Below are 264,631 nucleotides of genomic sequence, written 5' to 3'. Positions count from 1 at the left end.
ACACACACACACACACACACACACACAATTTTAAATACAATTGAAAATTGTCTCTGTGTTTAATTTTTACTGAGAAAAATTTGAATTTAGTACACACAGTTTTATTATGGCATTATAGAATTGTTTTGTTGATCCTCACCAGCCTCTTCTCTAGCCTTCGCCCTCTCATGTACACACCCATACCCCATAGCCTCCTGGGCGCCTTCATGTCTCATGCATCCTATTGCCTGCCCTTCCCTGCCCAACTCCACATTTTCCCTCTTGTAGTCTTCCTAGTTTTATAGCTGTGTTCTCATCCCTCTCCCACACATGCACATACACACATAACCCGGGATCCACATGTGAGACAGAACATGCGATTTTGTCTCTGGGAGTCTGGATTGCTTTGTTTACCCTAATGCCTTCCAGATCATTCATTTTCCTGTCATCTCTATAGATGCTGCCCAGATACTTAGTCTGCCTTTGAAATTTTTCTTTAATGAGAGTTTCACCTAAGGTATTTTGATCATTTGGCCCCTAACCACAACAACTTGATGTCCTTTTTCTAATTTTTAAAAATACCTGCCTACCTCTAGTTTGTAATTGTCTATATACTTATGGTTGTGTGGCCATCCAGTGGGACATAGGCAACCTACTGGGAGTTGCACCATTAAGGAAAATTGATGCTCCCAATCCCGGAAGCCTGTTCATTCCTCCTCAGGAGCCTATGTGCCCCTTCCCAGTCCATGTTGGAGTGCTGGCTGGACTGTTTCAGCTCAGGCAACCACAGCTGCTGTGAATCCTGGGCACAGTGACCCTGTCATGCCCAGAAGACACTGTTCTCCCTGATCTCTGGCGCTTACAGTCTTTCCATCTCTTCCTCAACGGTCTGGGAGCCTTGTGGAAGAGCTGTGATACAGATATCCCATTTGTGGCTGAGTGCTTCATGGACATGTTCCACATGACAAATTGTGAGTTTATGTGTTAATTGCTCTCCACTGCAGAAAGAAACTCCTCTCACAAGGTCTGAGAGCTGCACCAACCTACCAGCAGAGATATGAGTTTAGAAGGCTGTTTGATGCTGTGTGAATTTAGTGGGATAAGAACAGTAGGCTCACCTCTGCGCTTGTAAGCTCACCAAGCATAGGTTCTTGGCCAGATTTACAGTACCAGGCATATGTGTTTCTTCCTGTGAAGCAGACTTAAATTCAAACAGACAGCTGTGAGTTATCCCCATAACATGTGTGCCCCTGTTGCACTGTGTATCATGCCATGATGGTCATTATTGTAACTGACTGAGCTCACAGCTGGTAAGACCATTGATAACTTCTCCTATAGCAACCTTCATAGTCAAAGCTAGGAAGCAAGAAGGAAACTTTCTAGTCAGTACCAATTTGTTCTCCCTATGAGCTATGAGCGATGCTGTCTTCAGCAACAGGGTCTTGCCATCAAGTTCCCATGAGCAACCAAAGCAATGGAAATACCCTGTACTGTTTGGGGGTTCTCTGTGACCCTCTGATCAACAACTCAAGGAAAGTATCCTGTAGCCCGAGTTTGTTACTTTGTGGGTTCTTCTTTCTTTGACCCTTCTCCACCCCTTTTCTTCCACCCTTTAACCTAACACTAGATAAGAGAGAAAAAAGGAAAGAGGAAAGGAAAGAGATCCCTAAATAAGGTCAAGGGTCGGAGAGGGGGCGACATTATTGTTAGACTACTTCCTGCTGACTAGGTGCGTAGAGTTCCTTCGAGCAAGTTTGCGCTTCATCATCAGGATGTCCAAATTCTTGTTTCTTCTTTGACTACGACTAAAATACTGAACAATAACAACAAACAACAACCAGCCAACAACCCCTCTAAATGACCAACCCCACATCTCTGCTAGAGCAAGAGACAAATTATAGCTGCTACAAAGTAGCCCCACATCCCCACACCTGGGAACAAAATGAAAATACAGTCTTAATGTATGTGTGTAATGTATGTGTGTGTATGCACACACACACACACACACACATATTCACTATATATATATATATATATATATATATATATATATATATATATATACACATACATACATATACACATACATATATATGGAACTTAGAAAATAATAGGGTTTCCAATTTTTTTCAAACATCCTTTGTGTTATTTCTTTCTCAACATCCTTTTCTGTCTTACCCTCCTGTCCCTCTTCCCACTCAAACCTGGTCGCTCTTTAGTTTCTTGGATTCTACAGAAATTTGTGTAAACACACAAATCTAAAGAGCCACACATGAGTGAGAACATGCAACTCTTGCCTTCCTGGGTTGGAGTTTAGTTTGTTTATTCTATATAACAATATTTCCCCCTCAAATAGATGATAGTCTGATTAGCTTAAGCTCTTGAAAATGCTATAATGAATTTCAGTTTTAAAAATTCCAAGTTGGAAACTTTGAAAAGTTTCATTTTGAAGTTACTCACAGATGTGCCTTTAAAAAAATTCTTTTAAGAACTTTATAAAACAGTTATGGTTTCTTTCTTCTCTGGCCCCTTGTCAACTTCGCATACTGTAAACACAGCACTATTAGGCTATATCTCTAATTTTTTGTCTCCAAGATCTCATGTTAATATCATAATATAAAACATAATCCAACTTAAAGTCACATGGTCTTTGAATTTTTCAACACTTTAAATGCCCAATTTAAAATCCAATTGCTTTTAAAAGTCCAAAGTCTCTCAAGTTTAAAAAAAATGATATATATCCATCCAAGAGGGAGGGACTAAGGCATAAATCTACCACACTTAAAAACAAAATATCTAGCACTGTAGCTCCAATGCCTGACATCTGGGACTTGTGATCTTCTGGACTTCAAGGGGCTTGGGCAATGCCACTTCTCTGATGCCATCCATAATACACACAGTTTGTGTCATAGGCTCCGGCCAACTCCATCCCACATTTGCTACTATCCTTGGTGGTCATAGCATGTATGTGCTGTCTATGGTCTTGGAAACTCCATTATTCTGTGGTCTCCACTGCAACTGAGGCGGCTCCTTCACCAGTGTCCTCTCCTGGCCTCAACTGCTCTCCATGACCCCTTCATGTCCTTACAGCCAGTACCATCTGGCAATCTCTTAAATATCAAGTTCTGCTTTCATCTTGAGGAGCAGTTGTGGTCTCCCTCTGGGTCATCGCTTCTGTGTGGTGACTCTGAGAAACATAAGATCATTTTGCCTCAGTAATGCTGGTCTCTTCTAATCACAGCCAATTACTTAGCCATGGCTATGCAATATTATTTGTTCCAAGAAGCAAAGTTTCACTGCAGCATTGCCAGTCTCTTATTAATCACAACTGATTCTTGAATCTCAGCTACCCAGAAACCACAGATTCTTAATTTAGACACATCCCATGAATATCACTGATAGAGTCTTTGCTTCCCTTGGAAACTTCATGTGCCAGGCCTCCACCATCTGCATTTCTTAACACACGCTTATCATCTTCCAAACGCTTCCAGAAGTCCTCCCTAAATTAGCACGGTCAAGTCTGTCACAAGGACACTCCATCTTCCTGGTATCAGTTTCTGTCCTAGTATGCTTTCTATTGTTGTGGTAAACATCATTACCAAAACAACTTGGTGAGGAAAAAGATTCCTTTGGCTTACACATCCCAATTACATCCATCATTGAGCTAAGTCAGGGCAGAAACTCAAGCAGGAGTGGTCACAGGAACCTTGGGGGAAATCAGCTTACTGGCTTGCTATCCGTGGCTTGCTCACTCAGCTTGCTTTCTTACACAACCCAGAGCTGTTTGCTCAGGATTGGCACCACCCACAGTGGGCTAGGCCCTCATATCTACCATTAGCTTATAAAATGCCCCCACAGACATGCACACAGATCAGTCTGATAGAAAATAATTTCTCAGTTGAGATTCCCTCTTTGCAGGCCACTCTAGTTTGTGTCAAGTTGACAAAAACTTAACCAACACACTCCAACAAATGCATTTCCTTCTAAATTTTATGTGTTCTTTTAAATTTTTTTTTATTTTTGTTTTGTTCTTTATGAATGGATGCTTTACTTGAATGTATGTCTGTATACTATTTAAATGACTGGTGTCCTCAGAGGTCAGAAGAGGGCATTACATCTTCTAGAACTGGAGTTACAGATAGTGAGCTGCCATGTGGGTGCAGAGAATTGAACCTAGCTCCTCTGTAAGAGACATCAGTGCCCTTAATACTGAGCTGTCTCTCCAGATCTGTGTTCTCTCTTCTAAAAAAAAAAAAAAGGAATTCCACTGGCTCTACTTATTGCTGTCAGTATGTACATGGCTGTAGAGCCATGTATGACTGGAGCATGGGTGGCCTCTCAGCGACTATCCCAGAAGAAACCAGACTCTTCTCCAAACAGTCATCAGCTGCCAGCAGTTCCTCAGCTAGTGCTGGGCTCTGTGAGTCACCACCCTTCCATGGTGAATTTTTGGCTGGTTTTGTACATGGAGCCATAGTATCTGCGAGATCAGAAAGTCAGATATTTCTTTATGGTTTGCTACAAAGTTCATAATCTCTATTTTTTCTCTTCTTACATGACCAGTTCTAGACCTATCTTTACACTGAAAGAAATACAAATGGCTCGTAAGATTAAAATATAATAATAATGATAATAATAATAATAATAATAATAATAATAATAATAGTAATAATGAGGTGGCAGCTGCTCCAGACACCTGCGGCAGTGACCCCTGGCAGCGCAGAGATGTGGCCCATGGTGGCGGCGCTGTTGCTGGGCTCCTGCTGCTGCGGTTCAGTTCAACTACTGTTTAGTAAAGTCAAGTCTGTAGAGTACACTTCGTGCAATGAAACTGTCATCATCCCTTGCAAGGGATCCTTAATGTGGAGGCACAAAGCACCCAAGAGGTATATGTGAAATGAAAGTTGAACAAAACATACGTTTTCATCTACGATGGAAGCAGGAAAAAGTTCAACCACAGTAGCTAACTTTACCAGTGCAAAAATCTCAGTCTCGGACTTACTGAAAGCCATGCCCCTTTGAAAATGGATAAGCATGATGCTGTCGTGGGAAACTATACGTGTGAAGTCACAGAATTATCCAGAAGGCAAAACAGTTATAGAGCTGAAATACCGTATGGCTTCCTGGTTTTCTCCAAATGAAAAGATCCTCATTGTTATTTCCCCAATTTTGGCTATGCTCCTGTTTGGGGAAAGTTTGGTATTTTAACACATAAGTATAAATCCAGTCATATGAATAAGAGAGTCATTCTGCTCCTCATCGTTGGGCTGGTGCTCAATATCATCATCGTTGTTGGAGCCATCCTTCTCATCCCTAGAGAAAAACCTATGAAGAATGCTTCTGGGCTTGGCCTCATTTTAATCTCTTATAGGAATATTAATACCATCTCAATACAATGTGCTTATGACAGCTTTGGGAATGGCCTCTTTCACCATTGCCATATTGATCACTCAAGTGCTGGGCTGTGTCCTTGCTTTGGTTGGACTGTGTCTCTGCATCATGGCTTGTGAGCCCGTGCACAGCCCCCTTTTTATTTCAGGTTTGGATATCATAGCTCTAGCAGAATTACTTGGACTTATTTATATGAAATCTGTTGCTTCCAACCAGAGGACTATACAACCTCCTAGGAAAGCTTTAGAGGGATCCCTTAACGCATTTAAAGGATCAAAAGGGATAATGAATGATGAATAAGTGAAAGGAAGTGACGGGCAGTATTGAGAGTCAGCCGTGGAGGAATATCCTTGTGTTTCAGCACCGTGGTCTTGATAACTCACAGCTGGGAAGTTGAACACAAACCACAGAAACTGACTTTCATCTATGAAAGAACATGTCATTGACCCATAGATGATTACTACAGTTAAGTTTATATTCAAAGCAGCTGTAACTTACTTAATAAAAGAAATATGATATGTGTTGTGTAAAAATTAATCATCATCATCATCATCAAAGATTTACTTATTTATTATGTATACAGTGTTCTGCCTGCATGTAACACCTACAAACCAGAAGAGGGCACCAGATCTCATTACAGATGTTTGTGAACCATCTGTTATGGACCTTTGGAAGAGCAACCACTGCTCTGAATCTCAGAGGCATCTCTGCAGGCCAAATTTAGCTTTATTGATCTCCTGAGTCAGTCATGTTTTCCTTTGCTTGCTTCCTGTTCTCACTGTCTTTGTAGTTTGTGGGTATCCTTTGTAGTTTTAATCTCATTAAACCAATTACTCAAAGTTAATTTAAATTCATGTCTCTTTTCCACTTTTAGAAGTTCTAATTAGTTCCTTAACAGTCATACTGGCCACTTTAAAAAATAATAGTATATGACCCATTTATACTTGTCATTGATAATTTCAATATTTAAAGTGACTGATGGGTTAGGCATATTGGGCATGCCTGTAGTCACAGCATTTGGGAGGCAGAGGCAGGAGGATCTCCCTAAGTTTGAAGCTGTGTAGCAAGTTCTAGACCAGCCAGGACTTCTAGCAAAATCCTGTCTCAAAAAGCCAAAATAAACCATCGGGGGTCATGTTGTGTTCTCTGCCTACTGATATTTGTTGGTTGTGACTAGTCAGCCTCCTCTTTGTATTATGATTTGTGAGCTGTATTTGATTATCATTTGGAAATTCCTTGAGGCTGAAGATAAATTCTTCAGAGGAAATTTCCATTTGTCCTGTGAGGCTCCTGAGTACACATCCCAACAAGCACACATTAAAATAAATCCCACTTTAGAGTTTTCTTGAGAAATAAGTAGTTCATACCATAGTTTATTTCTCCTTTTCTTTCTCTTCCTTTTTGTTTGTTTTTTAGTTTTGAAATAGTGTGTAACCCCAGGTAGCCTAGAACTCACTATGTAGCCCAAGCTGCCTTTAAACTTATTCTAGTTCTCCCATCTCTGTGTCCAGAGTGCTGGGAGCGTGTGCCACCACACATGGCCTGCTGCTTCTTCTGAGAGCCACCTCAAAATAGTGAATTCTCAGATCATAGATTAGTTTTCCCTTTAAGAAACCAAGACCACAAGAGACAACTTTTAATTAATTAATAATTAATTAATTTACTTACTTATGAGACACCTTTTGAGGGAAATGGGGGCAGTGGTATGGACAAAAGGTCGGCAAACTGGCGTGTGAACCAAATCCATCTCACTGCCTGTTTTTGTAAATAAAGCTTTATTGGAGCACAGCCATGTCTATTACAATTGCCCATGGTACGTCTGCAGTATGGTGGTAGAGTTCATTTGGGAAGGCAAACACGGTTTCTGATCCATTACAGAAAACAGCTGGCTGAATATCTTATTTTATAGGGTTCACTGAGCTTTTCCCACACGGCTTCAATAGGGCAGAAAGCTGCTTTGGGGAGTGACTCAAGTGTAGCAGGCTAAGCAAGGTGGGTTACTTCTCTTTTACATGATCAACCAGGCAGCCAGAGTCAATGAGGATGCTCGGGAGAGCCAGGCATTAGCTACTGCTCTGTCGCTGTGGCCAAGGCAACTTACAGAAAGAAGTTTATCAGCCCCAGAGGGCTAGCGCCCATCACGAGAGGCATGGCAGCAGACAGGCATGGTAGCTGGAGCAGCGAGCTGAGAGCTCACATCTTGATCGACAGGCGTGCAGCAGAAACAGTGAGCTGGAAATAGTACAAGTAATTAAACTCTTAAAGCTCACCTCTAGTAACGCACTTTCTTCAACAAGGCCACACCCCCTAAGCCTTCCCAAACAGTGCCACCAACTGGATACCAAGTATTCAGACATATCTCAGTCAAACCACACCTAGCATGTTGTGTTTTCTATCGTTTTGGCCGTACACTTGTCTCCCATGTTGATCTGTAATACCAGGAGTCCTATCTTGTTTTTCTTTTTATTTAAGTTTGGGTTTGTATCATCAGTCCTTAGTGTGGGATTCAAGTCTATGAGTATTTCTTAGTTGGTAAGGAATGCAGTGAGAATGCCTGTTTCACACAGGCATTCACCTGTGTGGCTAAGGTTGGATCTTATTACCACCACTGAGCAGTGTTGCCTGTAGGCCAATTAGTTAGCATCCCTGTACTCCCTTAGCAAAAAGGAGATAGCACTCACCTCATACAGCGATCACGAACATTTGGGAAAGTTAACGCAAGTAAGGTATGGAACTGTATGCCATGAGCAAGGCCGGTATCCAATAAACAATAGCCTATTATTATCATCACAGCAGTCTAAATTATTTCTCTCTCTCTCTCTCTCCTCTCTCCTCTCCTCTCCTCTCCTCTCTCTCTCTCTCTCTCTCTCTCTCTCTCTCTCTCTCTCTCTCTCTCTCTCTCTCTCTCTCTCTCTCTCTCTCAGGCCAAAAATCACACGTTTTAACTGGATTTCGAAAGCCCAGTGTTACGGAGACCAACGAGCTGGGAAGAAAACTCCAGTTCTGAGCAGGCACTGAAGTCAGCAACCATCAGCTTTGTACGAGACGCTGGGCCCCCATCTTGTGACTCGTTATTTAACAGGAGTAATATGAGACCTAGAGTGAGTTTGGTCAAGATGTATAGAATTCAGGAAGGGAAACTTGGCCTCAATGTTTTAGAATGAACTAATAGATCATGTGCTAGATCCTGGGATGGGGAGCTTGGCTACAGTGGATTCAGTTGCAGTGGATCGGAGGAAATTCACAGCGGCAGTAGGCAACACTGACACAAAATAAAACCCACCAAGCAGAGACAACTGGACATTTGTCATTTTACTTGTGCCACTCTTAAAATCTTGTTGAGATAAGATTCACACTTGTCCGATTGAAGTTTATAATTCAGGTGGTTTTTAAATTGTATTTCATGACCACTGAAACTCCATCACCATTAACCTTCCTCTCCCCCTCCCCCTCCCCCTCCCCCTCCCCTCCCCCCTCCCCCTCCCCCTCCCCCACCCCCCATTTCTTACCAGAATCAACTCCAACTCCTTCAGCTACCTGTTCTCCATTTCTCTACGTCTTGCTGTTCTGAATGTTTCCTATAGGTGGGACTAGATCCTTCCAACGAGCACACTGATTTTTTTTTTTTTCCTTTAGACAGGGTTTCTCTGTGTAGCCTTGGCTGCCCTGGCACTCACTTTGTAGACTGGACTGGCCTTGCACTCACAGCGCTCCGCCAGGTTCTGCCTCCCGAGTGCTGGGATTAAAGGCGTGCGCCACCACCCCCGGCTGAGCTCACTGATTTTTAAGGACATTCCGTACCACCATTTCTTTCCCTTCCTTGCTAAATAATATTGGATTGTGTGGCTCTGACACATCCATCTTCAGTCAGCAGACACACAGTTTCCTCTTTCAGTGATGGTAGGTAATATTGCTAGGACATTCATGGATAGGAGTGTCTGAACAAATGATTTTGTTTGTCTTGGAGTTTCCGCTAAGGTGTAGAAATTCTGGGCCTCGTGGTGACTAACTATGTTTAATATCTTAAGGAACTGTCAAACTTTCCAAAGTGGTTGCGCATCTCCATTCTTACCAGTCCTGGATGAGTGTTCCCCTTCGTCCTTACACTCTGTCACTGTCATCTGAGAGGGTTTGATGTGGAATCTCACTATGTCTCTAGGAAGACTTAGTTTTAGTTATGTATTTATTTTATGTATTTAAGTTCTCTGTTTTCATGCACACCAGAAGAGGGAATCAAACACTATTACAGATGGTTATGAGCCACCATGCAGTTGCTGGGAATTGAACTCAGGACCTCTGGAAGAGCAGCCAGTGCTCTAAACCGCTGATCCACCTTTCCAGCCCAGGAAGATTTAGCTTTAATGTGTGTGTGTGTGTGTGTGTGTGTGTGTGTGTGTGTGTGTGTGTGTGTGTGTTTCTGTGTGTGTCTGTGTGTATCTGTGTGTGTGCACGTGTGTGTGCATATGTGTGTGTTTGGGTGTGTGTGGGGGGCTACCTATGAGTTCAGGTACTCATAGAGGCCAGAAGAGGGTGTCAGATCCCCTGGGGTTGGAGTTACAGGTGGGCATGAGTTGCCCCACAAGAACGTTGGAAACAGAAGGAACCCGTGTTCTCTGTAAAAGATGTACATGCTCTTAACCATGGAGCCATCTCTCTAACCCTGACTGTGGCTTTAATTTGCATTCCTCTGGTGATTAGTCACTTTGACCATCTTTCCATATGGTTATGGACACTTTGACCATCTTTCCATATGTTTATGGACAGTCGCTCACTAAGCAATGCATTCTTGTGAATACACCTTTCCCATGTTTCTTCTATTAGTCATCAGATATTTATTGAGCATTTACTTTGTGCCAGATGTTAAGTGTTGGAATGGCTAAGTATACACACCAAACAGAAATGACTGTGGAAGGAACATCCATTCTAGTTTGGGGACCCTGACAATGCATGAAGTAACCACACAAGAGTATCAGGTGACCCCCCTTCCGTGAATCATGAACTCCAGTTGCCTCTAGATCGTTAGGTCCTTTCCAAGCTTTGTTAGGATCCATCAAAAGAATCACTGCTGTGGCAGCTTCAGTCTTGGGGAAGATATTTCTTAAAAAGACTTGGAATCAAAAGAAGCCTTTAAGCCACGACGCACGGAATAGATATTGTGATACCAGGCGTGAAAACCACTCTAATTTCATCGTCTCACTTGAACTCCTGGGTGTCCAGGTAGAGTTCTGAAAGGCGCCTTTCTCTGTGAGCAGGGGGCCTTAACATAGTCACTAAACCGTAAATGGTCGTTACTACTCAGGCCTTGTTGTTCCGTTTATAGGGCACAGACAGGCGGATTTCGCTTCATTTCTAAGTCCCACAGGCTGTCAGAAGCTCCGGCTTCTGTGTAAATGTCAAGAGCCCCAGCGGCTTCTAAAAAGGAAGTCCACCCGTGTTTGGCAGCTCTGGAGTCAGGCACTGCCTTCTCCCCAGCCACAGAGGTCATAGATGGCATCCGCTTCCTACAGATGGCGCTTTGTCGACACTGAAAGCCTGTTGGGTTAGTGTTGTTTATCCCGCTCATCCAGATGCGGACACCCGTCACGCAGCCTCTACCCTAGCACTTGCTGCTTGTATTGGCTGCTGCTTCTTGCCATGACGAAACGCCTGACAGAAACAACCCAGGGAAGGAAAGATTTTTGTTTGGCCCACAGCTTTAGAGGGTTCAGTTCATGGTCACATGGCCTCATGGGGCTGGGCGGGTGGGTGTGTCCGATGGAGGAGAACTGCTCACTTCAGGCTGATGGCGAAGCAAAAGAAGAAGTAACTGGAAGATGTTGGGACTGGAGCGCTGAGGGTGCCAGCCAGCACTTTATGGATGGGCTGTCCTTAGGCATGCCTGCGGTCCGGAAGAGAGGACTGCGCGTGAGAGCAGCCTGGGAGTCCCCAGGCCAGAGGATGGACAGAGGGGTAGGCAGCTCAGGAAGGAGGCTCACTCTGGGACTTTTCAACGTGAACCAGTCAGAGTGGTGGGCAGGGAGCCACAAGCACACACTGGATGTCTGTCCAGCCGGAGAGAGGTAAGAGGGCGTCTCTGGTTACCTTGTAACACGTGGCTGCTTGTGAATGGTGAGGAGGAAAAGCTGACTAGAGTCAGTAACGGAGGCTGTGGGGAGCCTCGTGGTGCCTATTACACCCTGTTCTCCCCACTGATGACAAACAGAAACTGCAGAAAACATAGAAACCAACTTGATGATTTTGAAAAGTGTGTAACTTTGTAGAAGGGACACAGAACCCTGGCCTTTGATTGGGAAGTGTTTTTTGTTTTTTTGTTTTTTTTTTGTTTGTTTGTTTGTTTGTTTGTTTTTCTCTCTCTTCTCAATGCTAGGGACAGTTTCCAGTGGTTGACCATGTGATTCAGGTGGCTAAACCTCCAATCGTAACTTCTGAGTGGCCAGAGGAGCCCTGTGAGCTGGAGTGTGGATGCTGGGCAGGGACAGAGACCTGAAGAGGGAATGTCAGAGAAAGGACATTTGTAATTCTGCTTATGGACCCCAGACCATGTGTGGACAGGCCAGACACAGGCCAGGAAGCAAACACAGAGGGGACTTGAGATTAACCAGGATACCAGACCACTGACACACAAACGTCGGTATTCTCTAAGGTGGTCGGACAGAGCGCAGGGCGCGTGGCATAGTACCGTCAGTGTTCAGGACACAGCACAAATTCACATGGCCTGCATACAGAGAACCGAGGAAATGTGACCAAAAGAAGTGTCTTTAAGGGACGATGCCCCATGATACCAAAGAGACCCATAGAAACAACACACCAGGAAATCCAACTGGAGGAGAATCTGTAGAGAACTGGAGCACATTAGTAGTGACCTACAAAGGGCTGGAGAGATGGCTCAGAGATTAAGAGCACTGGCTGCTCTTCCAAAGGTCCTGAGTTCAACTCCCAGCAACCACATGGTGGCTCACAACCATCTATCGTGAGATCTGATGCCCTCTTCTGGCCTGCAAGTATACATTCAGGCAGAACACTGTATAAATAATAAATAAATAAATTAAAAAAAAAAGAAGTGGCCTACAAGTCACTGTGTAAGTAGCAGGGAAGCATGTTAGAGGAGCCCACACATGAGAAGTCCAGTATGAATGACCAAATCTGAAGAACACAGAGAAAAATTATGGAATAATATTTAGACTTTTAGGGATCTGTAGCATACTGTAAAAAAAAAAAAAAAATCCAACATATGCACAATAAGACTCGGAGAGAGGACCATCCAGGTAGCTCAATGGGCAAAGGTCCCTGCCATCAAGCCTGATGACCTGAGTTTGGTTAGACCTGGGGCTTACAGTGTCTTAGTCGGTGTTCTGTTGCTGTGAAGAGACACCGTGACCATGGCAAGTCCGATAAAGGAAAGCATTTTAATTGGGGGCTGGCTTACGGTTTCAGAGGTTGAGTCCATTATCATCCTGGTGGGAAGCACGGCAGTGTGTGCAGGAAGAAGGAAATGAGAGTTCTACGTCAGGGTCCACAGGCAGCGGGAAGAAGCGTGAGGCACTGGGCCTGGCTTGAGTATTTGAAACTCCAGATGGGGGTGGGGTAGGGTGGGGGGCTGTATACTTCCCCCAACAAGGCCACACCTCCTAATCTCTGTCAAGTAACACCACTCTTCAACCACTAAGCATTCAAATACACGAGCCTATGGAGACGATTCATATTCAAACCATCACACACAAGGCAGAAGGACAGAACAGACACATTGTCCTCTGACCTCCACACACAAGCTGTGGACAACAGGGAGTGAGAGTTTTGGTTTCTTAAAAAAAAAAAAAAAAAAAAAAAAAACCAATTATGTTATATGACTATGTTTTTGTTTTAATCCCAGGTGTGGGATATGGGGCTACTTCAGTAACTATGATTGTCTCGTGCACTAGCAAGGCATGAACTTTTCAGCTGCAAATAGTTTAATTTTGGGGGGTGTATAAATGCCAAAGCCCAGAGAGGGACAGGAAAGGAAGAGGAGGGGGACAGGGAAGGATGAGAAAGAGGAGGAGGAGGAAGAGGAGGAGGAGACTGTGGCTTGAGGAGGAGAAGGGGCTGGAGATATCCTGACAAGGAAGATTGGCCTTTCCCCAAGGAACCTGACAACCCTAGTCAGCAGGAAGTAGTCTGAAGAGACCTATGCCCCCTTTACCCTCTAACCTTCTGTCTCTCCTGCCAAGTGTTGGGAGTTGGAAGGCATTAGGGTAGGTAAGAATTAGAACTGAGGTAGAGATATGAAAACCCAAATATAATAACTAAAACAAACACGACTACAGTCAGACATACAAATAAGTACATGTAAAAATATAAAAGGGTCTCCAATAGGGTGGAGTTATTGAGACACAGACAATATTTGAAGGCATATGGCCAGAAGCATGGTAAATCTGGCAAAAAGGCAAACATTTATGTCTTTCAAATGATAACCTAACTGTAAGCCCCTAAAGTTAAAAGATCCTGTGCCTAGATACATCACCATTAAACTAGGTGCAATCTACAGTGATTTGTAAAGTTTCTCTAGGAAGCTGGGCATGAAGCTCGGAAGGAAGCAAATGTCTTGACTCTGTGGCTCCTGTAAGTACATATGCTACACCTTACTGTATTGGGTTACGTTGTGTCACGGTGACAAAAGCCCCTGACAGAAACAAGGAAGGACTTCTTTTTGGACTTGGTTTTAAAGCATTCTGTCTGCCGTGACAGGGAAGGCAGGAAGAGCAGCTGTCATCACAGCAGAGCTTTGCAGAGATGGGACTCGGCTCTCTGCTGGAGAGCAAAAGGGAGGTGTGCAGCAGTTCCTCAGGCTGGGGGGAAGGGTCAGGAGGCTCAGTGGGAAGGCGTGCTTTGCCCCCTTTCAGGCTGCAGTCAGGAATCCATCAGCCCAGTGGATATGGCTTGTCACTGTCCTTCGGACTGGCTGACTTTGGCCTGCATGTGACAGAGTCTTCGGCTGAATCGGGACTCAGGTTCTTCCATGTGGGGACAAAGGAGCTGGGGAGGAAATAGGGAGGAGCTGGGGAGGAGCTGGGGAGGGGTGACCGTAGAAATATGAATAAGGATATACCGTTGCAGAGTCTGAGGCATTCTGACAAACACCGGTGAACTCGGTGTTCAGTATAGAAAGCAGAACAAGATAAATATTATTGAAACTTGGGCGTGGATTTGGTCTAAACACATTATATGAATGTATGAATGTTAAATATTTTAAAATATTATTTTAACTGTCTTCTCACCTAACCCTGTCTCCCTAGAGGATTAGCCAATGTCCTAGATTTTAGTTTTACATTTTCTTTGATTTCTTAAAATAGCTATATTGTGTATGCACATTTCCTTAAACATTTCAGTTTTGGTTGGTTTATTTTTTTTTTAGTGTTATGAGTATACTTTGTTCTTTTACAAATAACATATACTGGGGCTGGAGAGATGGCTCAGAGGTTAAGAGCACTGGATGCTCTTCCAAAGGTCTTGAGTTCAATTCCCAGCATGGTGGCTCACAACCATCTATAATGAGACCTGGTGCCCTCTTCTGATGTACAGGCATACATGCAGGCAGAACACTGTATACAAAACAAAGCACCTGTAGTTACCCATAGTTTCAGTAGTTACCCACGTTGTAGTTATGCACAGCTCATGAATTTTTCATTCTCCTACAATCATCAGTTGTGAATATTTAATTACCTCGTCTTCAGAAAGTAGGCAGTTGTTGACTCCACATTGCTTTGTATTATGAAAAATGGTTGTCGTAAATATTTTTCATGTGTTTCCTGGGACATCATGTGAGAAATTCTCTTGGGAGGCGTTTTTTTTTTTTTTTTTTTTTCAAACTGTGGGTCAGGATAGTTAAGTCATGAAAGTCAGTTTAGAGGATGATAGCAGCACCATCACAGAAGCAGTAGCGAGTTAGGAGCTCAGGAAGGCTCCAGGTTTCAGCAGACCTACCTCTGCCCATGGCACCTGTCCATCCCAGGTCTGTGCCTGCTCAGTGGGAAGCCGCAAACAGGATGCTGCAGGCATCAGGGAACGAATCCTGGCCTACCTGGAGACCTTATAGACGTTACCATGGCAAAACTGGAATCTAGAATATCAGGCACTGCGGCTGAGGTTGCTGGCTCCAACAGCTGCTTGCCAAGAGGATGGATGTGTGATCTGAGTGTCTGGGCACTGTCACAAGCTGAGATAGGTTCCTGAAAGTGAGGAAAAACCATGGGTGGAAAATGGAAGTCAAAAGAGAGGGCCTCGCGGGCTCAGAAGAAACAGCAGTACGCTCTACCCCAGGAAAGCCAGTCTGCGAAGCTCCAGGATAAGGAATCAGAGCGGCTACATAAATCCTACAGGAGGGTTTGAAAGACGTCAAAAAACTAGTACATGTCAGCGTGTGTCACACATAGTAAGAGCAAGTGCTGCTTTACTAAACCAGTTTCACGTGTAAGCATGCTGAGCGCCTGCGCTGAGGTACAGGCTATTTCTAGTTGTGGTGGTGACATTCAGAAGACAGATTTGGGGATGCAGCTGTGCACATTGTTTTTCTGGGTGAATCTGTTCCAGCGCTCTTCCCGAGTTCCTGCCCTATATCCTCTCTGGCATGCGCAGCAAGAGATCCCTCAGCTGTTGCCCACCCAGTTGGTGCGCAACAGTGTGCTCCAGGGGGTGCTCATTTTAAAGGTCTTGTTTACTTTTTCTTATTAACTCTAGTATCCTGCTGTTTACCTTTGGCTGCTTATCTAGGTTACAGATACTTAGTCCCAGTTTGTGGGATGTTTTCCCCACCTTTGATGTCTTCTGATGGATAGACCTTATTGGTTTTAACGCCTTTGGGGTTCATTTTTTTTTCCTTTGAGGGTTTACATAGCTTTTAAAAATGGGTTGAATGTTATTATTACAAAGGCGCAGGACATTCTTATCTATTGCATTATTGTGGTTTTGGCCTTCCCAAGGGAAACGTGTGTGTGTGTGTGTGTGTGTGTGTGTGTGTGTGTGTGTGTGTGTGAGATATGAGGTGTCAAATTTCATTCTTTCTCCTTCTCCTCTCTTTCTAACATGGAATCTCAGCACAGTTTATTGAATCATCTGTTTGCCCCTCAATGCTTGAATGTCAACTGGTTTATGGAGATTCGTGTGTGTGTGTGTGTGTGTGTGTGTGTGTGTGTGTGTGTGTTGCTAGGAGTCGAACCTGGGCCTGGTACATGCTAGGCAAGTGCTTTACCTAAAGCTTTTTTTTCCCCCCAGCTTTCCTTCCCCGCCCTCGTTGTTCTATGTGGAGTTGGAAAGAAGGTATATCTTTTTAAATTATAAAATTATATCTATATATTTATTATATGTGTGCACGTATTCACTCAAGCACACCATTGTATGTGTGGAAGTCAGAGAACAGCCTGTGGGAGTTCTCTCCTACCCTGTGGGTCCTGGAGTTTGAATTTAATTGGCAGGCTTAGAATCAAGTCCCTTCACCTACTGATCCATCCCAAAGCCCAGAAGGCATATTGATGATTATCAGGGTGCAAAGTCCTTACACCTACGCTAGACACCCTGTTTTATTAGCCACACTGCTTAGCTCATCATCCTTATTCTTGCCAATTTCAGTTGATTTGTACCTAGAATGGCAACTGTAAAGAAAATCCATTAGTAGTTTGATGGCATGCCTTGAGCACCTGTGTGTGTAGTACATTTCATGTTTGTTGGATGTTAGCTTTTTTTGTAGCTTCTGTTTTTTAAAGATTTATTTATGTGTACAGGAGTTTTGCCTGAATGCATGTGTTTGCACTATGTACATGCCCAGTGTCCAGAGGAAGTCAGAAGAGGATATCGGATCCCCTAGACCTGGGGTTACGGATAGTTGTACAGGCCGTGACGTGGGTGCTGGGAATCAGTGTCAGGCTCTGAACCACTGAACCATCTCCCCAGCTCAGCGCAGCTTGTGTCTTTAAGGGATACAGCAGGCTCATTCTTGTCTCCTCTTTCTCTCATCTTCTGGTCCAGCGTGTCTCTGCATTTCTCTGAAGTGTTGCTTCCATATGCTGCCTTTTCTAGGTTTCTCTTAGACGTCTAAGTCTTTTGTCTTTGTAAGTTACTTAAGTTCCCTCACCTTTGGCCTAGAGGCCCCGGGGATTATTTCCCACTGTTGATACTGATGTTAATTAGATTAAAATCTGGCTTCGTATCTAACAAATTTAAAGGCTGTAGCTAGGCTATGTGTATCCCAGCATGTGCAGTCAGGTTTTGTTCACTGAGGAACACTTTGTGTCATGCGTAGAGTCTGAAAGACCATAGATAGCTCGATCCATCTGTCTGTCTGCCAATTGTGCTGATGGTAGTGTGTGGGGGCACGTGGACTTTGCCACTGGGGAAACTTGGCATGGAGCTAGAGTGAGGTCAAGATGTGTCCAAACCCTGGAAATCTCAATCTTGAGACCGGCAGGAGTAAGGCTCTCTCCTTCCCTGTTCCGTGCCTGCGTGCCCTGGTGCACATAGGCCCAATTTTTGAGATGGTCACAGTGGTCTAGCAGCTGAAATTCCCCTTCATGCATATAAAACACCCCCAGATTCTTAGCCCCAGCCAATGATGTACACCTACCCTTCCCACTCCCCAAGGCTTACATAGCCCCTGTTCACCCCAAATAAACGCATAAGCTGTTTCACTGAACAGTGTCTCAGAACACTAAAATCCTCAGAGAAGGCCCTCTCCTCCTGGCCCTTCCAGCCAGACCAGGATCCTGCAGCCCCCACCAATTCCAGCTCCGCTTCATCCATTCCAGCCCGGTGTGCCTGGACGCCCAGAGGGAAGAAGCAGAACTCGGAACCACAGCGGTGTTCTATAAAGGTCTCAATGGAAACCGTGAGCGTGCGTAAGGCCTTGTCTTCTCCCAGATCTCCCGGAGTGTCTTCCACTGTATCCTGGCAAACGCTATTCTGGTATCAGCCCAGATTCAAAGGTGGGAGAGACCGGTTCCTCAAGCACATCAAGAAGAGGCACAGGTAGATGAGAAGACGGATCGGTGCCTCAGTCCTTGTGAGTAACCTAGTGCCCAACACTCCTGGTTCCATCCAAATTCCTGGTAAGTATAAAAGGGATTTGCCGGCCGCTGTGTGTTATTTTTGTGAGGGATGCTAAGGAGATGGGGGGGGGGCTTCCTATGTCTCTCGCTGGCCCTCTTTTCTCTGGAAAGTTGAACCTGCCAGCATGCAGCTTTTGTTTGTCTTTTATGTCCTCACTAACTGTTCATAAGGGAAGTCTCTGGCCAATCTTAGTCCCCCATGGGGCCAGCTCAGGCCCAGCACATAGTTAAGCCTCTTCTGTTCAGAGCTCTCTAGGCTTTAACAGCCATTTCCGGCAGCATCTTCCTGGGGAAGAGTTTTCTTCCTTGTTGGGAGGAGTCTTGCCTTGTGGCTCTGATTGGCCTTTAACTCATAGTTCTCCCCCCTCAGCGTCCCTAGTGCTGAATTTGCAGGCATGTTGGTACCACGCCAGCTCAGTCTTAAACCTTGTGTCGTAGGTACTTTTCTATCGCAATGACCAGATGTCATGGCTGAAACAATGAATGCGCAAAGGAAAGAGTTTAATTGAGCTTATGGTTCCAGAGGGCTAGAGTCTATGATGGCAGAGGGAAGGCGTGGTAGCAGGCATCTGGAACAGTGGCAGAGCTCGCAATCGGATTCACAAGGAGGCAGAAGAGAGCACACTGGGAATGGTGTGAATCTTTTCAAATCTCAAAGCTCACTCCCAGTGACACATCCCCTCCCACAAGGCCACACCTCCTCCAACCATGTTAGGCCACACCTCCTAATCCTTCCCAAGCAGTTCCACCAACTGGGGACTAAGCATTTAACCATCTGAGCCTAGGGAGGCCGTTCTCACTCAAACCAACACACCTACCTTGCTTTCTTTATATTTCTTCCATGGCAACTTCCCCAGTCTCCCCACAAAGGCGGAGGCTGGGGAACTTGGTTATATCTTTCCTGGAAGTTGATATTTACTTTACTACATTCGGGTTGTTTGAGGTTTATGGCCCCTTTGTGTTTAATTTCTGCAGCTCACATAACGTCTTGTATTTGTCCTTCACTGTTTGATGAACACTGTGTTCATGGCCACTACCGTCTAGGCCCTCTGGACATCCACCCATTTGATGACAAATTATTTCCATCTCTTTGCTCTCCAAGTTGGACTTCTGAATAACTTTTTCATATTTTATCACAAATCCCTTTTTCAGTTCTCCCACCTAGGTTGCCTTTCTTAGGGAAATAAGGCCTCAGGGATCCTGGCCCACCTTACAAGTTTCCTCCTGGCTCACGGGTCTCATTTTGGTCCACTCTCTTTTCTTTAAAATGTCTCCAGTCTTTACTCTCTTGGTACCATTTCTGTAATGCTGTCAAAGATTTGATGACGGACACTTATCAGGCCCAGGACTCATTCCGATGGGCTATTGTCCATCGCAACCATCTTTGTCACTGGGCCGTCGCTAACCTCCTCAGAAAGGAACATTAAAAAGATCACAAGGAATTGACTAGAAGTTCAAACACATGAGAAATGAGTTGTAGATAGGCTGAGTCCTTATGTAACTATTACCTGTGATGTGCAGCAGACCGGGACAGGGCCTGAGTCAGAACTGTTTGCACCACCAGACTGTTTGCCTCCGAGGGCACAGCTGCCAGGCTTACTTGACTGTGCACTTTATGATCTGATTTGGTAACAAGAGAGGGCTTTCTTTAATACGTTCATTCGTTGTCTCAGCGGATGAGGCTGATGATAAGCTTTTGTGCTTGTCATCTATTTATAGCTTGCTTATGGCGTGTGTGGTTCCAGCTCACGGTGCAAGACGTTTTTCAGGCTCTGTGAATCCTCTCCCCAGCTCCCCAGAGCCTGTCCTGTGGATTTTAGCTGTTTTGCCGAGTGAACGCTAAGCTGTCAACTTCTGATGCAAAGACCTGTCACGAGCCCGGCCTCCACTTTCCCCTATGAGGCTGAGTCATGCTTGTTCCCCCTCGCCCCCTCTTGACTCCCACTTTTCCCTTTTATTTACATAACTTGCTATTTGATAGGTATGTCCATAACCCCAGAATAGGATGGTTATTATTTTGTTTGAATGGAAAGGAACGGATATGAGTAGGGCCGGCTCACAGGCAGAAGTAGGACCAAGAGGGACATACAGATCTCTTACAGGATAATTCCAATACTTGGGTCATTGAATCACCACATGGGAAAACTAGACAAATGCCTTGGATGGGTGTGTGTGTGTGTGTGTGTGTGTGTTTAGAGTGTTACATTTATTTGTATGCTTGTGTGTGTGTGTGTGCGTGTGCGCGCGCATGCCTTTATATGTTTAGTAAATTAGTGCTTTCACTCGGAGCACTGCTTTAGCATAGAGTGCGCTGGGCCTTTCCCCACTCTCCTAATCCTATGGCCTAAATTAAGCTGCATTCCAGATACTGGAGGGAGGGAAAGGACAGGGCTATTGTATGTGACAGCATCAGGCTAAATCAACACGGAGAGCGCCAGCACTTCCAGGCGCCTTTCTGGGTGCTGAAGCTCAGCTCGCAGAGCTGCAGGGCTTGCAGCTGCTTTGAGAGCCGATCTGAAGAGGACTCGCTTCCTCCTGAGGCTCTCTGATAACATCCTGCCCTGCCCCTCTTCATCTAAACAGTGTGTTCTTCTCTCCGCAATTTCGCAATTTCACCGTACAACACCCCAGCCCCTAAGATCCAGCATGTATTTTCCCAGCTGCAAGGGGTCAAGCTGCTGTAGCTTGGGGAATTCGCCCTGGGACCAGTCCTTTCATCTCTGGCTAGCATCTGCACACTCAGTAGACTCCCTCATTTCAAAGAACTTTCAGACTTAAAAGCTGGATGGAACACAAGACTTAGCTTTTGAATACTGTGTACTTCAAGAATGACCTTTTTTGTTCCCAGTCATAGTATTGAAAACACCTGCACTTCGATTCATGTGATCTACAAAAGCAAAACAAAACAAAAAAGCACAGAAAACACTTACCATTTTAAATATTTATTTGTTTATTATGTATGGAGTGTTTTGTCTGCATTTACACCTGTAGGCCAGAAGAGGGCATCAGATCACATTACAGATGGTTGTGAACCACCATGTGGTTGCTGGGAACTGAACTCAGGACCTTTGAGCCATCTCTCTAGCCCCATGTACATGAACGTCCACCATGTACATCTAGGGACCCTGGAGCTCAGAACAGGGCGTTGGATCCTATGGACTGGAGTTGCATATATTTGTGAGCCTCGTGGGTGCTGGGAACCGAACCCAAGTCCTCTGTCAGAACTCTACGTGATTTTTACTGCGGATACGCCTCTCCAGCCCCAAACAACACAGCTTTAAAGTGACTTATATTAAAGATGACTCCTGCCTGCAAGGACCACACCAAGGTACCACACTCCTCATGTGATCAAACTCTGCACCTGCCACAGGACAGAGCCCACCACTGTCCTGTCAGTGTCCTTGGCATCTCTAATGTAAGCTGGATTATCTTGTGCACGTGGCTGCCCTCATGGTATCTAAAGAGATAGGAGAGCAAAGAGGAGATGTTTTCAGAAGTGAAATCCCTGTATCCCAACCTCACAGCTTACTGCCCATCCTTCCCGAAGGGATCTGCTCGCCTTGGCTTCCAGCAAACAGTTTAAATATGCGCAGCAGGCGTGAAACTGTGCGCGAACCAATAGCACTTCAGTAAAATTTAATGGAGGATTTAAATGAAGCTGTATCTCTACATCTATTGGTTCCTCATCTTGTAATGGATTTAATTAACCACAGATGGGAAATAGACAAAACAAACAAACAAACAAACAAAAAACCCAATTGGTATCTGTGCTGAACGCCCACAGACTTTGTTTTCTTGTCATTATTTCCTAAACAACATACTATTATAACGATGTGTATGCCATTTGCACTGTATTGGGTATCATAAGATACTTAGGAGAGTGGCAGCAGCGCCCAACATTTTGACATTGCAACAAGATGTCATCTACAAAGATGTTGGAGCATCTTTACAGACATTCTGGGACACATGTGGCCCATAGGCCATAGGTTGGACGTGTCTGACAACTATTCTTGAGGAAGCGTTAAGGGGTCTATACAAACACTACACAATGTTATACCATGGGGTTTGAGTACCTTTGGATCTGGGTCTCTGCAGGCATTCAGGGACTAGTCCCTGACGCATGGCTATGGGAGCCCACCATGATGACACAATCAGTCTCTGATGCAGAGTGGGATGACAGTATGTACCATGGTGGCCTCTCCTAAGCCACTTAGCATGGACTACGTGGGTCTTACTGCTCTCCCTGCTCTGTGCTTTCTCTTCTGCCATTGGACACTGTGGGCACTGTGGACACTGACTAAAGAAGTGGAGGACTCAGCAAGACGCGGCATATGTGTCCAGGGTGTCCTTGCTCCAAGGTAACAGTTAGTCCTCATATTCCACCAGCACCGAAGAGCCAGACCTGGAAGTAGCCTCTCCATGCTGGCTGGGATTCCCTGGGGTCATTCCTCACCAGGCTGAGTCTTAAAGCAGTGTCCCTGCCTGTTCTAGCCCTCTGCTCTTGGAGTGGCAGATCTGGTGCTTAGGATCCACATTTTTTCCTCCCTGTCAATCTAGGGTACTCGGAGAGACTGGAGCTCTTGGGCAGTGAGCAGCCTGATGGCAGGTTAAAAACTCACATGTATTGAGAGCCCGTTATTTACTGCAGTGTGGCTGGACCTGGAGGACATTGTGCTGAGTGAAATAACTGAAATGCAGAAGAAGAAGAAGGTGAAGAAGAGGAATAATAATAATAATAATAATAATAATAATAATAATAATAATAATAATAATAATAATAATAATAATATTGATTCTCTTACAACACAAAGATGTGAACTAATGACCTCATCTACTGAGGAAAAGATAGTGGCTACCAGTGAGGGGACATTGAGAGGGAAACATGGAATGGAGAAAGTATGGCTGCTGGGGGCAGGGTATGTAGGTGGGAGGTCTCTTTTCCAGTGCTCTAGACCACACCCATAATTAGCAGTGTTTGGTTGTGCTTTTCAAGATAGGTAGAGGAGAAGGTTTCTAATGTCAACGAAGAGGACAAATCTCTGTGGCACTGGCCGTGTGGATTTCTCTGACGGGACATCATTCCTTCTCATGGTATTTAAGTGTCACGCTGTGTGCTGTGAATATGCATAGTGACTGTGTGTTGACTGAAACACGAAACGTGAAAACTACAGAAGAAAAACCTGCGTTCCTTCCTGTACCCCAGAGATTGAGGTGGTGATAAGGGTAGGGTAGGAGGGCTGCCTCAGGAGCCCACGCTTTCCCTAAGCTGCTCCGTGTGATTTATGTGGTCTGCAATGTAAGCGTAGTGCTGAAATGAATCTGGGTTCGTGTCAATAGGTGGTGAGATAAAAGGATCTTAATGGAGTTAATTACTGCTTTAAATTTTCTACTTATATGTATGATGTATGTGAGGGCATGCGTGTCCCGTGTCGCAGTCAGAGGACAATGCTGTGTAGTTGGTTTTGTCCTTCCACCATTACATGGCTTCCAGCAACTGCATTCAGGCTGTACAGCTTATGTGCCACACGTTTTTACTTGCTAAGGCATCACAGTGGTCCTATTTATTTATTTTTGCACATGGGTTTCCAATTATCCCAGCAGTATTTGAATATTATTATTAGTGTTGTGATGTATAAAGTAAACTTGACTTTCTCATAATCACTGTGTGGACTTAGTGTCAGTCTGCTTGCTCTGCTTGCACAGCTGTGGTCATGGGGTATCCGATGTGCCCTCTCTTCTGGGCAGGGACAGGGGATAGGTAGTTACCTTTCTCCCCTGCCCACTTTGGGCATGTAGGAGAGAAAGCAGTTTATGCATCCCTGATTGTTTGGAGGTACTGATTCATTTCAACTGTAGCAACTCTCACACAGTTAGCAAATCGGAAGAGAGAGAGAGAGAGAGAGAGAGAGAGAGAGAGAGAGGAGGGGAGAGGAGAGGAGAGTTATAGCAGTTGTTGGTAGGTGGTGTGGTGTCACTGGGAAACTCCTTCAGCGAACCCACAGACTCTTAAAGTCAAGAGAAAGGTTTTAGATACAGGCAACATAGTTTCTTGATTAGGGCAGGAGCATCTGGTGCCTCTGGGTCGATTAGGGTGGAGCCGGGAGAAATTCCTGGGACCCTGGGGCATCTCAGGGTGCATACTCCCTAGCAGCTGTTAATTCCCCACACTGTTGGTCCAGGGGATCCAATCCCCTCCCCAGTCTTGCTGGGGCCCCCATAATGTTTTGAGCTAACTCCTTCAATGAACATACTGGATTTTTCTTTTCTTTTCTTTCTATTTTTCTTTTTTTAAAACAGGATCTCTTTATGTAGTCTTGGATGTCCCGAAACTCACTATGTAGAGTAGACCAGGCTGGCCTTGAACTCACAGAGAACTGCCTGCCTCTGCCTCCTGAGAGCTGGGAATAAGGGCACATGCCCAGCCTCCATCACACGGACTCTTAAATCCAATAGAAAGTCTTTATTCACTGACTAGTGGGCTACATGGGGAACTTGCCCAAATCTTGCAGCCTCACTGTTCTTTGCCTTTTATGCACAAGACCTGTGTCCCTGTCATCACACTTCAGTAAGCAAGAACAGGTATCGAGTAGTAAAACAACAGAAGCCAAAAAAACGAAGTTAGTACACTGGACTTCTGCACATCCCTTTGTGTCCTATACTTCCATTCTCCCTCAGACAGCAAGGCCTTCTGAGCTGATTTCAGAGAGTGCCCAGTACCAAAGTCACCTTTTAGCCTCTACCTGCAAAGACAGAGGTAAAGGATGCTGTGGGGCATCTATGTCTCCAAGGCTGTTTTCTTGATGGTTTCTTGGAACCCTGTGTATCTTATGGCAGAGTGACAAGTATGCAGGCCTTTTTCTCTTCTCACTAGAATGTCATAGAATAATGCTTGGACCAACAAGGTTGCCTTCCTGCTTGCTCACTATGCAGTCCTGGGTTGAAAATACCTCCTGTTCTTGTACATGTGTGTACACACTATGCTGTCACACCTCACTTGGTCACCATGTAGTCTTCTGAGCCCTCTTCTTTTCTTTTCTTTTTTTTTTTTTTTTTTTTTTTTTTGGTTTTTCGAGACAAGGTTTCTCTGTGTAGCCTTGGCCATCCTGGACTCACTTTGTAGACCAGGCTGGCCTCGAACTCACAGCGATCCGCCTACCTCTGCCTCCCAAGTGCTGGGATTAAAGGCGTGCGCCACCACGCCCGGCTCTGAGCCCTCTTCTTTCTCTGGATCTCCATGTGCCTGTCCCTGTAGTCACTGATTAAGGGTCTCTCCACCTGAGCCCACCACAGTGGTTCTGGCTCTCTGGTACCCAGGTAGCAGACCTTTGCTCACCACTGAAGGCTGCAGGAGTCAGGGACCTATTCTGCAGGATCAGCGAATGAAAAGGCACATCTGCTTCCCGCTGATGCAAACCAGTTGGGCCTAATCTGAAGGAGCTTTCTCAGAATGAGGCACAGTCATGTGTACTCAAATCACCTGGAGTGTTCATAGAATTGAGACACGACTGGAATATCTAAAGTCATAAATAAGCAGGGGTAGGAAGTGGACATCTGGAGTTCAATAAATGCTCCAGCTTAACTTGAGGAGAGGATTATGGAGTAAAGTTGGACATCTACCAGCCTAAGTCCTGGCAAGGAAAAGCAAGTGGACTGTGTGAGCTCTGCCATAGGGGAAGCAATGGTTTGGTACAGTGGTGACTACAAAGCCGAATTACACAGCCAAGACGTAAAGAAAGACAGAGGCCTTTGTTACCTGAAGGAGTCACTGAGCACACAGCAGTCATTTTTAAGGCAATGTCCCCCTTGACAATGGGAGTGTGGGGATAGCCATTCCTGAGCATGCTCAGTGAGGGAGCCCACTGCATGCTCAGTTCCAGATCATGGAACTTATGTTAAAGAAATAGACAGAACTGACTTGGGACATGTTCAGCTTGTACCATAAAAATTTAACTGACAGTCAAGGAAAGGCTGCTTTGAAGGCATGCTGGAAGAGGAGCCATCTGCAATACTTTATACAATGTGGATGTGCCATGTTTGTAACCATTGACTTCCAGGGTTTGGCAGGACCTACTCACAGCATTTGTACTCAGGAAAAATAATGCCAAGATTCACGTAGTGACTTAGCCAAGACAACCACATTCTTTATTTCACATGTTCTTGGTGACAGCTCCATAAACCATCTACTCAACGACGGGGAGCAAACCAGAAAAAGAAAAAAGATCTGAGGGAAATAGGTGAGCAGGGAACGGACGTGGGGGTGTTGGTGGGTGGGGTGGGCATAATGTATACGTCACCTTCCAAATTCAAGTGCCTCTGGAAATGGAAGATCAACTTCCTCTGGAATAAATGCAAATTGAAAATACGATTTTTTTTTTTTTTTTTTTTTTTTTTTTTTTGGGTAAAATGTGGTTTTGCTCTACATTGTGAATGGCTTGAGTCATGCAATTTGATCTTTTAGAAATGTGTTTAGGTATGCCTACCATCACAGCACTCAAGAGGCTAAGGCGAGATTGGGAGTTTGAGACCAGCCTGGGCCACATCAATGAGTTCAAAACTAGCCTGGGATACATACAAGACCTTGCCTTTTGAAAAAGTATTTAAAATCTTATATATTTTAAATGTCATTTCTAATGCAATTATCAAAAAAAACTAAAGAAGAAATATTTTAAAAACTAAAAAGACCCAGAAGACTGCTAAATTAGAGTCCTAAGGTTATTGTAAGAAAGGGAACAGACTAAGAAAATGTTTGATCAGCCATGTTCATGAGTTACCTTTTTGGCTTCAAATTTACTATATAGCTCAGCATGACCTTGAACTTGTGGTCATTCTGCCTCTGCCTCCCAAATGCTAGGGTTACAGGTCTGCACCATCACACTAGATTTAGGTGGTGCCTTTTGCATGGTAGGTCTGCACTGGCAAGCTGAGCTACATCCCAGGCCTGGAAGCAATTGCTTTAGTCTTGGAAAATGAGATTAATGGAAGACAGGGAGGGAGGATTCTCAGTGCCCTGATAAGCTGTGGTCTTAATTACTTTTCCACTAAGCCTCACACATTGGGAGACAAAATACCCAAATACACGTAGACGCGAGGTTACAGGGTTTGCTTTTTTAAGGCATGCTGGAGCAAGCACAGTGCATTCAGCCGCTCTTATCAAGAGCCAGGCTAATCTGCCCATCCAAATGAATCAGGTTCCAGGGCTCCAGTGGATGACTATGGATGCTCACGAGCGTGTGTTACCATGATTCAGAAGTATTGAGAAGTGTCTCGAGAAGCACTGGGTGGCTTCCCTTTCATGTTGACACCCTGTGCACACACAAGTTCTTTATAGTAGCACACTCCACGTGGATCGGATGAAGAGCAAGGAGTGCAGAAAGGATGAAGGAACTTGCATCAGTCTGTACTATTCTGCTGCTTAGCGATAGTCGCTTGCATGGTCCTGGTCATGGCTTGGAGACACTTCCCACTCCCAGTAATCTCCTTTCTCCTTCTAGAAGTCTATGCCCTCAGTGGTGACAGCAGCCTGAGGTTAAGCTTTTCTGTCCCTGAATCTTTCCCATACACACGCTCTAGAGCTGTAGACACTCTGGAGTAACTGGAACTTACTACCCTATAATGTCCTATTAACAGGTAGCCCGACCTCCGAAGGGCCGGTTACCTAGTAATCAACCAGTAAGCGGCAGCGCCAGTCTCCTGCGAGCTGAGATGACCACAGTGTGTTCCCAAAGCCCCAAGTTCACATCCTCCCCAAACGGAGAGTCTCTGCTCTCTAATGTCTGGCTCCACCCCAGAGTCACAGCCCCAGGCTCCTGGTGAGTCCTGAGGTGGGCCTGTGCTATTGTTGGACTTTGAAGCCCTTCACAAAGAATGAAAAGGCTCTGATCCATAGCTGCTGTTGCCTTGCCAACCTCTGGGAGTCGCCGTGACAGAGAGCATAGGTGCCTGGTTGAAGCTGACATTCAAGTATTATGTTCAGCGTGTGCTCTTGACTGTCGAGAGTTTGAGCCCACCAACTCCCTGTTGCAAGGTGCCCTTCGGGCTAGCTCACATTCTGTTTACAGCCTGCTTGATGCTGAGCAAATTATTCATCTCCTCTGATCCAGAATTTCCTCGTCTGCCAAGCAGACGCTAGTACGCTTAGCCCTGCGCAATGTGTTGAAACTTAACAGAGAGAGCACCTGCAATTCATTTATCCTGTTACCTGATCTGGAGTAGGCACTTAAAAACAAGCTCCATCGTCACCGTTGTGAAACCAGCTCCCTGTGGAAGACTAGCTAACACCGTCGAACTGCAGCATTAGCTGTGGAAGTTTCCACGATCCTTCAGTTGCGCATGTCTGCCAAAGAGACAGCTTACGTCCCTCTGTCTCTGTCACTCTCTGCCTGTGCTTGGCTGCTTTTCTGCATCCTACTATGGAGCCACAGCCTTGGCCCATCCCCGTTGGGTCCTAGCCCACAGGAAAAATCGAATCAGGGTTCATCTGTAAGAGGGAGTGGGGATTGAAAGTAGGATACAGAGACGCGAGAAATAACGAATCAAGTCAGGAAATTTCTGATCAAGATTCACTTTAATGTCCTACTAGTAAGAATATATAGAGAGCAAGGTCAATAGGATCTATTCTAATCCCACTCACCCTAGCCCCCAGGTAAGAACACAATAGCCTGAGTCGCTCCCTGTGTAGAACTTCCTAGTTCTCTGAGTAGTTCCTTGTAAGAACTTCCTTGATCCTCTGGGTGGTTCCAAGTTGAGACTTCTCTACTTCTTTCAAGGGTAAATAGTCCAAGGATAGCCTAGAACACAAGACCTTGTGAGGTAAAGGTCAGCAACTCGAAGGTCACAGCATACAGCCTAAGCACAGGATTTCTGACATGGCAGAATTTGGCATGGGTTCCCACATATCCTCTTTCTCCTCTTTAGACATCTTTGTATCCCGCCTCCACACACCTCCCCCATCTCATTCCATACCTGCACTACTCCATTTTCTGTTGCTAATGACACGGCACCACACATCGGGGGGCAGATTGTGAAGAGGGGGGGATGATGGCTCTCCGTTCCACTCCAAGGCTGAAGGGTTGTATTTGGTGGACTTTCTTGCCGGCAGCATCCTGGAGTAGTACAGACCATTAGCTGGCAAAAGACAGGGGCATGTGCCAGTGTCTTGGGTTTTCTTTTCCACCTTTCAGAGCTAACAGGATCCCATGATTGAGCTCCGCCCCAAGCTCCTACTTGAGGCTCTTCCGCTAAACACCGTAGTTAGACTAAGATCTTACCCTTTTGCCCTCACAATGAGGAGAACTTGTAATCTAACCAGTGTAGCAACCAGTGCTGTGGTCCCTTCATTCTTCATCCTTGGCACAAGCTCAGCCGAGGATGGAAGCAGGAGCTTTAGGCTGATGGTCCCTCTGCAATCCCGGATTTCCTCTGGGGTGGTGTTTTGCAGAGTATGGTGACACATGTCTGTGACCCCAGTAATTAGGAGGATTAAAAAAAAAAAATCAAGACTTTGTCTCAAAACAACAAAAAAGATGACTTTTTCCTATTATATATTTATTTATTTATTTATTTTTGTTTTTCGAGACAGGGTTTCTCTGTGTCACCCTGGCTGTCCTGGACTCGCTTTATAGACCAGGCTGGCCTCAAACTCATAGCGATCCGCCTGCCTCTGCTTCCCGAGTGCTGGGATTAAAGGCGTGCACCACCACACCTGGCTTTCCTATTGTATTTTTAAACTTATAAAACTGGCCTTCGAGAAGCCCACTGGGGAAGGAAAGCATTTGTTGCCAAGTCTGGTGAATTAAGTTCTACTCCCTAGGGTCCACTTGCTGGTGGGAGGGAACTGAGTCCTGCAAATCGTCCTCAGACCTCTATCCGAGTGCTGTGGCATGTATATGTCCTCACCAATAGTGAAATAAATAAATGCAATAAAAAGAAATTAAAGGGGCTGGAAAGATGGCTCAAAGGTTAAGAGCACTGCCTGTTCTTCCAAAGGTCCTGAGTTCAATTCCCAGCAACCACATGGTAGCTCACAACCATCTATAATGTGATCTGATGCCCTCTTCTGGCCTGTAGGTGCACATGCAGGCAGAGCACTGTATACATAATAAAATCTTAAAAAAAAAAAAAAAAAAAAATAAAACATGTAAAAAAAAAAAAAAAAAAAAAAAAAAAAAGAAGGATCCAGAAGTTTTAATACTTTCTCTAGATGTGTATGTAGACACATAATATAAAGGCATACATTGATAAAAAGCATTTATATAGTTCACATATGTGTATTGAAAATGGGTAAAAAGTCTATTTATTCATATATATATATGTGTGTGTGCAGATATATGAATCTCTTCCACTCCCCTATTTTGGAGACAAGATCTTGCTCTCTATAGCCTAGGCTGCTCTCTGACTCAAAATCATCCTGTCTCAGTCTCCTAGTACTGGAACTTACAACCTCCGGCCCCATGCCAGGCATTTACCCTTTCCTCACTATAGATTCTATTACGGGCTCTGGAGAGATGGCTCAGGGATTCAGAGCACTTGTTGCTCTTTCAGAGACCTGGGTTCAATTCCTGGCACCCACATGGGAGCTCACAACCATCCATCACTCTGACAGTCTCCTCTAAGCTCTGCAGGCACCAGACACTTGTATATGCACACACGTGTGTACATACATTCATGCAGGCAAGCCATCATAAACATAAAGTAAAGCTAATCTAAAATTTAAAAGATCTATCAAACAGTCTTAAAACCTTTGTATTTAAGGAGAATCAAGGTTCTCTTTATACACTGCTGCTGATAGCGTGAACTAATGATGGCACTATGGAAATAAAACTAACATGTGATACAATTAGGCTACTCGTGGGTATTGATTCAGATTCAACACATCACAGAGAGGTTTGCACACCCATGGTCATTGCTCCAGTAGTCACAACAAACAGGAAATGGAGCCAGCTTAGATGTCCAGCAACAGATGAATGGTAGAGAAAATATGGCATATATACAAAATAGGATTTTATTCAACACTGAAAATGAAATAATGACAACTACAGGAAAATATATGCAACAAGAAATCACTATGTTAGGCAAAACAAGCCAGACCCAGGAAAACAAATACCAGGATTCCTCTCATATGCATAATCTAGGCTTAAATTTCTCTCTTTCTTTCTTTCTCTCTCTCTCTCTCTCTCTCTCTCTCTCTCTCTCTCTCTCTCTCTCTCTCTCTCCCTCTCTCTCCTCTCTCTCTCTCTCTCTCTCTCTCTCTCTCTCTCTCTCTCTCTCTCTCTCTCCCTTTCTCATGTGTGTGTGTAGGTTGTGAAAGTACAAAAGGGGACCATGAGAGGGGAGGATGGTATCTTGAAGGAGGGAAGGAGGGGATGGGGAAGATAATATAGCAGAATGCAATTGGCTGGGCGTGGTGATGCACACCTTTGATCCTACCACTCGGGAAGCAGAGGCAGGTGGATCTCTGTGAGTTCGAGGCCAGCCTGGTCTACATACCAAATTCCAGGGCAGTCAAGGCTGCACAGTAAGATTCTGTCTCTATATAAAAACCAATTGGCACGAAGGAAGGGACTGGAGAAGGACAGTGAAGGAAAGGGTCGAATATGGGCAAAATATATTCTTGAAAACGCCACAGTGAACTGCCTCTTCCATTGTGCACTGACTTTAAGCATTAGAAATAATTCAGGGTTATTTTTAATTTCTTTGTATATCTTCTTGCTCACTGCATTTGTTCTCCCAAATTTTTCCTGTTAAAAATAACATGAATACTTTAGCATTTGAAATGCTATTTCGTCTATTAGTATTGTAAAGGGCAAGATAACGTACTGTGAAACGTAGCTCTCTTATCTAGACAGTCTGATAGTCTTAACATTCGCAGCCAGTGTCTACCCGCCAAACAAGTTTCCACCACCTCAGAAGTTCCCTTGAGCTCCTTCCCCTCCTGTAAACCTCCACAACCTGATGCTTAGTGTTTTGAACCCAACTGTCTCAGGTTCGCTTAGAGTCATTTTGCACGACCTTCTAGATTCATCTATGTCGTCTGCTGACTTGCTCCTCGTTGCTGAGTCACATTTCATTTTAGGAAGTGACCACAATTGTTCGTCCACTGACCTGTTGATGGATGCCAGGAGTGTTTCCAGTTTGGAGGTATTATAAACAAAGCTTCTATTAATATTATTTTTGAGCATTTTTGTAGAAATATATGTTCATTTCTCCTGGGTAAGCATCTGAAGGTAGAATTTCTTGGTCACAGGGAAGCTGTGTGTATATTGATCTTTGTGAGAAACCACTAGGTCATTTTTTATTTGTTAGGTGATTATACCAGGTTACATGCTCGTTAGCAATACATAAGCTCAGGTGGCTCAGCATCCTCCACAATATCTGGAATCACATTTTAGTTTGGAAAATGCTGGCCATTGCAGAATAGGTTATTGTTTTAATTTGCACATTCCTGGTGACTACTGATGTGTGCTGTTTGCTAATCTTCATTAGGTACATGTCTGTCTAACCATTTAAAAAAGAGTTTGACTTGTGGGCGTTATTTATACATGTCAGGCGCTTTGTCCGGTTTGCACACTGTTACAGTCTCTCCCTACGCTGTGGCTGGCCTCCTCTCCATCTTGCCATTATCTTTGGCTGAGTAGAAGGTTTGTTTCTGATGCTAATTATAAATGTTTACTTTTATGGCTAGCACTTTCCATGTCCTTCTATGACAGCTTTCCTCCCATGCTTTTTTCCCCTTAGAAGATTGAAATACTGTGTTTTTGGTATTTATGATTCATTTAAAGTGTTGTTCATAGATAAAAGATTAAAGCTTTGTCTCCTCCCTCCCCCCACCCATTCTGAACACAAAGCTGTCACAGTGTCATCTATTGAGAGGACTGTCTCCACTCCACTGAGTTGCTTTTTAGTGTCTTCACCAAAATTACTTCACCATATGGCTCTGGGTCTATTTCTGGACTCTCTGTTCTGTTTCAATGAGCTATTTCTCTATTTATTGCCCACATTACAGTCTCTCTGCAGGGTAAATGCTTCCAGCATGTTCTCTGGGAGCCTGCATGCCATGTGTGAAGGACTCACACATCTCTCACTAGCTTTTCTGTATATCTTGTCTTTTAGTGTGGTTTTCAGTAATGTTTTATTAAGGTTAAATGCGCTTGTTGCTAGTTCTGAAAGATTGTATTTCCCAAAATGGCTGCAGCAATGGTTCCAGCTCTCATGGTCTTTCAGAATCGTGTCACTCTGTTTCCTCCCTGCTTGTGCTGACTGGGCCTCTGTGACTGCTTCGATAACCAGGTTGTGGTAGAAGTGGAGTAGCATGCATCCCAGGCCAGGTCAGGACAGATGACCCTGTCTCTTGAGATGTCTGTTCTTGGAATCCAGTCACCAGGGTTCTTCAACACACCCAGGTGGAGAGGCCCCAGCAGCTTGCCAGTATCATGTCCCAGAAATGAACATGAATGGATGCAGAAAATAACTGATGGGAAAGGCTCCTTGACTACTACCCCTGATTTTATTGGGAAGACAGAGAACTGCAGCCTCCTAAATATTTACTCTGGGTGCAGCTTGGGAGACTGCTATCTCTCTCAGAAAAAAAAAAAAAAAAAAAAGACATCTTTTAAAAACTGAGAATTCACACAGGATACAGGCCATCAAAAATGCATCCATGGAATCTTTAATAAGAATCTATAGAAGAACAAGATTTACACAAAGTGATCTCCTGCCAAAGACCCTTTACCCAATGCAGTTAGAGTTGACTGTTAGCTCGCTGGTCTGTAAATAACAAGGAAGAGAGAAAGAGGTTAAAGACGAGAAAGGAGCCAGTCTGTGGACAGGGCAGACATGTTAGAGGCCTGCATGTGGCCATTTAGATTGAGATTTGTCTGTCTCTATATTTTAATGTGCTCTATACACGTGTTTGTAAAAGTCACACACACACCCACACACACATTTTGAAAAGAAAGGGTTATAGAGCTTGGGCGGGTTAGTCAAGGCTCTCCCAAGGCCTCATCCCTCTCCCCAAAGGCTACTCTGGTCCCAGCTTGGGAAAACGCAGCCATGGCTAATTAATTGAAGCAATTGTCTTCAAAGTTCCACTTTCATACAGGTAGAGACAAAAACCTCTCCCAGCCTCCACTGTACTGGAGTTTGTGTCTGCCCTTCCTTCCTCTTGCTGGTGAATCTTTTCCACATTTCTAGTACGGACTCCCTCTGGCAAGGACAAAAGGGTTATGTGTGACTTATGTTGCCCCTCGGTCCTATGCTGAAGAAATACTGCTCATTGCTTAGTTTTTGTCTTGTGTGCCCTTGTTTCCTTTTACCGCCTGATGATGGGCCCGAGGGCTGGGTTCTGTGGCAGCGAATGCCAGCCTAATCTTCCCAACTTGGTAGAAGACAGTGAAGGGAATTTACCATAGAGATGAGCACAACGCTCCCCTATGGCCCTTGCCAATCTATTCTGGGCATGGCAAGTGAACTACCATAGTAATGCTCCTCCTACAAGCCTGCATGATGGCTCACGCCTGTAATCCCTACGTTTGGGAGGCTGAGGCAGGAGGACTGCCACCAGTTTCAAGTCGCCTAGGCTACACAGTGAGCTCCAGGCCACCCAGGGCTCCAGCACAGCTAGACTCCTCCCCTTCTATGCTACCCTGGCCCCCTCCCACCCCTCACCCCCCCCCCATAATACTTCTCCAGAGCTGTTGGCCTGTGTGGTTACCGGAAGGTACCTGGGAAAGCAGGAGCCACAAAGCCATTTTATGCTGTAGTTCTGTGAAGTAAATGAACCATAAAAAAAACAAACAAACCACCATTATCTATCCTTTTTATTCTCATTTAGTTATGATCATTGCTTCCTATTTGGGGGATGAAGATGATGCTAATAATAGTAAAAATAATAGTAATAAATAGATGCTTCAGTGCAATGATCAGCCTAAGCTCTACAAGCGCCCTCGGCAGCCTGGGAGACTCGCTGAGAGGTTCCATCACCCCTCAACATTTGAGACAGTTCCCCTTTCTTGGACCGCCCTGCTAAAGATTCATCTCTTCTCAGAAACAGTGTTTACTCTGGGGGCCAGGGGCACACTTTATTGTAGGAAGCATGGAAGTCTTTGGGCTCACAGGTAATGCACTTGGGAACATGGAATGTTCAAAGGAAGGAATCTGTACCTGTTATTGGCCCAGAAGGCTGAGTATTTCCTAGCCTGGTGACCTTTTTTTTTTGCTGTGTGGCCAGAGACTTTTCTGGCACCAGACCCTCCCTCAGACCCTTATCATAAACTTGTCTTTCTCAGTCAATCTATAGAACCCGTCTTTATGGACTTAGAGTTCCAGAATAGTCGTGTCCGATCCGTAGTTAGCTTACTTTGTTCCTTGCTGAGATTTATGCTTGCTTTGTTGTGCACAAGAGATTCAGTTATCACCAGAATAGTATTCACCAAAATTGTGCTATGCTAAATATGCCTAAAATAAGCCACTCGTGGTCGGACTGCTGAAGTTTGAACCAACACTGGCTACTGAATAGTGTTGAGCCAGCTGCCGCCTTACCTCCTACAGCCCATCTCTCCGTAGCCCCCTCTAAGCCACAGAGACTCCCCCACTTTATGTAAGAGGAAAGGTGATGATCACTTCTGCAAGCGTAGCAGCAGAACCAGGTTGGCTGGTTTCTTTTTTCCTCCTTTCTTTTGTCTTTCTTTCTTTCCTTTAGTGTAAAGACAAGATTTCATCAGACACAGTAAAGATTTAGCTGGCGTCTTCATTACCCCTCCAAGGAATTGTGCTCAGAAGTACTCAATTTAAACATTAAGTGAAGGGAGAAATCAAACAAAAGCAGGCGGAGTGACCTTGGGACAGTCATCCCTTACCTCTCAATGGATTTATTTGCATGTAGAAGGTGCACTGCGTGTGTGTGTCGTGGGATGTGTGTGGTGGGTGCCCCTTACAGCATTCTGGAGGAGGACAGGAGCTGCAGACCCAGCACTTCTCTTGAGTTTCAGGTCCCAGCTTAGAAATTCCTATCGCACGAAGGACCCACGCAGACCCCATCCGGCTGGATACAAACGAACAGAAGCTGCTAACGAAAAAGAGGAGTCCGAAGACCCACTGCGGCACAGCGCAAGTGACAGGCAGGGAGATAAGGTAGCGGGCTGGCTGAGTCCCAGAGCCCGTCAGGTGCGCCCATCCCCTCCGGGAGCCCGCACCCAGCTCTGCAGCCCTGCCCGCGCCTCCCGCGCCACCTGCCAAGACTCGGACGGGTGGCGCAGCCTCGGGCGGGCCCCCGCCCCCGCGCTGCCGGGCTAAGCGAGGCCGCCGCGGCGTTCCGGGCGCCGCCGCATTGGCCGCTGCGGTGCGGGAGGCGCGGTCGGTGTAGCCTCGGGGCTGCAGGCATCGGCTGGGGCGGCCCGCGGCTCTCGCTCAGCCCTCCGTCCGCTCGCCCATGGCCCTGGCGCTGTGGCCCTGGCGCCCAGCCTTGAGAGTAGTCCCCACCGTTCGCCTCTGGCCGCCCAGCCCGGCAGCCTCCCGCGATGCTGAACGGCGCGGGCCTGGACCAGGCTTTTAAGATGTCGTTGCCGCGGAGGGCGAGGATCGGCGCGTCAGTGGGTGAGCGGGGAGGGTGGGCCACCGGGGCGGGGGAGGTGCAGGCGGCTGGGAGACACTGCTCCGCCCTTCGTCCTGTCCCCTCCCTCGGGCGTCTAGGGCTGCGGGATTCCAGACGCCACGCCCTGCTGCCCCCTCGTTAGACAGTCTTGCACCCGCAGTGCCCTAAGGCCTTCCAAGGGGTCTAGGGTTGTGGAGGCCCGCGAGCGTGAGCGAACTCTCAGGCCCCTGACACAGTTGTGCGTGCATGTGTGCATGAGTATGTGTGCGCGCGTGTGCGTGTGTGCGTGCGTGTGTGTGTGTGTGTGTGTTTGTGTGTGTGTGTGTATGTGTGTGTGCGCGCGCGCGCGCACACGGGTGCAGGTCCGTGCATCTCTATACGGAGATGGTGATGCAGATTCTGGAAAGGACTGGAGCAGCAAGCAATTTTCTGCCCTGTCCCCAGTTGGGGTGGACGCAGTTTGGGTAGAGAACTTCTTGCCTCCTAGGCTGGCTGCTTGCCAGAGACCTAAGGGAAACCTTAGTGACCTAGTGTCACTAAGAGTGTTTCCACCACCTGGAGCCCAAGTGCTCCTCCTAGGCGCAGAGTAGCCTAGGGTTTCATTGCACGGGGAAGCTGTAGAGACACTGATGCACTCACGGTCACACGCCGGCAGCGGCCTGATAGGAAATGCGGCATCTCCAACCAATCGCTTTAGATACCTCTGTTGTATAATGTGCTTAGGGACCATGGCCAGGCGTACCAGATGCTTTGTGGCTATGGCATATGATAGGTGACCTAGAGGCTTAGATACGTGGGGGAGGGCTTCCAAAATGATGCCCTGTCCTGAATTTCAAGCCTCCTTGAAAAGAGTCTAGGTAGATCTTTGAGGAAGAGGGTTCAAGGTTAGGGTGTGGAGGTCCTTTGTCAAGTTTGTGGTTTTGTCTGTTTTGATACAATAGACATATAAAAATATATGGCCTTTACATTTCCACTGTTGAGCAATGTGAGGGAGAAGAGAATAACTTTAGCTAGTGTTTCTTAAACTTGGGCAATAGCAGGACACTGTCACATTCATTTTGAGTAGACTCCTTTCCTGAAAGGGTCACCAGGCAAAACAAGACTACAAGGTGGGGAGTCCCAGGGGCATCAGGGAGCAATCAGAGGGACAGCCAGCCTGGGTACCAGCAGAAGGAAGGAAGCGTGTGCTTTCCAAAGCAGTGTCAAGGATGCAGGCTTCGTGAAGGAAAAATCGCCCTCAGATGGGGAGAGCGCAGAACATTGGTTCTTTGGTGGGGGGAAAAAAAAGAATGACATTACGCTTTGATCATATTGCATCTGAAATGCCCACTTGAGGGCCTAGTGGGGTGTTCAGTAGAGACTGGCTTCTGAGTTCACAGCCAGAGGTCTATAAATTTCAGAGGGCTTCCCAGGGAGCCGTGGTAAACCTTCCTGCAGGTGCACAGGGCCTCTTCCTAAAAGAGTCCTGCTTTAATGTTCTGTAGTTACCAAGCTTCAGGTCTTGATTTCTGTGAAAGGTGCACACCATCTTATTTTTCACTGGATTCCAATATATATATATAAAACTAATACCAGAGGTATCCAAAGGGCAACCTGAGTATTCCAGTATTTTCAGTTGGAGGATATCAGGGGCAACACAAAGGGATTGGAACAGGATGCTCGGAAGCTCGTGGAGACGGGAGTGCCGCCAAGAGCTCCAGAAGGAATCTGGGCATCGATGCTTGGCTCATTTGCGGAGGTCACTGATGACCTTGAAAGAGCTGCTGTTGTGTAACTGTGGGGGAGAAATACCTGGTAGTGGGGGTGCAAGAGAGCACTAGAGGATGGGGATTGAGATCAGACTGCCCACGAATCCCTCTAGGGTACCTTTTGGCAGAAAATGGAGGGAGAAGCAGATGGAATGGCGGCTGTAAAAGGTAAATTGGCTGGAGGATGCGTTGTTCGAAGACTGCACAGTCCAACAGTGTGATAGTGAGAGCATCTCACTCGGGGCGTCTCCCTGGACTCTGGTGTGAGCTGCAGTGGGGAGCAGGCATCAGAGCAGACAAGTTTAGAGGAAAAGATTTAAGACTTTCTGAAGGTGGAAGATGTTGGGACCTTGTTGATGACTGACAGGTGTGGGATACAGAAGCTTTGGGACCTTGTTGATGACAGGTGTGGAATGCGGAAGATAAAATGTGAGACTTTACAACATAGGCCTTATTTAGAACACATTAATCATGGGTGGGCAAGAGGGAGGCTGGGGTGGAAACCTGGGCAAAGGGCCTGAAAATTGTGTATTCCCATAAATATTAGCTGTGTGTGATTTCCTGAGAAGGCCACCGCTTCTCCTTTTGTGTAAACTAGCAGATCTGATGGCTCACAGCTCCTTGGAGATCAGGTGCCATACGTCCCAGCTGTTTAGAGAAGCAGTTCCGGGATCACTATTTCTGGTGAATGTACCTTCGGCTCCCATCTTACCCTGTGTGTCCTCTCATCCCATTGTCAGTTCTTCTTTTCTGCAGTGATCTCTTATTTAACAAATAATGGGCATCCAAAGACCTGTGACTGACCGTGACAGGCTCTAACATGAGTTCCTGGATGTACGCTGACCACCTTCTGCATGGCCAGACATTTCAGGGATCTGGAGATAGAGCCCCAAACAGGACAGATGGCCTCTGGGTAGACCCCAAGGCCTAAGGCATGAGAGCAAAGCATACTTGCCGGCAGTGCCGGCAGCGCATACTCAGCCTCGAGTCTACATGCATAGGCGAGGGACACAGGCGAACAGGGAACTGAAGTGGGTGTGTGTATAACAGGTGTGTGGGCAGTGGCAGTGAGGTCAGAAAGGAAGGGGGAGTTATTTTTTGGGAGGACCTCAGCATCCATGTTCTCTAGGTAGAAGCTTCTTCCTTGTCACTGAACTTAAGAGTTTGGCTTCCTAAACGGGTAGCAACAAGGAGCAGGCAGGCAGAAAGCACAGTGCCCATGCCCTTAGTGAGATTAAATGCAGGGCCTGGAGGGCTGCAGGTCCTACTGAAAATGCTCTTATAGATCTGCTCCAACTTCTTTACCCAACGCTTCCAGCTCCCCTCGCTCTTCTGGTCAGTAAGGTATACGTTTTGCCTTTGACTTTTAGATGGGCTCCTGTGTCACATCTCCTGCACCCACCTGGCCCTGGGGTTTAGAGGAAGGGGGTGAAGACAGCTGAAGAGCTCGGCGGCTCTGATAACAGGATGTAAGGGCTGGAGAGCGGCAGAGGTGGTTTAATGTCTGCTCTTCCCAGAAAACCATCTCAGGGCAGCCTGTGAATTTCTAGCAGAAGTAAGCGATTTCCAAGGCCCACCGAACTGCTGTAGTTCAGTGTCAGATCCAGTCTGACCAGGACAGGGTCATGGCTCATTCCAGATGTTTTTCAGGAAATAAGGCAGACACGGTTCTCATCCTCCTGGCCTTTGTTTTCGGTACTATCCGGTGGACTCCTCACACAGACTTGACCCATCTCTGTCCTGGGTAACTTTGTAAGGTCTGTATTATTGGAAGTTCTCGGAGACAGTATGTGTCAGGAGTGAAACCCCAGACTGTAGGTTTAGAGAAGAGAAATGGATTCCAACTCAGACATTGTCATCTGGTTCCTATGTGCCGTTTCCTTAACTTACTTTGCAGATGAGGCTATAAAGAAAGAGTTTATCCCCCTCCCCCAAGAGCTTGTGACAGTGGTGTGTGTGTGTGTGTGTGTGTGTGTGTGTGTCGCATAGCACAGCAGTGCATGCATTAATTACCAGATGCAAGATCAAGTCAGGCAGCGTCATTAGTTCTTAGGTTGCCCACCATAACCTTGGGCCAGACTCCTCTACCTAGATCCCCATTCTATGGGATAGCAGACGAAGCAACGCCTTCTGCTGCTGTGATTTCCTGGCTCTAAATCTGACGATGGCCTACCCAGGATGTGGGTATATAGAGATGTGCCTAGGTGCACATGAGGCAGAAATTCACACTCACCAGCTACCCTGATCCCACACTACCCTCTCTCTAGTGTCTGGCAGTCGCCTCTTTCCAGACAATGTCCATTCTCCAGTGTCTTACGGTTGTCACTTTCTTTTAAAAGCAGGCTTGTCTCCTGGCTGCAGGTGGCCTCTATGCCCCTAATTTGATGGCTTTAGTTTAATAATTGATTTCACGTTTACAATGGATGCTTTATCTTAAATCCTCACCTGACAGAGGTGCCAGGTAGACAAATGGATCGCATTAAAGCTATTCTCTTAGAACCTGTGGGTGGTTTATGAGAGGGTGTTCATACAGTACTCGGAAGAAGGGTCTCGGCTCTTATCCCCCAGGGCTTTTCACGTTTGTTAAATATAACCTCCATTCAATGGCACACCAAGACAAGATGTTATTTACATCCCTTTTAGGCCGGTAAAAGAGCGCAGGGGGAAATGTTAACAACCACTAAGAAAAGCTAAAAATAAAAGTGAGGTCACACTTATGCCCTGGCAGTTTCTCTCTATCATTGTCAAGGGCAGACACAAATCATAACCTGCCGTATGGCACTGAGCAGCACGGGGTAGGAACAGTTATGTCCATGTGCCTCCCAGGCACAGGTGTCTGTGAGAGTGCAGTCAGATGTGCCCTGCACCCTTGTCCCAGCTGGACGAGAGTTTGGAAGAGCTGGGCGTTTAGATCATTTGAGCCCGATTTGGGCCAGTGTGGGTAATTAAATGAGAACTTGTGTCAACAAGCAAAATTAAATAACAAAAGTACACACACATGATATTGCGCATTCACCAGCTGTGCAGTGGAGGGCTCATTGTGCTACCCTACCACAATACACCTGCGTGTGTCCTATTTCTGTGCCTGCGCCTCTTCCCATGAAAGATTTTCTCCCACCTTCTAGTTAAAAAGAAAAGAAAAGAAAAGAAAAAAGATCTGTCATATTTCATCCTGAAAACGTGACCTGAAAATCTTCACTCATTTTGGATCAGAGATTTTTCGCATTTGGAAGTAGTTCTCTGCGTTTGAGTTACTGTATATTGGGTAACGACCACATATTCATTTCCGACATTTTTCAAGGGACATCTGAACACATCTTCCCCTTTACCTGCAGCGTCAGCCAGAGGCAGAGGCGGGTGGAGGTACTGGGATTTCTGTACATGTTTCCAGCCCTTCACGAATGTGTGGACAACTGGGGCGGCGGCCCCTTCGCTATGCGGCATCACATCGCAGATACCATGGTCAAGACAGCTGCTGTTTTCAAGTCTTGGCACCTTAATGGCTAGGAGCGGTTCGTTCATTTGTATTCAAAGGACACACCAGTGTCTGCTGTGCTGTTATCCAGTTAGTGAGGGATTAGGCCTCCTACCAGCTATTTTTAGGTTAGCTCCAGACCCATATCCCCGTTTAAGACTCTTTACAATTTCCTTTTTACTTCATCCTAATGCACCAAACATGCATATCTTGATTTTTAAAACTGTGGAATCTTTGCCTTTAAACTCTGCAGAGGCAGTTACTGTATCTGCGACAAACAGGCTAAACGATAGTCTCTTCTTTAGAGTCCCAGGGGACCTGCCCAGCTGTTTGTGTGAGCCCGGCAGTTTGCTTAGCATTTACAACATGGCCATTTGTACCGTGCCCCGGCTTGTACTCTGCTACCCCAAATTACTGTGCTGTTCTTTTCTGCTGGAGCACAACCTAGCTTTATCTACCCTGAGCTCTTCAACTCTGTTTAACTCTTCCATGGTCTCATTTCCTGGTTGAAGGACAAGAGTTTCTCAAAGGGAACACATCAATATGGGCAGGTCAGTGGGTAGGACCTTCCAGTGAGAATAAACTGGGCTAGAGGCAAACACAGGCAATGAATGGAGACCGTAGGTGAAGTGCCAAGTTAGGTCGTGTCTTGGCAAATGTATAATGGCAAACATTACCTGTTTGCTTTATCACTCATTATGTTTATGGTTGTTGGCTTTAGTGGTGGAACCAGTGGGGTGAGAGGGGAGGGGAGGAGTTTCTCCTCCTCATGAGAAGTGGTTGTGCTGTTAGTTCCCTCAATCTGCTATAAACCTAGATGTGTTTGGAAGGGGGAACTTTAATTAAAGAATTGCCTCTGCCAATTTGGCCTGTAAACATGTCCGTGGGACATTTGCTCGATGAATCATTGATGTGCAAGGGCCCAGCCCACTCTGGGCAGTGCCATCCCTGGGCAGGTGGTCCTGGGTGGTATGGGAGAGCAAGCTGAGGAGCTGGAGGCATGGCTCAGCAGTTGAGAGCACTGGCTGCTCTGCCAGAGGACCCAGGTTTGATTCCCAGCACCCACATGGCAGCTCACAGCAGTCTGTAACTGCAATTCTGATGACTTCCTCTGGCCTCCGTGAGCAATGCGTGCACTTAGTGCACAGACATATAAGCAGCCAAAAACAGCCTTACACACAAACGATAGAAAGCAAGCTGTAGGCACTATTTATTCTAGCTACTTTGTTCCAAGCACCATGTCTGGGGGCCTCTTGGTGTATTTCTTGGAGGAGCTATTTTATTTTAGTTCTTATATCTACCACCCCTCTCAACCCCATTCCCTTCCAACACCCCAACACCAGGTAGGAGAGACAGAAGGCTAGTGGGGAGAGGGGGGCGTTGAGATGTTTATAGTACTTCCTGCTGATCAGGAGCATTGGGTTCCTTGGGGCAAGTCCAATCTTCATTGAAAGGATGTCTCCGACTTCTTGGCAAACTGCAACAACAGCAACCAGGAGCAGCAGGGGGAAACAGCAGCCTTCTTTGGACTACCCCCTCATCCCCCGTCCCACTTGGGGCTCTGACATTTATCCCCTCTCAAAAGTTCTCAGAATTTCAAAGTCAATTATCCTCAGATGGCAAAATCACACCCCTGCCAGGGCACGAGACAGTCATAGTTAGCAGCTGTGGACAATCTGAAGCAGCCCCAGATCCTACACCTGGGATGAAAACAAAAACATATTTGTTACAGGATTGATCCCATCGGGATCCCTGAGATTGAGCTGTGAATCCCTGTTTTTTGTGGTTGAGCCCTAACACGCCCTCAATCCAAGAGCTTTCTGTTTATTGTAAACAGGTGATTAAGGTGTGGTTCAGCCAGCCTTACCCACACCTTTAATCCAAGGGCTCTCTTTAATAAAGTTAACCCTAGGTCAAGAAGTGGAGCAAGAATCCAGCTGACAGGGATCAAAGAATAGGAGGGAGTTTGAGGTGGGAGGTATTTAAGACAGCTTGTAGAACTAGAAAGGGCCTTTGCTGCTTCTCTCTTGGGATTTTAGCTCTCCAGCTCTTGAGCTCCTCAGCTCCTCGGCCTTTAGCTTTTGGGGCTTTGAGCTAGCAAGCCTTTGACCTTGGGCTTTTGGGTCTTTTCCTCCTGGGCTGCCAGCTGAGCTAGTGAGCCTTATGGGTCTTCTGCATCATGATGTGAGCTGAGTAGGAAGGTCAGCTTTCTCTGCCTCTCTGAGCTAGCAGGTTTTCACCCCAGCATCTGGCTCCTGAGTTTTTACTGGCAAAATAGAATGACCAGAGATTTTCAGTTAAAACAGCACATATTTATGCAACATAACTTGTTTTTAACGAAAAAAAAAATTCTTACTATAACAAGCAAGCAAGCATCTGAGGAAGTCACAGAGAACAAGCTACTAAGTAGCTTTCTTCATGGCTCCGGCTTTTGCTCCTGATTGAGTTCCTGCCCCAACTCCCTCCCGTGATGGCCTGTGACTAGGATGCGTAACTCAAGGTACTTTTGGTTAGTGTTTTATCGGAGCAGCAGAGAAGCAAACTAAGACAGTGATATTTGTACCTCACTTGCTAAATTTAATAATGTCTTATTTAAAAAAAAACATGGAAGCCTCTCTGTGTCTCTGTCTCTGCCTCTGTCTCTCTCTGTCTCTCTGTCTCTGTCTCTGTCTGCCTGTCTCTCTCTCTCTCTGTGTATGTGTGTGTGTGTGTACTTGCCATGACATGTTATGAACATTAAACAACTTGCAGGGGTAGGTTCTCTCTCTCTCTCTCTCTCCACCATGTGGGTGAGATTGAACTCAGGTCATCAGGCTTGTCAGCAAACATCTTTACTGGCTCAGCCATCTCACTGGCCCTATGCTCCATGCATGCTATACTGTCTTTAGGAGAATACAAGATGTGGTGTATATGGTGAGCAATACTTTAGAGACCGTTGTCATAGATGGTCAAAGAGGAAGGTGATTTTGTGACATCTGCCAGTCAGTATGGGGCCACTAGCTATGTGGGGCTGTCGGGTGGTGAGTCGGAACACAGCTGTGCTATACTGCAGCATGCACACAGAATTCCCAGGATTTAGTAGAAAAGGGTAGCCCACGTCTTTAATCCCAGGGCTAAGGAAGAAGAAGAAGAAGCATCTCTGTGAGTTCCATCCAGCCTCGTCTACACAGGCCAGCTAGGGCTTCCTAATGAGACATGCATATTTGAGTTGTTAATTCTTTACTCCTTCAGGTATGCACTATTCACGATGCTTTCTGTTTTACTACATGGTAAAATAGCTATTTTGATCATTCTAGGCTAAATAAAATTTAGTACTACTTTTTTTGGTAATTCTCCCTCCCCCTTTTTTTTGAGACGGAGACTCATTGTGTGGCCCTGACTGGCCTAGAACTCTCTCTGTAGAGCATGTGGCCTTGAACTCACAGACAGCTACCTCCAGGGTGCTAAGATTAAAGGCATGCCCAGCTTGTAATTTTACTTCTATTTAGTATGCCAACTAGAAAAAAAAAAGTTAGTATACAAGGTGTTATATATCATTATGGCATTCTAAACCAAGTGTTAGAAAAATCTTAAATATGTTTGTAGCTTGCCTTGTATTTCTGTTGGACAACCATTACAGGGCAGGCTCAAGCTTTAGTTTTATGTATTCTTTGAAAGTTTTGTGCATGTCACATTGATCATGTCCACTCTGATTCTCCCTCATCCTCTCATCCTCTCCCTGGACACTCCCTCAACAGTTCCCCTTCCACCTTCATGCCCTCTTTTTCTGTGATCCACTGAGTCCAGCTAGTGCTGCCTGCTGGAATGCTGACTGTTCTCATTGGCTTGATGTAGTGCAGGCCTTGTGCAGGTAGCCATAGCTGCAATGGCTTTGTGAGTTCAAACCTTTCTGCTCTGTTACTCTTGGACTTGTGTACTTTGTAGTGTAAAAAGATCCAAGCTGGAAACTGAGGCCATGAGAGAGAGAGAGAGAGAGAGAGAGAGAGAGAGAGAGAGAGAGAGAGAGAGAAGAGGGAGAGAGAGAGGGAGGAAGAGAGAGGAGAGAGAGAGTTCCAGACACTTGTCTAGGGTCTCAGTTTCCTCCCAGTGAAGACATTGGAGCCCAAGTCTTTAAGATTCCTCCAGGATCCCTTCCAGGGCTATTTTGTCTTCTTATCTTGTATGAAACCCCCTTTGGGCACAATCTAGATTAATTTTTTAAAATGAACTAGGTCATAGTACTGCGAAATTCTATTCTACTTCTTTGAACCCAGTCTCTGGTGAAATCAAGCCGCTTCAGTCTTTGACTATATTGTCAGCTATCATCGGCCAACATCTGTAGAGATCATCAAATGTGGTAAGCTATGAATTCAGGGGATAAGGGGCTCATGACCTCATGTGGCACCAAGTAAAGGGGACAGCAACACATCCTCATGCTCCACTCACCAACCTTCTTGAAGACCAGTGGCTGTCTCAGATGCAGTTTTCTGTATAGTCATGTAGCTTGTCCCTACCTCCTTCCTCACCCCTCAGAGCCACCGAGAACTTTACATCTCCACAGTTTTGCTTTCTGCAAGTGTCACTAAGCGGGAGTCATATAGTCACCCTCTAGTTTCTCAGACTGGTTGCTCTCACCTTGTCAGATGTGCTTAAGGTTTCTCCTTCTTTCATCTGGCTCGGTAATCGATTTCTTTTGTTCCTGAACAAACAGTTCATCTTCTAGAAGCGTTCCTTCATGCGTCCAGTTTGAGTTCCTGCCTTGGCTTCCCTCAATGATGGACTGCAAGCTGTAAGTGAAATAATCTCTTCCTCTCCTAAATTGCCTATAGCTGGGGTTTATCACTGCAAGAAACGCACGCACGCCAAGCCAGGGGAGGTAGGAGTCAAACTGTTCTTCTTCTTGGAACTTGTGTGCAGGTTTCTGTGTGGACGCAAGTTTCCAACTCTTCCCGGGCAAATAACAGAAGTGAAATTGCTGGACCGTATGGCGAGAGTGTTTTGTTTTATAAGAAATTGTCAGTTGCCTTTGCAAAGCGTCTGCACCATTTTTGCATTCTTGGAGAGAGTTCACGCCACGCCATATCTTCACCCACCCTGCGTAATTTATCATTATTTAGGATTTGGGCTCCTCAAAAGGCATGTGTTAGTATCCTGTCCTTTAATTCCCAACTTCCTGAGGATGGGTCATGGACATAGTTTCATGCTTACTTGCCATGTGTATACCTGCTTTCGTGGAGCATCTATTCAAATCTTTCACTCATTTTGAAATTGAGCTGTTTTCTTATTGGTTCGCAGGAGTCCTTTACATGTTTAGGATTCAAATCGATTATCAGATGCGTTTCTTAAATGCTCTCTTCTAGCTCATGGCTTTTCATTAATGTAACAGTGACTTTTGAAAAGTAGATGTTTTAAATTTTAGCAAAAGCCTAGTTTACCAAAATTCACACTTACCAAATTTTTTGTTTTGTGTGTTTATTATTTTAAATTTTCATCAGCAGTATTTTACTTAGCCTTTTGAAACTTAGTCACATATACTTATTCTTTTAGTGGGTACTCTGAAATTATGAAGACACACAGTTCTAGCTATGACTAAATAATGATGATGATAATACATCATTGACAATGACAATAAATAATGATAAAACAATTTACCGTATTTTCTAGTGTATAAGACAACATCCACAGTCAAAAGCAGAGAGAATGAATGCATGCTTTAGTGCTCACCTCCCCACTGCTAAGGATGCCTCAGGCCACCTGTCTAGAGCATTTCTCATTGACACTCTCTTCTCAGGTGAATCAATCTTGTACCAAGTGGACAATGAACACTAACCTGAGACACACACACACACAAACACACACACATACACACAGACATACACTTATATACACACACAAACACACACACACTCATACACACACAGACATACATTCACACACACATACATACACACACCACGGATACAGACACACAGACAGACACACACCCACACACTCATACACACACACAGACATACACACCCACCCACACACCACCGATACATACACACAGACAGACGTATACACATGCAGACACACACACACACACACACACACACACACACACACACACTTTTGTTCCTATCAGTGAAAGTTTTTAGTATGCATCTTTTTTCTTCTCCATAGTAACCCCCCCTCCTTTCTGGAATCCCAGCAGGTGTTTCTCCTATTGTCTCCTCCTGTTGAGAATTCCCCTGAGGCCTGAGAATTGCCTCTGTCCTAGTCTTTGGGGGAGAACTTTTCAATTCTCACAGGTTCAAGGTTTCCCTTCCCGCAGACCGCCCCCCCCCACGGGTCTCACCCCAGTATTCTTGGTTTCCCTTTATCTTCTCCATCTCCATCTGTTTTGGAAAAATTACTTGGCTTGTTTGCTACCTCGGTACTTCACACTCAGCTTTTCCTCTGCAGATACCCCAATCTCTCGGGTTTTCTTCCAAAAGCTGGTCTCTGATTTTTTTTCTCTTTTTTTCATAACAGTCTAGGATTGTGTTGAGTATGGGCTCCTGAATCCTGTCCTGGAGATGATGAATTACAGTCATGTGAGGGTCTCTTCTAAGCGCGTTGATATTTGTTTTTTCAATAATAATAATAATAATGATGATGATGATGATGATGATAACTATTAATTGTGCCCCCCTTCTCACGCATAGTGGTTACTTATGGTTCTAGGACTCCATTTTTCTCCTGAAGTTGAGGGTCCCTGGAAGGTGCAAAGGAAAGCTGCAGGGCCCAGTAGTGAGGTCAGTGTGGAGAAGGAAGCATCGCCCCTGGCTACACTGATGAGGCTGCTTTCCTGAGCCTGGCTGATCAGTGTTCCTGCCCTTGGCATGGTGCTATGGCCACAGTGCACTATCTTGTGAGCAGATGGGAACCCCACATGCTGAAGTATAGCCCTTACCCGGTGCAATATGGGCTAGAGACCAGCCACATGAGGTGTTTCTCTTAGTCTTTCCTTCCCCTTTCTGGAATATGTGTTTCCCTGTGATGCTATTTTTGTTTGACTTTAGTTGAAATGGATCTTGAATTCAGGCAATTATATCCCCCAGATGACCCTGACAAGTTGCTTCCTGAGCATCCTCAGAGAGTTACGTAGTCTGCCCCCCACCCTCCTACCCCCACCCCCCATCTCAGAGTCTCCCATCTGTAAAAAGTGGCTGACAATACCTCCCCCACTGAATTCTTGAACAAACAAGATGACATCTATTAACATTTACCATTGCCCAAGACTTAGTGTCACTTATCATTGTAAGATCAATTATTGAAGCAATGGCTACTAAGATGGTCTCGAAACATTCTAGAATAATATGCTAGGGGCACTGGGACTGAGGCCCTCCACCTCATTGCATCTGTATCTACACTCTTGCCTCTGTGGGTCACTTGAATTCTGCAAGGAATCAGCATCTTGGGAACAGTCCAGTTGCTGCCACAGCATTACAGAGCAGTGAAGGCGCAGGAGAAGCCACCTCTTTCTGAGGAATAGAATCTTTTCTACATGATGGTGATGTTTTGCTAAACTTAGAACCAGTGATCAAGTAGAGTCTCGTTTAGCCAACCTCCATGACATACCCACTGTACCGATGTAGAAGCAAGCTTGCATTGATTCTCACTCATGCTGGTGCTTCAGTTAACCTGTTCTGGCCTGTGTTCTAGAATCCTTCCATTCCTATCTCCTACTCACTGAAGACTGAAGACAGGACCACCAGGTCTCCCAACAATGCAACGGTGTCACATTCTCCCCACCCCTTAATTTCCACACAGCACACATTACTGAGTGATCTGCTTTCCTGTCTGGTCCTATAAACACACGATTCAGTCTGTCTCTCTTTCTCAAGTCACAGGGAGGTTGACGTTCTTACTTAACCCTTGAAAGCAAAGCAAAGAGGATCATCCTGTGCTTGGGACCAAAGGCTCCCTAATCAGGACAGCGTTGCTGAGAAGACTCTGCCTAGAAAGCAACTGCGGATTCCCAGGGCGGTGTAACAGCCTCGAGCCTCGAATGACATGCATTAGCAAGACTCAAAAATAGCACAAATATGTTGTAGCTTCAGGGTTGAATTGGATGGATGCTTTTCATGTCCGAGTGCCTTTCCTCTCTTGCTTATGTACACTCACCTCTATTAACACTTGCTTATGCCTTTCGGGGACATCTGGGGCAGCTGGTGTTACACCCTGATTGTCTGTAGGTTCCAGGAGAGCTGTGAGTGGTATTTCCTTAGCAGAGTGGTATTTCCTTAGCAGTGGCAGTTGGCAGCATTCCTAGAGCAACCACTGGACCACTGCCCCATATGCCTTGCTGGTCTCTAAAAGAGGTGTCAATAACAGACCCTGACACCAACTCATCTCAAGACCTCTGTCATGAGTGTGCTACATCAGAAACATAGATAGACACATTTGTATCTTTCCACAGTGTCAGAATGGATTGAGTAACAATGGCTTTACAAGCTATCTCTGATATCAGCGGAGGCAAACACAGACTTTGCCCCCCATCTTAACTGCTAGGATTAACTGTTGGGATGCATTACATCACTCACTCTCTCGATCCACCATCTATCTCTCTATCATTTCTCTATAATCTGTTTATCCATCACTCTCTATTATCTATCTATCTATCTATCTACCTATCTATAACCTATCATCTGTCTATCAATTATCTATCTATCATCTGTATATCTGTCTTTTTGTCTGCATTACAGAGTGGCTACAAAGGGCTACAGAGGCAATAGCCAAACGCTAAGGAGCTTGCACCAGAAAGATGATGCAGCTGCAAGGAAAGCTGTGAAGGACTAAGATGAGAAACTCGGCTGCCAGTCTGTTGGAAGCATTGCAGAGATAAGCCAGAGGCAGGGTTGAGTTGGTCCTTGCCGTCAAACTTCATTGCAGCAGTGAAGGATGGGTCCGTGGAGACAGCAGAGGTGGAGGGTGGGACCGTGTCCAGAAGGGTGACCAGACATAATGACAGGATTCAGGTAGTCCCATGACAACAGTGGAGACTAAGCTGAGTTGAAGCCCCTGGAACAGTCAGTCAGGAGTTCTCTGCCTGTTGGTACCTTGGCACACATCCCAAATGGTCAAATGACCGATCCGTAGAAGCTGTAGCCATGGTAGCACCAGGGGTCCTCCTTTTCATGGGGTCCAGGTAAGCGCGCTGCATCATTTCCTCAGTCTGATAGGTTTGGTAGTTCCTCCCCAGGCCTAGTTTTGCTGATATGATTTTACCACCTCCATATACTCACATGCACTCCAGTTTACTCAGATAAGCTTTCAGGCTGGAACTCTTTACTTCTAGAAGTAAGTTTCCAGCTGGTGCCTGCGGGTACCAGAAATATGCTGCTGATTATAGGCAGAGTCATCCTGCCGCTGGGTCTAGACACTGGAGTCAGGTGCTGCTCAAAGGAAGGCACAGTCTGAGAAAGCACTGGTCTGTCCGGTAGGTGACAGTAGGTAAGCCTGACCTCAACACGACTGCCCCCAAAACAGAGCACTGCAGACATAATGGAGCATCCTTCCTTCAACCGTCCGTTCTTCTTAAACCCACATGGTAATCCTTGTGATTTTAAGAGTTCTCATAAGCATTTAAACCCAAGACGTTTAAAGATAGGTGCTTTTTATTCTCAACTTTTAAATATGTTCCTATACGGTGACTGAAACCTTTTCTGTTTATTAGTTATGCCATTCATCTTTCTAGTACTGCCAAAAAAAAAAAAAAAAAAAAGAGACAAGCAGCTTATAAGGAGAAAGTTTTGGGGGAGCACAGTTTTAGATAATGCAGCTGTGGTCAGTTGGTTCCATTGTGAAGGGTCATAGCCGCACAAACATGGTCCTTGTGGCCAGGAAAAAAGAAGAGAGATCCCACCCCCCTCACCAAGAGCGTGTCTCTAGTGATGAGAATACTTCCTCCCATGCTACCACCTCTGAGCAGTTCCCTCCTGGAAACCAAGTCTTCAACAAATGAGCCATTTGGGGACAGTCATGGTTTTCAAGGGAGAAACCGTAGTACTGTTTTCATGGCCCACATTGGTTTTGTTGGGTTCGTGTTATTTTTCTTATTTAGCAGAGGAAGATGGACAGAGGGTAGATAGGAGGAGGGAGGGGAGGAAGAGAGGGGGAGGGGAAGAAGGACGAGGGAGGGGAAGCTGGAAGAAGCCTGCCTCTGGAGGGAGAGCCTAAGGCACAGCAGTCTGTCCTAGGAGCAGCTGTTGGGCCTGCAAAAGGGCTGAAAACTGTTGTCTCTACCTGTTTGAAGGAAATTTGATTTGCCAAGAAAGCTAAGAAAAATTCAATACACTGACTAAGGTGTGTGTGTGTGTGTGTGTGTGTGTGTGTGTGTGTGTGTGTCAGACAGAGCTGCGTGATGTGCAAGGATCATTCTGCAACCACAGGGGGTCACTGACACAAGACAAGTGGCCTGCTCACACTGGGAGATCAATAAAGACATCGCTTCCTCATAAAACGATGTGACAATGAACACGGTTACATTGCTAAGATAGTGGCAGTTAGGGAGACCTGGGGACGCAGGGTTGAAGTCTTTGCTTCCCTTCTCCAAACTGAAGATAAGCAGGGGGGTAAAAAAAAGAGAGAAAAGAAACCAACTCCCGCCCCCCAACCCCCGGGTTATTTATTTTTATTTACTTGTTTAAATCTGCTCCTTTGGTTAGCACACAAAGAAGTTGGCCTCATTGTGACATTTTCACACATGTGTACCATTACACTTTGCTCCGCCCCCTTCGCTGCCCTCCCACACCCCCTTTTCTGGGTTCCTTCCTCTCTCAGCTGATCCCCTCTCTGCTTTCACGCATGCATCCCATCATTCCCTTCTTCACAACTTCTTCCTCACCTCTTACAGTCTCTGTTCTGCTTTCACCACACAAGTGTGCGTGCACGCGCTCACACGCACACAGTCACATGAATCTCGGTTCCTTACCATCCTTTAAGTTTGGCTTATTTTGCTTAACACAGTGATAAACCAGTTCCATCAATTTCCCCTTGCATGTCATAACTTCGTTTCTCTTTTCAACTGATTGGAATTTCATTACGTGTATGTCCCACTTTTTAAAAAATCCCTTCCTCTGCGGATGAACATCTAGGCTAAGTTATCCTTCCCAGCTGTTCAGAGTAAACACAGATACGCAAACATCTCCCTGTGTGTTGACTCAGAGTCCTCTGGGCGTATACCCAGGAGTGTATATATGGCCACAGGGTTCTAGTTTTAGTTTTTTCCAAATATCTGTTGATCATTTGCAGTTATTTCTTTGGAGAATTCCTATTCATTTTATCAGCGCAATTTATTGATTGATGGTTTCTTTTTTGTATTTAATTTTGAAAATTTTTTATGTGCTTGTTTATCCCCCCACCCCCACATACATTGGATATTTATCTGGCAAAAGATCCTCTCCAGTTCTGTAGCTGCCTCTTCACTCTGCTGGCAGCTTCTTTTGCTTTTTCATTTCATGGAATCCCATTTGGAGAATCCAATATCTTAGATGCAAAGAAGATAAGGTAGAAATCATTAGACTACATGAGATTAGAGCAGAAATATGATTTAATTGATTTGAAACTGCTTTTCTCATACATTCCTTTTAAATATTAAATCTGGACTTAATAAACTCATTAACTCAGGAAAATGGACCGGGCGTAAGGTAGGTGTTAGCTCAGGTGAGGCAGGCCCCATGCAGCAGACTCACAGGTCTGCAGACCTTCAGCCTCCCATCTTAGGTGAGAGACAAATCAACTAGTGAGCACCAGGATGAGATAATGTGGATGAAGGATTAGATGGCCTGGGCGGCTTCAGGAAGCTTTGCATTTGGTAGCGACTGCTTGTCGTGTTCAGCGCTGCACAGAAGCATCAAAAATATCTTTATCTAGTGTGTTCTTACTGTAACCTACAAAGACTTATTCAACATTTTTCACGTCTAATGTGTCAAGCGGCGACCTGGATTCAGAGCGTGGATAAAGGATCTCAGTTGCATTGTTCCTGTTTCCAATGAGTACACCTTATGGCTTGAGAGATAAGACCTGGGCGTTGGGCAAAGCAATGAGAGAAAATAAATGCTATCCCAAGATAACCCATGGACGTTTCCACAGAGTGTAACTGGTTGCTGAGGACTTAACAGTGACCCATGAACACTTGAAGCAGAGACTGGGCATGGCATGTGTTTTTAGCGTTTAATTAGAAATTATTTTAAAAATTTATTGTGTGCATGTGTACATGTATACACGAGTGTGCTCATGTTTGAGACGTGTGTATGAGAGGGGCAATGTGGCAGTCAGAGGGCAACTTTGTGGAGCTGGCTTCTCTTCTCTTTTGCACATTCCTGTGGTTAAACTCAGGTTGTCTGGCTTTTATCACTGGGTGGCAAGTGCCTTTACCCATTGAGTTACCTTGCTCGCATGGTGATATGTTTTTTTAAAGAAGATTGGAGTTAGATTCTCTTTTTTGACATTTCTTAAAATCAGGATTTGTTTGTGTGGTTTTTGTTTTGTTTTTGTTTTTTGAGACAGGGTTTCTCTGTGTAAGGACCCTGGGCTGTCCTGGACTAGCGTTGTAGACCAGGCTGGCCTCGAACTCACAGAGACATGCTTGTCTTTGCGTCCTGAGTGCTGGGATTAAAGGCATGTGCCACCACAGCCTGGCAAATCAGGATTTTTAATGTATAATTTATATTAGTGAGGTTCGTCCTTTTAGCAGTACAGTTCAGCTTGATAGTTGCTGACACTCATATACAGCTGTGTGTATCAATATGGGATACCCCATATCCCCTGAGCTGCTCCCACGTCCTCCTGTAATCAGTTCCCGTCTCATCAACCATGTCTGATATCTGCCCTTTAGTTTTGCCTTTTAAAAATGTCGTTCTAATAGCAAAGGGAATCTTTTTACTTTTTCAACAGAATCTCACTGTATAGCTTCATGTGGAGCTTGATATGACTACTAATGCTGACCTTGAACTGGGTCAGTCCTCTGCCTCCGCCTCCTGAAGGCTGGAACCATAGGCACGGGCCACCCCGTGCTTCTGTTGTCTGGTTGCCTTTAATCGCCACATTGCTTTCATGTCCATCCATGTGGTGGTATGTGTTGATTTCTTTGTATTGCTGAGTGCTAGCTATTCCATGCTGTACCATGAGGTTTCTTGGATGGAGGAGGTGGTGGTGGTTGTGATGATGGGGCAGTTTGTAGAGAGCAAGGGAAATTTCTTCACTTTTTGAGGGTTCACTGACATGAACATACATTGAGATAAGAACACAGAAATGTGTTAATATGTGGAATGGGTTGGATATGAAATCACCCCCAAAACTCATGTGAATGGTGTTGTCACAGATGCATTGTTGGGACATAATTAGAACATGTTTGCTCTGAATTAATTAATAGTTTAATTAATGAATGGATTAATAACACAATAGTGTTTTTTTGTTTGGTTTTGGTTTGGTTTTGGAGATAGGAAGTGAGGCATAGCTTGAGGAGATCACTAAAAGGGTACCCCTGAAGGATGCATTTGTCTTTGAGGTGAGTAGCTGTTCGCCACTATAACCATTGTCCATGGAGTTTCCGCCTTGCCATGGGTCTGAGAACCGACGCCTCTGAAAACATGAGCCAGAACAAACCCTGCAAGCCCTCACAGCAGTGAAATGTAGTTTGCACAACATGAACAGGGGAAGAGAGCACAGCATGGGGTATCACCCAACTGCAGGGTCCCTGAGGGGTCCAGACTCCTGAGAGGAACAGAGGCTTGGACTGCGGAGAAAGTGGGGTTTCTTGGAGGGGGGTGAGGACAAGTCACAGTAAGAACACAGGACGGCCAAAGGCTGCCATAGGAGACAAAATCTCTCAGGCTAACTCTGACAGCTGTCCTTACGATCGAGGAAAACCATCCCACTGGGTTGTCTTGGACCTCAAAACCATTGCTTTGGTTTTTTTTTTTTTTTTTTTTTTTTTTTCTTAATCAACAACAATTCCAATCTTCAAAGGGGGTGGTGGAGCTTTCAGACGGGGTCCCTCTCACCTGTGGGAGAGTAAATGGATTCAGAGACAATCTGGGGGATGCCAGAGAGAACTTCGAGGTGTTCTGTTAGTCACCACACAGTTCTCTGAGCCCTAACACTGGAATGAGTCAGAGTGGACTGAATGCCTGAGACATGTTCTGACGGACAGAACCACTGAGTCACGGAGAAGGACCCCTGCACACTCAGCTCTGCCTCAGTGTGACCAAATCCGTTCCAAGCCTCCTCCTTCCATTTCTCCCCACCCTGAGCTCTTTTAAATCGGTTCATCCTTTGCCTATCTGTTTATCGGTCTGTCCATCCGTTATCTATCCATTTATTTATTCAACATTTAGTATTCATCATCCATCAGCCTTTGCTGAAGGCCTCTACTGTGCCGGGTCCTGAGCTGTGATTAGGTCAAAATCTCTGTTCCTGAGAAAGGCTTAATATCCAGTAGAAGAGACAGCACTAAAGTTGATAAGGAGCAAACCAAGTGATCAGATATAGTAATAAGTGCTCTGTGTCCTTCCCTTTCCATGCAGGTCCTTGACAGATAGAAGGTCTTGGCCTTCAACTTCATGCCCCGAATATCATTCTGAGTTCAACCAGTGGTAACAATAGCTGGAATTACAAAGCCCTTCAGTTTTTGTTTTGTTTTGCTTTTTTGGTCCCAGGGAAATAATCGGTTGAGGCTCTTGTCCTTGCAGGATGCCATCCAAAGGGCATTCTAAAGAAATCCTTATCCCATGGGACCCTTACTCAGGCTGCCTTAAGTGAGTTTTAGGGTCAGCGAAATGATAAATGTGTGCCGGTTACATTGTCCTTCCTCATCAAGTATTTGTGACTAAGAAAAAGGTTTGAGATGTGTCAGTGGGCAGCAATCTATCACAATGTGCAATTACAAGCACATGGTTTAAAAATAAGAGTATCTGATGTGCTTGCTACAGATTGTCCCTGGGTGTACTTAACTGATGCTGAGCTCTGTGATGGGGAGCACCGTGCCAGGTCTCTGCCTGGAGAGTAGAGATGCTCACTGATGCCCTTGCAGACTCAGCAGAGAGAGACGCCGAGCCTTCACCTGTCCATCCCTGTCCATCCAACCCCAGTGGCCCTTGCTGGTGGTGCCTGCTTCCCTGGTGGTCAAGATGGAATCCTTTTCTTTCTCTAAGCCACTGTGGAACTTTATACCATGCTTAAACTCACAGTTACTTTTTAGAAGACTTCCTCAAAAGTATTTAGATTGAACTTGACACCATTCATTGCCCTGAGGGAAGAATTCCGGATTCACTTCATTGTATACTTCTCTGGGCTGTAACAGATGCTCAGTTGTCAGTTCTTGACCATTTGACTGCAGGCCTTGGGAGGGTCTAAGCTTCAGCGCCAAGTGGGTGGAGGCTGGATTTCTGGGTACTGGCCATGAAGTCTTGTGAAAACATCTCAAAACTCAAAAACTCAGTGAACTATCCTATAAATGGGAATACGTTTTCAGGATCATCAAGAGACTTTAGGCAATCTACAAGCTGCCTGACTTTTCATAGCTTTCCTATAAATAGTGTTTGTATTGTTTGGGCTGCTGTTGAATAATTAAATGCACAGTCAGTATAACTGTCATCACATTAAAATCTATCTTACAAAATGGGTTGCAAGGTCTAGGAAAGTAACAGTTCCCTAACATGTGGGAACGTGGGGCCCCTTCCCTAACACAGCAAAACCAAAAACCAATTTCTTTTTCGAGACAGGGTTTCTCTGTGTACCATTGGCTGTCCTGGACTCGCTTTTGTAGACCAGGCTGGCCTCGAACTCATAGTGATCCGCCTTCCTCTGCCTCCCAAGTGCTGGGATTAAAGGTGTTCACCACTAACAGCCAGCCAAAAACCAATTTCAAAGGTTTTAATGGAGTTTCTATGATCTATAGGCCTTGACTTTTTTCAAACCTATTTTATTTGGGGTTCTTAATGTTTGTACCTCCTTTCCAACCCACCTACCCTAGATAGGAGAGGAAAGAGGTTAATGGGAACAGGAGAAGTAGACCTTTTTAGACTCAGTTTCTTGGAGCAATTCCACTCTTCATTGTCAGGATTTCAGCAGACCGGTTAAACAGCAAACCAGCAATTCAGCAAAGGTGACTGCAACTGTAGCAGCTGGAATCTGGAACAGCAGCCAGAACCTTGAGCCTCCAAGCATTCTCTGGAGTGATTCTCTCTAAAAGCATCCTGAAATGGAGAGATGAGCAGCCAAACAATAGGAAATGATGCCAAGACCAGAAATCCCAGCCTCTTGTTTGGGGGTTCATACACACACACACACACACACACACACACACACACACACACCACACACATCCTCTAAGAGTCTGTACTAGGATGTTTACCAGTTGGCAAAGACCATGCCCCATAAGAGGTAGTTCCTCTTCTAGTGGACAAACACCACATGTTCTCTCAAAATTCTGTTTCCAACGGACAAACAACACATACTGTCACACAAGTCTGTTTCACATCCCACGCTTGGGATCAAAACAAAAACATATTTACACCCACTACAATGGTTTCAGTCTACCTTATGGACTGTAGGAGGGCCAGGTGTCAGGTTAATGTGGTTAATGCCCAGGATGACCACTGACAGACTGAGGTGGCTGGTTCAAGGGGATGTAACCTCAGTGGAGGGAGTGATGAGGAAAAGTTGGACTAAGTAAAGTAGATGTCAGCAAAGGTTCTGCTTTAGGAGAGTCCATAAGCCATGTATTTGCTTTGTGACGATCTCAGTACCTGCATTTCATTCTGTACTCAAAACAAAAGTTTCTGTTTTGTAACGATGATGTAGCAAACAGAAAATCAAGACAAGTGACAAGTCCAAGTCTGACTAGAATGTAGCAATTTAGCGCTAGGTGTTGCCTGGGCCCTCCAGATCTTCTAATCAGAGGAAGGCAGAGGAAGGAAAGACAGATTGCTGACCAGGCAATGACCAGGCAGTTGCCTAATGAGGTAGCTTGGGTACAGGCTCCTCAGGCTGTGAGGCCTATTCAATATGCTGCCCTAACACATGTCTGCTTGATGGAAGGATTGGTTTGAGCTGAGGCAGCTAAGAAACAGCAGACACAGAAGAAAAGCTAACTGCTTTGTTCTTATTAGCTAAAACAAGGACATGAGTGCCCATTTGTGAAGGTGTCTCCAATGGACTCTGGGCATCCTAGAGCACCAAGGGGCCTGAAGATAACTGTTCCCTAGCAACCCTTATCTTCTAGTGCCTTTCCTGAGTGTTTTCCTTCCTGCAATTTACTGACCCTTGAAACCCCTTCTTTAATCTTTATTGCGTTAAAACGCCACAGTTATCGTATGTTATAAGTCTGGTCATTACCTTTCTCTGATTCTTTCCCTTTCTTCGTGTATAGAACACTCCATGGGATCTAAAATATCAATATGTGACTAACATTTTAAGACTAAAATTGTTGTGTTCTCAGTTTGATTGACAGAGCCCAGCCGGGGCCCTGGCTGGGGCTAGCAGAAGGAAGGGGTTGTCCTTCCCCTACACGTGCCTTTGCTGTGTATGCTGAGGATGCTCCTCCATTGGCACTGGGCCTTCTGTGACACGTCCAAAGTAGAAGTTATCATTCAGAAAAGGCCCTGGTAATATGTCTGAAGGATTCTAAGCCAGGGCACCACAGCGAAACCAGTGTACTCAGGTTTATTGTGACATTGTTCATAATAGCCAGGTTATTATGTGCCAACCTAGATACCCATCAACATATGAGTGGATAGATAAAATGTGGTGGATGTACATAATCAGGCTTTTTTTTTTTATCCATAAAGAGAATGAAGCCCTGTCATTTGCAGGAAAATGTAGAGGAGCGTAGATTATCATGTTAAGTGAAATAAGTCAGATTCGGAAAGGCAAACACATTATCTCTCATGAAAAGAATGTACTATTAGTGTACACATGTATGGGTGTCTTAGATATAGTGATATGAAAGTGTCATAATATAACCTCCTGCTTCGTATGATAACACATAACAATGCTTTTAAATTTTATGTGAGGAAAGGCCTTAGTGTTCTATGTGTCATCCTTACTTCTGGCTCTTGTTTTTAGCCTCTAGGATCATGGGATAATTTGTCCTTGACCCCAGGTAGCCCCAGATAGCCTTTAACCATGTAGTTACTCTAGGATGTGTGCTTTCCTTCATATTCCCTGCCTTTACTGTTTTTGTTTGTTTGCTTGTTTTGTTTTATTTTCAAGGCAGGATTTCTCTGTATAGCTCTGGCTGTCCTGGAACTCAATCAGTAGACTAGGCTGGCCTTGAACTCAGAGATTAGTTTGCCTCTCCTTCCCGAGTTCTGGGATTAAAGGAGTGCACCACCATGCCCAGTGCCTGCCTTACTCTTATTCCCTGGATCTTGGGGCTGATATTTTGGTGAGTATTAACTCTGGCTCTAAGCTGTGGGTGAAAGCTTGCCTTTCCCATGTATGTATTTGCTTTTTTTTTTTTTTTTAATCTGCTTTTAGACAGACAACCAAAAAGTAGGCTTACCACAAGTCAGGCAGGGTCAATCCCATGGGTAGACTCAAGGCACTCCAGTGACATCCTACATGGATACCAATCCATTGGCACCAGTAAAGCCAAGCAGCTCCATTAATCACAGACAGGCAGCTGGGGACAGTAGAAACCTGGGACCAGGGTGAACTGGTCTCCCAAGGCTTAGGAAAGTTGCCCATGGCAGAAGGAATCTTGTCTGTTCATGCCCCGCACCCCTTGCATTTAGTTTGACTCTGGGTTTTACAATGAGAGACCACAGGAATGGCTGCTTAAGCATTGCATGATGGTTCTAGGAAGGTTGTCAGAGCCCAGCTTATTGTCAATATCCTAATAATGTATGTGGAGTCCCAAAGAGCCAGTGTTTTGAAACACATACTTGAAATCTAAAGATGCATAGGTTCCTTTTTTACCTTCTTGTCTCGCTGCCAGTGAACAACGAATGTGACTTCCCAGTCAGACACAGGGAAAGAGGTTCTCTGCTCCTCAACCACTGTGACTCACTTCACACTCACACCACAGGGCCAGCAACTGTAGCATCCTACAGACCAGCAACTATAGCATCCTACAGACCAGCAACTATAGCATCCTGCTTCACCTTATATCACAGGACCAGAATTGTAGCATCCTACTTCTTGCTCACATCACAGGACCAGCAACAGTAGCATCCTATTTCTTGCTCACATCACAGGACCAGCAACTGTAGCATCCTACTTCTTGCTCACATCACAGGACCAGCAACAGTAGCATCCTACTTCTTGCTCACATCACAGGACCAGCAACAGTAGCATCCTACTTCTTGCTCACATCGAAGGACCAGCAATTGTAACAACCTACTTCTTGAAACATATTTTTCTTTATCAGAAATTACTCCTTTTGCAACCTCCTAAAAACTCCCATTTTGTAATTCACTATTACATTTCCATGTGCACAGCCAGGTAACTACCTTAGGCTCCCAGGTACCTGAGGCCAACCCATGTAATGGGTTCTCTCTCCACCTTTAAGTTAATTTGGTTTTTAAAAAAGTCTTATTGATTTTCTCAAAGGGAAAAGTGCTGTTAAGTGCTAATATGAGATCTCTCCAATTTTTTTTAAATGTAGGTACTTAGTGCTATGGACTTGCCTCTTAGAACAGCCATCATTGTGTTCTATAAGTTTGAGTATGTTATGTTTTCATTTTCATTCAGTTCTAGAAAGGTTTTCATTTTTTTCTCTAATTTCTGTCTTGACCCTTCCTTATATTCAGTAGAGAGTTGTTTAGTTGCTGTGAGTTTGTTGGCTTTCTGTTGTGTCTGTTGTGGTTGCTATCCAGCTTTAATCTGTTGTGGTCAGATAGGATATGGGGGGTTATTACAATTTTCTTGTGTCCGTGAGATTTGCTTTGTGTTTGAGTATGTGACCATTTTTCCAGAACGTTTTGTGAGGTGCTGAGAAGGTACACTCTTTTATGGTTGGGTAAAATGTTCTATAAATATCTGTTATTATATCCATTTGGTTTATGATGTCAGTTTGTTCCAGCATTTCTCTACTTAGTTATTTGGATGACGTGCCTTTTGGCAAGAGTTGGGTATTGAAGTCTCCAACTATCAGTACAGGAGGGTCAATATGTGATTTTAGCTGTGGTAACTTTTTTATTTTTAGTTTTTGAACTTGGGTGCCCTTGTGTTTGGTAAATAGATGTTGAATTACAATCTCCCCTTGGTGGATTTCTCCTTGGATGAGTGTGTAGTGTCTTTCCCTATCACTTCTAATTGCTTTTCTTTTAAAGTCCATCTGATCAGATATTACAATGGCTACAATGGCTTGTTTCTTAGGCTCATTTGCTTGGAATATCTTCTTCCCTGTGGTGATGTTTAGGTGTACTTCTTGGAAAAATCAGAAGGATGGGTTCTTCTTTCAAACCTTTCAAACCTCTTAGACTGTCTGTTTACTGGGGGAATTGCAACCATTGATATTGAGAGTTATTGATGAGCAGTGTTTGCCTATTCCTGTTATTTTCTTGTTGAGTGTGTGGGTTTCCCCCCTCCCTTCTTTTGATTTGTTGGTCTGGGATTATTGATTACCTGCATTTTCTTGGATGAGATTAGCCTCTTCAGACTGAACTTTCCTTCTAGCACCTTCTGTAGGGCTGGATTTCTAGATGAGTATTGCTTAAATTTAGTTTTATCACGAAATGTCTTTTTCTCTATTTTGATGGAAAGGTTTGCAGGCTATAGTAGTGTGGACTGACATCTGTGGTCCCTTTAAGTTTGTAGAGCATCTGTTTTGGCCCTTTTGGCTCTTAGAGTATCCATTGAAAAGTCAGGTGTTATTATAATAAGCCTGCCTTTATATGTAACTTGATCTTTATCTCTTGCAGTTTTTAATATTCTTTCTTTGTTTTACATGTTTAGTGTTTGACAATTATGTGCCAGCGGGAATTTTTTTTCCAAGGGGATTTTTTCCTGGTCTAGTTTACATGGTGCTCTCTATACTTCTTGTACTTTGATGGGGATCTCTTTCTTTAGGGTGGGTAAATTTTCTCCTAAGATTTTGTTGAAAATATTTTCTATGCCTTCGACTTGGGATTCTTCCATTTCCTTTATTCCTAGTGTAGGTTTGTCTTTTCATACCTCCCAGATTTCCTGGATGTTTTGTGCCTGGATTTATTTATTTATTTTAAACATATAACATTTTCTTTAACTGGGGTATCACTTACTTATATCTTGTCTTTAATGACTGAGATTCTCTTTCCCATGGCTTGTATTCTATTGGTGAGGTGTACTTCTGAGGTTCCTGTTCCTGTTCCTAAATTTTTCATTTCCAGTTTTCCCTCAGTTTGGGTTTTCTTTATTGACTCTGTTTCCACTTGCAAGTTTTGAACTGTTCCTTTTATATTTCTATTTTATTTCATGGTTAGTTGGAGGTTCTGTAGATTTCTTTAGTGCATCTATTATTTCTTTAAGGCCCTCTAATGTCTTCATGAATTCTGTTTTGAAGTTCTTGTCTTGTGGCTTTAGCTGTATTGCATTTCTCAGGTCCTACTGTGGTAGGGTTGCTGGCCTACACATGTCCTGTTTCTCCCACTGTTCACATGGGGTCTGGGGACCTGAACTTTGGTCCTTAGGCTTGTGTAAACACTTTAGCCCAGCGGTTCTCAGCCTTCCTAATGTTGCAACCCTTTAAATACAGCTCATCATGTTGTGGTGACCCACAATCATTTCATTGCAACTACATAACTAAACTTTTGCTACTGTTATGAATTATAACACACACACACACACACACACACACACACACATACCCCTGTGTTTTACTCCTATGAAAAGGATTGTTCAACCCTCCAATAGGGTCACGACCCACAGGTTGAGAACCACTGCTTTAACCACTGAGCCATCTCCCAGCTCATAGTGCATTTTTTTTTTTCTTCCCCTAGTGGATTTTTTTTTCCTTTTTTTTTTTTTTATTAATTTATTCTTGTTACATCTCAATGTTTATCCCATCCCTTGTATCGTCCCATTCCTCCCCCCCCCATTTTCCCATTATTCCCCTCCCCTATGACTGTTCCTGAGGGGGATTACGTCCCCCTATATATTCTCATAGGGTATCAAGTCTCTTCTTGGCTACTTGCTGTCTGTCCTTCCTCTGAGTGCCACCAGGTCTCCCCCTCCAGGGGACATGGTCAAATGTGAGGCACCTCATAGTGCATTTTAATGATAAAAAAATGAACAATATTACATCATCACCACTCAGGTTTCATAGCTGTCACTGGAGTTCACTCTTGTTTTCTGCACACTTTATGGGGTTTTGACAAATGCAGGGAACATGTGCCTCACATGCAACATTTCAGTACCAAAAAGTTCACCGTTTACACAGCTCACCCTTCCCTTCTGCTAAGCCCCAGCAGCTCCTGGTTTGTGTTTGTGTCTTCACAGTTTCGCCTTTACTTCAATGCCAGAGTTGGGGTTCCAGTGCGAACAACCACCGTCAGCCTGGCTTCCTCTACTTGGTAACATGCGTTTACACTTCCTCCATGCCTTTTCATGGTTCATTTCCTTTTAATATTGAATTAATATTCCAGTCTCCTTTTTTGCCCTTCTCTCTCTCAGTGCCTCTTGGGGCAGAGACAGAGTGTAGGAGTACAGTGGCTGTTGGGAGGGTCAGCATCCCTGGAACACTAAACTTGAAAAAGTGTCTCAACTGGGAAAGAAGCATCTTCCCTTTGAAGCTCTTCCCCATGATGACATGTGGACGTTAGTTCTACCCTGCTGTAGTGGATGGACAGACCCTGCCTTCTTTGCGTGGTGTACCGTTCTGCCTCTGCGGTATTGCAGTCAGCACCTCTACTTGCCGTTACTGCTGCTGGAATCTTGTGCTCTTGCCTGCGGTGACATGGACAGTCTTGGGTGTGGGCAAGTTTGGCTGCTTGCAAAGGCCTAACAGTAGATCTAATTTGATTCACATGGGAGCTCTGGTCTCTCCTGGTCAAATGTGTTTCTAATCATGTAGGAGGCTCACGTCTGTGCTAGCATTAAAACCTTAGTTCAGGATCCGAAGAAAGCTGTCCCTGACTTCTCTCTCCAGTTCCTGCCAGACCAGGAGGCCAGTGGGAGGGAGTTCTCTGTGGTTTTCTGTGGCGAGATTGATGCATTCATCCCGAGAAGGACTGTGGCGGCGTTTTCTTCTGTTACTGCGTGTGCCCTTTGTATCTAGATTTCAATACAGCAAAGCAAAAAGTTACAAAGTATAACAGGACTATCTTATTAATTAGTGCTACCTAGTGGTTAGACTTTTAAATTAGGGAATCCTCAGATCTCTTATGCTCCAGGACTTTATCTTTCGATCTTTGATTAGATGCTTCAAGGAAACCATTTTTACATCTTTAATTTTTTTTTACATCTTTAATTTTTAATTTATGGTTTTAGATGCAGAGAAATACCAAGATCCTCTTGGAATACTGCAGAAGGAACCACTTAGAAATCATAATAATTAATTTTATTATTTCTTAAAAACTCTGGGCAGCTATGCAAGGGATTATAGGAGTACTTTGGAATACAGTATTATTGTGATGCTTGATTTTAATATCTTTAGTTAATGTTTGAAAATTCACATATTTCATCAGTTTATAGTTTGATGCTCTTTGTTGTTTATTTTTCTTCTCTGTTTATATTGTCCTGAAAACAATGTTTCTAGAGCTGACGTGGCTGGCTAGACCAGGAGGCTGGCTCTCATCTCTCGTGGGCTGTGATGTATGCTGTCTGCTGCCATATCAACATAATGGCTGCAGGCTTCATAATCATGTCTAATAATAATGTCCACTGAATCTGTTTACAGAGAGGAATTCCCTGGGTCTCATATCCTCCAGGGGAGGAAGGAGGTGGCTACAAGGCATCACCCTGAGCATACTTACGCTCAAGCATGAGAATTATGAGAAACAGGATGGGGCACCGGACATCTAAGACTTAAGATCTAGATTTCAATCCCAAATACCATAGGAAATACTTGAGTTGTAATAAGAACAAGATGGTAAAATGGATATCTTGGAAGAGTCTGTGGAAAAGGTGATTGAAACTTTTTTTTTTTTTTTTTTTAAATCATGTGCTGGTTTGTTTTTTCCAAAGTGGTGTTTTACTTTTCTCTCTCAACTTAGGTGTAATGTTACGGTATGTGCCAATGGCCTCGCCCTTGAGATGGCTTTTAGAAAGATGTGCTTGTTTAAATTTTTTGAGCCCTTCATACATGTGTTGTATATAGACATCGCTTCACCCTTCCCTCCCACATCCCCACCCCCATTCTTACTTATCACTGTTAACCGTGTACGCATATGTATGTTTAGCTCATGCGCATGTGTTCAGGGATGAGCACTTGGGACTGGAGAGCCTGTGTGGCAGTTTATCCCCGGAGGAAACGGATTCTCTCTGTTTTAGCAGCCATTGGTAGCCAGTCACTCTTCACCTGGGGGTGAGGCCGTATGGAATTACCCCTGTCCATAGTGCAGTGTGAGTTGATGATACCATGGTGGGCTTGTTTGGGCAAGTCCATGGGTGCTTTTTCCTTGTCATGTCTAGGGACACTGTGTGGCAGCAGATGCCCTGGGCCTTTGGCTTCCACACTCCTTCCGTTACTCCTTTCATGGCTTTTCCTGAGTTGCAGGTGTAGAGTTTGTGTTGCAGGTTCATCTGGGGCTGGGCACCTGCAGTCATTTATTCTATGCCTTTAGACCGGCTGTAGATCTCTGTGGTAGTTACAGATTCTTTCTCAGTGGGTGACTGGGTCAGCATCATCTTAGAGATTCCACTTTGGCAAGTTCTTTAATTAGACTCAACCCCCTCTGGTCTGCAGCTCAAATTCAAATTCTCAGGGTCATTTGTTCAATCGTTTTCCTTTGTTGTTACAATGGATACTTTCATCTGTCTAGTCCTCTGGGATGCTGCTCATCTCCCCTCTGCCCCGCCCTAATATTCTCTTCTCTCTGTCCATACAACAACATTAGCACGTGACAGCGGCTTACTTATAACATCATTAAACCTTTACACATGTTTTAGAGTTTCTCATTAGCTCAGAGCCAGGGCTATACAAGCTGTACGTTTCCGAGGGTGTTCCCTGTGCAGTGTCTTCACCAGCTGGCAGCATGGAATCTAATGTGCATCCACAAGGCCTGGCTCTAGTGAGGAAGACAGTGGTCTAGAGAGGAGCCCTGGGACAAACAGGGGCAATATGGTGGCTGCTGCCTGCCTTTCTACTGCCTGGATACATGAATTTTCATGGACCCCTTCACCTTCTCAGGGTCTAACACACAATCAGGAATAACAGTTCCTATCGTATCTATGTTGATGTCTATCATGCTTTGCAAATGTCTACATTGCTAGGTGATAAGGAAGACTGGCTTAATAAACTAGGTATATCCATAGGATGACGAAGTTGAAATTATAAGTTGAGCACCCCTCAAGGAGCAGTGACTAATGTATAGCAACTTTAGCAATAGACTAGTCTAGTGTGAGCCAATGAAACACGGGCTAAGAACCACCTGCAAGCCAGGCAATGCTGGTGCGCGCCTTTAATCCCAGCACTCGGGAGGCAGAGGCAAGTGTATCGCTGTGAGTTCAAGGCCAGCCTGGTCTACAAAGTGGGTCCAGGACAGCCAGGGCTACATAGAGAAACCCTGTCTCGAGGGAAAAAAAAAAAAGAACCACCTGCAATTTCTGGCATCCATGGGAGCCTTAGAGTGTACCCCTGAACATAGCAGGGGTGATTGCTAAAGCCAGAGGCAAGTTGATAAATGGCTGTCTGACACTGACCTCTCACGTTGGGAAACTGACCCACGGAGACCAAGTGACTTGTCGTAATCAGAGCTGTGTCTGAACCTGGCACTTCTGTCTATGTCACCACAGGTCTGCTCCCGGAAGCAGACAGAATAAAGACTTTTCAGTTTAGAAGATTGGGGTGGCTGTTCTCAACCCCAGGACATGGTCCAGAACATTTCATAAGCCAGTCTTCATCTTTCTAGTTCAGGCTTTCTACATACTAGATAGTCCCTGTAGCCATGGCAATTGTGTTGTTCAGACTTTCAGAGCATAAGTGACCCCCCAAATTTCATCACCTAATTTGTGGCTGATTACCAAGCAGATCCTTTGTTCTTGGAGAATGGCCCTTGGCTAATTTATGTGCTTTCCTCTCCTTCCGTGCCCTCGGCACCAGACAGCTGCTATTTATTTTGTCTTTTGGTGAGTCCTTTCCCAGGGCTCCAGTAGCACAGTCTCATGTGACAGGTGCCATGTAAATAATTAACTGAGGGAAGGACATATTTCAGATGCAGCAGGCAGAAAAGCACGGTGTTTTTGTCAGTCCAAATGAAATAGAGAGGTTTTCGGAGAAATCTGTCACCATAAGCAGACAGTGACGGCCATGGCAATTTTTAAGCTCTATTCTTTGATTTGTGTTTTCAGCACTATATGTAGATCCCGTGCGTGGAGTGTGAATCACCTTTATGTGCGATGGTGTTATGTGAGCCTCCTCTTCCCTGGGGGGCTGTTGGCCACCAGCTCACGGAAGCAGGAAGAGGGTGCAGGGCTTGGAAGGCCAAAGCATGATGGAGAATGACCCCTGAGAACCACTTCAGGGAGATAGTTCAACTTTCTTTTTTTTAAATAGTTTATTAATTTATTCATATTATATCTCAATTGTTATCCCATCCCTTGTATCCTCCCAATCCTTCCTCCCTCCCATTTTCCCCCTACTCCCCTCCCCTATGACTGTGACTGAGGGGGACCTCCTCCCCCTGTATATGTTCATAGGGTATCAAGTCTCTTCTTAGTAACCTACTATCCTTCCTCTGAGTGCCACCAGGCCTCCTCATCAAGGGGCTGTGGCCAAAAATGGGGCACCATTAAAGTTCAATTTTAATCAGGGAGGACAAAGGCTATATAGTCCTTGGGAGGGGTAGGTGGGTGGGGCTTCCAGGATGGGTGTACATAACTGGTTGGAACCAGACACTCCAAGGATGCTTGATTTGCACTTGGCGGCATGCTCCTATCATACACGTGGGAACACAAACACAGCACCTAATTATCCTGTAGGCACAGGGAGGGGAGAGTTAGCAGGGAACTGTGCTGAAGGACACATATCAAATGTGGTTAGGGGCATCTATGCCTAAGGAGACTCTCCCGATGAGGTCAGGTGAGAGTGGGAGAACATGCTGGGGAGAGGGAGTCCTCCAACTAGCACCCAGCTCAGAATGGCCATCCGAATTGGGAGGACTGCAACCTCAAACAGCAGGGTGCTTCCAACAGTGGTAGACCTCATGAATGTCTGATGGAATATTAAATTTTCTGCTTCCTTGCATGCCTTTTTCATTGACCAGTAAAATCAAACCATTGTCAACATGGATCCCGTCAAGGATCCCAATCTCTAGGCAGTGACTAGTGGCCCCTTCTCACTCTCTGCCTGGTTCAGCCAGGGATACTGCATACAACTCCGCTACTACAACTGTGTCCCACCTGCACAGCTGAGACCGTGTGCTAAGCCACCACCATTTTCAGTTGGGGTCTATCTTGATTCCCACTTACTTCCCGTATGAGTTAGGTTTTTATTTATTTTTATTTTATTTTTAATATTTATTTATTTATTTATTTATTTATTTATTTATTCATTCAAGACAGGGCTTCTCTGTGTAGCCTTGGCTGTCCTGGACTCGCTTTGTAGACCAGGCTGGCCTCGAACTCACTGCGATCCACCTGCCTCTGCCTCCCAAGTGCTGGAATTAAAGGCGTGTGTCACCACACCTGTCTTTATTTTTATTTTTTAATTAATTTATTATTATTATTATTATTATTTTTAAATTTGCGGTGACAAAACACCTGAAAAAAGCCTCTGAAGGAAGGCAGGTTTAATTTTGCCTCACAGTGTGAGGATGGCCCATCTTGGCAGAAAAAGCATGGTGGCAGAGGTGTGGGACGGCTGATCACATGGCATCCATAGTCAGCAAACAGAAAGATACATTGCTCGTGCTAAGCTTGCGGTATCCATTTCCACTCAGGCTAAGGCTGCAGCTCATGGGATGGTGCCGCCTTCAGGGTGGGTGTTCCTTCCTTGGTTAAACATTTTTGGAAACACCCTCATCCACGCACGCCAAAGTGTGTTCCCATGGTGATTCTAAATTCTGTCAAGGAGACAGAGAAGAGCAGCCATCACACATCCCCAGCTATTTAATCTCCAGGCCACAGTCAGACTGTGACTGTGCCCTTCCGAGCCAATCAGACCAAGAGGTGATACTTCTGTTATATCTTCCAGTGGTGTTTTAGTCCCGCCCTCATATACTCCAGGGCCTGTGTACTCCCAGAGTTTCTCCCGGGCTTCTCCCAGCACATTGCAGTAGGCACACTCGCTTCCAGGTTGCCCTTCAACTCACCAAGCTGTTCCTCATGGCTTCTAATTTCTGATTTTCTCCCTGTGTTGGAGACGTCCCCTGCCTGGGCTTGCTCCCTCACTTCAGTCAGTTATGAGCTCAACTGCCAGCTCTTTGTCGGGCTGCTTGGCCACTCCATACAGCGCTGAATGCTGCAGGCACTCACCTCTTCCCTTTTATTCTTTGTTGTATCTTGCAGACACACTTCCCTGTGCCCTCACCCACCGGGGAAGCACAATAGAAGCATACATTGAGCTCACTATTTTTACTTCAGAAAATAAATATTACCAGGATGGGTTATTGCGATTGCCTGCGAACTGTATTGCTGTGGCCTTAAAATTCCTATTAAAGCCAAAAGTGTTAGTGCACGGTGGGACCAAGGCGCTTTGACTCATGGCCATTGGATTTATTCATGCTATATTTCTCCCTGTCCCACATTTATTTCCATAAAGTTTTATCAATGGATTCCTTGAGAAAGCCTTTGGGAAGGATCTAGGGTAAGTCAATTGTAGAGGCAAGGAGAGGAGGAGAGAGAAGAGCCTTTGTGTCTGATTCATTGTTTTTAAACAGTGTGCAGGGATTCTGGGCAGCCCCTGATGTCCACATGTTTATCTCCTTTATAACATTTAAGGATCTATAGTCCCAATTCCAGGTCCTCTCAAATTGTGGACATTCTAAAAACCCTAGGAAACCCTGGGTGTGTGCTATTGCCGTCATTATTGGGTTAATTTTTTTGTGTCACAAGACTTGTAAGTTACCCAGAGTGAGTGTGAGTTGCTAATGGTTCCTTTAGTGTGACTATTTGTATTAATATTCTTGGTTTTATAATTAGTCCTTCAAGTTTATTTATTTATTTTTTTTTTATTTCTTCATGGAGATACTAAAAGCAGCCTCCAGTTCTGGTGCCAGAGTGAAGCTACACAAAATTGTTCTTCGTGCTTGTGTCCCTGTAAGCGTTGAGTCCTGTGTATCTAAGCTGTTAGGGTTACTTCATAGTTTAAGGTATAACAGGACTTCTTTTGCCCTGCCAGCAGTTAAATAAAGACATGGAGACTTATTAATATTTATGAAAGCTTAGGCCTTAGCTGGGCAGAATCTCAGCCACTCTAAACGTATCCTGGCTATCTTGCCGTGGCCGGCTCTTTGCCGATGTTCACATCTGCCCAGCTCTGGGTCCTCCCAGAGACCCTCCTTCAGCCTGGGAGTCCCACCTTCCCTTTCCTGCCTAGATAGTGTCCATCAGCTCTTTACAAGGCCAATAAACAGGTGAGGAAGGTGAATGTTTACAAAATGTGATGGCAGTGTTGAGTCATAAGAATAACAATACCAAAGTCTGGCCAGTCCTCAGCTCTCTGCCAGTACAGCAATCAACATTTGAATATACAGAGACAACCTTCACACAGCGCACAAAAGTGCAGATAAAGGAAAGACCCTATACTTCAGTCATGAAGTGTTGAGCTCTGTGGTTGTTTTTTCACTGGTTTGAAATGCCTGCCTTTGTCTCCTGGGACCACCTTTTCCCTCCCTTCCCCCACCAAACCTTGGGCCATTCATGATGGTGGGTGTGGTTGAACTTTCCTTCCATTTAGGCTCAGTGTGGTAGTTGCAGATGCCATTAGCCTGTTGACTCCTTTGTCATGTATGAAACTGTGTCTTCAGTACCAACAAACTTAGTTCTATTTTTACTTCTTTTTCTCATTTGTATTTGGCTCCTAAGTTCTGCCTTCTTGGTCAAGGTTAGCCTTTGTCAAAATCCTTCTGTGACCCTAGTCAAGAGAATTTGCCATTTTGACATGTGGTTTCTTCAATAATGACACCAGTTATGAGTAGTCTGTAGAGCATTCACTTACCAGAAGATGTGCACAGAACACTGTCTTATGAACCTGGGTATTTATGCTGAGATTCCTTCATTAGATCATTTATTCATTGAATCACATATTCTGGTTTGTTTCAGAAAGAATTTAAGGTGATAGGACCTAATTCTAATTTGCTCTCATAAGCATCCTGACCACTTGGACATTCGTCATCCCATTTGACTGTATTATGTCATTAGGCAAGTAAGATGAGTAATATTAACTCCATGGTAGAGATGGGCTAGGAGCCATTTATAGCAAATTTGGTAAGCCTGCAGTCCAGTCATGTGATCTAGACCAGAAAGTAGAAATATTGAACTTCAATGGATCTCCAACTTCAGAGTATATTATAAGATGTTAATTTAATTTAATTGTTATATTTGAGTGCAGCCTGAAAATCTGCATCTAACACAAGCAATGGGAACAACTCACAGTGTGTGTGTGTGTGTGTGTCTGTGTGTCGGTGTATCTGTGTGTGTAAGACCAGAGATGAAACCTAGGGCTTTAAGCATGCTTCAGAAAATACTCTACCCTCGAGCTACATCTTCAACACAATTCAAGTAATTTCATCTTTTAATACAGTGAGGGGCTAGATCATAAGGAGGCACCGTAGCCTGTGCCCAAGGACACCTCATGATCTGCTTTGAGAAATGCCACTTTCTGTGCTAACAGAGTCCCTGGCACAACATAGATGCTCACCAAATGTTCAATTCGCTTAACAAATTCATCAATAAATCCATTCATTAATATATCTCAAGTCAGGTAATTTAAGCATCTAGGGCTGCTGAGATGGCTCAGTGGGTACAAGTGTTTGCCACCAGGCCTGGCCACTCCAAATCCTATAAGGTAGCAGGAAAAACTGATTCCCACAAGTTGTCCCCTTACCTCTCCTCCCCTGAGCCATGGTGCACACGTCTCCTCCACCCCAAGCCCCAATAAACATAAAAACAAAGTTAAAAAACTCACACTGCTAAGCATAGAGGAATAGGCAGCAACATATACCGGATGTGACACACCTTAGCTCTGGTCATTTAACTCCAGATACCTTAATTTTAAAACTTGGAGAAAATACTGATTGCCTAGTGCAGTGGAGCAAAGTTTCCTTTTGCTCGCTCACCACTAGGATCATAGCTAAAGTCCCCATAACAAAAGACAGACCAACAAGAGAAAAGCATATACGTGTACGTGACGCAGGAGCCTTCAGTGGTAAAGAGAAGTAAACTTGAGTGTTGAACATGTTGTTTGACGGAGCTGTGCGCGGTCATGGGGAAGGTGTGACTGAGGGGAGAGGGAGTCTGAATTAACCAGGGCTGTTTGTCCATATTCTATGGGGGCTTCTTTACTTCTGGCTGTAGGAGGGGCATCGCTCTCATGAGGGTGTTCCTGACGATGGGGCCAGAGTAACCTTCCAGCTTCTCTAGTTTCTCAAGATTAGTGTATTTGGGGGGCAACATAGCTTGAACCCCATTTGCTAGCTTAGAAGCTTGATTGAGGACCGCAAAGCATCTTCTATGTCATGCAGTGCACAGTGTTCCCGCCTTCTCTTAGTCATCATAAGGGGCTCTGAGGTTATCTTTGTGGTTGATTTTGGTCCCTGTAGCACCCTTTTTAATCTCTTTTATTGGGGTCCTGATGCCTCTACTTCCCTTCCACTACCTCCCCCACCCTCTAGCACTAGGTAGGAGAGAGAGGAGGTAAGTAGGGTGATGGGGCCGAGCTCTCTTTAGCTACTTCCGGTTGGTTAGGGTCTTTGGGTTCTTTGGGGCAGTCTGAATCTGAGTTGTCAGGACTCAGCTGTCCCAGCTTGGATTGTTTTCTAACCATCCAGTTGAAGCGTCCTCTCTGTTCCTGGGCTATGGTATTTACTCCTTCTTAGAATTCCAGTAACTGCAGCTTGCAAAGACGCGCTCTCTCCAGGCCGCGTGAGGCAATTATCAGCTGTGGACAAACTAAAAGCAGCCCATATCCACACTTGGGATTAAAACAAAAACATAACATAACTGGATTTTAAAGAAAGCATGACTTCCACCTCAGGTCCCTTTGCTTTAGCTCTGCTCCGCGAGAGAGCAGAGGCGTGAGGACCTGCAGGCAGACTTCCTTAGACAGCCCCAGCTTTCCCTTCTACCCGCTAGTGAGCTCAGAGTCGACAATATTTCCTTCCCAGGACCTCTTAGAGGATAAACAAAGTATGTTATACTTGGCACTTAGTCATCTGCAAATGTGGCCTTCTGTCTCCTGTGCTGCTCAGCTTTCCAGGGTCCTTTGGCTGTGTGCTCTGTCACAGAGAAAAAGGAGCAGGGGGCAAAGGCAGGGGCAGGTCACAAACCAGGAGCCAGAGTGTTGCAGTGATGCTTAGTGTACCCTCCCCATCAGAGAACCTCCCCATCAGGCAACCTCCCCTTCAGGCAAGCTGTGCTCCCAGTGACGGAAGTGCTGGGATTCAAAAACATAGAGGGCTGGTTAGATGGCTCAGTGGGAAAAGGTGTCTGCTGCCAAGCCTGAAGATACGAGTTCGATCCCTGGGAGTGAGCAATCCTCTGACTTCCACACATGTGCCATAGCATAGGCACAGGCATACACACGCGCATGCACACACTCTACATAAAAATGTAACGAAACCTTTAAAATCTATCATGTTGTAGACAAACAGGTGACAGTCCCTGGGAGCCAGCAGCCAGGTTCTTAGTTACCCACCAACGGGAAGGCACTTAGTTCAAATGGCCCTTGCTTTAGGAAGCACGTTGGGTTAGGAGATGAACTAGAAGATGAAGAGGTAAGAAAGGGAGCATGGAGTGAGCTGTAATCTGGCAGGAGCATCCTGCGATACGGGGCCAGGGACACACGCCCCACACAGGTCCTGGGGCTCTGCATCTTCTAGCAAACTATCAAGGTGATCTCGGAAGGAGCCAGGAGTTGAGACCGATATGTGCACCATTCTAGAAGGAATGTGCACATGTGCACTCGTGTCACATTAGCTCTGCATGCTGCTCTTGAGTGAGTGGGTTCTCTGTATTCCAGGCTTAATTCACTGAAGGCTTCTGGATAAACCCAGTCCCATGTGTATCCTGGAAGATACAGCTTGGGGCATCTCCACAGGCATCATTTTGAAAACTGAGTCAAGGACTGCACAGAGCTCCTTCTCAGATTCATTCCTTTCCACTTGTCCAAATCATCAGAGGAGAAAGAACTTTGACATGGGCGAGCGTGTGGTACAGATGGGCCTCCTGGGACCAGGGACAATGAGGTGAGGGAACCCTGAGTCCCTGTGGCTGGAGCAAAGACAAGGCTGAGGAAGAGCCTTATGTCTGTCCAGATATCATTTAAAATAGAATTTCTATACACATGTGACAGCTCCAGGATCGTCACATGGCAAAAGGGAAGCATTTGTAGACGTGATCTTGCAAACACAAAATTTGGGGGGTAAGACATTAATATATAAAGATAAATGCTCTAATAAACTCAATCAGGGGTAGTCTCGGGAAGTGTTTGGGTTACAGTGTGGTAGGAGTGGGTATCAGAGCAGTGACTGTGTAAATGTGACTTCACACTCACCTGGAAGTGCTGACTTCTCTCGAGGAAACTGGGGCTGGAAAGGGCACGCATAACTTATGGTTTAAACGAGCATAGCTACAAGCGATTCTGTATAATTACTTAAAAAATTATATCCATAGGGATACCTTCCAGTTTTGACTATGTTTTTCTTTCATTTCTAAAGTTTGGATTCAATTTCCAGGACTTATGATCTTACAGTGTGAAGCGTGATATACTCTAGATTGACAGAGGACATACACACACACACACACACACACACACACACACACACACACACACACACACACACACACACACACACACCCTCTCATTCCTGTGGACATAGAGGCTAGAGCGCAATCCTTAGGAGCTTTCCCCTTGACTCATGAGACAGTCTCTTTCATTGGCTTGCAAGTCACCAAGTGGGCTATGCCTCCTAGCTCCGCCTGTTTAGCACTGGGATTCCAATCATATGCCATCATGCCCAGCTTTTTATACAGGGATCCAGGGCCCTCAAGGCTATACTACAAAGAATGCTGGGAGATGGTACACACAGATGCAGACCCTCATGGTTATACTACAAGGGGTGCTGGGGATTTTAATCACAGATGCAGACCCTCATGGTTATACTAGGAGGGATGCCAGGGATTTTACATATGGATGCAGACCCTCACGGTTATACTAAAAGCAACGTTACTGGCTAAGAATCCTTAGATTCTTTTTTCTTTTCTTTTTTTTTTTTTTTTTGTCATTTGAGACAGGGTTTCTCTGTGTCGCCTTGGCTGTCCTGGACTCACTTTGTAGACCAGGCTGGCCTCGAACTCACAGCGATCTGCCTGCCTCTACCTCCCGAGTGCTGGGATTAAAGGTGTGCGCCACCACGCCCGGCTGAATCCTTAGATTCTTTGTGCTTTTTCCTGATCTCCTAAAAAGAAACTAACTATGTGGCAACTTAAGAATTATGTAAGTAAGATTACTTCTTACTTGCATGGAACTGGAAATAGGCAGCAGAGAGGTTGAGCATGGAGGTCAGCAGCAGAGCACTTGCCTAGCCGTGCACACGGCACTGGCTTCCATCTCAGTGCAGCAGAAACCGAACAATTGAGCAAGTGTGGACAGCCTGCAATGACTCTGCGGGTTGCCGTAGGATGCTTTGGGGATGCAACAAGTGTGTGCAGCCGTTTGTTATGGAACTGTGGGGTTCAGGAGGTCTCACGCTCCTTTTCGGGATAGCTGGGTAGTGTCCTCCTCCTTTTCTTCCTCCTCTTCCTCCTCTTTCATGCCTTCTCCTACCTCCCCCTTCCTTCCCTCCCTTCCCTCTTTCTCCTTCTTCTTCCCCCTTAAATTAACACCACTTTTTCTGTATGGCATATCACCCAGAACCGACCGCTGTGCTGCACCCTCCTTGTCCCAGTGCCCTCAGTTACGAACGGCAGTTTGAAGCAGTATTACAAAGCCATGAATAGGATGCAAACTTGAGGTTCTGGTTTTTAGAGAAGGCAAGAAATGCTGCACCAGTCTGTTTTCTGTACCTGTGCGGAGAACTACTTGAGACTGGGTGATGTACAAAGAAGAACTCAGCTCAGAGTTTTTGAGTCTGAAAACTCCAACAGCACAGCTCAAGTTCTGGCTAGAGCTACCTTGGCTGTGCCACCTCTTGGGGGAATGGCACCATAAAAGCATGGATCATTGCTCCCTTTTAAAAGGCTTGCTGTTTAACTATAGTATTACTTAAACAGCAGAACACTTATAAATAGAGAGCACACATATAAATGATTCCTTAAGGATTTAAAGCATGCATAGGCCTTTCTGAAAACACGCCTTATCGATCCCAGTAATGTATTTTGGCACAAGCATTTGCCCGGTAAACCTATGGGATGGGCTATTTTAAAAGCATTGATGTAGGGTTGGAAATTTATTATCTTTGTGCATGCTTGTGTACATGTGTGTTTGAGGGCAGATGACAGCCTTTGGTGTCAGCCTTTGCCTTCCACGTTGTTTGAGACAGGGTCAACTGTTGTTTGCTGTTGTGCATGCCAGGATAGCTGGACCATGATCTTCTGGGGATTCTTCTGTCTTCACCTCTCATCTCTCTGTGGGGGTGCTGGGACTACAGGTGTGAGTTACCTGTGCAGCTTTATGTGGGTTCTGGGCCTCTGAACACAGGTTCTCACATTTGTACTTGTTAAGTGACACTTAAATTGGGATTTTTTTTTTTTTTTTTGGTATGTTTTAAAGTGTGTTTGAGTTATATAATCCAAAGAATGGAAGTGAGTTTTGGGATCTTATTGTATATTTGTTTTTGTATCTAAAGGTCATACTGGTCCAATGGTGGATGGGTGAGGGAGAGATCTTATTATGAAGCCGAGATTAACTTTAAACTCATGATTTTTTTCTGCCACAGATTCTCAAGTGCTAAGTTTGCAGACACATGCCCTCCATCTCCAAAAGTACATGTTTCCCCTTATTTACTGCAAATCTTATTATTTATTGATACTCTTAAGTCACTCCAACCTAAAGGGTGTCAGCTCACTCTAAATTCTTACAGTTTGTGTGTTGCTGGTCACTGTTAGGTGGAGTAACATTTCATTTGTTTGTGTGGTGTTGTTCCTGGGAGGTCAGTTACTGAGCACAGATCTTTAACTTAAGGTCTCCTGGAAGCTCACTTTCAAGCAGGCTTCGGTACTCAAAGATCTATCCAAAATTACCACATTTCCTCCTTCAATCGGGGAGGGATAGAGAAAAACAAAACTTGGTGGCCTCAACTCACCAGGACAGACAGGTCACTTTTGTTGCTCTTCCCTTCACAAGAACCTGTCACATGACTCCCTCTCATGGCTGGGAGACACTTCCAGGTTACACCTCCAGGCTGTGGAGTGGGTAGCACAACACTTGCAGTAGGCAGCAGGCTGTCCCTGCCGTGCCACAGGACACAGAGGGTTGCCATCTAAAGAAGGCGACCAATTGAGCACATTGTTTAGAAGGTCTCTAAATGTGAGTCCCTAGGAGGAAAATGGGGCAGCCAGATGGACGAATGGAAGGCTGTTATTTTTCATGCTTCAGCTATTTGTTTTCCTTAAATGTTTCACCTTTTAAATGTGTGAATAATTCAAAGAATGAGTAGCTTAAATCATAGCTGCCAGACCCCTTCCCTCCACCCTCGCCACCCCCCCCCCCATTCCTTTTGAGACCTTCATATGCGTGGGTGGAGTGATATTTGGTTAACTGGGAAACAGTGGTTTTAGCTCAACGGTAAGGGCCTTGTTTTGTTTGCTGAGGGACTTTGGTTTCTCTTGTAGGACAGGAGAGCCCAGGGGATCTGGGCCTCCTGGAAGAGTCCTGGCCAGAGCCTGAAGTTGGCCTAGCAGGTAGTCTAGTCAAGGGTCAGCCAGCAGCCATAATCCAGGCGGAGGGTAAAACTCCGAAGGAGAAGGACAGCTAAGTATCCCTCTTTGAGGAGAGCTGGACTTTAAGGAATTTGTACATGAAATTAGGACACATCTCGCAGCTGGTTACCTCAGAGGCAGAAGGTCAGTAATACTCTCAAGTTTGTTGTTTGAAGCTGGCTGCCTTTTTGCATAGCTGGGCAAGGAACCCTGGGATTATATAGGCTAGGCAAGTGCTCTGCCACTGAGCCACATTGCAATTCTGTCTTTGTGGTTCAGCTTAGCTATGATTTAAAAAAAAATGATCACCAATTTTTGTGTGTGTGTGTACAGAGGGCTCATATATAATTCTATGAGATGCTGTCTCATCCCTTGGGAGTGATAGCAGTTCAGGGGTTCAACAGCTACATTGAACTTTCTAGGACTTTTCTTAGGACCTGTGCACACTTCCACACTGGGGCGCCTCGAGCCTTTGTGTTCACCTGCTGGACGCTGGTGAGCGTTTATTAGTACTTGACAGGGAAAATACTGGAAGCCTCAGAGCCACAGGAGCTTCTTAGGAAACCTTGCATTCTACAATCAGTTAGGTATGTGCTCTGCCTCCTGGGAGAGAAATCTAGTAAAATCAAAGTTATGTTTTTAGCAAGAGTCTTGGTAGGAAGATAGTCTTTAGTGGAAACCAATTTATGCTGGTAGAAATAGGCAAGACACTTGCTTGTACTTCTTGCCTTCCAAAGCATGCAATTTAGATGCAGAAATACAGCAATAAAGAACGACAAAATAAATGGGAATGGATGGATGCCTTTGGGCCCTCGTGGGCACATGATAGTTCATGTTCCTGCTACAACAAAATACTTGATGCTGGCTATAAAGATTTCTTCTGGAGTCATTTTTATCTAAAGTATGGTAGAAGTATCCAGAACAGATGGCGGGAGTTATTCCCTTTTTTTTTTTTTTTTGGGTAGGACTTTCTGTTCCCTCTGAGCCATATTTACACAGATAATGGATCTTGTGGCTTTTATCCTCCACGGGACATGCACTGATGGTATTATATTGATTTGTGTTTCTGTTCCTCTTTAAAAGGCTTGCATCAGAAAAATATAAAGTAGACTATTAATTTTAGGAATGCAAACTGGAAAAGTACCTTATTTATTCTTCCCCTAATTTTATCTTAAACTACAGGGCAAACTGTTCTTATGAAGAACTCAGCATCATTAGAAAGAAGCAGCCTCTTGATGTGCACGCTTGTGCCTTTTATGAGCAGATCTAAGCTACTGGCAATCTTTTCACCAGGCTGAGATTGTGTCCCTTGGTCTTCTCACTGGAGATTTCAAACTTGCCTCATGTAGAGTTGCAACAGCTTCCCTTGGCAGTAAACTTCCATTACAATTACATCCCAGTCCAAAGCAGAACTGTTTGGTAGTGACTAGGGAACAATGTTCCAATGTTGCTTGGTACTGTGGTAAAAATGGAGATTTTACTGTGGTAAAAAATGGAGATATTTATATACTTTGCCTCTTCCTGCCACGGGTATATGTCCATGCTGAGAAATGTGGGGCTTTCCAGCAGATCAAAGCCCTGTGACGTCAGTGGTCAGAAGCTTTGAGACCATGGTACCTTCAGGAAATTGGTGTACATAGATCAATATGACTGTCTGAAATAGAGCTTTGCCTGGTATTTCTGGAGACTGTATTTAGCATTTCTAAAAGTTTGGTTTTTTTTGGGTTTTTTTTGTTTTTTTTTTTTTTTGAGGGTAGAAGCTTTACTGTCAAATAGGATTAGTGACCCCTGCGCTTCTCATTAAAGACAGCATTACAAATGGATTTTTAAAGAAAATACATTAAAGTGAGTTCTTGCTTTACTCAAAGGCCAAACATGAGGACAGCAGGAAGGGCAAAGCGTGGTGTGCATACCTCAGCGAGCAAGTGAGCCTGGGCTTTTGCTTATTTGGCCACTTGCTTTTTTGAGATAGGTTTCATTATGTAGCCTCAGTTGGCCTTGAGCTCATGACAATCCTCCTGCCTCAGCTCTTCCAAATGCTGGTGTGGCAGGTGTGTTCCACCACACCTGGCCGAGATACGTTTCAACTATGCTGATGGTCTATAATACTTCTGCTTCCAGGTAGGATTCTTCACCACAGGTGCAGTGTAGACCTGGTGTGCAATGTGCTCTGGTGCAGTGTAGACCTGGTGTGCCGTGTGCTCTGGTGCAGTGTAGACCTGGTGTTCCATGTGCTCTGGTACAGTGTAGACCTGGTGTGCCGTGTGCTCTGGTGCAGTGTAGACCTGGTGTGCCGTGTGCTCTGGTGCAGTGTAGACCTGGTGTGCGATGTGCTCTGGTGCAGTGTAGACCTGGTGTGCCGTGTGCTCTGGTGCAGTGTAGACCTGGTGTTCCATGTGCTCTGGTGCAGTGTAGACCTGGTGTGCCGTGTGCTCTGGTGCAGTGTAGACCTGGTGTGCCGTGTGCTCTGGTGCAGTGTAGACCTGGTGTGCCGTGTGCTCTGGTGCAGTGTAGACCTGGTGTGCCGTGTGCTCTGGTGCAGTGTAGACCTGGTGTGCCGTGTGCTCTGGTGCAGTGTAGACCTGGTGTGCCGTGTGCTCTGGTGAGTGCTGTGGTTTGATAAAACATACCCTTTCAACTTCATGCTGGCTCTTGAGTGTTGGCCTTTCCCCACCCACTAGACGACACCTACTCTTTTGAGGACTTCCTGTCTTAATAACTGATCTCCATTTCTGCTTCTAAGAAACAAAAGATAGTCGCGTGTCATTGGTGTGGTCCCCAGATGGCAGAGCTGTAACAAGGCTATTGGATCATGAGGGTGCTGACTCTTGGCTGTTGGGAGGTGGAGCCTAGTTGGGGGAGGTCCTTCATGGGAGTATGACTCCCAAGGGAGTCCTGATGTCTCCTTCCTCTCCTTCTACCACCGACTGCACTGCCCAAGGTGAGCAGCCTCTGCTTGTGCTCCCACCACCATGGGACTTCGCCCTGCCTCACGCCATAGCAAACAGAGCCGAGAGACCATGGGCAGGAACCACTGAGCCCACAGTGAACCTTTTCCTTTAAAATTTGTTTCTTTGTCATTTTATCTCAGAGACACAAAGTCAACACAGTGTGATAAAGTGAGCGTGACTGATTAAGTCAGTGTTGAGGAAATAACTTTGTTGAAAATAAGATTTAACAGAAAATGAAACAAACTTTCCCATGTAAATTCTTTTCTATTCCTAAATCATGTATTTTAGGAGTAGGAATAAAGAATCACTGTGCCTCAAGGTGATGTTATTTATGTTAAGAGCTTTCATTCATTTCTTGTTTGGCTACATTTGTTACCCCACTGCTTTAATGCCCTAATTCAGCCATTGTCTTTGGCATCCCCTGAGTCTTAGTTGACCTTTGAACTGTAGCAGCATACAATTTTGAGGGCAGATGAGAAAGGAGAACTCAAGGTAGATTAGAGACAGATAACCTAGGAATATCCAGTAAACATCAAAGGAAAAGCCTCCCAATAAAGACCACCTTGTTTTCAAAAGGGCTTTTAAATGCTCACCAGGATTCCCAGTGTTTCTGTGGGGGTTGTTTTCGATGAATAATCAAACATTGGAAGAAATAACTTAGATGTGACATCTCTGTCTCCCAGCTTTGGACAGAATTGTTGCCAAATTGGCCCAGCCCATACTGGGTTTTATTCATATATTTAAAATTATTTTATCATATTATTTAAGTCTAGTCTTTTTTTAATATAGAATTTTACTATATAATCCAAGCTGGCCTTGAATTTATGACTCCCTCCTCAGTCTTCCCAGTACTGAAAGTATAAGTGTGTGCCATCACAGCCACCCTATTGTCATCCTTTTTACCAATTATTCGTCCCACATGTGTCAACATGTTGTGACATGTTGTGATAAAAGTTGTGATAAAAGATAAGCAGAAAATAGAGGACAAGAGAAAACAAAAGAAAAGGAAGACAAAGTCAGAGGTCAAAGACGAAAATGCATTTTGCTGACTGCCTTCAAGCAGTCAGCCTGAAGGGGTGATCCATCAGGAAAATTCATGTCCATTAGAGAGAAAAAATGTGCTCAGAAATGCAAGGCTGTGCTGAACCCAGAATTGAGTATGTGCCTTTGGAAAGCAAAAAGATGCTATGAGGGGAACCATACACCTATCACCTTCCCTTGGAAAATGTCAGGGAGCGGGCCATCTGGTTCTAACACTTACGTCTATGCAGAGCAATCCCGGAACAAATTGGGACGGCCGGAAAGGCTATGGCCCTTTGCCACTTCTGGAGCTGATGACAGCAAAGCACCAGGAGTCCTCCCAAGAGGCAGGAGACGGCTGAGTGTGGGAAGGATTTCTGTGAAGTGGTGTCTTGTATAGGACTGTTGCCCCTGTGACCTCACAGCAGCTCTGGTTGCCTGCACAAGATCAAGCCAGGAGACATTATGATTTAGATGGAGGAGGAGCTTGCAAGGCCCCACCCCTCGCCGAGAATTGGTGCTTGAAAACTGCTTGGGCAGGGGGTGTCCCCCCTTCAGAATCTTGCTCCTGGTAAGTTGCCCATGATCCAGTGGGCAGTCCTACACCCATCAGCATAAAGACAATACTGACTGGACTCAGTGGGCTCAGGAAGAGGACAGGAAGTGACGGCGGGGTTGAGGTGGAAGGTGGAAGAAATTGGAGGTGGAGCAGAGGGTCCATATGGTCAAAATACATTGTATACATGCATGAAATTCTTAAAGAATATCCTTAAGAGATGCAAACCCTGCAACGCAGCATCTCTCATGTCCTGCTGGCCTCTTGCCATGTCAGTGGGGCTTTCTCAGGCCTTGTATAAGGAAGAGCGGCCTGCACCGTCACACTCAGGGACACTTGCCGTCACCTCTGAGCACCTTGCTATTGGCAGGTTTGAGGCCGGCACTCACTTGGTTCTAACTTTCCACACTTGTTTTCTGGTTTTCACGAGACACACTTCCCACACTTTGTCTTCTTTACATATATTGAGTGTGAGGACTTAGGTGTGTCAATGAGAGGCTCCCAGGTTGAGGCATTGACATCTGCAGAGCTTGTTAACATCCAAGGCCTGAGCCAGCTAGGTGGTATATGCCTGTAATCTCAGCATTCAGGATAGAGAGAGTGTCAGGACCAGGAGGTCAAGACCACCCTTCACTACATAGTAAGTTTGGGGCCAGCTTGGGCTACATGAGACTCTGACTCAAAACAGAAACGAAAACAAAAGGCCCCAGGGCCACTTTATGAGAAACTGATGAGGGCGATCGGTGGGAGTGTCACGTGCTGGCCTCTTCTTCCTCCTCCTCTCCTCCCTCCTTTGTCTCCCTCTCTCTGTTTTCCACTCTTCCTCCCTCTGCCTTCCTTTTCTCCTCCTCTCTTTCTTCACTTCCCCACGACCTTCCCCTTGCCTCTGTTTCTTGAGACAGTCATACTGTGTAGTTTAAGCAGAACTCATATTAACCCTGAGTCAGCCTCCCAGATGTCGAGATTTAACTATGCCATTTTGGTCACTGTCACCACCACATCCTCCTCCTCCTCCTCTTCCTCTTAGATTTATTTATTTTATTCTATGGGTGTTGTACTAGTTGGTTTTGTCAACTCGATGCCAACTTAGACATACCTGTGAAGAGAGAATCTTAATTGGAAAAAAAATGGCTCCTTAAGACCGACCTGTAGGCAAGTATGTGGGGTATTATCTTAATTAATAATGGCTTATGTGGGAGGGCCCAACCCTCCCTCTGGTAGTGGCATCTCTGGTGGTCCTAGATGGCATAAAAGGGCAAACTGAACAAGCCACAAGGAGCAAGCTAGTGAGCAGCACTCTCCTGTGGCCTCCTCATCAGCTCCTACTTTGAGTTCCTTCCCTGACTTCCTCGGATGATGGAGCATGACCCGAGAGCTGTAGGCTCAGAGAAATCCTTTCTTCCCTACGTGGCATTCAGTCATGGTGTCTTAGTACGGTAATAGTAACTAAGACAGGTGTTTTATCTTCCTGTCTGTCCATGCACTGTGCGCACACCCAGAGAGGCTGGAAGAGGACATCGGATCCCTTCAAACTGGACTTACAGGTGGCTGTGATTTGCCATGTGAGTGCTGTGATTCAAACTTTCATCTCCCAGGAGAGCAGCAAGTGCTCTAAACCGCTGAGCCACCTCTCTCTCCTGCCTTCGCCTTTTTTTTTTTTTAACTTGCCAGGCGCTCTTGTGCCATCGAGCACTCTTCTGCATGGAGATGGCTGTCAGTGATGAGCGGTGGTCCCCTGTGCTAGTAATCTTGATCATCAACCCGATTGGATGGGGAAGCCGCTAGGAGATGAATGCAGCCCACCTCTGGATGTGTCTGTGAGGGTGGACCCAGAGGGACTAACTAAGAGGGAAGACCTGTCCTGGATACGGTTGGTACCACCCCATAGGGCAGGGGCCACATAAACTAAAGGTTAAAAGAGAGTGCTCATGGGTCTAGGCATGGACTCTGATTTCTGTTACCATGCGGCAGAAAGCATCTTCTGTCGCCACGAATTTCAGTCTCACCTAAGGCCTAAAGTGTCAGGACCAAGGGACCAGGCACGGAAGCCTTTGAAACCGTGAGCCAAAATATGCCCTCCTCTTTTGAGTTGTTCCTGTCAGGTATTTATAACAGTGATGCAAAACTGGCTGACTCTCTAAGTCACCAAGGAGGCTTTCAGTTCATTTAGGATGCTGTACATCAGGATGTCCCAGGTTTTTTTTTTTTTTCTTTTTTGCTAATGGGCCAGTTGAAAGGTTTTGGTTTTGTGTGCTTACATTTGAATAGTGGGCATTAGAGGCTAGGAGAGGTAGAAGGAAAGGAAACCAATGACTTAAGGTTTTAAAACAATATGATGGTTCTGGAAAATACCACATCAGGTGTCAAAAGCAAAGAACTGAAACCTATTTGTGTTTTAAAGAAGTCATGAAAATATTAACTGTAGTTTCTTTTTTTCTCTCTCTCTCTTTATTTTTTTATTTAATTAATTCATTCAGATTACAACTCAATTGTTATCCCATCACTTGTATCCTCCCATTCCTCCCTCCCTCCCTCCCTCTTTCAGCCTATTCCCCTCTCTTAGGTCTATGACCAAGGGGAACCTCCTCCCCCACTATATGGTCATAGGCTATCAAGTCTCATCTTGGTAGCCTGCTTATTCTTTCTTTGAGTGCCACAGGCCTTCCCACCAAGGGGAGGTGGTCAAAAATGGGGCACCAGAGTTGTAGTTTCTTAAAAAGTTGAGGGATACAACACATGAGATGGCCAGGATTGGTTTCCAGCACTCACATGGCAGCTCACAACTGTCGGATCAGACACCCTTTCTGATCTCAGAGGGCAGTGGACACTGCACACACATGGTACATAGACACACACTCAGGCTACACACACACATACACACACACACACACACACACACACACAAATGGTTTTCAAAGTTGGCAGAAGGGATAAGCTCTAGTGTAGAGTGCTTTTAGAGGGACACTGCTCCATGGTTGCTTGTATTATGTATAATAGCTAGAGGAGGGTAATTGAGGGCACCACTGCAAGGGAAATGCTGTCTGAAGAGTGGAGGATGCTAGTTACCCTGACTTGATCACTACACCTTGGATTTGTGTGTCACGTTGCCAATTTGCATTCCAGAAAAATGGACAGCTTCTGTATTAATTACAACTAACATGTAAGGGCTGCCCCCTTGACCCGGCGTAACTCTGTGTTCACCATCCTGTTTCTTGCACTGAAAAGCAGGTGCATCAGAGGAGGGCAGTTGCAGGCATAATGTAATCCTAGATTATCCTGGGTCGGCCTTAAGCTCTCTAAACACTCAAAGCCAGCATACTCCCGCTGCCTTTGTTTTCAGGCTGCGGTGTGAAGGACTAAGCGCCATGCCTCATGTCTGCGCCTGGAGAAGATGCTGCTCCATAGGTAATGGATCTGTCACCATGGCCTTTTTCTCAAAACACAGACATCGCCTCTACCAGGAACGGAGGAGAGAGGGAAATGGCAGGAACAGCAGGGCTATGAGCAGATAGATGATTGTATTGAAGAGGCTTTCAGTTTGGATCGTGGGCCGGAAGTTTAAGACAAAGCAAAATAGCATTTGTGTTTATGGAGGGAACTCTTTCTGTTTATAATTGTTAGCTGTGCATATCTCACATATGCCAAAACCCTTGAAATAGTCTGTAAGGTAACGCAGAGGAAAATTTCAACGCATCATTATGTGACTAGAAAAAAAAAAAGTCAGGTCTGCTTGCAAAGGGTCTTGGGTTTTCCTGTGGTCTTGAAGTAGTTGGTTTGCTTGAATGGCCACCAGAGGACAGCTGTAAGGTTAGAGCTATAGCTCCTCATTGGAATCTTGATACTCCTCTTGCTTTCAACTGGCTTTTTCCTGGGACTCAGAAGCAGAGCAACTGTTGGCTGAGCATGAAGTGCTGGGCTCGCTCCTCAGTGCTCCTTATTTTGAGACTCTTTCTTGTGGTTTAACATCATGCTGAACTAAATCATTCAGGCGGTCCATTTGTTGGCACGGGTTAGGAGCGGTGGTGTGCCACAGGCTGGAACAGAAATGTTGTGAGAACGTGACAGACCCGAGCCACTGCTTGCAGGACGCATTGCATGCTGAGCCCGAGTGAGTGTGTTGGACCTTATTATATAAAGAAAATAACGCTCTCGGGCTCCTGGGCAAAGAGAAATGGCGGTGCTTTACGCTGAGTCCATATGACAGGACAATGTCCCGACAAAGCCACTCAGAGTGCTCACAGGACATGAGGAGGCCCCGCCCCCTTGGTTTGTCTCCTCTGCCCTAAGGAGGCCCCGCCCCACCCCTTGGTTTGTCTCCTCTGCCCTAAGGAGGCCCCGCCCCCTTGGTTTGTCTCCTATGCCCTAAGGAGGCCCCGCCCCCTTGGTTTGTCTCCTATGCCCTAAGGAGGCCCCGCCCCCCTTGGTTTGTCTCCTATGCCCTAAGGAGGCCCCGCCCCCCCTTGGTTTGTCTCCTATGCCCTAAGGAGGCCCCGCCCCCCCTTGGTTTGTCTCCTATGCCCTAAGGAGGCCCCGCCCCCCTTGGTTTGTCTCCTATGCCCTAAGGAGGCCCCGCCCCCCCTTGGTTTGTCTCCTATGCCCTGCCAACTCATTTATCAGCCCAGTTTAACTTGAGACTCAGTGTTTGCAACCAGGATACAAATTGTGGCCTCTTTAGACATATTTACCAGCATTATTGGATAGACAAGAAAACTGCCCCAGTAAACAATATCCAACTCTCGAATGTCCTATTTTATATCTACACACGAATTTTCAATTGTTAGATCAAGCCTGGCTTCTTTCCTTAATTTTTCAAATTACACAAAATATTGATAAAAACACATAACCATTACCACTTAAAAATCTTTTAAAGATTATCTATTTTTATTTTATGTGTATGAGTGTTTTGTTTGCGTGTGTGTATGGGCACCACACATGTGCCTTTTACCTTCAGAGGCCAGAAGAGGGTGTCAGGGTGCCTGGAACTGGAGTTACAGGTAGTTGTGAGCCACTGTTTGGGTGCTGGAACCAAACCCGGTCACTGCTTTAGTGGCCAACTGCACTAATGCTGGGTCGTCTCTCCAGCCCACCACCACCACTATTTTTATATGTACAGGTAAGTGTATTGAATAATCCACTAATTGTCTAATTATCAATGGCATCCATCTCCAGAATTCTCTTTAGCTTGCAAAAACTGGAATTATATAGCATTACTAAACACTAACTCTGCAATTCCCCTCTCTCCCAGGTGCCTGACCCTAGAAAGTCTCTGTCTGACTATCCTAAGTACCTCATATAAGTGGAATCTTATATTTTCTTCAACTAGCTTATATCATCAAGCACAAAGCCATCCGATTTCATTTATGATGTAGCATATGCCAAGATTTCCTTCCTTTTAGTGGCTAAGTGATTGTCCACTGCACATGTGTATGTACCACATATGGGTTATCTACTGATCCATCCGCAGCCACTAGAATTGTTTCCATGTTTTAGCTGCTTTGAATATTGGTGTTGTGAACATGGGCATAGACATAACTCACAATGTGCATGTTCTAAGCTATTTGAGGCATGTACTAAAGGTGGAATTTTTGACCCATATGACAATCCTACCATTAATTTTTGAAGACCCACCATAAAATTTCCCTTAACAGCGATACATTTTATATTTCTACCAACAATCCCCTCTTTGGCAACTCTTGTTCTTTTCAATTTTTAAAAAAATATACCTACCCTGATGAGTTTGAGTGGATCTCACCTTAGTCTTAATTTGCATTTTCCTAGTGAATAATGATGCTGAGTGTGTCTTTGTGTTTATCATCTTCTTTGGAAGATGGACTTTTTAGTCCTCTGCCCACCTTTGGTTCTGATTGATTTTTCCTACTGCTGAGGTAATGAGTTCTTTCTATATTTTGGATATCCATCCTTTGTCAGATATTTGATTGCAGTTTTGTTTTTTCTGTTCTCTACACTGCCTTTTTGATTGTTGATAGTCTTTTGATTCATGACCCCTTTTTAATCTTAACCAAGCCCAAGTTGTCTGATTTTTCTTTTATTAACCATGCCTTTGGTGCTATCTAAGAAATCCTGGCCAAATGCAATATACTAAGCTAGTTTTTTAAAAAAACAATTTCATCTAAACCTAATAGCTGTGAGGCAGGTTGATATCTTGTTGAAACATTAAATATGACATCATATGTAGCAAGAATATAAAAATGTAGGATTTTTATTTTGTTTATTTTTGACATGAACTGTGTTTTAGGAAAAGAAGGACAAATAGGCACTCTCTTCTCCCCTGAAGGCTTTCCAGTAACATTAGCCAACCAAGGCACTGAGCCTCGGCCTCCACTCTCACAGCCAGAAACAGGAAGAAGGACATGCTACGCACGGGTGGAAGAGACAGCTACTGTTCTGAGTGTGCATGTGATTGTATCACCCCTTACAACAAGAAAGTAACATTGACCCTTTCCAAAGTGTCCAAGTCAGAAAAGGCTGAGAAAATGCATTTCAGTAACATGAGGCCTGTAGATACCATTTGCATAAGAAGATACATATTTTTTTTAATCCCATGCAAGAGAGGGCTGTTAAAGCTAATTTTATAAAATTGTGTTTCTCAATTTCTCTCTTAACCCAAATAATTGAGACTCTATTATATTATTTAAACAAGCTTCACAGCACAAGAACTGAGCAGTTATTACTCTATTCTTAACCTTCTATGCTAATATGGCTTCCTCCCAGCGTTCATCCCAGAGATGCTTGTGCTTTTTAGCTTTTTCTGTTTCAGCTCTCTCTCCTGATGTCTCCTGGACCTCTCCCACGCCTGGATCTCCTACTTTCTTTTTCTCCTTCCTCCTCCCCTGGCTGGTGGGAAGTCCCGCCCTATTCTCTTCCCGGTTCATCGACTGGCTGTAAGCTGATTTATTGGTGTATCAGGGGACAATTGGGGAGCGGTGTTTGTACAACACTGAGACAGAAGAGTTTCAGAACAAGGACTGCAACCAGAAATGGGAATCACAGACATTAGCACTTGAATTACACAATAACCTTATGCCTACAGAGGGCAGCCTAGTCTGTGTGGGAAGGACTCACAATCCTCCTGTCTCAGACTCCCATAGGCTAGGACTGCTGGCATGTACTACTAGGCCAGATGGAATCTTAAAATGGGGCCTTGCAGGGAAGCTTGCCTTTGAAATCCTGCTCCTTCTGCAACCCATGTTTCTTCTTTTCGTGTGTGGTCCAGTCAATAATCTGCTTTGAGACGATCTTTTGGGTCGAATATGAAGAGCCCTCTATTTTCCTAGACAATATTTATTTCATTTTCATTTGTTCGTCTCAAATACATAAAAAAAGACCTGGTTCTTGGTGATCAATGGCTGTCACTTTTCTTCTTTTTGCTGTCTGTAGTTTTTCTTGCTCGGTTTTCAAGCGTGCGTGCTTGCAGTTTTCATCAGCCGGCGATGCTTTTCTCTCTTGAGCTTCACTGACTTTGAGTCTGCTTTCTTTCTTTAGCTTCTGAAGGTAAGAGCTCACATCCCATCGCTACTTTTCCCGTGGCTATGACCAAATAACTGACAGAAGTATTTCGTGAGGAGATGTTTGCTTTGGCTTGTCATTTCACTGGGTGTAATCTGTCATGAAGGAGAAGACCGGCAGGGGGGAGCTGTTTGTGGAAGTGGCAGTGTGAGGCGGCAGGACGCACACTGCGGCTGACAGGAAGTAGAGAATGGGATCGGAAATGAAGCCAAGATGCATCTTCAAAGATCTGCCTCCAGCTTGGCCTCCCATTCCAATTAATCCATGACGTCCCAAAACGCCCCAGCCGAGGACCATGTTTTCAAACACAGGAGCCTGTTCAAACCATTTCAGATCCAAACCATGGCGACCATTTAACTTAGGTGTCCTTTCTTTTCTAAACATCTACAGCTGTAAACGCTGTCTAAGCCATGCCATGTGACCTGACCTCTTATTCCTGAGCTTTCCTTGGGCGGGCCAGGTTTACACACATTTCTCACATGATTAGACAGTGGGTTCCATATTGACCAGCCCTGATCTGCCTTTAATCTCTACACAGATCACGCCCAAACGCACGTTCCCTTGAAGGCAAGTGCAGATTAGAGATGTCCAAAGAGGAGGCCCCTTTGCAGCACACCATTTCCGCCCCCCCACCCCCACCACTGTGGTTAGCGGTGCTCCAGTACGCCCTTCCCCCAACCGCCCCAATGTTCTGTGGTCAGCATGGCTGCTGTCTATTGTTTGTGCTCCAAACCATAGTATATATATTTTCACCCTCATCTCTGGTTTCCTCTTTCTGGGGATGCCTCTGTCAATCCCATCGTCTCTCTCAGCTGTCTCCTCTCCACAGTGCCTTACCTATCATGACCCTTCGGACCCTCTCTGCTTTATGCCTCTTCCTGCCTGCTTCTGCCGCACAACCCCTTTCGCCTCTGAAATTTTTCAGTGTCCCTCTCTTGGAAAGTTCGAGTGTTTCAGATGCTCCCCAGGGATGCCAAGTCCCTTAGCCTGGCATCTGCCCCTTGAGCTCCTCTCTTTCTTCAGCACACAATGCATACCATGTTTCTTTTCATCCTCCACAGTGTGACACTTAGCATTTAGTTTTGTCTTGGTAGACTTTAGTTTTTGTTTTTTGTTTTTTGTTTTTTTTTAATCCAGAATGTTGTTTTGTGTCCACGGGAGTCACTTTTTGTTCTCATAGTTGGGGCCTAGTCATTTCCCCCCCATGGGCATTGTCCTGCTTGGGGTTACTACCATTTAGCATGCTATCCTGTGTGCTGTGTGAGGATGGGCACACAAGCTCCTGATGGCATGCACTTGGCACTCCGTGTCCTTTTCTCCTTAACCTGCAAAAAGAGCAGTGCCTGTCCCCAGTGTCTCTATCCTAAGTGCATATACTATTCCTAGCTCAAAGTGGACCTGGTTTTATTGACTACATTGAGGTATGCTGACTTTAGTCAAGTATTGATTTTTTAAAAAAAGACTTTAGCCAAAATCTCCCATTATTATGTACTGGTATAAACCCCTAGTGTGCTTCTGAAGCAGAGATGACAGAAGGAAAAGACAACTTAAAATTTAAAGAGGCTACAAAGAAAGGTAGGAAGAGGAGTCGCTCGTCTCAAACGATAAATGGGATTCCTGTAGAGAATGCCTGTGCGTGGGGAGGAGCGGTGGGGGAGAGGGAGCTGGAGCCCACAGTGCTTGGCTGGTTAGTAGTGGAAGCCTAAAAACCCTATGGACCAAAAATGTGGGATGCTAGAGGCAGGACCCCCATGGCCACTCTGTAGGGCATGAGGTGGGCAGTGTGAAGAGCAGGGTTAAGTCACCCTTGACAGAACCACTGCTCTGTTTGTTATTCAGTGGGACCTGAAGCAGCTGGACAAGTGGTAAGATGGTGGGATGTAGGGCGAAGATAATAGGAGTCTGTGGGACTGACTCTCTTCTTCTTCTTCTTCTTCTTCTTCTTCTTCTTCTTCTTCTTCTTATTATGACTCTCCTCCTCCTCCTCCTCCTCCTCCTTGTTCTTCTTTTTCCTCCTCCTCCTTCTTGTTCTTCTTTTTCCTCCTCCTCTTCCTCCTCCCTCACTCCCCTCCCTTTTAAAATTCTCTAGAGCACATTGAATCTCAAGTGCACATCTCAGGTAGCACATTGAGACTCCAAGTGATGGCCCTTCGCTTGGGCTACCCTCCATACTTACTGTCATTGTCACCCAATGCCCCCTCTTGTCCATATGCCCAGGCCCCACCATCTTCTCCTGACCATGGCTCACTCACAGGAAAGCCATCTAGGCCACTTCAGAATGCATTGCGCATAACTCTCGTGGCATCTGTGCGTTGCAGAGAATGTGTATTGATGCGTATCACCCACCTTTCCCCTAAACAGGTGAAGAGGAGAGGGGAGCGGAGTGTAATTTACATATAGTTCTATGGGAGCTTCTCACATTGCTGCCTTGCCCTCCCCTCCCTCCAACTAGATGGCTGTGGCAGGCAGTACGATGTAGTCGTGCGAAGCAGGTGAGCATGTTACCTGCGTAGCTCGTCAGGGTGAAATGGCGCTTCTTAGGGCTCATAAGCTCAGCATCTCACAGGGTAGGGCTATTCAGCTTTATTTTGTCAGGAACACCATCACTTTGCTTGCCTCGTGTCGTCTTCTGAGGGGACTGCAGTATTGAGTCACTGGCTGTTTTATGAGGTTTCTCAACTGCATGAAATATTTATTATGGGAAGGACATTACAAATGCAAAATTTATCTAAAACAAATCTGTCTGACTACAGCTGAACAGTTTTTCCCCCAGCTAAGCAGAAAAGAGGAATGAAATTCCTTTGATGCTGTGTGAGGAAGTTGTAGAGGCAAATACAATGTTTACTTTCTTAACCCAATTCTAGGAAAAAAAGGAGCAGCTAGGAAGTGCCTAAGTGATCGTTTGCGTACACGTCAAACCTTAATTTCAGATTGCTTTTCAAATTAAATAATCAAGTAAAACTTTTAACTTTTTTTTCTAATTTATATTTTTTCTCCTTTTATAATGCCATAAAACTAAGTTTTCAACAAATATAGTGTAACTCAGTTTATTATGTCATTCCACCTTACCTGCTAATTAAGAGGTATCTTATTGGACATTTTAGAGAGCCCCACCTCCCTCTTTGTACAGATGCTGTATAGAAATTGTATGTATTTATGGTGCAGTGTGATGTGATGTTCAGATCATGTATACAACATATAGCGACCTGGTCAGGGGTGTGGGTATATTATTCAGGGAAGCCTAAGGCTTTTTTTTTTTTTTTTTTTTTTAAGAATTTTGGTTAGCTAAAATTTGGCTGTCCTGGGCTAGGGATTCTTCAACATATTTTTCAGTTTTACTCATTTTTTAACATTTAAATGGGCCTCATGTAGATGGACATAATTAAAGTGTTCCCTCAGAATAAATAATTTGTGTTTTTCAATTATGAACAGCTGTAAGAGAATCCATTCTGACATCTGCAAATTAAATCTGTAGACAGGATGAGAATATTTTCACATAATTAATTTTGACTTCAAAAGTCTGTATTTGACCATTTCCTGTTTCATTGGTTTCTCTTCTCTATATCCTCTTTTTTTACTCTACTTGGTTTTTTTTAAGTGCGTACGTACGTGTGTGTGTGCGCGCGCGCGCGTGCATGTGTGTGTTATGCATGTGTGTATATACTTTTCTAATATAAATATTTAAGCTATAAAGGTCTATATTTAAGCACACAAATTTTGACATTTATTTATGTTCCGTCCATAACTGTTCCCTGATTTCCCTCTGAATGTTACTTGATTTCCAAATACCTGTGGACTTCTCAAAGAGCCTTTGACCTCTTTCTGGCTGGAGCAGAGACTGCTTTATATCCTCCTAGTGTTCTCATGCAGAGATACCAGGTGACGGCACTGGTGAAGGTCTCCCTTGCCCAGTGTGCCCAGTCTGGGACAGAGCACTCTGAAGGTGTCTCTGCTGTCCAGCTGCTGTGTGGTGGTGTTTGTGCTCAGCCTTCCGTCTTTGTTGTGGCAATGGCAGCGGAAGACGTGCAGTGCCAGGCTGCGTGTAACAGTGTCTTGCTCTATTTCCCTATGTGGACAAATTCCTTTCACTCCATATTTGTTAATAGATGCTAAAATGAGTTTCTACTGCGGTGATAAACGCCATGACCAAAAGCAGCTTGGGGAGGAGAGGGTTTATTCGGCTTACGTGTCCTGGGATTACAGCCCATTGAGGGGAGGTAGCGCAGGAAGTCACGGCAGGAAGTGGAGGCAGAGGCCGAGGCAGGAATGCTGCTTACTGCTTTGCTCAGTTTGCTTTCTTAGACAGCCCAGGAGCACCTGCTAGGGGTGGGGTGGCCCTGCTCACAGTGGGCTGTGCTCTCTGACATCAGTCATTAGTCAAGAAAATATTTCACAGGCCACAGGCCAGTCTTACAAAGGTATTTTCTCAACTGCGGTTCCCCAGTTCTCAGATAACTCTCGTGTGTGTTGAATTGGTAAAACAGAAGAAACAAAGGACAACGAAGACGAGGCTGTTCATTCCGTGTAGCCTTGGCTGTCCTGGATTCACTTTGTAGACCAGGCTGGCCTTGAACTCACATTGATCTGCCTGCCTCTGCCTCCCGAGTGCTGGCATTAAAGGGGTGCACCACCACACCCGGCTATGAACTGTGTCTTTTGGTTCCTGTAGTCTTTCTTACTTGAAAGCCTACCCGACTTCCTGGTCCTCTGGTGTCACAACCCCTCCAGTGGAGTCTGTGTGACAAATGTTACCACAGAACCCAAGGCAACGACCCCTACCCAGGGGAGATCCTCCCGGAAACGGTTCTAATGTTCCTTCCAGGAGTAACATGATTACAACGCTCATTGTTTGGGGAACATCCTGACTTTTTTCTGACTGTTTTCTCTTTCTGCCTTTGTTTTTACTTTCTTATCAAAGAACTTTTCAGATGTTAACTGTGCTGCTAGGTGATCCTTAACTTAAAACTACAGCCAAGGGTCATTCAGTCAAGTTTACCACTAAGTTCCATTCCTCTTGTTAATAAAAACATGGCTAAGGATAAGTCACTGGGAAATAGTTTATGACTTACAAATAAAATGTTTAAGTAAACTTCAGATAGTGCTGAGGAGAGCTTAAAAAAAAAACTGTCTTGGCTCACAGATGTTTGACTTAATGAGAGAACATTGACCTTTGATAAAGAGGGCATATACACTGATACCAATCTAATGACTTATGACTGATTGTTCAGGATTGATAACAACATAATTACACTACATCCTGTATTTTGAATTGTATGGAAAAAATGTAACCACGAAAAAACATCCCTGTTTCGACATGTGTATAAAAACCTGGCTGGTTTGCCTTCAAAATACATGCAGACTCAAACTTCCCCAGAGTTGGTCTGTCACTTGCCTATCTTCCGCCCACCGACACTTCGAGAACTCCCGATCCCAAAGACCTATACCCGACTGAGATGGTCCACAGCACTCTGGCTCCTACAATCTTTCTGCTCCCTCTTTCACATGGTCCCTGGTGTCTGGTGTAGCGCAGGAGTTGTACTGTGCACGCGTCAGTTGTGTTGGGCACGGCAGTCTGTTGAGCTCTGCGTTTTGACCTATTGGGGATTTCTGCATTGGTCTCCAGCTGGTGCATAACAATGTTGCTTTAATGAGCAGTGAGGGCTACACTTAGCTGTGGGAAAGGATGGGTCTTTAGAGTGGAGTTAGAGATTACCCTGGTTTAGGCAACTGAGTAGGGCTCCTCTAGGTCCCATGACCTTATCATCCACTGATGCTTGGATAGGTTTGCGGTACCAGGCGTGAATGCCCTCCTACTGAGAGGGCCTTAATTCTCACTTCACAGCTGTTGGCTATCCCCAAGCTTCACCGTATCTTGACAGACTGGTCATTCTTGTGGCCCATGGGCTTTATAGCCATGTAACAATTGACCCCGCACAGACACACATATTGGCAACTTGCATACCGCCACCTAATACTACAAGAGTTAGTCTTCAGGGAGGGAGGAGGTTCTTGGTCAGTTCCAGCTCCGTTGCTCTAAGTCTTGTGACTGGAGTATGTGATGTCTGCGTTAATAGAGGCTTCCCTTCAAGTCCTGGGAGGAAGCCAAGGGCAACCGTACCAGCGCCTTCCAGCGGCTCTTGCTGAGGAATTGAAGTTGTGTTCAAGGTTCAGCAGGACCAGGGAACTCCAGGCAACTCTGCCCGATGTCACAGTACTATCATCAATGTCCTCAGGATACAGAAGGTCTCATGGACGAATGGGGTCTGATTGCGTGATACACGTTAGTGTGCTAAGCTGCTTTACTGAGGAGGAGGAGGGAGGGAGCATCTTGCTTGTGGCATTCCTTGGCTTGGGGAGGCAATAAGAGCTATGGGATCAGGGTTCACACAGCAGCAGAGTACAGGGAAGTCTATTATATGCAGGGTGCACAACAGTCTATACTGTTTTTTGAGGGGGCTCTCTTGGATTCCCCTGATCAATATCTCCAAGGGAGGTTTCAGTGACAGGCACTGGGGACTTTGTTAGATAGTCTACGGCTTTTAGGGAGAACGTTATCACCTTAGTGGCTTAACTTTGTCATCATCACCACCACCATAATCATCACCTATGTATATTTACAGATACTCATGTATACTATATATGTATTTTAAAATAAACATAAACAATGTTTCCCTGTGGCTTTTCCAGACATCTTTAGTGTCATTTAGCTCTATCCCCACTTTCTCCTGTATGACCCTCCACCCCCTGCTTCCTCAGTTAAAATCTCCCCTCTGTTTCCCCATTTCTCCATTTTTTTGTGAGCTCACCCCCACAGTCCCTTTTTACCTTTCTGGCTTCTGTAGTTACTCCAGGTTAGATACTTACATCTAATGATTAAGAGTTATGATCCACAAATAACAGAACAAGAGACATTGTCTTTGTGGGTCTGGGTTACCTCACTCAATATAATATTTTCTAGTTAGACGCATTTACTTGCAAATTTCATGCTTTCATTTTCCTTTACAGCTGGATATAATTCCATTGTTATATGTATATTTTCACTATCCATTTATTATTCGAAAGAAATGTAAGTTATTTCCATTTCCTAGCTATTGTGAGTAGAGTGCCAGCGAACATGGCATAAGCAAACACCTGTGTAGTAGGGCATCAAGTCCTTCGGCCACACATCTAGGCGTGGTGTATCTGAGGATCTTAGAGGGTTTCCATCGTTGTGAAGGGACACTATGACCAAAAGCAACTTGGAGAGGAAAGGGATTATTCCCCCTTCTGCTTCTACAGCACTGTTCATCAGTGAAAGAAGTCATGGCAGGACCTCAAACAGGAACTTGAAGGCAGGAGCTGATGCAGAGGCCATGGAGGGGTGCTGCTTACTGGCTTGCTCCTCATGACTTGCTCAGCCTGCTTTCTCACAGAACTCAGGACCATCAACCCAGGGGTGGCACCATCTACAATGGGCTAGACCCTCACACATCAATCACTAATTAAGAAAATACCTGTAGGCTTGCCTACAGTGAGATCTTATGGAGTCATTTTCTCAGTGGAGTTTCCCGGCTCTCAGATGACTCTAGCCTGTGTCAAGCTGATTTATGACTAGCCAGCACAGTGGGTCATATGGTAGGTCCAATTTGAAGTTTTTTGAGATTTTTCACATGAATTCTCATAGCGACTGGCCAGTTTGCACTCCTCCCAACAAAGATGAGGTATATTCCTTTCCCACATCCTCCTCAGTTGTTTTCTTCATCTTGATCTTGGCCATCCTAACTGGGGTAAGATGAAATCTGAAAGTAGTTTTAGTTTGCATTTCCCTAATTGTTAAGGGCTCTCTTTCAGCTATCAATAATTTCTTTCTTTCTTTCTTTCTTTCTTTCTTTCTTTCTTTCTTTCTTTCTTTCTTTTTCTTTCTTTCTTTTTTTCTCTTTCTTTCTTCTTTATCTTCTTTCTTTCTTTCTTTCTTTCTTTCTTTCTTTTGAGATCTCTGTTCATGTTTGAAGTCTATCTTTTTTTAATCAGGCCATTTGTGTACCTCATTCTTGGCAATATTTCTCTCCCACTACATGGGCTTACTTAATTGTTTCCTTTGCTGTACAGAAACTTTTTAGTTTTATGAGGTCTCATTTGTTAATTGTTGGCCTTAATTACTGGCAAATGGATTGTCCTGTTCAGAGAGTCGTATCCTACACCTTTATCTTATAGGGTACTGCTTATGGTTTTCTCTAGCAATGTTGGTGTTTAAGGTTTCACATGGAAGCCTTTGACTCATTTTTGTTTAGAGCGACAGATACAGCTCCAATTTCATGCTTCTATGGGTGGACATTAATTTCTCTAGCACTGTTTGCTGAGAAAGCTGTCTTCTCACAGGTGTGCATTTTTGGCATCTTTGCTAAATATCAGATGGCTATAGTTTTGTGTACTCAATTTTGGGCCTTCTATTTTGTTTTGTTGATCTACACGCCTGTTTCTGTGCCAGTACCATGATGTTTTTATTCTTATAGTTCTGCAATATATCTTGAAGTCTGGCATCATAATCCCTCCAGTATTGTATCTTTTACTCACTATTGTTTTGGCTATTTGGGGTCTTTTGTGATTTGATATGATATGAGCTTTAGGACGTTTTTTTCTATTTCTTTTTTTAAAAATTTAATTTCATTAATTTATTCAGATTACAACTCAATTGTTATCCCATCACTTGTATTCTCCTGTTCCTCCCTCCCTCCTGCTTTTACCCTACTCCCCTCCCCTAGGTCTAAGACCGAGATTTTTTTTCTATTTCTGTGAATAATGCCATGGGGTATTATATTGAGATTGCAGTGAATATGCAAACTGCCTTTGGTAGGATGGTCACCTTTCATAACATTAGTTCCATCAGTTTGTGAACCTGAGAGGTCTGTCCATCCTTTAGTGCCGTCCTCCATCTTTCTTCAGAGAGTTAAAGTTTTCCTTATGGAGGTCTTTCACTTCGCTTGTTAGGTTAATTACCCGGTACATTTTTAGAGCATTGTGAATGTTAATTTCCTACTAACAAAAAGGGACATCATAAAACTAAAAAAGTTTCTGTACAGCAAAAAAGCCCATGGAGAGAGGCAGGTGAACAAACAAACGGTTGCCAGCTATACACCTAATAGAAGATTAATAGTGTTTCCATGATCTTTTTCTGAGCACGTGTGTTGTTGGTGTTAGAAAGGCTACTGACTTTTTAAAAAATGATTTTGTATCCTGCCGCTCTGCAAGTGTTCTTCATTTCTACAAGCTTTATGGTGGCGTATGTGCAATTTCTTATGTACAGTTTCATATCTGCAAGTAGGGCTAATTTGATTTCTTCCTTTATTTGCCCCCTTTACTTTCCTCTTGCCTTATAGCTCTGCCTAGTGCTTTGAGCAGTATATTGAGAAGGAATGGGAGCAGCAGACTGCCCTCTCTAAATTTTGATTTCAGCGGGATTGCATTTAGGATAATGTTGTCTGGTTTGTTGTATAAAGTCATTATTATATTGAGGCATATTTTCTCCCACCCTACTCTCTTTAGGACTTTTATCATAAAGGCATGTTGGATATTGTCAAAGGTCTTTGCAGCATCTATTGAGATGCTCATGTGATTTTTTGCCACTAAGCTCATTTATATGATTGATTACATTTGTTGGCTTATGTATGGTGAACTATCCCATGAAAAAGGAACTTGTTAGTAGTGCATGAGATTCTTGATACATGCCTGAGTTTGGTTTGCAAGTGTTTTCTTGAGAATTTTTCCATCTATGTTCATCAGGGACATTGCATGTAATTTTCTTTTTCTGTTGTGTCTTTACCTGGTTTTGGTATTGGAGAAATACTAGCTTCATAGGAATTTGGGAATGCTCTTTTTGTTTCTATTTTTTTTTTTCTTCTTGAACAGTTTAAGAAGGACTGGATGTAGATCTTCTTTGAATGTATGACGTCTGCTGTGATTCCATCTGGGCCTGGGCTTTTTAAGTTGGAAGGTTTGTAATTACTGTTTTGATCTCTCTCCTTATTTGCTATGGGTCTGTTTACATTATTGGTCTTTTTATGATTTAACTTTGATGATTTGCATGAATCTAGAAATTCATTCTTTTTTTTTTTTTTTAGATTTTCCAACTTAATTAAGTACAGGTTTTTAAAAAATATTTCCTTATAACATTTTGATTTCTTTGGTGTCTGTTTTAATGTTTCCTTGTTCATTTCTGAGCCTATTAATATTTCTCTTTTGTTCTTTCTTTTTGGATAGTTGGGCCAAAGATTTGTCACTGTTGTTTAAAAATCAGTTCTTAGAGTTGTTGGTTCTTTATATTGTTTTCTTTGTTTCTATCTCACTATTTATGATTTGGTATCGATTACTTCTTCCAATCTACTGGACTTGAGTTTAATTTGTTCCTGGTTTTAACAACTTCTTGACTTGCAACAATAAGTCATTTATTTGTGCTCTTTCTGATTTTCTCTAACTTAGGTGGTTAGAGTTGCAAGTTTTCCTCTTAGGGCAGCTTTTATGTGTCTCAGAGGTGGTGGTGTGCTTCTGTTCTCATTTAATTTCAAGAATTTTAAATTTTCTTTCTTGATTTCTTCTTTGTTGTTTAATCTCCATGATTTTATGTAATTACTAGAAATTCTTTCCTATTGATTTTAAGCCTTATTGCTTTCTGATCAGCTAGGGTACATGGAGTTATTTCATTTTTTCAGAATTTATTGAGATGTGTTTTTGTCTCATATGTGCTCTCCTTTAGAGAGTCTCCCAAGCTCTCTAAAGGCTGCTAAGTAGAATGTATGTTCTTCAGTGTAGGGTAGATATTCTGTAGGTAGGTGTTAGGTCTATTTGGTGTATGATGTCATTTAATTCTGATGTTTTCTATTTTGTGTTATCCCTGACCTGCCCGATAGAGATCACAAGGCACTGGAATCACTTACTATTACTAAGTTCCAGTTAATCTGTGTCCTGAGATCTAGTAGTTTGTTTGTTTTTTTTATAAAACTGGGTGCACCAGAGTTTGGTGCATGTGTTTAGGATTGTGATGTCTTTTTGGGTAATTGTTCTCTTGATTAGAATGAAGGGTCCTCTTTATCTTTTCTGATGAATTTTAGTTTGAAGTGTAGTTGTATGTGTGTATGTATGTGTGTATGTGTGTATGTGTGTATGTATGTATGTGTGTATGTGTGTATGTATGTGTGTGTATGTATGTGTGTATGTGTGTATGTATGTGTGTATGTGTGTATGTATGTATGTGTGTGTATGTATGTGTGTATGTGTGTATGTATATGTGTATGTGTGTATGTATGTATGTGTGTGATTTTCTTTCCCTGTAAACTTCCGGTTGGTTTATCTGAACAAGTAGCCATATTTGTGTAAGCCATATGTTAATATAGTGTGCTTGAGAAGTGTGCGATTAAAGATTGATATTTTGTTTATATTGAATATTTACCAGTAACTCATTGGCCACAAGAGCATTTATAGACACATACGTATTTAGATACACCACTCTATGTTTTTTAGACTTTGCATGTTTCCAAAGAAAGCCCAAATATTTAAAACAATATATTCTTCAGCTTCATAAATAAATATTGAATTAAGCATGAAAGACTCATGCTTGAAAATGTAATTTTCCTAAGTTAAACATTTAGGGAAAATTCTACATAAAAATAATTTATGGAAAAGCATCAAGATCCTAATGAAGGTGCTATTTAAGCTTTTCTTTAATAATTTTTAAAATTATTCAAGAATTTTATCCATGAATGCAAAATATTTTGATCATATCCACCTCCCACCTCTACCTCCATCTCCTCCAAGATTTTCACCATGTCCATTTCCCTGCTTCCAACTCCTCTCAGATCCATCTTCCCTACCTCTCTATCCCCTTCCCAACTTCATGTGTTCTCTCTCTGTCTTCCTGTCTCGCTCTGTCTCTCTGTCTATCTGTCTGTCTGTCTTTGTCTCTGTCTCTCTGTCTCAGTTTCTCTGTCTCTGTCTTTCTATGGTAAGGTACTTAGTACAATTAGTCCTGTCTGCTTGTGCATGAATTTGGGGCCGTCTGCTGGAGTATGGTCAACCTACCAGGGACCATTCCCCTAATGGAAATTATAAAAAAAAAAAAAAAGAAAGAAAGAAAGAAAAAAAGAAAAAGAAAAGAAAATTATCTCTGTTTCTCTAGCAACCAAAACCCATCAGCAGTTCTCATCTATGGGTGGGAGTTCAGGTACCCAGTGTTCACTCATGCTAGAATCTCGGTTGGCTTGATCTTGTTTGGGTCTCATGCAGGCAGCTACAGCTGCTGTGAGCTCATGCATACAATGGTCCTGTTGTGTCTAGAAGACACTTTCACCCCAGTTTCTCCCAAACTTTAGCTTTTACAGTCTTTCCACCCTCCCTTTGACAATGTGGCTCTAGTCTGGTGGGGATGGGAATATTCCACAGACACTTGTTCTCTGTGTTTTGATTGGTTGTTGTGAGCCTGGCAAAGATCTTTGTGATGCAGCACCTTCCACAATCCTGATTTAACACAAATATTAAGCACAGAAAATATATATTTAAGATGAGCTATGCCTTCACAGTCGGGAAAGAAGGGTTCATTGGCTGCCTGGTGATACAAGTGATATTTCTGTGCAAGGAAAACCTGGGATGCAAGAAAGCATTCTGAAGCACAGCAGGGACATGCTAGAGCACTGATGGACACACTCATGGCCCGCACCATTGGAGTCACAAAGCCAGGCTCATCAGTACACCAGATGGGAGAGCTCCTTGGTAGAGTGAACAGTGTGCACACGGAGCATTCTTGGAAGAAATGTCTTTAACAAAGGTGGCTTATGTAAACCTTGAGGCAGTGGGGTAGCTCTCTTTCAGATGTTCGCCAAGTGCCTTTAGAATGTTGAATCTTTCATCGACCATCTTAGTTAATAGATTCGTTGTAGGTTTCTTGCTCATAGAATCACACGTTGTAATTTGTAATTGTAATAAGTAAATTGTGTAATAAGCTCTGCTCAGGAACTTGCCAGGGTCTGGGGTTATTAAGAGACATATTCTTAGGTTTCCTCAAGCATGGGTTGGCGTTCTAACCATGGACTGTCCTTGATTTTCTTATACCCAGTGTGGTCACTGTGCTGAGAGTGTGTTAACAGCCTCTATATCAGATGTGCAAACGTTTCCGCAGAGTTCAGAAAACTTATTGTAGTGCTGAGTGTTTAGCTCTCAGCAGCAGCCTTTCAACAGAGGCGCATCCTCCTAACAAAGGGACGGCGCCTCGCTAGGGGCTCTGTGGGTGACGAGGTGCATGTGCCTTGTAGTTAAATTCTATGGAGAGACTGGCTTTGGGTTCAGAGACCCAAATAATAAAAAACTGGAGATGCGAAGGGAGTGCCAGCGGAGGTCACTGTAGGGAAAAGGACGGGGACATACTGAGCGTGTATGAGATAAAGTAGAGGAGGCCTTGTATTTAGAGTAGAACCTGGCGATCTATGGTGGAGGCTGTGGCTTGAATGAAGCCCTGAAGCTATGTGTTGGAAACCCCATCGCCAGTGCAGCAGTGGGGGAGAAACAGGCTTTCGGGAGGTGATTGGGTTAAGGAGGTCCAGGCCTTGTGAGTGGCCTCATACTATCCCTGTTGGAAAGTTGCACCGTCCTGAGAGTGAGGTCTTAATAAGCAGGTGAGTTTGATGCCCTTACTGGCTCTCACTGACTGATAGACAATGTAATGTTATGTAAGGGGATAGACAGCAAGCCGACTCTTGCCGCTAAGTAGTTCCCAGCCTCCAGGACTACCGGGCAAATACATTTCCATCCATTATAAATGAACTAACTGATCCGAGGTTTTGTTATGCCGCCACGAAACTTGCGAAGACAGCAAGGACCTTGCTCTCCACTTGAAGTGCCACAGAAGCTGCCAGCCTGATTTGACGAGTGATTATCTTCGTTTTTTACATCTTGGAACTGCTGCTGGCTGCTGTGTGGCCATTGCTCTTGAGAGTAAGAGCAGGAAGAGGCGGAGCAAAGAAGTTACTGCAGCTTCCACATAAGGAATGAGGGAGCGAGGTGAGGCTAGAGGGGGAGGGGAGAGGTCAGATTCAGAACCTGTTTTTTCAGTTAGGTAAGTGGGGAATAGCTAGGATTTTCTGACAATTAGACGCAGGATTAGAAGATGAATCAAAACATTTGGGAGTAAATTGCAAAGGTAAATGCTACACTACTTCTAATTCAGGCCAGTTATTACTGAGATTGGTCATTATATTCCCACACAGAATGAAAAAAAAAAAATGATAGATTTGTACAATTTCATCCCATGGTACATGCCATGGATTAGACAACAAAACAGTCCTGCATTTTGAGGAAGAAGTTTAGTTATTCTACTTAATTAGGGGTAGGAAGTAAAGCCAGTACATGGAAAATTATATCTGTATAAACACACACACACACACACACACACACACATACACACACACACACACACTTTATGCATTAGCACATAGTACTCATGCATATTGTTTATGGGATGTAGATTGTGCCACCATGTTTACCATGTATAGTGATCAGGTCAGGTTGGCTAGAATTTCACTGCCACAGACATTCATCATTCCTTCATACTTGGGACATTGAAAATCCTCCCCTCCAGCTAGTTTGAATCACAGTCATCAACCATCATCTCTCTGCTGTGCCTTACGTGTAAGTTCTGCTCCTGTCAATCATGGCCAGCCTCTCTCCAGACCGTTTCTTCAAGCCTCTGATGGAAAACTTTTGGCATAGGAAAATACCCAGAGATGGGTTGGGGCTTGTGAACTGAAGGGACTAGGAATCATACTACGTGTTCATGGCTAGCAACTTGTATGAGTTTCTTGTCCTATTATTCTCAGAATAAAAGTTGAAATAGTCACCGCCACCACCACCATCATCAATCATTTTCATTAATGTTGCTGTTGGAATTACATGTTTTTAAATATGATGTTACTGTAGACTTGAATTACATAGGCTGTTCCTAGTCTTTGGATTTGGAGCCACCTCAAAGGTCTGTGTGCTAAAGGCTTGGCCACTACTTGATGCTATTGGAGGGAATGGAGTCTTTACGAGATTGGACAGCACTGGACGTCTTTTTTTCATTGAGATCCAAGGGCATTGTGGGATCCTGGGCCTTTTCTCTTTCTGTCTTGTGTCCTGGCTATGATACAAGCAGGTGGGCTCTACCACACATTTCCACTGTGTGCTGGGGATTAGGGTCATAGGCCCAAGGCAAAGGCTGCACTGAAACTGCCAAGAACCGTGAGCCAAAAATCAACCTTTTCTGCTTGTAATTTTATTTCTCAGGTGTTTGTAATAGTGGCAGAGAGCTGACTGTGACGACTGTGGTGACTCTATGGTAGGCTATCATAATGAGCATTTGTCACAGGTCATGTTGGAACTTCTGTGTTTATGCTGTGATTGTGGTGACATTTCTGGCTAGCTGTAAGGTGAGCTGCTTAAATGGTATCACTTACATGTCCCATCTGATCATTTTTACATACAGGGGTGCAGCTCAGTGACAGAGGTCTTGCTTGGCATTCATAAGGCCTTGGGCTCTGTCTCCCACACCACATGTTATATACACAATAAAGGTAAATATAAATGAAGTAGCCCTACTTGCAAAGATTTCTGGGTAATACATACAAGACCACACATTTGAACATTTGTATGCTTTGTCTTGTTCTTAAAGAATGGGGATTAGAAGAATAAATAAACTCAATACTCTTATTTTTTACCTTGCCGCCTTGCTTTGCATGCAAGGCTAGCATGGGTGATTTGCATACACGCAAGAGGCTGAAAGCCATGAAGGAATAGTGTCTTCATCTTGTGTGTGTTCTTTTGTACAAACAGAAGATATTTACATGGTGGTCCTGATTACAGAATAAAACACTCTCATGAGGAAGAGTGACAAAGTCCACGAGACACCTACATTTTAGGCAGACTTTATATTATTTTTTAAGCGTCTGGAATAGACAGCTGTCCTTTCCCAGGTGAGTGACAGGCCCATTTACACCAACACTTCCGGGAGGAGACAATGGTTTTTTTCCTTGTGGTTTATCAGAAAGCCAGTTAGTAGTTCTATGAAGTTTACATACTGATGTGTTAGTGGGATCTCCCAAGTAGATCAGAGGGTCCTTCCTCCACCAGTGTCAGAGATACGACTGACCATGCTCTGAGCAGTAAGCAGAGTCCTATGGCTTCAGTTCCTGCCTTCAAGCTGCTGCTTATGAAAAGCGTCCATCCCTGGTGACCTACAGCCTGCTAATATCCAACAACCCCCCCTTCAGGAGTCGAGGCCCCTGAATCATGTAGGAGACAGGGTCCAGTTGATTGGGATACTTATGGCTGAAAGGGGCGACCAAGGGTTTAGAGTCTCCACTCTAGACCACTTTTATGTCCTAGAGGGTAGTCAAGGGGACGCCATATTGATGTAGTTAGATCATTATAGGACTGGGGGGGGGGTGGGTGTTGACCGTCGATGCAAGCATATAGAGCGAATATAATAGAATTAGTATAAGTTAAGCGCACAGAGTCCGAGACAAATAGGATCTCTACTAGGATTATAATAGGTAATGACTCATTCCAAGATCCAGTCCCAAAGCTGTTCACCCAAAGTGATGGCAGTGTCTGATTGGCTTGAATCGGTGATTCATGTAAAGCAGCTGGGACATTAATGGAATTACTGGGCATATGCACACACCATTTAGCCTTGACACTAGGAAGGATGTCAAAAGTGCAGAATAGGGAAGGATGTCAAAAGTGCTGAATAGACAGCCAGGGACTCTAAGGAGGGCTGTTGCATACACCGAGGAAAGCTGTAAGAGCAAAGGGATGGACGTCCATGGTCCAAGAAAGGGCAGCCCCTACCTTTCTCTGATGAAGGCAAAAGAAAGTCCCAACTACAGCTGAGTGGGATCTTTTTCTGGACTCCCCTCAGCTTCCAGGCCCTTGTGATCTCTACTGAATGAACTCGTGTGAGATGGACTCGTGCGGACACCATGCGTGCAGTGTCTTACAGAGCAGAGCACCCTTAAACAGTGAGAGTGGATGGTGCTCAAAGGGAGCATTGTGGAGCACTGAACCTCTTTAAGAGTGAGGACAGACAATGGCCAGAGAGACCATTGTCTGGTGTGCACTTCTGCCAGTGCCTTTTTATTAGCGTCTCACGCGTGTTACTGTGCACAGCATGACTATGCGTGACAGGGCTATATGAGATGTGTCAGGGTGCTTCTTGGAACTATACCAGCTGCTCCCAGAGCAGGGGCATCTCACCCAACCTGGGTTGTTGTCATATGTCGGCAGAGGAGAGAAAAACCTAAGTTGTGTTATGATGGCTGCAGGCAGGCAGAGCACAGGCTGAGGAACAGGACCTCCAGGCGGAGGGCAGTACTCAGTGTTCAGCGCTGTGGGTGCTCCTCCTCCCCTGTTTCCTTACCAGGTCATCAGATCTTTAAATACAAGAGGATAGTTGAAACTGGATCCTTTTTTTTTTTTTTTAATTTTTTTTATTAATTTATTCTTGTTACATCACAATGTTTATCCCATCCCTTGTATCCTCCCATTCTTCCCTCCCTCCCATTTTCCCCTTATTCCCCTCCCCTATGACTGTTCCTCAGAGGGATTTCCTCCCCCTGTATATGCTCATAGGGTATCAAGTCTCTTCTTGGCAAACCTGCTGTCCTTCCTCTGCGTGCCACCAGGTCTCCCCCTCCAGGGGACATGGTCAAATGTGAGGCACCAGAGTACGTGAGAAAGTCATATCCCACTCTCCACTCAACTGTGGAGAATGTTCTGTCCATTGGCTAGATCTGGGTAGGGGTTTAAAGTTTACCGCCTGTATTGTCCTTGGCTGGTGCCTTAGTTTGAGCGGGACCCCTGGGCGAAACTGGATCCTTAAGAGTGTATATTACTTGTAGAAAATTATGGATTTCACTGTGACACACATCACACATGATATATTTTAATCATATTTACTGCCATTACCCATCCCCCCTTTTTTTGAGACAGGGTTTCTCTGTGTAGCCTTAGCTGTCCTGGACTCACTTTGTAAACTAGGCTGGCCTTGAACTCACAGAGATTCACCTGGCTCTGCCTCCCTGAGTGCCGGGATTACAGGTGTGCACCACCATGCCTGGCATTACCCTCTTTAAGCCTACCCCCCAATTCTAATAGTCCCATTTCATTTTCATGCCTTCTTTTTTTTTTTTTTTTTTTTTTTTTTCTAGACTCCACATATGAGAAAAAGTAAACTTGTCTACGTCTGGCTAATTTTCCTTAACATGATGTTCTCTACTTCCATCCATTTTCCTCCTGATGCTATGACTTCGTTCTGCTGCATGGCAGAGTAGCACTCCATTGTGGGTGTGTGCACATTCTTATATATGTGCATTACACGTTCTTTATCCATCCAGCCATTGATCACACTTAGCTGGTTCTGTAACCGTGAGACCATGACTCACGCTGTGCTGTTCATCAGTATGCAGGTACCCCTGCCGTTTGCTGAGTCTGATTTCTTCACAGGTGATGTGAATGGATCCGGTGATGATATTTTACTTTTAGTCTTTTGAGAAGTTTGGTACCTGTTTCTATAGCAGTTATGCAAACTTATAATCCCATGCCAGTGTTCATGAGTTCCTTCCTCCTGCACCCAGGGAGAACCTTTACTTCTGTATGGTACACACAGGATGCCTCGAGTCTCTAATAGAGAAACAGCGTCTTGTCTTCAATACTTTGTGCGTCCTGGCATTCCGTTTCACTGTGTGTTCCTGACTCCAGGGTAGTTAATCTCTCAAAATTTGGGTTGGCTTTCTGGGCTTACATATGAAATGGTTCAACCTGGATGCCTGTGAGCCTATGGGATTTCCCCTTTTTGGTTATTTTGTTTTCTTCTCTTTTCTTTGTCCTTTAGTGCACAGAGTTCAGGAGTATACTTTTATTTTCAGGGAAAAAAAAAAGCATAGAATGATAGAAGATTCCGTTGATGGTAGACTTGATTGTTATTTTAGGATACTCCTTGAAACAGTCATAAAGATGACTCTCATCATAAATAAAGAAAATAAATTGGGATGTTGGCTGGGCCTTATGGTTGGTTATCTCCACAGTGAGCAAATGGCTGTTATAGAGATTAGGTGGGTGAGTAAATATAGAAGGCTTGGAATAATGGTGGCTTCAACAAAATACACATTTGTTTTTGTTTTCCCGAGACAGTGTTTCCCCATGTAGCCCAGGCTGGCCTCAAACTCACTATGTAGCCTAGCCTGGCTTTGCACTAGAGTTCCTTCTGCCCCTGCCTGCCTGCCAAGTGCTGGTGTTACAGGCATGGGATGCCATGCCCAGCATGCTTTTTGGAATCATAATTACAAATGGCCCCGCTGTGACATGGCAAACATGATTGGTCTAGCAGTACTGAATGGGCTGAGGATGTTGCGAGGCAGACACTCCTTATGCCTTTGCTTTAACAGATGTTTCCTATATTTAAGCATTCTCACTTCTGTGTCTGAGAAGAAAATGTGATACACAAAATGTCAAATCAGGGAGAAAGTCGGGAAAAGCCAGAATACAGGGGAAAGTGTGTTTTGCCAGGACGCTGGGAATGGAGGCACGTAAACTGGCCTCCACTGACCTGCTAGTGTCTGACTACACACACACACACACACACACACACACACACACACACACACACACACACACACACACAAACACATACTTTGAAGGCTGCACTAAAGTTGCTGATGGAAGCAGATACTGAATTTCCGGGATCGGGGAGGATGAGCCAACATGACAAGTTAGGGTACCTTGGGTGGCAGTTAAAGAAAATGAATGTGCCCCTTCCCTGTACGTGACATCTGACTTCCACAGACTTAGAGCCTCATCTCCTTGAGGAAGAGAAAGAAACATGTCAGAAATACAGGGACACTGAATACAGGGACCTTTCGTTTGGAGCCTCCTGTGAATCCCTTCTCTTTAGCATATGTGCACAATGCTTGGATGATTCTGAATTTGGCTCTTTCTGCACGAAGGAGAGGCACCTCGGTGGGATTTGAGGCATTGCTTGGGGAACTGTGTCAGGTGTGTGCATGAACAGCTGCCTCTGCCTTTGATCTTGGAGAGCTGGAAGGAGAGGGACAGGGAGAGAAAATCACAGGCTTCACGCCTTGATTTCTTTCTCTGTGGGAAGTTCTCCTGGCTGAGAGCTGAGGTATGTGGAATAATTAAGGAAGAAGGTTTGAAGCTACATGAGCAAGGGTCACAGGCTCTACCAACCACAGCCCAAAGTTCAAACCAAGGCAAAAGCCGCAGCTAAGGCCCAGGCTGCAGCCCCATCTCAGGCTCTCAAAGCTGCCCAGGCCCCATAGAAAAGGCTTCTGCCTATGTGAAGGCAGATGGACTGGTGTGACACACCTACCTACACACTATTTACAGATGACCAGTGTCCTATGCTGTTTTTACAAATAAACCTGAGGCAAACTCTGTTAAAAAAAAAAAAAAAAAAAAGATGACTGCAAGGGGCAGCTGGCTCTGCTTTCCTGACCTGCCGTAGTACTATTTCTGAGGAAGCTTAGGGGCTTGACTGAGCCTAGGAACCCTTTAACAAGGCTTCCTGGAGGTAGCAGATGCTTCTGTGTCTGCATGGGCCACTTGAGAACCCTGCTACCCTTTGAAAAAGCCAAGAGGACCACACACAGGCTGTAGACGTGAATCCAAGCAGGAAGAACATAGCATCGTTCTGTAGACCAGAGGAGATGGAAGGCATTTCTGCTAAGGAGTCCAGATCTTCTCCATACCCCCCGCTCCTCCTCTCCATGTATACAGTGTCATTTAAAGAAGAGGCACAAGAGAAGATGAAATGAGCATGGAGCCAAAACGCTCTTCGTCAAGACGTACTGCAAGTTGCTCACATGAACGTTCCTAGTAGCATAAACTCTAAGCAACTGGACACTTCCATTTTCCCTCTAGCTGTGTGTTATATGCTGCCTTGAGAGGAAGAGGTGGTCAGAGGAGCTGCAATAGAACTTGAAGAGTTGTGTCTTCCTATGCCCACTTAGGGATGACGGTGAAGTTCCTGTGTTTACTTGGCTCATGCACATAGCACGTCTACCGGGTGGCTTCTGTGCCCCATAGGGAGGCACATGACTCCCGTGTGACTAGTATGATCATGAGCTCTGCCTCCTGGAGCATGTGTCAAAAAGCTGAAGACAGAAAGGAAGCCAAGAAAGTCCTTGTGTGGTAGATGCCATGTTAGAAAAACACAGTGTTAGGAGGGTGTGCTGGGGCCAGGATTCCTGTAGACAGGATTGCGTCAGGGCCACTTCTGCGAAGTGAGATTGCAGCAAAGACATAAATGACAGGAAAAGAAGTTTGCTCTTCTCATGGGATAAACTGAAAAACTGGAGTTGGTGCTCTGTGTCGGCAGGATCCACATCTGCAGGTGCAGCCAATCCTGGATAGAAATTTTATATTAAGGGTGACAATGAACACCATGCAAACAATAAAGAAGTCTGGTGCAGTGTCTGTTTATATACAGTTCAGGCTGTCAGGCACGATGCATTATTTAGTGGTGAGTGAGAGGACGGGTGTAGGTGCTGTTCAAATTCTGTGCCATCGTGGAGGGGGCTTGAGCATTTGTAGACTTTGGTATCTAGTGTGGTGAGGGGTGGGTGGCTTGGAGCCAGCCCCCTATATCCACAGTGAGTGACTGCTTTTCTCTACGGAATTCTCTGATGTCCTTGCCTGGAGTCCAGATTTGAGGTCCCCGGAGCAGTGGAGCATCACTCCTCGCAGAGGAGATTGTTATAAAAAGTTACTAAACCCATGTTTAATCCTTGGGCAACCCATCCTGGAATAAAGAATACTCTGAATTGAGTATATGAAACATAGATTTTTGTTTCTTTAAAAGTTTGGTTCTATCTATGAAATACATTTCCAGGAAAGTACATCTATTGTTGCTTAATTTACATAGTTAAGTAACGTAGGATGTAGGCGGGTTTTGAAGACCAGAGTCTTTATCGCAGGTCTTATTGAAACCAAGGTGTCATAGTCTGGGTCTCTGTTACTGTCACTGAATGAAGTCAGGGCAGGAACTCAAGCAGGGTCCGAAGCAGGAGGAAAGCTGCTTGTTTGTTTCCCTGGCTTGCTTAACTTTCGTGTATAGCCCAGGTCCACCTGCCTCCAAATGGTACCCACCTATACTATACTGGGCCCTCGTGCACCAATCATTAATCAAGAAAATGGCCCAGACAGGCTTCGAGGATGATCTGATGAAACCAGCCTCAATTACGGTTCCCTGTTCCAAAGTAACTCTACTTTGTGTCAAGTTGACGAAAAGCTATGCCTTCAACAGTGTGCCTCTCCCTCCCACTGCCTTCCAGAATGCCTCCCATGTAGGAGGTATTCAATAACTGAATGAATCCAGCATCCACAATGCTTCAAATCACAAACAGTTCACAGCTTATTACTTTTGCTGCATTTTCTTTCATTTCCTTGAAAAGAGAAAAGGATCCAGCGAGTGTTGACAGAAATGAGAAATCCTGACCCATCACTGTCATCTTCCCTTTGTGCTCTGAGCTTTGGAACGCTTGGTAGGAGTGCATCACATCTGCTATATTTGGAGAGACACAGTCTGTGCAAAGTGGGGTCTTGAAAAGCCTCTGAAGTGTGTCTGCCAAGGCAAAAATAACCACATTTTGTATTTGCCCAGCGTTTCCATTGTGTCTGATTAGGAGAGCTAATCAGCCCCAGTTACCCACCCCCCCCACCAGCAGCACCCAAACTGGGCTGATGTGCCTGTGTTCTCAAGAGTCACAAAAAATAGCTTTGTAAATATGGCATAGAAGGCAGAGCTAAGCTTGAAACTTTTAGGATGTGTGTGTGTGTGTGTGTGTGTGTGTGTATGCAAACATGCATGTATGTTTGTGTGCATGTGCATGCCTCTGATTAAAAAGCTCTGTAGTTAGCCATGGCACTGCTTTCCTAGAGTGGAGGCATGCCTGGAGGCACAGAGAGACCCACCTTGGTAGACTTCTCAAGTGAGACTCTGGCTTTCATACCTGCAGAATGTGTGCCCACAGGACAGCCACGGGCAGAGGCTATCCTTTCTGGATCCCAGTCTTGCTGATTCACCATGACTCACCTTCAAGCACGTAGCCATCATTCTGAGGAACTGCAGTGAGCCCACAGAATTGTACAGTCAAGATGTAGCTTCTGGGCTCTGGCTTCTCCCTGAGAGAAGGGTTCAATGCTCAGACAAGGAAGAAGTGCATGCTACCATGGCTGGAGCGGTGCCTTCAAGAGGCACCTAATCCAGTAGGCGTAGTTTGTATTTACCCATCATAAACTTAGGACTGCTGCTGTAATAGCCATTGTTCAGGGTTAGGCAAGATAAGTGCCTTCCCTCAAGGCCTTGGCCACCAATTGTCCTCTGCCTTCTGTGGGAGCAAACTAAGGCACTTGTCCATTTGCCTAATCTTGTTCTTAATTTGTTTTTTTTTTTTTTTTTCTCATCTACTAGGTATCTATTGACCCCTCTATTTGCTGACACTGTGCCTGCTTATTTGGGCTGGCGGCGGGGGGGGGGGGTGTGCGGGGGGGTAAGTTATAAGCATACACTTGGCTATTATGTGGTGGTATCTGCAAAATGCATTAACTCAGGCTTTGTCTCAGGAGTCCAAATTTGAAACCTTCACCATAAAGTGCTCTGCTATATATGGCACAGTGTTTTCCTTAGGTAATACAGATTTGTGTTATTTTAAAAATGTATCTTCCAGTTCAGGGGTAGGTTAAGATGAGGTCATGGCGGTAGAAGAAATTTATCTGAATCTTGGCATTGGAGGACTATCACCATTTCTTCATAGAATAAAATCTCCCAGTTTGGCTCTGTTAAGTATAGGAAAGGTGAACATTGTTGCATGCTAAAACTTGGGAGCTATGACATCAATCTTGCTCTGTCACCACTTATTTGTGTCAATAATATTTCACCATTCATATTAGTTATCAGCAGGGCAAACTATTGCTTCAATTCTTTTATTATTTTTAAGTGTGTGTGTGTATTGTGTGTCTGTGTGCGTGATATGCCTGCATGTGTCCATGTAGACCAGAGGTGTCAGGTTCCCTGGAACTGGATTTCCAGGCAGTTTTGAGCCACCTAACATGGGTACTAGAAACTGAACTCAAGTCCTCTCTAAGAATAGTGTGTGCCCTGAAGTGCTGGCCATCACTCCATTATTTCTCTCTGTGATGCTTTTTGTCCTAGTTTGCTTTAAACCTCGGGTATCTAATTCTCTCCCTCTTTATAGCCCACACAACCAGTTTTCCTCTCTCAGAAAACAGTCCTACAGTTTCCTTCTGAGGTGTTTTTAGTGTCTACATTTTCTCTCACTTTTCTCTCAACCCGTGTACTTACTGGCTTGTGTGTAGATTGCACAGCTGACCTCTCTAAGGCGTTCTCTCGTCTCCTGCTGGTTTGCCCATCAATGCTGGATGCTCACCTTTCTTGTTTACACATCTTCTGTGGCTTCAGATGAAGCCCAGGTCAAAGCTGGGCCTTCTTGTCACATGCAGTCTGCCAACAGGCTCTATATTCCGTGAGTTTTTCTGCTCTTCACAATTTGAACCCTCAACACGGATTCAGCTAGTCCCCAATACAGTCATTTAATTGGGTTTCCCTTGTTCTCATCCGCAATGCCCTTCTCTTTCCTAACAAAACCCAAGCCCAACCCGGAAGGCTCTTATAGCTTCCAATCACTTCTCCATCCGCCCAAAGCACAAGTTACCGTGTGACCTCTGACCTCCCTTAACACCTTCAGTTACTTGGTTATAAACAGACATTCAGTTCTAGGCAGCTGTAATGCCACCTGATCCCTTCAACTACTTGATATTTTTGAGGCCAAGAGGCGAGGCCTCCTGTTTTGTGATGCCGGCAGTATCTAACAACTCATTGTTCAGGTGTCGCTGCTCAGGCGTATCACTTACAAAGCAGTGCGGTGCAGAACTGGGGACGGTGCGGTCTACAAAGTAGGAGACAACGGGAGTTTCCTTGGCGATATGGGTTTCATGGGTGTGATGCCGAGAGGAGTGGAGGGCCACTAAGTGAGCGAGCGCAGTGCTGGCAATGAACTGTTTGACCCAGGCTAATGGCAGGCCTTTGGTCCTCTGTGCTTGTCACAGTAGCTCTGCCTGGGAAATTCAAAGGCTTCCTTTGTGGCTTCCCATCCTGTGCCAGGCAGTGGGACTCTGGGAGTCTCATTCAGGTAACTGTAGTAGACAAAACAGGTGCCTGGTGTCCTGGGACTTGGGCTGTTGGCTATGGGAAAACATCATAAATAAATAATATCAGGTGATAGCAATGAATGCTGAGGTAGAAAATAAAAAGGGTTAAGTGGCAGAGAGGGGCAAAATCCTATTCTTTTATACAGACCAGTCTCTCCATCTGCCTGCGAGTACCAAGCGCTTTAGAACGCAACCTGGGTTGGGTGGCAGAGCACATGCAAGGCCCAGGCTCTACTGAAAGAAGAAAATAAACAATAAAATAAACCCAAAGCCAAGCCAAGCCAGACCAACACCTGCTCTTGCTTGATTTAAATCCAGGAAGCAGAGCTGATGAGGTAGCCAACATGGAAGTAGACACTCTTGTTTCCTGCTGCTCTGTCTCTCTAATGAAAGGTCTTGGTAGTGTTTCCCGGCTAGAGTAGACTCTAGAAACTAGGTCGCGACTGGGAAGAGGTGAGAGATCGGTCCTACTGTAAGAACTACCCTGGGTGTGGTGCACCCATGCAAAGAAGGACCGAAAACGGTGTGTCTGGCTTGTGACTATGCCGCAGGTACGAGTCCTGAAGCCAGAACCTACCATGCGCTCTGGACTTGAGCCTACTGCAGGCTTAGGCATTCTCCAGCTGTCTGCATAGTATGCCAGCTCTGGAGACTCAGTTTGCCTTTCGGTTCCCATTTTCTCATGTCAGAGATTATAAACGTTACAGTCAAGCCAACAAGATGAGTGAACCAGAACTTGAGTGTTTCAGGTCTTCTCTGTGTCAGCGAGCAGGTGTCTCTGTAGACAGCAAGTGGAGTTTACTCCAGTAAGATGCAAGTTTTGATAGGTAGAGAAAATGAGGTAGTAGTTGGGTGAATATGTAAGGAAAACAAGGTTCCAACTGCAGGATTTTTTTTTTTTCCGTGAGCTTTGATTCTCCCTAAAGTTAATTCTCAAGTCTCAAGGTGGGTGGCCTTTTCCGTGTGTGTGTGTGTGTGTGTGTGTGTGTGTGTGTGTGTGTGTGTGTGTGTGTGTGTGTGTGTGTGTATCCTTCTGCATACACCTCGAGAAAAGTGCTGGGGAGTTTAGCTCGCTCAGAAACTTGGAGACTGGGCTTGCAATCAATTTCATAGTACTGGGAGGTGGGGAAGCTAGTGTGGGAGCGAAGCTAGTGTGGGAGCCGCAGCAACTGCTTAAGCAAGGAACGGAGAGCTCACGCTCTGGACCAGAGCTGGAGATGGTGAAGCTCCTCCTCTCAAAGTGATCTGACCTGTTTGTGGACACCAGCAGCAGAGCCCTGCGGGATCGCGGTGGGTGGGAGATGCTTTGCCCACCTGGCATGGGACTCTGATGCCACAGCGGCGCTTTCACCTTCTGCTCCTGTGGTGAGGGCATCTCCCTAGGGCTGTTAGCTCACTGTGACTAAAAACCCAGGAGCCCAAAAAACCTCCCAGCTTCTGAGTGCAATTCCTGGGACAAGGCGTTGCCTAGGTTCCGTGGATGTCTTCTGCCTTTGCCGCTGACTCTCTCGGCCTCCTCTCCAATCTCAGGCAGTCTAGAGAGGCCCCTGGGCCGGCCTGGCTAGCGCCGGTATAGCAAGCTACATGCGTGGCCAGCTCCATCCCTGCGTGCGCTCTGGGCCGCCGAGACGCTCCGGAGCGCTGGGCTAGCGCAGGACAGGGATAGCCTTAGGCTCTCGGGGCCTTCTGAAGGTCCAGAGCTGGGCGAGGTCTCTGATAAGTCCACACAAGTCCTGGTTGGGGTGGGGCTTCCGAGAGGGGCGGGGCCTCGCAGGTCCACGGCGGGGCGGGGCCCCGGGGGTGGAGCCTATTAACAGGTCGGGGTGGGGCGTCTCAAGTCACGGAGGGGTGGGGACTCACAGGTCCAGGGCGGGCTTGGGTGGGGCGGGGCCTGCCGCTGCTGTGGAGGCTGTGTCTACAAGCTAGTCTCTAGGGGCCGCCAAGGTGCACAGGCGGCCTCAGTCTCTCCTGAGCATCCTTCGCGGCTGGTCCCTGCCTGCAGCGCGCTCGCGCTGGCAGCCTCAGGCCTGGAGGCTGACTTCTTTGTGTTTTGTTTTCTGCCTCGCGCCTTGTCTCTGCAGGACCCGTTCGTTCTTCTGCGGGCTACAAGAAGGCAGAGGATGAGATGTCCCGGGCCACGTCTGTTGGAGACCAGCTAGAGGCACCGGCCCGCATAATTTACCTCAACCAATCTCATCTCAACAAATTCTGCGACAACCAGATCAGGTAGGAGAATAGGCAGCAGGGTGAAGCTCAGAGCTCGTATTCCTGGGATGACTTTTCCATCACCTGGCCAGCCCTCAGTCCACTTGATTTCCCCAGCACTTGGCATGTCTGCCTCCTGCACCCACCTTGAGCTCAGAGGTCCACACCCAATGGGCTATGTGAACAGAGCTGCTGTCTTCCTCGCCTTTGCACTGTTGTGCCCAGACCATCTGTGGGCCTTGCTGAAGTTATTCTAATGTCACAGATAAAAACGAAGGTGTCCTCTCAGCCCTGGACCGCCTTCCAAGAATCTCCAAAGTCTCTCCATGTAACCTCATTGATGGTTCTCTTTGTTATAGCTCTCTTGTTTGCAGAATGTTTGTGGGGAAGTTCTTTGTAGGGACTGCCACAGGCCGCAGGGACTCACGTTCATTTCCCGGTGACCCATTGCATTTGCTAAAGGTTTTATTTGCTAGGATACCTTGCCCAGAGTTAAGAGAAAAATGAATGGAAGGTAGTATTTTAGTGTCTGCTGTCTGCTAGCCGCTGTGTTAGATGCACCTCCAGCATCTCTTGGAGCAAGTCATTAGCTCCAGATCAGGAAACTGGAGAGGAGAGAGGTGAAATGTTGTACTGTGCTCATATATTAATAACTGCTCTATGGAAAAGCTAAAAATCGAACCCACTCATCTGACCAGCAAGGAAATTCCTACTGCTGTGCAAAGCTTGTTTCTTAGCCTTGAAGTGTTGTTGAGCTTTTGGGCTCTGACCAGCTTCACGTCTGTGAGTGAATTTCTGAGGAGAGTTTTCTGAGCTGCTTAGAACATTATAGAACATGCTACTCAGGCTTGGATTTCCACACACATGATTAAGATACAATCGTGTGTGTGTGTGTGTTTCTTTAAAGTTTGTCTAAAACTTTGTTGGTAGCTGTTTAGCTATTACACTGCCTCAGTAATGCCACACTGGCAGCAAGATCTGGTTGTTGGTCGTTTCTATAACTTGATAGAATTTGGGAAAGAATAGCAATGCATATATGTGAAGATGGTGTCTTTATTTTTATTAAGGGAGTGTTAGATTGTGTGTCTTTATTTTGTGTTTCAACAATGACCTTTGGATACCTTTAAAAAGTAAAGCGTCGGATAACTGAGTCTTCCTGAATAAGTAGGCTTATTTTGAGATTTAGAACATTACAAACAGCACATTATGGCTTTACACACTGGAGTGACTATAATAATAATAATAATAATAATAATAATAATAATAATAATAATAATAATAATAATAACAATAATAATAATAAAGATGGATAACAAATGCTAGAAAAGCTTTGGGGAAAGTGAAGCCTCGTATATAGCCAATAGGAATGAAAAATGGGTCTGCTGCTTTGGAAAGCAGTTTGGCATGCCTCTAAGAGGATCCAGGCAAAGTTACCTTCAGACCCAGCCATTTCAAGGCTAGGCATACATAACCAACACACATGAAAACAGAGGTCCTCACAAAACACATGTGCACAGATGTTCATAGCGGCATGAATTATGGCGGCCAAATCATGCACACATCCAGGCATTCATTCACATGCGTCTATAAAGTGTGAAGAGCCACACAATGGCATATTTCCTGGCCATCAAATGTTACAACATGGAAGGACCTTAGATGTATTAAATGAAAGAGCAAGTCATGAAAAGCCTTATTTCGTATGAACTGATTTATGTGAAATAACCAAAAGAAAGAAGTAGTTCATGATACATTAGTGGTTCCTGGGTCTGGAGAAAGGAAGTGAGGGCTTGGGAGGTGGACGGTGGCTGTGGAGCTCGGAGTGATGGCTGCGTTACTCCGAGGGCCTGAAAAGCCATTTGGAGCCCAGCATTGGCAATATGATCCAATGTCTCCACGCTTTTCACATTTCTACTGAATTCCTTGTGAAAACACTAAGGTCACTAAAAAAAAAAAAAAAAAAAAAAGAAATATTATGTAAGGAGATATGATTGGAACATCACTTTTCTTTCTTTTTAAATAAACTTTGCTGCTTTTCTAAAGGCTTAGTTCCACCGGTTTTGCCATCTCTTTGCGAAGGTTTCAAACAGTGACAATAAAAGAGAGACCTCCCCCCACAATCCCTAGTTTCCACAGGAAGTGTGCTGTTTAGTTGGTTTTGTCAACTTGACACAAGCAAGGGTCATCTGGGAAGAAAGAACGTCAGTTGACAAAAAGGCTTTATTAGATGAATCTGTAGGCAGGTTTGTGGAGAACATTTTTTTTTTTTTTTTAATTAATGGTTAGTGTAGGGGAGCCCAGCCCGTTGTGGATAGTGGCATCCCTGGGCAGGTGGTCCTTGGGTGTATAAGAAAGCAGGATGATGAGCCACGGAGAGCAAACCGGTAAGCAGCACCCTCCATGGCCTCTGCTGCAGGTCCTGCCTTCAGGTTCCAGCCTTGAGTCCTGCCCTGACACCCCTTCACGATGGCCCGAACACTATGGGATGAAATAAACCCTTTGCCCCCAAGTTGTGATGGCCATGTGCTTATCATAGCAATAAAAAGCAAACCAGGACAAGAGGTAAACATTTAAGAGCAATGGGGTCTCAATGCCTGCCTGTCTGTATCAGGGCTGGTTTTATCCTTAGAGAGATTCCAACTGGTTACCTAGTTTTATTTGTACTTTCTTTTGTGAGAGGGATTTGGAATACGTATGTGTATGTGTATTGAATTGTCTGGGAATAAAACAGGCATGTGCCAGCTGTATAACTGTATGGCTAGATTCATTTAAATATATCATGCTAAGTAGTAAAATGACATTTTTTTCTTACTTTGTGGCTTATCCTATAAGTATGTTTCTAAATGCACTGGACCTGAACTAAGAAGTGTATAGTGTGGCCTTTGAGCTTCTGTTAAAATCGCCTTGGAGTATATGTTCCACTTCTGCTGTGTATTAGTGGGAATCACTAATGGTCGTAGTGACTTGCAGCTCTTTAGGAACTGATTGGAAAGCTTCTGGATGTTAGAGCTCAGGGCTTTTATAAAACACTGAGCCCTGGAATCAGAGCGTCTTAATAGTACTGAAGTCAAGTTTACAAAACACTGATTTCATTTTTAAAGCTAAGCTATTCAGGGGAATGTTTTCATAAAAGGAAATGGCTAAAGACTTTCTTTTTCTTAATTTTTTGTTTTGTTTTGTTTTGTTACTGTGAAAAGGCTGATATTTTTCTCACAGTCAGAAGCATGGGGTGTCTTTCTCAGACTGCCCTTCTCTCCCTGGTGTTGGGGATGGAATCCGCCATACGCTCTCTCTGCACATGCTACATCCTTAGGTGTGTTGCTTCTAAATTTAGCTCTTTGGAAAGAAAATACCTCAGGGGACATCTGAGGGTCCTGATGGTTCTCTGAACTGGTGTGTCTTTTCAAAGCCTGCCCTCTCTAGTTTAAAGTTGCTATACTCTCCCCTCCCCAAGCCCTCTTTGGCTTGGGCCCCTGTGACCCTGACTTAGACAGGGACAGGGCCTGGGAGGATGAGAGTGAGGAAAGAGGCTGATGAGCATCTGGGGAGAGATGCAGAAGATGATGTGCTATACTTCGGCATGGGGACTGATGTGACTCAAGGAAGAGCTTGGGAAATGGCCTGGAGGGTGAGCAGGCAGTCATTTCTGGCTGGCCCTGCACCCCGGGGGATGCTCTATATGGGAATTCTAGATATGGGACAATCAGAATTTCATTTTGAGAGTTGTATCATGTGTGTGCATGTCTCTCCAGGCCTTGGTCTTGGACTCAACACTGAAGTAATGTCTGATCTGTGGACTACACAGTGCTTGCTGACATTTCTACCAGTGAATTAGCGTCCTCGCCATGGTGGTCAGCTTGGAAGCAGTGCCTTTCCCATAGCTAACAGAACAAGGACTTTCTTCAGTGTTCACAAATTAATAGTAAATCTAGGCATGGTGATTTAATCCTTTAATCCTATTAGACCCATTCCTACCACTTCAAGAAGAAATTGCGCCATCTGTCAATCATCCTTCTCTCCCCCTGTACCGTCATCTGTCACTCTTCTCTCTCCCCATACCATCACCTGTCAGTCATCCAGTTTTCTTACTAAACCCTCTGTCATTCCTCTCTCCCCTCTGCCTCTTCCCTTCTCCATCAACAATACCACTAATCTACTTTATGTTTCTATAGGTTTCCTTGTGGCAACCATTTCTCGTGAATGGCATAGTTTCTTTTTAAGTAGTTTAGTTAAATTTAAGTGTAACAAAAGCTTGTTACTTAGAGGAATGTGGTGGTAAATCTTTAATTTTCTATGTCCTGGCATAATTTGCCAGTCAAAGAAATGATGAACAATAGCTATGTTACAACAGTCAGAGAAATATGCCATCTTTCTCTGTGGTTATCAATGTATATAATGTGAAATTGCAACTTTCAAAGCTGGAAGGCATTTTCATGCTTGGAGTAAGGTCTTCAGAACAAGTGTTTCTAGATACTTCATTTGGGCTTGGAATGACTCATCCATTCAAGGTGGGTGTTTCAGCTAGCAGAAATCTCCAGGAGAGCAATAGCAAGCTTTGTCAGATTAGTGTGTTTCTTTAGGTTGGTTTGTCTTAAAGGAAAATTGCTTTATATTGAATATAAGTATCTTGCTGTCTTTGCCAAGGTAAGTTTAAAATAGAATGCTACCTGTCCAAAAAGAATATGTGTGCTAGGCGCACCCAGTATCATCACTTTTAAAGACGAAGGTTAAGCATTCCTAATTTGAGAACACAAAACAAACAAATAAACAAATAAAGAAAACCAACAAAAAAGAAAGAAAAAAAAAACCTGCCCCCCAATTTTAAACGTTTTGAGAATCAACATGATATCAGAAGTGGAAAATTCCACATGTAACCTCCCGGGGTAGGTCACCATTAAAACACAGCCAAAACATCCAGGAAAGTTACTGTCGGGCAAATAGATTCTGTGTTTAGACGCAGACAGTCTCACAGTGTCAATGCCGATCTCCCCAAGTCTAAGAAAGACAAAACAGAACAGAATGCAAGTGAGCAAGCAAGATCAGAAACATTCTTGTCTCAGTCACTTTGATACAGGGTGTTCAACCTACATGCTGGGACCCAAATGTCACAGAGTATGCCGGCCACAAGGGATGGTGAGAACGCAGCAGTAATCTTCGGCAGTCACTTGTAGGTGCACTGTGGGGCAGGTGCTACGTGTATGTAGAGCCACTGGTGTTAGGGACTATGAAGATGAAGAATTTTCTAAAACTTTTTAAGCTACAGAGTTTAGTCACATAAAAAGTCAAGCACGTAGCCAGGCGTGGTGGCGCATGCCTTTAATCCCAGCACTCGGGAGGCAGAGGCAGGCAGATTGCTGTGAGTTCGAGGACAGCCTGGTCTACAAAGCGAGCCCAGGACAGTCAAGGCTACACAAACAAACCCTGTCTCGAAAAACAACAACAACAACAACAGTCAAGCATGTGAGAGTGGAGAGGTGGCTCAGTGGTTAAGAGCAGAGGACCTGAGTTCTGTTCTCAGTACCCATGTCAGGGGCTGGCAACTGTCAGTAACTCTAGCTCCAGGGGATCACACACCCTTGCCCTCCATGGGCACCAGTGTTCATATATGCATACCCATATGCATACTTAAAAAATAAACTGCATCCTGTTAAAGCCAGGCATGCTAGTATGTACTCACACTTCCAGCAGTGAGGAGGCAGAGCTGAGAGTCCCAGGGCTTGATGGACAGCTAGTCTAGCCAATAAGTGAACTCCAGGTTCAGTGAGAGACCATGTCTCAAAAATTAATGGTTGAAGTTGACATCTGATATCAGCCTCTGACCTCCACATGTCTCATAGACACATATGTATGCACTTACACATACAAACACACACACATACACATGTATGCATGAACCCACACATGCATACACCCATATGCGTGCAAGTGTACATCTGTGTGCACAAGTAAGTGAATACATAGAGTAACTAGCAAAGCCTGCGTGCCTCTTACAGGGAGAGCTGCACTTGTGAAGTCTGTTGACGACAAACACTCATCAGACTTGCTGTGGTGTTGAATGCATCTACCTAGCTGTCTTTAAGCAGCCTGGAAATCTTATGTCTGTCTTTGCTGTTTTTACTTTAGAGTCAGAAGCTCTTGGTTACTCTCCAAATCAGACACTGTTTCCTGGATAGGAACATCATAACAGACCAGGAATACAGTAGCATCAACTAGCTGGACAGAAAAGTCTGGCAATTAAAAATGCTACCTGATTTCTATCCAGAGCAGGATTTTGAGGCGTCTTACAGTTGAAAATATTAAAATTAGAGGGCTATCAGCATCATGTATTTCAGATAACCACTGGATGCCTAAGCTGTCTTGAGCTATATTTTTAGAAACAGAAGAAAAAAAACTGTCAGCCTTGGCCAGTTAGGTATTTGATGTTTCTAAGGAAACGGCAAATGTCTAGGAGAACAGACTTGAGTGGTGACGTTTCTTTATCAAGTTGACCCTTGTGTGGGTGCATAATGGGACCAAAGAAACCTCTGTAGGGCTCCCATCCATAGGTGGGCGGCTCCCATCCATAGGTGGGCACACATTCTGCTTGAGAATCTGCATCAGTGATCTATTTCAGTGTGCCCCCCTTACTACATCCCTTCCCTCCCCTCCTCCCCCTCTTTCCCCTCCCCTCCCCTCCCCTCCCCTCCCTTCCTGTCCCCTTCCCTTCCCTTTCTTCGTTTAAATTCGAGACATGGTCTAGCTCTATAGTCCAACTTGCCGTGAACTCACTCTTCAGCCTAGGCTGTCAGGAAACTGTCCTCTTGCCAAACTCTATAAACTCACTTTTCTGTAAACTTAAAAGCATATCTTATTCTTACCAAATTAATTGAGGATTCATTAATGGGAAAGAAGTTAAAAAATTTAACCAGAGTTTGAGGAAACTAAAGAGAGATGTGGACTGGGTACCACAGAGTCAAAGTGGAGAAGAGACCTGGCGCCCCCGAGAGGAGCCTGCTGCACAAACACTGTGCCAGTGCCATGTTGTCCTTTCTTTGGACCATGCGCTGAGGTGGGGCGTTGTTACCAGTGTGTTTGGGCTGATAGCCTGGGCTCCAGCAGCCCCAACAAGCAAAGCTCGTCCACCCGTCCCCAGTGTATCAATTGAACTAGTGGACGGGAGCAATTTATTCAGTGTAGCCACATTAGGAAGAGTAACATATACAGTTACTCCAGTGACCACTAAGTCCATCTTCAGGGTCTTGATAGGATATTAGGGTTTAACAGGGGCAGACGATGTACACATAATTAAGAAGTTCTAAAAAAAAGCCCATGGCACGCCCATCACTGATTCCTCATGTCCTGGCTTTGGCCCTGTAAGGCTTTCAGAAGTGTGTAAAATTTTTTTTCTTGGCAGGTAAGTTCCTCTCTTGGCTGGCACAAAGGCTTCAGCCTTTCTCTTGCTTAGCACAGGACTCTTAGGGAGCGTTTTATTCTTTGAGGTTCATTGTTTCAACAGTTGGATAGCCAAAGTGAAGACTGGAGTATGTCTCTTCGGGCCGTCTCTTTCCTGACTCTTGTGTGCTTACAGGATGATGACACTGTGGGAAGACTGAGTGCAAGGTAGATAGCTGTGCTGCTGTATCTTCAATACTAAACTCAAACAAAATGGAAAACCAGCCAGAATGACCTAGGACAGTGGTTCTCAACCTATGGGTCGCAACCTCTTGGGGGTCGAATGACCCCTTTCGCAGGGGTCACCTAAGACTCATCAGAAAAGGCAGATGTTTAAATTACAATTCACAACAGTAGCAAAATTAGTTATGCAGTAGCAACGAACTAACTTTCTGGTTGGGTTAAAAGGCTGCCGCCTTAGGAAGGTTAGTCCCACTGTTCTGTGGGACTAAGAACGCAAAGCTCTCGTTTCCTGCTGGACAGGTTGGCATATGTCCGGGTTGTTTGTTAGCAGAACATGTGTGGTGCTCAGAAGAGGAAAGGGCGAGGACTTGGGGGCTAGAGATGGCTCAGTGGTTAAGAGCACGTGCTGCTTTCCCAGAGGACCCGAGTTCGGTTCCCAGCACCCATGTTGGGTGGCTCACAACTATCTGCATGCAACTCCAGCTCTAGGGAGATGTACCTCTGGCCTCTGGGCACCTGCACTCATGTGCATGGATCCATATTCACATACAGGTAGTTAAAAAAAATAATAAAAGTCTTCCTGAAAAAAGGACAAGCGAATGGGGGCAAGGCCTTCCCAGACCACTGTGGTAGGAAGGTGGGAGAACATTTGCTCTCTGCTGCCCAGTAGTCTCCTCTACGCTCACTGCGCTCAGTTCACGTGCGGCACACCTGGGCTAGGTGTACAGAGGCTGAAGGAGGCTGCAGCTCCTAGGCTCTGGGCCATCCAGTCTAGGCCCGGCATTTGGCCTTAGATCTTGCATTTAGCATCTGAGAAACAGCACCAAAGGGCTTGCCGTGTCACCTGTGGTCACCCAGCACCCAGCAGATGCTCTCCCAGGAACTGAATCAGCAGCCCTTTCCAGGGACTGTGTTTAGAGAGAACAAAAGGGGAGTCTGGCCATTGTTGGGACATTTTATAGAGAAAGTTCCTGAAACTATGAGGTCAGGGTAGGTTCAGACGCTGACCCACTCTTTTCTCTTGAGCGAGAGCCAGCTCTCCACAACGTAAACCAGAGGTTTTCAGCTGGTCGTCTTGTTTTATATTAGAGGTGTGAGCGAGTGATTTGAGGTTGAACCGAGGACATTGCCGACCATTCGGGTGGACTATTCTGTCTCTTCAGGACTTGTGTGCACCATTGCTTGAAAGGCTCGGGAGAGCCACGGTCAGTTGGTCTGTTTCAGCCTTCAGACTTTGGAGAGCAAATGCCTAGGCCTGTTTTTTTTCTTCTTTCTGAAGTGTTGCTGGTTTTATTATATGGCATGCATCAACAATAGATTTGCAGTGGGTGGAAAAACCATTACAGAGCCGATTGCAGAAATGTGGGGGCCAGGCAAGAGGTCAAGCCTCAGAGGAGGGACACAAATGGCCAAACGTCACCCAGCTGGACAAAGGGGACAGGGATTTGCTCTTGGGAGGGGCGTGAGCTGTGGGAGGCTGATGGGAAGGGCTGCCTTGTGGTGGGCGACAGCTATCCAGGGGTCATCTGTCTGATTCGGGTGTCAGATCTCCCTGCTGATAATTTGTCATGGCAGACAAGGGGCACTGGATAGGAAAGCCTGTTTGGACGCATGCCCTGTCTGTTCACTTCACTACCGTGATAAGTTTGTCAAAGGGCAGCCCTTCAGTCTGTGCTGTCTATAGCTTCTTGAGATAAGAAAAGCTGGTTTGAGATGTGATATTTGGACTGCCATATTGTGGGACCCTCCCCCCCCCCCATACCGTCACATAAGTTCTCTGTATCAGTGGCCTCCAAACTTGTTGGATTTCATGTCCTGTCAGCGTAACTTGTCAGCACAAATCTTGACTACTGTGTTTAAATATTTGTAAGCTGACTGTCGCCATGTCCCAACACTTGGCATGCACTTGCTAAGATTCTCAGGTAAGCACCATGGGTGTGTAGTAAGTGTGTTACTTCGTTATTTTGAATGTTTCTCTCTTATCAGACTTAGTTAAGCTTTACTTTTACTCCACATAGAAAAAGGCTTTGAGGAGCTTGGCGTTGGGGCAGATACATCTGTCCCCGCTTTTCCTTGCTGATAGCTTTACAGCGTTATCATAATTGTTGTATGGTGTCGTTGCATATTTCTTCTTTGGGAAGCTCTGTGTCCTGCAAATTAGATAAAATAATCCATAAATCCGTCTGGGTTGGAGACACAGACAGAGGCATAGACAGTCTGATCTGATTATGATCAGAGGGACCCATGGAGGGGCGGTCACCTCTGCCACCCTGGGTTTGTCAGCCAAGGCTGCCGAAGCCAAGTGTCATACAACAGGCCTGGTGCCTTAGACAACGGAAATGTGCTTTCTCCTAGCTGATGCAGCCAGAAATCACACCCTTATAAGTTCATTTAATCCATTAGTCTTCCTAAGGCCCTGCCTGCAAATAGCACCACATTTCAGACTTCACATATTTAAGGGGTATAATTCACTCCTCTCCCACCCTTCACTGGGAGGCTTCCTCTAACACTGCCCCTTCAGCCACATGATATAGGACCAACCAGAGAGGGCTGCTCCAGTGTCAAGCAACCAACGGCTATTATGGAGTGTGTTTGGGGAGGGACGTCTCACTATAAGCCCTCAGGATAAGTCCTTTCTAAGCCTTGCTGTAGAGCCCTGTGTTGTGTTGAGAGGGGGGGCGGGGGCTGTTCCCCTTCTTTGAAAAAGATCGTGGTGGGAGACTTTGCTTCAGACCACAGCAACCCTGAGCCTGATGGTGCGGGGAAGGATATGAGGGGCAGTGGAGTGTAACAAGCGATGTGTATTTTTCTCAGATATGGGTCTGCCCTTACCAGCAAAGCTTTTTTACAAGGGGCAGTGACTGTGGCTTCCCAAAGGTTCCTTGGGGGTCCCTGAGGATGCACACAGAGAACAGGGATTTGAGTAGGTTGCTAAACACACGTGCTTCTAGGTTCGGATTTCAGCTGGGAAAAAGCCCGATGGTTTCTCTTGTTTCTGTGTTTGTTTCTTTGGAGCTGTTCCAAACAGTATATTGGGAGCAGAGCGCTTGGCCTCACAGTCGCAGAAATCCCCTTTATTCTAAGTATTAGACCTACTAGGGTGATCAGAGGTGCAGGGGGCCACCTCTGACAGTGTGCCATGAGGAAGAGCAGGTGTCTGTGCTGGGATGCACAGACTGATGGAGAGACATCCTTTCTCCTTCGCCTGAGGAGCAGGAATCCTCCAGCTGTGTTAAGAGCTAGGTGTGACTAGCCTCTCTGCAGCTGCAGGTGTTGGCTGCTCGCCTACACTGGCGATTACCACCGCTGTTGTTTTATTCAGCCGTTCATGTCACTCGCTCTCTAATTCTTTGGTAGCGCAATAAGTTGATAATCTGGAGAAAAGGATTAGAGTGTTACTCTGTTCAGGGCTCTATGCTGTCTGGAGAATAACTGTGTTGGATAAAGAATAACGTGGTAATTTAGAGCATTAGGGTCGTCTTTCTGTGTGCATGTTTAATCTAGTTACCTATATAATATCTAAATACATTTAGTTGCACATTTAATAGATAAGTACATGTATAATTAAATGTATATGTATGTATTCAATATATACAATTTAGGCTGCACATGCTGTACCTAAGCAGGCTACATTGAGGGCATAAGGCAGCTGGGGAGTGTGTGTGTGTGTGTGTGTGTGTGTGTGTGTGTGTGTGTGTGTGTGAGAGAGAGAGAGAGAGAGAGAGAGAGAGAGAGAGAGAGAGAGAGAGGGAGAGGGAAAGGGAGAGGGAGAGAGAGAGAGAGAGAGAGAGAGAGAGAGAGAGAGAGAGAGAGAGAGAGAGGAGGGATTTTTGTGTGAGTGCATGAATTTTTAAATCAAGAAACTGATTGTACCTGGTACCAGGTACCAGGTACCAGGGCCTGATGGGGGGTAGACGAGTGCTCTGTCACTGAGATTTTGAAATAGTATCTCACTAAGTTGCCCAGGCTGGCCTCAAATTACTGATCCTCTTGCCTTAGCCTCTCCAGTAGCTAGGATTCAGAGGTGTGCCACCCAGCTTGGCTCCTGCTCTGTCTCCTTTATTTTCTCTTTTCTTTTTGGGACCTTCCATTTTTGTGCTAATGTGGACTTTGCTTAATATTCCAAAGGAACTTAGAAATGTGCATAATATTTAATCTGAAACATTTTAAAAATTTATTTTATGTGTTCAAATGTTTTGTCTTTGTGTGCATCTGGTTGCCATGTGTCTGCCTGGTGCGCTCAAAGTACCGAAGAGGGTTGGACCCCTTGGAATTAGAGCTACAGATGGTTGTGAGCTGGACTTGTGGGTGCTGGACTTGAACTTGAGTCCTCTGGAGGAGCAGGCAGTGCTCTTTATCACTGAGCACCTCTCTGCAGACTAATCTAAATTCTTCATAGGAGATTCTATTAGATTAAGGCATACTCTTTAAATTATCCAGTAAGATAGTACACATCTATTTTTATTCCAGCAAGCGGTGGTAGATTTGAAAATATCACTGTCTAGAATGTGGAATTCGTCTCTATGTTTTTGTCTTTTGAGAGTAGAGCTCTTCCTTTGACAGCTCCGGGGCTGTTTCCTCGGCAGTATCATCGTTACTCCCCAGCATCCATCCTTGTTAGAACCGACTCAGATTTGTTTTGAATGCTACCTTTAAATTAACCTTCATTAGTCACTCTCGTGCTACCGCACCAGAGCAAATTAAATGATTTCCTAGAATGAGGAGGCCAGGGGCGGTGGAAACAGTAGCTTCTCTCAGTACCTCTGTTTTGCCTGTCAGCTGTCACACAGCTTCAGCCCACACCCATCTCAGTAAAGTTTTGCTCATTATACACTAGACATCAGGACAGCTAGCTTTTCTTTTCTTAACTTCCCCCCTCCCCTCCCCTCTCCTTTTTGATGCTCATGTGAAGACCATAATATACCATATATTACATTATACATAATCTCTCACACACACATGCAACATATATACACACGCACACACACATATATATCATATGTCAAGGCTAAGTTGTAGCGTGTGACCAAGTATGTATATAGCTACATAAGAATTAACACGCCCCCCTCCCTTTCACAGAAAAGAATTGATTTACCATTGAGCTTTCTCCTAGTTCATGAGAGAAGTAATTTTAGGTACCAAGTGATATGGAAAGGAGGAAGGAAAACAGTTCTTTTCCATACAAAGGACGTGATTTGACTTACCTGGAAAAAATTTGCAAGCCAAACATTGCATATATTGTAAAGTCAGGAGCTCCAAATAAAATAATACCATCCCAGAAGATTCCCTTTTTTTGGTTCCTTACTAACCATTTCCACTCTGATGTATGCGGTGTGTGTACAGGTATACACGCCCCACAACCTGCAATGCCTAGAACTCACGTGGCCTTCACATGAGCTCACAGGGAAATGAAGGCAGAATTGTTTGACACCCGAACCTGGGACTGGCATGTTTGTCACGGAGCTCCTGAGGCAAGTGTTTCAGTTAGGGTTACTAGTGTTGTGGTGGAACACCATGACCATAACAGAGCATTCCAGAATCGTGCGTGAATTAACGCTCATGAACGGCCATGCACTCAATGGCCTCCTCAGTGTTTAGAGCTATGACCATGGTGTCCTTTACAGAGATGGCACTTTCGGTTTTGTCCAGGAAGCAGATCTTAGTTCTTTCTACGTGGGGCCTTCTGTTGTGTCCTTGGGCAGGAGTGGGGTTTCTTACTTTACCAAGGTTCCTGGGGGTCACCGACATTTACATCGAGTCTGTATCAACAGCACCGAGAGATGGCATTCTCTCAGTGTTTTGTCCTTAAAATTCTACCTGAAAACTGTAAGACAGCTTGTTAATATGCATGAACTTGGAAGAGACATTGACAAGCCTGGATGCCTCCCGTCTCCTGCTGGCTTTGTGTGCTCTCCTTCAGAGGAACACACTTTTTTTTTTTTTCTTCCCCTTTGGATGTTTCATTGGTATATCGAGGTTTCTAAAATTTTTGGTCACATGTCATATGCTGTCTGCCACACCGTGCTGGTATTTGCTGAAGAGCCAAATAGGCGTCTTATGTCACCAGGCTGTGATATTGAATCCCTGTGTATAGTAAGGTGCCTTTATGGGATAGCCGACTGGCTTGCGTTTGAAGTCACAGTGCATCCCTAGTCCCCAATTATCAACCAACTTTCCCATTGCTGCTTGCCGCTGTATGTACAGATGACTGGAAGTTAAGCTAATGACATATCATGGCTTTGAAATAGCGTGCTATGGGACATCATGAGTTTTGATGTTTTGGGACCCTTTCATTAGAAAAATGGACCTAGTAAGAATATCTAGTCTTAAGAAATTCAGGCTGGAGAGATGGCTTAGAGGTTAAGAGTACTGACTGCTCTTCCAGGGGCCCTTAGTTCGATTTCCAGCAACCATATGGTGCCTCACAACCATCCACAATGAGATCTGGTGGCCTCTTCTGGGTTGCAGGTGTACATGCAGGCAGAACACTATACACACAATAAATAAATAAACCTTTTTTAAAAAGGGAGGAAGAAATTCATGTCCCTTTTTGCTTTAAATATGTTGAGTTTTAAAATGGGCCATGACTGGGTTCTGCAGGCATGACGGAGCTCTGTGGTTGTTCACAGGATGTGTTCTCTACCTGGTAAGACTGAAGCAATCCTGTTCCCCTGAGGAATGGTCAGGTGCAATTTGGTAGTCTTTTCAAGGCCCTATCAGTGTGGGTGTTTACTTTTCTCTTGGTCACACGGTGGTGGCCTGTTTGCTTTCCCTGGCTGTGGTGCCCCTCTCATTTCCTGTTGTGCCTGGAGCTAACCTAGTTTGCGAGTGTGTGATAAGATGCTTGAATTTACCCTTAGTGCATTGGGAAGGGGCAGGAGTCTAGCTGCTACTTGGCACTTCTTGTGAGTCCCTCGCAGGGTGGTCTAGGCATTAGATGAATGCTGCACTTAGGCGGATTTGAATAGTACCTGTTGAGTGCCTTACGGCCTTCAGTTTAGCCATTGTTTGCATTTAGACTGTATGTTTGAGAATAGCTCTCCCACCTTCTTGGTACATATCACTTGAGTTAAAAAAATAAAATAAAAAAGGTCTTTGCATTGTATCGGAAGGGACTAAAGGCAGCGTGGCAGTTGAGTGGAATGGGTGTGGGGTGATAGGGGTAGAGTGAGGGGTGCGGCCCAGTGTGGAAGAGCACTTGCCTAGCATGTGTGGGGCCTGGGTTGGAGCCTCAATACTGAAAGGACATGAATCAGTCACAGTAGAAGTCTTGGCTCTACCAGGGTCATCGGTTTCCCAAGCCTTGTTTCCTTTGTCCATCAAAGAGGTGTGTGCTCCCTTTCTTGTCCATCAAAGGGGAGTGTGCTCCCTTTCAAGGTTCGTCTGGAAGCTGAGATTCCAGACATGGCAAGTCTAGACCATAATGGACCACACATACTGCGTCTCCTGTCTTATTTGACATGGGTAGGCGTATTGCTCTGTTTCTCTTTAGCATTGATCAAACCCATGTAATGCAAACATTAGCATCTTAGCCTTTGTAAGTGCACAGCTAACCGACTGTGCTCCTGCTGCAGGCTAACCTGTCTCCCAGAGCCTTGTCATCTGGCAGAGAGCATCTTCTCCTGTTCCCTTTGTCCCCTGCCCACCAGTCGACCTTCTGTCTCTGTACACTTAATTATTCTGGATCTGTCATGAGAAAGTTTTATTGCACGTTGAGACGTCACCTTTAGGAGTGAGTCTTGGTAGGCAGCACATGGTCATTGTTAAAGGGCATTTCTGTTCTTTTTACTGTGTCTTTACTTTTTAAAAAGATTTATTTTACTATTTGTGTGTGTGTGTGTGTGTGTGTGTGTGTGTGTGTGTATGTGTGTGTATGAGCCTGTGTGTGTGCATGTGCATGCACGCTTGCCTTCAGAGGCCAGAAGGGGGCATCAGATCTGGATTTGATCTCTGCTCGGGGACCACTGCTGACTGCTGGATTTGGAACAGGAATTCTAGGATATGTTAATGTGGGTGCTATTGCAGTCCTCTGCAGTAGGGGCAAAAGCCCTTAGCCATTGAGCCATGTCTCTAGCTCTGTGTGCTTTTCCTTTCTGGTCATTGCAGTATGCACGGTTCTAAAAATTGGCATAAAAGTGCATGAAATTGGAGATAACCTCATCAAATGATAAGCTGCAAAATCCTTATTGGAAAAATCACTGAAAGGAAATTCACACCTTCATTCAGGTGTCTGACTTCACTGCCTACATCTTGCCCCAAGATCATTCTGAACAGAATAATGCTCGCTGGGAAAGATGCGTCCTGGGTTTGGAGTTTCAACCAGATCTGTCTTTGGATGGTGCAGGGGACTTTTCCACTCTGCAGCGGTCCAGTCTCCCTTGAATGGGGTTTCTTCCTCAACACCATCCCCTCTTCCTCTTCTGTGTCCCTGGGGGATTCAGCCTATAACAGTAGCTTCTAAAAGGCAGTCTTGATGAGAAACGCACTGTGACTTTCTCTGCTCGGGGACCACTGCTGACTGCTGTTTGTACTCTTTGTCTCCTGTGGTACCTAAAAGCCCACTCTCACTCTGCCCTCACTTCCTGCTCCATCTCCCAGAGGTCTTTATCTTCCTGTGCTCAGGCTGCCGTCTTTGAATGCAGGGCGTTCTTTGCTGTGCTCCTGTCTGGCCTTCTCTCTCCAGCCTTTCCTCCTGGTGTGCTGTGGTGTCTAAGGCCAAACTCGTATCTCTCTGAAGAAGTGTTTCCTTCCTTGTCCTGTCTCTCGGGCCTTTTGCAGGTGGGAGCGCCTCATCCGCTTTCCGTGCAGCATCCCAGGCCATGTCTGTTCTTGCATCTGACTCTCCGGCTCTGCTGTGCCATCCTCAACGACAGAGTTCTCTTCTTCCTGCTCCTTCTCAGTGCAGAGGTCATTCAGCTTCCAGCCAGGGTGAGGAGCACAGCCTTTGCCAGAGAGCTTTGCAGACAGATGAAGTTCAGAACAGTCCAGAAAACAGAAGTTGCCTTACCCTTAACCTTGCCTTTATACTCAAAGTAGACCCTGTGACGATAGCAGGTTCTTAGGAGTTGGGAAGGGATATGTGTGGTTTTGACTTGGTTACATAAATAAGCTGCTGCTGAGAGAGAGAGAGATGCCCAGCCAAATGCTTTTAGTGTCAGTTCCTTAGACATTATAGATTGATGTCTGTCCTCAGATGCAGGCACGTTTGGGATTTAATGTGATACTTGGCATCCTTAAGTCCTTTATAGCAGTCGAGGTTTAAAATGTGTTCATTCAACCAATATATTTTTGGTACTTAGCATATAGCAGTGAGTACCTTTGGTCGATAGTAGGGACAAAGTGCTGGAGGACAGGGTTCAGCTGGGCCTCCATGAGGTCGAGCTTCCTGCTGCTTTCCAGCTTTCTGTGCAGGATTTGTGGGGAAGATGGCAGGGAACATGCATGGCGCATTATCTGTTTCTGGAACTCAACTTGTTGTGCCTGCTGACCTCTCTGCTCTTTGTCATCTCAGTCTCTTGGGCAGAGAGGCCAAGGAGGGCAAGAAGCTAGTTGCTGGGTAGAAAGACACAGAGTCTTCCAGTGTGATCTGCCTGGGTCATGCCACGACTCCTCCGGGAGTTGCCTGCCTTATAGCTTTAATGCCCATGGCTCTTTCCTTTTAAGCTCTCCCTGGGGGATCAAACCACACAGAAGCCACCACTCCAGCTGAGCCCCAGGCCTCCAGGAGCCTTGAGAAGGAAGGCAGAGCCATTCCTGACTCTTATCCCCATTACACAGCTGAGGAGATACATAAGGAGAAACTAATGTATGCATTTAAAATATCTACGCATGCACACTTCACTCACATGAGTGTTGCCTTCTCCAAGTGAGTCCTGTAGGAGTGCCCCAGGCATCCCCCCACCCTCAGAAGCCCGCAATGCAGTTGCTAAATCATTCCACAAATGTCCGTCCTGTTTTTTTGATTGCCCTTGAATTTTAGAACAACAAAAAATTATCAGCTGCCTTCTTTAAGAGCAAGGTCCAAAGAGTACGGTGGTTTTAAAATTCACTTTGAGCTAAGTATAGTGCCCATAAGAGACCCACGATGCCATATATACCTGAATTTCACAGCTATTATAAAATAAACAATGATTACATTGCATTTACTAGCTCTGAGGAAAGCAGAATTTAAGCTACTTCAATTCTGTCATTATTACCATTTTTTTTTTCCTCCCGTAGCTGAGGCTCAGAACCAGGGCCATGACATGCCTGGTAGGCAAACGCTGTCTCTGAGCTACACTCTTGAATCTAAATTCTCTCATTTTTATGTGACCACTCAGACCTAACATTTAAAACACTGAAAGTTGTGACTTATGATGCATTAGAGTATTTTTTTTAATCACTGTGAGTTTTAATATTCACAACTCTACTCAATTCAATAGTATTATAAACATTAAGACTTATTAGTAATATTTTATTGTTTTACAGTTGAGAGGCAAATCAGGAAGTCAGGAGAAACATGAGTGCTGTGTTGTGATTTGGTAGCTGTTCAGCTTGGATTGCTTACAATGTGCTGACTTTGCTAGCCTCCGCCTGTTAGTCACTCGACAATTGTCCTAAGCATTCTCACCAGCCTGTAGTCAAAGAGTCACACTCTGCACTTCCAAAGATTCAAAGTCTTTATCATATATAAGTAATTTTGTTTTTCTTTTTTTTTGCAATGTAATAAGTTTTTATTTTACTTATTGGAATGATCAGGTGCAGATTAATAAAGGTAAGTTTTGTTTTGTTTTGTTGCAGCATTGGGGACTGAACTCAGGGCTCACACACGCATGCACGCACGCACGCACGCACACACATATACACACAATCGCCTCCCAAACTTTGTTTCTTTGACTTTCTTTCTCAGTTCTGTCTTGGCTGGTGAAACTTATTGTAGGATTGCTAAGGGTGAAGATATCAAACTCCCAGCCCTGCTGACGTGTGCAGTCTGTGGGGCGTTTGGGTAGGCATATGAGTCACACACAGCATAAGAGTCATCGTGGGCAGCACGCACATGGCAGTGGTCCCGCGTGACTGTGGCAGAGCTGCAAATCTCTGTCCCCTAATGACCTCAGCCATGCTAAAGTCCCACGAAGCATTCTTTGGGTAACGTGTACAGGGATTCTAGATAAAGAAACCTACGGTGCTGCCAGGCAGACACAAGTATAGCATGTGCAATCAGGCACACGATACTTGGGAGAGGAAGCTGTGCAGGGCTGGGCACAGAAAATCCAGGGGAGTCAAGAAGACTCATGTGGGACCAGTGCACGTTACTGGGAGCCACTTAAGAATTCCCCGTTGAATGATTTACTTTAGCTTTTAATCGTCTGTAGTGATTGGAAGAGAGTATGAACTAATAACATATATTTCCTGTACTACACATTTTGTTCTGATTGTAGAGTGTACTCCTGCTCTCTGTGAACGTTACTAGTATCAGCCTCGGACGTCTCCCCTGAGCCTGCTTCCTTTTTGTCTTTATTCCTTTTTCTGCTTGATTTCATCCGCTGTTGCTTTGTCCTCACAGTCTTCAGAGCAAGCTGAGCCATCTGAATGAACCAAATGCAGTCATGTAGGTGTGCAGGTGTGCAGGTGTGCACCGCACTCAGGTGTCCAGAAAGCTGTGCCAGTACGTGACAATGTTCCCATAGCTCCGCGCCCCCCCAAACCCCCTGAAGTACTGTCGAGGAATGTTTCCCTGAAGTTAAACGATTTCTGATTGTTGTTGCAGACAGAGCTTGTGGGGGCGGGACTGGGGGCTGGGGTGATCATTCGATGGGGGATGGGGTGATCACTCGATGGACACACTGGGGTGATTTGAGTCAGGTGGAAAAGATGGTTCAATTCATTGAACAGAATTGAAGCAAAAGGCAGAACCTCAAGGATAGTCAATCTATGGATCTATGTCTAATGATCAAAGTAAGGGGGTTTTCAGAGGACCTTTGCAAAGGACCCAGAAAAGACGGCTGACAGAAATCAAGGGTGGCCTTGGAGAGGGAAGTGGCAGATACTTCAGGAAGTGTACAGAAGCCTTTTACTTTGGCACGTAAATAACCACACAGTTTGAATCAGTAGGAGCCCGGGAAGTTGGGGGGCTGAAGAGCTTTGGGGACGAGAGTCGGGTGTGCTTTACAGTGAAGCCGGCAGTGAAGGAAGATGAAGACGCTGACAGGAGGGGAGGGGAGGTTTTATGTTATGACACACTGCTTACTTCAAGGATGTTTCTAGTGTGGGGGTAAAGCTGTGCTGAAGGAAGATGGGGTGGGTAACATGCGGGTTCAGATCCTGCCAGGCATCCCTGAGCTCAGGCGCGGTTAGCAGGTGTGGACAGCAAGAGGAGAGACTTTTTGCTGGGTCAGGACGGACATAGTGTCGGATGGACAGGGTCGGGCCGTCTGGGAGTCAAGGACATGGTGAGTCAAGTCCAACCAAAAGCTTAGCTCACTGTATCATCCCCGAGCACAGCCCCGGGGTGAGGGCTGAAGGGAGACAGAAGTGTGGAAGAGTTGGAGTAACCAGCGTGGAGCCTTGGAGAGGAAGCATCTGAGGCTGAGCACCTAGAGCCTGGGCGTCATGGCAATTAGTTTATGGGGCTTGATGTCCCGAAACCCACTTAGCATTTCTGCATCAAGTAAAATAGCTTCCACCCCTTGCTGACAAAAGAGTAGCCTGTGCAATGAAGGGATCAGCCTGGCCTTGCTGCATTGACTTTGTGTGTTATAGATAAACTCTCCAAGGGAGAGGCACAGCTGGGCATGCGACTTTGACCCTCCTGCCACTGCACTCCTGCTGCCAGAATCCAACTAGTCATAGATAGTCTGTTAGTCCTTAACCATGCTGCCAAGGGAGTAGAATTGATATGTGTGTGTGTGGGCGGGGGGGGGGGGGGGGCGGGTTGAGATGTGTGTGTGTTGAGATGTGTGTTGAGGGGTGTAAGGTGGTGTGTTTGTTGAGGTATATGTGTGTTGAGATGTGTGTGTGCGCACGCATGTGTGTGTATATATTGAGGTATGTGTGTGTTGTGTGTGTGTTGAGATGTGTGTGTGTATGTGTGTTGAGGTGTGTGTGTGTGTGTGTGTGTGTGTAATAGTGGTAGTAGTGGAGGGTGTGGCAGGTTACTTGGTATGTCAGGCAAGACTGGTTTTCATTTGCTGTGCTTTGGGTTGGAGCAGGTATTATCACTGGTGTCACAACCATGTTTTAGAGGAACTTTGCTGTTTCTTTACTCATAGATCCTTCTGTTTTTAAAAGCTGAAACACAGGCAGAAGAAAATGATTGGAAACTTCTGGCACTTTAGCAATCATTTTCCAGCACCATCGTCTCTTGTTAGCACTACATTCCTATGTGTTGTTTGGACACCTGTCTGAATCCTCATTGGGAGTGAGTTTGACGTTGTGATGGTTTCTTGTGTCACAGAGACGTTCCAAGGTCATACTATGTTAGGCTTCCATAGAGGAGCAGAACTGACAGAATGAATCTATATCTACACACAGCTATATATTTAATGATATTTATCAGACTGACTTGCGCAATATGGTCTGGGTAACCCAGCATTGGCTTCTCACCCAGAGAGGCTGGGTAGGTGCTCATTCTGCAAGGGTGGGTGCTGGAGACCGGATGGACTCCAGGAGAACCTCAGCTCTTCACTCCACACTAGAATCCCAAAGAAGCTAATTCTACTTCCTGGAATGCAACAGCAGAAGCAGTGGCAGCAGCGGGTAGATGAACTTACCAGCAAGAATGAGGGAAAGCAGTCAAGAGCAAGATTTCCTCCTTTATTTATTTATTTATTTTTGTATAATTTATTCAGATTACATCTCCTCACTTGTATCTTCCCATTCCCCCTCCTTCCCTCTTTTGCCCTATTCCCCTTCCCTAGACCTCTGACAGAAGGGGGCCTCCTCCTCCACCATATGACCACAGCCTATCAGGTCTCTTCTAGATAGCTTGCTTCCCCTTCCTTCGAGTGCCACCGAGCCTCCCCATCAAGGGGAAGTGATCAGTTGGGGGCACCAGAGTTCACGTCAGAGGCAGTCCCCTCTCTCCCCACAACCGTGGAGAATGTGCTGTCCATTGGCTAGATGTGAACCGGGGATTAGGTTTACTGCATGCGTTGTCCTTGGTTGGTACAGCGGTTTGTGCAGGGCCCCCCTGGGTCCAGATTCGCCAGCCTTGATGGTCTTCTTGAAGGGCTCCCGAATCCTCTGGGTCCTTCCATCCCCCCATTCTTTCATACCATTCTCACCTGGTGTCCAGCAGCGAGTCCCAGCATCTGTCCTGATCCCCCGCTGAGTGGAGACTCTCAGAGGACATCTATGTTGGGCTAATATCCACTTATAAGTAGTATATACCATGTGTGCACCATGTCCTTTTGTCAGGTGGCCACCAGGCGGTGCCACCCACATTAGGTGGGTCTTCCCACTTCAAATAATCCACAGAATCTCCCAAAGCAGCGCCCACACTTGCCTTTTATTTGATTCCAGGTGCTGTCAGGTTAACGCCAAGATTAACCATCACACAAGTCTATGGCTCTGCCGAGTGGCCTCTCTCCCACTTAGCCGTGTGGATTATGGACTTCCCCTTTAACACTGTGCTTCCTTAACAGTCTGCATTTGGTGTCCCTTCAGATTCTGTTTTGGCTAATGAGCTGACACGGATGTGAGACTCTTACTAGTAGTGTTTGTGATGGCTTTCAGGGACACATCTGGGCAAAACCAAATAAAACAGGACGCTGTTGCCGGGGTAACCCTTCTCGTCCACCCTTGGAAGACCTTTGTGTCTATTAGAGATAGTTCCACCTGCTCTATCCCTGTTCAGGAAAAATCAAAGAATGCCGTTAGCTCAGAAATGGGGGTGAAGTAATTGGAGTAATTGGTTGTGAGAAGCCGTGGCATTGGCTTTTGGAAGGGTGGAGGACTGGACTCCATGTCCCTCGCATGTCATGTAGAGGCTAGGAGCAGGGTAGTATGAAGGAGCCGAAGGTGCCTCTCTGCCTTCATCTGTCAATGCCAAGTTTGGGTGACTTTTTATGTAAGGCTGGCTTTGAACTCTGGATCCTCCTGCCTCTACCTCCTACCCCGGAATGCTGGGATTCCAGGTGTGTGCTTCTGTGTCTGACCACCCTGTTTTCGTAATCTGTAATTCTTTTGTTCATTTCTTTGCCAGCTTGTCACAGATCTATACTGTGCATCCCTTGGTTCGAGCTGCACAGCGCAAGCTCTGGGTTTCCCTCTGGGTCTACGTCCTTTGCACACAGGGCCTGATCCTGTCTGTCTTCCCCTCAGCACGTTTACACTTATTTACACTTAGATTGCAACTCCCAGCAGACACCACACCAGCTGTTCCTCTGCAGAGCCACCGGGAGGTTCCATGGCTCTGGTGTTTTATGTATTTAGAAATGTTAGTGTGCTGGTGGGAATGAGAGTGTGCTCAGCAGCTCTGCAAAGGCAGTCTCACAAGTAATGGCTGGAACAGAGGAGGCAGAACGGTAAATGAAAACCAACAACCTCCATTGCAGAGGAGGAGCAGAATAACCGGTAAGCTGAACTCAACCCACTCAGCCCCAGAGCCATCATGACCTGGTCCTCCACTCCCCAGCTTAATGCTTCTGGCTTATTGTGAACCTCAAATTGAAGGCACATTGGAGGCAGAAATTGGTTTTGTTGATTGTTGGCATCAAACTCTGGGCAGGCACAGCTGTGGTTATGGACAGTTGAAACAAGTACGTGCCATTTTGACCTCAGTGGGTCTCAACGTCCTCACTGGAGAAATGAGGAATTTGGTACCAGGACTTTTGAAGCTGAGGTAAATGGTACAAAGACATTTTGTCCATGTGGGGATGCTCAGCGGAGGGTGGGCCGGATGCTGGGGTTTTAGGAAATGCCTTCTCAGGAAATTGGGAGGGCGCATGGTTTGTGACTGGCAGATGCACTGATCTCCATCTGCCCCTCCCACCAAGCTCTGCCTTTGAGAACATAGACAAGGCACAGGGGTTAAAATTAAAAAATCCTTCTATACAGAGGAAGCATTTCTTCTCAGAACCAGACACCGGAAGAACTGAGCACTGTATGAAAGTCACGTTTGGATTCATCAATTTTTTTCTTTTGTAATTGAATATTTAATAACCTCACTAGGATCGGGAGACTGTAACTCCCAGCATAGTTGTCCCTGAGTATTCATGACAGACTGGTTCCAGGACCCACTCAGATGCCAAAGCGCAAGGCCCCATGGGTAAGTGGCACAGTGCATGGCCAGAATCCATGCACATCCTTCAGTAACTTCTGTCCCCTCTGGATGAGGCATCAATGCACCGTGTTGTCTAAGGAAGAGTAAGAATATCTCTATATGTTCAGTACATGTGCATTTTCCCAAAATGTGTTTTATTTGCAGTGTGTGTGTGTGAGTGTGTTGTGAGTGTGTGTGTGTGTGTGTGTGTGTGTGTGTGTGATGTACATGTGAGTGCAGCTGCCCTTGGGACCCAGAAGAGGGTGTTGGAACCCCTGGAGCTCCTTGAGCTGGAGTTTCTGGTGCTTGAGAGCTGCCCTGTGTGGGTGCTGTGACCTGAGCTCTGGTTCCCCACAAGAACACCAAGCTCTCCTGAGTTCTGAGCTACCTCACCAGCCTCTCCTCCTTGCTTATTGTATCCAAGGTTCTAGGACTATGGACACACAGGCCTGAATATATTACAGCCTGGGGGTGAGTTGGTGTTAATTTTGTTCTTCTGTGCTGAGGTCTCCATGAAGCATTGTTTAAGTTTGATTGGCCCCACGTGTAAAGAATAAAATTAAAGAGACCAAGGGGTAAGCCCTAAGTCTGTCTCCTATAAGATGTGGGTCACATAGCGAGCTGGTCACGTATGGCAGGTGCATGCTTGAGGTTGGGGACCGTGATACATGGTGACTGACATGTATTAGTCTCATGTTCTGAGAAATACTTGGCAGTCTCAGACTAACCAGCTCCTCAGAATGGCTAGTTTTGGGGCTAATTTTTGCCTAAGGAGAATCTTGACTACTCAGAGAAATTAGATGTTTGGTAGCTGAATAAAAATCAGATTATCTCTATAAAATTTGATGTAGATAAAACACTTTCAGGTGGACGAGTGAAGTAATTTTTTGTGAAATATGAATGAACGATATTTAGTTGATTCTTCAGTGTGGATCAAATGGGGGGAACTGTAGGGACGTTACGTCAACGTCAGCAAATATCTGTAATTCAGACTATTGCTTTTCCCTGGTCTCCTTTCCCTCTTGAAAGTAGAGACAAAGTTTCTATTCTTTGATAATTGGCTATCATAGGTGTTGACCATTCCGTCTGCTCATGTGGACACTCACTGAACACAGGTTGACGATTAGGTGCCTTGCCCGGTCTTAATCCCAAGCCCAGAATGGGAATGGGTGCTTTGCTCAATGGTGGAGTGCTTGCCTGGCATGATAATGCCCTGAGCTCCGTCCCCAGCACAGAGGAAGACAACCGCAGAGGGGTCAGGCTTTGGGATCTCCAGTATGAGGAGGTGAGCAGCGCTGACCCGTGCTGCGTCATCAGGCACAAGACACTGGTGTTGAGGTCATAGATCCAAGGGCGCTGTTGTGCTCTTGCCTGGCTTTTTAGACAGCTGGCTTTGACTATTAGCATTTGAAATTTTACCTCTAAATGTTCCAGTCTTAGACAGAAATCAGTGGGCTGTACGGTTCTTCAGCGATTCTGTGCCCCACAATGAGTGGCCCTCTCTGGTTGTCTCAGGAGTCCCCGCTGGGAGGACAGATTTCAGTCTCCAGGGTGTGCTCATGCTAGGTGGATGGGAACCAGCTGATGGAGGGTGTGACCACTGCCTGGTTAATGCCATACCTTAGCTGGCCTCGGAGGATACTGCGACAAATGACTCTGGGTACAATGTAAAGAGTAATTATCTCATCTGAAAATGTTTTGAAGTAAAAAATTGAGTAGGGCATGAAGCCCAGTGTTAGGACACTTTCCTGGTATGTGCAGATTCTCTCTCTCTCTCTCTCTCTCTCTCTCTCTCTCTCTCTCTCTCTCTGTTTCTCTCTCTCAGCAGTCTGTACATAATACAGTTAGTAAAAGCTAATTTGAAGAGAACCTACTGTATCCCAGCTGTACAGACTCATGTCTGTTAGGTTACTTGCTGACTACTATCATCAGATGTGGAAGCCTAGGCCCGGAGTGGTTAAATAACCTGCCCAGTGTTTCATAGCAAAGGCTGTAGTCTGGTTCCAGGGCTCTCTGGCTTGCAGCAGCTGTGATCTGCCTGCAGAGTGACACCAAGTCCTGAATGCTGAGAAACCCACATACAGGGTCCTGCTTCAGATCAGCCCACAGAGAGAATGGTCCAAGAGAAAGCACACTGACAAGTCTTATGCTTGATAGTAAGCTTGGGTTGCAGGATGCCCGAGAATAAGGATCTTTGAGTTGAGCAGGTTGGTATGACTCACATAAGCCAGCTGTGGCCGTACTTAGTAACCCCTCCCAACTGAATCTTCACCATGTAACTATGTCTCTTCAAAAGCCAGAGTACTCCAACACAGACTCAAGCTGGATGACAGAATATGGAACAGATGCAGTGCCCCGCCTCATGGCTCCTGCCTCTTCCCTCATGTCCAGTGCACTGTGTACTGGAGGAGAGTTGAGGCTCTTAGCTCAGCAGTGACTTGCAACATGGTCCCCAGCAAGTTATGTCCCTTCTGTAAGGACATTTGTCGCCTTTTAAGTTGGCATCTGCCTAATAGATGTGTTTTCAAGGTCAGTTAGCTGGTGCATATTAATTACTAAAATTCTCATCCTGGACACCGCCCTCAGCCCTCTCACACAGGAACCGTGTGACTCCCAACTCAACACGGGTGAGAAGTATGGGGTCTCTTTTCCAGGGTGCTCTTAGTAGTATTTGTGAATCCTTCCCTGAGCTGCTGCCTTGGTTATGGCATTGGACAATAAACTAAACTAGAACTTATCATTGCAATGGGAGCCACTGTAAAAAACAAACAGGAGGTGTAAGGCAGGCCAGAGAGGGGAGGGGTGTTCAATGAGGTCTTTCAGGAACATTTGTGCTAAGATGTAAGAGAAGCCAGGTGTGATGTGTCCCACCAATGCCCTCAGCACTGGGGAGGTGGTGGTTGGAGGGTTACCTCAAGGTATTCTCAGCTATGTAGAGAGTTTAGGCCATTCTGTGCCACACGAGACTCTGTCTCTAAAAAATAAACCAAATAAATTAAAATGGCAGAAGGCACAAGGGGAGAGGCTGGGAAAGAGGTCAGGAGGCTAGAAAGCAGGATCCTAGAGGGTTGGAGATGGATGGTGTAGGGGCCTGAAGGGACCAGGCAGAGTGGAAGAACTGAGGCCAGATGAGGGGCTAAGGACAATCCAGGACGCATCTGAGGCCTGCTGCCTTAGCTCAGACAACGGTGCTGAGGTTAATGTTTAAGTATGGCCTAATAAATGTTTATATTTAGGCTAATTATTATTACAGTGGTATTTTCTAACCCACTAGCAACCAATGAGAACACAGACACTTGATGTATTTTAAAATGAGTCTTTACCTGGGATAGGCATGGCTAAGGTTCTGAGGCTTTGGGAGACAGGGAGGATCTTGGGAAAGAGAAGAAAGCTGGTTGGAGGAAGAGGAAGGAGAATTGCCATGGGATAGGAAGGAGTCATGTGGCCCAGCAAAGGAACTCTGAAGTTGCACATGAAAAGAAATGCGGAATAATAGCAAGTATTTTGTGATTATGGATGGGAGTTGGCCCAAATTGAAATTATTAGCAGCAGATGGAATGGGATGGGTCTGGCTAGAGGTGCCAGGTTTGAGTTGGTTGCTTTTTTTTTTTTTTTTTTTTTTTTTGAAGAGACAGTGCCCTTCCCCAACACAGAAACAAAGTCTGGTGGTGGTGGCACATGCCTTTACTTCCAACACTTGGGAAGCAGAGGCACGCAGATCTCTGGGTTTGAGGCCAGCCTGGTCTGCAGAGCAAGTACCAGGAGAGCCAAGGCCACACAGAGAAACCCTGTCTTGGAAAACCAAAAACCAAAGAGGAAGGAGGAGGGAGGGACGGGGGGGGGGGTCGGGAAGAGGAGACTCCTCAGAGTTGTTTTCTAGTCTAGAATTATCTGACCCTGGAGGAGCAGTTCCCTCCCAGCCATGAGGCCAGCAAGGCCCCAGTGCCACGACATCCATGATGCAGAAAACAAGACATACTAGTAGCTGTTCTGCAGCTGTGGGAAGAGTTAGCTATCTGCAACACAGCTGAGCAAGCATGTTTTCGAAGAGTGCCTTGTAATGGAAGGCAGCGCAAAGCCTGTGGGAGGTGCTAAGGGTGGGGAGACCAGCCCAAGGACATTGGCTTTTTAAAAATATCTATTTTATTGGGTTCTTATACCTTTACCTCCCTCCTTACTCATCCCTTCCATCCCCCATACACTATGTAGGAGACAAAGTTAGAGGGAAAAGGGGGTGTACTCCTCTGGAGGCCACTTCCCGCTGATTAGGGTGTCATGTTTCTTGAAGACAAGTCCAGTCTTCATAGTCAGCATCTCTCCAACCTCTTCTCCTCATCAAGCCACAACAGCAGCAACTAAGAGCGTCAAGGGGAAGCAGCAGCCCCCCTTCTTTGGGGGCTGGTCCCTTTTTGGTTAATTTATTTCCTCTCCTGAGCCCCTAGAATTAAACTATCTGCAGCTGGCAAAGATCATGCCCTTCCTACTACATGAAACAATCATAGTTAACGGCCGTGGACAATCTGAAGCAGCCCCATATCCTACACCCAGGCTGAAAACAAAAGCATATCCCCATAACAGGAGCTGGGTTTTTAAACCAACCAAAACTGTCACTGCACAAGGGTAAGCTCAGGGAACAGGACCAGTGTGTGCTGAGGCAGAAGCTGATATGGGAGAAGGGCTGGTGAGCAGAAAGGCCAAGAATCCAACATACAAACCATTCTCAAATACCAGCTGTTACTTGGTTCCTAGAGTGGTTTTGAGCGTGACCCACGTTCTCCTGTTGGAAAGCCGCTGGCCATGAATCAGGAGGAGGTAGCAATAGGAACATCTAACAGGTCACAGCAGCCCTGGGAGTGATGAGATACGTAAGAAATAACCAACTACCTGTCTCCGGAAATCTTCAGGCTTTGAGCCTTATTGCAATATGAGACCATTAATAATCGTTTTCCTGTCCAATATTGAAGCCCGGGTACTTTCAATGGACAGCTGATCATGTTCCTGATACTCAAAGCAGACTCAATTTCAACAAAAGATTCATAAGCCAGGCTGGACAGACATGAGATAGAGAATGCCTTTGTCACTCTCTTGTTGGGTGATATAAGGAGGAAAATGTTCCTTTCAAGTTGACAGTAGCACCTGCAGCCTCATAACTGATGTTACAATGGTGGCATTCTAAGTGTTTTGATTATTTTCTAGTTCAGTGAGGCCCACTTGAGGGGAGATGGCAGATGTTTTTGGTTTGGTTTGGTTTTTCATTTGGTCATGCCCCAAACGCAAACCATTAATTCTGCTCTTTTTTGGTCTATGCCGTGCATATAGAGGTCCCTGTTCAAATTTGGCACCTTAGCTCTCTGACTCCCTCTGGGGATGGACTTGGGGGGGGCGGGGCAGATCCTGTAAATAAAGCAAAGCAGTCACATCCAGGAGACACACTGTCTTGGGAAGGTGTAAAACAGGGACTTCTGAGCAACTGTGCCTCGTGCAGAAGACTCAAAACTAGACATGGTTGTGGAATTTGATCAGGGCCCACAGCACATGGACTGAGCAAACCCAGGGACATCCCCAATCCCGGAGAGAAGTTTAGAAACCTCCAGTTTCCATCCTTCTGTGGGGGATTCAGCCAGGAATCTGAAGGGGGAACAATAAAGGACCAATCCAAGTTATGGTGATGTAGTAGAGAAAAGCCCGGGACATTGTTGTCCGTGCCAGCACTTGGTCTCCTGACTCCACAGAGTTTCTGTGGAGTAAATACAACCCTCTGTGTTATCAGAGTTACAGGGGTTTCTTGTACAGGGAGATAATTCAACTTCTGATGAAGAACCTCTTTTATTCTAACTAGAGTGTTTGTGCATTTGTCTAATTTATGTGTCTTCATTGTTTGCATTTTTGAAAAAAAAAACCCCTTAGAGTAGCTGTTGTCTTCAGCTTTAGAGGCATATTATCTGTTATATTAATTATATTATAAAATAATTAATATTAAAATAGACATAAGAAATTGAGCAAACTATTGAGCAAATACTATGGATTTGTCTTAGACGTGTGAGTTTGATATCAGTAGTAATTAGAATCACTGATCTTCATGCAGAGAGTTATAGAAAAACTTCCGGTGCATTTTGCTAAAATGATGACACAAGCAGTTTTAGAAGCCAAATCTTCTGAGAATTTGCTTTTAGTACAGAGCATGCAGTGTATGAGTTTAAAGTAATCGTCAGAGAAGCTTAGATGGAAACAGTCTCTTCTAGTCATGATGTCCAACCCAAAATTTTCAGGATTAAAAACTGACACAAAAATAACTATAAATGGACTGTTGAAGAGCAGACACACACACACACACACAGAGAGACACACAGAGACACACACACACACACAGAGACACACACACACACACGCACACACAGAGAGAGAGAGAGAGAGAGAATAGAGAATTTTAAATACATATTTTATTAATTCGTTGAGGATTCCATACATTGTACTCTGATTGCCTGCATACCTCTTCATCTTCTCCTAGATCCACCCCCATCCCTACCCTCCCGACTTTGTGTCCTCAGTTAAAAACACTCATCCAGTACAATCGCTGTTGCCCATACACTCTTGAGTGTGTGTTTGCCCACTGGACCATGTTAGATCTTCCAGGGGCCACACACTTAAAGAAAACTAACTTGTCCTCTCCTGGTAGCTATCAACTGTCAGTAGTTCCTTAGCGAGGGGGAGGAGGGCTTCATGGTGACACCCCCCTTCTATGCTTGGGGTATTGCTGTCAGAACCTCTGTGAATTCGAATGTGCGACTACCTTGTTGTATCTGGAGAACAGCTTCCTCGTTTTATACGGTCCCTTAATGGTCTACTATGGGCCTTCTGCTTCCTCTGGAGAAATGACTCCTGATCTTTGGACAGAAGGGCATGTGTTATAGAGTTTCCATTTAGGCTTGGGTATTCCATACTCTCTTATTTTCTGAATCTTGACAGTTGGGAGTCTCTGTATTCATTTCTACCTGCCGAATAAGACATTCTATGATGAGGCTTGAGAGATAATGAACTAACTTATGTTCCAATGATGAGTCATTAGATGTCAGTTTAACTCAATGTCTCTTTAGTAGAGTAATAGCAGTAGGTTGTCCCCGAGGCCTACCACCCATCTGACCATAGGTTCTAGGCCCTCATAATGGTGCAGGTGTGGGTCCCCTCTAAAGGAGTTAAATTCAATAATAAAGGGGTTGATTACTCCTGTGACAGTTGTACCACTATTGTATTCAAGGCATGGTTGTTGCATGGTTGCATCCAGGCTGGTTGTTGTTATGGCTTACAGGGTTTGCAGCTAGATAAGATTGATTATTACTTTTCTCAGAACTATAAAAATTAGCCAATGAGGAAGAAGCTCCAGCTCAGTACCAGTTTTCTTCCTTCATGTTCTGCGACTCAAGCATGTGATGTCTTCGGTAATAGTGTCTTACTATCAAGCTCTGGAGAATAACCAAGAATATTGGCAATAGCGTGTGGTTCTAGGACCCCATTGGCCAACAGCTCAAAAAGAGGCAACTCCTACCCGGTACTGGAGGTTTTATTTGTTATCCTGTGATGCCTAGATGAGCTATTGTCACCCATAATAAGATATTTTCATCTATTTTTGTACATGTACACGTGTGATTGTATCTTAGAAAGCTTCTTCAGTAGTTGTTTTTCATATGAATTTTTCTCTTCTTCTAATCTCCCCACTTAACTCTTCCTGTTCCATTAGAGCCATTTCCTGTTTCTTCAGTGTTACTTCTTCCCTCTCTCGAAAGCCCGCCCCCACAGCCCTTCCTATTTCCTGACTTCTACTGATATTTCAAATGAAACACACATAGCTAAAGAGTAAAGGATAGAGTCCATAAATTAGAGGAAGGGTGTGCTAGTTCTCTTCTGAGTTTCAGTGACTTTATCCAGAATATTTTCCAGCTTCATCTTTTTTCTTTGAGTTTCATAATTTTGTATTTTTTTTTTAATTTAAAGGATATTTATCTTATTGTACATATATGAGTGCTTTGGTTACATTTATATTTGTGTTGGAGCTGGAACTATGGATTGTTTGAATCACTGTGTGGGTCCTTGGAATTGAATTTGTTCTGCAAGATCAGGTGCTCTCCAGCCACATAGTAGCACATTTCTTTTTTTCATTTTTGGTTTTTTGAGACAGAGTTTCTCTGTGTAGCTTTGGCTGTCCTGGACTTTGGAGACCAGGCTGGCTTTGAACTCACAGCGATCTGCCTGCCTTTGTCTCCCCAGAGCTGTGATTACAGGCGTGCACCACCACATTCAGCTAGTTTCACTTTTCCTAACAGCTGAATAACATCCTAATGTGAGGGCTGGAGAGATGGGTCAGTGGTTAAGAGCGCCTCCTGCTCTTCCAAAGGTTCTGAGTTCAATTTCTGGCAACCACATGGTGGCTCACAACCATCGGTAATGGGATATGGTGCCCTCTTCTGGCTTGCATAAGTACATGCAAGCAGAGCACGCATAAGTACATGCAAGCAGAGCACTGTATACATAATAATAAATAAATAAATCTTTAAAAAATATCCTAATGTGTAAATGTTTTACATTTTCATTATCAATTCATCATTTGATGACCATCCATGTTGTTTTTGTTTCCTGGCTATTGTAAACAGAACAGCAATGAACATGAATGAGCAGGTGTCTCTGTTGTCGGATGTAGAGTCCTTTGGGTATATGCCACAAAGTGGTAGGTATACCTGATCTCATAAAACAGGTTGTAAGGTTTGGGGGGAATGTTTACATTGTACAGTGCCTCTTTGTAGGTGAAAGGTCCTATCAGAAAATCACAATACAAGTCAGTGGTTCAGAAATGTCTTAGTGCAGCACAAATAGTTAATAGACAATGCCCAGAATTCTTACTAATGGATACTTAAAGAATTAAAATAAGAACGAAAGAAGAAAACAAGAGCTGAATACTGGTCTACAGGTACCCTTCTATAATCCCAGCATTTAGAAAATATATTCAGGAGGAGCTGAAGTTCAAGGCTAGCCTGGGCTACTCAGTGCGACTATCTCAAAATAGAAAAATAACAACAACTTTAAAAACACCAAAGCCTAAAAACCCAAACTGGGACAATGCTCAGTGGGAATGAGTGGTTGCTTGCAGGACATCTGAGTTTGTATCTCCAGTACACACACAAAAAGCTGGACATGGACACACACACACACACACACACACACACACACAAGTGCTGTGGGGGACAAAAGGTGAGAAGATTGTGAGGGCTTCCTGACTTTTAGCCTAGCTATAGGCACAGAGAAGGAGTGAGAGCAGAGAAGGGGAGGGAGGAAGGAGGGAGGAGAGAGGAGGGGAGGGGGGAGAGGGAAATTGATTGTGTCCGAAGGGGATGAGGCGGAGAGAGATAGAGCTGACAGACCCAAACCTGGAGGAATAAGGGTCCTGAGGGTGAGTGGGAGAAGCAGGGATTGAGGAATAAGAAAGACAAAAGTAGACCCCCTAAGTAAGGGGGTCTGGGATAAGCTTATGCCAAGCGAGTTTATTAAGAAGTGCAGCATCGTTTATACTGATTCCAGGGGGGAGATGGCCAAGGTCGCCAGACAGCTAACTCAGACAATGCTGGCAAAGAGAAGAGGGATTGTCTCAGACACAGCTGCCTCAGGACTGATAAACGCAGCCCAAGGGAAGAGTTGGCTCCAGCCACAGCCCTGATGCCTTCAAAGCACTGGCTCCAGCCCCAGACCGGCAAGGCCAGCTAGCTCACTTTGTCTTTTCATCAGGACCTGGGAGAAAGTCTGACTCCCCAAAGCTGACACCCGAATTCCTTCCCTGGCCTCCACACACAGGCTCATATTTGCATGTATGCATGCAGACACAGACAGACAGACAGACAGACAGACACACACACACACACACACATACACACACAGAGGCTCATATTTGCATGTATGCATGCATGCAGACAGACAGACAGACAGACAAATAGACACACACACACACACACACACACACAGAGCAAAATGAGTAAAATATATGAGGAAATGAAACTGGAGTAAAGCCATTTGCTCCAAAATACATTAAGATCTGTCTGACTTTAACAGTGATCAGGAAACAATAATGTGATTGTGATACATTATTTGACATGAGAGCCAGTGCTGTAAAAGCCTATTGTTTGCAGAAGTATCCGTTGTTGTTTGGGGAAGACCCTTTGCCTGCCCCGGTACAGCTCCTGAGTTCCCAGCATCATAAGGCAAAGGCACAAAATAGCAGTTGAGTTCCTCTTGTGTAAAGTGTGGAGTCTGAAAATATTTGGGGGAAGTTCTAGGCTACATATTAAAATTAAATACCTATGGTCCTTTGGGAACAAAAATATATTAGTTAGAATTTAAGGAATGTGAATGTTACTTAAAAAAAAAAAAGACATATTCCCCTTAGAGTTGCTAATTCAGCTTCAGGAAATCTGTTTTATGAAATTATGCTCACCCAAATACATGAGTATATAAGTGCATATATTTATTGTGATATATAAATAAAGTAATGCTCATGGCAGAGTTGCTGAATAAATTGTAGGGTATTAGTAACCACTAACAAGAATGACTTGCAGGGATCTTTGCAGTATTGAGAGGAAATCTCTTATGAATATTTGTGTTGAGTTTCTCATTATTATGTCCTCTTTTATATGTACACTCGCATCTAGAACCCACAAAATATGAATATAGTTCTGTGTTTGTAAATTAAATGAAAAGATAAATAGAATTTCTTAGCAATGGCTAGTGTGTTTTTACATAAATTACCCATCAGTGGCTGTATAAGAACAAAGTACAGGAAAATAGTCAAATACTTCAGTGGTTCTCAACCTTCCGAATGCTGTGCCCCATTGATACAGTTCATCACGTTGTGGTGACCCCCCAACCATAAAATTATTATAATACTACTTCATACCTGTAATTTTGCTGTTATGAATTGTAATGTAAATATTTCATGTGCAGGATATCTGATATGCACCCCCTGTCAGAGAGTCGTTTGCTCCTCAGAATCACTAACTTGCATTACCTTAAGCATCATATCTTGGAGGATTTGTGGAGTTGCAGAGATCCGCCGCAGTGCTGTGTTGAACAAAGTGCTGCTGTGGTGGTTGGCCAGCAGAGGGCACTGTGCTGTTGGTCTGCCTGCACAGTCCCCTCAGCCTGCAAGGCACAGAGTGGGACTAAGGAGGATGTTTCATGTGGCCACGTTAGAGATTGCCATATAAAAAACAAAACTTCTGCAGGCTGTTCCTGTCTGCCTGCCTGCCTGCCTGGCTGTCTCTCTCTGGGTCTCATTTACGCCCTATTGAAATGGGGTGGGGAGGGGGGGATGGATACACAGTGTAGACTTTCCATAGACCTGAATGGGGAAGCACTTGCTGGAGTGGATGAGCCCTCAGGCTGTTGACTGGGAAAAGAAGGATGTGACTCCAATGAAAAGAAGAAAGAAAAAAAATGTTACGGGGATTTGGCAGAGGATGAAAAGAGCCAGAAAACTTAGTAAGGTCAGTGCCCTTCAGAGTAAAGTGACTTCCGCTTACAGGCTGTACTCAGCATTTCCCTGTGTGGAGAGCAGGGAAGAGAAGAGTGCTGAAATCCAGCAGGCTCATCTCCAAGGGTGATGACAAAGGCTGTGCTAATGCTGCTGCTTGTCAGGCCCTCGGGGGACAGGCCAGAACTCTCCCGCTTCCGTCCAGGAGCCTGGGGCTCCTCCATGGCAGCTGGCCAGAGGAAGCAGATGTTGGGTGCAGTTATCAGATAGAAGTGGTTTCCAGACCATTCTGTGGTGGGGGGTACTAGAAGAACAAGCTGGGTCCTTGAGCCCAACCATCACCTTTCAATAAGCAGTTTGCTCACGTGGTGTGGTCATCCTAAAATTACCCCAAAGAACAATTGTTCCTTCCTAGTTGTATCTGGATGCCTGTTAGTTTTACAAAATGTAAAGTTACTGTAAAACAACATTAAACAGGGTTAAAAGTTTAAACAGTTGGAAAGCCTTAATCCCCAGCCCTACCTCTTCAGTCTGGACACACTCTACTGAAGACAACCGCTTTGAACCCCATCTTTATTTCTTCTGTTGGCTTCTACCATGTTTCAAAATTAAAACCATGAATTTTGTTTTTCTACATATGTGTGCGTGTATTTGACTGGATGTGTACTGTGATTCTTACGCTGGGGATAAGACCTGAAGCCTTACATATGCTAAGCAAGTATGATGCCGGTGAGCTACACCACAAGCCCTTCACTGTATTTTAAAATTAAATTTAGAATTTATCTTCATGGAATTCTTTAATGAATGAAGAATTAACTTATTGACCTTAGGCCTGAATGGTGAAGTGTGTGCGTGGGGGGGGGGGGGGCACTTGTGATGACTTTTTTAGTATAACTTGTTTTCCTCTCCTTACTTTTCAGCTTAAGCAATTTTTGCATGTTAAGATTACTATGTATTTATACTACCCAACCTTTCTATATCTGTATTTTATTTTTGCAGTGCTAGGAGTTGAACCTGGTTCTTGCTCATTTTCTAGGAAGCCCTCTCTAGTGCTGGGCTTCACACTGGCTCCTCTCTGTATTTGGAAGTAATTCTGTCAAACGGGCTCTATGCCTACCCTGGCAAGCTCCTCACTAGTTAGGTAGCTATGCTGTAGCTACCTTATAAGTAGTCACTCTAGAACCTTCCTGAGCTATATATCCAGGGTTTGGTTGCAATGTTATGTTTCCTTCCTTTAAAAAAGTAATTGCATGTAATTTTTATACATATATTTATGGTATTCATTAGGATTCTTCAATGCATATGTAATGTGCAATGATCCAGTGAGACAATAATTTCTATCTAGTTCTATTGATGATCTTGGTACAGTAAAGAGCTTCCTTAAAAAGTGAATGTGCAGAGTACATTGCAGTTTGACTGAGTATAAGAAGACCATTAAGGGTGGCGGATCTGGACACAGGGGGGTCAGCTCAAACTACTGTACCAACCAAGGACAATGCATGCAGTAAACATAGACCTCCTATTCAGATCTAGCCAATGGACAGCACGTTCTCCACAGTTGTGTGGAGAGCAGGGACTGACTCTGACATGAACTCTGGTGCCCCCTATTTGATCACTTCCCCTTGATGGGGAGACCTGGTGGCACTCAGAGGAAGAAGGGTAAACAGGCTACCAGGATGAGACCTGATAGGCTGTGATCATATGGTGGGGGAGGAGGCCCCCTTCTGTCACAGACCTAGGGGAGGGGAATAGGGTGAAAGAGGGAGGGAGGGGGAATGGGAAGATACAAGTGAGGGGATAACAATTGAGATGTAATCTCAAATTTTAAAAAATCTGACCTGTTTCTCTAGCTGTCTGTGTTGCTACTAAGAAGCACAATGTCTAATTGATTTTTCCCCTTTGCAAATATGTTGTTTTTTATTTTTGTGTCTTTGTGTCTTTAGGAAACATTTGTTATACAACAATTACAAACTTTTGCAACAGGCTAATGCCCTTGTAGTATCTCACTATGACTTGTGTGTAACTAGATTCCGTCCCCCTCTGCTCTGCCCTGTAAATGGCTTTTAGTAAATTCTGCCATTTGGAGAAACGTTTCTGCTTACTTAGACAAACTTGATTATCCAATGATGAAAATATATGTCACTCTAGATTGGTAAGGGAACAAGAGAGGGCATGGATGTCTCTATTTAACTGAACTTGGGACTCAGTTTTGGAATCCATGTCCCTAGGCCTACCGCATGCACATGATAACTGCCTCCTGACTTGGTCATCTCAGTCCTTGGTCATTTTCAGTAACTCTCTCCCCTCCCTGTCACCCATCTCTGCAAATTACTCTCTGAATTCATGTCTACTTGTTTTGTTTGGTGACCCGCTGGGTTTAACCAGGGCAGTTTATAGGACCATGGGTTTGGAGCTGTCTGTTGGAGCCCGGTGGGCTTAGCAGTGGGCACACAACTAGAAGACAGTGATGCTCTTCTGGGATCTATCAAGAGCCAGCGCTTGAGTGGTAAATTCTAGAGCCCCGTGTGCCCCTCCTGCTTCCGTGATGATTGTAGCTGGGGCTAGTCTATGTGAGCCCAGTGCAGGAGGGCACAGTTGTGAGTTGATGACTGCTGTGGCCGTGGGAGCCTGGAGGACAGCCTTCCAGAGCCCTTCATGTAACTCCACCTCCCAGCTCTAACTTGCTTCCTGTCTTCCCTTCTGCGGGTGTTCCCTGAGCCTTGGAGCAGGAGGTGAAAATATGTTCTTTAGGGGTGAGCTCATAAGTATCTCATATTCTCAGCACCGTGGACAGCCACGAGTCACTGCTTTGAGCACTGTTCATTGTCAGGGTGGCCTCTCTTGTTTAAGGCCGGGGGCAACTTTTGTCTACGGCAATACACATAAATGTAGACATGGCAACTCAGGCCACACACTTTGGTTTTCTGCACAGTCCTGTATGTATATGGGAGACCAACAGGAGTATTTCAGTTAGTACCTAAGCACCTCAGTAGAATTCAACAATTACCTTCAGCACCATATAAATAAATAAAAAAAAAAATAAATAAATAAATAAATAATGAACAAATAAAAAATAAATACATTGACTTTATAAATTTATAAATTCTTAGGATATTTAATATTGTCTTCATCCTTGAGTTCTGGTAGTCTAGAACTCCTTGGTGATTTTCCTTCCTCATCCTTCGCTTTCCCTCCCATCCGTTTCTTCCTTTTCCCCTTTTGTCTCTTCCTTCCCCTTTGGTGGTTTTGACACAGTGGCTTTTTACGTAGCTCAATCTGACCTCGAACTCCTGATCCCCTTGCTGTGGCCTCCCTGCTGCTAGGACTGCAGGCGTGCATCTTTATGCCTGGCAGGGGTTGCGGTTAGCAGCTCGATTTTGTTGTCCTGGGGCTCGAACCCAGGGCCTTGAGCATGTTAGGAGGAGCGCTCACCCCTGGGTTTCACCTCAGGTCTGCAAGAAGACTGTCCTCCAGCAGAGAAGGGAGGGTGTCGTCCACGGAGCTGGGGGATGTGAAGCTCCCAGGATGTGGGTCTGAAACACCAATCTATACATCAAGCCAGCATCTCGTGGGGACTTCAACTTGGCCTTCTGCTCTTTGAGGGACTGGTCAGTGACACTGTGGGCCGGAGGTGGTGTGGCTATCTGCAGGGTTCTCGTGGATTTACTGTTCACAGTTGGGCGATGCTGGCTAAGCGGGCTCAGCTGGCAGGTTTCTGGAGGCTTCTTCAATGGGAACTCACACACTTTGAGCCTCTGGTGGATTCAGAATGACCAGTTCCAACCTGTCTTGTGCTGGGGACCATTGCAGCCAGCTGCTCTGAAGATGCCTCCTCTCTCTTGTGTTCAGCAACTCCAGCTCCAGGGCAGCTTGGTGATTTGGGCCAACGAGTAGCTGCAGATCCATGTTTTTGCTGGGCTCTGTTTTGTGATGTTCAATCCCATTAGAACACCCGTCCAGCAACCTTGTCCTCTCCTGAGACATGCTGGAAGCTTCTGGCCTGGAAGAAACAGGGCCTGACGCATTCATCCTCACAAGCAGCTTCCGGAGCTCAGGCCCACACCTTGGACCTCAGCCACACAATGGGCTGTGGCACACAATATCTAGGGAGAGACTGGGTGACCCGCAGCAAACACTGTCCTTAGCCATTTCACCCCGGTTCCCAGGCCTCACTGCTTGCCGGATATCCACACTTACACACATCCAGCCTGCCCACCTTCTCTTTTGTGCCATGAACAGTGGTGTGTGGGCAAGGGGGGGGGGGTGGCACATGCACGCGTGGGAATCTTCAAGAGTGAGTTACCCACTAGGGGATGAACTCCTTTGTCGTTCACTCTTCCTCATTTGCACGGTCAGCCTTATAGATGGCCTTTTCCCTGGCACATGGCTGCTAAAGCACCTCCCACTCCATTCCACCTAATATTGTAAATTCTTCCAATGTGGATCCAACAGCTGGACTAAATTCGGGCTTGAAAGTGTGAACTACCTCGCTTCCTCAGGAGCTGCCCTCAAGTCCCACTTCACCAGTCATGGTCCCCGAACCAACAGCACTGGCCCCATGTGGAAGCTGGGTTTGGTGTCTGTAGAGGGACCTAGAATTTCTCCCTGTGCTTCTGAAAGACAAGTGTTTATTGGAGATATATATGTATGTGTGTATATATATATATTTAATGCCATACAGTGATCCTCTCCTGGATGAATTTGAGTAACTGAACATGTTCTTTCTGTCTCAGGATAAAACTTTTGGCTCATGTACTGTACTTCTAGTTGGTACATATTTTCTTTGTTTGGTTGTTTTGTTGGACTTTTTTTTTTCTTTGTTTTGTTTTGGTATAGCCAGAACTACTTTACTCTCCAGTGGGGACCTTCATGGTTTGGGTCCATCATTAATCACACTCAGCTTTCTGCTGAAGTGGGAGATATTCAGCCTTGAAGGAATTCTATGCCAGCTGTGTTACACACACACACACACACACACACACACACATACATTTAATACACAGATGGAATCTTAGGTTCAAATGTATATCAGACCAGCTTGCAAGATGCTGCCTATAGCTTTATTTTACAGATAGGAACTTTTGTGCTTTCTTTACTAGTAGTTGCTTTCAACCACTGTTTCTTTTCTTTTCCTGCATCTGGGAACCTTGGACTGCTGTAGGTCTAGCTTGCCAGTCTGGGTTTTGTTCAGTTGCTCTGGCCTCAGTTACTGTCAGATGCTATAACAGTCTACACCATCCTGTGCTATATAATGTGTTTTGGGCTTTGGCCCCTCTCCTTTGGTTCTTCTGATGTGTGCATTTGGAACAGGCCAGATAGCCTTGCTAAAGGGCAGGCTTCGAACCTACAATTCTGGCACTCAGCATTGGAGAGGTGGAGGCAGGTGGGTCAGGAGTTCAAGGTCATCCTAAGCTACATAGTGAATTTGAGGTTATCCTGGGCAACATGAGACCCTCTTTCTTTCTTTAAAATTATAATTTATTCATATTACATCCTGATTGTTATCCCCTTGCTTGTATCTTCCTGTTCCCACCCTCCCTCCCTCTTCCATCCTATTTCCCTCCCCTGGACCTCTGACAAGGAGAGCCCACCTCCCACACTGTCTGACCACAGTCTATCAGGTCTCATTGGATAGCCTGCACCTTTTCCTCTGCTTACCTGCATCGTCTCCCTGCCAAGGGAAGGCAATCAAATCAGGAGCACCAGAGTTCTTGTCAGATGCAATCCCTGCTCTCCTCACCGCTAACCATGGAGAATGAGCTGTCCATCGGCTGTAGCTGAACAGCGGGTCTAGGTTCTCTGCATGCATTGCCCTCAGTTGGTGAAACAGTTTGTGCAGGCCCTTCTGGGTCCAAATCCGCCAGGCTTGATGATCTTGTGGAGTTCCTGAACCTTCTGGATCTTTCCATCTCTCCATTCATCCATATTACTCTCAGCGCTCCATCCAGAGTCCAGCAGAGAGAGAGTCCCAGCATCTGTCCCGATCCCACACTGGGTGGAGTTTTGAAATCTGCAGGCAAATGGATGGAATTAGAAACAATTATCCTGAGTGAGGTAACCTAGACCCAGAAAAACATGCACGCTGTATACTCACTTATAAGAGGATATTAGCCCAACATAGAGAGACACCATTCCAAAAACCGAAATCAACCAAAATAAATAAACATCATAATAACTAAATAAAAGGAATAGTAGGCTTAGAGTTGTGCTTCCCAAGAGTAGGCCGGGAGTTACTCTGGATCTCAGTTTGTGTCTTTGGTTCAGTCTGTTTTCCTGTTCACTGACAACTCTGTCCTATAGACAGGGGACAAACATGGGTGAAGTACACATTCTCCCTGTTTCAGTAATCTCTGAGTACAGAGAAGTAAATAGTGTCATCCCTCCATATCCATGCAAGATTTATCCAGGACTGCCTGAGCTATCCGAATGCATGAATGCTAAAGTCCTTTCTATAAATGGAATTGCTTGTGCACAGAACCTACACACCTCCTCCCATACGTTTGGGTCATATCTAGATGACTTACAATTCTCAGCGCAATATAAATGCTATGGAAACCATTATAATGTGTTAATTAGGGGATAACAAAAAAGCCTGTACACACTCGGTACAGATACAGTCACCTCCTCTCAAATGTGTTTTATCTATGGATGCAGAGTCTTCCGTGCAGAGGGCTTATGTATGAATCGAAGCAGAGACAACATGATGTGGGAATAGCCACTGGGTTTGAAGGCACAGAGCCCTTTAGAATGTGACCAAATTTAATGGGCGCTAAAGATGTGGCTGGGATGAGATGGGAGACAGATCACTCATTTGAGAGGCTACAGGGTGAGGGGAGAGGGTAGCCAAGTGAGGCGAAAGCCTGAGCAAAGGTTGCCAAGCGAAAGTGGAAACTGCTCAGGTGCATGTGGAATACACATCATATCGTGTGCGCACAGGGTCTTGCTGAAGCTGAGTGCACACTCGTGGCTTGCAGCAAGTGGCTCCCAGATGGGGCTCACTGGCCTCATCACCCCAAGGGAAAAGATGAACGTGCGTATCAGAGTTTGAACTGAGAACCCACTGGAAGCACCTCTGATCAGCTGTGTCCCCCACAAAGGACATACTGTAGGGGGTCACTGTGTTGTTATTTCAAGGGTTACCTCTTTGACTCACAGGAGCCCTTTTCTTTGCACTTACAGCACGGCCAAGTACAGCGTGTTAACATTTCTACCTCGGTTCCTGTACGAGCAGATTAGGAGAGCTGCTAATGCCTTTTTCCTCTTCATTGCCTTATTACAGGTAAAGCTCGTTAGGCACTCAAACATCACAAAACCAGTTCTGTGCAGAGGGAGGTTCTCCTCAAATTATCACTAGAGTGAACAGGCACGGTCTTTAAAAAAAAAAAAAAAAAAAAAAAAAAAAAAAAGAACAGGCTCGGGAGGGAATTCCTTGAAAAAAGTGCAGCCACTAAAAGGGGAGTGGAAACTAGTTCTCATGGGTCATACTTTGTCATGTTTACTTTTTTGTTTTTTTAAAAATTAATGCACATTTGTTACAGTAGTCACTATATTTCATTATGATATTTCATACATATATACCATGTATATATTTTTGGCCATGGAGGTTATATTTTTTAACCCATTTCCTATTCTAAACACATTGCCATGTTAGGTAAACTTTCAAATGTAAACTACATAGCTAGTTTTTGAGTTAGCAGGCCTTTTATTGTGCACCAGAAGCAGACCAGCCTAGTGAGAGTAAAGGTTGAGCACCCTGATTGCCTTCTCTGTGGAGACTTTCGACTGGCGCGTTCTCTCTTGTGTTCTTTTACAGCAAATTCCAGACGTATCGCCAACAGGACGATATACCACCCTGGTGCCATTGATCATCATTTTAACAATTGCAGGCATCAAAGAGATTGTGGAAGATTATGTAAGTTTAGTCTCTGGACAATAAGACATCGTCATATGAAATTTGATGTGCACGTGACTGAGCCATTTGCTTATAATAAGAGACCGGGCTACAGCTTAACCAGCTCCAAGAGGAGTGGTGGCGTTTGCTGGGGAAGAAGGTGTGGTTGATGTTGGTCCTAGGTGCTGCAGTACAGAGAGAGGCTCTCACCAGGATGCTAAGTCTTCATTCCAAAGGAGCAGAAGGGCTCATCCTTCTTGGAAAAGTCTGACACCCAGCTAGTTCACTCCAGTCATTTTATGCAAACACACATAGCTTCATTGGGGCTGGGAAAGGTTCCAACTACCCAAGTTATCTTGCCTGTGCTGCCTGTGAGAGCAGACAACCCATAGCCATCTCAGTCCAGATTTGCCAGGAGCGTCTTAGGACCAAGGTCTTTGCAGCTACAAGCTGTCACGTAGCACCAAGTGCAAAACTTTACAGAGAGACGGCATTCTTTAAGGTTCAAGCTGTCTCAAAACAATGTCTCAGTCTCTACTGACTAACCCAAACATAGCTAAGGCTTTGCCGAAACATGTCACTCAGAGCCAGACACAAAGGCTTTACTTTACCTCTCACCACAGGAATGTGTATGCTGAGAGTCCTAAACACCGGTGCGGTGACTCTGTGGCACTTCTATGTTCTGGATCATTTTGTTCAACCTTGACTGGTGTTTATCACTATTAGTCCTTGTACCCTACCTTCGAGCACCTGGATCCAGGTAGCAAATGAAGCCTTTAGTTCGCATTCTCTGCAAGCAGCACTGTCCTTGTTATGTCTGAGGTAATTCCCCAAGAATCTTCCTCCTCACGCTTCGCTTACACCTCACTGACGCCAACCATGTCGTCGCCACCAGTGTCTGCCTCCCTCTTTCTGCTTTGCATGCACACACATATATGCACACATGCACACACATACATGCACACACATGCATGTACACACACATGCAGACACACATACATGCACACACACGTGCACACACATACACGTGCACATACACACATACATACACACACACGCACACACACACGCACATACACACATACACACACATATATGCACACATGTGCACACATGCACACACATACATGCCCACACATGCATGCACACACACATGCAGACACACATACATGCACACACACGTGCACACACACATGCACATACACACACACATACACACACACACACACACACACACACACTTTATTCCCCCACATACATATTTCATGGAATATGTAGTAAGCTAGCCTGAGAATGAAACCCGATGTTTGTTGTTGGATTTAGAATACTGAGTCATTGTTTCAGGCTGTCCACAAATGGCTGTGAGGAACTGGAAACTTTGAAAGGCTAGTAAACGATTAGAGCCAAAGTTTAGTCCCTTAGGCTTGGAGTGGCCACGCCTAGATCTAGTCCCAGCTGAAATCTACAGCGTTGGCACCGTTAGGTCTCCCCGGCTCCCCGTTACCCTCTGAGTTTCCTGCTTTCCATTTCAATTATCCATTTGGAACATTTGAATGTAAGAACCTTTGCTTGTTTCCTGTAACAGAAGCGACATAAGGCAGACAATGCAGTCAACAAGAAGAAAACAATAGGTAAGCCCCCAGGCTCAAGGCCTTTTCCATTGTTAATTCAGAAACAAGTCCTGTGTTTGTTATCCTTGATCAGTAGCTATTGATATTGAGAAATAGAAGAATACCAAAATAAAATGTCAGTGTTTCTGTATTAGTGGGATTTCAATACTCTCAGATTTTAGAATACAAAATTTTCAGAAATTAGTTTATGTCCCTAGAAGTTTCACATATCCTCAGCCTTGGTTTGTTACTCATTTTCTTCATTGGTTTGATTTTTATACTGCCTCAGTTTCCTGTTGCTGCTGTTGGAATTGTGCAACGCCTACTCCCGGGCTAAATATTAATTTGGTTTGCTTACATGCGCACGTAAGCGTCTGTGCATGCACACACAGAGGATGCAGAGGTGGCCCAGGTGAAGGCCCTGGTTTGCATAGTTGGCCATCCACCTTTCCGCCAAGGATATGACTCGTTAGGATTAATAAGCACCACCTTTACAGAACCCTTTTGGATTTGCAGAAAGCTGACTTTTTGAGTCTCACCAATATTAACCAGTTCATTGTTTCTTCTTTTACAGTGTTAAGAAATGGCATGTGGCATACCATCATGTGGAAAGAGGTAAGGATCAATTTTAAAGACAATACCTGAAAATATCAACTTGAAGGCTTGTCACAAATTGTTGATCTTGACAGCAGTATAAAGTTTCCTATGAGGCCAAGGCCATGCCCACTTTATATGCGTTTCCCCATGAAGTCTGTTTTCCCATGAAGACTGACATGTCCTTCTTCCATTCTGGCCTCTTCTAGAAGGACCTAATGTGGCAGTTCAGGCTGTGAATTTCCTTATTCTCCAAGGATAGTTCTGGAACCTCACAGGACTTGGCGGTTTCTAACCCTATGTGAGAAACATTGCCCCCGCCCCCAGGTCTTCTGTCTTCTTTTTGCCTAAATTCAAGTGTTTAGAGCAGTTGTTTTTTAACTTCTGGGAATCCCACTTCCACTGTATTTGGTGGAAAGGTCTCTGGGTGTGAGCAGGGTTCCCTGGCAGGTGTGTGGGGGTGCTGCTGCTTTTATCCTCAGAGTGGTAGCAAGAGGGACTTCCCTTCCTGTTGCTGGCAGTGTGGCATCTGCACTCACTGAGGAGAGGTATTGTAGTTGGTTGTTGGCTGAAACTGTACTGTATTGGTGTTGTGTACCTGATAAGCCGGATTTTCATCCAGCTATCTTAGCTGGGCTTTATTAATGGGCACAAAATATTTATTTTAAAGATGCCATTCGTCATTCTGACATTCAAAACTGATTTTATTTTTAAAAAAGAGGAAAACAATGTTTTGAAAGGGCAGCTTTAAGTATTGCTCCTTGCTTAAACATCTAAGTTGCACTAAGTGCCCCCTTGTAGGCATTGGTGTGAGGAGCAATGCTGCCAGTGTGGCTACAGCACTCTCTGTGGTTTTTATTTGATTTTACCTGGCTTAGGAGAACCACCCACCCTTTAAAGAAAGCTTCCCCTTGTAGTGCTCTGTGGGACACTGTAACCCCCGTGCCCTCATTGGCCTCTCAAATTTTGGGTTCAGCATGAACTTTGGAGGTTCAGTGTGATGGCTCTTGGTCAAAAGGCAGAATTTCCAGGGGGAGAACTGGCGCTCGTGCAGTGGGAACTGGTGAATCCTCATGGGCCCTCCATCTCTCCAGGGGTCTTCTGGCTGCTTCTTCCTCAGAAAGGCACACGCAGTGGCCAGATGAAAAGCGACTTGCATCCAAGTGGCTTGACACCTCTTGAAGTAGTGGGACATGGAGTGGTGGTCACCAATTTCTGAGTTCAGGAGTTGGTGATCTTTCAGGCTCCCAGTGTTCCTTCCTGCTTGGGACATGTTCCACATGCTTGGGACATTGCCACTTTATCACAGGCCTGGCTGGATACATTGTGATTTCGATTTTTAATGCCTTATTCTGAAGCATCTTAAGTGGGCCTGTTAGCAGATACCAGAGATTGCCAAACGTGGGGTTCATGAAGGCATGTCCTTGTGAAGTTGTCCTCTCAACCAAGTAGGCCATCCTTGGCAACCAGCACTGGTCAATCACACACGGATCAGATTCCCAGAATTCCTGATCCAGACAGCCTGGAGTTTGCGTTTTTTGACAAGTTCGTAGGAGAAGCTCCTGCTGGCGACGTGGGCAGCTCACTGCAGCACAGCAAACCTGAGGAGCTTGCCAGGGGTCGTGAAAAGAGGACGTTAAAGAGAGAGGTTAGGAAACACTGAGGTGTCCCCAAGAGCCACACACAGCTGCCCTCCTGTGAGAGTGCTACGTTTGTGACAGAGCCCTGGGCTTCGCTTGGCCCTGGTGATCTCAGAGAATTAGAGCTCCAGAGCTGGGATCAACTCTGGGAGTTCTTTAGTTATTTCATAACTGAGAGACAGGAGGGACCCTCTGAGGCTGCATTGAATTCAGGAATACAGAATAGCTCCCCCTTCACACACTATATGATTTCTTTTAGCTAATACACACACACCTGCATGGGTTGGTCATGTGTGAGAACACCAGACACCAAAGTTGTAAGAACCGTCTTTGGGTTCTAAGTCTGCAGTTTCTCATTGTAGTTGAAACCTCTTAGTACCCGGTTCCTGGGAAGTGAGTACCCTTTATTTAGAGATTAAAGAACGCCATTTCGCTTGTCCTCACACCTTGAGTTAGGGAGAAAAAAAAAAAAAAAAAAAAAGAATCCACTTCTTTATGAAAGGATTGCTTTTTTCTTTCTAGCTTTTATTAACTGCTTCTTCATTTTCTAAACTACTTATGGAAGATGTTTTGACTTAGAAACATCTTCGGCATGCCTGAGCGCCCCTTGTGTTTTACTGTGGATCTGCCTTGTTCTCTGTGTTTCTTTCTTCTGCATTCAGACTGCATACTGACTGGTGGCTTGAGACAAACTTCAAGCATCCCATGGGTTTGGGTTTTAATCTTGCTGCTCTTGTCTATGCTGTGCCTGGTTGCTTATAACTCCCTCACATATTTTGATAAGCACTTTTCTTTACTAGTAGGGTAGCTGTTCAAATCCCTCCCGTGTCCCAGTAGCAAATTAGTGGGCTTAAGGGTGGTGGTGGTATTGGGGATGGAACTGGGCCTGGTGCATGCTGGGTAAACGTTCCACGACTCACTCACCTTCAGCCCTCAAAGTAGAGTCACATGGTCACTGTTGGTCTGTGTGATCCAGTTGTTTCCACCCGTGTAGCTTTTGGAACAACAAGGCACAACTTTTTACCTGTTTTGTGCACTCTGTGCCTATTTGTGCACCAGGCACTGGTTCCCTGTGTCATCAGAGAATTCTGCTGACTTTGCCTTTCACACTGGCACAGTCCATTAAGTTACATCCACCCCCAGAGTTAGACCTATGTTTAGCCACCTGTTTCACGCCTTGAACCATAGACCCGTGTCTGCTTCTTAGCCTTAATAACAGGTGGAGGCCAGTGAGGCGGCTCAGTAGGTGAAGGTGCTTACTTCCAAGCCTGAGCTCCAGAACTCCTGGGATTGTCCTCTGACCCCTACACATACACTATGGATATAAGCTTACACATCCATCTCTCTCTCTCTCTCTCTCTCTCTGTCTCTCTCTCTCTCTCTCTCTCTCTCTGTCTCCCTTTTTCTCACACAGACACAAATAAGCAAAATATAAAACAACAACAACAACCAAAAATCCAAGGTGGAAGATGAGGACCTGAGTGACCAAGTAATCAGGTTGTCTTCTAATTATCCACTTATCTACAGTTCCCCACACGTGCCACAGCAGTAATGCACCTTCATACACACACACACACACACACACACACACACACACACACACGTGCACACATTCACATGCACACACACAAATATTTTTAAAAACTAAATATTGTGTGCCACCTTTCTAAGCAGCGGTGTTGTCCATTTTCAAACCAAGGGTCCTGGAGCCCTGTTAGAATGTGCTGCTCCCAGACGGATGCAGTTTTACCCTTTAATTGGTGTACTGCACTAGCCTTCCAGTCAGATTACCCGCTTTTAAATTATCGCTGTACAACCTGGAGAAAGAATCTAGTGGGTAAAACCACTAGCCACAAAGTATTGACAGACCAAGTTCAGATCCCTGGAACCTATATAAGAGCCAGACATGGTGGCAAGTGTCTGTGGTCCCAGCACTCCTATGACGAAAGAGCTCCTTGGAAGCTTGTGGGCCAGTTAGCTTGAACTGTGCAGTGTAGCAGCAAACAAGAAGAAAACGTTGTGCCTCAAACACAAGATGGGACGTGAGGACTCACACCCAAGGTTGCCTTCTGACCTACACACATGCACCATGGAATGCAGACACAAAAGTCATAAACAGTTAAAGAAAAAAATAATGGCTGTAACACTTTGGCTGTGTGACCTTGGTCATGCTGTTTTGCTTTAAGGCTTAGATACCACGACTTAGCCGAGTCCGTCAGCGGTCCCACGAGATGAGTGCTGTCACGCTTGGAACACACGAGAAAGCGAGGCACACACTTCCCATAGCTTTCCCATGGTGACACAGCTGCTCAGGGATCCAGAGAGGGACAGAAATCCAGCTGCGCAGGCCAGCGTCAGAGCCACCCGTGTAACACCTCCTTCGTGAGCAGCTATGGAGGCGTTTGAGTCAATTTGAGGCGAGGGGATAGTTGGAAGAAAACACAATCTTTATGCTTCTTCACTTCTCTTTTCTCTTTCCTTTCTTTCCTTTCTTCTTTTTAAAAAAATGTGTTAATGAGCCATCACTACTAAATTGCAATATTGGGGTTCAGTGGTTGAGTGAACTCTGCATCTGTTGGGTCAGGACCACCTGCAACCCCAACTCTAGAGACTCTGACGCCATCTCCTTCACAGGCAACTGCACTAAGGTGCACATATGCACACACAGATGCAAAGACAGGTGGCAGACAGACAGACAGACAGACAGACACAGGCACATATACATACACACCTATAATTAATAAATTAAAAAGTGCACTGTGGTCATTTCTCCGTTTCTGTAGGGACTAGTTCCAGGTTGATAACAACAGATGTCAACATGAATTAAACGCTCGGGTCTTTCATATAAAATAGAGAAGCATTTGCATGGAACATGTATATATCTTCCCATAAATGCAAAATTTCTAGATTACTAGATTTCAGAAAACCCAACGCAGTGCAAATGCCATGGGAACAAGCAGTGTTGTGGTATGTAGTTTAGGGGACAGTGCCTACCAGGGATGCAGTGTGTGATGCCCAGCACAGAGGCAGCTTTTGATGTCTTTGCTAAGGCTGTCACTCTCCTTGTACTGTGTTGTTGAGACACTGCCTCACCCTGCAGCTCAGGCTGGCCTGGAAACCATAAGCGCTGGGGTTCTAGGTGCACCACCACTCTGGGTCATATACACTTCTCTTGGCAAATACTTTGCATTTGTAGTTGGTAGAACCAACAGATGTGGAGCTTGTGGGCATGGGGGGGGGCAGTTGCAGCATAGTAGAAACATCTGCCCGTTGTTCTTGTAAGATGTGGCTTAGTTACGCACTAACTTTCTTCTTCGTGTATTTAACCACCCGTATCACATGTGCTTTCTCTTCTTCCATGCCTTCTGTCCTGTCCCTGGTCTCTAGGTGGCAGTGGGAGACATCGTGAAGGTCCTCAATGGGCAGTATCTTCCAGCAGACATGGTCCTGTTCTCCTCCAGGTCAGGTGTGCCAGTGGGCACAGGCTTTGAAATGAACGTTAAGAACAATATAGAACTAACTGGGGCTGGAGAGATGGCTCAGCGGTTAAGAGCACTGACTGCGCTTCCAGAGGTCATGAGTTCAATTCCCAGCAACCACATGATTGCTATAATGTAATCTGATGCCCTCCGCTGGCCTGTAGATGTACATGCTGACAGATCACTATATACATAATAATAAATAAATCTTTAAAAAAAAATAACTGAACTGAAGACATCTTGATTCATCTCTTCCCTTCTATCCCATGACTTCTCCTCTCCTTACAAGCTGAGCATCCCTAATGAGCTGTGGTTTCAGATTTTGGAGTTCAGATTTTGAGATGTTCAGTTGTTAAAGTCTATGTGAATAGTTAAAAATATGAAGCGATAGAAAAGCTGGGAGGACTTCAAGCCTCCAGCATCTTGGACAAGTTAGAGATGCTCAGCCTGGACCCTTGTCAACAGCCTCCTCCCCCTGGGACCCTTAGTGGTTTGTTTTGGTTTGGTTCACTCCCTTGGGTTTTTCCGAACCCTTTTCCTGGTTTTCCCCCAGTGACTCCACGGTTTTCCTCACTGGTCAAGACACTGATCAAAGGGAGTGAAGCTCAGTGACCTTCTTGGTCCGGTCCAGCCAACAGTCTGTCCTCTAGCCCTCAGTGTTGTCTATGAACAACTTCTCTGAACCGCAGGAGGCGTTTTTTCTCAGCGTAGACACACCCTGCAGGCTGCCGTGGTCTTCACTCTCTCTGCCCCAAACAGTCTCTGCACCCCTGGGTGGCTTTGTGCTAGGAACAGTCATCACCACACAGAGGCATGCAGAATTGAGCGCTGCCACCCTCAGCTTTCTTGGCTCCAGGTGTGAAACAGTGCAAAGAAGGAAAGCCAGTGTCAGGGGAACAGGGACCTGTTGTGGAGGTCAAAGTTCTATTATGTGTTGTTAAGACTATAACTCCCTCTGTTTACACACCACTGGGAAGTGCAGGGGCTTAGGCTGCTTGCGTTTTCTTCCTTTTTTTCCCCTTTGGGTAGGATTTATCCCTTGTTAGAAGCCAAGTTTACCATTGACTTTCCCTAGGGATAAAACAGTTAAAGATAGGGCCTAAACCATTGGAGGGGGAAAGAACCATAAACATGGGATACGATTCACCATGTTCAATAGCAACAGAGAAACTCTTAGACATTTAGAATATAAGTCAGCCTGCAGTTTGTGCCAGGAAAACCGCTCTGGGACCTCAGGTAAGCTGGCTTACCAACGTGCTTTGCTGGGCTGACAGCGGTTTTGGGGCGTTCCTTGTATCTGAGCGGGTGTTTTGTATGAGCAGTCAGATCAATGACTTTTAACCCCTGATACTTTCGTATTAGTATATGGGGAAACCGAGGCACAGAGAGATTAAACCTCTTCCCAAGGTCATATGGTCCCTAAAAGTATCATGAGGCAGCAAGAACGCAGGCAGGGGACTGCAGAGGCCTTTCTCGACCCCTAACTCTGCTGACTAACTCAAGCCAGAAGGTGGGAGGTGGGACTACGGTGTGTGCCGTGTCCACATTTACTCTGTTTTTAAAATGGATTAAAGAGATGCCTTTTGACATTGTGACACATGTAGGGAAACAAAGGCCTACCAAGTGTGTGCCTTTTCTTTTAACTCCAAGGGCTCTAATTTTCTTCAGAAGATGAGTTTGTGCTGAGCCTGCAAGAGGCAGGAGGTTCCTTGGCCTTTAAGAACCACTCAGTGGGTGCATTTTATTCCCTTTCTAGAACAAAGCCACCGCCCCCCCCCCCCCAATCTACTCTCAGTCATTGTCCAGCCAAGACTAGGCATGTGGTGCTGAAGCTGGTTCCTTGGTGCTGAGCTCCAAAGATGAGTGTGCAGCTTCCACTGTCTTCAGTCGCTGTGACAGAACAGTGGTTGTACAGTGTGCTTGAAGGACTGCCACCACACAGTTTCCCCATCTCAGGTTTCATGAGCTGAGAGTTTGTGGAGAGGACGGTACTAACCGTGGCCTTTCCTTCTTCTTCATAGCGAGCCTCAGGGGATGTGCTACGTTGAAACCGCTAACCTGGATGGGGAGACGAACCTTAAAATACGACAGGTAAAGCAACCTCATGGCTCATGCCTTTACAGGAAACCGGGCTATAAATATATGGTACAAATGTCCACCATGCTCCTTGTGGGGAAAAAGTTGTTCAGCCATGAAAGATTATACGTTAAACCCTGATGGAACCTACAGAGGATTGTGCCTCCAGGTATGAGGGAAACTTGTTGAGGAGGCCAGGGATCTTAGAAAAGGGAGTTTCCTCAGCCCAGTGTGTCGTGACTCATTTGTGTCTCCCTAAGCTTTGCCCACAGTTCTCGGGATAGGGGCTAACCTGGACACAAGGGGAAGAGAGCAACTGTCTGGGCATGTGGTGTAGAAAGAGCCAGTGAAAATAGGAAGCTCCCCATCTCCCGTTGGATAGCAGAGAGCCAAGCATCAGATACACTGTTTCCATGACTTGAGCTATTCCTACTCTCTTCCTCCAAGCCTCCCGAGTCCCCTGTGAAAATGGTTCACTACCATCTTGACTCAAGAGACCCTATCAACTGTGAGAAACAGCAGGTTCCAATCTTGTGTTCGTTTTGAGAGCCGGTAGGAAACTGCCCAGGCCACAGGGGAATCTGCATATCTGAAAAGCTACAAAGTATCTGAAAGATGTTTAAAGCAGCAGTGTGGGGGGGACATTCAGATGTCACCTCTGTGAGGTTGGTAGGCGTGCCCGGGCCAGACCGTGGGCTCAGAGACTGAAAAGGAGTGTTGAGTTTCTGCTGTCCGGGCTGGGAAATGCAGAGTAATGCCTGAAACAGACGTTTAGATGTAGCTTCTCCAGTCATTAGAGGTCTCCAGACAGGCCACCATGTTTACAGTGCTCTTGGCTGAGTTAACCCGAGCTGCTCTGCCTTTCCAGACTGATGGCCAAAACCGAACCATTGTTCCAAAGCCAGAAGAGGGAGCTGCAGAGAAAGAAGAGCTATCACAGGAGAAACAGTGGGGGCGGGAACAAACCATGATCAAATATATTGCATGACTTTTTTTTTTCAGTTAAAAAATCCTGTGACTTTATTCAGCACAAAATAAATATAAATTTAAAAACACCTTTTTAAAAAACCACATATTGTATTATAATATAAAGAATAGTCTTTTGTGAATAAAAATTCAAAGCATTTGACCCTCTTGGGTTTTTTGCTTCAGAAAACTGAATTTAATAATTCAGCTCATGTATCTTTCTTTTTACTGTAGGCATATGGTCTAGCTTTTTTCTTTTTCTTTCATTCTTTCTTTTCTTTTTTGAAGAAGCATTGATGAGGTTCGTCAAACTATTTTGTTAGGAAATATTCAGAATAAAGGTTTTCAGTGTAATGAGTGGGGCATGCTGCAGACTATGAAAGGACTCTGACTCTGATCAGTGTCACAGGACAGCAGTAGCATTGCTTTCTGTTGCGTCTTCCAGTGCTGCAACTATCACTTGAATAGGGGGTTCCTCGAAGGCTTGGGTTCTTCCTGGTCTTCACTGTTGGAATCTATCAACATCTGTGTGTCAATGTGTGTGCAGCCCTGAGGGCCTACGTGACCCATCAGATTAGCATGTGGCGCAGCAGGCAGCTCGCTGTGTGCCTGGCACTGACAGAACGCCATGCTGTCTCTTCAGCACGGATGGCAGTGTGTGATCTTATCTGTTGGCTTGTGGTTCCTTTCAGGGCTTGAGCCACACAGCCGACATGCAGACGAGGGAAGTGCTCATGAAGCTGTCTGGAAGGATAGAGTGTGAAGGGCCCAATCGCCACCTCTATGACTTCACCGGCACCTTGCACTTGGATGGGAAGAGGTTTCACAACTCCTTTTTTAAATTATTTCTCCCCTCCACCTCCCTCCCTCCCTTTTAAAACCGTGGCCAAGAATTCCTGGTGCTTTGGGAAACCCTAGTTTCATAGTGTTTGAAAATAGTGAGATTTCTTCTTGTTTAGCTCAGCTCTGAGGGACTGAAACACCATTTAAATTCATTTAAAACTTCCCTTACACTTAAGAAAAGAAGAGATTTTTTTTTTTTTTTTTTTTAAAAGAAACAACCCAAAGACCGAGTATGGGGCTCATAAAAAGTGGCCTTTTCCTTCTAGCTTGTGACTTGCGAGGCCAAATAAATAGTTCAGGTTGCATTAAATAGCTCAAGAAGTCAGCAGGAGGATATTTTATATGTAGTCAGCTTACTACACATGGGAAACAGATATGTAGTTTCTTGTTAGCTTTCTTCTAAAACACATTGTTTCTGTTTTATTCTTATTTATTTATTTATTTTGTGGTGCTGTGCATTGCAACAGGCTTTCAGATGCCAGGTCATTACTTCCCCAGTGAGCCTCCCCAGAGCCCTGCTTGTTTTAGAAAGTTGATTGAAATGGGGGCTGTGACTATTGCACAGTGCATGAAGTGCCTGTTAGGCGAGCAGAAGGACCTTCGTTTGGACTCCCAGTACCTCCATAAAAGCAACCCTGGAGTTGGGGAAGTTGCGCAGAGTGGCAGGTCCCCGAGGTCCATCGGCTAGCCAGCTGAGTCAGTGAGAGGGAGAGATTCTGTTTTGAAAATAAGGTGGAAATATCAATGATGTTGACCTTTGGCTTCCACATGCCTGCACACACCTGAACACGTAGATATCACACATGTACAAATTGCATGATTTATTGTCTGAGGGTGTCTTTTGTCATGATGTTGACATGTGGTCTCACTGCTAATACTCCATAGTTCACTGGGCTTTTCCCCATACTTTAAATAGTTCTTGACTGGGGCATGGAGGGCGGTTGAGGCACGAATGTTAGGACTCAACAGACATTCAGTGTGATACCCAAGCATGCAAATGCTTGGTTGGCATTTTGTGTTCAGCCATCCGGTGTGGTCCCGTCTGTACCCTCGGGTGCTCAACTAACCACCATGCCACTAGATGTGAGTTGACTGCTCACACTTCTTTCATAGTCTATAAAGCAAATTGCTTTCTAGAAATGAATAAGCTTGTGGCTTTTTTAGCATTTCCTTTCCCAGTGTTGCATAGCAGGCTTATGAGACATAATCCTCTCTGACATTTTATAGAAAAAAAAAAAAAAAACCTCATCCCATTCTATAGTGAGGAATGGATAAGACAGACATTTTTGGGGAGGTGGATGGATAGATAAAGCAAAGACTAAATTAACAAATTCGACTGGCTGGGGCATTTGGTTTGTGGTAGGCTTATGTTAGGGGAAACGCGTGCTTATTTGACAGGTTATCAGGAAATATAAACACTTTTCTTATTTTCAGCTCCGTTGCCCTTGGGCCTGACCAGCTCTTACTGAGAGGCACCCAGCTCAGGAACACGCAGTGGGTGTTTGGCGTTGTTGTATACACCGGCCATGACACCAAACTCATGCAGGTAAAATGTTTCTATAGAAAGCCGACTCTAGTTGCTTTTCTGTTTGTTCCTCCCTTTCCTTGTTTCCCTTGCTGGTGAGAAATTCAATCATGAAGCTCAAGTTTATTGGAGAATGTAAAATCAGGGGAAAGTGACTGTTTTAGATCCTCCTGGGATTCCCTCTGGCCCTTTGTCATCCCTTTGGTGACAGTCTCTCTGAAGTGGTTTTTGTTGTCTAGGATAAAGAGGGGCCGCTGGCTGTAACTTTGTCTTCAGGATGTAAAGAGGGTTTTTCTCTGTTTGCCCTCTGAATCCCACTAAGTTAGGAACTAGTGTTTATTCTCCATATATCAAATAAACAGTGCTAATTTAAAATGATTTGTTTACCCTTTTCACTGTTAATTCCTGAATTTTTTTATGTATAGACTTATAGCCCATATTTGTATTGTGACATATTTGGCCATATGTCTTTTGAACTTCCACATAAATCAGTGTCTCTCGGTGTCATTTCTTGTATTCTTCTGGTAGCTCTTGGCATTTGTTGTGTGACACTATTCTTGGAGAGACATGAGCAAACCTCTGTTCACATCTGACAGGGAATGGATGACAAACCAAAGTACAGATCCTACCAAAGTCCAGCTAGGTGAATCAGTGAGTTTATTGGGGTCATTTATAGGAATATGGGTGAGGGGTTACACAGAAGACCAGAATTGACTCGAAGACTGCTGCATCACCAAAGCCCACCCAGCATGGGTGATGGCTCACAAAATACGAAAATCTGGAACACACAGCCTGCAGGCAGGTTGGCTGTTCAGAGACCGTCTTCTTCAGGCACCTTCGCTGTTGTGCTTCTCCAAGGTCTTGGCTTCTATCAGGCAGCTCAGCTGGTCTGAGCCTCTTCTAAAAAGCTCAAAGGACTCAAAATATCTCTCAGCAGCCCTTACGGTTTATAGATTCTTGGGAGGGGAAGAGCCTAGTGAATCTGATCAGTTTCAGGGACTTCCCGAGGTCTTTGGATTGTTTACTTCTGAAGCTTCCCTGCAGGATGGAATGCGTTACTTCCCCTTAGAAAAATCTTATGTCTTAATAAGCTTCCTTTCAAGATGAAATGCTTTATATCAGGGGAAATTAACATATAATATCATTGTGCTTTGTTAGTTATACTTACTAAAGACAGTTGGTTTTTCTGCTTTTTTGTTTATCTTCCAAAGTTACATTTGGGTTGTATCTTGGTTGAAAAATGATTGAGTCTTGTGCTAAGCCATCTGGGCACATTAGCAAAAAGACTCAATCTTTACCTTTGGGGGCCAGGTAGCTACAGGAGTAATATGGAAAATATAGAAAGTAGGGATGTGTTTAGTGTAAACTATGCCATTATAAAGTTCTGTGGACGCATATGCAAGTGTCTCTAATCCCAGGCTTAGAGTGCTAGTTAACACAGCAAAGACATGGGAGAAATACAGACTCAAGGGCTGTGAGAGTTCCTGAAACTAAAGACGAATACTTGGAGTTGTTGAGTGACAGGTGGCTGTGAGTACACAGGCCTCACCACTGAGTTTCTAAAGTTAAGTGGTCATAGACTGGAAGACCTGGGACTTGACCCATGACAGTGGGAGCTCAGGGGCCAACAGTGCCAGGTCCCTTGATGCTGAAAAGGACTCAGAGCTTAAGGCAGATGATGGGCTGGCATTGTGAGGGTAGATTAAAAAATGGGGCTGGAACAGAGGAGAATTCCATGAGCCAGTCTCTCAAGTCTTCCATGTTAATGAGGTTGGGGGAGGTAACTTACTGGGTGAAAGGAAGAAGATAAATATCCAATTGGCATAGACTTAGAGGAACAAAGAGGCAAGAAATACTCCAGTCTTAACCTTATATCCAGGAGAGCTGCTTCCAGGTGCCAGTAGATGTGAGTCTCAATGAAGCACCCTGTTTGGAGGGACTTGGGGGTGTCACATGTCCTCAGCTGGGTAAGAGGCATGGCAGGAGGAGAGATTCAGAACCTTGGGGAAGACACATAGCACTTGGGCTTGACAAGGGAGGCCTCCAGGCTCAGAGGAATAGTTATGGAAGGCGCGCCGTGGAGGGACACTTCTAAAAAGTAGGAAAAAAAAAAAATGACTGGTCGACTGTCACGGCAGCTCTAAAGTGAATGAAAATTATTCAGCATGCCTGAGATGTGTCTGATCTGTTATCCTCGCTCAGCCTCAGCCATGCACGGGATTGGAACACTTAAAATTCATTGTCTTTAAATAGTCTGTGTACAAAGACTATCTTGACAGGCAGTTTCACGCTCTGTCACGTCTTAAGCAGCCTCGAACATTCTCAGCCCATTACCAGTGCCACAGCAAACCTTCAGAGCTATGCTCGCTGCAGCTTCTGTGTTTTTTGTAATGACATGGTAAAGAGACCATGGCTGGGTAGTTGAGATTTGGGTAGCATTCCAAGGCTAGTTTTTCAGATCATGTTTATTAAAAAAGTCAAGCTCTCTCCAAGTTCTCTGTACCTTGAGTGATTTTTTTCAGAGTATAATGTGGTTCTTCTAGATCATATGTTAATATTACAGCTTTGGGGCTCAGGCCAAGTGCAGTTTCTATCAGAACATCCCCATCAGGTCTTCAGTGGGCAAGGTGAGCTTATTCCTTTTGCATTCTTCAAGTGTAAGGGGCTCTTCCCCTGCCCTCAGTGTAACAAGCCTTGGCAAGACTTGCTGCTGTTGACACAGTGATGGGAAATGCCAGCAATATCTGTGCTAGAGTTGCTCTGCCTTTAGGGCTGAAACAGCGTGAACAACGACATTTCAAAAGGCATATAAAATAACACACCCAGCTGGAAGCCATTCTGTTCATGAAATAACATTATGTTTACACTTGTATTTTGGATGGCCTCAGGGTTCTTAGCTCCCGCTGTGTACCTTTCACCTGTCACAGCTCCTCAGGTCATGCTTAGTGTAGCGACACACAGCAAATCATTTCTGTTGGTTGACTTAATGGGAAAGAGGTAATCAATAATTATAGGAAACATTGGTTATAACAAAGCAATAGACTGTTCCATTACTCACATATATGGATTCATTTATTCCTTGGCATGAGGAAGGTGCTTCTCTTATTTAAAATATTTATTTTTATTTAATGTGTATAGGTGTTTTTGCATGCATGAATTTCTGTGCACTGTGTGTATATGGTGCCTCCAGAGGCCAGAAGATAGAAACGGTGTCACATCCCCTGGAACGGGAATTACAGATGATTGTGAGCTTCTACGTGGGTGCTGGACTTGAACCCAGGTCTTCTACAAGAGCAATCAGTGCTCTTAACCACTGAGCCATCCTCTGAGCTAGCTTCAGGACAGCTATTTTAAAGATGGAGAAACTAAATCAGATTAACTCCAGCTTATTTTACAAATCTAGAAAGATGAGGACTAGGCTAACGTCCAGGTTGGCACACCCCAGGCTTATTCTGACTAGCATTCTGATGTTTTCTTTCTCGGGAGGAAGATGTCTACAATTCAGGTCAGATTCCAGCATTTGCAAAATCCGACTGTTTGACCTATTTTTATTGTAGTCCCAGACATCCAAGTAATAGTGCTCTTTAAGAATTTCATAAAAAGAACTTATTATTCTAGTAAGAACTGAGCATTAAAGACTCATTATTACAAGTGGAAATGCTTGGAAAAGGGAGGGAGTGCGCTGAGCTCAGCTTTCCATGCATGCCAGGGTGTGGGGGTGGGGGTTTAGGTCATTTCCTTGTGTCGGGTGAAAACTCTTGTCTTCCTAACCCTAGTGACTGGCTGGATTTCAACCACTTCAGCCAACTGATGGCCTCACAGAAATGACAGCTTTTGTCAGTTTTCTTTCCTTTCTGCAAATGTAATGTCTCTTAATTAAACACAACAGGACCATCTCCAGTGTTTAAAGGGCCTGAATAATCAGTACTGTAACAGAACTGCTCTCAGCGTGACACCAGGTGTGGGTACAGCCTTCCTGAGGTGCCTGCCTGATTATAAAATGGCTTTTGTTAACAAGTTTTCATCTTGACCCTGGAGGACTTTTCTTCAAAGTCCATAAAAGACAATTTGGTGAACTAACAACAGAGCAGGAAAAAAAAAATGAAGGGTACCGAGAAGACAGCTTGAGGCTCCCAGTGGGACCCATTTCCCAACTTCTCCACCCCCAAGAAATCCATGGTGCTCACAGTAGACAGAATTTCTGGGTCTGCAATGGAATTCAGAAAGATGTGGGTGACAGGAGAGTCACTGTGTGGGGTAGAAGTTCACGCTGACTGTTCATATCAAAGTCCCTAGTCACTCTGTGAAGTCCTTTGTTGGGGGCAATCTCTTGTATAAAATGGCTTCAGGTTGTTGGTACCGTATGGGAGGATGCAGTCTGACGTCTTCCATGTGAGATGTAGTGAGTGTGTGAGTGCAGCATCCCTGTGAACACCCAGGTCCTAACACAGGCCTCAGCTCCAAAGGAGTTGTTTCTACGAGGAGTGAGGCTTTGTCTTCTGTCTTCCTGTTGTCTACTTCGTGCCTTAAAGGCCCTTTTTTTCTATTGGTACACTTGTATTTGTGTCTCTTTTCTATTCCTTCCCACTGGAAGGAACATTCATACTTTTAAAGTCTTTATTACTACGAAATGACTACTTTCGAGGGTCTCCTTGGATTTGTTGGTGAGGAATTAGCACCGTGTTGGTTGCTTTTGAACCAGATTTACATTGTCTAGAGCGCACTGTGTCCGCGAAAGCAGCTCATGTTGCACTGAGGTGTAAGTACAAGAATGAATAGATGATGCAGAGTTGAGGTGTTGCCTTAGTCAATGACCTATTGCTGTGAGAGACGTTATGACAAGGCAACTATTTTAAGAGAGAGCATTTTAATTGGGAGGGGCTTGCTTACAGTTTCTGAGGTTTAGTTCATTTTCATCATGCCTGGGAGTATGGTGGCATGCAGGCAGATGCTGGAGCAGTAGCTGAGAGCTCCATCCTGATCAGTAGGCAGAGAGAGAGAGAGAGGGAGGGAGGGAAAGGAGGAGGAGAGAAGAGAAGAAAAGAGAAGAGAAGAGACAGACTCTGAGCATGGCATGGACTTTTGAAACATTAAAAGTACACCCAAAGTGACATATACTTCCTCCAACGAAACCACACCTCCAAATCCTTCTAATCCTCTCAAATAGCACTACTCCTGGTACCTGAGCATTCAAATGTTTGCGCCATTCTTATTTAAGGCACCACAGGTCAGTCCTTTAAACTGGAGAATGTCTTCTAAACACTGATCTGCTTACTCCAGAGAACGATGCACTTTTTAACTCCATTATCTGTTTGGAAGAGAAATAGTAATTTTTCCATTTCCATCACTGAATATTGCTGTCTCACTCCATTTCTGCTTACCCCCGCCCCTAGCCTGTTCTGTGATGGTTACTGACTTTTAATTCTGGCTTACAGAATTCAACAAAAGCGCCTCTCAAGAGGTCAAACGTTGAGAAGGTAACTAATGTGCAGATCCTGGTGCTGTTTGGCATCCTCCTGGTTATGGCGCTGGTGAGCTCGGTGGGGGCCCTGTTCTGGAACAGGTCTCATGGCGGAAAGAGCTGGTACATCAAGAAGATGGGTGAGTTTTGGGATGGTTGCTGGTCACTGCTGTGGGTCAAAACTCTTGGAAGGTCCTTCCACGCAGTGTTTGTGAGTGGTAGCCATACCTCCCGCTCTCTGGTTTCCCCAAGGCTACCTTACCTGTGTCAGGCCTTCTTGGAGAGAAAAACAGATGAGGAATCAGAAGATGAAGTGAAAATGTATATATGTGCGGACTTTGATTAGGCTCAAATTATTGTTTCTTAGTTGGTTTTGAAGATATCTTCTTACGGCTGCTCTAGGGATGACAGCATGAGAACCCCTTTGCGTTACTGCTAACTCACGTCGTAAGCATCGGACCAGCGCACCTCCATGCTCTTCCCTGTTAGTGCTGTTATTGTCATATACACACTGTATATATGTACTGTCAGCCTAACAGTATAGCATTACGATTAGTGTTCTGTATAATTTCAGATCTCTTAAAGAGCCAAAGGAAAAGGAAAGAAGAGAAATGCTTGTGACCTTGTTTCTGTTAACCTCCCTTTCCACCACCTCTGGCAGTCCTGTTTCTCCCTGTAGATGACTTACTAGCCAGTACTGTCTCCTTGCTCCATCCATCTCACTGTCTTCTTGCTCTTTGCGCTGCCATCTAGATTGCACATAGACAGGGTCTTCTGCGCTTTGCAGGGTGAGCTCTTAGCGGGACTGCTCTGGTTACCCTTTTGCATGGATAATTCTGCTAAACTTTTTTCTTTCTTTCTTTCTTTCTTTTTTTTTTTTAACTCTGCTAAGCTTCAAGCCAGTTTTCTATTCGTCTGCACTGCTATATCGGCACCTTAGGCACCGAGGGCTATTGTTTCTGATAGCACACTGGATGTCGCCTCTTCATATTGCATTCAAATGATATGAGTTACCTAGGTGCTCCTGCCCTACCCTGAGGTAGAGTGTCTGCAGCTGGGGAAAAGGGATGGTGGTCAGCCCAACAGCCACTACCACCTCCTAGAGTGGAACAGACATGACAAGGTTCTATAAGTGGAACGATGGTCCCAATGGTCCCAATGGTCTTACGAGATTTGGCAGACTTTCTTGATATATGCATTCGATCTGTTTCTAGATACTTAATTTGATTTTGATGACTCTGCCTCATTTTGTTTCATTGGGGGTGATGGCTAGGGAGTAGAGGGGAGATCAGCCAGTCTCTGATCTCAGCAATTCAAAAAATATTTAGTGACAAAAATTTCTGATCTCAGCAATTAAAAAAAAAAAAAAAAGGCAAAAATTTCATGATAAATGTTAAAACTTTAGGTATTCGCTTAACATTATTGTTATACGCGTTTCTCAATTATTTTTAAATTGATCTAGACACGATTTTACTTTCCTAATTTCTTTAAACATGAAGATGCCAGGGTTTGAAATTCACTGGAAAACTCATGTTGCCCATTTTTTGCTTGTTTTAAAACAAGGCCTCATGTGGCCTAGGCTGGCCTTGAACTCAGTATGTCATTGAGGCTAGCCTCAGATTCCTAGTCCTCACGCCTTCTCTTTGCCGTGTTGGGATCACAGGCCTGAGCTCCCGCGCCAGGCTCGGCACGGTTCCTTCAGGAACATGGGCGCCATGGTTGTGGTTTGAGCTGTAGTTCATCAGATCCCTTGGTTTGGTGGATAGAATCTTGCTTCCGATGTGAAGACTGGTTCATAGGAGTGTTGTTTACCGAGTTGGGATCTGAGTAACCACGTGGCACCAGTGCGTCTTCGGGGAAACTGGCACGGGTTGCACGGGTTGTGCCAAGCCCCGTTGTCAGCTGTGCACACTTGCTCAGAGTTGTCGGTGTCACCTTTCTGTCGCCTCTGTTGGTGTTTGAATCTCGCTTCCTATCAGATTTAGTCCTGTCTTAGCCTCCTGTTTATTGTTTTGTGTGAGTGAACATTTGACATGGGGCTGTGTGTCTCTCTTTATGGACTTCTTTGGTTTCTTGGCAGACCAGAACATTCCCTGGTTTCTGAGACATTAGGTGTGAGATTTCTTTGCACGGTCACTGTTCTTTGGCATCATATGTAGTCATCTGTAGTGTTATAAAGCATTTTGGGGGCTAGTGTTAAAAAGCCACACAACTTTACTTTCTTAATAGGTTTTATTGGCAGACACATTTTGTTCATAAACAACTGCGGTACTCTGGAGGCGCTTGAGTTATCAGGGTTTAGAAGTCCTCTTTAGCAACTCCTTGGTTGTCTGAGAACCAGATAGTAAAGTGGCATGCTGGGGACAAGGGCTGTCCACCGGAGAGTGAGAAAGGCTTGGGGGTGGGTAGAGAGAAAAGGCTGGGGATGCCAGCTGGCCAGCCAGCACCAGCTTCCCTTACTCTCCCCAGCCAGCACCTCTCCCCATCCCAGCCACCTTCCAGAACCCCAAGATTCCTCATGTGCTACCATGTGACAAGCCTTCCTGCTGGGAAACTCAATGAGTGTGGGGTGGACCCATCCCAAATTCCTGGTTGCCAGGCTTAGCCGCCTGCTTGCTGCCTCTGGAGCGCCCTCCTGTGGTTCCTGTACTGCTGCCTGCCCTTTGAGGCAGTGAGGGCACATCCTTCCCAGGGGAGTGCTGCCTCTGCTCCCTCCCCTTCCTCTCCCCCAGCCTCTAAATAGGAGCCTAATGGGAATCAAATTAGAATAGTCTCTGGGCTTTGAATGGGCTCAACAACTCCTCAGTCTCCAGATAGGTACGTAGGCTTTCGTTGTGAGCATCTTTTAGGGGGAAAATATCTCTAAAATAACAAAATGGGAAGAAACTAAATATAGACTCTTGGTTTTTTTGTCCATAGACACGAGCTCAGATAATTTTGGCTACAACTTGCTGACGTTTATCATCTTGTACAACAATCTGATTCCCATCAGCCTGCTGGTGACACTGGAGGTTGTGAAATACACACAAGCCCTCTTCATCAACTGGGTGAGTTTCAAAGCAGAGTGTGGGAAAGCACTAGCTGCCGGAGGACTGGCAGCCACTGCTCTCCAGCACTCCCTGTGTGAGCTTGTCATTCCACTGAGTCCTGGAAAGAACAGAGGCTGTTTGCTATTGGGTCATAGGATGAAGCCAGCCAAGCTGATGACTGGCAGGCCATGCACTAAGCTCCACAGCTCCATGGGCGGTGGGGAGGGATGATGTTCAGTGCGTGCTTGTCATCTGGCCACCATGGCTGTGCTTCCGCAGTCTCCTTTCTGCACAGATTTCGTCATGACACCTTGGGTGGGTCGTAGAGGCTGAGGTGAAGTTTTAAGGGACTGACCCTGGCTATTCATGCTCTGGGCCTCCTTGGCAACATTTTTTTTCCCTTCCAGACCAGGCGCTTTCACATGTGTTTTACTTTGATTTTTCACAACAAGCCTGTGAAGGAGGTACTGGCCCAGCTCGCAGCCAGGCTGTGAGAGGATCATCTTGAATCCCAAACCTAAATACCATGGTTGGCAGAGCACTGCAGGGTTCTCTATCCTAACTGCAGCTTTGTTTTTACGCAAGTTAAAAGTTAGCATTTAGGAGCTGGAGAGATGGCTCAGGGGTTAAGAGCACTGACTGCTCCTCCAGAGGTCCTGAGTTCAATTCCCAGCAACCACATGGTGGCTTATAACCATCTCTAAGATGATCTGATGCCCTCTTCTGGCCTGCAGGTATACATGCAGGCAGAGCACTGTATACATAATGGATAAATAAATCTTAAAAAAAAAAAGTTAGCATTTAAAGGAAAATGGAAGAATTTTAAGTTGCCAAGGTCTGTGCCAATCCTAACGAAATATTAGAATTATATGTGTTCTAAAGGCTTCCTTCCCTTCTTCCCTCCTCTCCACCATTTTCTCCTCAGGACACAGATATGTATTATATTGAAAATGACACTCCTGCAATGGCCAGGACATCAAACCTTAACGAAGAGCTTGGGCAGGTGAGAGCCTCTCCGGGACTTTGGAGACAGTGCTGTGAGCAGGAAGCAAGTGTTGGCCGAGGAGTCCTGAGGGTCGGGGTTGGGGGTGACACAGATAGTTGTGGTTGTGGACCTGTGGTTTGCAAAATGGCAATGGATGCAGTTGTCTTTTGGTTTTGGAGACACAAGTGTATCATTTTGCTCAGAATACATCCGAGAAATAAAAAGGTATAGAACATTGAACAAAAATATGATATTGTCTTGGATCCCTTTAAAATGTGCTTTTCAGGACAGATGACAAGAAAAGCAGGGTAAGAAATCGATTATTGGGCTACCCTAAAAAGCATTGGGGGGGGGGTCTTTGAAGGACAGGTATCCTTGACGTAGTCCAGAGAATTGGCAGCTTTCGTATCTTCACCTTGATTTTTGCTTGTTCCTCCTGACTTTCATGTTGCCTTCTGTCTGCCCCTTTCTTTGAGTTGCCACCCGGGCTACACAGAGAACCCTGTCTCAAAAATGTGATTGTGCCCACAGTGGTTGCATCTGTGCCAAGTATACGTGGAAATTTCTTGCGACTGTCTCCCCAGCTAGTGCAGTGTGACATTTCCATTGTCTTAGGTGTTACGTACCATCTAAGGACATGTGAAACACACAGGAGGTTGTGTGTAGATTTAATGCAAAGATTATATACTGTTTTATATGTGGATTTGAGCATCTGAGAATTTTGGTACCCACAGGGATTTTTCAGAACTACCCCTTGTGAATTTTTAGGGACAACTATATATGTGGTCTTCGGTTACCTTTGTCAGTTCTCAGTGATAAGTATCTAATTGTTCTCAGGTGCCATTGAACTGACCACGCAGGATGGAAGGACTGAAGGTGCTCATGAAAGTGCCTAGGATAAAATGCCCTTGTCCTGACGAGGCATAGGAGGCTTACCTAAGGAGGAGAAATTAGAATTCAAGAGAGAGAGAGAGGAATAGCAAATGTGACAATTTTTTTATAAGATTTCCCTTTTTACTATGTTGATAATCTGTTAATTACTAAGAGAGAGAGAAAGAGACAGAGAGAGAGAGAGAGAGAGAGAGAGAGAGAGAGAATACTGTGTTTTTAATATTCCTAAATTTACTCTGTATGAAAACAACAATGACAGAATGACAGCAAAACCCAGGAGATATGCTGGTCTGGTAGTAGAAGGTTCTTTTTTAAGATTTGTGATCTCACTAGCCTCAAGTGTGGATAGGTTTCTAGTACCAGGACGCATTTCCATCCTGTGGAGTTGTGCCCCAATTTTAATTAAGCAGCTATTGGTTACTGCCAAAATATGCATGCCATTATTTCATCTTTAAAAATATCTTGACATGCTGGACATTTTTAAACTAGTCAGGTAGTTGGCTCTTAAAAAGGACTGCATCTTCTGTGAGAACATGAAGGAACTTGGGAGAATGAAACATATCACTGAAATTCTGTGTAACACGTGGTGATGCTTATAGAGACAGTGGCCAGGGGGATTATGGGAAATTATTTTATTTTTATTTTTTTATTACCCAAGTTGTAGAATTAGTAACAGAAAAAGTTTTGTGAATGGCCTATGAATTAAAGTACATTGTTTATGATTGATTTGTTTATTTTTGTAGACTCTCCTTTAAATTCCATGAAGATTTACAGATATACAAACAACGTCATTTCTTTATCTTCACATCTTATTACATCCATTTAAAAATTATTTTATGAGTATGAGTGTTTTGATTGTATGTATGTTTGTGTGCCGCATAATACCTAGTGCTCCTGTAATCCAGGAGAGGGTGTTGGATTCCCTGGAACTGGAGATACAGATGGTTGCGGCCTACCCTGTGGGTGTTGGGAATCGAACCCAGGTCTTCCGGAAGAGCAGCCCATGCTCTTAACCTCTGAACCATCTCCCAGTATTCTACTCTTGACGTGCGTTTTGTTCCTTCTCTGCTTAGGTAAAATACTTGTTTTCTGACAAGACTGGGACTCTCACGTGTAACATCATGAACTTCAAGAAGTGTAGCATTGCCGGCGTAACCTACGGGTGAGTGCGTGTTGAATACTTATAGGAAAACCTCATTGCTAGCCTCCCAACAAAGCATGGTTTTCGCCATTTTGTCACGTGTTTTCAGGGGTTCAGACGTGTGGTTTCTATTAAGTTGTGTTTAAAACTTAATGGGTTCCCCAGTGAATCTTTAAAGGGCTAACATAGAATTTGTTTCTTCAGCTTTACTGAGAGGTCCCGGGGCACCTGTGGGCTTGTATGTGCACTCTGAGAATCGCCCATTGTTTGTGTTTGGATCAGACTCCTGATCTCTCTGTTTTCTCCTGCCAGCCACTTCCCAGAACTAGCCAGAGAGCCGTCCTCAGACGACTTCTGGTAAGTAGAGTCCGGCATGTCTTGTAGCATTAGTGGGGACACATCAGGACAGTTTTAGTTCTAAATATAAAGTGTGAGCATGTTAGTTTGGAAAAAGAGCCAGGGGAAGATTTAAATTCAGATTCGGTTTAGATCCACAGCGCAGAGCTTTTAACAGCAACAGCCTGCCCCTTATCCAGCCCTTCCCTCTTCTAGCCACCTGCAACATTTTTACTTAGTTTTTAGAAAAGTTCTGTATTTGAAAATAATATTTTATACTAACTAAAGATTATAGGCACCATAGGGCTTTGTAGCCCTGGGGGAGATTCAGCTCCCTCTGCCCTGGTGTAGCCAGCCCATTCCCCCAAGGCTGTCTGTTTGGTGACTACTGGCTGTGTGCTCATATTTACAATTTATTTTTATTTTTATTATTTTGTGTGTGTGAGTGGTTTACCTGCAGGTGTCTCTGTGTTCTATGTGCATGCAGTCCCCTCAGCTGGCCAGAGGAGGGTGTTGGATCAGCTGGGACTGAACTTACAGGCAACTGTGAGCCACCGTGTGGGTGGTGGGAATGGAGCCTCTTGAAAGAGGAGTTTTGATTTCACAGTAAAATCACAGAGAGATTTGCCATAAAATCCTGCCTCACCTGATGACCACAATGATGAAAGCCCTGCCTACTCCGTGAATTCCCTGAAAGTTCCCTACCACAGTGTATTCAGTACAACCCAGGAGCCAGTGCTGACAGCTCATGGTCAGCACAGCCCACGTGTGACATCAGGGTCACTCAGTGCTACATATCCTGTGAGCATGAACACATGTGTACTGATATGTGCCTGTCATCATAGCACCATGGGGAATGTTTCCACTGCCCCCAAAGTCCTTGCTCTGCCTATCCACCCAATGTCTTAGACACCCCACCCTTGGTAACCACTGGTTTTTTGTTTTGTTTTCTGTCTCTAGTGTTTTGCTTTCTCGATAATTTCAGGAGACTTTTGCCTGCTTAACTTGACTTCTTTTGCATAGTATTCTGCATTTGATGTTCCTTTGTCACCTTTCTTGGCTTGGCAGCTTCATTCTTTTGAGCACTGAGTGATAATCTAGGTTCATGACTACTCTGTTTTGACCTCTCTACAGGGGGAACATTACATTTTTTCTGGTTGTGTTGACTGTCTACATGTGATGGGGGGATATTACATGTGGGCTTGAAGTCTGTCCTATCTTCTGCTTTCCCTGTGTCTCACAGGTACCTCATGTTTCTTTCAAGTACCTCACATCTCTCACCTCACAGGTACCCTGTGCCCCTCACAGTACCTGACATCCATCACAGGTACCTCACGCCCCTCACAGTACCTGACATCTATCACAGGTACCTCACACCCCTCACAGTACCTGACATCCATCACAGGTACCCTGTGCCCCTCACAGTACCTGACATCCATCACAGGTACCTCATGCCCCTCACAGTACCTGACATCCATCACAGGTACCTCACGCCCCTCACAGTACCTGACATCCATCACAGGTACCTCATGCCCCTCACAGTACCTGACATCCATCACAGGTATTTTGCATCCTTCCCATAGTGCCATTCGTTAGCTTCCATGTTCCATGGGGTATCCTCTGGCATTTCATAAGACCCCTCCCCAGAGACTATCAGTTGTTGTTTTATCTGCTGTATTAATCTGTGATACCCATTCATAACTAAGACTGACATCAACTTGCCCTTCATGGTCTTGAAGAATGGGTTTCAACTGCACAGTTGCTCTGGTGTGATAGCCCACACCTGCCTTACACAGTTCCTTCCTTCCAATTTTTTGCTTTCTTCTCTTCTTCACATGCACTCTGGCCATGAACGATGAAGCACAGTGCAGTCCTCCCTCTGGTTTGTTTGTTTGTTTATTTTGCCTGGTTGTTCTTTGAGGACCAATTCACACGACAGTCATAATATTGACGTATATATAGCTTATGATCCCCCCTTTTTTATTTTTCAAGACAGAGTTTCTCTGTGTAGCCTTGGCTGTCTTGGAACTCACTCTGTAGACCAGGCTGGCCTTGAACTCACAGAGATCCACCTGCCTCTGCCTCCCAAGAGTGCCGAGATTAAAGGTGTGTGGCACTGCTGCTCTGCAATTATTTCTCCTTTAAATCTGTTGCTATTTATAAGAACTTGTAACCCAGTTTGTTCATAGCAAAGTTTAGGAGTTTTTAAGAGACCTTAAAGCTTGACATAAAACTCAGTATTCCAGATCCCTAAGTGTAGAATATAAGACTGTGGGTTCTTACTCAGTGTTCTTTCCGAGGGCAGATTCTTTTTAGGTGGGACCCAGCTGGACAGGGACCTTTAAATCGAATGAATAAATTTTGTTCTTTCTTTCAGCCGGATGGCTGCTTGCCCCAGTGACTCGTGCGACTTTAATGACCCCAGGCTGTTAAAGAACATCGAGGACCAACATGTGAGTGCGCCTCTTACCTCTAGGACAAAGAGTGACGAGCAGTTCCCTGTTTTTATGTGGTGGATGCTGGCTTGGTCTTCTACAAGCCTCATGTAGGCAAGCGTGGCTGCAGTGAGTTCAAGAGTGGAATATCCTTGTCATATCCAGAAGACGGTATTTCACATGCCTAGTGATGACTCATTTAGGGCTGAGTACTCACAATCGTTATTTCTCAGCATTTGGACCAGTTGTGAGAGTCTCTGGTCTCACCCTGACCAAGGCAAAGGGTAGATTATGTCTTTGTTAAAAATATCTAGATGAGAGAAGCATGGGAGAATGGCAAAGTTGAAGGGTCCTAGAAACCTACAAGAAGAAAATTATGATAGGCAGATTTGGGCTCAGGGGTCCCGCTCAAACTATGGCACCAGCCGAGGACAATACAGGCCGTAAACTTCGAACCCCTACCCAGATCTAGCCAATGGACAGGACATTCTCCACAGTTGAGTGGAGAGTGGGGACTGACTTTCACACGTACTCTGGTGCCTCATATTTGACCACGTCCCCTGGATGGGGAGACCTGGTGGCACTCAGAGGAGGGATAGCAGGCTACTAAGAAGAGACTTGATACCCTATGAGCATATACAGGGGGAGGAGGTTCCCCTCAGTCACAGTCATAGGGGAGGGGAGTAAGGGGAAAATGGGAGGGAGGGAGGAATGGGAAGATACAAGGGAGGGGATAACCATTGAGATGTAATGTGAATAAATTAATAAAATAAAATAAATAAAAAATAAAAATATCAATATTCAGAAGGCAGTTTGACCACCCGACCAGTCAGCAAAACAATTGATGACTTCACCCTAGGACCCATGAACTCTTTAGCCAAGGACTTGTCCAGGCTTAGAGTATCAGACCTGAGTTTTCTTCTGCGGAACATGCCTCAAATCCAATGTCACCTTGACAATGGTGACATTAAACTAAGCTCAGTGTCCTCAGTTGGTTATTACCTCTGCCCTTCTTTGAAATAATGGACTGCTTTTTGGGCAGGCACAGAGAGATCTCCCTTGGCCCTCCTATTTAGGCTTCCAAGCCCCTTCGCCGGCAGCCCACTGCAGAAACATGCTTAACTCTTCTCAGGAACCAGACACCTGTGAGGGGCAGTAAAGGCTGAGAGGAGGTATGAGGGATCTCTGGGTTGTGTGAGCCTGCCAGCTACCCTGCAACCATCTGGTCTGGACACTTGGTCTATATGCAGTGCCCGGGCAGGTGACAACAGCCTCACTTGGAACAGTAACATCAGGACAACTCATCCCTGGGGCTGACCTCCACCTGAGCGGTCTGTGGTGCCCCCAACAAGGCATCTTGCTTGCATATCAGAAAAGGGATGTTTGTGCCCTGCTCTTGTCTTTGAACCTCAATTTTGGAGTGTTGGTTCTATGGGCAGGAGAACTGTGTCCAGTGGGAACCAACGGGGAAGGAAGTCCGTAGGCCACTATATATGTCTGTTGTGCTGGATAGTGTTTTGTGAACTGACACACGTGAGGGGAGGAACTCTCAGTTGAGAAAATGCTTCTTCTATAAGATTGTCCTGTAGGTAATCCTATGGGGCATTTTCTTGATTGATGAATGGTTTAGGAGGGTCCAGCCTATTGTGGGTGGGGCTACTCTTGGCCTGAAGTCTTGATATACACACATACATACATACATACATACATACATACATACATACATGAATGTATATATGTGAATGTGTATATATGAATGTACACACACACACACGTGCACACGCACACACACGCGCACAAGCTTATAATCAATTATGGAACTATTTCCCGAAGAAGACTCTCTGTCTTGCTCAGCATCCCTTGCTTGCCTATAGTTCTCAGTCTATGGTTGGGCCCCCATGAATGAGATTGTCTCTTTCCTTCTTAGCATGTGTATTGGTGTTGCCATTGTTCGGGTCTTATTTAGGCATCCATACTGTTGAGACTTCATGGTTGTAGCTTCCCTGGCTCTTTAGGAGACAGTCTCACAGACTTCCTGTTCCACTGGCTCTTAGAACCTCCCCACTCCCCAACCACGATCCTGCGCCGAGCTGTGCTATCGTATCCGTTGGAGCTGATCGCCACACTGTCACGTGTTCTCTGAATTTTCATCACTGTGGTTTTCTGTAATACCTAGTGGTCAGCCCTGAAATCATACACAGCAAGTACCATCGTAAGAATTGAGAAGGTTGTATTTATACATTTAAGAAAAAAAAATTAACAAAAATTAAAGAAAAAGAGGCCAAGGATTTGAAAGAGAGTGGGAGGTGGGTAACACGGGAGAGGTTAGAGAGAGGAAAGGGGGAAAATGATGCAATTGTATTTTAATTTCAAAAAATGAAAAGCCATGTTTTAAAAAGAGCAAGTGAGCAAGCCATGGGGAGCAGGCCAATAAGCAGCATTCTTCCATGGCTCCTACTTCAGTTCCTGCCTCCAGGTTCCTGCCTCAACTTCCCTCGGTGATAGAATGTGACCTGGGAGCTATAAGGAAAATTCTTTAGACTATTAATTTTAATAGAGTCTATGAAGGAAAAAAAAATGCAGAGGACTGAGCTAGAGGCGGCAGGCCATGGGGGGCCTGGGTTCAGCTAAGGCTCTAAACCCTGTGTAAAAGGGAGTGGAGAGCTTTTACTGGATCGCAGGTCCTGTGTGCAGCAGCAGTGATGGAGGGTTTTTTGTTTGTTTGTTTTGTTTTGTTTTGCTTTTTTGTTTTGAGTACATTGGGAGGCCAGATAAGACAGAAAAAAAAATGGGAGTGGAGTAAAGGAAATGACCTCATTGGTTTAGTCCACCAGCTACAAGGTTATAACAACTAGTTGTTTGCTTCCAGTCCGATTGGTTAACTGGCCTCACATCCTGAAGGGGACCAAAGTTCAGGAGGGCAGTCGCAGTGCTGGTTGGCTCAGCTGGCCCACAGTGCCTGTATTCAGCCTTCCAAACCTTGGCAAACACAGTGCTTGACGCACACTAGACCCCTGAGTATGTTTGAGCCAATAAATCAACAATACATAAGCCAGGTTCTAGTTTTATAAGACTTAGAAATCCTCAGTAAATGCGAAAGTGTACTGATTTCTAAGATTTCAATTAAAATCATAGGATCCCTTTTCTTTAAGGGGTGACAGGAAAAGACCGAACAGGGATGTCACAGATTTTAGGTGTGGATACTAGAGAGATCAGACACTCAGAAGAGCAGCCAGCTTAATGGGTGGGAAGGGCAGTGATGGCACAAGGTGACTGTACTCTGAAGCCCAGAACAACGGGCTTGGGGGAAGTGACTAGAATGTTTACCAAGGCTAGTTTACCGGACAAATGAAAAAGGATATGACTTGTTTGAACACCAGAGTGGCAGGAGATGGGTTCCATGTAGAACAAGTGTCTGGTCCTAGGGCAGTGGTTCTCAACCTGTGGGTCATGACCCCATTGTGGGTTAAACAATCCATTCACAGGAGTCACCTAAGACCATCAGAAAACGCACGTGCTTACATTATGTTTCATAGCAGTCACAAAATTACAGTTATAAAGTAGCAATGCAAATAATTTTAGGGTTGGGAGTCACCACATGAGGAACCGCATTAAAGGGTCACAGCATTGCGAAAGTTGAGAACCGCTGGCCTAAAGTAAGCCAGCTGAGCCTCTGGACTCTGTGCAAAAGCAAATGGCAAAGTCTGGCTGGATTTCTTTTTCTTGTTTTGAAACAAGGTCTCACCCTATTTCCTTGGCTAGCCTGGAGCTCACCATATAGACCAGGCTGGCCTTGGGGGTCATAGAAATCCTCCTGCCTGTACCTCCCAAGGGCTGGGATCAACAGTGTGTGCCACTCTGCCTGGCCTCTCGCTGGCTCTTTGAGCAGGCGATGGCTTGATTCCACTGGCTAACTGGGCCCTTCTGCTTTTAGCCCACAGCCCCTTGCATACAAGAGTTCCTGACCCTGCTGGCTGTGTGTCACACCGTCGTCCCCGAGAAGGATGGAGATGAAATCATCTACCAGGCTTCCTCACCAGGTGAGGGCTGTTGCTGGAAGTGCCTGGTTGGCTCTTTCCCTGGAGACTTGGGTGTTTCCAGTTGTTTTTGGAGGATGCTATGGTGTACCTTGCCCCACAAGACCTGCTGTTTGCTGTTGACCTGTCTCTAGTTTATGATTGTAGGTATTATAGGTTCAGGATTATAGTTCTCCCCGGGAGAGCTAGTATGGGGGTGTCCGGACTCTCATAGTACTCAGGTGGCAAGGAGGATCCCAGGCTATCTTGCACATCCTGGCACACACTCTTGAGCTAGAAAATTCTTTTAGGAGAGAACCAGGCTGCCTCCCTGGCTACCTCATCCACCACACTCCGTGGGGCATCAAAGCACTTGCCCTTCATCCATTTCCTGGTGGTCCAAATCGCACAGTGCTGCAACTAAAGCGCAGCCTGGCTGACAGATCGTCAGTGGGAGTTCTCCTTGAGGGCATCACAGCAGAGCATGGGGGAGTGTAAACCACTGTGGTCCTCCTGGTGATTTAGTTTTTGGTACGCCGCCGTCCATCCAGAAGAAGCACCTATTTCAAACCCTGATGGCAGGAAGAGCCTGTCTGTCTCAAGTCCTTGCTATTGTGCACATAACACCAAGCCCCGCCTATCATCATGGGTTTTAATTTGAAACGTGGCATTTAGCAGAATTCTATCACAATGAGGGATGAACTTGTGTGTCGTTGGCTTGTCATTGGCAGACGAAGCTGCTTTGGTCAAAGGCGCTAAGAAGCTTGGTTTCGTGTTTACCGGCAGGACTCCGTACTCGGTCATCATCGAGGCGGTAAGGGGGCCTGGCACTTTGGAAGATGGTGCATATGAAAGATTACATTAGAAATACTTTGTGGAAACACCATGGCCGCATGATCCTCATGATCCTCCACTCACTTACATGAAATTATCTACAGCAATGGACTTTGACAGTCTCCTCTCTGTTCTCCTAAAGCCATACCCTCTGCCTCTGTTTCTACGGCCGACTCCGTACCTCTGTAGCCTCATCAGTCTCATGGTTGCACAGTAGGACCTCAAGCTACTGGGCATCCGTCTCCGGCTAGGAGAGAAAAACATTAGAGTTCCAGATCTCTCTTACCTGGATACGTGTTTTCTCCACCTAAAGTTATTATAGGGGTTCGGTCAGCTCTTGCCTTCCTGAAGAAGAGGATTCAGATGCGAATCACAGTCACTTCAAGCAGGCTATTTAACAAAGGGAGCTAACTGAGCAACACCCCCCCCACCCCCCCGCCCCAAAGAGACTGTAGTAGGGTGTCCCAAAGGGGCGCAGCTAGCCAGTGGATCTTACCAAAGTATTAAAATGATATTTTTGGAGGCCCTGATTAATAAAATCCTTTTTAAAAATGTCTATTCACTCATTAATTCTGGAGGGTCTCTGAGGCACATAGTCTCCGTTGGTCACCTCATATTTACATATTTACATAAAGTGTTCTTGGCAGTGCTCTCCTGAACTTGTTAGTTTTTTTTTTTTTATGATGGTAACGGTGTGGTGGTCTAAATATATATATGATGAAATGTATGGATCTCTACATTCATAGACAGAGCTGGCTTGAGGTTTCAGAAGCTGCTGTGCAGCTTTGATTTTTCAGTGCTTTGAAGTGGCCACACAGCAGTTAGGAGCCTGTCACAGAAGGAAAATGAGAGCTTGCTACCAGAAGAGGGCGCTCTGACCCCACCAGACTGTGAGAACACAGTCCAGACCCTGGATGCCTGTGGAGAGAGCTAGTGGAGGTGTGTGTGTGTGCGTGTGCGTGTGTGTGTGCGCGCGCGCGGTGTACACATGTGATTAGGAGAGGTGACTGATTTGAGATTTTAACATTTTGGCACTTCAGGTAAGAGTCCCCCTCTCCTTCTTTTTTCTGTTTTGTAGATGGGACAAGAACAGACATTCGGAATCCTCAATGTTCTGGAATTTTCTAGGTATGTTTCTCTTTCCTACACTTGGCACGAAGCATGTCATATGTACTTAACTGCTTCACCTGCAGGTTTTACTGATTGTGTAGCATGATTTCTATTTAGGAATTAATCATGATAAGTGCCCCTCCTCCCACAACCCTCCTCATAGAATCGAAGGATTTCACTAAAGGGAGTGCAGCTGACCGCTTTCCCCTGTTTTCTTCTGAGAGCAGTGTTAAACCTCTTCATCCTCCTTTGCCTGTAGCCTCCTAGAGCCGAGTGTTATTGCATCATCGGCCGCAGACATGGCTGCATGGTTTAGAGAATAAGGCAGGGCATTCCTTCGTGGCATTCATCGTTTATTCCGAGGAGCCATGTCTGAATAAGTCTCTCTCTTCATGCACATTGGATGGTCAGTACTAGGGCAGAGGGGCAGCATTGCACAATGGCGCCCGCAGAGCTGCCCTCTAGTACTGGAGCAAAGTCCCGTCATGTTTTGTTTGTTTGTTTTGCCTCCAGACCACCCCTTCCTGATATTGAAAATAGATGGAGCTAGGTATGGTGACTCAGGCACAAAGTACCAGCCTCTGAAAAACTCTGGTAGAAGGATTGCCCTAAGCTTGAGACAAGCATGGCCTGTGAAGTAGTGAGTTCTAGGACAGTCAAAAAAAAAAAAAAAAAAACAAAAAACAACAACAACAAAGAAAAAGAAAAAAAAAAGAAAATACTTAGTTTTCTAGACACTTTTGTTAAATTATTCACAAATAACTTGAAAGGGGGAATGTTTTTATATTCTCTCAGAGGGAAGGTTTTCCTGTCTGACACTTTGCTGAGAGCTGTGAGCTTGTCTCTGTAGCTGAGAAGCCCTTGGGGTTGGATAAGCTATAGGAAACCAGATGATGGCGGCGGTTCATACACACATGGTGACAGTGTGTCTCTGTGGAGCTTCCAGCCCTTTAGACTTTTGTCTCCTTCTCCTCCTCGTGTGTGTGTGTGTGTGTGTGTGTGTGTGTGTGTGTGTGTGTGTCTGTGTGTGTCTGTGTGTGTGTTGTATACATGTGTGTGCTCTCCCATCCCTGTGCACGTGGGGGCCAGAAGTAGAAATCACGTGTCTTCCCCCGTCACCCTCCACCTTGGTTTTTGAGACAGATAGCCATCACAGTCTCTCACTGAGTCTAGAAATCACTGTTGAGGCTGGCTGGACAGTGGAAAGCCAGCGCCTGTCTGTTGCTGTCATAGAAACATACCACCACACCCGGCTTTAATTGGGTGCTGGCGACTGTACTCTGGTCCTCATACTTACACTGTGAGCACTTTGTCCACTGAGCCATCTTTCCAGCCCCTGACACATCTGTTGGAAACTGCCCTGTGCTGCATTAACTGCAGCGAGCTGTTAACAGCCAGCCGAAGAGGAAGCAGAAAGCAATGCAATAACCACAGATGACTACAGATGGAAACACAAGGGTCTAGTGTTTAAAGTGTTGGGAGAGTAAAGATGAGAAGAGATGCCAGTTGTGGTTACAGATTCTGAGTCTTTTACATTGGATACATCATTCTCCCGGCAGCATTCCCTTCTGTAAGATTTCCTTGGAGTAGCTGTAGTCATATCCTTTGTACATTAAGAAGCTGAAGCAGCCCACATAACAATGCGGTGAACACTCAACATGCTAGAGAGAGTGAAGGACCATCCCAGAGCGTGCTGTGGGATAGATTGTAGGAGTCACCACGAGGAACAGGCACAGGGTGGAGGATGCGTCCCAGCTGAAGGGAGTGTCAGCAAAGCATAGGGATGCTTAGAGGGAGGGAGAATGGCAGCTCTCGCGTGCTTGGGCGTGGTGGTCATTGGGAAGTGGGTCAACACTGCAGAGGTGGGAAAGAGCATTCAGAGGACCTCAGGCAGCAGAAGACACTGAGCCCTCAGCAAGTGGGTTTGAGCCCGATGACAAATGTGTGTGGAAGGGTCTGTGCTGCAGTGAGAGGAGGGAAAAGTGTCTGGTGCTACTTGAAGCGGGTCTAGGGACTGGCGGTTTCCTTCTCCAATGGAAAGAAGCCGTGCAAGGAGCTGTTGATGTGTGTTGCTTCTCCCAGCTTGCTGTTCAGGAGGGATGGCTCTGGTGCTGTGCGATAGAGGATGGTTATCCAAAGGGTTGGCAGTGATTCAGAGTGCAGAGCTCATGCACAAATGTCCCGCATCTGGCCCATTCGCAGTCAACTGTGCAGTGAGTCCTTATGGCAGGGCGAGGCATACAGGCTTCTGTCCACTTGGTATAAACAAGTCAGGTATACAGTTGAACCTTTGCTTTGGGGGAAAAGCTGTGGAGAAATGGGCCTTGATATGTCCAGGCTTGGCACCATTTGTTTTGACTTGTGTTCAGTTATTGGACCTGGGTCCTATAAAGCCAACTAATAATGGTCTTTTTCTCCCTTCTCCTTTTCTTTTCCTTCCCTTAAAAAAAAAATACTATTACAGTGATAGAAAAAGAATGTCTGTCATTGTTCGAACACCATCAGGACAACTTCGACTCTACTGCAAGGGAGCCGTAAGTATCAGTGGTGTGTGGGGCTTGGCCAATTTCTTGGAGGCTGCTTTGCCAATGTATCGCTTTCCAAACTGCTGTTCATGCATCCACTGTGGTGGTGCCCAAAGCTGAAACAGAGCCCTAGCAAGCCACTGAGAGCACGGGTTCAAGGTGGCATTAGGTAAGAGTGGGCAGTGAAAAACCTGCTTTTAGCACTAGTGAGCTTTAGGTCCCTGGCGTGCCACACAGAATCCATTCCGTGCCACACAGCCTCCTTGGAGCAAGGGTTCCAGATCTGGTTTTGCCACCATTATTTGGTGTCTACAGAGGTGATGGCACCATGTTGACCTGTGATCACTGTCCTATCTGCTGATGTTGCTGGTTCCCCAGTAGTTATTCTTCCTGCCTGCTATGATTCAGTTTTTAATTCATGGGAGAGAGGGAGAGAGAGAGAGAGAGAGAGAGACAGACAGACAGACAGACAGACAGACAGAGAGACAGAGAGAGACAGAGACAGAGAGACACACAGAGAGAGACAGAGACAGAGAGAGAGACAGAGAGACACAGAGAGAGAGAGACAGAGAGACAGAGAGAGACAGAGACAGAGAGACACAGAGAGAGACAGAGACAGAGAGAGACAGAGAGAGAGACAGAGAGAGAGACAGAGACAGAGAGAGACAGAGAGAGAGACAGAGAGAGACTCCTTTTGGCCACTTTCCTAGGTCGGCCTTTGCCTCCAGTATCTCTAACTCCTAACCAAACTCCAGAGGTGTCAGTGCTAAGGAAAGCTATTGCTGCTTGGGAATTATATAGTGGTAAAATTGTATCCTGTTGCATGGTGGCTCTGTGCGGTGAAGTGCCTAATCATCAGACTGAATTTGAGATTCTGCCGTGAGTAAGATACTGAACCTGGATCACTGATGAGTTGCGAAACTTGCTCACCTTTATTAGTCACGGTTAGGAATGCATTATGATTAGGGCTTTCTGAAGATAAGCTATGTATGTGGCGTTTAAAGGCTTTAAATTTGGACCAACAAAAGAATCCTACTTTTAGGATAAGGCCATCGAGGTCATAGTGCCATATGACCTTGTTTTTAGGCTCTGTTTGTGTGCTGCTTGCTGTAGCGGCAGCAGCTGGAAGAGAAAGGCTATGGCACCAGGAGAGTGTTGGCATGAAAATGCTGCCAACTCTCATCACATTCTTGCATGGTTAGTGCTGTTCAAACCTGCCCCCCTCCTCCAACAAACTAGTTTAGTTTTAAAAAGTGGTTAGTGTTTTGAGATGCTTATTTATGTAGAGGGTTATCAGGAGCAAACAGGCACCCATTCCTGCCTGTCAGGATGAGCTACAGGTGATGCCAAACTGGCTGCTGCTCATCAAAAGGGAGTCAAAAGCAAGAGCTCCAGGCCTGTGGTCACTTTGCTTAGGGGAACTTCTGTTATTGGCAACTGAGGTTGTATCTGAGTAACTTAGGGTATACGCTTTACTCTTTTCACTTCTGCATAAAGATGTTACCAGGTGAGCACCTGTAATTAAAAATACTAATAAATTATCTGGGTGTGGTGGCTCACACCTTTGATTCCAGCACTTGGGAGGCAGAGGCAAGCAGATTATCTGTGGGCTCCAGTGCGATCTTGCCTCAAACAAAGAATAGGCAAACAAACAAAGGAACAACCAACCAACAACAAAAATCTACCAACAAACAGAGCTGTCTCTGCAGGTATGGGTGCCTGCTGCTGAGCCTGATCACCTCAATAGATCCTTTGAGCCACTTGCTGGGAGGAGAGAACTGACTCCTGCAGGTTGTCCTCTGACCCTGGATTCTCCCTCTCTCTCTCTCTCTCTCTCTCTCTCTCTCTCTCTCTCTCTCTCTCTCTCTCTCTCTCTCTCTCTCTCTCTCTCTAGTAGCCTCGATGTGTCTCTGCTCTCAGAATCTCCCAATTGCTGTCCCTTTTGGTATTGTTGGGTACATTTTACAAAGCTCATGTTTGGCCCAACTGAGAGCTCCACTCTTTGCCCAGTCAAGTATTTTCATGTACGCTAGGTAAACACTTAGGAAAGAAAACCTTGTTTAATGTGCCCACTGGCAGATGTCCTCTGGGCCTTGCCAGTCTCCGTGAGTGTTTTCTTCTTTCACAGGATAATGTAATCTTTGAAAGACTCTCAAAAGACTCAAAGTACATGGAGGAGACGTTATGCCACCTGGAATACTTTGCCACAGAAGGTAAGTGAAGTTTTGGGATGTTATTTTCGACCATGCAGCCGAGCCTTCATGTGCCCGTGGCTGCTGTGTGGGTGGGCAGCTGTGCTGTCGAACAGGTGTGTGCTTCTCATATAGAGCCGCTTGCTTCCCAGGACTGCTGTTTCAGCTGCCTTCCTTTGTCCCCTCCCACATCATGTGACAGTGAGGAAGTAAGTGGCAGAGCCCAACCTCAGTTGCCTGCGTTCAACTCTGCTATGTGACAAGTGGCCCTAAAACAGAAGGCAGCTGACCCACAGCATACAGAATTACACTGTCCCTTTTCTTGGCTACTCGAGGGGTCATTTCTCTGACCTGGTGCTATCACTGCCATGTCCAGGACTTAAGCAGGTAATAGTTCTCCCTATTCACGATGAGCAGGAAAGGAACTCTCTGGAAGCCTTTGGATTTTCCTGCTAGTGAACGTGATGATGGCTGCATACGTGCCGAGTGCTGCTCTCTCACTGTGGTATGCTTCTGTGTCTAGACACAGATGCACACATGTGAGGGCATGGCTGCTGGAGAGCCCAGCTCGTCCATAGCGTAGCACAATGGACTTTGTATTGATGTCTTGAGATGGGCTTCCTGACTCCTTTGCTTCCTACCTGCCTGTGGCACACACCCATACACACACACACACACACACACACACACACACGTGAGCTACACAGATCCTGTATCTCTCTGCAGTAGGAAATTCACTCATGCGATCTCATGCACTCCTAAATGCATGGGAAGGACAGTGTGTGTTGTTTTATAGGAAAACCCGGCGGGGAGAGAGGGTATGAGTTACTCTTCTCAATGCTAACACCAAGATACTTGGCAAAAGCCGCTTAAGAAAGAAGGGGTTTATTTTGGTTCAGAGATTGAGGGTACACTTCATCGTGGCTGGGAAGGCACGGTGACAGGAGCTGGGGCAGCTGTTCGCATTGCATCCTGGGAAGCAAAGTGAGATGAAAGCGGGCTCTCACCTCTCTCTGCTTGGGACAGAGGACATGGCCCATGGAGCAGGACCACTCCTAGCTAGAATCGGCATTCCTACCTGCACCTAGAATCTCCTCGCAGGTGCACTCGGATGTTTGTTCCCTAGGTGACTTCACATCACATCACGCTAACAATCAAGATTAACCATTGTAGTAGGATGTTGTAAATCTTCCCATTGTAGCTTTGCAGTTGTTCAATTAGAGGACCAAAGAAGCAGAGGGCCTCTTTAAGTTTTGAGCACATTGACACAAAAAGTGCCATGTGATGTCCCCTACGCGGGGCTGTGCTCTGCCTCTTACCCCTTTCCTGCGCTGTCTTGCAGGCCTGCGGACTCTGTGTGTGGCCTATGCAGACCTCACTGAGGCTGCGTATGAGGAGTGGCTGAAAGTCTATCAAGAGGCCAGCATCATCCTGAAGGACAGAGCCCAGAGGCTGGAAGAGTGTTATGAGATCATCGAGAAGGTAAGTGCAGGGGGGAGTAGAAGAGTCTACCCAGTGAAGGGGGCCTCACTTGTTGAGCAGAACCTTTGGATAGGAATCCATTTGTGTCTTGGGATACTGTTGTTTCTCTAAGTATCTCTGTGGACTCTCAGTTTTTCACCATTCCTTTGCTCTGGGGTGGTCTCAGGTTAGGTTGTCTGAAAGTTCTACCCTCCTTGAGGTCAGGTATTAATGTAAACCTTAGCTATCTGGTCAAAACTAGTACGTACAGACCAAGGACATGGCTCATCTTAAAGTACTTGCCCTCCGAGCACACGGAACCAAGATCGATTCCCTAAACCTGTGTCAAAAAGAAAAAAGCGGAGTATGATGGTACCTGCTGGTGACCCCAGGACTGGAGAGGTGGAGACAGGAGAGTCTCTGGGACATAAGGGTGAGCCAGCTTAACTTATGTGACAAGTTGCAAACTTTTGAGAGACCCTGCCTCAAAACAGCGGTAGCAGGAGATTGGCACCTGAGGAATAATACCTGAGGTTGTCCTCAGGCTTGTGTGGGTGCACACAAAGAAATACATACACACATACAGACAGACAGACACACACACACACGCACGCACGCATGCAAACACACATACACAGTGCTCCACTCACAGAACTCAGCGGCTGGGCCAATGTGTGGTCTACTCTCAGGCAGAGACAGAGAGTCAATATGCTGGGTTGCATGTACGTTCTTGTTCATGTGCATATATACTGTGAGTGAGCGCATGCACACACACGTGTGTGTGTGTGTGTGTGTGTGTGTGTGTATGCTAATGTGCCCAGTGTCTGTGTGTGTGTGTGTGTCTGTGTGTGTGTCTGTGTGTATGCTAATGTGCCCAGTGTCTCAGTTTGCTTTCTGTCGCTGTGATAAACACGATGAGCAAAACCAACCTGGGGAGGAAAGGGTTTACTCCAGCTTACAGGCTAGAGTCTCTCGTGGACTGCTGTGCCTTTGCGCAGCTTTGGGTTCCCAAACCATCACCAGGACAGTGAGGGGATAAGGAAAAGTGACAAACACACAGACACATGGACATGGAAGGGCTGGGATTGGATTGGGCGGTCTGAACGCTGGCTTGGAGGAGCTGCGGCATGTTGGGAGTGCAATGTCTTTATTATGTAAGTTGAACAAGGGGCATGGGTTATTGTGGATAGATGATGAAGGAGGTGGGTTAGAACATACAGACAAACGAGGAGATACGGTTTTTGTATACAGATGAGCAAGGAGGCAGGTTAGCTAATCTCAGTAGTTGCAGACTCTGTCGGGGAGCAGTTCTCGGGCCATAACTATCCTGGTGGAGAAAGCTGCAGTAGACATTTTTGCACACACCATCAACATTTGCACTGGGACCAGAGGAAAGCTTTGCTATTCATCTGAGCCTCACCCAGGCAAGGCTTTGTCTCTGCGATGGGCCGAAGCATTGGTTCTTGGCATGGCTGTGCCCATGTCAAAGCGTACATGTTCACTCAGGATTTCACTTGCTTCCTACCATGGAGGGAAGTCAGGGCAGGGACTCAAGGCAGGAACTAAAGCAGAGGCCACAGAGGAATGCTGCTTACATGCTTTCTCCCTGTGGCTTGCTCAGCCTGCCTTCTATAGAACTCAGGGCCATGTGCCCAGGAGTGGCACTGTCTACAGTGAGTTGGGCTCTCCCATTTGAACCACCAGTCAAGAAAATGCACCAGAGACCTGCCCACAGGCCCATCCGATGGGGGCGTTTTCTCAGTTGAGGCTCTTATTCCAGGTGACTGTAGCCTGTGTCAAGTTGACAAAGATTGAACATGACCCCCCTGACCCCCGAACCATGGAATGATTGGTGGGAGTGTCTTGAGTGGCTCAGCGTGGTCAGTGGTGTGTGAGGGGTTCATACCTAGGTGACATTAGTTTGTAAGGGACACCAGGGGTGCCAGAGTGTCTGCTCTTAAGGACGAGCAGTCCTCTAACTGATGATGTTTTCTGACCTAGAATTTACTGTTACTTGGAGCTACAGCCATCGAAGATCGTCTGCAGGCTGGGGTTCCAGAAACCATAGCTACACTGCTGAAGGCCGAAATCAAAATCTGGGTGTTAACAGGAGACAAACAAGAAACTGCGATTAATATCGGTAATCAACTTCTCAAAATTCCTAAGGCTGGTTCTTGTAAAAAATAATTTGTGTTCTTCAAGTGTGTTGGCAGTTTCTGGATCTCTCTCTTTTGTTTCAAAGATCCACCCAGACTCTAATGAAATGCTCGTATGGTTCTGTTCTGCCTATTATAAATGTACACACACACACACACACACACGCACACACACGCACACACACACACACATGCACACACACAAACACACACAAACATACACACATTAGTTAAAAAAGAGAATTCAAGAGTTGACAATACAGATTATTTTGATGCCGTTCTCCCCCTAGTTTTCTCTGACAGGTATGTCCCCTAGATTTAAGTGTTCATGGCTACCTTTTATAATTACAGTCAGTGTGAGTGACTTTCCCACTGGGTGGGCCTTGTTCAGGGCTTTGCACTTCTGCCTTTCTCACCCTTCTTTTACAACCTTGTGGCTGAGCATCACAAGGAAGAAGACGTTGTCAATGACACACAGGCTGGTAGAACTACTAAGAACTACTATGTGATCCAGCTATGCCACTGTCAAGCATGTTTCTGAAGGAGCATACGTCGGTGTCCAACAGGGACCTGCACATCCGTGTTTACAGATGCACTATGGGCAATAGCCTGGATATGGGTCATCCTCTGTGCTCCAACGGATGAATGGATAGATTACAAGCGTTATATGCACAATAGTCCTAAACTGTAAAGCATGAACTGATGTCAAGTTCAGGGAAATGGGTGGAACTGGAGATTCTTAACATATGGAGCTAGTAAGTCAGACTCAGGGAGATGAGTGCCACGCATTTCTCTCATAGGTAGAACCGAGACTGGGATAAGTCCAGATGAGCACACACATACGATATGGAAGTTAAAGGGGACTTACAAGGGTGAAAGGAAGTCTGAAGTGGTGGGGGTGAGGGAGCAGGGATAATGGAAGAGAAGAGAAGAGAGGTTAGCGCCACACGTGCAAAGTGTGAGGAGCCTAGCTGTAATTATAAATATGCATACATGCACGTGCCAAGAAAGCGGAGGGGGTTATTTGGAGGCAGAAGGGAGTGAGGGAAGCATCCCAAGGGGTGAAAATGAGCAAAGACCAGTAATGTACATGTACAAAAATATCAGAAAGCACTGTTGGTTGTTTGCTTTAAAAAGTCGTTAAGAAAAATAGATAAAACTAAATCACTTTTAGGCTTAAGAAGGAGTTGAAGCCACTACTACTTAAAATAAATTTAACTCTGCTCATTTCAATTACCTTTAAACCACCTGGGTCTCTGGCATTATGGTCTCATGAGAGCTGGCATTTTTTGTTATAAAATAAATACATAGATTTGTAAAACATGAGCTGGAGATGTAAGCAGTGGTAAAGCATGCTTGCCTGGTGCATACAAATCCCCAGTACTGCCAAAAAAGACAAAAGGAAAAAAATTCAGGAATTATGTTACTATTTATTCATGGACACACTTTGCCCCAGCTCACTTTAGAAAAAAACATGATAGAAAGTCTGAACTAAAAAGAAAGAAAGAAAGAAAGGAAGGAAGGAAGGAAGGAAGTCTTTACTCAGAGGACTGGCTCTCCTCAGAACAGGTCCTCAGACTCCGTTCCACTCACTCCAATGGTGGCCCTCTCTTTGTGCCCTTCTCATTGAAATCAGCTGTCCCTGCAGACAACCTCAGCTGCAGACAGCACCCTTCCATGGGGTGATTTTTATTTTTAAACGATAGGCAAATTCCATCTGATCATTTTTAATGTAATTATATACACTTTGGCTCCCGAACATCTGATGTTAGACTCCTGAGGGAACAGGACGAGTTTTCGCCGAGTCTCTGAGACTTCCACAGTGGACTCCACAGATCTGAGCTAATGTCTGTCACTCAAGTGGTCTGACTTTGGACAACAGTGTGGTGACATTTCTCCACAGACCCATCACTTTCACTAGAAAGTAATCCTCTGAGCCTTTAGCCCGGCGGCGTGCCAGTAACCGTTTCACGTGAGGGGGCGACACTTGTTTCTTGAGTGCAGTTTTTCCACATGTGTATGTAGATTGGTCCCTCTGCAGTTCTGGCCTTAAACAGGGTTTTCCACCTATGAGCCCCGTTCACAGAGGGTCTAGCATGTTGACTGCTGCCCTGGGGTGGGTGCTTCCTGCCTCTGACCAGTGATAAGATGTGGTAGCCTCCGAGTGAAAATGGTCCTCATTGTCCCGTGTCCTGGGTGACGTGCATCGTTAACGTGTAAAGTTGCAAACTTCAAGCAAGTATGTGACAGTCTTAAAGGAAAGGATAGATATTGCTAACATGAGGAGGAGCCTGGATTCTGATACAGAACATCTGGATGTCACAGCTGCTGAACTCCACCAGAACACAGGGCCCTGGTCTAATGGGGAGGAGGCGGAGCTCAGCATGTATGTCCATAATCCTGTTATAATCACTAGGAAATCCAGTGCTATCACCCTGCCTGTTATTCAAGGGAACACCATTATTTCTCTTGTTAAAACTGCCAGGTATTTTCAAACAAAAAGAAATGGAATAATTTAAACTCAAATTTTAGTAGACAAACAAACATGTTAGATTCCTTTTTTAAAAAAATTAAAATCAGGGCGGTAACAGGAAACAGGTTGGTACACAGTTGCAGACCCATCTTGACCAAGGTGCTGGGATGCTCCGAGCAGGGCTGCCTGGACCCCATTTAACATCCCACAGCTGCTCTCTTGTCCCTCCAGAAGGAAGGCCTATATTTGATTTTCACGTACAAAAGGGGGGTGGTGGTGGATATTTTGACTAATTGTTTCCCTGTTTGTTGGCTAACGTTTCATCCTTAGGGACCTCCCACGGCTCAGGAGGCCCAGACTGTGAGAAATTCACTGTCACTGATGCAAAGGGGTTTCCTGGAAGGATTTTATATGAGCAACAGCTGCCGAAGCAAGCTGCAGTTTTTAAATCTTGGATTTCTGCTTTATTTTATAGTTAGCAATTTAAGCAAAATGCTGCTTGACAACTGAAGGTACACAAAAGCATTACAAGGACACCCCCAAGTACGTTCTTTCCAGTGCGGCAGGAGGAGGGCGATAAATAAATGACACTTGCCCGGATTTAAAGCGAACATTAAGGGCTTCTGAGGAGAAGCAGATGAAGCTGTTTTGTTTCATTTGGAAAGTGAGGTTGGATTTTGCTCGGAAAAATACCATAGACCACTTGTCCTCAAAAGGCCTGGGACATTTAACTTGATTTAGTGTGAGCACCAACCTAAAGTGTGCTGTCCTTGATTTCTGATAGTTTTGGATGAAACGAGATCAACTCTTGGAGAAGAGCCAGGTAAAGAAGTTGACGCTCACTTGTAAATTGAAGTCTAAGCGCTTGAATCTCGAACTCTGTAAGATGGCCATCAGGGACTGAAAGCGATACCCCTGAGGTGACTTCTCACCCGAATAAACAGCACCCTACAAAGGCTCGTATTCTTCTCACTACCCAAGTATGATCAGCAATCAGAGAAGTCAGCATTATAGTCTGTGGCTCTTAGAGCAGGAAGTGATTTATAAAACAATAGAATAACAGTTCACCCTAAAAGACATTACCAAACTAAACCTCTCAGCTTTCCAAACTAATGCATCCCTCTGGGGAGAAAGTGAGGGGGGCGGGGCAGAGAGCTCATATTCCCACACATCCACACATCTAACTCTGGACTACTGTGGAGACATGTTTGGAAGACTGGAAAGAATCTAGCCTTCCCGACCCTATATTCTGGGATCACATCGACACCAGACTATTATATCATTGTGATTCAACATGGTGCCTGCCCATAAAAGTGTGCTGTGTTGGAGGTTCTCAGTTGTTTCCTGAGAATCTAAGTGAATGAGTTCCTGCCTGTGGATGGATGAAAACCAGTAGTAGGCGCCATGATACTCTACTAGGAACCAGAAGGTCCAGGCAAAGGCCCGTCAGCTAGAGCCAAGGAACAGAGGGTTCTCAGAGAACCTGGCTTGTGGGCACCTTTCCCTCAGACACTGTAGCTTCTTCAGGGACCCTCGCCCATGGAAGTAAGTGCTGACCTGGTCCTTACCTTTTGAGATTCAAGTGTACCAACTTGACTTTGTCTATTCTATGCACTGTTTTTTTTTTAATTATTTTAATTTTTGCTTATTTATTTTTAGAAATCCTTCAGTTTTTCACCTGTCTCTGTTCTTTTATTGCACATTTCTTTTTCCTCCTGGGAAAGGGATACCACGTGCCATGGAGTATGTGACCCAAGCTGGGTCACTTCATCTCTTTGTATTTCAGTTTGACCTTTAGAGCAAGTTGTGACCCCTAACACCAGGGGTCCCTTGAGCACCATCAGCTGCATTTACTAGTAACGACTACAGAACTAGCCAGGCTCACAGTCTGCTACACAATTAGCATTTTAGCAGCCGTTCATACTCCAGTGAGTTCATCATTAACTCATGCCCCAGTTGGAGAACACAGGTGCCTCAACTCCATGCCTGACAGCCATTCTAGCTGCGTGTTGTAAAGAAATACAAGCCTTGGTGTGTGATGGACAACTACCAAGGTTGGAACCTCTGCCATTAATGTAACTGGTTTGGCCCAACTTTACCTGGGAATGAATATCTCTCTCCCCTGGAGGAACAGGCCGAGCATGGTCAATAGCAGACTGAAAAGGCACCAGAGCTGCTTGTTTTTTTTAACAGTAAGCTTCTAATCTTTTATATGTTCAATGTATGTAATAGGGGTTGGTTTTTTTTTTTTTTTTTTGAAATAAATTTGTAAAGACAAAAGAGTTTAAAAGCCTCAGTGGATATTTAGCAAAATTCAGGGACATTGACAGACTGGCACACATTGACAACTTAGAAATGATTTGAGATGAAAATTATTTCCATCTTCATGACTTTAAAATGGAGTGAGTACACAGTAGCATTTTGGTCTCGTTAACCCCACATTCCTAAGAAAAATAATATAGACTGAAAACTTGTTTAATAAATGATCGTCCCATGGCAATAAGGAAGTGACAACTGTGGGGACCACAAAGGTCTCCTCTGAAATCCCACTTTAGACTCTAATGACGGAATTTTAATCTTTTAAAAAAAGAATTCTTTCAGTTCCTCCAAACACAACTAGTTAGCATGTGGGACCTGGCCCTCAAAGGCAAGATGGTCGTTTGTCCATGGAAACCACTGTCGCTAACAAGACACAAATATCCTAGAACTTAATTTGACTAAGTTCATTTCTAAGATATTATGGAAAAAATATACTTAAAAATGTCAATACAGTTGGTAGTAAAACTAGTGGTAGAGGACTAGACTGTGAAGGTCTGAGTTCAAGTCCAAGTACCATAAAAACAAGTTTGGGGCTGGTGAGATAGCCTAGTGGGTAATGCGCTTGTTGTGCAGCCTGATGACCTGAGTTTGATCCCTGGACCCCACATGGTCCCTACAACCAACATGGTGGAAGGAGAGAACTGACTTGTAGGAGTTTCTTCTAATGTACACACACACACACACTAAAAAGTTTTAATTGATTTTAACTCTAAAGCTATTTATAGGTAGAGAGAAATGTAGATAAACAGTTGCTAAAGAAAGCTAACAATCCCAAACATAACGAATGTCACCAAATCTACAAATGACCTCCTCTGATGTGTTCCACTAAGAAAATGCCACCAGTTAAAACTTGAACATGCAAAGCCCTTAGCAGCTTGGAGTCAAGTTGTTAGAATGTAAACACAGCACGCATCTTAGAATGATTAGGCAGCCCCATGCTCCCGAGTGCCCCACCTCCAATTTCAGAAGCCAGGTTTTGAAAAAATTCTGGAATCTCCTTAAATTGGCCCTGAGCTAGAAATCAAGAGCATGAGACCTGACACAAATTTGGCAACCTTAATCCTAAATTCTGAAATCTGTGATGCTCCCAAATCCAAAAATCATTTGACTTTGGAGCAGTTTGGATTTTAGACTTCTTGATTTGAAATGCTCAGCCTACAATATTTAGGTAAATATTTTAACACTAAGGCAGCTTTTTTTTAACGTATACATTTATATTTCTACATATAAATAAGACAAACTACATACAGCAGGAAGAACCACAAGACAATCATGAGTTATATGAATGTTACATTCATAGTGATTTGGCCATTTGTATTTGTCAAGCCCGATGCAACCATCCTTCCTACTTTGTTGGGTCCAAGTTTCTGAATGAAAGTCAATATCTATCATATCTCATCTCTATTAACTTAAATCATCTATATTTATCTAAAAAGATCTTATCCCCTAACCAACTAAACTTGATTGTAAGACTAAACTATCTGATCTTTTAATCCATCAGAGACTTGAGAAGGGATAAAACTTAAGTGCCTGAGTGAACTGGAAGTGCAGGTTAGCAGTTTCTAAAATGAAAATATGACTGAGACAATTCACTGCCTGAACAGTCACCCAACGCTCTCAGTATCATTGGAGCATCTTCTTTGGCCTTCTAGCCCATTATCGCTGACAGACATATTTGATAGGCAGGAACTATTAAGGACTTGCTCACCCTGTCTTGGCAGAGTTCAGCCATCGACTCTGCCTGCATCTAAGCTGCCCATTTTTAGGCAGAATCCTGTCTGTGGCAGGAACAAGGACATTTTGCCCAGTGGCTGGATTGCCACATTTGAAGCCAACTCCATAAAAGAGGTTCTTTGATGTTGATCATCTTCTTTGAGGTAGGCTGGGTGTTACCAGGAGTTAATTTGTCTTGTCAAAGAATCTTTAGGATAATATAAACATCTTTAAATGCCACATTCTGTAGGTCTCTGAGGCTTTTGAAGACCTTAAATAAGTACTTCGAAAAAGCTCAAGCTAAAAGTATAATTAATACACTTTTTAAATATGGCTTCAAAAATAATATTTTTATTCAAAGCCATTATTTTTGTCTTTGTAATTTGTCTTCTGAGTGCTTTGTCAAATATTTATTTTGAACAAAAAACAATCTTTAGTGAAAGTTAGGGTGTTACATTCCAAAATAAACACATGAAAATGTTTATTTCTTTTTTAAAACCACAAAACTGTTTCTTGGTCTTATTTTTCTGTCTGTCTTGAGTTCTGCTTTGTGTCTGTCAGAGGTAGTAGTTTGTTTTCTAAGAGTAGGCCCCAGGTAGTTAGCTAGACTTCTTGTACCAGGCATGATTTCCTATTGGGTGGGCCTTAAGTCCAGTTAGACAGCTGTTGGTTACTGCTGAGATGTGGGTGCCACTATTGCACCTTTAAGGCTCTTTTTGCCACGCTGGTCATTGTTACAGGTCATTGCCGTCACAGCTGGGGAGGACTATAGGTTGTTTCCCCCACCTGGCAGCTTACACAGTGTTTTCTGATGCTATGAAAGCCAGATGACAAGAAGGCGGCTTTTAGGTTAGATCCAGCTCGAATGTTCCGAGTCCTGCGTTTGAAGTACATGGTCCTCAGCAGCAGGAACTTAGTTGCCTTCAACCTCTGACAGGAAACAAAGGGCAACAGTAATATTGTTTTTGGGAGTTACTTGGCTTAGCCTGTCCAACAATGCAAACAGATTTTTCTCATGCATGGTACTGGGGTTTTTGTTAGACAGGCTATTTAGCTCTTGTGGGCAGCACTGTTAGTCCAGGAGGCCCAGCAGACTTGTCATGATTTAGAGGGAAGTGACCTGCTAGAAACGTCCCCTCCATAGGCAGGAGGTAGCACCACTTGGTTTCATTGGGAGATGATGCATGCGTGCATTCTCTCTCTCTCTCTCTCTCTCTCTCTCTCTCTCTCTCTCTCTCTCTCTCTCTCTCTCTAATTTTAGACAAATATAAAATAATACAATTTTGAGACTTTGTCAAACATTCTTAATATTATTTATGTTAGAGAGTTAGTTATAGTTTGATTTAAGAAAAAGGTTAAAATTTTTTATTCTAATTGGAGGTCCTTTTGTTTTTAATCTTTGTATCCTTTCCCTTAAGCTTAGGTTCACTTCTTTAAATGGAAATTGCACTGATCTTTTGGCAGGGGTACAACTCCCTTGGTATATGAGTATTCCTTAAAGCTTTTGAGAATTGCCAGCTTTAGAGAGAAAAAGTGATCTTGCTTGTGCAGTAGCCATGCTGACTAGCAGTGCAGATTCCACCCATCTCCTTAATCTGTTTGCTGTTAATTTAGGTATAACAAGGTTTATCTTAATGCTGTGCAGGAATAGCCAGAATAAAGAAAAAAAATCCACAGAAAATTGACAAGGACTTATTTTAGCCATTAGTCACAAAGACCTTGTTGGCCAGTTCTCTTCAAGCTGTTTGCCAGGAAGTCGCCTTAGGCTTGTGCCCCCTAGTCCCCTAGTCAATAGCGATGAGGCAAACATAAGAAGGGAGCTTGTAGGATGGGTGTCTGACCTCAGCCTCAAGCGGGGTGGAGACAGGATGACGGTTGGGGCTTCTTGGCTTCCAGCCTGACTGAAAAAACAAAAAAACAAAAAACAAAAAACATGGGCTTCAGGTTCAGGGGATGACCCTGCCTCTAAGAAACAGGAGGACGGTGGTCAAGGAGGACATCAGAAACCCTTTTCTGACTTTCACTCAAGGGCAGAGGTTGAGTACTGCACACACACACGCATGTGCATACATCCACACATACACAAATAAAAAATTAAATTAATAAATCATTTAGAAGGAAGAGAGGTTGTAGCGGCCACCGGAAACTTAGGAAGCGACAGGAAGAAGGACACTCACGGGCTGTCCCTTCTCCATTTTCAGGGTATTCCTGTCGGCTGGTGTCACAGAACATGGCCCTTATCCTGTTGAAGGAGGACTCTTTAGATGTAAGTTGTTTCTCAAATGTTATACCTGACATAGCTGTGTTAAATTATGTATCTATAATTATCAACCCATTTCTCTTTGCTAAGACAATTGTAAAATGACTGTGTTTAGCTTGTCTTTATGACTGGGTGACAGAAAGCCTCAACTCTATATGTCTAGTCTGTGGACTAGAACCTCCCAGTGACGCTGTTCTCACACAGGACTGAACGTCTAAAATGGGTCAGTTCTGATGGTGTTTGGCTTTGTTAACTATGAAGTTTTACACGAAGCAGTGGATTCTACTAGGATTTCCATAAAGTGGTAGTGGCTGGTTCCCTGGAGGTTCCTAGGGTTGTTCTTCCTGGCCAATGCCTCCCAAGACAGCTACCAGTTAAGTGCTGGTCATTGCTCAGATTTATGTAGCAATAGGATACTGGTGTACCTAATTCTCCAACACCGGATGCCAACAGATCGCGGAGAATGGGACACTATGGGTGCCAGAGATGTTTTATAGACGTGTGTATTCCTGCCTGTGCTGCCTGGTTTTATGTCAATGGGATGCAAGCTAGTCACTAGAGAAGAGGGAGCCTCAATGGAGAAACTTCCTCCAAAAGACTGGGCTGTAGAAAAGTCTGTGGGGCATTTTTGTATTTGGTGATTGATAGGCCAGCAGCCCATTCATTGGGAGTGCCATCCTTGGGCAGGTGGTCCTGGGTTCTATAAGAAAGTAGGCTGAGCAAACCATGAAGAGCAAGCCAGTAAGCAGCACCCTTCCATGGCCTCTGCATCAGCTCCTGCCTCCAGATTCCTGTCCTGACTTCCTTTGATGACAAACAGTGCCACTGAAGTGTTAGCTGAATAAACCCTTTCCTCCCCGTGATGTTTCATCACAGCAATAGTAACCCTAACTAAGACACATTGGTACCAGCATAATGGGATATTGCTGCGGCGGACCCGACAGTGTTGGCAAGAGGATTGCGAAGGACTTTAGAACTTTGGGTTAGAGAAGGCCATTGGGTGTTGAGAGCTCAGGGAGCTGCTCCATAGGAGCTTGGAGGCTGAGAAGGTTGAAAGCTGCACAGGTGAGGGAGGCCTGGCTTGTGATATTTCAGAGGGAAGGAAAGACTACTGGGCCATTTATGTGAAGAATTCGTGGGGTCTGGTCAGCTGGAGCTGTAGAATTTACTGTGATCAGCCACCACGATCAAGTAGGCTTCATCCCAGGGATGCAGGGATGCTTCAACATACGAAAATCCGTCAATGTAATCCACCATATAAACAAGCTGAAAGAAAAAAACGCACATGATCATCTCATTAGACGCTGAACAAAATCCAACACCCCTTCATGCTTAAAGTCTTAGAGAGATCCAGGGATACAAGGCCCATACCTAAACACAATAAAGCCAATGTGCACCAAGCCAATAGCCAATATCAAGTTAGATGGAGAGAAACTTAAAGCCATTATACTGAAATCAGGGACAAGATAAGGCTGCCATATCTCTTCAATACAGTGCTTGAAGTCCTAGCTAGAGCAATAAGACAACTAAAGGCGATCAAAGGGATACAAATTGGAAAGGAAGAAGTCAAAGTATCAGTATTCACAGATGATAGGATAGTGTACATATGTGAGCCCAAAAATTGTACCAAGGAACTCCTACACCTGATAAACACCTTCAGCAAAGTGGCTGGATACAAATTAACTCAAACCAGTAGCTCTCCTGTACACAAATGGCAAATGGGCTGAGAAAGAAATTAGGGAAACAACACCCTTCACAATAGCCATGGATAATAAAAAGTATCTTGGTGTAACTCTATCAAGCAAGTCAAAGACCTGTATGACAAGAACTTCAAGTCTCTGAGGAAAGAAACAGAAGACAATTATTAGAAGATGGAAAGATCTCCCATCCTTGTGGATCAGTAGGATTAGCATAGTAAAAATGGCCATTTTACAAAAAAAAAAAAAAAAAAAAAAAAAAAAAAAAAAAAAAAAAAGAAACCCCACAAAAAACAAACAAACAAACTCCACAGATTCAATGCAATTCCCATAAAAATTCCAACACAATTTTTTTTTTACAGACTTTGAAAAAGCAATTCTCAACTTCATATAGAAAAAGAAACTAACAAAAATCCCAGAACAGCTAAAACATTCCCCTACAATAAAAGAGCTTCTGGAGGAATCTCCATTCCTGATTTCAAGCTGTACTACAGAGCAACAGTAATAAAAACAGCATGGTACTAGCATAGAAACGGACTGGTGGATCAATGGAATCAAATCAAAGACCCAGAAATAAATCCACATACCTACTGACAAAATTGAGTTTTAACAAAGAAGCAAAATCCATACAATGCAAAAATGATCTTCAACAAATGATGCTGGTCTAACTGGATGCTAACCTGTAGAAAAATGCAAATAGATCTGTATTTATCACCCTGCACAAAACTCAAGACTGTGGAACAGTTCAAGGTGCTTACGTTTTTAATGTAAGATCTTGGAGATAAATAAGAAAGGAAAGGTTGTGGCTTAATAACGATATGTTTGTGTGTCAAGTTGACAAGGTGTCAGTTGTGCTGGCTAGTTTTATGTCAACTTGACAAACTAGAGTAACTGGAAAAGAGGGGCCTCAACTGAGAAAGTGCCTCTCCATGAGACTGGCCTATAGGAAAGCCTTTAGGGTGTTTTCTTAATTGATGATTGATGGGCCAGCAGCCATTATTGGGGGTACCATCGCTGGGCAGGTGGTCCTGCGTTATATAAGAAAGTAGGCTGAGCAAACCATGAGGAACAAGCTGGGAAGCAGATCTTCTCCATGGCCTCTGCATCAGTTCCTGCCTCTAGGTTCCTGCCCTGTTCGAATCCCTGTCCTGACTTCCTCTGATGATGAACAGTGATATGGATGTAAGCTGAATAAACCTCTCCCTCCCCAGCTTGCTTTTGGTCATGGTGTTTCATCACAGCAATAGTAATCCTGACTAAGATCCTGGGTTAGAGCTCTCAAGAAGACAGCAATGGGGACTGACTCAAGGAGGGATAGTGATTCTGTCAAGCTATTTGATAGGAACGTATTAGTTACATGTGAGATTCCATTTATCTGGATTTCCAGCAAGTTCTGGAGGTACCTACAGTGAGTGCCCCTTTCAGGTGGTGTTTAATGCCAGTGTTGGGAGCAATGCCTGAGCTGGTTACACTTTGAAAGGGAGAAGAGTTTGGGGTTCTGTTTGTGGAAACCAGGGAGAGTCCCTACTGTGAAGACCAGTTCTCTAACTCCCCCGGGGTCTCATGGGGCAGCAGCTGAGCCTAGACTCAGTGTTGAGCCCAGGGCAGGCAGCTGAGGCTTCATATGGGTCCACCAGTAAGGGCAGCATGGGATGCCTCTGACATGGACTCTGTTGCCTGCTTTTCGATCACTTCCCCGAGTTGGGACTGCCTTGCCAGGCCACAGGGGAAGAGGAAGAACTCAGTCCGATGCGACTTGAAGAGCTGGAGGGGGGGGGGTGGGTAGGAGGGGGGGAGGGAGGGAGGGTGGGACTGGGCTCTAAAGTAAGTAAATTAACTAATTAATAAAAAATAAGAACACTCACATTGTTGTGTAACCATCACCACCATCCATTTTCAGAATCCTTTTCATCATTCTGTACTAAAATTCTGCACCCATTAGGTAACATCTTCCAGGCTGAAAGGGTGGTTTGGTGGGAAAGGTGGTTTGGTTGCTGTGTAAACATGAGGACCAGAGGTCAGTCAGTGAATTTTCCGCTCCCAGATAAAGAGCTGAGCATGGTCCGAGTGTACCTGCGACCCCCACTAGGACTGGGGAGCAAACACAGGAGGATTACCGGAACTTGCTGACCACCAGCCTAGCTCCAGGCTCAGTGTGAGATCCTTTCTCAAGAAAAGAAGGGATAGGGCTGGAGAGATGGCTCAGTGGTTAAGAGCACCACCTGCTCTTCCAGAGGTCCTGAGTTCAATTCCCAGCAACCGCATGGTGGCTCACAACCATCTGATGCTTTCTTCGGCAGATAAAGCACTGATATACAATAAATAAAATAAATAAATAAATCTTTAAAAAAAAAAAAAGAAAAGAAAAGAAAAGAAGGGATAGCTGGGAGTGGTGGTGCACACCTTTTAATCCCAGCAGAGACGGGTAGATCGCTGTGAGTTAAAGGCCATCCTGGTCTACAGAAGTGAGTCCAGGACAGCCAGGACTCTTACACAGAGAAGCCTTGTCTCGAAAAACCTTGAGAGAGAGGGGCGGGGGAGGGGGAGGGGGAGAGGAGAGGGAGAGTGCCGGGGCAGGACAGCTGGCATCTCCCTCCGGCTTCCGTGGGCACATAGGCGCACACACACACATTCACACACATCATACACATTTGCACATGTATGTAGATTGCATGCAAACAGGTGTGCACACATGCGCTTGCACACACACCCTCATGCATGCAACACACATAGACGCATACACTCACACGTAATTCAAATGATAACTTCCCGTTCGCACCTTATCTGCAGGATTTGGAAGTTACTATTCTACTTGCATATCTATGAATTTTATTTCTTTACATTATCAGGCCCCTCGCCACCTCATGTCAGTGGAATTTTTATAGTATTTTAAAATCATTTTTCTGAATTACTTCACTTAATGTCCACAAGGTTCACCCATATCGGGACACTTGGCATAATTTCCATCCTTTTGAAGGCAGAATAATATTCTACGGTGTATTTGAATCTGCCTTACCCTCCGGGTAGGTTCTGCCAACTTGACTTCAGGTGACTTGTTCATAAATAAAGGGCAGTTGCTATAGTTTGGTACAGGGTCTATAAACCTTGGCAATATGAGGTGTATACAATTATGCTCATGAGTCCTAAAGCGTCTGAGCTTATGGAGATGGGGAGCAGGCCCAGGGAAGGTGGGGCACTGCTGGGGAGCTCAGCTGGCAAGAGAGGAGGAAGGGAGGCAGTCCTGGTGTCCCGCTACGCAGAGGGTGACCATAGACATTAGTGATGTAGAGGACTCTAAAGGTTCTCCCTGCAAGGAAAGGGCATTTGCCACAAGGGACATCCCACAAATCCTAAGCTGGGTACAGCAGTGTTTTTAGCACAGAAGCACCACACAGTTCTGCATAATGACATGTGGTGGCCGGATTTTGAATGAGTGAATCTACCTGTGCAGAGCCTGACTGTATTCTCTGTGATGTGCTGTGCAGGCTTAGTCATGGCTGGTGGCTGGTGGCTGGTGGCTGGTGGCAGCTGCCGCTGACTCCGTTTCTGTGAGGATGGGTCGTTGTTAGTTTGAGGGCAGTCTTGGTTGTGTGGTTTAGGGACACTGCAGGAGAATGGTTCATCGTCAGTTAAGACCAAGAGCTGTCCAAGGGAGAACAGTCCTGTGAGCTCACCCTGGCTCTGCCCTCAGAGTAAGTCCTGCCTCCTTCATCTAGCTGGACACTGTTTTTCTGCTTAAGTTTATCAACCTGTTGGAGGTCTCTAAGCTCCAAACAACCTTATTCATTTGGTCTGAACACATTTTTTTCATATATATATATATATATATATATATATATATATATATATATATATATATATATATATATATATATATATATATATATATATATATATATATATATATATATATCAATCAGGAACTTAAATTTAAAACAAGCACGAAACAAAATGATTGGAAGAGCTGCATGTCTCTAATAAAGAGTTAGCAAACCACGAAACTCTTCCGGCCTCTGTGCCTCTGCTCTCTCCCTCCCACCTCCTTCCCTTCCCTTTCCTTGAGTCTCACTACGTGGTCAAGACTGGCTAGGAGGGAGCTGGCTCCTCCAAGATGTCTCAGTGGTTAAGAGCACTGGCTCCCCACCCACAAGATCCAGGTTCAAATCCTAATACCCACATGGAAGATCACACTGTCTGTAACTCTAGTTCCAAGGGGCCTAACATGCTTTCATGGACTCCAGAGGCACTGCATACATGTGTTGCGTGAGCACCCTTCCAGGCAGACTCATACACATAAAATACAAATTTTAAAAAATCTTTAAAAAAAAAAAGGCTGGCTAGGGACTTGCTATTTAACTAAGTGTAGCTTGGAACCCACGATCCTCCTTGCCTCGGCCTCCTCGGTGCTGGGCTCTCAGGCCTGTGTCTCTGTGCTGATTATTGCAATTGTTGCTAACCACGTGTGGTAAATACTCAATGGAAACATCTCCAAGTTTCATGAAAACTAGCAACTACAAGCAATCTGGATTTCAGTAGCTTCTTGTGGCTGCTGGCTCCCATACTGAGTGACACAGTACAAGTAATTCAGAGTCCCTTAGAACAGGGGCCCAGCCAGGTGCCAAATGCACTCATCTTGTCCTGTAAGGTTTTATTGGGAAACAGCTGTGCACACTTATTTATGTCCTGTCAGTGACAGTTACAATGTTGCCGGGGCAGAGGCCAGTGAGGGCAATGCAAGCCACAAGCAGCAAGTGTTGAAAGTCATCATCCTGTTCTTTACAGACTTTACTGGCCCGGCCCCTGCCTGGCAAGGAAAAAGGCCCTTGATTGTAGGCACATGGCCCAGTTGTCTCTGTATTCTGAAACCGTGATTTGAAGAGTTCAAATGAATTCTTGGGGAAATGGGATCTGTGCTAATTTGGGGGAAATTGTAAAGCTGTGACTATAAGGAAATTCTTCTACTAAAGGAAGTAGGAAATTGTTTAGGAAAAAAAAGTCTGTAACTTTCAAAATCAGACTTGAAGAAGAGGAAAGAAGAGAGCAAGCACACAGCTGTGGAGATGTGGGGCCACTGGGGCCACTGCTTACAGTGTTTCCTGGAGAGAGAGTACCACGGTACCATTTTATAGATTGTCCAAAGAACAGAGAATTCCAACTTTATACCATTACCCAGGAAACGGGGAAACTATTACCGCTTTCTAATATGGTTTGATGCTTTTATAACCTTCAGGTCCAAACCAATAGAGCCAGGGTAACAAAGAAACATTTCAGATTAATCTCAGCAATGAAGAAAAAAAATTCTTTAATATAGGACTGACAAGCCAAATCATGGAATATAAAGAAGCTACAGCACGTTTACACAAGCATGTGTTTTCTTTACCGAGTGTAATTGTGTATTTTACTTGGGAAAATCTTTTCATTAAAAAAAAAAAAAAAAAAAAAAAAAAGCCCTTTAATAACGGAGAAAAGAAAAAAAAATGAAATGATTTCATTTGAGGTAGGAAAAAAACAAGCAAACAAACCAAGCGCTCTTTTATGGCTAACCACCAAGAGACTTAGAATCCTGGCAGAGGTGTGAGCACTATTAAACCGATGTGGTACGACTGTCAAGACCTAATCCGCCCGTCACCCATCAAAGCTCATGGTGAAATGATAGCACAGTTCTTTGGGAAGGCAGCCACGACGTGGGCATGTCCTCGGCACGTTCCTTTTGACAGTGCACTGCAGACGCCTGGTTTTATTGTGATGGAGGGTGTGTGAGGAGGGGAAAAGAACCATCTAGAGTTAATGTTATGGCTGCCCACGGGGAAGTTCTAAGGGATGCAATACATGCGTCATAATTAGGGACCGAAGACTGATTGCTGGGTATCTGGAAAGAACTGAGCGCTAGCGACAATTGAATCTCCTTTGTACTCGTCCTCTGTCCAGCTGCTTTCAAGAGACCTCTCAGTCTTGTTAATAATTTTCCATAATGCCTCTAAGTGATGGGTAAACTTGTATTGGACTTTTGATTTTTTCATACCAACAAAGTGTTGGTAGCCTTGTGCAGATGGCACATCTGGTTCATGCTTTTGTCATTTTCCAAGGCAGCTACATTAGCTCTACATAGTGTTTGGTATTTTGAATTTGATGGTAGACATTTTGGAACTTTTCTACTTTTCATGTCTTCCCAAGTGCTGGTAGACAGGCATCTCTCTGGATTATGTCTAGAGACAGGGAGGAGCCACTCGACTGTCTTCAACACAGCTAAACATGCTCAGTTTCTATCCAATGTGGTCTGCCACTCTCACCTTGCCCAAGAGTTTCCTCTGTCCCATGTCCTCAGTGACAGACCCTCAATCGTTAGGACATCAAGAATTGCATGTTAGGATTCTCCGCCATATGCCTGCATCATCTCCCAATGAAATTGAGTGGTGCTGCCTCCTGCCTATGGAGGGGATGTTTCTAGGAGGTCACTTCCCTCTAAATCATGACAAGTCTGCTGGGCTGTGTAAGGAATTCCATTGCCAGCAATCAAACCATCACCCCTCTATCAGATGTCTTGCACTCAGTGTGTCCTTGTACCTTTTCGCTGGCCTGCTGTGTGTTGGGTGTGTGGTTGTAGTCATTTGTAGAGCAATTTTTTCTTTCCAGATGATAACCTGTATACCTGTATTCTTTCATAACCAGATAATGAAGTTGAAATTTTGTGAGCACCGTTTGCTGGAGCTCAGCTTGTTCTGTTTCTCAATGTCCCTCACCATCTTCCACATGGGGGGAATCTAGAGAAATGACAGGAATACTAAAGTGCTTTGCAGCTGAAACATTGACTTGTTATGTCTCAATCATGAGCAAGAGGAAAACTAGTTAAAAAACAAAAACAACAAAAGAAAACCCACCACCACCACCAACAAAAAACAACTAGCCAAATCCAATAGGTGGAGCTGAGTCATAGGCCACAAATCATTGTGTCAGAGCCAAGTACATGTGGCTCCCATTGAATGTAATAATGGCCCCTTGACTCCTCTGCAGCTGCTGCCCAGTCTCCAGCCAGGATCAGGCTCCAGGGTGGTGCAGGTGGATTTTAAGCAAACATGTAGAGATTAAATAGCTAATTGGAAATGATTTTGCAGAATAAAGCTGAATTCTGGTGTATGCTGAAAAGGAAATTATTGCAGACATACAAATAGCTTACTGTTCATTTTAATTAGTGTTTGAGTGAAGACAAGAGTCAACTGATAAATCTCCACCAGACTCAAGAGGGACTGAAAACTCCGGGCATTTGTACAGAAACAGCAGAGGCTGTGATGTCAAACCGGATGTAGAGAAGTCTTTATTTCCTCTGTTTTAATAGTTTTGACTCTAGAAATATGGAGTCATTACTTAGTGGCCATATGCAGTTTTTAAAAATTATAGTCTAATGGATTTTGTCTTTTCCTTATTCCACAAGTCATTTACAAAAGTGACTATCATGTTTTAATTCCAGGAGTTGATTTTTTAAAATTTATACTTATTTTTATTACTTTATGTGTATGACTGACATTGAGTATCTTGTAATTTAGTAATATTCTTTAAGAAATGACAGGATTACTTTATGAGTAGGGAGCAAGTTGCACAGTTTGACAGAATAAAAGTGAAAACTTGAGGGCAGACACAGCTCTTTGGAACAAAGACACCATGAGCTACTCTCTTGTCCACCTTTCTTACCTAAAGTGTTTTTGATTTGGCTTTTTATAGTGATTGGATTTATGGGTTAATTTAACCAATTAGTTTTTGCCAGAATTCCATCATGTGATTTATTGAACTTGCCACGACTTCATTTCTTCCCTTTGGGTTTTCTTCCTTAATGCTGAGTTGGAAGAGTCGGAGCAGTTCTGGGAGGCTGGTGTAGACTCCGCCTGGCCTCTGCTTTCCCTCTCAGCGTCTCCTCTTTCACCTTAGCACATTCAGTGTTCAGGTAAGAACACATGCAGCGTGAGAAGGGCGTGAGCTCTTTGCATGTGCTGCACAACATGAAGCTGAGATGTGGTGCACACCCACATTCGGATTTAATGTTGCCTGTTCAATCAATGGCTTCTGCTGCCCGATGACCTTATTACTATGCACCTGTACATTTCCCCCTTAGTGAGTCAGGAGAGCACGGAACGCACTGGTCCATAAATTTACATACATGTTCCCAACATGTAAGCATGTGATAGTCATGAAACTGTCACACAGAAATGTGCTTAGGGACTGGAGGACTGTGGATGTGAACGGGTAAGGGGTCACTTTCAGAGGCGAGTTTTCACCGTGCCCAGGAATTTCAGATACCGATGGCCCAAGTCACTTACTGGAACTGGGAGTCCTGGTTTTGTTGCCTCTAGGTATAAAGTACAACTGGCAATGCTTGAAACCAACACTTGAGTCTCAATAGGATATTCTCACCTCTATCCCACTTTCCTGGTAGGTGCAGATTTTCATGGGACCTGCCCCTTGGGCTAGTGTCCAGTTATAAGTGAGTATATACCATTTGAGTCTCTCTGCTTCTGGGTTAGCTCACTCATTATGATCATTTCTAGTTCAATCCATTTGTCCACAAATTTCGGGAATTCCTTGTTTTTAATAGCTGAGTAGTATTCCATAGTGTATATGTACCACAGTTTCTTTATCCATTCTTCTACTGATGGACACTTAGGCTGTTTCCATGTTCTGGCTATTATGAATAAGGCTGCTATGAACATGGTTGAAAAAAAATAAAGTTCTTCCCAACTGTAAAAAAAAAAAAGAAAGAAAGAAACCAACACTTGTCATTCTTCGGTGAGTTTTCAGTAGAGTTAGGCTAGAAAGAGAGGCTGGAAGGTCACTGTCAGGGCTGCCTCTGGCTGCTGGCTGAGAGCTCTGTGTGTGTGTGTGCATGTGTGTGTGTGTGAGAGAGAGAGAGAGAGAGAGAGAGAGAGAGAGAGGAAGAGAGGGGAAGAGAGGGAGGGAGAGAGAGGGAGAGAGAGAAAAAGAGAGAGAGGAAGAAGAGAGAGGGGGGATGGGGGAGAGGAGAGAGAGAGAATAGTGTAAACTTCCTACTGAGGAGGTGATTAGGAGGCATCCTGGGAAAGGAGGGTATGGAGAAGTTACTGCAGTGGTCAGTTCTCCATGGGAGTGTTGTAAGTACATTCTTCCCGCCCATTTTAAAAATTTATAAGCAATGTATTTTCCTTATATTCTTTCCCCTCCCCCAGGTCCTTCAAGGTCCTCCTCACCTCCCTGCCCACTAGACTTCATGTCCTTTCAAAAGCAAACAACAACAAAAGAAGAAAGATTGAGAAAGCAAATTTTAACATTAAAAAAACAAAACAAAAAACAAACAAAACAAAAAACAAACAAAACAAAACAAAACAAAACAAAAAAATCCAAACCACCCACCAAACCAAATCAACAGCAAAAAGGCACACACACACACACACAAAACATGGTGTCTGTTTTGTGTAGATCACCTTCTGCTGAGTGCAGGGCCTGCCCTGGAGTGCGTTGACAGACCAGTGTCACTCCACTGGCGAACGATGGCTTGCCTCTCCCGCATCTGTCATTGGACATAGCTTCTTGGTTAAGGGTGGTACTTTGTGTCTACTTCCCCCATAGAACGGCATGCTGGTCCCAGGTATGATTTGTAGTTCTGGGGGAGAGTGAGCTGGCACAGCTGCCAGCCTGGTGGGTGGCATGGAGCTGCTTTCTGTGTAGCTAGAACGCTGCCTAGTCCTGTGTTCACACTAGACAAGACCGTGTTTAGGATACTGGAAACCAGTCTAATTAGATAATTTGTTGGTGCTAAGCCCTAGAGCAATGGAGAATTGTAATTCTGGCAGTAACGTAACCTGACTTAAAATGAGACAGACTTTTAGGAACCACAGGGCTCTGTGTACCATTGTTACCACGTCCTTTCCAGCAGGATCCCTGTGTGCAATAGGAGACTGTGTCCTGCTGGGAGAGTGATGCCTACGCATAGCTAGTGGATGCCTTGAAACTTCTTAGGGACACACAGAATGACATTACTGCTAGATGCACCAGGCTGCATGCTTTGTGGGGCCCCTGTGCCATAGAAAAGGTCTTCTTAATCATCTGCCTAGCATTGTAATGAAGAGAACCCCTGTTCTGAACATGGGGTCACCCTTTTTGGAACTAAGTAAGACTCTTGAGAAAAGTGCTTGAAAGCATTGACGCTGGTTCCGCTGCAGGGAAGGTGGGAGCTGACGCAGAGGTGCTTGTGTTGACTACGGCTGCTCATCAAAACCTCTTCTCTTTCATTCGTGGTCTGTGTCAGTGAGGAGCCAGGGGAGGTAAAAGCTGTACCACAGTCAGCTGGGACCCTACAAGGGACACATAAAATAGAGTGGACCAACAGCAGAACTGGCTTCCTGGGGGCTTTAGGGCTGGCTCACCTTTTATCTGTGTGGTCCAGGGACACCCTACGCCAGCGCTACACTCTGACAAGTGAACATAGTTGGCAACACCTCCAGAGAGAAGACAGGTGATCTGCATTGTCCAAAGACAACAAAGCAGAGCAAGAAGTGAGACTTGGATTTAGTAATAAATGTTTTCAGCAGTGTCTCAAGGGCCTTGAATGATATTTGTGATAAAATACAAAATGGAATGTAAGTTGAGAAGACTGGAAATCCATGTCAAGTGCTTAAAAATATTCAGATGGTCTTGTAAGCCATTTTCAAACCAGTTTTCACTGGGTAGGAATCTTGAGGTATAAAATACCATCACCTCCAATGTTGGTAAATTAATGAATGCACATTAGAAGCAAGCAGGCAAAAGCATTATATATAGTTCCCAGTATTCAGAAGAAAAGTGAGAATCAAATGTGACATGTTTCTTTTTTCCCCCTAGTAAAATTGTGTATCTAATACTGTGGAAAACCAAGACAAAACCATGGCCACTGTGCCAGGGACATTTTTTAGGGAGCTGAGTTGAGAACTGGGCAGTATCCTCAAGGATGGGGCTAGGTAGAGTATCTCTATTGCTTCAGCCTCTAGGCGGTCATGTCCTGCCTGGGTTAGAGTTAGGGGCTTAGAGTCCTACTTGCTGGACATGCTAGGGAGGAAAGTGACCTAAGCCTAAGGACCTCTGTACGAGTTAACTGTGTACAAGAAGTTCTCTTGAGTCTCATCCCAGTTGCTCCGCTGACACTTAAGAAAGATGCCGTCCATGTAGCTTTGTGCGCTAACGAGTAGGGAGTTTCCAGGGTGTGCCAGGAACAGGTTCCCAGGCCTCTGGCTGAGGATTGGTGGGAACATGGCAGGAGGAACTAACCACACAATTTGTCCATTTACTGAATCTAGTTTTCTTTTTTTTAAAATGTTACTCCATCCTTTTTATAGCTTTACTGCTCCCATCTTGTTTTGTTAAGTCAAACACGTTATAGCCTATATTCTCCACGTCGGGAGTTATGGACAGAGAATGTCATTTCTTGTAGCGACCACACTGAAAGCTCAAATTTCTTTACTCCACCTAATGTTGATAGTTACCAAATTCAGTCCTGATGTATAAATAAGCCTTTATCACTTAAAAAAAAAAAAAAAAGTAAAAAAGTAGCATTGCTTATGACACACAGGTATCCTTCAGGAATTTGGAGATTTGTTTTTTTGTCAAAACTGGAAACTCCAGCTGCGATGCCTTTAAGATCCACAGAGAGGGGCTGAGGAGATGGCTCAGTCTGTAAGATGAGTTCAACCAGCACCCTCCTAGAAGCCAGGGGCAGTGGCTTATGTATGGGGAGGCAAAGACTGATGGATCCCTTGGCTCACTGGCCTGCCAGCCTAGCTTACTTCCTGAGCTCTGGGCCGGTGAGAGGCCCTGTCTCAAAAACAAAGCTGCATAGCTTCTGAGGTACACTGCCTGAACGCCACATGAACACATGTGCATGTACATGCATGTGTGCACACACACACGTATGCACACAGGCGCATATACAAACATGAGCATGTGCACACACATGCGCGCACACAGCACACGCACACGCACAGCTTAGTTTTGTCGTGTGGCTGAGTCTCAGTTAAAATTTCCATAGGGAAACCACATGAAAGGGTCAGTATTCAGGTAAAGTGGAAAAAGCATTGCATTACTCAATACATTTTAATACATACATATTCATTGTACACGATTGAGCTTTATTAGTTAAAACATTTTTATTCAAGATCTTTTCTGAAAGATCTAAATGTAGACTCTGAAGTGATGAAAAAGTTTTCTCTCAATTTCTTAATTAATGCAGGATTTAGAAATATAAGAATCAAAAATAGAATAATGGTACAAGTTTACAAAATGCCTATTTCTGCAGAGCTTTTTTGGTTTTTGGTTTTCGTTTTATTTGTTTTTTGGGGGTTTTTTTTTGTTTTTGTTTTTTTGTTTTTTGTTTTTTTGTCTATTTGTTTGCTTTTTTAAACAGGGTTTTCCTGTGTAGCAGCTCTGGCTGTCCTGGAACTTGTTCTGTAGACCAGGCTAGCCTCGAACTCACAGCGATCCACCTGCCTCTGCCTCCCAAGTGCTGGGATCAAAGGCATGTGCCACCATTGCTCAGCCTCTACAGAACTTTTTTAGGAGACAATCCCTTTCTGTCAGTATGGCCATTTTTCTCTCTTTGCTTGGGTCTGCCCCTTGATGACTTTAGAATATTCAGCTTCCACCAATGGAAGTTAAACCACATAGGAATCTTCCTCAAAGGGACCACAGCTGCCTTTCCATGTCTCCTTGACACTTTGCCTAGTGGTACAACTGGAGCCCTCCCAATCAGCTGTGCTGTGTGGCACAGCACCTAACCAAGGCAGGTGCTCCAGACACGTAGGGGTCAACTGCATGCTCTTTAGATTCTGAATAGCCCCGGCTCTGCTAGTATGAAAGATCATTGCTCCCAACAGCTTCTGGCTTTGTCTGGTTCTCAAACTAGAGTTAGCTCTCTGTGCATCCCCGCCAGGGTTGTACCTGCTCTGGTGCTGACGTGCCAGCTTGCCTTTATCCCTTCACTGGGATGGGAGCTTCTTTTTCAGTGCATTTCACCTATTTGTAAGGACGTGCTTTAAGAATGTCTTTTGAGGATCACAGGAAAAAAAAAAAATAGCAGGGCAGCTCATAGAGACTGAGTAAATAATTCTTCTTGTGTATAAAACTTTATCAGTCATTCATTTAATGAGTTTGTACATTACAAATACAATATTTTTAGTTTCAGTGCTCTTAAGATCACAATATCTTTATTTTTTAAATTTATTTTATTACAATTTATTCAGATTACATCCCAATTGTTATCCTTTTGCTTGTATCTTCCTGCTCCCACCTTCCCTCCCTCTTCCACCCTATTCCCCTCCCCTAGACCTCTGACAGAAGGGGACCTCCTCCCCCACCATATGACCACAGCCTATCAAGTCTCATCTGGATAGCCTGCTTCCTCTGTGTGCCCACCAGGCCTCCTCACCATGGGGAAGTGATCAAATGGGGGGCACCAGACTTCATGTCAGAGGCAGTCCCCGCTCCTCTGACAACCGTAGAGAATAAGCTATCCATTGGCTGTATCTGAACAGGGGGTCTAGGTTTACTGCATGCATTGTCCTTGCTTGGTGCAACAGTTTGTGCAGGCCTTGATGGTTTTCTTGTGGGGCTTCTGAACCCTTGGGATTCTTCTAGAGTCCAACAGCGAGTCCCAGTATCTGTCCTGATTCCCTGCTGGGTGGAGTCTCTCAGACGACATCTATGTTGGGCTAATATCTACTTATAAGTAAGTAGATACCATACGTGTCTTTTTGGGACTAGGTTAACTCACTCAGGATGATCTTTTTATATTATTTTATTAATTTATTCATATTACATCTCAATTGTTAGCCCATCCCTTGTATCCTCCTATTCCTCCCTCCCTCCCGCTTCCCCCCTATTCCCCTCCCCTATGTCTGTGACTGAAGGGGACCTCCTCCCCCTATTTATGCTTATAGGGTATCGAGTCTCTTCTTGGTAACCTGCTATTCTTCCTCTGAGTGCTACCAGGCCTCCCCATCCAGGTCAGAAATGGGGCACCAGAGTTCGTGTGAAAGTCAGATCTCACTCTCCACTCAACGGTGGAGAATGTCCTGTTCCTCGGCTAGATCTGGGTAGGGGTTCGAAGTTTAGGGGTACATCTCATGAAAAACTTTACTTACCAGGAAAGTGGGTCAGAGGGGAGGACATCCTATTGAGACTTTAGGTAAGAGAAGCCTGGGAGAATGAGGAAATAGAAGGATCCAGAGGGTCATGGAAACCTACAAGAAGAACATTATGACAGGCGGATCTGGGTGCTGGGTTCCTGCCCATACTATGGCACCAGCCAAGGACGATCCACTTGCCTGCAAATTTAAAGATTTTCTTGTATTTAATAGCTGAATAGTATTCCATAGTGTAAGTGTACCACAGTTTTTTTTACCCATTCTTCAGTTGAAGGACATCTAGGTTGTTTCCAGATTCTGGTTATTATGAATAAAGCTGCTATGAACATAGTTGAGCATATGTCCTTGCTGTATGGTGGAGCATCTTTCAGGCATATGCCCAGGAGTGGTATAGCTGGGTCTTGAAGTAGCACTATTCCCAATTTTCTAAGAAAGTGCCAGATTGATTTCCAAAGTGTTTGTGCAAGTTTGCACTCCCACCAGCAATGAAGGAGTGTTTTCCTTTCTTCACATCCTTGCCAGCATGTGCTGTCCCTTGAATTTTTGATCTCAGCCATCTGGTAGGTGTAAGATGGAATCTCAGAGTCATTTTGATTTGCATTTCCCTGATAAGTAAGGATGTTGAGCATTTCTTTAGGTGTCTCTAGGCCATTTGATGTTCCTCCATTGAGAAGTCTCTGTTTAACCCATTTTTTAATTTGATTATTTGGTTTGTTGGTGCTTAATTTCTTGAGTTCTTTATATATTTTGGATATTAGCCCTTTGTTGAATGTAAGGTTGGTGAAGATCTTCTCCCTTTGTTCTGTTGAAAGTATTCTTTGCCTTACAGAAGCTTTTTAGTTTCCTGAGGTCCCATTTATTGTTGGTCTCAGAGCCTGAGCTATTGGTGTTCTGTTCAAGAAGTTGTCTCCTGTGCCAATGAGTTTAAGGCTCTTCCTCACTTCTTCTTCTAATTGATTTAGTGTGTCTGGTTTTATGTTGAGGTCTTTAGTTCACTTGGACTTCAGTTTTGTACAGGGTGATAAATATGGATCTATTTGCATTTTCTATATGCAGACATCCAGTTAGACCGGCACCATTTGTTGAAGATGCCTTTTTTTTTCCATTGTATGGATTTGGTTTCTTGGTCAAAAACCAAGTGTCCATAGGTGTGTGGGTTTATTTCTGGGTCTTTGATTTGATCACGTTGATCAACCCACCTATTTCTATGCCACTACCATGCCAGGTGGCCCAAAGCCAGGCCCACCAATGTGTGGACCCCCTCTCATCTAGGAATAGCCAGCATTGGTGTTTTGTAGTTCCCAGTTTGGTCCTTAGGTCACTGTGCAGTCACTGCTGTCCTGCTGTTCAGACATGGGGTGTGTTCAGCGCTGCCATCTTGGATCTATCCTACAGTTCACAATACCTTTATTTTAAGTGATAATTCATGTTATCTCCCCCCTAAATGTGGCTACTCTCTTTTCTCATTGACTATGCACAACCGGAAAGAGACAAAAAATTAAAGGCAGCTATTAAAATAAGTAGAATAATCATTTGAAAGAAATATTTGGCTGTTAACAATTAATAATGGCAACTTAGGGCTGAGGAGATGTGCAGTAGCTAGTGAGAGACCCTGCCTCTAAAAACTAAAGGAGAATGAGAGAGGAAGAGATCTTACATTGACCTCAGGTTTCTACATGCATGAGTGTGTATATGCACATGTCTACTCACACATATGCACACAGGTACAGACACACACACACACACACACACACACACACAAAACTGGTTATTACTCACTATTCATAGAATGAAGCTGGATTAATACTATCTCTTGATAGTGGAGAAACTGTATACTATGTTCAAAAATATCCATACAGATATGGGTTACATGCATGATTGCTTCATTTGTTTGTGTGTTTTGGAGCTGGGAATTGAACCCAAGGCCTCATACATACTAATATTTTAACCCTGAGCACCTCCCCAAAGCCCCATCTTGAAAATGGGCCATTTGAGTGTTTCAGACACTTTCTGAATTGAATCCCCAAGCAGATATTTCCTGACAGAAAACTGTCTTGCTCACTCTTTGGTACTATCAGTAGCCACGCCTCTGCAGGAAAAGAGCTCCGGCTTCCTTTCCCTTAGTCCTGCGTTCAAGGCCTTGGTAATTCATGGCTTTAGAAGATACTCCACTGAAGGAACTAGAAACCCCTCAGTCACTCAGTCATTGCTTATAGGTTACAAAGACTGAAGAGGAAAAAGGAGAAGTGAGAAGAAGGAATCTGCCTCCAGGTGACTGTCCCTGTGAGCAAATGCTTTGCCTCATGTTATCTCTCTGTGTAACTTACACTTTGTTGTCAGATGACTCAGATAATATCAGCAAGGTAACTTAAGGTTTTAAAAAGCATGAAGACAGCGGAGTAGCACATAGTGTTGGAACAGTGTGTGCTTCCGAAGGGCAAATTACAGTCTTTCAAAATGCTCTCTATTCTAAAAGCAATGGAGGCACATACACGATTATGTGTTCGTCAAGTGAGTGATTGGCTGTGATTAGTTGGATAAGTACAAGCTGTGTGAACTGTACTTGCCCACGGGTGGTCTTGCCTCTGAGTTACTTTGCAGAAAAATAGTCAATTTACCCAAATAAAGCGATTGGTGTAATTTTCCTGATGACTAGCCCTCTCCTGTTTTTCACTTCTCTTTGAGCTCCTGTAGGTTTAACCAAGGATATTCTTTTAAAAATAAATTTCTTCCATCTGCGGGAGAGCATTGCCTTTGGTAAAGTTGAGTTAGCTGCGACTTGTAAGGTTTTTGCATGTAATTCTTCTCAAACTAAACTAAACAGTTTTGTTTTTCTTCACCGGTATAAGGGAAACATAACCACTGTGGCTTATGCAGAGTCAGTTTTGTACAGTTGTGTTTCAGGGCGAAGCTGATGAGGGCAGGAGTGGCCAATGTGAACTGTGGTGGAAAGAAAACAGGCTCCTTTTGGACTAAGCAGCTGATGGCTCTTACTTCACCCAGCAGAGGAGCAAGCCTTGGGGGCTGACTCAGGATGGAGAGGCCTGAGAAGTGCTAGTTAATGAGCACAAAGCTTTCTACCTTTGTCCAGTCCTTTCTGGAGAAGAGCAAATAACGGTCTTTGAAAAAATCAAATGTTTACAGAAAGGTGGAGAATGCAATACCATAGACGTTCCTTGAAATGCTCAGCTCTGTTCTTCCACAGGCTCGAGGTAATTGTCTTAAATTACGAGCAGCGCTACCATGGTGCTTGCACTCTAGCTGCTAATTGACCCTTCGGGTTTTAAAATACACAGTACTTGGCAATTCAAAGCTCATTAAATTATGCCTTCTTGTGGGAACCAACATGGTATGCTGGGGCAGTGACCAGGGAAGGGTTTTGGAGAAGCAGGGTGATGGACTCTCCTTACAGCCTTCGCCAGAGGATGTCTGAAACGTGGAAGTCTCTTGCATCGTTTCCCCCTTACTCTGAGTTCTGTGTTGATCTTCTAAATAACTAGAAATTGAGTAAAGTTACTTATGAACCAAAAAGGTCTTGCTATGTAGCCAGTTGTTTTAATTTAGCCCTTGCAGTAGCATGCTTACATTTGCAGTTGAGGCTGCTAGGCTTAAGTGACTCCTCAAGGGTCACACGACCAGAGACATGACCTCCTGGCTCCGACAGAGTTCTTCCATGTTCTCTGTCTCAGCCCTTCTGGTGTTCCCAGTGTTTTACCTTTATCACCGAATCTATGGCGATCCTGAAGCATCGTTCCAAGTTGAGGAAGTGAAGGACTCCCTGTTGTTGATGGGATGCGTGATTTATTTGCTGCGTTTTCTAGTTGCTAAGCAGAATTGTGGGCAACTGGAAACAAACAGAAAGGACACAGAAGGACACTTACATGGGGCTGTCAGCTTGGTTTGCAGCAGATGAATGGGTGAACAAGACCGTGTGAGTTTCTTGAAGGATAATTACAAAGATGCTGGGTGAAGGATTGCTTGGGGCTGGATCAATGAGAGGGGGTGGGGCTGATTCCTCCGATGAGATGAGCATGCTTGTTTTGTTTTGCTGCTTAGATGGTACGCTCACTTGCCTGGAACTCACTAAGTTAAAAATCCCTTCTTGCCTATCTTTGCCTCCCCAGCAGTGGAATTACATGTGCGCACTGCCACGCCTGTCATTGTATAAATATGGTTTCCAGTGATCAAGCTCAGATCTTCATGCTTGCAAGACAAGTACTTCATCAACTGAGTTTTTGCTCCAGCTCCACAGAAAGCATCATCAGAAGGGGCAGTTAAGAGAGCCCTTGGTGACCCTCCTGTGTTAGCCAGTGCACTAGATTTTTTCACTTTGACCAAAGATCTAGCATAATTAGGCTAAGAGGAAAGAAGGTTTATTTTGACTCATGGCTTCAGAGAGTTCAGTCAATGCTTGCTTGGCCCCATACTCTGGGACCGAACATCATAGCAGTGGGAGTTGGTGCCGTTTATTATTGCAGGCAGGAATCAGAGAAAGGGAAAAGAGGGAAGAGCTAGTGCAAGACATGGCCCCATAGCGCATGCTGCAACTGCCTTCTTCCTCTAACTGGGTCTTGCCTCCTAATAAGCTGAGAAACCATTGTATTATGAATCTATCAGGGGATCAATGCACTGACCCTCAGCTAACCATCATCTGGAACCCAGATGTACACTTCTCTAACCTCTCAGTCCAGTCAATTTGACATCTGGATCCACCATCACATCCTCTTGCAAAGCCAGCACACGGGGCACAACAAGAACTCCTCTACCCGAAGGCCAGAAAGGGAAGTCCTTGTTAGTCACAGAACTGCCTGGCTCCTTAGCTTTGACCTAGCCCCTAGAATATAAGAAGCAAATAACTGTGGCTTATGCTTGCATGGTTGGGACAATTATGAAAGTCCGAGCCAACACAGGAAGGTGTTGTTATTGCTTTAAAAAGTGTTTAGCCAGGATTCTGTCACCATGGAAATAAAAGCTCTGAGGTAAGCAACTTAGGAGGGGGGACATTTATTTTGGCTCATAGCTTCAGTCCAGGGTCATCTGACCTAATGACTCTGAGCCTGTGGTGAGGCAGTACTCCATGGTGGCTGGTGTGTGGGGTCAGGCAGAGCTGTTCCTGCCATGCCATGAGGGACAGGAAGGGACCCAGCCCTGACGTTTCCTTCCAGACTCATGCCCTGAAGGTGCCATCACCTTCCTGTAGGTGCCAAGCTTTTGGAATAGGGCCCTTTGGGGGCACATTTTAAGATCCAAATCATAGCAGACGAGGAACCCTGCTATTTCACAGCAATCTCAGTCTATGGAGAGACTTGGTAATGTCCCCTCAGCCTATGGAGTGTCATGAGCCACAGGCAAGGGGATTGACAGTGACTCTGTTGGGGGTGCTGAGGACACTGTATGAGAGGAACTGTGCTGTCTATAAGAAGGTTGCTCGGAGAACCTGGCCTCCAAGGGATGCTTCATGCTGTCACTTACATTTTTAATGGCACCAGGTACACAGCTGTGTCTGTGACATACTCTTATGTGCCTGGTGAACACTCCGAGGCAAGTTTCACTTTCGCTGACTGAGAAGCCTGTGCTGTCCGCCTCTACAAATCTTGATGCTGTTTCACTTAGGGCCTCACTTTTTTTTCTTTCCGATCCAAGTTTTTCCCTTAATGTTAATGTCTGCAGGTAGGTTACAGTGGAGACCACTGGCCCAGGAGCTATCCATTTTTCTTCTGATGATGTCACATGGCTTTGCCTTGGCCCTTTGGATTAAGTAATTCTACTGAGTTTCAGTCTTGGGTGGCCTCTCTAAGACCCAGGCAGCGCTCTGAACCTCTTCTGCAGCCCACACATGCAGGCACATTACTCCCACCTGTCACTCTGTTCTCTTCTCTTCACTGCTGCTTGCCACCCCACCCCCCCACCCCCAGCACTGCCTGTGTGCTAAAGCTGCAGAGACCCACTACCCCATACTGGGAGATGACACAGCAGAAAGTGCCCTCTTATTAATCATATATGAGGATATGGGCAATTGGCTCCCTCTGAGGCTGTGAAGGGAGGCCTGGTACAAGAGTATCCTGGCCTCTGGCGACCTCTGCCCTCTTCGGCTCCTAGATGAATGTTCCCCTCAGCATCTTCGTATTGTTTTTCCTCTATGCATAGCTCTGTGCAGATTTCTTGTCTTCCTACACATTGGGTTGGCATGTGCCCTGATGCCTTTGTATGCAGAGCTTGTCTCTAAATGAGCTCATATTCTCATGATAACAGAGGTCCATCCTTCAGCATGTCTGTTACTGTTGGACATGACCCACCCTCTAACTGTCCTGTCTTCATGGTGAGTATAGGCATTGGGTTGAAAACATCCTAAGCTTCTGTTTAATAAGAAAATGGACCCTCTTGTATGGACAGCACAGCCATAGGTCAGTTAGAAACGGTCTCCGTGACTGTTCTGTTGAGTATACTCATTTGCCGCTCTCTTTAGCCCACATTGCCTTTGAGGACCTGAACCAGGAGCAGCTCTGCAGCCTGCCCTGGGCACTTAGAACATGCCTATAGCCATGGGTGGTGATGTCAAGACACCCTGCGGCTCTGGGTTTCTGTAACCATGTCAGTCAGCATCATTAGGCTCCACACAATTCACTTTATAACAGAAAACAATATATTAATTCTTATAATTGAAAAGCATGCGTGTTTAAATATTCTAAATAAACTCTCAATCAGGACACCTGAGTGGTGTCCCTGGGGCTGCTAGGAAACCCTATAAAAAAGACTCAGTGGAATTATATCTTTCTTGTAGATTGTCATTTAGATATTGGTGTCTGGTTGTGACCTCAATTAATAGCATCTGGATTTTGCTCAGTGTCCATCCCCACTGGACATTGTGCCTGGTGTCCAGGCCCGGGGATCTGGTGCTGGGAGCGCACTGCCAGTAAGACAGCTCTTTAACTGAGTGCTCTTGCAAAGCTCTCAGGAGGCACTCACGCTTTATGCAGAAGGCAAACGTAACAAGCAGCCGATTGCCCACTTAGACTTTGTCCTGTCAAACAAAACATGTCAAAGAAGCTACAGAGAAGACCGGATCTCCTGATTTTATTCTTCTGTGGAACTCTGGCACAAGGTCCAGATTGCTAAACAGGGCCTATGTTATTTGTAATGTCAAAGAATTTTCCTCATTAACCATGCCTCCTAATGTCCCCCATGGGATTGTAATTGAAGAGAGACCTGATGGCCCATTTCTGAGCTGACACTGCCAGTGGAAAGCATCTCAGGCTCTTGAGTCAAACCCATTAATCTTGCTAATGCCCCTGATGAAGCCGCCAAGGCTTCCTTGGATGCTTTTCTTGCCTGTCCCCTTCCTCTTATGAGGCCAACATGCCTAAATATTTTCCTAACTACGTTCCCCATAGGGATTATGCTAGTACCAGCGGTCTCACTTTTTCTGTAACAGATGCTACGTCACTCATTCAGCCTGTTCCACGGCCGCATGCTGTCATCACAGGCCTCTACCACATTCTGGACTTTTAGCATCTGTTAAGTCTGATCGTGACCCCTTAGATTGACCCTCCTCTGAGCCACTGGACTGCTGCCCATTCTACACCACCCTTTGCACTGTATCAGAGGCAGTTATAGCCATCTGTGCACTTAGACCCCTAGTAGAGTTAAGGTAACTCCGGAGGTGGGGGGCAGATGGGGGGCGGATGAAGGACTAAGGTTTAGACAGATAGGGAAAGGGGCCATGGCTAAGTAACAAAGATGGTGGACTTCCAAGATGGCTGCCTTCTTTCCCCATCCTCCTGACCAGAGGCAAAAGCCCCTGGCCTGGCGGCTTAAAACAAGGGCCTTTTCTCCCTCCTGTGGGGCCCTCTCCTGATGTGTTATCTCAAGTTCAGGATCAGATCAGGACCTATTTAATGAACAGTTGTGAGCCACTCAGCTTCCCTGTCTTTCTTCAAACTGACCAACACTGAATCTTTTCAAAGACTTTAAAACTCCCAGCCCTCAGGGAGAGGCCAGGCTTTGGCTTCCGACTACCCCGTTTGCTGTACAGAGCACCTTACTTTGCGCGTGCCTACCCTTCCCCAAAGCCTCTTTTTTTTTTTTAACCAGCAAAGCCTAGAAATCCACTATAATGAATTCATAACATCCTATTATCCCCTTTTTCATGGTTTAAAAAGATGAACTTAACTGTATTCCTTAATCAGGTTTCCAGCCCTGAATGTACGGTCCTCATAAATTCATTACAGTCCTCTTCAGACACATTATTTCGTGTTTTAAAATAATAGCTGAAATATAAGTATCTTTAGATGAAGACCTGCCTGGATGTTTTGCCCCAGATGATATGAGGTGTGTAGTATGCCACAATTTTCTTTGGTAGAGAAAGCTTGCTTGAGGATCTGTAGCCCACAGAACAGGCCCCAGCTCTTCTCTGTTCCTTTCTCTTTCGTTTCTCTCAGGGGTCACTTCCTTCCTCTCCCTGCCACACCATCCTATCCCCACTTCTTTAGAATAGTGTCTTCTACTGTCCCTTGGCCACAGGAAAAAATGCTGTGGTGTGGATTGTTAGGCTTACCGTGCGCTTTGTATTAGATATGTTTATCCCACCATTTAGAGGGAATTTAGCAGCATAGACAGGAGAAGACAGTGTTGTCTGCTTCCTTCCCTTCTGTGCTAAACTTGACCAAAGGCGACTTGGGGAGGGAAAGGGTTGCTTCATTTTACAACTGACGGGTCAGGATCCATTACCGAGGGAGGTCAGGGAAGGGGTCTAGCAGAAACCTGCCAGGAAGTGAGATCATGGGAAACACCAAACCAAACCAAACCAAAACTCTTCTTATTACCTTGCTCAGCCTGCTTTTTTTTTTAAATTAATTTATTCATATTACATCTCAATTGTTATCTCATTCCTTGTTTCCTCCCATTCCTTCCTCCCTCCCGCTTTCGTCCTATTCCCCTCCCCTATGTCTGTGACTGAGGGGGACCTCCTCCTCCACTATATGCTCATAGGGTATCAAGTCTCTTGTTGGTAGCCTGCTATCCTTCCTCTGAGTGCCACCAGGCCTCCCCATCCAGGGGACATGGTCAAATATGGGGCACCAGAGTTCCTATGAAAGTCAGACCCCACTCTCCACTCATCTGTGGAGAACGTCCTGTCCATTGGCTAGATCTGGGTAGGGGTTCAATGTTTACTTCATGTATTGTCCTTAGCTAGTGCCATAGTTTGAGCAGGACCCTGGGTCCAGATCCGCCCATCATAATGTTCTTCTTATAGGTTTCTAGGACCCTCTGGATCTTTCTATTTCCCCATTCTCCCATACTTCTCTCACCTAGAGTCCCAAAAGGAAGTCCTCTCATCTATCCCAATTTCCTGGTGAGTGAAGACTTCCATGGGACATGCCCCTTGGGCTAGTGTCCAATTATGAGTGAGTATATACTATGTGAGTCTTTCTGCTTCTGTATCAGCCTGCTTTCTTATACAACCCTGACTCACCTTGCCAGGGGTGGCACTGCCCACAATGGGGTAAGCCTTCTCCAATCAACTCAAGATAACCCTATATAGACAAGACCACAGGCTACTCTGCCGGAGGCAGCTCCTCAGTCAGGCCACTCTCCTCTCAGGTGACTGTCCAGATGCCAATCACTAGCGAGCAGCTGCATTGTTGTAACTCACTTGGCCACGCGGGTTAACTGTGTGATAAAACCAGTGACTGTGTAAGGACTGCAGAGCACACCTTGCTCAAAGCACGAAACTGTGCTGATGACAAAGTGAGCAATTGTTCTGTTCCCTGCACAGTGCTCTCCCTACCTCCTCCGTGCGGTTACATCTTTTCTTCCTTCCCCTGAGCAGGAGACAAGTAGGCTTGAGACTGTGTGTCTGATGTTTTGTTTCTATGTGAATTGAGGCCATCTGGCCACAGAAACACCAGCGCTTCATGGTTCAGGGATTTAGTTTTGTGGCTGTGAGTGTGTCTCGTTTTTTCCTTGCAATTAGCAGACAATAATGTGTTCATGGGCTATGTCTAACTCACAGGGTCCACTGGGGGAGAGCCTACTCCAGGCACTGTGGCGTGTCCAAGCACCGTGGCAGCGCGGCTCTCTCCAGAGAGATGACTAATTAGTTGGGACTAAAGCCTTTCCCTCTTTCACGAGGCAACACTTATATGTTGTGACACTAATTTCACAGTGTCAGTTTTCCTGCCAGGGGGCCCCAGCTTTAATCCTCGTTTTACATGCATTGCTGCAGCTCCTTCATTGACGAAACTTGGCCAGCGGCGGCCATCAGTTTCAAGGGACAGAGCTGCGGTTTGCTAAGTGCAGCTAGCTCACAGGCACGTACGCTCATGAGTGGGAAGGTCTCCTGAACCTTCTCTGAGGGAGTGGCTGCACGGGAAGTGACCATGGTGTTTATATCTGCCAGAAGGTGCCTCTCACCATGCACACTGGTGACAATCAGGTAGGTGGAGCCCTGGAGAGCGATGTGAGCAGTAATTGTCCATTGGCCAACGAGCGGGATTTGATTCTCTTATAATTCTCTATATATACTAGTTATCTATTAAAACAACCAACCATACAAACAAACAAACAAACAAAAACTAAAATCCTTCAAGTCCTGTAGGGCCAAGGAGCCATGTGATGGGGTGTCCAAATCCCCCAAATCCTGTCCTGGACCAGCTTGTCCTGGTGCATATCGCCTTACGACCCCCGCCCCTCCCCTCCCCTCCGCCAACCTTGAGGTAGTCACATAGCCTGGTGGCCAGGTTATAAATTAAACTTCCTCTCTCCTTATGAGGTCATGTCCAGCAAGCACCTGGAGTTCCTTTTCATGCAAATAAGGCTTTCGCAGTACCTTGGCCCTGGCTAACCATGTACACTCATCCCGAAAGCCTCCAACAAAATCCCATTTGCCATCTTTCATTTTAATTTAGGAGAGAAAGAACAGCATGTGAGGCTGACTTGCTGCATTTTCTGGGGATTAACTCTGGTTCAAAGGTCCTTGGCTCTGCCAGAGGCTGTGGGCTTCCCCAGGGAAGGAAGGAGCTGGGACGCTCCAGCTAACACAGCTTAGCTACAGAGTGTTTTCTAGGACTTTGTCTTCAGTGTGATTTGCTTTTTCAGTCTCTGGCCCAGTCAGCAATAGTTTCTCCTGGGCGACTGCTAAATGACAAAACCCAGGCCTCTTTGCGCCTTGGAGGAAAGCTGGTCTTCAGAAGGGACAGCCGCGCCATCCTGTGAGATTATTTTGTACGATGACAGTGCTCAGTGTGTTGGCCAGACAGCACCCATAGGACACAAGGGCTAGTGCGACCGCAGCAGTGAAGTTTCACGTTGGCTTAATTTTGATTGCAATGTAATTAGCTTTGCGGAGCTTGTAGTGGCTACCATGTGGGCCAGATGAAAATATGTTTTAGACTGTAGGCAGACAGCTGGACTTGGGTTTATGCCAGCGTAAGTTTATCTCCTTGGTCCTGATGCTTTGAGGAGGGGCCTTGTGGGCCGGAGTCTTGGAAACCTTTCTTTACACAGCGACATTTTGCCCAGTGCCGCTAGGGTTGTCTTTGTTCTGGACAAAGGCTCACAGCTCATCCGTGATTTGGAGGGCTCCTGCTTCCTCGTGCAGATGCTGGAAAGGACACATAGGAAGCACATCTGTGCTTCGTTTGCCTTCTGGTGACCCATGGGGCGTTGGAGCAAGGGTTTGCCAGAATACTTAAAACTGAAGTCCCTGTGTGCACGTCTTTCGGCTTTACGTATTTCGAGATACAAGAAACACTGTGCGGTTTTTCCCCCCTCTCTTTACACACTCAGAAGGATACTTTGCACACCAGATGTTGCGGCTCCTTCTTCCCTCTAATCAAGCATCCCTTAGGCAAAAGATACCCATGGGCACTGTAGAACTTAGCTCAGTTTAGACACCAGGTCCAATCTATCTGGAGTTGGGGGTCAGATCCCACCTGTGAAGGGCTCACACGGATCTGCCCCCTGCAACCTTCCCAGATGCCGGGCACAAGCCCTGGGTGGTGACCTCTCTTTCTGACTGGACAACCATATGTAAATCATTGGGTTCCCCATGACCCTTCATCTTGTTTGGCTAGGACTGACAATTCACCTCACTCAAGGGAGCACAGTCCTCAAGCATAGCCCCTGCCAACAAATGGCTAATGCTGCGAGGAGAGTCAGAGGACGAAGAAGAATGCGAGATGTGGAATTCCATGCCTCTCCAGGCACACCTCCCTCCAGGAGCGCCTAGGTCACCTGTCCACCATCTCTCTCTCTGTGTTAGGCACCCTCCCTTAGGGTGACAAACACCCGAGAGAAACAACTTAAAAGGAGGCTCGTGTTTGTTCGTTTTTGAGATTTCAGTCCAGGGTCACTTTGGAGGCTGTGACAAGGTGGAATGCACTAGAATCAATGAAAGAGGAAGTGCTGACCTCATGGTTCTGTAAAGGGCTTGTCACAGGAACCTAAGTGCCTTCCACTCTTCCTCTGCTTCCCTGTAGCACTATAGGCCTTGGGCCAAGCTGTCAGTGCCAGGCCCTCGAGGGACGTTTCAAATGTAAACTGCAACAGTCTTGAATCTTGCCCTTACGGCTTTTGTGACAGCTTTGTCACATGAGTGTGAGCGATGAGGTTGTGGACTCCTGAGATCAGCTCTTCCTCAGCCTTTTGCTTTCAGACTGGGGGTGGGTCCTTCTGATCCTGCTTCAGACTTTCCTGTGAGAAACCCCCACCCCTCTCCATCCATGTGCTAACACACAGAAGACTGTTAGCCCCCCGCAGATTCCCAAGGCTTTAGGAGCTGTATGTTTCTGGAAATGGGAGTGGTGAGTTTTTCAGTTACCATACGGGTTCATCCACAGCGGCTCTTTCTCTGAAGTGAAGGTCTGCATCCTGCCTGAGCAGACTAGATCTAGACTGAGATCAAAACCTGAAAGTCCAACTGTGATTAGGATGGCATTAGATATGAGGGAACACTTAGGCTCTTTTGAGGGTGACTTTCTAGTCCCTAACTCAACTCAGAAGCTGCCTTTTTCTGTGGGAAAAATTGGGCTCCACCTGCACCACAGAGTATTTTTTTCTCCTTTTCGATGAGGGGACTGTAGAAGACACCGTCAGACCACACAAGGTTTTTCTCTTGGCAGGCGGCTTAGCTACGCTTTGATGCCAAAGTGACAAAAAAATGTTTGTAATTTAGCCTTTTAAGTAAATATATTGAGTCACAGACGTGTGTTTGGAATGGCAAGTGTTCAACTGGGTTCTGAAAGAAAGAGGCCCTGTTGGGTTTGTTTAATCCTGCAGCCGTTTTTATCCCCTTGGCCAAGAGAGTGGACGATTCCTCATGCACCCAGGGGCATCTTCTACAGTAATCCTCAGAGACGGTTACAGATGCACACCCAGGACATAGCCTTGTTCCAAAAGGAAGAAGAAAGCATTCATTCTAAGCCAAGTATTAGTGGCCATGCCCTGAGAGCCCAGACGCACAGCGCTCTGCATAACCTGCTCCAACATAGGAATAGTTATAGACACTTTTATTAGCTCTGGAACAAAAGGAAGCCACAGATGCACTGAGGTAGACATGCTGCACCAATGTAGATACATGTCTGTTACAGGTTTCAAGTGGCATCAAATGAATTCCTAGTTCCTGGGATTTTGGAAACTTGTGGTGTTAAGTTAACGCGTATCAGGTCTGAGGTGGGCTATGAAAGGGACTCAGGAGAGGTCATTATCAGTTTGGCTTTTGACATGCAACATTCCAACTCTCCAGAGTAAAACTAAATCCAATCAGTTGGTAGGCCTTCATAATCTTCAACTTAAGTGTGACCTTTAAAATGGCATTTCAGTTGGTGGAACGATCCAGTGGCACACTCGGCAGACTCAGGTGTGCACACCAGGTAAGCTAACCTTTCTTACCCAGTGGCATGTTAAGAAGTCTGCAGACTGACTCTTGAATGTCTACTGGGTATTCCACAGGCAGTGCTGGCAGATTGGCTTTCGGAGTGACTGGTCTAACACTTCAGTATGGTTTTTAAGGTGACAGGTAGTGATGTGTGTCATTACACTGAAATGGGCTTACTTGATTTTCAGCCTTACTCTCCTTCACAGAGACAATAGAGACACACAAATACACACAGACATCTACACTGACACACACACACACACACACACACACACACAGTCACACACACTGACAGACACACATATGCATACACATGGGAAAAGAGATAAGAACAAGATGATAAAGATGGTCATATCTCTATCTTCTTGGAAATCATACATATCAGCAGCAAATCAATTTTTATTTTTTATGTTGCTTTTTAGTCTTAGTGACATCGTCATGATAACGGTGACAGTCTTTCAGTAGCCACTTCCTATAAGTGTATCCAGGGGCAGGGCTCCCATCCAGAAATTCAGCTGGCCGGCTCTGTAGCACCATTAGCTAATCAATAATCAAGACCATCTTACATATATTTTTGATTGATGTAGGTAAGTGATGGGTAAAAAGCAAACTTTAATGCTGATCTGAAATCTATGGAAACTTTGCAGAAAATGTAGAAATTTATAAAGAAGCTTGACTCAGCCAAGCTTGCCGTGACTTAAGGTAACAGTGTCTCTCAGTGAACTGTCAGCAAGCCCTGTGAAGTGAGGGGACAGGATGCCGTCCCTGCGGCAGGTGTACGGGTATGTGCTCTGACCCATCCCTCACTACACCCACAGGAACCCCCAAACCAAGTGATGAAACTGATATGGGAGAAAGCTTGAGGTTCTTGGTCTCATTAATAGAGTATTTAAGAACAGACTCGAACAGAAGCTCAAGGGAAGTTGTATTAGTATTTAAAAAGAAAAACAAAACAAAAACCTTCTTCGAGGGGAGCATGTAAATCTTAGCAGCTGTCCTGAAGAGGAGGGCGGAGGAGTGAAGGGGGGGAAAGCCCTTTAAGCTAGGCTGGCATGGAAAGAGTGAGGAAGCTCAAAATGATAGGAAAAGCGTGATTAGAAAAAGAAAGAGGAAAAGGAAAAATTGTACTTTTCTTAATAATTCAGAAAAGTAGGCAGATTGCGCAACTGCATGACTATCGACCAGTAAGCTACTGAGCTAGTGGTGAGAGAGGGATTCTGGGAAGGAAAAGTACAACATCTCATCAAAGCACTATTTTTCTGTCTATTTCTCTAACACGGCTGAAGGTGAGACAGCCTTCTTAGGGGATGCCGCTTAACCACAACTGGAACCTTAGGTCTCCTCCCAGGCCACAAATTCTTGACCAGATGTTAGTTTTTCCTTAATGGGTCGTTATTGATTACGCTAACAAAAACTAATCAATATCTAATGAGTGGCAGTGTGTCTGAAGGCATTCAAATGAGGGCTGACATGATCTCCCACGGCTTCTCTCAGCGGTTTGAACTAAGGTTTCGTCTCGACTCGCCCGGGGTTGGCATTGGAAGTCAGGGCATGTGTTTTTATTTGCCTCTGCTATTGCATCCTGAGGCTTTGGGGTTTTGCTCTGTGTGTGTGTGTGTGTGTGTGTGTGTGTGTGTGTGTGTGTGTGTGTTTATGTGTCCCCGTCCATGTGTCCCTGTGTGTGGAGGAAATGGAAGGCTTGTACTAAACATTTTTCATTTCCGTCCACTTACTCCAATTATGATTAACTGTGATCAAACATAGGCCTCTCACAGTGGAGTAGAGACACCGTGAAGAGGAACCATAGATGTTCATCATGGTGTTTAGCAATGAGCCTGAAAGTTGTGAAAGCAACAGCTTGGCATGCTCTCTTGTTTATTTACTTGCGGTTCTGCAAACCATCTTGCATAATTACCTCAAGGAATGCTCCCTCTAACTTGAAAAGCGAAGAAGCAGAACCAGGAGACAACATCCCTGGGCCTGCCGTGTGCCAGGGCTGCCAGGTTGTGTGACATTCTGCTGTGTGCCACGAGCTTTGCTCTGTGCTGGGCACACACATGTAATCAGTGCCTCATGTCCAAAGAGGGTGACCTCACGTGGCATTTTAAAACCTGGAAACACGTTAAGTCGACGTACAGAGAATGTGGTGTTGATCCTGAGGTTCTCCAGAAAAACCAACTCCACCATTTTGGGCTAGATTTGAAGCAAGCTTTATTAAATATTAAATACTGACCAAGAGATGGACTTTGGTCAGGACTATTCTCCAGAATTTCCCATCTGCAATGGCCCCAGCTACCTATTGCAGGGCCTTATAAGGACAAAACTAGGCCACCTTACTTTCCCATGAGTCTTTGTTCTTTTCCAAGAACTACAATTCCCAGCATTCCAGGAAGTTACCTAGTTCCTAGGCAGGTGGGGCTTACAGGTTACTTTTGAGCATTACAGTGGTAGAAATCAAAAAGATTGTGGTACAGGAGTGCGTTTAACATCAGAGAGAAAGCATAGGGCATAAGCCATTCCTTACGGCTCTTGGCTTTTTCCTTATGGGAAACCTCCATGGCTTGGAGACTTCTCTGTTGCACATTTGGTTTACAGACTGTGTGCAGAGGTGGCCATGTGAAGGGGTGACGAGAGTGAAGTGAGATCCATGGAGCACCATCGCAGACCCTTTGGGGAGAGTCTCAGATCACAATGTAAACCCTTCGAGGTGGCTTCTTGCCAATAAGCCCACCGTACTCCTGTTTGGTGCAGGACTTCCATATTTTGCAACATATAGAATCTTCTATCCCACAGAATGGTTCCCGCGGGTGGGTTTCTGGAGTACTGTCTGCTGGACCCAGGTGAAAGAGCATCTGGAGGGCCTAACCAGGGCTGGATGCTGGGAACAGGACAGCATGGAGTCTTGAACTTTCCTGTGTGCAACAGTCTTAGTGCATTCTCGTTCCTGGAGTTGTGTGATTACAGGGAGGCTCATGGCTTGCGAGGGACATAGCACGAAGTGCTGGACTCCATCCTCACACAGCTCGAAGCTTCATGGGAGCCAGAGAGGTAAACTGTCAGGCTCCTGGGTTGATGTCTGAAGCTGAGCATTTGCAGCACCATCCACAGGGTGATGTGCTCCTTTCTCTGTGTGGTGGAATGCTGCGAGGACTGGGGAACACCAGGTCAGGCTTTGTAGGCCTAGAAAAAGGATCAGGCTGCCTCACGGGGGTGGGGGTGGGGTGGGGGACAGAGCACATTGCCATGCCAGGATCAAGGATCTATCTAAGCTCAGGTTCAAGGCCCTGGGGTTGGTGACAGAGATGAGGAAGGTGGCGCTGACAGGTCTGTGGGAATGCATTTTGAAGATAGGAAGGAATGTCTGGGAATTCTGTACAGTTGTATGTTAGGTAACTTACTATCAGGTGTTCCCCTTTTGGGCAGGTCTGTAAAGAAACAAACCCATGTCATGTCTCTGTGTGAACTGCTGCTCCGTGCAGGGTACACACCAAGAAGCAGAGATCTGTGATGGAGGAGCGTGGGTGCCTGTGAGCATATGCACGCATGGATATGTCACAATGGAACCCAATAGCATGTCTGTCTTAGTTACTGCTCTGTTGCCATGACAGAACACTGTGGCCAAGAAAACTTAGAAAGAAAAGCACTTAATTGAGGGTTACTTACAGCTGCAGAAGGGTTAGTCCACGGTTATCACGGTGGGACTTTGAGACCTCAAAGCCCATCCCCAATAACACACTTCCTCCAACAAGGCCACACCTCCTGATCTATCCCCAACAGAATAAAATACACAGTACAATAAAGACAAAGACAAAATGAAATGAGAACTATCTCATTAACTGCTCTAAAATCTTGGTCATGCATTGAAATTAATTTTCTTAAATTTATTTATTTTTATTATATTGTGTGGGTGTATGCATTGCTCTTGGAGGCCAGGAAAGGATGTAGGATCCCCCTGGAGCTGGAGTTGTTAGCTGCTATATGGGCACTGGGAATTGAACCCAAGTCCTGTGGAAGAGCAGCCAGTACTTTTAACCACTGAGCCATTTCTACAACCTGAAATGAAAATATTTTAATTTTATATAGTTAAATAAAATATATAATTATAAAGTACAAAACAAGAATAAGTAGGGGCTGAGGAGATAGATAGGTCAGGTAAAGTGCCTGCCATGTAAACATAAGGGCCTGAGTTGAGATTCTCAGTACCCTCACAGAAGCCAGATGGAGCTGTCTGTACTTACAACCCTAGTGCTGGTGGACAAGGGCAGGATCCCAGGTGCTCACCAGGCAGCCATTCTAAGCTGAAACAGTAAGCTCCAAGTTGAGGGAGAGATGGTGACTCTCAAGCTAAGATAGCGATCAGTAGATACAGACACGAACATCAACCTCTAGCCTCTGCGTGCACCTGCTCCGGTGAGCACACGCCCTTGCTCAATCAGACACACACACACACACACACACACACACACACACACACACACAAACACACCCACACACCCACACAAACACACCCACACACCCACACACCACAGAATTCCTATATACTCAAAAAGAGTAAGTTGACAAAGTTGACAGATTGCTATATTTATAGGGTCCAATGTTCTTATACCACTAACTAGCAATACTCACTACTTATAGATCCAATAAATAATGGCATCATGTTTTTCAATTCCTGTGGCCAACATATAACAGAATTGTGTGGGGAGTATTACCATTGGCAGTCAGGCCACAGGTGTCCGTAGTTTTGGGTTTAAGAATTTTTAAGTTCTGATTCATTTCCTGAAGATGATACATCCTTAATACTTTTGGAGGAAATCTAATGTCAATAGTGTATAAAATCAATATAGCAAGCTGGGACATGCAAACACAACCATGAACCCGACACCCAACTTAGGGACTCCTGTGTGGCTCCTCCTACCGCAGTGTCTATCTTCTCTCATACCTATCTTGACACCTGTATCTTATTCCCCTTGGCTGTATAAGAAAGTTTTTCCCCCATGTGGATGTGTAAGTGACCTTGCAGAAATGAAGAACTTCTGAAGGGATACTTGTGCCTATCAGTTCATCAGTGGGCATTTCCCCCGGGAATCTCACATTAGGATAAGGAAAAGTTCCTAGCTAGAGAGGAAACTCATCTCCAAGACAGATGCTTCTTGCAGTTCTAACATCCTATCAGACCTCCTTACAGTGATGGATAAATGTGGGCAGGACCACTGTGACCTGGGACCCTCAGATGTGTATATTCTGTCCCTGCATTTAAACTCCAGTCTTAACCTCAGTACCCAGAGACAGCTTTGGGGGAGCATCCACTACATCTCTTTATCCTTCTTCCAGAGGGGCCACACTAATTAAATCTCCCACTTCTGCTTTCCGTTATTAATTAGGCTCCTTTAATTGGCTTACTGAGGACAAGTGTTCCAACCCGGCTTATCCAAGCTTAAACTGTGAGCTCGGGTTCGGTAACAGGTGTACTGTAGGGTTAGGCGTTGGTTGACTTTGAGGCTGGAGACTATTGTGTGTGTGGTCCCTCAGCTTTGCTTGTTTTCATTTAACTCGCTGTTGGAAATGTGCTCGTGTTTTCACACAGATGTGGACCCGCTTTCCTGTTTTATACTGTAGATAGACCATGATTTCTTCCTTTCTCCTGTTGACAGACACTTGGTGTTTGTCTGTGCTGTTAGGAGCAGTGTCTTTGTGAACATTCTTTTGTCCCTTTGACTTGTGATGAAGGATTCTCTCTGATGTGTTTAAGGTTGGCCTGCTAAGTATCAGACTTTCTGATGGTTATGAAAGTGGCAGCATCGTTAAGGTACATGTCACTGAAGGGCATTTCATTGAGTTACATGTACAGTGTTACCTGGAGAGAGACTTGAGAATGTTCCTGAAGGTGTTCCATGCTTCAAAGAACAAGGTTCCACCCCAAACTTTCAGGAAAACTTGGCAAAATTGTCCACATATGGTACTGTTTTTGTAGTCATGAGAAATACAGGACTGTGGTGGGGGGGTAGTCATGGAGTCTTTTGCCACAGTTCTGGAGTGCTGCTGAGGCCAGGCACTGTGTCACAAGGTCATAGTCCCTGCAAGGAAACCCTGAGAGGCCGCTGCATAAATCTGTGAAGGTGAATTCTAATTTGCAGTAGAGACCCAGAATGTTGGAGAAACTAGGACCATGGGATGTCCATCAAGGAAAGATAAAAGCATGGAGTGCAGTGTCTCAAGAGAGAGGCTATGTGTGCTACAGACAGCAGAGCTGGAGGTTCAGGGCAAGCTACGCCCTTTGGTTCCCAGGTGATTTGTATCATGAGTCCCGGGTACCAGACATGCCGCTGCTGGACTTGGTGCTTTACCTATTGGGTTTCCATCTTGCTTTAGTTTGATTCTTTCTTGCTATACTTCTTCATTCCTTTGGATAGGGATATTTACTCTCTGTCATTGTATGTCAGAAATATGTAACTTAATTTTTGATTTTACAGAAGCCACAATTGGGAGATTTTTTTTTTCTAAGTCTCAGGAGAGACTTGGTCTTACACCGTTGAGTAGTATTGGGGCTGTTAGAGGTCCGGGGAGTTTTGAAGCAGACTGAAGGTATTTGGAATTATGTGATGGCCGCATCCACATGGAGATAAAGGAGGGAAGATTATGGGTTAGTAGCGATGTGTTTGCAGGTCAAGTTGATATGTAAGTGAACTTGTAATAGTTTATATTTATTATCGGCCTGACAGGATCTAGAGCCAACCAAGGGACAGATCATTGGGTGTGTCTATGTGGTCTATAGATAATGATAATTGAAGTATGAAGACACCCCCTAACTGGGGGCAGCTCCATTCATGGGCTGTAGTCCCAGGCTGAATAAAAGGGAGAAGGAGAGATAAACACCAGTGATCTGCTTCCTGCCTGTGGTCACAATGTGATCAACCACCTCACGCTCCTCCTGCCATGCCTTCCCACCATGATGCTCTGTGCCTTCAAGCTATGACCCAATGTAAACCCTTAAGTTGCTTTTAACAGAATGTCCTGCCACAGGACTGAGAAAAGTAACTAATACATATGTGGAGGCAATGGAGCCACTGTCAAGAGGATTCTGCTTTAGTGCCTCCGTTGTGTTGTTACAATAGCCAAGATAGGTAGTCAATACGGTGTCCATTAACAAATGGATGGAGACTTCCTGAAGTCACTTTCCGTAGTGCATTGTGGCCAGGGCCAGCAGTTGCAGAACCTCATCTTCAGATACTTGCAAAATAGATCTCAGGTGCAGCTGTGTGAGCAGGTGAACATGTGGATAGAGGGTTGTATTATTGGCTTTGAGCACATGAACCTCAGATTAGATGGTGCAGAAGAGATTCGTCCGAAAACAAAGACAAGAAAACTGCTGGGTCGGATCATTGTAAAAGAAGATAATATTACTCTGCTCCAAAGTGTTTCCAGCTAAAAATGGTCAGGCACTGGAGAAGTTGAGAAGGCAGTTCAGTGTTTTTCAAAGGTGCCTTCTGTACCGAGAATAGCCTGGAATGCTTATTTGTGTTGTTTTACTGCCCCTTATCCGATGACAGTAAATGATGTGAGATTGTTTTTGTTACACAATATAACCAAAAACAAATGGATAGAGAAATGTGGTACCTACACACAGTGGAATTCTTTTCAACCTTCAAACTTTAAAACAGTAAATCATCTTTTCAACCTTTCAAACTGTAAATCCTATCATTTACAAAACATGCATTATGGTACAAATGAGCAAGACTAATAAGAAAGACAAATGAAGCATATGGAATAAAAACCATTAAAAGAATGGAATCAGAGAGCAGAGCAGGGATTGCCAGGGGTGGTGGCATTGAGGAGATGCTGGTCAAAGGATACACAATTTCAGTTAGGCAAGAAGAGTGTGTCCCAGAGACATATCTTACAAATGTGAAGATGATATTTAATAGTAAAGTATTATCTACTGGGAAATTGCTAAGACAGTAGATTTTAAATGTTCTTAATACGCAGAAACTATGTATATGAGAGATCTGATTAGATGCATTAACCTGCCTTAGGCATTCCACAACATGTATGTATATCAGAGCATCACGTGGAACACTATAAATGCATACTGAAAATCAATGTACACAAAATAAATACTCCTGGAAAATTACCAGAAGGGGTTGAAAGTACTTGGGCAGCTGTCTAGATGCTACCTGATTGCTATGTACATTGAGAGACAGGCCCTTCTTCCCCAGTGGGGGAATTGAAAGGATCTCACAGGCTGGGTCCCATTTCTGAGTCTTAAAGTGACCCATGCTCTCTGACCTGGAACTCTGTGCCTCAGTTTACTGGCTTTTTTGTTTTTGTTTTTCGAGACAGGCTTTCTCTGTGTAACCTTGGCTATCCTGGACTCGCTTTGTAGACCAGGCTGGCCTTGAGCTCACAGCCATCTGCCTGCCTCTGCCACCTGAGTGCTGGGATTAAAGGTGTGCTCCATCACTGCCCACCTTGTTTACTGGCTTATAAAATGGGATTCACAATGAGGCTCTAGCAGGCTGTGAGGGCTGTAGAGGACCAGTGAGGGTGGGGCCTAGTGAGTACTTTGAAATATGTGGGAGACTTTCTTGTTCCCAAGGCCAGAAATCTAGAATTTTTAAGATATTTTTAAGATACAAGGTTACTAACACTTAATGGGTATTACAGGAGAAGCCAAATAAATCATACCTTTAGTTAGATCCAGGCTGAGGGGCACTCTGTTTTACAAGCTGTGCCATGGCAAGAAAATATTTCTTCTATTTAGCAAATTTTCCCTAGAACAATTTATGTCGTTTGGCATATGGTATGTTGAAGATAGGCTGTGGGTAGTTACCCTCGGAGTTTTCTGTAAAATTTATTATCCCCACTTTTTGTTATTTGGTGCATACCTACTGAATGAGTTAATGCACAGCGTAGTTAGTTCACATTTCCTGTGAGAGTGAGCATCTGATGGATACTGGCCCAGAGGCACAAATTGCCATTCTGTTCTGTGATGTGTCTGAGCTGCCTGTGTTTTGCTTTCTATGCTTCACCGGTCGGATCTCAGTAATGCTACTTTTCTTGTTTAGTCCGTGTAATTGATAGCACCACGGCTTCCCAAATGGCAGCCTTGAACTCAGGGACGCGTTAGGACCTAATAGAGTGGGATGTGTCAGGCCGCTTGGTGTCAAGCCCGTGCGTCTAGATGTGCAAACGGCTGCTTCCCAGAGTCACAGCTGATTGAATTGCAGAATGATTATCTCAGCTGACCGACACTGGCTTTTGTCTTTAAAACCTCCTAAGTTACATGGCTTGAAAAACAAGAATTAAAAAAAAAAAAATCACCAGGCAGATGCACATCTAGTATTACCTGTGTCGAAACCACAAAAGGGTCCAGGCAGCTCCCTTCGCTATCAAAGTTGATGGCTGCCTCTTTACTCTTCGGTGGTGTTTTAGCAAGACTTTATTTATGTAGTTACAGTGACGGTTTACCCACGGCAATCTGAGGGAGTACTTACTCTAGTTTAGGCTTTCAGCTCACGAACTGCCTGACTCTATTGTTCTTAGGCCTTTGTAGCAAGGTGCCCTAGAGGAAAACAAGTAAAATGCTCACCTCCTGGCAGCCAGGGAGCACAGAGGATGTCTATAAGAGCTGGCTGCCGGCTTACTCTTCTATTCCCTCTGGGCCTCCAGTCTGAGGGATGTGAGCTCACTGGCCACATTCAGTATTTGTGGAAACATTCCCCCCAGATACCTGAGAGGTTTTCTATGTATCCCTGTATCCCGGCACCTCCTAATCCAATCAAGTTGAACCATCAGTGTTAATCTTCGCAGTGGACCAGCCTTTCTGCTGCCTTCTCTCTTCTTGATAAAATCATTTTTCTTTAGACACTTCTAAGTCGAGAGCAAAATCCAACAAGCCCAAACCATGGCAGGTTCCACACAGTTCTCTGCTCTGACCACCCAGTGTGCCCCAGAGCCCATTGGCTGCCTCGATGCAGTGAGCAGGTGAATCTGACGTGCTTTTTCTAAGTAGCCTGTGGGCAAAGGTGGTTACCTGTTTGCATGCTTACTGGTGTAAGTAAAAGCCATTTAGCTAGCAGTGTGTGTGTGTGTGTGTGTGTGTGTGTGTGTGTGTGTGTGTGTGTGTGTGTGTTGCCGCGTCAGTGTCTGGAAAAGCTGGTAAGTCACCCCAGAGAGATCTGCTGACACAGCTTGATTAGCCTCGCAGATAGAAGAAGATGATGCCTTGAGACCCACTTAGAAAAATGTCTTTCTAGAGGCTATCGATTGCGCTGATTACAGTCACAGCAGGTTTCAGCCTGCTGCCCCAAGTCTGGAACTTTAGACAGGTTAAAATCAACAAGCATTCTGCGATCAGGTTTCATTTAATTACACTTTGCTGCCAAGTCCTGGTTTCAAGGCCAACTTCCCTTCCACAGTGCCTTTCAACAGTGCCCAAGCAGAGAAGACCCTGCGAGGGGGTGGTGCACTTGTGGCCAGCATTACTCTGAGACCAAATCTCTGATTTATCCTGGGATAAGGTGTCTCTGCACCTCTGGTAGCAGACCGCCTTGCTGCTAACTTGAGGCTGTGGAAGCGAGTCCAACCCAGTTGTCTTTCCCTGAAGGATAGCAGGTTACCAAGAAGAGACTTGATACCCTATGAGCATATACAGGGGGAGGTAATCCCCCTCAGGAACAGTCATAGGGGAGGGAAATAATGGGAAAATGGGAGGGAGGGAAGAATGGGAGGATACAAGGGATGGGATAACCATTGAGATGTAACAAGAATAAATTAATAAAAAATTTAAAAAAAAAAAAAAAAAAGGAAAGCATTTTAGGCCTTTCTCAGGAAGGTATTGCCGGGGTAGCTTTTACTTTCCCAGATGACTTTTCTATAGCAAGCATATGAGGGGGACCCTCAGTGCAGTTTCCTCCTTTTGCAAACAGCCAACCCCTGCTTGCCAGCTTATTGCGCTATTGAATTAATTGTGCTGCCGAGCCTAGCTCAGAAGTCAATTTGGCAGCTGTGCCTTTGGGGAGATCTTGGGGAGAGTGACCTTCCATTTCTAATGAGCATGCTATTAGGCTGAGAATTGAATTACCGAGAGCCTAGCTACTCCCTCAAATTTGCTATTAGCCGCTTTTCCCGTTTTATTTTTATTGAACCCGACAGAGTGGACACAGATTGTTCCTAGTAGGATACAGTGAGCAAGGAGCTGAAAGTCTTTCTTGTCAGGGCTTTTATTTCGAATGACTTTGACTCTTATAAACGTTAGAATTTGCCGAATGTTGTCTCTGAAGTCTGTTTCTTTCTTCCTTAAGTAAAATGCACCCACTCTTTTCTCAGGTGACGTTCTTGAGTCTTCTTCCTTACAGTAAAACAAGTCACCTTTCTTGAAACTTCCTTGTGACTCTAAAATGTATATGGAATATTAATGGGCCAGAAATGTAATGATAAGTTCTGTAGCAGAGGACCTGAGAAGAGGATGTAACCCCTCGCTTGGTGAGACTCAAGGAGACTACCCAGTTTGAAAGAAGTGTGGTGCTGGGGCTGATGGCATGGCAGGTACCCAGAATGCAACTGAGAGGTAGCTAGCTGGCAAGCTTGATCTACTTTAAAATCAAACAACACTTCGAAATAAGATGAGAGATTTTGGTGAACAATTTTGGCCGAGGGAGAGGTTTACATCCCTACACTATAAATCCGAAGCAACAAGAAAGAATATTATAGACCAGCTGGGGAGGAAAATGACAGCATTGTAGGATGCATAGTGAAAAGAGACTATAGCACCATACCAAGGAACAATGCTAAAGATAGCCTCCTGTTTTAATAAGACCTCCTTGAGTGGAGGCTGCAGAGGAATTGCTTCGTTTCTGGCAATGCCGCAGCCGCTTTGGGTGAATCCCACACTCAGCCATCTCCTAGGGGAGACCAATGAGTGCTAGAAGTGCTCACGGCTTTGTCCTACTCACAGATGCAAATGGGTAAGAGGGTGTTCACAGATAATAGCTTCCGGTGGTGCTACAGTGTTGACGCATATTTAGGGGAAAAAAACCCTTCATGTGTCCTCAGCAACAGTGAACCTAAGAGTCTAGCTTTCTAGCTCACTAACGCCTGACCCAGCAATAGCTCCATTGCTTGGTTGTGTTTCTCAAACCGGCAGTGACCACATTCTTGGTAGCACACAGTGGATTTTTGGAGTTCCTTTCATATTTTGGGTATTTTTATAAGAAGAATACATTTTAGATCGCTTAGCAATCGAATAAGATGCAGCACATCAGTGGCCGAATACAGTTTAACAGTAAAGCTGGAATTATGTCTTATTTCTCTGTAGTGTGATGACTTTATGTATGATATGGCATATTGGAGCTATGGGCCCCATCGGGAGGACTACTTAGCAGGTACTGCCCATGGCATCCGTCAGATCTACTTTCCCATACTCCTGCCACTGCCTAGGGTTAGCCGCAGTGATTACAGGTGTATGCTAACTTGATTGAGTGCGCAGTAGTAAACGCCAAAATTATTTTCCACTTGTACCTTTATTGATTTGGATAATTTTTCATTCATTTCTTTTGGCTAGGTAGTGACTGGTCTTCAGTCTTTGTTAGTCAAAACCAAGATGGTATAGGTGACCTATTGTTATACAAATTGACCACTAAGGAACCAAAGATTGGCCCACTGATCTTTCTCTCTTCTGCTCACTGATCAATGTCCCACTTTTACACTAAATAAACTAAAAGTCCTTTACAATGGAAAAACTGAGGGCTGTGGAGGCTATTCGAGCCTTACCTAGTGACTATTATTTTATTTATTAATCTTTCTCAAGCATAGGCAAAGTCTAACTTATTTTTCAATGCATATATATATATATATATTCTGTTTGTAATATCCTGTATGTATGGTAAATAAAAGCCTAAGCGGAAATGCATAGTGGTGTACTTCAGACAGAAGCACATGCTAGCAGTCCCTGCCCTAACATGAATTAAGGACCATCCTGGTGGTGGTGGTGGAGAATGAGCCCTTGTTCTTCTGGATGCTTTGGCTCTAGGTTGCAGGCAGACAACCCTAAAAGCTGGTCGCTGGTTGATTTGAAGAGGCGCACCTGAACTTTTCAAGACCTCACATCTGTGCTTAAGGTGCCTTTGGGTAAGGTGTCATAACTGATCACAGCACTCTCATGCTTCATCAGAAAAGAGAATGTTGTACACACCGCTGTGAGCTCATCTCCAAGTGCTCTGCCAAGGAGCAGATGGAATGGCAGCTGCTGGGATACAAAGGAAGAGGGATCAACTAAAGTCGTGTGGCATGAAGGTGACAAAGGGAGGACATCTGACACCCAATACTATAGGAGACACCTCAGTCAACATGCACAGATACTGCAGATAGAATGTGGTGGTGCCACTGGGCACGTGGGGACATTAAAACTCTGAGGAGATGAAGATCTTAGTCAGGATCATATGTCATAAGTGGCAAGACTAAGATTAAAATATTCAATTCTGAACAAATAAGATAATAATAAGGACGTACCTGAAATGTCAGCTAAAATAAAAGCCATCCTTGGGCCACTCTATTCAGCAAGGAATGACTTTAGCAGTAGTATCAATTCATTCTCTCTCGTAAGTTGTTATTACATCGAATACCTAAGTTAAACTTCTTACCTTCCTTCTGGGCTGCTGTCCTCTATACTTTGGAGATGAAGAAAGAAAGTGCTCTCCACTTGCGAAATGACGCTGAGTAATAGTGAAGGATGCCTCTATTTAGCCCTGTAACCTGATGTAATATTCAAACGACATCAGGACCATAGGGAGGGGGAATTGTGCTGCTAGCTTGTGCCCCACGCTGTTTCAAGGCTGATGGACTGGTAGGCTTTTCAGATCCCGAATACACATCGTGATTATACGATCGAGACAGACAAGGCACTGTAGGTCCTGGTAATCGGCCATCAGTGCAATGTGTAGTGCCCAGAACTGCTGTACACTTTGCAAATCCGTTTAACATAGCTTTTAGTTCATGCGGCAGGAAGGACTGAAAAATGTTCAGAGATCTCATTAGGCATGAAAACAGAAGCTGAAGGAGTAAAATACTGTCTTCGTCGCAGGTTGAGCCAAAGTCATTAAACACTGACTAGGTTGTAAGGCATGAACATGAAGCAGATGAGACAGCAACGCTGTTTGGCTGGCTCAGCACCAGTTCACCCTCAGCCGCATGTAAGAGCTGTCAGCGTGCCTCTGCCTCTGTTGTACGCCACCGATTTCCTTTTCATTCGCGTTAATGTGGACCTATAATTGTTCAATTCACCTGTCCTTTAATCACACAGTAAGCGACATGACACATCATACATGAGGCTAAGCCAACACTGGGCCCATGTTTTCTTGTGTGGTCTCAGCAGTGTCTTTATTTCTGAAATCTGTAGCTGGTTTTGTTTCTTCTGGAAGCACCCATCGTCACCTAGCCACAGGATTGCGTGGCTTTTTGCCTACCGTGGACCAGCTCCATTTCCCCTTTGTTTAGTAGTTGCTTTCATTTTAAGCATCTTACACAAGTGCCTCGGGCCACTGTGACTTCTGCTGGGAACGTGGTGGCCTTTGGTCACTATCACTTTATCGCCTATCACTTCTTTGTCTTCCCAATTCTTGCTTTGCCTTTGGTGGTGACACTTTGATCAGATGGGTCCCCTTGGCGGGCTTGGGTTTCTCCTTCAGAGAGTTTGTTGGGTGTGTAGGTTATTAGGTTAAGAGTTGTAAACTTCTGGGGGACTTCAGCCAGTATTTCTTCAAGTCTGCTTTCTATCCCTCTCTCCCTCTCTCTCTCTCTCTCTCTTTCTCTCTCTTTCCACCCCCCTGCCCCACCGCCCCCACCTCTCTCTCCTGGAAGTTCCACATGCGTATTTAGCATGCTTGATGGTGTCCACACAACCTCTCAGTCTGTATAATTTCACTCGTTCTGTCTTCACAATAGCTGACGCCTTCTGCTCAGCCCTACTAATGAACTCCTCTAGTGAATTTTTTATAGTGAATTTATTATAGTTATACTTTTCAACTCCAGCATTTCTACTTGGTTCCATCATTTAATTTCTGCCTTTTTGCTGATAGTTTGATTCTATGTTAAGTTTTTCTGTCTGCTGTTTCTTTAAAGTTCCTTGTGTACTTTTAAGACAGCCCATTTGAACCCCATGTATAGGGAGTCCACTGTTTAAGTTTCCTGGATAATTTCTGCCAGCTTTATGTTGTCATTAGTGCTTTACTGCGACTCTGTTGTTGTTAGGGCTGTGTCATAACTCTAGAGATCTGATTCTCTCGCCAGAGTTGGTTGTTATCCCCTGCTGAGGGCAGCTGTGGTTTGACTTAGAATAGCCCCCTAGGCTCATCTGTTTAAATACATGGCCTTCAGTTGATAGAACTTTTTTGGGAAGGATTAGGGAGATGTGGCCTTGTTGGTGAGGCATGTCCCTAGGAGTGGGCTCTGAGGCTTCCTACTGTCATTTCTCCACTATGCACATTTATGGCCTCTGAGCTGGCAATCAGCATCTGCCCCTCAGCGCCTCTTTCCCCTCTTTCATTTTCTGTTTGAAGAGTCCTGATATTCTCTGAGGGGTAATATGAGATGCCCAAGGATGTTCTGAAGTCATTTCAACTTGTCCTTCTAAAAGCCCACAGGAAAGGTGTCCTCAGTGTTCTCAGCTTGCAGTGCCAACAGCTTTTCTCTCAGATTCTACTGCCTTTCATGATGTCACTGTCCTGTGCTTGGATGCTGGCAGAATCTCTTTCATTTATTTAGATGTGTGTATAAAAGATAGGATTTTTTCTAACATGTGGTAATGGGTATGCAATCCCTACCTTGAGGAATTGTTTCTTCAAATGTGTACCTTCATTTCAAAAACAATGTGTGCTTTCCCAGTCACTTCTCAATGTGTCCTTTGGGGTGCTGTGTGTTTTCTTCATTTTCTATTGGACCATTTCTAGAGCCTCTTTTGGTTGCCAGGTGCTAGTTCTCTGGAGAGGAGGTGAGTGTGACGTATGACGTACAGCACGTAGGGCCAAAGCTGTGCAGTGGGTTCTGCTCCTGACCCCCCGAGTTTCTAAAGATCTAACACTGTGGACATGCTTATTGCTTATTAAAAGAGAGACAAAGAGGGACTGAGTTACAGAGGGAGAAGGCAGTTACAGAGTGTGAGTAGACAGGCTTGAGTGGGCTGGGATTCTAGAAGATACGAATAAATAGGGTATTGGTAGTCAAGAGGAAAAGTGGACTCACGACAAGAGCTTAGCTGCCAGTTTCTTTGATGATTATTCCGTTATCATAGTCTCTCTACCTTCCCTCTTCAGAATAAAATCGTGAGTAATAATTAGGTTTAAAAGCACCGGGATCCCCAGTAAGTGGTGAGTCTATAAGTCTATATTCAGCGTTGGTCTCTGACCAGGATGAGGGCTGCAGACACAGAAGGCTTTCACCTCTCCATCTGCTGTTAGTGGGTTCTGTCGAAGCTGTGCCCGCAACATGAGGCTTTTCTCTGAATACCTGTGGGTTCTAATTGGTAATTCTCCTCTCACTTCAGAGAGGTTCTGAGTAGTTTAAAGGAAGACTGCCACGCCATGGCGAATGACACTAGTCAGTGTAGCTCTGAAGCCAAGAGTGATTTCTATAGACCACACTGGAAAGGGGCCTCGGCTCTCTGACTTGATCATGTATACAAGTGTAATTACAGGGACAGAACTCAAAAATATTTGAACAAACATGGTCCTGAAAATCATACCACTCTACTGGTCTCTCTTAATTTTATATTTTACAAATTGACGTTTATTCTCCATGTGTTCTGGGGGAGTTCTGTTCCTCCACTAAGCTCGCTCTTTTCCATGCCAGTATCAAACCTGTTCAAAATCTTCTGTATCTCACCAAACGCAGTGGTTGGTGAGTAGAGAAAGTGGTTTAGGCTCATAAAGGAGGATTTTGTTTTTTTGTTTTTTTGAGACAAGGTCTCTCTGTGTAGCCCTGGCTGTCCTGGACTTGCTTTGTAGACCAGGTTGGCCTTGAACTCACAGCGATCCACCTGCTTCTGCCTCCCGAATGCTGGGATTAAAGGTGTGTGCCATCACCGCCCGGCTCATAAAGGAGGATTTATAAAGAAAGAAAAACGAAGGAAGGAAGCCCTTGAACTACCTTACCAAAAGAACCCAGAAATTTAAAAATGCATGTATATTGGTATTTGCCTGTGTGGGCTTCCTTATTCTTGGTTTTGCAAAGGGACAGAAAGGGCAAAAGTGTTAGGGGAAATAAGTAAAGGACAGTGCCGAACAGTTTGGTGAAGATTAAATTGTCCATGACCCGCCTCACCATCATGAAGGCTACGTTTTAAACTCAACAGCATGGCTGTGATTGTGGAATCCTTCTGGGTTCTGACTCCTCCATGGCTGCACCCTGCTATGGTCATGAGATGTAGGAACCGTCTAGCAGATTTCATGGTCTTGGCCTCTGAAATTAAAGTCCACATATGCAATGGCTGTCATTTCCTGGCTAACATTTCTGCAATCAAAGAAACCTCCAGATCATGGCTCCTTTCCTGGTTTGCACAGACAAGTTTATCTTTCCCGTGGCATCTTTCCAGACTGATCCAAGAAACTCAGTCCATCCTCTGTGGTCCTGTGTGCCCTCTTACCTGCTCTGTTCTAGTTTCCAGCCATGTGTGCACATTAAGTGTGCAAATCAAGCCTTTTTATACACCGTGCATCCTTAAATGGTATGTCTTCTCCTTCTAGTTAGTTTCAGCCTCCCAGGCCATGCCATGACCTCTCTGGGATTTTCAGCGGAGCTGCCCTGTAAGTGCCCCAGCGACCTGGAGCCCCAGTGTGTTAGAATAGGTTAGTATGCCTCCCTAGGGGGCGCGCCCTCCACCTGTGTGCCTTTCACCACTCTATTTCCCCTAAAACAAGCTAAGCCCTCCTTTTCCCAAAGAAGGTAAGATTTCCAGCGAACATGGCAAGCTAAATAAGAGTGACGTGCAAGCCAAAGAGTATTCATGAGTGTGCTTCCCCAACACACAATAGTACCTCATCTCTTCCTGTTTCCTAGCCAGCAAATCACTGAAACTTGGTGGGAAAAAATTCAAATTCAAGTTATAACCTAGCTGTAAATAGAATAAAGCCAGAATCACAGTGACTGAGAAGTTGCTTGTAGGATCAAATTATTTCCCTGTTCTCTAGAAGCTAATTTTTAAATATTAAAAATGTGCATTTGGGGTGTGTGTGTGTGTGTGTGTGTGTGTGTGTGTGTGTGTGTGCGTGCATGTATAGTATGTGCACACACATGCACATGACCATGAGCATGTGCTCATGTAGGGACAGCTAGTGGTAATTAGTTATTTTCTTCCACCATCCTGGAGACGAAGCTCGGGTTCTCAGGCTTGGCAGCAAGTGCCTGTCCCTGCAGAGCCCACTTATCAGTCAGTCTCCCAGAGTCATTTTCCTGGTGACCTTTTGGACACATTAAGTTCAAAGGTCATGTTTCTGAATTATGTGAGAGCAAATTACTTAGTTGCCAAAGGAATGTGAAGTTGTCCTAGCAGGCGCTTCTGGGGCTGGCTCCGGTTTTTCCCTTTGTCTTTGGCCCCGTCCCTAGATTCCAGTCAATCACTTGCCTGGGTGAGATCTTACCATCCAGTTTTGTGACAGAGAGCAGATGGAGCAGCCACCGTGGGGCTTCGACACCATGGCAAGACAGAATCTTTGGAATGGTGTTAGTGTTGTGTCTAGAACTTAGGCTTTGTGTGGGGCCACTGCTCAGCGCCTGTCAATCTTTGGGCGCTATAGAATGCCTAGCATTCTCCCCTTCCAGAGGGCACTCTGTGTTTGCACACACATGCTATGAAGTCAAGCCTGGTCTACAGAGGAGTCCCTCAACAGGGCAAGCAGAAGCCGGTTGGGGCAGGTGGAGTGAGCTCCCAGACAACACTGCTAGCAGATGCTTGTGAATATGCCAATGTGGTCGGCTGGGGTGTGAGGTTTCTTGTGTCACTACTTTGGGAACTGTGATGACACAGTGTTTTCTCGTCACTTGTCTTCTGTATGGAACGCATACTCACTCCCTCCTTGTGCCTTAAACCATCTATGGATTACTTATTATACCTCATGCATTGGAAACACTGTGCAAATAGTTGTTTTACTATTTTATTTAGGGAGAAAGGCAAGAAAAAAGATCACCGTTCAATGCAGATGGAATTTCTTTTCCAATATTTTCAATCCAAAGCTAGTTTAACCTGGGAATACAGAGGACTATGTGTATATGTATGTGCATGTGTGTGCATTGCTGATTTTATGTGTGTGAGTATATTTAAGGATACTAGGTTCATGGATAGCATATAAAATCAACAATGCCATGATGGACTCATATTCTGACAGGTGATAGTATAAGGAGGTGACAGGATTGGATGTACAGGCTGGAGAATTGGAACTTGAAATTAGGAACTATGTTACTAACTGGACAATATAAGCAAAAGTAACTTTAAATGCCTTTAATATTTATTTATTTAATAGTTAAAGAAGCAAAAACTCTGTTGGGTTTTTGTCTCTTTGTTTTGGTTTCCTGTTTGGTTTTTTATGACATATATTTATATATCTGCTGGACTTAATGGACCATCCTCTGACTTAACACACAAGGTACAGACATATCCAGGAGGCTGGGCATGGTAGTGTACAATGTGCTCTTAGTACTCAGGACTCAGAGGCAGGAGGATTGTGAGATCAAGCTCATCCTGGGCAGCATAGTGTGTTATGAGTTCCAAGTCCAACTTGTGCTCCATATTGAATCTCTGTCTTAAAGTATAAAACAGGAGATGACTCTGTTGATAAGGTACTTGCTGTCCCCACGTGATGGCTAGAGTCAGGGTACCCAACACCCACATAAGAGGCAGGCAGGTGTGGTGGCTGCCTGTGATTCTGCACCTTTGTAGGCAGAAGAGGCAGTCCCCATGGCAAGCTGGCTGGTTGATGGACAAGCTGAGAGACCTTTCCTTACTAGTTAAAGTGAAGAAAAATGCAGGGAGACACTGGGTGTCAACTCGAGGCTCCCATGTCTGTATGCATACCATGCATACCACGCATACCTGTGCAAGTGCACTCACACGTGTACACTACATGTAGACATGCATATGTACATGCAAAAATAACAACAGAAGCAAAGATACCCTCAAAGAATAACTAAAAGGGGAGAGGAGATGGCACAGTGGCTGAAGCGCTGGCCACGGAGGCATGCAATATAGAGTTCAGAACTCCAGATCCCACAGAAGATCCAGATGTGGTGGCACCCCTCTGTCATTCCAGTGTGCATGAAGCAAGATGGGAAGTGAAGATCGGAGAATCTCTAGAAATCCATGGGCGGGCTAGCTTTCTGTATGCAATAACCAAACAAGGTAGAACAGTGAGGACTGACAACCGATGCTGACTCCACGTGTGTACTGGGCATGTGTATGCCAAGAGAGGGGGCAGGGGAGAGAGAGAGAGAGATACACACACGCACACACACATGCACAGAGAGAGACAGAGACAGAGAGAGACAGAGATACAGAGAGACAGAGACAGAGATAGAGGGGGGAAGAGTGAAAATGAATACAAATACCCTCCAGGTCATTTCAGGTTCTAAGCCACAAAGGTAGATGTACTGAGCTGAGAGACCTCACACGACCTGCTGGGAGAATAGCCTCTTCATTGTCCAGCTGTGCATCTGCTTTCATGTGAGCAAATCCTACGTCCTTTTTGGCCCCACCGGCCTCAGCATGCCTCACTGGAAACCTGCAGTGTTGTGTACGTGTAAATTATTTTTTAAAATGAGTTTTGTCAAATTGAAAAGGAACAGATTGATAGTCTATGAAGTGATCTTTCTAGAAAGTATATAGATCATGCTTGTAACCCCCTTGGTGAAAGTATGACTATATAGTGCGAGGTTAGAAGTCTCTGCTTGGTCAAGTTATTTGACTTGACTTCCAGTTTGGCAAGCTAAGATTCCAGGACCAAAAAAAGGTGACCTGCCTGCATCCTGCACTCCTGTTCTTTTAAAAGGACTTAGGATCTCCACGCCCCGCCCCCCGGCACATACACGCGCACACGCACACGCACACACACACGCACACACACATGCACACACATACACCCCTTTTCTTAGAGCACGGATGACAGGATGCAGTGATCTCTTTCTCCTTTTGATCAGAGAAAGGAGCGCCTGCTGAGATCATGGCCAGGCCTTCTGCTGGCTTAGCTTGCTGCATCCCCACCGCACTCTTTCCCTGTGCTTGAACTTCGCCACACTGTAGTCTTGTATACAGCTACAATGGATTTTAAAAGCTAATTAAAATTTTTTTTCACTTCTTAGTTGCACTACTCACATTGTAGGAGTTCTTGGGGATAGTGCAAAAGAGCATCTTCATTGTCATAGAAAACTATTGTGGACAGTGTGGTGGGGAGAAAGGGGAGAAAGGTCCACGTAGGCTCGCATGCTTGGGTAGGTGGCCTTCTTGGGAGAAGTGTGTCGCTGGATGTGGGCTTTGAGATTGCAAGAGCTTCATTCCATTCCTAGTGTCTGTCTGTCTGTCTGTCTGTTTCTCTCTCTCTCTCTCTCTCTCTCTCTCTCTCTCCTCCTCTCCTCCTCCTCTCCTCTCCTGCCTCTCTCTTCCCTCTTCCCTTTCTCAGCTACTGCTCTGGGCCCATGCCTGCCTGCCTCCATGCTCCCTGTCATGATGTTCTTGGACTCTATCTCTCTGAAACTGTAATCGCAATAAACTCTTTCTTCTGTAGGCTGCCTTGGTCACGCTATCAATAGAGAAGTTACTGAGACAGACACTAATGGTCTAGACCCACAGTGATTCCCTTAGATTTTTGTTTGTTTTTAAGGTGAACTTTCCCCCCTACCTTTGGAAGCCTCCTCAAGTCTTACCATCTGTTCAGGTTGAATATAATGTAGGCGCTAGTCAGGAAAATCTACTTGGCTCAATGCCTGAGGGGCTGAAGTGGTAATGGGAGGTATTCAGTCCCTTCTTGGAGGGTGGAGAGTTTACCAACAGACAGAAGGTGGCGGAAAGTGGTTCTAGGTGTGTCTGTAATGATCAATTGATGGAGAATAGAACATGCTAGTCTCATGGAGTATATTTAAATTAAAGCCAACAGGAGAAGACCAGGTGACTTGAATTCTCCATCAGGGATTGAGACAGGTATTCTCATGTGCTTGGTTATTATTTGCCATCCGAAGTCAGTCATCTCCAGTCTCTTCTGCCACTAAAACAGAATACAGGGAGCATATTCCATATTTTCAGAGAAGATGGGAGCCAGGGTGGTGGTTGACAACGTGGACTTCAGAGGGAAGACCAACGGTAAAGGAGCCTTGGTCAACACTTATGATGAACTGTTATAAATGAGAGAAATGAGAGATGGTGGGAAGTGGAGCAACATTATAAAGGGTTAAGATTCAAACGGTAACTTCAGAGAAAGCCTGATTTTAAAGACTTTTTAATGATTCAGTGAATGAAAGAATTTAAGAACTTTAAGAGGAAGAGCATTCATTTATGGTGACTAATGGCTCCCACAGGAAAAAGCAGGAAATATTATGGGCAGGTGCACAAGTAGGTTTTGGTTGCAAGAACTTAACCTCCAACCACCTGTAGACTATTTGGTGATTAATGTATTCTATTAGACATTTGCTTTTCTGTAAAGGGGGTT

General features: G+C 45.0%; 2 protein-coding genes and 1 pseudogene across 2 annotated transcripts; all 3 read left to right on the top strand.

Moving 5' to 3' along the window:
* Nucleotides 1-4,704: 4,704 nt before the first annotated feature.
* LOC127202055 (leukocyte surface antigen CD47-like) lies at nt 4,705-5,670 on the top strand (annotated as a pseudogene).
* A 31,187-nt stretch (nt 5,671-36,857) lies between these two features.
* LOC127201973 (phospholipid-transporting ATPase IB-like) lies at nt 36,858-172,122 on the top strand. The gene is made up of 9 exons (XM_051160577.1): nt 36,858-37,031; nt 118,800-118,944; nt 161,466-161,565; nt 162,100-162,198; nt 163,763-163,808; nt 164,362-164,402; nt 169,409-169,482; nt 171,522-171,591; nt 172,024-172,122. Exons 1-9 carry the CDS (start codon nt 36,956-36,958, stop codon nt 172,120-172,122), a joined length of 750 nt encoding a protein of 249 aa, XP_051016534.1. The 5' UTR covers nt 36,858-36,955.
* A 1,083-nt stretch (nt 172,123-173,205) lies between these two features.
* Nucleotides 173,206-203,175, top strand: Atp8a2 (ATPase phospholipid transporting 8A2). Its single transcript, XM_051160576.1, has 15 exons — nt 173,206-173,362; nt 174,820-174,931; nt 180,346-180,511; nt 183,291-183,418; nt 184,326-184,403; nt 186,350-186,438; nt 186,730-186,774; nt 189,131-189,206; nt 193,123-193,228; nt 193,936-194,018; nt 195,117-195,166; nt 197,613-197,682; nt 199,802-199,886; nt 201,208-201,347; nt 203,107-203,175. Exons 1-15 carry the CDS (start codon nt 173,256-173,258, stop codon nt 203,173-203,175), a joined length of 1,404 nt encoding a protein of 467 aa, XP_051016533.1. The 5' UTR covers nt 173,206-173,255.
* The last annotated feature ends 61,456 nt before the right edge of the window (nt 203,176-264,631 follow it).

Source organism: Acomys russatus, chromosome 18 (genome assembly GCF_903995435.1).
Source record: "Acomys russatus chromosome 18, mAcoRus1.1, whole genome shotgun sequence".
In the NCBI taxonomy this organism is placed as follows: domain Eukaryota; kingdom Metazoa; phylum Chordata; class Mammalia; order Rodentia; family Muridae; genus Acomys; species Acomys russatus.
This window is presented reverse-complemented; position numbering and strand designations above follow the sequence as displayed.

Bases quoted from the DNA above. Each gene is read 5' to 3' on its own strand.
- Atp8a2 (XM_051160576.1), top strand. From the start codon at position 173,256: ATGCAGACGAGGGAAGTGCTCATGAAGCTGTCTGGAAGGATAGAGTGT. The intron at 193,229-193,935 runs GTGAGGGCTGTT...TGTCATTGGCAG, and splicing joins CTACCAGGCTTCCTCACCAG to ACGAAGCTGCTTTGGTCAAA. The intron at 201,348-203,106 runs GTAAGTGCAGGG...CTCTTATTCCAG, and splicing joins GTTATGAGATCATCGAGAAG to GTGACTGTAGCCTGTGTCAA.
- LOC127201973 (XM_051160577.1), top strand. From the start codon at position 36,956: ATGCTGAACGGCGCGGGCCTGGACCAGGCTTTTAAGATGTCGTTGCCG. The intron at 37,032-118,799 runs GTGAGCGGGGAG...TTGTCTCTGCAG, and splicing joins GAGGATCGGCGCGTCAGTGG to GACCCGTTCGTTCTTCTGCG. The intron at 164,403-169,408 runs GTAAGGATCAAT...CCTGGTCTCTAG, and splicing joins ATACCATCATGTGGAAAGAG to GTGGCAGTGGGAGACATCGT.